Raw genomic sequence first — 266,822 nt, 5'->3', positions numbered from 1 at the left:
TGCCCCTCCATCCAGGGGCCAGACCTTAAAGAGTCACCCGCAAGAGAATCCTGGTCCCAAAGGAGCCTTCTGGGGGACCCCTGCTGAGAGAGGTTGTGGGCATGGCCCGCTGGGGCTCTGCCCGACCCAGGGCTGAGAGATGCAACCTCCCAGCTCTGGGTCCCTGCAGGAAGTGTTGGCAAGCACAGGGCCAGTCCTCCAAAGGCCCAGGTGCAGGGAGCCCAGGCCAAGCAGCCTGTGGAAGAAGCCACATGCTGTGCCACCCCGGGGAACACGACTGCAGGCCACGGCCCTTCCCACCTCCTCCTCCTCCTCCTCCTCCTCCTCCTCCTCCTCCCACCCCGCCTCCGCCCCCGCCCCCACATGGCACAGGGCCCAGAGACACCTCAGACACTTGCTACCCAAAGTGCAAAGGGCATCAGTTGCTCCTCCAAACCCCCCCCCCAGCCCAGCAGACCGTTGTCCAGCCAGCCCCCGGGCCTCCCTGGGGTGCCCAGCACAAAAGTGCAGACACCCACCGGACCCTCAATCTCAGTTTTCGGATGTTTTTGCCACTCTGAGGACCCGCAGGCCAGCTGGGCCTTCTGGCAGGACAGAGAGCCCCGGAATCCGACGTGGAGAGCTGGGTGTACGTCCCCATGAGGAGGCGGTCCCCACCTCCGCGGCTCTCCCCTTGCGGGGAGCGGCAGCCGCGGGGCCTCAGAGAAGACACCAGGCTGGGCCCCCACGGCACAGCGGGAGCACGTCCCCCGCAGGCCACTTAGCCACGGCGGCCAGCCGGCGGACGGTTGGGTTGCGCGAGACGCTGCGGCCGCCCTGCTACCGGGTTCCTGGGAGGGCGTCCTGGAACCAGCGTCCACACCAAGCCCTTGGAAGGCCCAGGCGACGGAGGAGCCCCGTCAGGCAGGGGCCGAGGACGGTGACGGCCCGGGCGGGGAGGAGCGTGTCAGGCAGGGGCAGAGGACGGTGACAGGTGATAGGCCGGGCGGGAAGGAGTCAGTCAGGCAGGGGCCGTGGAGGAGACGGGCTGGGTAAGGGTTAGGGTTAGTGTCAGGGCACAAGTCACAATCGCAAAGACCTGGAAGCCACCCGAGTGCCCATCGACCCACGAGTGGGTAAATAAAATGTGGCGCGTGGACACCACGGAGTGCTATTCGGCTATGAGGAGCAGCGGTGAGGGGGCACCTCTCGTGGTTCTCCTGGCCAGAGCTGGAACCCGTTCCAGTAAGCCAAGTATCCCAAGAATGGACACACGAGCACCACGTGCTCGCGCTCACCAGCAAATGGGTACGAACCGATGGACACCTAAGTGGACACAGAGGAATCACCTTCTTCGGGTGGGTGTCGGGCGGGTGGGGGGAGGGGATGGGCATACACATCCATTAGGAATGGGGTGGGTACGCACCGACTGGGGGATGGGCGCACTTGAAGCTCTGACCCGAGGGGGGAGGCTGGGAGAGGGCAACGCACCCGTCCTTAACATTGGTGCCCCCACAATATGCTGGAACAACATGAGGGGTAAATGAATAAGAACACGGGGGGGGGAGGGGGGCACGGGCAACACATGTCACCTTAATACTTGGACTCCCATCATCTGCTTGAAAAGAGAGAGAAAAGTAAATGCAATAATAGAGATAAGAGACACTTTTTAAAAATAATGAATCCGGCCGGGCGCTGTGGCTCACGCCTGTAATCCTAGCTCTTGGGAGGCCGAGGCGGGCGGATTGCTCAAGGTCAGGAGTTCAAAACCAGCCTGAGCAAGAGCGAGACCCCGTCTCTACTATAAATAGAAAGAAATTAATTGGCCAACTGATATATATATAAAAAATTAGCGGGGCATGGTGGCGCATGCCTGCAGTCCCAGCTACCCGGGAGGCTGAGGCAGAAGGATCACTCGAGCCCAGGAGTTTGAAGTTGCTGTGAGCTAGGCTGACGCCACGGCACTCACTCTAGCCTGGGCAACAAACCGAGACTCTGTCTCAAAAAAAAAAAAAAAAAAAAAAAATGAATCCGAAGAGAAAAGTAAAAGGAGGCCTGTGGAGCAGGTCTGGGTGTGACTCCGGATCCCCGAACATCAGGTGCCACCACCAAAGATTCCTACGTGTAGCCCATAGAACCCCAAAAGCAACGGGAGGAGTTCTGGTCACATACTCCCTCAAAATGACATCCTGGCCTTCTTCTGGAACTCCCTCCCCTCTCAGACTCTCAAGGTTTCCTCCAGCGTGTCGGCTCCAACAGAGCAGACCTTTGGTCTGAGACCTGACAGTCCAGAAGCCACGCATGCTGCCGCGTGGCGGCGGTGTCACGGCTCGGGACAAGAGGAGGCCCCACGGTGCGGGCTGGGGCGCCAGGCACCGCGGCCGGCGGGCGCTGAGGGTGGGGGTCACCCCCACCCCGGGCCGCCCCCGCACTCCCAGAAACGCGACAGAACCAGAGGCAAAAAAAAAAAAAAAAGAAGAAGCCTACGGCACCCGGTATTCCCGGGCGGTCTCCCATCCAAGTTCTAACCAGGCCCGACCCTGCTTAGCTTCCGAGACCAGACGGGATCGGGCGCGTTCGGGGTGGTGTGGCCGTGGACGGCGGAGGGCGCCCCTGCCCCGCTCAAGAAGCCGAGCCTCTCTGCGCTTCCCCGCCGCCTCCTCCCGCCCCAGGCCCCGCGCCGGGTCGGGCCTGTTGAGTTCGCCGGCCGCGTCCCGCGGGCTCCGAGGGACGGGGGTGACAGGCGGGGCGGGCAGGGAGCGGCGGGCCGGGGTTGGGGGCTGTCTCTGTATACACACACACTCACACTCACACGCACTCACTCACTCACACTCACACAAGATGCGCCTCCACGGCTGGACCCGCCAAGGTGGAGCCCTTCCAGCCCCCCTCCTCTCCTCGCCTGGCCTCCTTCACCTCCCCGCCCCCCACCCCCAGCGCGCCGGGGCCGCTGACTGCGCACGGGCGGGAGGGGCGGGGCGCTCGCCCTTTGACCCCAGCCAGGGGCGGCCCTCCCCCACAACCCCTTTCAGCTGCGCCCCCCACCCTGTGGCCCGGCGGCCGCCTATTCCCCCGGGCCAGGGCTGGGGCACAGCGCACGGGGGAGGGGAGCCAGTGTATGGGGCGTCTCTCTCTCTCTCGGGATGTGTCCCAAGGGTGGGGTGGGGTGGCGTGGTTTGTGGGGCGCTGAAGAAATCAGTCCCCTCCATCTCCTCCCTCTGGAAAACACCCAAGCCCTTGGAGAACTGCCCGCACCTCTACCTACCGTGGGGGCCGGGACCCTCCTCTGTGTCCTCCTGTGGCCCAGTCCAAGGGGCCTGGGCCTGGCCGGGGCTGCATTGGACCCCGACCACCCTGGCGTGTGGACTCGCTAAAAATTGGCGATTAGATATTGGATTCCAGCGTCATTGAGGTCATTTCACTAATGAGTGCACCGCAAAGAGTTTCCTAATCCATCTGTGAGGGTGGCAACCGAAAGAGAATTTTAGAGCTGACAGAATAGGCGAGGAAAGGCATAGGAGATTTCCACACCCAGTAAGGAAGCCTTTCCCGAAGTGGAAGAAAGAAAGGAGCAAACAGAGACACCGGTAGCCCGCCCGGATCAGAGTCTGCCCCTGAGAGAAAGTACCCTGACCAGGTTCACCCGTGGGTGGGTCGCGAGCTAGCGGCATTCAGAAGAGCGAGGCCCGCAGTCTGTGCAGAAGACACCTGCACTCGGGTGTGTGTGGCGGCACGATTCACAAGCAGCTCCAGATGTTAAACCAAGGAGAAGCCAGGGAGTTCCCAACGCCCCAGGTGTCCTCAGCCCACGACTGGCTGCTGTGGCAATGCGAAGCCCGGCTCCTTGTCTCAGAGCGGGGCAACCAGGAGGTGTGATGTCCACCCCGGGGTTCCCAGGAGGATCAGACTGAAGCTGGGACTTGGCCTGAAAGTGTCCCCTCGCATGGCCACCCCCTTCCCCTTCCTGCTCCTCTACTCCTGGTGCCCCTCCATCCAGGGGCCAGACCTTAAAGAGTCACCCGCAAGAGAATCCTGGTCCCAAAGGAGCCTTCTGGGGGACCCCTGCTGAGAGAGGTTGTGGGCATGGCCCGCTGGGGCTCTGCCCGACCCAGGGCTGAGAGATGCAACCTCCCAGCTCTGGGTCCCTGCAGGAAGTGTTGGCAAGCACAGGGCCAGTCCTCCAAAGGCCCAGGTGCAGGGAGCCCAGGCCAAGCAGCCTGTGGAAGAAGCCACATGCTGTGCCACCCCGGGGAACACGACTGCAGGCCACGGCCCTTCCCACCTCCTCCTCCTCCTCCTCCTCCTCCTCCTCCTCCTCCCACCCCGCCTCCGCCCCCGCCCCCACATGGCACAGGGCCCAGAGACACCTCAGACACTTGCTACCCAAAGTGCAAAGGGCATCAGTTGCTCCTCCAAACCCCCCCCCCAGCCCAGCAGACCGCGTTGTCCAGCCAGCCCCCGGGCCTCCCTGGGGTGCCCAGCACAAAAGTGCAGACACCCACCGGACCCTCAATCTCAGTTTTCGGATGTTTTTGCCACTCTGAGGACCCGCAGGCCAGCTGGGCCTTCTGGCAGGACAGAGAGCCCCGGAATCCGACGTGGAGAGCTGGGTGTACGTCCCCATGAGGAGGCGGTCCCCACCTCCGCGGCTCTCCCCTTGCGGGGAGCGGCAGCCGCGGGGCCTCAGAGAAGACACCAGGCTGGGCCCCCACGGCACAGCGGGAGCACGTCCCCCGCAGGCCACTTAGCCACGGCGGCCAGCCGGCGGACGGTTGGGTTGCGCGAGACGCTGCGGCCGCCCTGCTACCGGGTTCCTGGGAGGGCGTCCTGGAACCAGCGTCCACACCAAGCCCTTGGAAGGCCCAGGCGACGGAGGAGCCCCGTCAGGCAGGGGCCGAGGACGGTGACGGCCCGGGCGGGGAGGAGCGTGTCAGGCAGGGGCAGAGGACGGTGACAGGTGATAGGCCGGGCGGGAAGGAGTCAGTCAGGCAGGGGCCGTGGAGGAGACGGGCTGGGTAAGGGTTAGGGTTAGTGTCAGGGCACAAGTCACAATCGCAAAGACCTGGAAGCCACCCGAGTGCCCATCGACCCACGAGTGGGTAAATAAAATGTGGCGCGTGGACACCACGGAGTGCTATTCGGCTATGAGGAGCAGCGGTGAGGGGGCACCTCTCGTGGTTCTCCTGGCCAGAGCTGGAACCCGTTCCAGTAAGCCAAGTATCCCAAGAATGGACACACGAGCACCACGTGCTCGCGCTCACCAGCAAATGGGTACGAACCGATGGACACCTAAGTGGACACAGAGGAATCACCTTCTTCGGGTGGGTGTCGGGCGGGTGGGGGGAGGGGATGGGCATACACATCCATTAGGAATGGGGTGGGTACGCACCGACTGGGGGATGGGCGCACTTGAAGCTCTGACCCGAGGGGGGAGGCTGGGAGAGGGCAACGCACCCGTCCTTAACATTGGTGCCCCCACAATATGCTGGAACAACATGAGGGGTAAATGAATAAGAACACGGGGGGGGGGGGAGGGGGGCACGGGCAACACATGTCACCTTAATACTTGGACTCCCATCATCTGCTTGAAAAGAGAGAGAAAAGTAAATGCAATAATAGAGATAAGAGACACTTTTTAAAAATAATGAATCCGGCCGGGCGCTGTGGCTCACGCCTGTAATCCTAGCTCTTGGGAGGCCGAGGCGGGCGGATTGCTCAAGGTCAGGAGTTCAAAACCAGCCTGAGCAAGAGCGAGACCCCGTCTCTACTATAAATAGAAAGAAATTAATTGGCCAACTGATATATATATAAAAAATTAGCGGGGCATGGTGGCGCATGCCTGCAGTCCCAGCTACCCGGGAGGCTGAGGCAGAAGGATCACTCGAGCCCAGGAGTTTGAAGTTGCTGTGAGCTAGGCTGACGCCACGGCACTCACTCTAGCCTGGGCAACAAACCGAGACTCTGTCTCAAAAAAAAAAAAAAAAAAAAAAAAATGAATCCGAAGAGAAAAGTAAAAGGAGGCCTGTGGAGCAGGTCTGGGTGTGACTCCGGATCCCCGAACATCAGGTGCCACCACCAAAGATTCCTACGTGTAGCCCATAGAACCCCAAAAGCAACGGGAGGAGTTCTGGTCACATACTCCCTCAAAATGACATCCTGGCCTTCTTCTGGAACTCCCTCCCCTCTCAGACTCTCAAGGTTTCCTCCAGCGTGTCGGCTCCCACAGAGCAGACCTTTGGTCTGAGACCTGACAGTCCAGAAGCCACGCATGCTGCCGCGTGGCGGCGGTGTCACGGCTCGGGACAAGAGGAGGCCCCACGGTGCGGGCTGGGGCGCCAGGCACCGCGGCCGGCGGGCGCTGAGGGTGGGGGTCACCCCCACCCCGGGCCGCCCCCGCACTCCCAGAAACGAGACAGAACCAGAGGCAAAAAAAAAAAAAAAGAAGAAGCCTACGGCACCCGGTATTCCCGGGCGGTCTCCCATCCAAGTTCTAACCAGGCCCGACCCTGCTTAGCTTCCGAGACCAGACGGGATCGGGCGCGTTCGGGGTGGTGTGGCCGTGGATGGCGGAGGGCGCCCCTGCCCCGCTCAAGAAGCCGAGCCTCTCTGCGCTTCCCCGCCGCCTCCTCCCGCCCCAGGCCCCGCGCCGGGTCGGGCCTGTTGAGTTCGCCGGCCGCGTCCCGCGGGCTCCGAGGGACGGGGGTGACAGGCGGGGCGGGCAGGGAGCGGCGGGCCGGGGTTGGGGGCTGTCTCTGTATACACACACACTCACACTCACACGCACTCACTCACTCACACTCACACAAGATGCGCCTCCACGGCTGGACCCGCCAAGGTGGAGCCCTTCCAGCCCCCCTCCTCTCCTCGCCTGGCCTCCTTCACCTCCCCGCCCCCCACCCCCAGCGCGCCGGGGCCGCTGACTGCGCACGGGCGGGAGGGGCGGGGCGCTCGCCCTTTGACCCCAGCCAGGGGCGGCCCTCCCCCACAACCCCTTTCAGCTGCGCCCCCCACCCTGTGGCCCGGCGGCCGCCTATTCCCCCGGGCCAGGGCTGGGGCACAGCGCACGGGGGAGGGGAGCCAGTGTATGGGGCGTCTCTCTCTCTCTCGGGATGTGTCCCATGGGTGGGGTGGGGTGGCGTGGTTTGTGGGGCGCTGAAGAAATCAGTCCCCTCCATCTCCTCCCTCTGGAAAACACCCAAGCCCTTGGAGAACTGCCCGCACCTCTACCTACCGTGGGGGCCGGGACCCTCCTCTGTGTCCTCCTGTGGCCCAGTCCAAGGGGCCTGGGCCTGGCCGGGGCTGCATTGGACCCCGACCACCCTGGCGTGTGGACTCGCTAAAAATTGGCGATTAGATATTGGATTCCAGCGTCATTGAGGTCATTTCACTAATGAGTGCACCGCAAAGAGTTTCCTAATCCATCTGTGAGGGTGGCAACCGAAAGAGAATTTTAGAGCTGACAGAATAGGCGAGGAAAGGCATAGGAGATTTCCACACCCAGTAAGGAAGCCTTTCCCGAAGTGGAAGAAAGAAAGGAGCAAACAGAGACACCGGTAGCCCGCCCGGATCAGAGTCTGCCCCTGAGAGAAAGTACCCTGACCAGGTTCACCCGTGGGTGGGTCGCGAGCTAGCGGCATTCAGAAGAGCGAGGCCCGCAGTCTGTGCAGAAGACACCTGCACTCGGGTGTGTGTGGCGGCACGATTCACAAGCAGCTCCAGATGTTAAACCAAGGAGAAGCCAGGGAGTTCCCAACGCCCCAGGTGTCCTCAGCCCACGACTGGCTGCTGTGGCAATGCGAAGCCCGGCTCCTTGTCTCAGAGCGGGGCAACCAGGAGGTGTGATGTCCACCCCGGGGTTCCCAGGAGGATCAGACTGAAGCTGGGACTTGGCCTGAAAGTGTCCCCTCGCATGGCCACCCCCTTCCCCTTCCTGCTCCTCTACTCCTGGTGCCCCTCCATCCAGGGGCCAGACCTTAAAGAGTCACCCGCAAGAGAATCCTGGTCCCAAAGGAGCCTTCTGGGGGACCCCTGCTGAGAGAGGTTGTGGGCATGGCCCGCTGGGGCTCTGCCCGACCCAGGGCTGAGAGATGCAACCTCCCAGCTCTGGGTCCCTGCAGGAAGTGTTGGCAAGCACAGGGCCAGTCCTCCAAAGGCCCAGGTGCAGGGAGCCCAGGCCAAGCAGCCTGTGGAAGAAGCCACATGCTGTGCCACCCCGGGGAACACGACTGCAGGCCACGGCCCTTCCCACCTCCTCCTCCTCCTCCTCCTCCTCCTCCTCCTCCTCCCACCCCGCCTCCGCCCCCGCCCCCACATGGCACAGGGCCCAGAGACACCTCAGACACTTGCTACCCAAAGTGCAAAGGGCATCAGTTGCTCCTCCAAACCCCCCCCCCAGCCCAGCAGACCGCGTTGTCCAGCCAGCCCCCGGGCCTCCCTGGGGTGCCCAGCACAAAAGTGCAGACACCCACCGGACCCTCAATCTCAGTTTTCGGATGTTTTTGCCACTCTGAGGACCCGCAGGCCAGCTGGGCCTTCTGGCAGGACAGAGAGCCCCGGAATCCGACGTGGAGAGCTGGGTGTACGTCCCCATGAGGAGGCGGTCCCCACCTCCGCGGCTCTCCCCTTGCGGGGAGCGGCAGCCGCGGGGCCTCAGAGAAGACACCAGGCTGGGCCCCCACGGCACAGCGGGAGCACGTCCCCCGCAGGCCACTTAGCCACGCCGGCCAGCCGGCGGACGGTTGGGTTGCGCGAGACGCTGCGGCCGCCCTGCTACCGGGTTCCTGGGAGGGCGTCCTGGAACCAGCGTCCACACCAAGCCCTTGGAAGGCCCAGGCGACGGAGGAGCCCCGTCAGGCAGGGGCCGAGGACGGTGACGGCCCGGGCGGGGAGGAGCGTGTCAGGCAGGGGCAGAGGACGGTGACAGGTGATAGGCCGGGCGGGAAGGAGTCAGTCAGGCAGGGGCCGTGGAGGAGACGGGCTGGGTAAGGGTTAGGGTTAGTGTCAGGGCACAAGTCACAATCGCAAAGACCTGGAAGCCACCCGAGTGCCCATCGACCCACGAGTGGGTAAATAAAATGTGGCGCGTGGACACCACGGAGTGCTATTCGGCTATGAGGAGCAGCGGTGAGGGGGCACCTCTCGTGGTTCTCCTGGCCAGAGCTGGAACCCGTTCCAGTAAGCCAAGTATCCCAAGAATGGACACACGAGCACCACGTGCTCGCGCTCACCAGCAAATGGGTACGAACCGATGGACACCTAAGTGGACACAGAGGAATCACCTTCTTCGGGTGGGTGTCGGGCGGGTGGGGGGAGGGGATGGGCATACACATCCATTAGGAATGGGGTGGGTACGCACCGACTGGGGGATGGGCGCACTTGAAGCTCTGACCCGAGGGGGGAGGCTGGGAGAGGGCAACGCACCCGTCCTTAACATTGGTGCCCCCACAATATGCTGGAACAACATGAGGGGTAAATGAATAAGAACACGGGGGGGGGGAGGGGGGCACGGGCAACACATGTCACCTTAATACTTGGACTCCCATCATCTGCTTGAAAAGAGAGAGAAAAGTAAATGCAATAATAGAGATAAGAGACACTTTTTAAAAATAATGAATCCGGCCGGGCGCTGTGGCTCACGCCTGTAATCCTAGCTCTTGGGAGGCCGAGGCGGGCGGATTGCTCAAGGTCAGGAGTTCAAAACCAGCCTGAGCAAGAGCGAGACCCCGTCTCTACTATAAATAGAAAGAAATTAATTGGCCAACTGATATATATATAAAAAATTAGCGGGGCATGGTGGCGCATGCCTGCAGTCCCAGCTACCCGGGAGGCTGAGGCAGAAGGATCACTCGAGCCCAGGAGTTTGAAGTTGCTGTGAGCTAGGCTGACGCCACGGCACTCACTCTAGCCTGGGCAACAAACCGAGACTCTGTCTCAAAAAAAAAAAAAAAAAAAAAAATGAATCCGAAGAGAAAAGTAAAAGGAGGCCTGTGGAGCAGGTCTGGGTGTGACTCCGGATCCCCGAACATCAGGTGCCACCACCAAAGATTCCTACGTGTAGCCCATAGAACCCCAAAAGCAACGGGAGGAGTTCTGGTCACATACTCCCTCAAAATGACATCCTGGCCTTCTTCTGGAACTCCCTCCCCTCTCAGACTCTCAAGGTTTCCTCCAGCGTGTCGGCTCCCACAGAGCAGACCTTTGGTCTGAGACCTGACAGTCCAGAAGCCACGCATGCTGCCGCGTGGCGGCGGTGTCACGGCTCGGGACAAGAGGAGGCCCCACGGTGCGGGCTGGGGCGCCAGGCACCGCGGCCGGCGGGCGCTGAGGGTGGGGGTCACCCCCACCCCGGGCCGCCCCCGCACTCCCAGAAACGCGACAGAACCAGAGGCAAAAAAAAAAAAAAAGAAGAAGCCTACGGCACCCGGTATTCCCGGGCGGTCTCCCATCCAAGTTCTAACCAGGCCCGACCCTGCTTAGCTTCCGAGACCAGACGGGATCGGGCGCGTTCGGGGTGGTGTGGCCGTGGACGGCGGAGGGCGCCCCTGCCCCGCTCAAGAAGCCGAGCCTCTCTGCGCTTCCCCGCCGCCTCCTCCCGCCCCAGGCCCCGCGCCGGGTCGGGCCTGTTGAGTTCGCCGGCCGCGTCCCGCGGGCTCCGAGGGACGGGGGTGACAGGCGGGGCGGGCAGGGAGCGGCGGGCCGGGGTTGGGGGCTGTCTCTGTATACACACACACTCACACTCACACGCACTCACTCACTCACACTCACACAAGATGCGCCTCCACGGCTGGACCCGCCAAGGTGGAGCCCTTCCAGCCCCCCTCCTCTCCTCGCCTGGCCTCCTTCACCTCCCCGCCCCCCACCCCCAGCGCGCCGGGGCCGCTGACTGCGCACGGGCGGGAGGGGCGGGGCGCTCGCCCTTTGACCCCAGCCAGGGGCGGCCCTCCCCCACAACCCCTTTCAGCTGCGCCCCCCACCCTGTGGCCCGGCGGCCGCCTATTCCCCCGGCCAGGGCTGGGGCACAGCGCACGGGGGAGGGGAGCCAGTGTATGGGGCGTCTCTCTCTCTCTCGGGATGTGTCCCAAGGGTGGGGTGGGGTGGCGTGGTTTGTGGGGCGCTGAAGAAATCAGTCCCCTCCATCTCCTCCCTCTGGAAAACACCCAAGCCCTTGGAGAACTGCCCGCACCTCTACCTACCGTGGGGGCCGGGACCCTCCTCTGTGTCCTCCTGTGGCCCAGTCCAAGGGGCCTGGGCCTGGCCGGGGCTGCATTGGACCCCGACCACCCTGGCGTGTGGACTCGCTAAAAATTGGCGATTAGATATTGGATTCCAGCGTCATTGAGGTCATTTCACTAATGAGTGCACCGCAAAGAGTTTCCTAATCCATCTGTGAGGGTGGCAACCGAAAGAGAATTTTAGAGCTGACAGAATAGGCGAGGAAAGGCATAGGAGATTTCCACACCCAGTAAGGAAGCCTTTCCCGAAGTGGAAGAAAGAAAGGAGCAAACAGAGACACCGGTAGCCCGCCCGGATCAGAGTCTGCCCCTGAGAGAAAGTACCCTGACCAGGTTCACCCGTGGGTGGGTCGCGAGCTAGCGGCATTCAGAAGAGCGAGGCCCGCAGTCTGTGCAGAAGACACCTGCACTCGGGTGTGTGTGGCGGCACGATTCACAAGCAGCTCCAGATGTTAAACCAAGGAGAAGCCAGGGAGTTCCCAACGCCCCAGGTGTCCTCAGCCCACGACTGGCTGCTGTGGCAATGCGAAGCCCGGCTCCTTGTCTCAGAGCGGGGCAACCAGGAGGTGTGATGTCCACCCCGGGGTTCCCAGGAGGATCAGACTGAAGCTGGGACTTGGCCTGAAAGTGTCCCCTCGCATGGCCACCCCCTTCCCCTTCCTGCTCCTCTACTCCTGGTGCCCCTCCATCCAGGGGCCAGACCTTAAAGAGTCACCCGCAAGAGAATCCTGGTCCCAAAGGAGCCTTCTGGGGGACCCCTGCTGAGAGAGGTTGTGGGCATGGCCCGCTGGGGCTCTGCCCGACCCAGGGCTGAGAGATGCAACCTCCCAGCTCTGGGTCCCTGCAGGAAGTGTTGGCAAGCACAGGGCCAGTCCTCCAAAGGCCCAGGTGCAGGGAGCCCAGGCCAAGCAGCCTGTGGAAGAAGCCACATGCTGTGCCACCCCGGGGAACACGACTGCAGGCCACGGCCCTTCCCACCTCCTCCTCCTCCTCCTCCTCCTCCTCCTCCTCCCACCCCGCCTCCGCCCCCGCCCCCACATGGCACAGGGCCCAGAGACACCTCAGACACTTGCTACCCAAAGTGCAAAGGGCATCAGTTGCTCCTCCAAACCCCCCCCCCAGCCCAGCAGACCGCGTTGTCCAGCCAGCCCCCGGGCCTCCCTGGGGTGCCCAGCACAAAAGTGCAGACACCCACCGGACCCTCAATCTCAGTTTTCGGATGTTTTTGCCACTCTGAGGACCCGCAGGCCAGCTGGGCCTTCTGGCAGGACAGAGAGCCCCGGAATCCGACTTGGAGAGCTGGGTGTACGTCCCCATGAGGAGGCGGTCCCCACCTCCACGGCTCTCCCCTTGCGGGGAGCGGCAGCCGCGGGGCCTCAGAGAAGACACCAGGCTGGGCCCCCACGGCACAGCGGGAGCACGTCCCCCGCAGGCCACTTAGCCACGGCGGCCAGCCGGCGGACGGTTGGGTTGCGCGAGACGCTGCGGCCGCCCTGCTACCGGGTTCCTGGGAGGGCGTCCTGGAACCAGCGTCCACACCAAGCCCTTGGAAGGCCCAGGCGACGGAGGAGCCCCGTCAGGCAGGGGCCGAGGACGGTGACGGCCCGGGCGGGGAGGAGCGTGTCAGGCAGGGGCAGAGGACGGTGACAGGTGATAGGCCGGGCGGGAAGGAGTCAGTCAGGCAGGGGCCGTGGAGGAGACGGGCTGGGTAAGGGTTAGGGTTAGTGTCAGGGCACAAGTCACAATCGCAAAGACCTGGAAGCCACCCGAGTGCCCATCGACCCACGAGTGGGTAAATAAAATGTGGCGCGTGGACACCACGGAGTGCTATTCGGCTATGAGGAGCAGCGGTGAGGGGGCACCTCTCGTGGTTCTCCTGGCCAGAGCTGGAACCCGTTCCAGTAAGCCAAGTATCCCAAGAATGGACACACGAGCACCACGTGCTCGCGCTCACCAGCAAATGGGTACGAACCGATGGACACCTAAGTGGACACAGAGGAATCACCTTCTTCGGGTGGGTGTCGGGCGGGTGGGGGGAGGGGATGGGCATACACATCCATTAGGAATGGGGTGGGTACGCACCGACTGGGGGATGGGCGCACTTGAAGCTCTGACCCGAGGGGGGAGGCTGGGAGAGGGCAACGCACCCGTCCTTAACATTGGTGCCCCCACAATATGCTGGAACAACATGAGGGGTAAATGAATAAGAACACGGGGGGGGGAGGGGGGCACGGGCAACACATGTCACCTTAATACTTGGACTCCCATCATCTGCTTGAAAAGAGAGAGAAAAGTAAATGCAATAATAGAGATAAGAGACACTTTTTAAAAATAATGAATCCGGCCGGGCGCTGTGGCTCACGCCTGTAATCCTAGCTCTTGGGAGGCCGAGGCGGGCGGATTGCTCAAGGTCAGGAGTTCAAAACCAGCCTGAGCAAGAGCGAGACCCCGTCTCTACTATAAATAGAAAGAAATTAATTGGCCAACTGATATATATATAAAAAATTAGCGGGGCATGGTGGCGCATGCCTGCAGTCCCAGCTACCCGGGAGGCTGAGGCAGAAGGATCACTCGAGCCCAGGAGTTTGAAGTTGCTGTGAGCTAGGCTGACGCCACGGCACTCACTCTAGCCTGGGCAACAAACCGAGACTCTGTCTCAAAAAAAAAAAAAAAAAAAAAAATGAATCCGAAGAGAAAAGTAAAAGGAGGCCTGTGGAGCAGGTCTGGGTGTGACTCCGGATCCCCGAACATCAGGTGCCACCACCAAAGATTCCTACGTGTAGCCCATAGAACCCCAAAAGCAACGGGAGGAGTTCTGGTCACATACTCCCTCAAAATGACATCCTGGCCTTCTTCTGGAACTCCCTCCCCTCTCAGACTCTCAAGGTTTCCTCCAGCGTGTCGGCTCCAACAGAGCAGACCTTTGGTCTGAGACCTGACAGTCCAGAAGCCACGCATGCTGCCGCGTGGCGGCGGTGTCACGGCTCGGGACAAGAGGAGGCCCCACGGTGCGGGCTGGGGCGCCAGGCACCGCGGCCGGCGGGCGCTGAGGGTGGGGGTCACCCCCACCCCGGGCCGCCCCCGCACTCCCAGAAACGCGACAGAACCAGAGGCAAAAAAAAAAAAAAAAGAAGAAGCCTACGGCACCCGGTATTCCCGGGCGGTCTCCCATCCAAGTTCTAACCAGGCCCGACCCTGCTTAGCTTCCGAGACCAGACGGGATCGGGCGCGTTCGGGGTGGTGTGGCCGTGGACGGCGGAGGGCGCCCCTGCCCCGCTCAAGAAGCCGAGCCTCTCTGCGCTTCCCCGCCGCCTCCTCCCGCCCCAGGCCCCGCGCCGGGTCGGGCCTGTTGAGTTCGCCGGCCGCGTCCCGCGGGCTCCGAGGGACGGGGGTGACAGGCGGGGCGGGCAGGGAGCGGCGGGCCGGGGTTGGGGGCTGTCTCTGTATACACACACACTCACACTCACACGCACTCACTCACTCACACTCACACAAGATGCGCCTCCACGGCTGGACCCGCCAAGGTGGAGCCCTTCCAGCCCCCCTCCTCTCCTCGCCTGGCCTCCTTCACCTCCCCGCCCCCCACCCCCAGCGCGCCGGGGCCGCTGACTGCGCACGGGCGGGAGGGGCGGGGCGCTCGCCCTTTGACCCCAGCCAGGGGCGGCCCTCCCCCACAACCCCTTTCAGCTGCGCCCCCCACCCTGTGGCCCGGCGGCCGCCTATTCCCCCGGGCCAGGGCTGGGGCACAGCGCACGGGGGAGGGGAGCCAGTGTATGGGGCGTCTCTCTCTCTCTCGGGATGTGTCCCAAGGGTGGGGTGGGGTGGCGTGGTTTGTGGGGCGCTGAAGAAATCAGTCCCCTCCATCTCCTCCCTCTGGAAAACACCCAAGCCCTTGGAGAACTGCCCGCACCTCTACCTACCGTGGGGGCCGGGACCCTCCTCTGTGTCCTCCTGTGGCCCAGTCCAAGGGGCCTGGGCCTGGCCGGGGCTGCATTGGACCCCGACCACCCTGGCGTGTGGACTCGCTAAAAATTGGCGATTAGATATTGGATTCCAGCGTCATTGAGGTCATTTCACTAATGAGTGCACCGCAAAGAGTTTCCTAATCCATCTGTGAGGGTGGCAACCGAAAGAGAATTTTAGAGCTGACAGAATAGGCGAGGAAAGGCATAGGAGATTTCCACACCCAGTAAGGAAGCCTTTCCCGAAGTGGAAGAAAGAAAGGAGCAAACAGAGACACCGGTAGCCCGCCCGGATCAGAGTCTGCCCCTGAGAGAAAGTACCCTGACCAGGTTCACCCGTGGGTGGGTCGCGAGCTAGCGGCATTCAGAAGAGCGAGGCCCGCAGTCTGTGCAGAAGACACCTGCACTCGGGTGTGTGTGGCGGCACGATTCACAAGCAGCTCCAGATGTTAAACCAAGGAGAAGCCAGGGAGTTCCCAACGCCCCAGGTGTCCTCAGCCCACGACTGGCTGCTGTGGCAATGCGAAGCCCGGCTCCTTGTCTCAGAGCGGGGCAACCAGGAGGTGTGATGTCCACCCCGGGGTTCCCAGGAGGATCAGACTGAAGCTGGGACTTGGCCTGAAAGTGTCCCCTCGCATGGCCACCCCCTTCCCCTTCCTGCTCCTCTACTCCTGGTGCCCCTCCATCCAGGGGCCAGACCTTAAAGAGTCACCCGCAAGAGAATCCTGGTCCCAAAGGAGCCTTCTGGGGGACCCCTGCTGAGAGAGGTTGTGGGCATGGCCCGCTGGGGCTCTGCCCGACCCAGGGCTGAGAGATGCAACCTCCCAGCTCTGGGTCCCTGCAGGAAGTGTTGGCAAGCACAGGGCCAGTCCTCCAAAGGCCCAGGTGCAGGGAGCCCAGGCCAAGCAGCCTGTGGAAGAAGCCACATGCTGTGCCACCCCGGGGAACACGACTGCAGGCCACGGCCCTTCCCACCTCCTCCTCCTCCTCCTCCTCCTCCTCCTCCTCCTCCCACCCCGCCTCCGCCCCCGCCCCCACATGGCACAGGGCCCAGAGACACCTCAGACACTTGCTACCCAAAGTGCAAAGGGCATCAGTTGCTCCTCCAAACCCCCCCCCCAGCCCAGCAGACCGCGTTGTCCAGCCAGCCCCCGGGCCTCCCTGGGGTGCCCAGCACAAAAGTGCAGACACCCACCGGACCCTCAATCTCAGTTTTCGGATGTTTTTGCCACTCTGAGGACCCGCAGGCCAGCTGGGCCTTCTGGCAGGACAGAGAGCCCCGGAATCCGACGTGGAGAGCTGGGTGTACGTCCCCATGAGGAGGCGGTCCCCACCTCCGCGGCTCTCCCCTTGCGGGGAGCGGCAGCCGCGGGGCCTCAGAGAAGACACCAGGCTGGGCCCCCACGGCACAGCGGGAGCACGTCCCCCGCAGGCCACTTAGCCACGGCGGCCAGCCGGCGGACGGTTGGGTTGCGCGAGACGCTGCGGCCGCCCTGCTACCGGGTTCCTGGGAGGGCGTCCTGGAACCAGCGTCCACACCAAGCCCTTGGAAGGCCCAGGCGACGGAGGAGCCCCGTCAGGCAGGGGCCGAGGACGGTGACGGCCCGGGCGGGGAGGAGCGTGTCAGGCAGGGGCAGAGGACGGTGACAGGTGATAGGCCGGGCGGGAAGGAGTCAGTCAGGCAGGGGCCGTGGAGGAGACGGGCTGGGTAAGGGTTAGGGTTAGTGTCAGGGCACAAGTCACAATCGCAAAGACCTGGAAGCCACCCGAGTGCCCATCGACCCACGAGTGGGTAAATAAAATGTGGCGCGTGGACACCACGGAGTGCTATTCGGCTATGAGGAGCAGCGGTGAGGGGGCACCTCTCGTGGTTCTCCTGGCCAGAGCTGGAACCCGTTCCAGTAAGCCAAGTATCCCAAGAATGGACACACGAGCACCACGTGCTCGCGCTCACCAGCAAATGGGTACGAACCGATGGACACCTAAGTGGACACAGAGGAATCACCTTCTTCGGGTGGGTGTCGGGCGGGTGGGGGGAGGGGATGGGCATACACATCCATTAGGAATGGGGTGGGTACGCACCGACTGGGGGATGGGCGCACTTGAAGCTCTGACCCGAGGGGGGAGGCTGGGAGAGGGCAACGCACCCGTCCTTAACATTGGTGCCCCCACAATATGCTGGAACAACATGAGGGGTAAATGAATAAGAACACGGGGGGGGGGGGAGGGGGGCACGGGCAACACATGTCACCTTAATACTTGGACTCCCATCATCTGCTTGAAAAGAGAGAGAAAAGTAAATGCAATAATAGAGATAAGAGACACTTTTTAAAAATAATGAATCCGGCCGGGCGCTGTGGCTCACGCCTGTAATCCTAGCTCTTGGGAGGCCGAGGCGGGCGGATTGCTCAAGGTCAGGAGTTCAAAACCAGCCTGAGCAAGAGCGAGACCCCGTCTCTACTATAAATAGAAAGAAATTAATTGGCCAACTGATATATATATAAAAAATTAGCGGGGCATGGTGGCGCATGCCTGCAGTCCCAGCTACCCGGGAGGCTGAGGCAGAAGGATCACTCGAGCCCAGGAGTTTGAAGTTGCTGTGAGCTAGGCTGACGCCACGGCACTCACTCTAGCCTGGGCAACAAACCGAGACTCTGTCTCAAAAAAAAAAAAAAAAAAAAAAAATGAATCCGAAGAGAAAAGTAAAAGGAGGCCTGTGGAGCAGGTCTGGGTGTGACTCCGGATCCCCGAACATCAGGTGCCACCACCAAAGATTCCTACGTGTAGCCCATAGAACCCCAAAAGCAACGGGAGTTCTGGTCACATACTCCCTCAAAATGACATCCTGGCCTTCTTCTGGAACTCCCTCCCCTCTCAGACTCTCAAGGTTTCCTCCAGCGTGTCGGCTCCAACAGAGCAGACCTTTGGTCTGAGACCTGACAGTCCAGAAGCCACGCATGCTGCCGCGTGGCGGCGGTGTCACGGCTCGGGACAAGAGGAGGCCCCACGGTGCGGGCTGGGGCGCCAGGCACCGCGGCCGGCGGGCGCTGAGGGTGGGGGTCACCCCCACCCCGGGCCGCCCCCGCACTCCCAGAAACGCGACAGAACCAGAGGCAAAAAAAAAAAAAAAAGAAGAAGCCTACGGCACCCGGTATTCCCGGGCGGTCTCCCATCCAAGTTCTAACCAGGCCCGACCCTGCTTAGCTTCCGAGACCAGACGGGATCGGGCGCGTTCGGGGTGGTGTGGCCGTGGACGGCGGAGGGCGCCCCTGCCCCGCTCAAGAAGCCGAGCCTCTCTGCGCTTCCCCGCCGCCTCCTCCCGCCCCAGGCCCCGCGCCGGGTCGGGCCTGTTGAGTTCGCCGGCCGCGTCCCGCGGGCTCCGAGGGACGGGGGTGACAGGCGGGGCGGGCAGGGAGCGGCGGGCCGGGGTTGGGGGCTGTCTCTGTATACACACACACTCACACTCACACGCACTCACTCACTCACACTCACACAAGATGCGCCTCCACGGCTGGACCCGCCAAGGTGGAGCCCTTCCAGCCCCCCTCCTCTCCTCGCCTGGCCTCCTTCACCTCCCCGCCCCCCACCCCCAGCGCGCCGGGGCCGCTGACTGCGCACGGGCGGGAGGGGCGGGGCGCTCGCCCTTTGACCCCAGCCAGGGGCGGCCCTCCCCCACAACCCCTTTCAGCTGCGCCCCCCACCCTGTGGCCCGGCGGCCGCCTATTCCCCCGGGCCAGGGCTGGGGCACAGCGCACGGGGGAGGGGAGCCAGTGTATGGGGCGTCTCTCTCTCTCTCGGGATGTGTCCCAAGGGTGGGGTGGGGTGGCGTGGTTTGTGGGGCGCTGAAGAAATCAGTCCCCTCCATCTCCTCCCTCTGGAAAACACCCAAGCCCTTGGAGAACTGCCCGCACCTCTACCTACCGTGGGGGCCGGGACCCTCCTCTGTGTCCTCCTGTGGCCCAGTCCAAGGGGCCTGGGCCTGGCCGGGGCTGCATTGGACCCCGACCACCCTGGCGTGTGGACTCGCTAAAAATTGGCGATTAGATATTGGATTCCAGCGTCATTGAGGTCATTTCACTAATGAGTGCACCGCAAAGAGTTTCCTAATCCATCTGTGAGGGTGGCAACCGAAAGAGAATTTTAGAGCTGACAGAATAGGCGAGGAAAGGCATAGGAGATTTCCACACCCAGTAAGGAAGCCTTTCCCGAAGTGGAAGAAAGAAAGGAGCAAACAGAGACACCGGTAGCCCGCCCGGATCAGAGTCTGCCCCTGAGAGAAAGTACCCTGACCAGGTTCACCCGTGGGTGGGTCGCGAGCTAGCGGCATTCAGAAGAGCGAGGCCCGCAGTCTGTGCAGAAGACACCTGCACTCGGGTGTGTGTGGCGGCACGATTCACAAGCAGCTCCAGATGTTAAACCAAGGAGAAGCCAGGGAGTTCCCAACGCCCCAGGTGTCCTCAGCCCACGACTGGCTGCTGTGGCAATGCGAAGCCCGGCTCCTTGTCTCAGAGCGGGGCAACCAGGAGGTGTGATGTCCACCCCGGGGTTCCCAGGAGGATCAGACTGAAGCTGGGACTTGGCCTGAAAGTGTCCCCTCGCATGGCCACCCCCTTCCCCTTCCTGCTCCTCTACTCCTGGTGCCCCTCCATCCAGGGGCCAGACCTTAAAGAGTCACCCGCAAGAGAATCCTGGTCCCAAAGGAGCCTTCTGGGGGACCCCTGCTGAGAGAGGTTGTGGGCATGGCCCGCTGGGGCTCTGCCCGACCCAGGGCTGAGAGATGCAACCTCCCAGCTCTGGGTCCCTGCAGGAAGTGTTGGCAAGCACAGGGCCAGTCCTCCAAAGGCCCAGGTGCAGGGAGCCCAGGCCAAGCAGCCTGTGGAAGAAGCCACATGCTGTGCCACCCCGGGGAACACGACTGCAGGCCACGGCCCTTCCCACCTCCTCCTCCTCCTCCTCCTCCTCCTCCCACCCCGCCTCCGCCCCCGCCCCCACATGGCACAGGGCCCAGAGACACCTCAGACACTTGCTACCCAAAGTGCAAAGGGCATCAGTTGCTCCTCCAAACCCCCCCCCCAGCCCAGCAGACCGCGTTGTCCAGCCAGCCCCCGGGCCTCCCTGGGGTGCCCAGCACAAAAGTGCAGACACCCACCGGACCCTCAATCTCAGTTTTCGGATGTTTTTGCCACTCTGAGGACCCGCAGGCCAGCTGGGCCTTCTGGCAGGACAGAGAGCCCCGGAATCCGACGTGGAGAGCTGGGTGTACGTCCCCATGAGGAGGCGGTCCCCACCTCCGCGGCTCTCCCCTTGCGGGGAGCGGCAGCCGCGGGGCCTCAGAGAAGACACCAGGCTGGGCCCCCACGGCACAGCGGGAGCACGTCCCCCGCAGGCCACTTAGCCACGGCGGCCAGCCGGCGGACGGTTGGGTTGCGCGAGACGCTGCGGCCGCCCTGCTACCGGGTTCCTGGGAGGGCGTCCTGGAACCAGCGTCCACACCAAGCCCTTGGAAGGCCCAGGCGACGGAGGAGCCCCGTCAGGCAGGGGCCGAGGACGGTGACGGCCCGGGCGGGGAGGAGCGTGTCAGGCAGGGGCAGAGGACGGTGACAGGTGATAGGCCGGGCGGGAAGGAGTCAGTCAGGCAGGGGCCGTGGAGGAGACGGGCTGGGTAAGGGTTAGGGTTAGTGTCAGGGCACAAGTCACAATCGCAAAGACCTGGAAGCCACCCGAGTGCCCATCGACCCACGAGTGGGTAAATAAAATGTGGCGCGTGGACACCACGGAGTGCTATTCGGCTATGAGGAGCAGCGGTGAGGGGGCACCTCTCGTGGTTCTCCTGGCCAGAGCTGGAACCCGTTCCAGTAAGCCAAGTATCCCAAGAATGGACACACGAGCACCACGTGCTCGCGCTCACCAGCAAATGGGTACGAACCGATGGACACCTAAGTGGACACAGAGGAATCACCTTCTTCGGGTGGGTGTCGGGCGGGTGGGGGGAGGGGATGGGCATACACATCCATTAGGAATGGGGTGGGTACGCACCGACTGGGGGATGGGCGCACTTGAAGCTCTGACCCGAGGGGGGAGGCTGGGAGAGGGCAACGCACCCGTCCTTAACATTGGTGCCCCCACAATATGCTGGAACAACATGAGGGGTAAATGAATAAGAACACGGGGGGGGGGGAGGGGGGCACGGGCAACACATGTCACCTTAATACTTGGACTCCCATCATCTGCTTGAAAAGAGAGAGAAAAGTAAATGCAATAATAGAGATAAGAGACACTTTTTAAAAATAATGAATCCGGCCGGGCGCTGTGGCTCACGCCTGTAATCCTAGCTCTTGGGAGGCCGAGGCGGGCGGATTGCTCAAGGTCAGGAGTTCAAAACCAGCCTGAGCAAGAGCGAGACCCCGTCTCTACTATAAATAGAAAGAAATTAATTGGCCAACTGATATATATATAAAAAATTAGCGGGGCATGGTGGCGCATGCCTGCAGTCCCAGCTACCCGGGAGGCTGAGGCAGAAGGATCACTCGAGCCCAGGAGTTTGAAGTTGCTGTGAGCTAGGCTGACGCCACGGCACTCACTCTAGCCTGGGCAACAAACCGAGACTCTGTCTCAAAAAAAAAAAAAAAAAAAAAAAATGAATCCGAAGAGAAAAGTAAAAGGAGGCCTGTGGAGCAGGTCTGGGTGTGACTCCGGATCCCCGAACATCAGGTGCCACCACCAAAGATTCCTACGTGTAGCCCATAGAACCCCAAAAGCAACGGGAGGAGTTCTGGTCACATACTCCCTCAAAATGACATCCTGGCCTTCTTCTGGAACTCCCTCCCCTCTCAGACTCTCAAGGTTTCCTCCAGCGTGTCGGCTCCCACAGAGCAGACCTTTGGTCTGAGACCTGACAGTCCAGAAGCCACGCATGCTGCCGCGTGGCGGCGGTGTCACGGCTCGGGACAAGAGGAGGCCCCACGGTGCGGGCTGGGGCGCCAGGCACCGCGGCCGGCGGGCGCTGAGGGTGGGGGTCACCCCCACCCCGGGCCGCCCCCGCACTCCCAGAAACGCGACAGAACCAGAGGCAAAAAAAAAAAAAAAAGAAGCCTACGGCACCCGGTATTCCCGGGCGGTCTCCCATCCAAGTTCTAACCAGGCCCGACCCTGCTTAGCTTCCGAGACCAGACGGGATCGGGCGCGTTCGGGGTGGTGTGGCCGTGGATGGCGGAGGGCGCCCCTGCCCCGCTCAAGAAGCCGAGCCTCTCTGCGCTTCCCCGCCGCCTCCTCCCGCCCCAGGCCCCGCGCCGGGTCGGGCCTGTTGAGTTCGCCGGCCGCGTCCCGCGGGCTCCGAGGGACGGGGGTGACAGGCGGGGCGGGCAGGGAGCGGCGGGCCGGGGTTGGGGGCTGTCTCTGTATACACACACACTCACACTCACACGCACTCACTCACTCACACTCACACAAGATGCGCCTCCACGGCTGGACCCGCCAAGGTGGAGCCCTTCCAGCCCCCCTCCTCTCCTCGCCTGGCCTCCTTCACCTCCCCGCCCCCCACCCCCAGCGCGCCGGGGCCGCTGACTGCGCACGGGCGGGAGGGGCGGGGCGCTCGCCCTTTGACCCCAGCCAGGGGCGGCCCTCCCCCACAACCCCTTTCAGCTGCGCCCCCCACCCTGTGGCCCGGCGGCCGCCTATTCCCCCGGGCCAGGGCTGGGGCACAGCGCACGGGGGAGGGGAGCCAGTGTATGGGGCGTCTCTCTCTCTCTCGGGATGTGTCCCATGGGTGGGGTGGGGTGGCGTGGTTTGTGGGGCGCTGAAGAAATCAGTCCCCTCCATCTCCTCCCTCTGGAAAACACCCAAGCCCTTGGAGAACTGCCCGCACCTCTACCTACCGTGGGGGCCGGGACCCTCCTCTGTGTCCTCCTGTGGCCCAGTCCAAGGGGCCTGGGCCTGGCCGGGGCTGCATTGGACCCCGACCACCCTGGCGTGTGGACTCGCTAAAAATTGGCGATTAGATATTGGATTCCAGCGTCATTGAGGTCATTTCACTAATGAGTGCACCGCAAAGAGTTTCCTAATCCATCTGTGAGGGTGGCAACCGAAAGAGAATTTTAGAGCTGACAGAATAGGCGAGGAAAGGCATAGGAGATTTCCACACCCAGTAAGGAAGCCTTTCCCGAAGTGGAAGAAAGAAAGGAGCAAACAGAGACACCGGTAGCCCGCCCGGATCAGAGTCTGCCCCTGAGAGAAAGTACCCTGACCAGGTTCACCCGTGGGTGGGTCGCGAGCTAGCGGCATTCAGAAGAGCGAGGCCCGCAGTCTGTGCAGAAGACACCTGCACTCGGGTGTGTGTGGCGGCACGATTCACAAGCAGCTCCAGATGTTAAACCAAGGAGAAGCCAGGGAGTTCCCAACGCCCCAGGTGTCCTCAGCCCACGACTGGCTGCTGTGGCAATGCGAAGCCCGGCTCCTTGTCTCAGAGCGGGGCAACCAGGAGGTGTGATGTCCACCCCGGGGTTCCCAGGAGGATCAGACTGAAGCTGGGACTTGGCCTGAAAGTGTCCCCTCGCATGGCCACCCCCTTCCCCTTCCTGCTCCTCTACTCCTGGTGCCCCTCCATCCAGGGGCCAGACCTTAAAGAGTCACCCGCAAGAGAATCCTGGTCCCAAAGGAGCCTTCTGGGGGACCCCTGCTGAGAGAGGTTGTGGGCATGGCCCGCTGGGGCTCTGCCCGACCCAGGGCTGAGAGATGCAACCTCCCAGCTCTGGGTCCCTGCAGGAAGTGTTGGCAAGCACAGGGCCAGTCCTCCAAAGGCCCAGGTGCAGGGAGCCCAGGCCAAGCAGCCTGTGGAAGAAGCCACATGCTGTGCCACCCCGGGGAACACGACTGCAGGCCACGGCCCTTCCCACCTCCTCCTCCTCCTCCTCCTCCTCCTCCCACCCCGCCTCCGCCCCCGCCCCCACATGGCACAGGGCCCAGAGACACCTCAGACACTTGCTACCCAAAGTGCAAAGGGCATCAGTTGCTCCTCCAAACCCCCCCCCCAGCCCAGCAGACCGCGTTGTCCAGCCAGCCCCCGGGCCTCCCTGGGGTGCCCAGCACAAAAGTGCAGACACCCACCGGACCCTCAATCTCAGTTTTCGGATGTTTTTGCCACTCTGAGGACCCGCAGGCCAGCTGGGCCTTCTGGCAGGACAGAGAGCCCCGGAATCCGACGTGGAGAGCTGGGTGTACGTCCCCATGAGGAGGCGGTCCCCACCTCCGCGGCTCTCCCCTTGCGGGGAGCGGCAGCCGCGGGGCCTCAGAGAAGACACCAGGCTGGGCCCCCACGGCACAGCGGGAGCACGTCCCCCGCAGGCCACTTAGCCACGGCGGCCAGCCGGCGGACGGTTGGGTTGCGCGAGACGCTGCGGCCGCCCTGCTACCGGGTTCCTGGGAGGGCGTCCTGGAACCAGCGTCCACACCAAGCCCTTGGAAGGCCCAGGCGACGGAGGAGCCCCGTCAGGCAGGGGCCGAGGACGGTGACGGCCCGGGCGGGGAGGAGCGTGTCAGGCAGGGGCAGAGGACGGTGACAGGTGATAGGCCGGGCGGGAAGGAGTCAGTCAGGCAGGGGCCGTGGAGGAGACGGGCTGGGTAAGGGTTAGGGTTAGTGTCAGGGCACAAGTCACAATCGCAAAGACCTGGAAGCCACCCGAGTGCCCATCGACCCACGAGTGGGTAAATAAAATGTGGCGCGTGGACACCACGGAGTGCTATTCGGCTATGAGGAGCAGCGGTGAGGGGGCACCTCTCGTGGTTCTCCTGGCCAGAGCTGGAACCCGTTCCAGTAAGCCAAGTATCCCAAGAATGGACACACGAGCACCACGTGCTCGCGCTCACCAGCAAATGGGTACGAACCGATGGACACCTAAGTGGACACAGAGGAATCACCTTCTTCGGGTGGGTGTCGGGCGGGTGGGGGGAGGGGATGGGCATACACATCCATTAGGAATGGGGTGGGTACGCACCGACTGGGGGATGGGCGCACTTGAAGCTCTGACCCGAGGGGGGAGGCTGGGAGAGGGCAACGCACCCGTCCTTAACATTGGTGCCCCCACAATATGCTGGAACAACATGAGGGGTAAATGAATAAGAACACGGGGGGGGGAGGGGGGCACGGGCAACACATGTCACCTTAATACTTGGACTCCCATCATCTGCTTGAAAAGAGAGAGAAAAGTAAATGCAATAATAGAGATAAGAGACACTTTTTAAAAATAATGAATCCGGCCGGGCGCTGTGGCTCACGCCTGTAATCCTAGCTCTTGGGAGGCCGAGGCGGGCGGATTGCTCAAGGTCAGGAGTTCAAAACCAGCCTGAGCAAGAGCGAGACCCCGTCTCTACTATAAATAGAAAGAAATTAATTGGCCAACTGATATATATATAAAAAATTAGCGGGGCATGGTGGCGCATGCCTGCAGTCCCAGCTACCCGGGAGGCTGAGGCAGAAGGATCACTCGAGCCCAGGAGTTTGAAGTTGCTGTGAGCTAGGCTGACGCCACGGCACTCACTCTAGCCTGGGCAACAAACCGAGACTCTGTCTCAAAAAAAAAAAAAAAAAAAAAAAATGAATCCGAAGAGAAAAGTAAAAGGAGGCCTGTGGAGCAGGTCTGGGTGTGACTCCGGATCCCCGAACATCAGGTGCCACCACCAAAGATTCCTACGTGTAGCCCATAGAACCCCAAAAGCAACGGGAGGAGTTCTGGTCACATACTCCCTCAAAATGACATCCTGGCCTTCTTCTGGAACTCCCTCCCCTCTCAGACTCTCAAGGTTTCCTCCAGCGTGTCGGCTCCCACAGAGCAGACCTTTGGTCTGAGACCTGACAGTCCAGAAGCCACGCATGCTGCCGCGTGGCGGCGGTGTCACGGCTCGGGACAAGAGGAGGCCCCACGGTGCGGGCTGGGGCGCCAGGCACCGCGGCCGGCGGGCGCTGAGGGTGGGGGTCACCCCCACCCCGGGCCGCCCCCGCACTCCCAGAAACGCGACAGAACCAGAGGCAAAAAAAAAAAAAAAGAAGAAGCCTACGGCACCCGGTATTCCCGGGCGGTCTCCCATCCAAGTTCTAACCAGGCCCGACCCTGCTTAGCTTCCGAGACCAGACGGGATCGGGCGCGTTCGGGGTGGTGTGGCCGTGGATGGCGGAGGGCGCCCCTGCCCCGCTCAAGAAGCCGAGCCTCTCTGCGCTTCCCCGCCGCCTCCTCCCGCCCCAGGCCCCGCGCCGGGTCGGGCCTGTTGAGTTCGCCGGCCGCGTCCCGCGGGCTCCGAGGGACGGGGGTGACAGGCGGGGCGGGCAGGGAGCGGCGGGCCGGGGTTGGGGGCTGTCTCTGTATACACACACACTCACACTCACACGCACTCACTCACTCACACTCACACAAGATGCGCCTCCACGGCTGGACCCGCCAAGGTGGAGCCCTTCCAGCCCCCCTCCTCTCCTCGCCTGGCCTCCTTCACCTCCCCGCCCCCCACCCCCAGCGCGCCGGGGCCGCTGACTGCGCACGGGCGGGAGGGGCGGGGCGCTCGCCCTTTGACCCCAGCCAGGGGCGGCCCTCCCCCACAACCCCTTTCAGCTGCGCCCCCCACCCTGTGGCCCGGCGGCCGCCTATTCCCCCGGGCCAGGGCTGGGGCACAGCGCACGGGGGAGGGGAGCCAGTGTATGGGGCGTCTCTCTCTCTCTCGGGATGTGTCCCATGGGTGGGGTGGGGTGGCGTGGTTTGTGGGGCGCTGAAGAAATCAGTCCCCTCCATCTCCTCCCTCTGGAAAACACCCAAGCCCTTGGAGAACTGCCCGCACCTCTACCTACCGTGGGGGCCGGGACCCTCCTCTGTGTCCTCCTGTGGCCCAGTCCAAGGGGCCTGGGCCTGGCCGGGGCTGCATTGGACCCCGACCACCCTGGCGTGTGGACTCGCTAAAAATTGGCGATTAGATATTGGATTCCAGCGTCATTGAGGTCATTTCACTAATGAGTGCACCGCAAAGAGTTTCCTAATCCATCTGTGAGGGTGGCAACCGAAAGAGAATTTTAGAGCTGACAGAATAGGCGAGGAAAGGCATAGGAGATTTCCACACCCAGTAAGGAAGCCTTTCCCGAAGTGGAAGAAAGAAAGGAGCAAACAGAGACACCGGTAGCCCGCCCGGATCAGAGTCTGCCCCTGAGAGAAAGTACCCTGACCAGGTTCACCCGTGGGTGGGTCGCGAGCTAGCGGCATTCAGAAGAGCGAGGCCCGCAGTCTGTGCAGAAGACACCTGCACTCGGGTGTGTGTGGCGGCACGATTCACAAGCAGCTCCAGATGTTAAACCAAGGAGAAGCCAGGGAGTTCCCAACGCCCCAGGTGTCCTCAGCCCACGACTGGCTGCTGTGGCAATGCGAAGCCCGGCTCCTTGTCTCAGAGCGGGGCAACCAGGAGGTGTGATGTCCACCCCGGGGTTCCCAGGAGGATCAGACTGAAGCTGGGACTTGGCCTGAAAGTGTCCCCTCGCATGGCCACCCCCTTCCCCTTCCTGCTCCTCTACTCCTGGTGCCCCTCCATCCAGGGGCCAGACCTTAAAGAGTCACCCGCAAGAGAATCCTGGTCCCAAAGGAGCCTTCTGGGGGACCCCTGCTGAGAGAGGTTGTGGGCATGGCCCGCTGGGGCTCTGCCCGACCCAGGGCTGAGAGATGCAACCTCCCAGCTCTGGGTCCCTGCAGGAAGTGTTGGCAAGCACAGGGCCAGTCCTCCAAAGGCCCAGGTGCAGGGAGCCCAGGCCAAGCAGCCTGTGGAAGAAGCCACATGCTGTGCCACCCCGGGGAACACGACTGCAGGCCACGGCCCTTCCCACCTCCTCCTCCTCCTCCTCCTCCTCCTCCTCCTCCTCCCACCCCGCCTCCGCCCCCGCCCCCACATGGCACAGGGCCCAGAGACACCTCAGACACTTGCTACCCAAAGTGCAAAGGGCATCAGTTGCTCCTCCAAACCCCCCCCCCAGCCCAGCAGACCGCGTTGTCCAGCCAGCCCCCGGGCCTCCCTGGGGTGCCCAGCACAAAAGTGCAGACACCCACCGGACCCTCAATCTCAGTTTTCGGATGTTTTTGCCACTCTGAGGACCCGCAGGCCAGCTGGGCCTTCTGGCAGGACAGAGAGCCCCGGAATCCGACGTGGAGAGCTGGGTGTACGTCCCCATGAGGAGGCGGTCCCCACCTCCGCGGCTCTCCCCTTGCGGGGAGCGGCAGCCGCGGGGCCTCAGAGAAGACACCAGGCTGGGCCCCCACGGCACAGCGGGAGCACGTCCCCCGCAGGCCACTTAGCCACGGCGGCCAGCCGGCGGACGGTTGGGTTGCGCGAGACGCTGCGGCCGCCCTGCTACCGGGTTCCTGGGAGGGCGTCCTGGAACCAGCGTCCACACCAAGCCCTTGGAAGGCCCAGGCGACGGAGGAGCCCCGTCAGGCAGGGGCCGAGGACGGTGACGGCCCGGGCGGGGAGGAGCGTGTCAGGCAGGGGCAGAGGACGGTGACAGGTGATAGGCCGGGCGGGAAGGAGTCAGTCAGGCAGGGGCCGTGGAGGAGACGGGCTGGGTAAGGGTTAGGGTTAGTGTCAGGGCACAAGTCACAATCGCAAAGACCTGGAAGCCACCCGAGTGCCCATCGACCCACGAGTGGGTAAATAAAATGTGGCGCGTGGACACCACGGAGTGCTATTCGGCTATGAGGAGCAGCGGTGAGGGGGCACCTCTCGTGGTTCTCCTGGCCAGAGCTGGAACCCGTTCCAGTAAGCCAAGTATCCCAAGAATGGACACACGAGCACCACGTGCTCGCGCTCACCAGCAAATGGGTACGAACCGATGGACACCTAAGTGGACACAGAGGAATCACCTTCTTCGGGTGGGTGTCGGGCGGGTGGGGGGAGGGGATGGGCATACACATCCATTAGGAATGGGGTGGGTACGCACCGACTGGGGGATGGGCGCACTTGAAGCTCTGACCCGAGGGGGGAGGCTGGGAGAGGGCAACGCACCCGTCCTTAACATTGGTGCCCCCACAATATGCTGGAACAACATGAGGGGTAAATGAATAAGAACACGGGGGGGGGGAGGGGGGCACGGGCAACACATGTCACCTTAATACTTGGACTCCCATCATCTGCTTGAAAAGAGAGAGAAAAGTAAATGCAATAATAGAGATAAGAGACACTTTTTAAAAATAATGAATCCGGCCGGGCGCTGTGGCTCACGCCTGTAATCCTAGCTCTTGGGAGGCCGAGGCGGGCGGATTGCTCAAGGTCAGGAGTTCAAAACCAGCCTGAGCAAGAGCGAGACCCCGTCTCTACTATAAATAGAAAGAAATTAATTGGCCAACTGATATATATATAAAAAATTAGCGGGGCATGGTGGCGCATGCCTGCAGTCCCAGCTACCCGGGAGGCTGAGGCAGAAGGATCACTCGAGCCCAGGAGTTTGAAGTTGCTGTGAGCTAGGCTGACGCCACGGCACTCACTCTAGCCTGGGCAACAAACCGAGACTCTGTCTCAAAAAAAAAAAAAAAAAAAAAAAATGAATCCGAAGAGAAAAGTAAAAGGAGGCCTGTGGAGCAGGTCTGGGTGTGACTCCGGATCCCCGAACATCAGGTGCCACCACCAAAGATTCCTACGTGTAGCCCATAGAACCCCAAAAGCAACGGGAGGAGTTCTGGTCACATACTCCCTCAAAATGACATCCTGGCCTTCTTCTGGAACTCCCTCCCCTCTCAGACTCTCAAGGTTTCCTCCAGCGTGTCGGCTCCCACAGAGCAGACCTTTGGTCTGAGACCTGACAGTCCAGAAGCCACGCATGCTGCCGCGTGGCGGCGGTGTCACGGCTCGGGACAAGAGGAGGCCCCACGGTGCGGGCTGGGGCGCCAGGCACCGCGGCCGGCGGGCGCTGAGGGTGGGGGTCACCCCCACCCCGGGCCGCCCCCGCACTCCCAGAAACGCGACAGAACCAGAGGCAAAAAAAAAAAAAAAGAAGAAGCCTACGGCACCCGGTATTCCCGGGCGGTCTCCCATCCAAGTTCTAACCAGGCCCGACCCTGCTTAGCTTCCGAGACCAGACGGGATCGGGCGCGTTCGGGGTGGTGTGGCCGTGGATGGAGGAGGGCGCCCCTGCCCCGCTCAAGAAGCCGAGCCTCTCTGCGCTTCCCCGCCGCCTCCTCCCGCCCCAGGCCCCGCGCCGGGTCGGGCCTGTTGAGTTCGCCGGCCGCGTCCCGCGGGCTCCGAGGGACGGGGGTGACAGGCGGGGCGGGCAGGGAGCGGCGGGCCGGGGTTGGGGGCTGTCTCTGTATACACACACACTCACACTCACACGCACTCACTCACTCACACTCACACAAGATGCGCCTCCACGGCTGGACCCGCCAAGGTGGAGCCCTTCCAGCCCCCCTCCTCTCCTCGCCTGGCCTCCTTCACCTCCCCGCCCCCCACCCCCAGCGCGCCGGGGCCGCTGACTGCGCAAGGGCGGGAGGGGCGGGGCGCTCGCCCTTTGACCCCAGCCAGGGGCGGCCCTCCCCCACAACCCCTTTCAGCTGCGCCCCCCACCCTGTGGCCCGGCGGCCGCCTATTCCCCCGGGCCAGGGCTGGGGCACAGCGCACGGGGGAGGGGAGCCAGTGTATGGGGCGTCTCTCTCTCTCTCGGGATGTGTCCCATGGGTGGGGTGGGGTGGCGTGGTTTGTGGGGCGCTGAAGAAATCAGTCCCCTCCATCTCCTCCCTCTGGAAAACACCCAAGCCCTTGGAGAACTGCCCGCACCTCTACCTACCGTGGGGGCCGGGACCCTCCTCTGTGTCCTCCTGTGGCCCAGTCCAAGGGGCCTGGGCCTGGCCGGGGCTGCATTGGACCCCGACCACCCTGGCGTGTGGACTCGCTAAAAATTGGCGATTAGATATTGGATTCCAGCGTCATTGAGGTCATTTCACTAATGAGTGCACCGCAAAGAGTTTCCTAATCCATCTGTGAGGGTGGCAACCGAAAGAGAATTTTAGAGCTGACAGAATAGGCGAGGAAAGGCATAGGAGATTTCCACACCCAGTAAGGAAGCCTTTCCCGAAGTGGAAGAAAGAAAGGAGCAAACAGAGACACCGGTAGCCCGCCCGGATCAGAGTCTGCCCCTGAGAGAAAGTACCCTGACCAGGTTCACCCGTGGGTGGGTCGCGAGCTAGCGGCATTCAGAAGAGCGAGGCCCGCAGTCTGTGCAGAAGACACCTGCACTCGGGTGTGTGTGGCGGCACGATTCACAAGCAGCTCCAGATGTTAAACCAAGGAGAAGCCAGGGAGTTCCCAACGCCCCAGGTGTCCTCAGCCCACGACTGGCTGCTGTGGCAATGCGAAGCCCGGCTCCTTGTCTCAGAGCGGGGCAACCAGGAGGTGTGATGTCCACCCCGGGGTTCCCAGGAGGATCAGACTGAAGCTGGGACTTGGCCTGAAAGTGTCCCCTCGCATGGCCACCCCCTTCCCCTTCCTGCTCCTCTACTCCTGGTGCCCCTCCATCCAGGGGCCAGACCTTAAAGAGTCACCCGCAAGAGAATCCTGGTCCCAAAGGAGCCTTCTGGGGGACCCCTGCTGAGAGAGGTTGTGGGCATGGCCCGCTGGGGCTCTGCCCGACCCAGGGCTGAGAGATGCAACCTCCCAGCTCTGGGTCCCTGCAGGAAGTGTTGGCAAGCACAGGGCCAGTCCTCCAAAGGCCCAGGTGCAGGGAGCCCAGGCCAAGCAGCCTGTGGAAGAAGCCACATGCTGTGCCACCCCGGGGAACACGACTGCAGGCCACGGCCCTTCCCACCTCCTCCTCCTCCTCCTCCTCCTCCTCCTCCTCCTCCCACCCCGCCTCCGCCCCCGCCCCCACATGGCACAGGGCCCAGAGACACCTCAGACACTTGCTACCCAAAGTGCAAAGGGCATCAGTTGCTCCTCCAAACCCCCCCCCCAGCCCAGCAGACCGCGTTGTCCAGCCAGCCCCCGGGCCTCCCTGGGGTGCCCAGCACAAAAGTGCAGACACCCACCGGACCCTCAATCTCAGTTTTCGGATGTTTTTGCCACTCTGAGGACCCGCAGGCCAGCTGGGCCTTCTGGCAGGACAGAGAGCCCCGGAATCCGACGTGGAGAGCTGGGTGTACGTCCCCATGAGGAGGCGGTCCCCACCTCCGCGGCTCTCCCCTTGCGGGGAGCGGCAGCCGCGGGGCCTCAGAGAAGACACCAGGCTGGGCCCCCACGGCACAGCGGGAGCACGTCCCCCGCAGGCCACTTAGCCACGGCGGCCAGCCGGCGGACGGTTGGGTTGCGCGAGACGCTGCGGCCGCCCTGCTACCGGGTTCCTGGGAGGGCGTCCTGGAACCAGCGTCCACACCAAGCCCTTGGAAGGCCCAGGCGACGGAGGAGCCCCGTCAGGCAGGGGCCGAGGACGGTGACGGCCCGGGCGGGGAGGAGCGTGTCAGGCAGGGGCAGAGGACGGTGACAGGTGATAGGCCGGGCGGGAAGGAGTCAGTCAGGCAGGGGCCGTGGAGGAGACGGGCTGGGTAAGGGTTAGGGTTAGTGTCAGGGCACAAGTCACAATCGCAAAGACCTGGAAGCCACCCGAGTGCCCATCGACCCACGAGTGGGTAAATAAAATGTGGCGCGTGGACACCACGGAGTGCTATTCGGCTATGAGGAGCAGCGGTGAGGGGGCACCTCTCGTGGTTCTCCTGGCCAGAGCTGGAACCCGTTCCAGTAAGCCAAGTATCCCAAGAATGGACACACGAGCACCACGTGCTCGCGCTCACCAGCAAATGGGTACGAACCGATGGACACCTAAGTGGACACAGAGGAATCACCTTCTTCGGGTGGGTGTCGGGCGGGTGGGGGGAGGGGATGGGCATACACATCCATTAGGAATGGGGTGGGTACGCACCGACTGGGGGATGGGCGCACTTGAAGCTCTGACCCGAGGGGGGAGGCTGGGAGAGGGCAACGCACCCGTCCTTAACATTGGTGCCCCCACAATATGCTGGAACAACATGAGGGGTAAATGAATAAGAACACGGGGGGGGGGAGGGGGGCACGGGCAACACATGTCACCTTAATACTTGGACTCCCATCATCTGCTTGAAAAGAGAGAGAAAAGTAAATGCAATAATAGAGATAAGAGACACTTTTTAAAAATAATGAATCCGGCCGGGCGCTGTGGCTCACGCCTGTAATCCTAGCTCTTGGGAGGCCGAGGCGGGCGGATTGCTCAAGGTCAGGAGTTCAAAACCAGCCTGAGCAAGAGCGAGACCCCGTCTCTACTATAAATAGAAAGAAATTAATTGGCCAACTGATATATATATAAAAAATTAGCGGGGCATGGTGGCGCATGCCTGCAGTCCCAGCTACCCGGGAGGCTGAGGCAGAAGGATCACTCGAGCCCAGGCGTTTGAAGTTGCTGTGAGCTAGGCTGACGCCACGGCACTCACTCTAGCCTGGGCAACAAACCGAGACTCTGTCTCAAAAAAAAAAAAAAAAAAAAAAAATGAATCCGAAGAGAAAAGTAAAAGGAGGCCTGTGGAGCAGGTCTGGGTGTGACTCCGGATCCCCGAACATCAGGTGCCACCACCAAAGATTCCTACGTGTAGCCCATAGAACCCCAAAAGCAACGGGAGGAGTTCTGGTCACATACTCCCTCAAAATGACATCCTGGCCTTCTTCTGGAACTCCCTCCCCTCTCAGACTCTCAAGGTTTCCTCCAGCGTGTCGGCTCCCACAGAGCAGACCTTTGGTCTGAGACCTGACAGTCCAGAAGCCACGCATGCTGCCGCGTGGCGGCGGTGTCACGGCTCGGGACAAGAGGAGGCCCCACGGTGCGGGCTGGGGCGCCAGGCACCGCGGCCGGCGGGCGCTGAGGGTGGGGGTCACCCCCACCCCGGGCCGCCCCCGCACTCCCAGAAACGCGACAGAACCAGAGGCAAAAAAAAAAAAAAAGAAGAAGCCTACGGCACCCGGTATTCCCGGGCGGTCTCCCATCCAAGTTCTAACCAGGCCCGACCCTGCTTAGCTTCCGAGACCAGACGGGATCGGGCGCGTTCGGGGTGGTGTGGCCGTGGACGGCGGAGGGCGCCCCTGCCCCGCTCAAGAAGCCGAGCCTCTCTGCGCTTCCCCGCCGCCTCCTCCCGCCCCAGGCCCCGCGCCGGGTCGGGCCTGTTGAGTTCGCCGGCCGCGTCCCGCGGGCTCCGAGGGACGGGGGTGACAGGCGGGGCGGGCAGGGAGCGGCGGGCCGGGGTTGGGGGCTGTCTCTGTATACACACACACTCACACTCACACGCACTCACTCACTCACACTCACACAAGATGCGCCTCCACGGCTGGACCCGCCAAGGTGGAGCCCTTCCAGCCCCCCTCCTCTCCTCGCCTGGCCTCCTTCACCTCCCCGCCCCCCACCCCCAGCGCGCCGGGGCCGCTGACTGCGCACGGGCGGGAGGGGCGGGGCGCTCGCCCTTTGACCCCAGCCAGGGGCGGCCCTCCCCCACAACCCCTTTCAGCTGCGCCCCCCACCCTGTGGCCCGGCGGCCGCCTATTCCCCCGGGCCAGGGCTGGGGCACAGCGCACAGGGGAGGGGAGCCAGTGTATGGGGCGTCTCTCTCTCTCTCGGGATGTGTCCCATGGGTGGGGTGGGGTGGCGTGGTTTGTGGGGCGCTGAAGAAATCAGTCCCCTCCATCTCCTCCCTCTGGAAAACACCCAAGCCCTTGGAGAACTGCCCGCACCTCTACCTACCGTGGGGGCCGGGACCCTCCTCTGTGTCCTCCTGTGGCCCAGTCCAAGGGGCCTGGGCCTGGCCGGGGCTGCATTGGACCCCGACCACCCTGGCGTGTGGACTCGCTAAAAATTGGCGATTAGATATTGGATTCCAGCGTCATTGAGGTCATTTCACTAATGAGTGCACCGCAAAGAGTTTCCTAATCCATCTGTGAGGGTGGCAACCGAAAGAGAATTTTAGAGCTGACAGAATAGGCGAGGAAAGGCATAGGAGATTTCCACACCCAGTAAGGAAGCCTTTCCCGAAGTGGAAGAAAGAAAGGAGCAAACAGAGACACCGGTAGCCCGCCCGGATCAGAGTCTGCCCCTGAGAGAAAGTACCCTGACCAGGTTCACCCGTGGGTGGGTCGCGAGCTAGCGGCATTCAGAAGAGCGAGGCCCGCAGTCTGTGCAGAAGACACCTGCACTCGGGTGTGTGTGGCGGCACGATTCACAAGCAGCTCCAGATGTTAAACCAAGGAGAAGCCAGGGAGTTCCCAACGCCCCAGGTGTCCTCAGCCCACGACTGGCTGCTGTGGCAATGCGAAGCCCGGCTCCTTGTCTCAGAGCGGGGCAACCAGGAGGTGTGATGTCCACCCCGGGGTTCCCAGGAGGATCAGACTGAAGCTGGGACTTGGCCTGAAAGTGTCCCCTCGCATGGCCACCCCCTTCCCCTTCCTGCTCCTCTACTCCTGGTGCCCCTCCATCCAGGGGCCAGACCTTAAAGAGTCACCCGCAAGAGAATCCTGGTCCCAAAGGAGCCTTCTGGGGGACCCCTGCTGAGAGAGGTTGTGGGCATGGCCCGCTGGGGCTCTGCCCGACCCAGGGCTGAGAGATGCAACCTCCCAGCTCTGGGTCCCTGCAGGAAGTGTTGGCAAGCACAGGGCCAGTCCTCCAAAGGCCCAGGTGCAGGGAGCCCAGGCCAAGCAGCCTGTGGAAGAAGCCACATGCTGTGCCACCCCGGGGAACACGACTGCAGGCCACGGCCCTTCCCACCTCCTCCTCCTCCTCCTCCTCCTCCTCCTCCTCCTCCCACCCCGCCTCCGCCCCCGCCCCCACATGGCACAGGGCCCAGAGACACCTCAGACACTTGCTACCCAAAGTGCAAAGGGCATCAGTTGCTCCTCCAAACCCCCCCCCCAGCCCAGCAGACCGCGTTGTCCAGCCAGCCCCCGGGCCTCCCTGGGGTGCCCAGCACAAAAGTGCAGACACCCACCGGACCCTCAATCTCAGTTTTCGGATGTTTTTGCCACTCTGAGGACCCGCAGGCCAGCTGGGCCTTCTGGCAGGACAGAGAGCCCCGGAATCCGACTTGGAGAGCTGGGTGTACGTCCCCATGAGGAGGCGGTCCCCACCTCCACGGCTCTCCCCTTGCGGGGAGCGGCAGCCGCGGGGCCTCAGAGAAGACACCAGGCTGGGCCCCCACGGCACAGCGGGAGCACGTCCCCCGCAGGCCACTTAGCCACGGCGGCCAGCCGGCGGACGGTTGGGTTGCGCGAGACGCTGCGGCCGCCCTGCTACCGGGTTCCTGGGAGGGCGTCCTGGAACCAGCGTCCACACCAAGCCCTTGGAAGGCCCAGGCGACGGAGGAGCCCCGTCAGGCAGGGGCCGAGGACGGTGACGGCCCGGGCGGGGAGGAGCGTGTCAGGCAGGGGCAGAGGACGGTGACAGGTGATAGGCCGGGCGGGAAGGAGTCAGTCAGGCAGGGGCCGTGGAGGAGACGGGCTGGGTAAGGGTTAGGGTTAGTGTCAGGGCACAAGTCACAATCGCAAAGACCTGGAAGCCACCCGAGTGCCCATCGACCCACGAGTGGGTAAATAAAATGTGGCGCGTGGACACCACGGAGTGCTATTCGGCTATGAGGAGCAGCGGTGAGGGGGCACCTCTCGTGGTTCTCCTGGCCAGAGCTGGAACCCGTTCCAGTAAGCCAAGTATCCCAAGAATGGACACACGAGCACCACGTGCTCGCGCTCACCAGCAAATGGGTACGAACCGATGGACACCTAAGTGGACACAGAGGAATCACCTTCTTCGGGTGGGTGTCGGGCGGGTGGGGGGAGGGGATGGGCATACACATCCATTAGGAATGGGGTGGGTACGCACCGACTGGGGGATGGGCGCACTTGAAGCTCTGACCCGAGGGGGGAGGCTGGGAGAGGGCAACGCACCCGTCCTTAACATTGGTGCCCCCACAATATGCTGGAACAACATGAGGGGTAAATGAATAAGAACACGGGGGGGGGAGGGGGGCACGGGCAACACATGTCACCTTAATACTTGGACTCCCATCATCTGCTTGAAAAGAGAGAGAAAAGTAAATGCAATAATAGAGATAAGAGACACTTTTTAAAAATAATGAATCCGGCCGGGCGCTGTGGCTCACGCCTGTAATCCTAGCTCTTGGGAGGCCGAGGCGGGCGGATTGCTCAAGGTCAGGAGTTCAAAACCAGCCTGAGCAAGAGCGAGACCCCGTCTCTACTATAAATAGAAAGAAATTAATTGGCCAACTGATATATATATAAAAAATTAGCGGGGCATGGTGGCGCATGCCTGCAGTCCCAGCTACCCGGGAGGCTGAGGCAGAAGGATCACTCGAGCCCAGGAGTTTGAAGTTGCTGTGAGCTAGGCTGACGCCACGGCACTCACTCTAGCCTGGGCAACAAACCGAGACTCTGTCTCAAAAAAAAAAAAAAAAAAAAAAATGAATCCGAAGAGAAAAGTAAAAGGAGGCCTGTGGAGCAGGTCTGGGTGTGACTCCGGATCCCCGAACATCAGGTGCCACCACCAAAGATTCCTACGTGTAGCCCATAGAACCCCAAAAGCAACGGGAGGAGTTCTGGTCACATACTCCCTCAAAATGACATCCTGGCCTTCTTCTGGAACTCCCTCCCCTCTCAGACTCTCAAGGTTTCCTCCAGCGTGTCGGCTCCAACAGAGCAGACCTTTGGTCTGAGACCTGACAGTCCAGAAGCCACGCATGCTGCCGCGTGGCGGCGGTGTCACGGCTCGGGACAAGAGGAGGCCCCACGGTGCGGGCTGGGGCGCCAGGCACCGCGGCCGGCGGGCGCTGAGGGTGGGGGTCACCCCCACCCCGGGCCGCCCCCGCACTCCCAGAAACGCGACAGAACCAGAGGCAAAAAAAAAAAAAAAAGAAGAAGCCTACGGCACCCGGTATTCCCGGGCGGTCTCCCATCCAAGTTCTAACCAGGCCCGACCCTGCTTAGCTTCCGAGACCAGACGGGATCGGGCGCGTTCGGGGTGGTGTGGCCGTGGACGGCGGAGGGCGCCCCTGCCCCGCTCAAGAAGCCGAGCCTCTCTGCGCTTCCCCGCCGCCTCCTCCCGCCCCAGGCCCCGCGCCGGGTCGGGCCTGTTGAGTTCGCCGGCCGCGTCCCGCGGGCTCCGAGGGACGGGGGTGACAGGCGGGGCGGGCAGGGAGCGGCGGGCCGGGGTTGGGGGCTGTCTCTGTATACACACACACTCACACTCACACGCACTCACTCACTCACACTCACACAAGATGCGCCTCCACGGCTGGACCCGCCAAGGTGGAGCCCTTCCAGCCCCCCTCCTCTCCTCGCCTGGCCTCCTTCACCTCCCCGCCCCCCACCCCCAGCGCGCCGGGGCCGCTGACTGCGCACGGGCGGGAGGGGCGGGGCGCTCGCCCTTTGACCCCAGCCAGGGGCGGCCCTCCCCCACAACCCCTTTCAGCTGCGCCCCCCACCCTGTGGCCCGGCGGCCGCCTATTCCCCCGGGCCAGGGCTGGGGCACAGCGCACGGGGGAGGGGAGCCAGTGTATGGGGCGTCTCTCTCTCTCTCGGGATGTGTCCCAAGGGTGGGGTGGGGTGGCGTGGTTTGTGGGGCGCTGAAGAAATCAGTCCCCTCCATCTCCTCCCTCTGGAAAACACCCAAGCCCTTGGAGAACTGCCCGCACCTCTACCTACCGTGGGGGCCGGGACCCTCCTCTGTGTCCTCCTGTGGCCCAGTCCAAGGGGCCTGGGCCTGGCCGGGGCTGCATTGGACCCCGACCACCCTGGCGTGTGGACTCGCTAAAAATTGGCGATTAGATATTGGATTCCAGCGTCATTGAGGTCATTTCACTAATGAGTGCACCGCAAAGAGTTTCCTAATCCATCTGTGAGGGTGGCAACCGAAAGAGAATTTTAGAGCTGACAGAATAGGCGAGGAAAGGCATAGGAGATTTCCACACCCAGTAAGGAAGCCTTTCCCGAAGTGGAAGAAAGAAAGGAGCAAACAGAGACACCGGTAGCCCGCCCGGATCAGAGTCTGCCCCTGAGAGAAAGTACCCTGACCAGGTTCACCCGTGGGTGGGTCGCGAGCTAGCGGCATTCAGAAGAGCGAGGCCCGCAGTCTGTGCAGAAGACACCTGCACTCGGGTGTGTGTGGCGGCACGATTCACAAGCAGCTCCAGATGTTAAACCAAGGAGAAGCCAGGGAGTTCCCAACGCCCCAGGTGTCCTCAGCCCACGACTGGCTGCTGTGGCAATGCGAAGCCCGGCTCCTTGTCTCAGAGCGGGGCAACCAGGAGGTGTGATGTCCACCCCGGGGTTCCCAGGAGGATCAGACTGAAGCTGGGACTTGGCCTGAAAGTGTCCCCTCGCATGGCCACCCCCTTCCCCTTCCTGCTCCTCTACTCCTGGTGCCCCTCCATCCAGGGGCCAGACCTTAAAGAGTCACCCGCAAGAGAATCCTGGTCCCAAAGGAGCCTTCTGGGGGACCCCTGCTGAGAGAGGTTGTGGGCATGGCCCGCTGGGGCTCTGCCCGACCCAGGGCTGAGAGATGCAACCTCCCAGCTCTGGGTCCCTGCAGGAAGTGTTGGCAAGCACAGGGCCAGTCCTCCAAAGGCCCAGGTGCAGGGAGCCCAGGCCAAGCAGCCTGTGGAAGAAGCCACATGCTGTGCCACCCCGGGGAACACGACTGCAGGCCACGGCCCTTCCCACCTCCTCCTCCTCCTCCTCCTCCTCCTCCTCCTCCTCCCACCCCGCCTCCGCCCCCGCCCCCACATGGCACAGGGCCCAGAGACACCTCAGACACTTGCTACCCAAAGTGCAAAGGGCATCAGTTGCTCCTCCAAACCCCCCCCCCAGCCCAGCAGACCGCGTTGTCCAGCCAGCCCCCGGGCCTCCCTGGGGTGCCCAGCACAAAAGTGCAGACACCCACCGGACCCTCAATCTCAGTTTTCGGATGTTTTTGCCACTCTGAGGACCCGCAGGCCAGCTGGGCCTTCTGGCAGGACAGAGAGCCCCGGAATCCGACTTGGAGAGCTGGGTGTACGTCCCCATGAGGAGGCGGTCCCCACCTCCACGGCTCTCCCCTTGCGGGGAGCGGCAGCCGCGGGGCCTCAGAGAAGACACCAGGCTGGGCCCCCACGGCACAGCGGGAGCACGTCCCCCGCAGGCCACTTAGCCACGGCGGCCAGCCGGCGGACGGTTGGGTTGCGCGAGACGCTGCGGCCGCCCTGCTACCGGGTTCCTGGGAGGGCGTCCTGGAACCAGCGTCCACACCAAGCCCTTGGAAGGCCCAGGCGACGGAGGAGCCCCGTCAGGCAGGGGCCGAGGACGGTGACGGCCCGGGCGGGGAGGAGCGTGTCAGGCAGGGGCAGAGGACGGTGACAGGTGATAGGCCGGGCGGGAAGGAGTCAGTCAGGCAGGGGCCGTGGAGGAGACGGGCTGGGTAAGGGTTAGGGTTAGTGTCAGGGCACAAGTCACAATCGCAAAGACCTGGAAGCCACCCGAGTGCCCATCGACCCACGAGTGGGTAAATAAAATGTGGCGCGTGGACACCACGGAGTGCTATTCGGCTATGAGGAGCAGCGGTGAGGGGGCACCTCTCGTGGTTCTCCTGGCCAGAGCTGGAACCCGTTCCAGTAAGCCAAGTATCCCAAGAATGGACACACGAGCACCACGTGCTCGCGCTCACCAGCAAATGGGTACGAACCGATGGACACCTAAGTGGACACAGAGGAATCACCTTCTTCGGGTGGGTGTCGGGCGGGTGGGGGGAGGGGATGGGCATACACATCCATTAGGAATGGGGTGGGTACGCACCGACTGGGGGATGGGCGCACTTGAAGCTCTGACCCGAGGGGGGAGGCTGGGAGAGGGCAACGCACCCGTCCTTAACATTGGTGCCCCCACAATATGCTGGAACAACATGAGGGGTAAATGAATAAGAACACGGGGGGGGGAGGGGGGCACGGGCAACACATGTCACCTTAATACTTGGACTCCCATCATCTGCTTGAAAAGAGAGAGAAAAGTAAATGCAATAATAGAGATAAGAGACACTTTTTAAAAATAATGAATCCGGCCGGGCGCTGTGGCTCACGCCTGTAATCCTAGCTCTTGGGAGGCCGAGGCGGGCGGATTGCTCAAGGTCAGGAGTTCAAAACCAGCCTGAGCAAGAGCGAGACCCCGTCTCTACTATAAATAGAAAGAAATTAATTGGCCAACTGATATATATATAAAAAATTAGCGGGGCATGGTGGCGCATGCCTGCAGTCCCAGCTACCCGGGAGGCTGAGGCAGAAGGATCACTCGAGCCCAGGAGTTTGAAGTTGCTGTGAGCTAGGCTGACGCCACGGCACTCACTCTAGCCTGGGCAACAAACCGAGACTCTGTCTCAAAAAAAAAAAAAAAAAAAAAAATGAATCCGAAGAGAAAAGTAAAAGGAGGCCTGTGGAGCAGGTCTGGGTGTGACTCCGGATCCCCGAACATCAGGTGCCACCACCAAAGATTCCTACGTGTAGCCCATAGAACCCCAAAAGCAACGGGAGGAGTTCTGGTCACATACTCCCTCAAAATGACATCCTGGCCTTCTTCTGGAACTCCCTCCCCTCTCAGACTCTCAAGGTTTCCTCCAGCGTGTCGGCTCCAACAGAGCAGACCTTTGGTCTGAGACCTGACAGTCCAGAAGCCACGCATGCTGCCGCGTGGCGGCGGTGTCACGGCTCGGGACAAGAGGAGGCCCCACGGTGCGGGCTGGGGCGCCAGGCACCGCGGCCGGCGGGCGCTGAGGGTGGGGGTCACCCCCACCCCGGGCCGCCCCCGCACTCCCAGAAACGCGACAGAACCAGAGGCAAAAAAAAAAAAAAAAGAAGAAGCCTACGGCACCCGGTATTCCCGGGCGGTCTCCCATCCAAGTTCTAACCAGGCCCGACCCTGCTTAGCTTCCGAGACCAGACGGGATCGGGCGCGTTCGGGGTGGTGTGGCCGTGGACGGCGGAGGGCGCCCCTGCCCCGCTCAAGAAGCCGAGCCTCTCTGCGCTTCCCCGCCGCCTCCTCCCGCCCCAGGCCCCGCGCCGGGTCGGGCCTGTTGAGTTCGCCGGCCGCGTCCCGCGGGCTCCGAGGGACGGGGGTGACAGGCGGGGCGGGCAGGGAGCGGCGGGCCGGGGTTGGGGGCTGTCTCTGTATACACACACACTCACACTCACACGCACTCACTCACTCACACTCACACAAGATGCGCCTCCACGGCTGGACCCGCCAAGGTGGAGCCCTTCCAGCCCCCCTCCTCTCCTCGCCTGGCCTCCTTCACCTCCCCGCCCCCCACCCCCAGCGCGCCGGGGCCGCTGACTGCGCACGGGCGGGAGGGGCGGGGCGCTCGCCCTTTGACCCCAGCCAGGGGCGGCCCTCCCCCACAACCCCTTTCAGCTGCGCCCCCCACCCTGTGGCCCGGCGGCCGCCTATTCCCCCGGGCCAGGGCTGGGGCACAGCGCACGGGGGAGGGGAGCCAGTGTATGGGGCGTCTCTCTCTCTCTCGGGATGTGTCCCAAGGGTGGGGTGGGGTGGCGTGGTTTGTGGGGCGCTGAAGAAATCAGTCCCCTCCATCTCCTCCCTCTGGAAAACACCCAAGCCCTTGGAGAACTGCCCGCACCTCTACCTACCGTGGGGGCCGGGACCCTCCTCTGTGTCCTCCTGTGGCCCAGTCCAAGGGGCCTGGGCCTGGCCGGGGCTGCATTGGACCCCGACCACCCTGGCGTGTGGACTCGCTAAAAATTGGCGATTAGATATTGGATTCCAGCGTCATTGAGGTCATTTCACTAATGAGTGCACCGCAAAGAGTTTCCTAATCCATCTGTGAGGGTGGCAACCGAAAGAGAATTTTAGAGCTGACAGAATAGGCGAGGAAAGGCATAGGAGATTTCCACACCCAGTAAGGAAGCCTTTCCCGAAGTGGAAGAAAGAAAGGAGCAAACAGAGACACCGGTAGCCCGCCCGGATCAGAGTCTGCCCCTGAGAGAAAGTACCCTGACCAGGTTCACCCGTGGGTGGGTCGCGAGCTAGCGGCATTCAGAAGAGCGAGGCCCGCAGTCTGTGCAGAAGACACCTGCACTCGGGTGTGTGTGGCGGCACGATTCACAAGCAGCTCCAGATGTTAAACCAAGGAGAAGCCAGGGAGTTCCCAACGCCCCAGGTGTCCTCAGCCCACGACTGGCTGCTGTGGCAATGCGAAGCCCGGCTCCTTGTCTCAGAGCGGGGCAACCAGGAGGTGTGATGTCCACCCCGGGGTTCCCAGGAGGATCAGACTGAAGCTGGGACTTGGCCTGAAAGTGTCCCCTCGCATGGCCACCCCCTTCCCCTTCCTGCTCCTCTACTCCTGGTGCCCCTCCATCCAGGGGCCAGACCTTAAAGAGTCACCCGCAAGAGAATCCTGGTCCCAAAGGAGCCTTCTGGGGGACCCCTGCTGAGAGAGGTTGTGGGCATGGCCCGCTGGGGCTCTGCCCGACCCAGGGCTGAGAGATGCAACCTCCCAGCTCTGGGTCCCTGCAGGAAGTGTTGGCAAGCACAGGGCCAGTCCTCCAAAGGCCCAGGTGCAGGGAGCCCAGGCCAAGCAGCCTGTGGAAGAAGCCACATGCTGTGCCACCCCGGGGAACACGACTGCAGGCCACGGCCCTTCCCACCTCCTCCTCCTCCTCCTCCTCCTCCTCCTCCTCCTCCCACCCCGCCTCCGCCCCCGCCCCCACATGGCACAGGGCCCAGAGACACCTCAGACACTTGCTACCCAAAGTGCAAAGGGCATCAGTTGCTCCTCCAAACCCCCCCCCCAGCCCAGCAGACCGCGTTGTCCAGCCAGCCCCCGGGCCTCCCTGGGGTGCCCAGCACAAAAGTGCAGACACCCACCGGACCCTCAATCTCAGTTTTCGGATGTTTTTGCCACTCTGAGGACCCGCAGGCCAGCTGGGCCTTCTGGCAGGACAGAGAGCCCCGGAATCCGACGTGGAGAGCTGGGTGTACGTCCCCATGAGGAGGCGGTCCCCACCTCCGCGGCTCTCCCCTTGCGGGGAGCGGCAGCCGCGGGGCCTCAGAGAAGACACCAGGCTGGGCCCCCACGGCACAGCGGGAGCACGTCCCCCGCAGGCCACTTAGCCACGGCGGCCAGCCGGCGGACGGTTGGGTTGCGCGAGACGCTGCGGCCGCCCTGCTACCGGGTTCCTGGGAGGGCGTCCTGGAACCAGCGTCCACACCAAGCCCTTGGAAGGCCCAGGCGACGGAGGAGCCCCGTCAGGCAGGGGCCGAGGACGGTGACGGCCCGGGCGGGGAGGAGCGTGTCAGGCAGGGGCAGAGGACGGTGACAGGTGATAGGCCGGGCGGGAAGGAGTCAGTCAGGCAGGGGCCGTGGAGGAGACGGGCTGGGTAAGGGTTAGGGTTAGTGTCAGGGCACAAGTCACAATCGCAAAGACCTGGAAGCCACCCGAGTGCCCATCGACCCACGAGTGGGTAAATAAAATGTGGCGCGTGGACACCACGGAGTGCTATTCGGCTATGAGGAGCAGCGGTGAGGGGGCACCTCTCGTGGTTCTCCTGGCCAGAGCTGGAACCCGTTCCAGTAAGCCAAGTATCCCAAGAATGGACACACGAGCACCACGTGCTCGCGCTCACCAGCAAATGGGTACGAACCGATGGACACCTAAGTGGACACAGAGGAATCACCTTCTTCGGGTGGGTGTCGGGCGGGTGGGGGGAGGGGATGGGCATACACATCCATTAGGAATGGGGTGGGTACGCACCGACTGGGGGATGGGCGCACTTGAAGCTCTGACCCGAGGGGGGAGGCTGGGAGAGGGCAACGCACCCGTCCTTAACATTGGTGCCCCCACAATATGCTGGAACAACATGAGGGGTAAATGAATAAGAACACGGGGGGGGGGGGGGAGGGGGGCACGGGCAACACATGTCACCTTAATACTTGGACTCCCATCATCTGCTTGAAAAGAGAGAGAAAAGTAAATGCAATAATAGAGATAAGAGACACTTTTTAAAAATAATGAATCCGGCCGGGCGCTGTGGCTCACGCCTGTAATCCTAGCTCTTGGGAGGCCGAGGCGGGCGGATTGCTCAAGGTCAGGAGTTCAAAACCAGCCTGAGCAAGAGCGAGACCCCGTCTCTACTATAAATAGAAAGAAATTAATTGGCCAACTGATATATATATAAAAAATTAGCGGGGCATGGTGGCGCATGCCTGCAGTCCCAGCTACCCGGGAGGCTGAGGCAGAAGGATCACTCGAGCCCAGGCGTTTGAAGTTGCTGTGAGCTAGGCTGACGCCACGGCACTCACTCTAGCCTGGGCAACAAACCGAGACTCTGTCTCAAAAAAAAAAAAAAAAAAAAAAAAATGAATCCGAAGAGAAAAGTAAAAGGAGGCCTGTGGAGCAGGTCTGGGTGTGACTCCGGATCCCCGAACATCAGGTGCCACCACCAAAGATTCCTACGTGTAGCCCATAGAACCCCAAAAGCAACGGGAGGAGTTCTGGTCACATACTCCCTCAAAATGACATCCTGGCCTTCTTCTGGAACTCCCTCCCCTCTCAGACTCTCAAGGTTTCCTCCAGCGTGTCGGCTCCCACAGAGCAGACCTTTGGTCTGAGACCTGACAGTCCAGAAGCCACGCATGCTGCCGCGTGGCGGCGGTGTCACGGCTCGGGACAAGAGGAGGCCCCACGGTGCGGGCTGGGGCGCCAGGCACCGCGGCCGGCGGGCGCTGAGGGTGGGGGTCACCCCCACCCCGGGCCGCCCCCGCACTCCCAGAAACGCGACAGAACCAGAGGCAAAAAAAAAAAAAAAGAAGAAGCCTACGGCACCCGGTATTCCCGGGCGGTCTCCCATCCAAGTTCTAACCAGGCCCGACCCTGCTTAGCTTCCGAGACCAGACGGGATCGGGCGCGTTCGGGGTGGTGTGGCCGTGGACGGCGGAGGGCGCCCCTGCCCCGCTCAAGAAGCCGAGCCTCTCTGCGCTTCCCCGCCGCCTCCTCCCGCCCCAGGCCCCGCGCCGGGTCGGGCCTGTTGAGTTCGCCGGCCGCGTCCCGCGGGCTCCGAGGGACGGGGGTGACAGGCGGGGCGGGCAGGGAGCGGCGGGCCGGGGTTGGGGGCTGTCTCTGTATACACACACACTCACACTCACACGCACTCACTCACTCACACTCACACAAGATGCGCCTCCACGGCTGGACCCGCCAAGGTGGAGCCCTTCCAGCCCCCCTCCTCTCCTCGCCTGGCCTCCTTCACCTCCCCGCCCCCCACCCCCAGCGCGCCGGGGCCGCTGACTGCGCACGGGCGGGAGGGGCGGGGCGCTCGCCCTTTGACCCCAGCCAGGGGCGGCCCTCCCCCACAACCCCTTTCAGCTGCGCCCCCCACCCTGTGGCCCGGCGGCCGCCTATTCCCCCGGCCAGGGCTGGGGCACAGCGCACGGGGGAGGGGAGCCAGTGTATGGGGCGTCTCTCTCTCTCTCGGGATGTGTCCCAAGGGTGGGGTGGGGTGGCGTGGTTTGTGGGGCGCTGAAGAAATCAGTCCCCTCCATCTCCTCCCTCTGGAAAACACCCAAGCCCTTGGAGAACTGCCCGCACCTCTACCTACCGTGGGGGCCGGGACCCTCCTCTGTGTCCTCCTGTGGCCCAGTCCAAGGGGCCTGGGCCTGGCCGGGGCTGCATTGGACCCCGACCACCCTGGCGTGTGGACTCGCTAAAAATTGGCGATTAGATATTGGATTCCAGCGTCATTGAGGTCATTTCACTAATGAGTGCACCGCAAAGAGTTTCCTAATCCATCTGTGAGGGTGGCAACCGAAAGAGAATTTTAGAGCTGACAGAATAGGCGAGGAAAGGCATAGGAGATTTCCACACCCAGTAAGGAAGCCTTTCCCGAAGTGGAAGAAAGAAAGGAGCAAACAGAGACACCGGTAGCCCGCCCGGATCAGAGTCTGCCCCTGAGAGAAAGTACCCTGACCAGGTTCACCCGTGGGTGGGTCGCGAGCTAGCGGCATTCAGAAGAGCGAGGCCCGCAGTCTGTGCAGAAGACACCTGCACTCGGGTGTGTGTGGCGGCACGATTCACAAGCAGCTCCAGATGTTAAACCAAGGAGAAGCCAGGGAGTTCCCAACGCCCCAGGTGTCCTCAGCCCACGACTGGCTGCTGTGGCAATGCGAAGCCCGGCTCCTTGTCTCAGAGCGGGGCAACCAGGAGGTGTGATGTCCACCCCGGGGTTCCCAGGAGGATCAGACTGAAGCTGGGACTTGGCCTGAAAGTGTCCCCTCGCATGGCCACCCCCTTCCCCTTCCTGCTCCTCTACTCCTGGTGCCCCTCCATCCAGGGGCCAGACCTTAAAGAGTCACCCGCAAGAGAATCCTGGTCCCAAAGGAGCCTTCTGGGGGACCCCTGCTGAGAGAGGTTGTGGGCATGGCCCGCTGGGGCTCTGCCCGACCCAGGGCTGAGAGATGCAACCTCCCAGCTCTGGGTCCCTGCAGGAAGTGTTGGCAAGCACAGGGCCAGTCCTCCAAAGGCCCAGGTGCAGGGAGCCCAGGCCAAGCAGCCTGTGGAAGAAGCCACATGCTGTGCCACCCCGGGGAACACGACTGCAGGCCACGGCCCTTCCCACCTCCTCCTCCTCCTCCTCCTCCTCCTCCTCCTCCTCCTCCCACCCCGCCTCCGCCCCCGCCCCCACATGGCACAGGGCCCAGAGACACCTCAGACACTTGCTACCCAAAGTGCAAAGGGCATCAGTTGCTCCTCCAAACCCCCCCCCCAGCCCAGCAGACCGCGTTGTCCAGCCAGCCCCCGGGCCTCCCTGGGGTGCCCAGCACAAAAGTGCAGACACCCACCGGACCCTCAATCTCAGTTTTCGGATGTTTTTGCCACTCTGAGGACCCGCAGGCCAGCTGGGCCTTCTGGCAGGACAGAGAGCCCCGGAATCCGACTTGGAGAGCTGGGTGTACGTCCCCATGAGGAGGCGGTCCCCACCTCCGCGGCTCTCCCCTTGCGGGGAGCGGCAGCCGCGGGGCCTCAGAGAAGACACCAGGCTGGGCCCCCACGGCACAGCGGGAGCACGTCCCCCGCAGGCCACTTAGCCACGGCGGCCAGCCGGCGGACGGTTGGGTTGCGCGAGACGCTGCGGCCGCCCTGCTACCGGGTTCCTGGGAGGGCGTCCTGGAACCAGCGTCCACACCAAGCCCTTGGAAGGCCCAGGCGACGGAGGAGCCCCGTCAGGCAGGGGCCGAGGACGGTGACGGCCCGGGCGGGGAGGAGCGTGTCAGGCAGGGGCAGAGGACGGTGACAGGTGATAGGCCGGGCGGGAAGGAGTCAGTCAGGCAGGGGCCGTGGAGGAGACGGGCTGGGTAAGGGTTAGGGTTAGTGTCAGGGCACAAGTCACAATCGCAAAGACCTGGAAGCCACCCGAGTGCCCATCGACCCACGAGTGGGTAAATAAAATGTGGCGCGTGGACACCACGGAGTGCTATTCGGCTATGAGGAGCAGCGGTGAGGGGGCACCTCTCGTGGTTCTCCTGGCCAGAGCTGGAACCCGTTCCAGTAAGCCAAGTATCCCAAGAATGGACACACGAGCACCACGTGCTCGCGCTCACCAGCAAATGGGTACGAACCGATGGACACCTAAGTGGACACAGAGGAATCACCTTCTTCGGGTGGGTGTCGGGCGGGTGGGGGGAGGGGATGGGCATACACATCCATTAGGAATGGGGTGGGTACGCACCGACTGGGGGATGGGCGCACTTGAAGCTCTGACCCGAGGGGGGAGGCTGGGAGAGGGCAACGCACCCGTCCTTAACATTGGTGCCCCCACAATATGCTGGAACAACATGAGGGGTAAATGAATAAGAACACGGGGGGGGGAGGGGGGCACGGGCAACACATGTCACCTTAATACTTGGACTCCCATCATCTGCTTGAAAAGAGAGAGAAAAGTAAATGCAATAATAGAGATAAGAGACACTTTTTAAAAATAATGAATCCGGCCGGGCGCTGTGGCTCACGCCTGTAATCCTAGCTCTTGGGAGGCCGAGGCGGGCGGATTGCTCAAGGTCAGGAGTTCAAAACCAGCCTGAGCAAGAGCGAGACCCCGTCTCTACTATAAATAGAAAGAAATTAATTGGCCAACTGATATATATATAAAAAATTAGCGGGGCATGGTGGCGCATGCCTGCAGTCCCAGCTACCCGGGAGGCTGAGGCAGAAGGATCACTCGAGCCCAGGAGTTTGAAGTTGCTGTGAGCTAGGCTGACGCCACGGCACTCACTCTAGCCTGGGCAACAAACCGAGACTCTGTCTCAAAAAAAAAAAAAAAAAAAAAAAATGAATCCGAAGAGAAAAGTAAAAGGAGGCCTGTGGAGCAGGTCTGGGTGTGACTCCGGATCCCCGAACATCAGGTGCCACCACCAAAGATTCCTACGTGTAGCCCATAGAACCCCAAAAGCAACGGGAGGAGTTCTGGTCACATACTCCCTCAAAATGACATCCTGGCCTTCTTCTGGAACTCCCTCCCCTCTCAGACTCTCAAGGTTTCCTCCAGCGTGTCGGCTCCCACAGAGCAGACCTTTGGTCTGAGACCTGACAGTCCAGAAGCCACGCATGCTGCCGCGTGGCGGCGGTGTCACGGCTCGGGACAAGAGGAGGCCCCACGGTGCGGGCTGGGGCGCCAGGCACCGCGGCCGGCGGGCGCTGAGGGTGGGGGTCACCCCCACCCCGGGCCGCCCCCGCACTCCCAGAAACGCGACAGAACCAGAGGCAAAAAAAAAAAAAAAGAAGAAGCCTACGGCACCCGGTATTCCCGGGCGGTCTCCCATCCAAGTTCTAACCAGGCCCGACCCTGCTTAGCTTCCGAGACCAGACGGGATCGGGCGTGTTCGGGGTGGTGTGGCCGTGGATGGCGGAGGGCGCCCCTGCCCCGCTCAAGAAGCCGAGCCTCTCTGCGCTTCCCCGCCGCCTCCTCCCGCCCCAGGCCCCGCGCCGGGTCGGGCCTGTTGAGTTCGCCGGCCGCGTCCCGCGGGCTCCGAGGGACGGGGGTGACAGGCGGGGCGGGCAGGGAGCGGCGGGCCGGGGTTGGGGGCTGTCTCTGTATACACACACACTCACACTCACACGCACTCACTCACTCACACTCACACAAGATGCGCCTCCACGGCTGGACCCGCCAAGGTGGAGCCCTTCCAGCCCCCCTCCTCTCCTCGCCTGGCCTCCTTCACCTCCCCGCCCCCCACCCCCAGCGCGCCGGGGCCGCTGACTGCGCACGGGCGGGAGGGGCGGGGCGCTCGCCCTTTGACCCCAGCCAGGGGCGGCCCTCCCCCACAACCCCTTTCAGCTGCGCCCCCCACCCTGTGGCCCGGCGGCCGCCTATTCCCCCGGGCCAGGGCTGGGGCACAGCGCACGGGGGAGGGGAGCCAGTGTATGGGGCGTCTCTCTCTCTCTCGGGATGTGTCCCATGGGTGGGGTGGGGTGGCGTGGTTTGTGGGGCGCTGAAGAAATCAGTCCCCTCCATCTCCTCCCTCTGGAAAACACCCAAGCCCTTGGAGAACTGCCCGCACCTCTACCTACCGTGGGGGCCGGGACCCTCCTCTGTGTCCTCCTGTGGCCCAGTCCAAGGGGCCTGGGCCTGGCCGGGGCTGCATTGGACCCCGACCACCCTGGCGTGTGGACTCGCTAAAAATTGGCGATTAGATATTGGATTCCAGCGTCATTGAGGTCATTTCACTAATGAGTGCACCGCAAAGAGTTTCCTAATCCATCTGTGAGGGTGGCAACCGAAAGAGAATTTTAGAGCTGACAGAATAGGCGAGGAAAGGCATAGGAGATTTCCACACCCAGTAAGGAAGCCTTTCCCGAAGTGGAAGAAAGAAAGGAGCAAACAGAGACACCGGTAGCCCGCCCGGATCAGAGTCTGCCCCTGAGAGAAAGTACCCTGACCAGGTTCACCCGTGGGTGGGTCGCGAGCTAGCGGCATTCAGAAGAGCGAGGCCCGCAGTCTGTGCAGAAGACACCTGCACTCGGGTGTGTGTGGCGGCACGATTCACAAGCAGCTCCAGATGTTAAACCAAGGAGAAGCCAGGGAGTTCCCAACGCCCCAGGTGTCCTCAGCCCACGACTGGCTGCTGTGGCAATGCGAAGCCCGGCTCCTTGTCTCAGAGCGGGGCAACCAGGAGGTGTGATGTCCACCCCGGGGTTCCCAGGAGGATCAGACTGAAGCTGGGACTTGGCCTGAAAGTGTCCCCTCGCATGGCCACCCCCTTCCCCTTCCTGCTCCTCTACTCCTGGTGCCCCTCCATCCAGGGGCCAGACCTTAAAGAGTCACCCGCAAGAGAATCCTGGTCCCAAAGGAGCCTTCTGGGGGACCCCTGCTGAGAGAGGTTGTGGGCATGGCCCGCTGGGGCTCTGCCCGACCCAGGGCTGAGAGATGCAACCTCCCAGCTCTGGGTCCCTGCAGGAAGTGTTGGCAAGCACAGGGCCAGTCCTCCAAAGGCCCAGGTGCAGGGAGCCCAGGCCAAGCAGCCTGTGGAAGAAGCCACATGCTGTGCCACCCCGGGGAACACGACTGCAGGCCACGGCCCTTCCCACCTCCTCCTCCTCCTCCTCCTCCTCCTCCTCCTCCTCCCACCCCGCCTCCGCCCCCGCCCCCACATGGCACAGGGCCCAGAGACACCTCAGACACTTGCTACCCAAAGTGCAAAGGGCATCAGTTGCTCCTCCAAACCCCCCCCCCAGCCCAGCAGACCGCGTTGTCCAGCCAGCCCCCGGGCCTCCCTGGGGTGCCCAGCACAAAAGTGCAGACACCCACCGGACCCTCAATCTCAGTTTTCGGATGTTTTTGCCACTCTGAGGACCCGCAGGCCAGCTGGGCCTTCTGGCAGGACAGAGAGCCCCGGAATCCGACGTGGAGAGCTGGGTGTACGTCCCCATGAGGAGGCGGTCCCCACCTCCGCGGCTCTCCCCTTGCGGGGAGCGGCAGCCGCGGGGCCTCAGAGAAGACACCAGGCTGGGCCCCCACGGCACAGCGGGAGCACGTCCCCCGCAGGCCACTTAGCCACGGCGGCCAGCCGGCGGACGGTTGGGTTGCGCGAGACGCTGCGGCCGCCCTGCTACCGGGTTCCTGGGAGGGCGTCCTGGAACCAGCGTCCACACCAAGCCCTTGGAAGGCCCAGGCGACGGAGGAGCCCCGTCAGGCAGGGGCCGAGGACGGTGACGGCCCGGGCGGGGAGGAGCGTGTCAGGCAGGGGCAGAGGACGGTGACAGGTGATAGGCCGGGCGGGAAGGAGTCAGTCAGGCAGGGGCCGTGGAGGAGACGGGCTGGGTAAGGGTTAGGGTTAGTGTCAGGGCACAAGTCACAATCGCAAAGACCTGGAAGCCACCCGAGTGCCCATCGACCCACGAGTGGGTAAATAAAATGTGGCGCGTGGACACCACGGAGTGCTATTCGGCTATGAGGAGCAGCGGTGAGGGGGCACCTCTCGTGGTTCTCCTGGCCAGAGCTGGAACCCGTTCCAGTAAGCCAAGTATCCCAAGAATGGACACACGAGCACCACGTGCTCGCGCTCACCAGCAAATGGGTACGAACCGATGGACACCTAAGTGGACACAGAGGAATCACCTTCTTCGGGTGGGTGTCGGGCGGGTGGGGGGAGGGGATGGGCATACACATCCATTAGGAATGGGGTGGGTACGCACCGACTGGGGGATGGGCGCACTTGAAGCTCTGACCCGAGGGGGGAGGCTGGGAGAGGGCAACGCACCCGTCCTTAACATTGGTGCCCCCACAATATGCTGGAACAACATGAGGGGTAAATGAATAAGAACACGGGGGGGGGGAGGGGGGCACGGGCAACACATGTCACCTTAATACTTGGACTCCCATCATCTGCTTGAAAAGAGAGAGAAAAGTAAATGCAATAATAGAGATAAGAGACACTTTTTAAAAATAATGAATCCGGCCGGGCGCTGTGGCTCACGCCTGTAATCCTAGCTCTTGGGAGGCCGAGGCGGGCGGATTGCTCAAGGTCAGGAGTTCAAAACCAGCCTGAGCAAGAGCGAGACCCCGTCTCTACTATAAATAGAAAGAAATTAATTGGCCAACTGATATATATATAAAAAATTAGCGGGGCATGGTGGCGCATGCCTGCAGTCCCAGCTACCCGGGAGGCTGAGGCAGAAGGATCACTCGAGCCCAGGAGTTTGAAGTTGCTGTGAGCTAGGCTGACGCCACGGCACTCACTCTAGCCTGGGCAACAAACCGAGACTCTGTCTCAAAAAAAAAAAAAAAAAAAAAAAATGAATCCGAAGAGAAAAGTAAAAGGAGGCCTGTGGAGCAGGTCTGGGTGTGACTCCGGATCCCCGAACATCAGGTGCCACCACCAAAGATTCCTACGTGTAGCCCATAGAACCCCAAAAGCAACGGGAGGAGTTCTGGTCACATACTCCCTCAAAATGACATCCTGGCCTTCTTCTGGAACTCCCTCCCCTCTCAGACTCTCAAGGTTTCCTCCAGCGTGTCGGCTCCCACAGAGCAGACCTTTGGTCTGAGACCTGACAGTCCAGAAGCCACGCATGCTGCCGCGTGGCGGCGGTGTCACGGCTCGGGACAAGAGGAGGCCCCACGGTGCGGGCTGGGGCGCCAGGCACCGCGGCCGGCGGGCGCTGAGGGTGGGGGTCACCCCCACCCCGGGCCGCCCCCGCACTCCCAGAAACGCGACAGAACCAGAGGCAAAAAAAAAAAAAAAGAAGAAGCCTACGGCACCCGGTATTCCCGGGCGGTCTCCCATCCAAGTTCTAACCAGGCCCGACCCTGCTTAGCTTCCGAGACCAGACGGGATCGGGCGCGTTCGGGGTGGTGTGGCCGTGGATGGAGGAGGGCGCCCCTGCCCCGCTCAAGAAGCCGAGCCTCTCTGCGCTTCCCCGCCGCCTCCTCCCGCCCCAGGCCCCGCGCCGGGTCGGGCCTGTTGAGTTCGCCGGCCGCGTCCCGCGGGCTCCGAGGGACGGGGGTGACAGGCGGGGCGGGCAGGGAGCGGCGGGCCGGGGTTGGGGGCTGTCTCTGTATACACACACACTCACACTCACACGCACTCACTCACTCACACTCACACAAGATGCGCCTCCACGGCTGGACCCGCCAAGGTGGAGCCCTTCCAGCCCCCCTCCTCTCCTCGCCTGGCCTCCTTCACCTCCCCGCCCCCCACCCCCAGCGCGCCGGGGCCGCTGACTGCGCAAGGGCGGGAGGGGCGGGGCGCTCGCCCTTTGACCCCAGCCAGGGGCGGCCCTCCCCCACAACCCCTTTCAGCTGCGCCCCCCACCCTGTGGCCCGGCGGCCGCCTATTCCCCCGGGCCAGGGCTGGGGCACAGCGCACAGGGGAGGGGAGCCAGTGTATGGGGCGTCTCTCTCTCTCTCGGGATGTGTCCCATGGGTGGGGTGGGGTGGCGTGGTTTGTGGGGCGCTGAAGAAATCAGTCCCCTCCATCTCCTCCCTCTGGAAAACACCCAAGCCCTTGGAGAACTGCCCGCACCTCTACCTACCGTGGGGGCCGGGACCCTCCTCTGTGTCCTCCTGTGGCCCAGTCCAAGGGGCCTGGGCCTGGCCGGGGCTGCATTGGACCCCGACCACCCTGGCGTGTGGACTCGCTAAAAATTGGCGATTAGATATTGGATTCCAGCGTCATTGAGGTCATTTCACTAATGAGTGCACCGCAAAGAGTTTCCTAATCCATCTGTGAGGGTGGCAACCGAAAGAGAATTTTAGAGCTGACAGAATAGGCGAGGAAAGGCATAGGAGATTTCCACACCCAGTAAGGAAGCCTTTCCCGAAGTGGAAGAAAGAAAGGAGCAAACAGAGACACCGGTAGCCCGCCCGGATCAGAGTCTGCCCCTGAGAGAAAGTACCCTGACCAGGTTCACCCGTGGGTGGGTCGCGAGCTAGCGGCATTCAGAAGAGCGAGGCCCGCAGTCTGTGCAGAAGACACCTGCACTCGGGTGTGTGTGGCGGCACGATTCACAAGCAGCTCCAGATGTTAAACCAAGGAGAAGCCAGGGAGTTCCCAACGCCCCAGGTGTCCTCAGCCCACGACTGGCTGCTGTGGCAATGCGAAGCCCGGCTCCTTGTCTCAGAGCGGGGCAACCAGGAGGTGTGATGTCCACCCCGGGGTTCCCAGGAGGATCAGACTGAAGCTGGGACTTGGCCTGAAAGTGTCCCCTCGCATGGCCACCCCCTTCCCCTTCCTGCTCCTCTACTCCTGGTGCCCCTCCATCCAGGGGCCAGACCTTAAAGAGTCACCCGCAAGAGAATCCTGGTCCCAAAGGAGCCTTCTGGGGGACCCCTGCTGAGAGAGGTTGTGGGCATGGCCCGCTGGGGCTCTGCCCGACCCAGGGCTGAGAGATGCAACCTCCCAGCTCTGGGTCCCTGCAGGAAGTGTTGGCAAGCACAGGGCCAGTCCTCCAAAGGCCCAGGTGCAGGGAGCCCAGGCCAAGCAGCCTGTGGAAGAAGCCACATGCTGTGCCACCCCGGGGAACACGACTGCAGGCCACGGCCCTTCCCACCTCCTCCTCCTCCTCCTCCTCCTCCTCCTCCTCCTCCCACCCCGCCTCCGCCCCCGCCCCCACATGGCACAGGGCCCAGAGACACCTCAGACACTTGCTACCCAAAGTGCAAAGGGCATCAGTTGCTCCTCCAAACCCCCCCCCCAGCCCAGCAGACCGCGTTGTCCAGCCAGCCCCCGGGCCTCCCTGGGGTGCCCAGCACAAAAGTGCAGACACCCACCGGACCCTCAATCTCAGTTTTCGGATGTTTTTGCCACTCTGAGGACCCGCAGGCCAGCTGGGCCTTCTGGCAGGACAGAGAGCCCCGGAATCCGACGTGGAGAGCTGGGTGTACGTCCCCATGAGGAGGCGGTCCCCACCTCCGCGGCTCTCCCCTTGCGGGGAGCGGCAGCCGCGGGGCCTCAGAGAAGACACCAGGCTGGGCCCCCACGGCACAGCGGGAGCACGTCCCCCGCAGGCCACTTAGCCACGGCGGCCAGCCGGCGGACGGTTGGGTTGCGCGAGACGCTGCGGCCGCCCTGCTACCGGGTTCCTGGGAGGGCGTCCTGGAACCAGCGTCCACACCAAGCCCTTGGAAGGCCCAGGCGACGGAGGAGCCCCGTCAGGCAGGGGCCGAGGACGGTGACGGCCCGGGCGGGGAGGAGCGTGTCAGGCAGGGGCAGAGGACGGTGACAGGTGATAGGCCGGGCGGGAAGGAGTCAGTCAGGCAGGGGCCGTGGAGGAGACGGGCTGGGTAAGGGTTAGGGTTAGTGTCAGGGCACAAGTCACAATCGCAAAGACCTGGAAGCCACCCGAGTGCCCATCGACCCACGAGTGGGTAAATAAAATGTGGCGCGTGGACACCACGGAGTGCTATTCGGCTATGAGGAGCAGCGGTGAGGGGGCACCTCTCGTGGTTCTCCTGGCCAGAGCTGGAACCCGTTCCAGTAAGCCAAGTATCCCAAGAATGGACACACGAGCACCACGTGCTCGCGCTCACCAGCAAATGGGTACGAACCGATGGACACCTAAGTGGACACAGAGGAATCACCTTCTTCGGGTGGGTGTCGGGCGGGTGGGGGGAGGGGATGGGCATACACATCCATTAGGAATGGGGTGGGTACGCACCGACTGGGGGATGGGCGCACTTGAAGCTCTGACCCGAGGGGGGAGGCTGGGAGAGGGCAACGCACCCGTCCTTAACATTGGTGCCCCCACAATATGCTGGAACAACATGAGGGGTAAATGAATAAGAACACGGGGGGGGGGAGGGGGGCACGGGCAACACATGTCACCTTAATACTTGGACTCCCATCATCTGCTTGAAAAGAGAGAGAAAAGTAAATGCAATAATAGAGATAAGAGACACTTTTTAAAAATAATGAATCCGGCCGGGCGCTGTGGCTCACGCCTGTAATCCTAGCTCTTGGGAGGCCGAGGCGGGCGGATTGCTCAAGGTCAGGAGTTCAAAACCAGCCTGAGCAAGAGCGAGACCCCGTCTCTACTATAAATAGAAAGAAATTAATTGGCCAACTGATATATATATAAAAAATTAGCGGGGCATGGTGGCGCATGCCTGCAGTCCCAGCTACCCGGGAGGCTGAGGCAGAAGGATCACTCGAGCCCAGGAGTTTGAAGTTGCTGTGAGCTAGGCTGACGCCACGGCACTCACTCTAGCCTGGGCAACAAACCGAGACTCTGTCTCAAAAAAAAAAAAAAAAAAAAAAAAATGAATCCGAAGAGAAAAGTAAAAGGAGGCCTGTGGAGCAGGTCTGGGTGTGACTCCGGATCCCCGAACATCAGGTGCCACCACCAAAGATTCCTACGTGTAGCCCATAGAACCCCAAAAGCAACGGGAGGAGTTCTGGTCACATACTCCCTCAAAATGACATCCTGGCCTTCTTCTGGAACTCCCTCCCCTCTCAGACTCTCAAGGTTTCCTCCAGCGTGTCGGCTCCCACAGAGCAGACCTTTGGTCTGAGACCTGACAGTCCAGAAGCCACGCATGCTGCCGCGTGGCGGCGGTGTCACGGCTCGGGACAAGAGGAGGCCCCACGGTGCGGGCTGGGGCGCCAGGCACCGCGGCCGGCGGGCGCTGAGGGTGGGGGTCACCCCCACCCCGGGCCGCCCCCGCACTCCCAGAAACGCGACAGAACCAGAGGCAAAAAAAAAAAAAAAGAAGAAGCCTACGGCACCCGGTATTCCCGGGCGGTCTCCCATCCAAGTTCTAACCAGGCCCGACCCTGCTTAGCTTCCGAGACCAGACGGGATCGGGCGCGTTCGGGGTGGTGTGGCCGTGGACGGCGGAGGGCGCCCCTGCCCCGCTCAAGAAGCCGAGCCTCTCTGCGCTTCCCCGCCGCCTCCTCCCGCCCCAGGCCCCGCGCCGGGTCGGGCCTGTTGAGTTCGCCGGCCGCGTCCCGCGGGCTCCGAGGGACGGGGGTGACAGGCGGGGCGGGCAGGGAGCGGCGGGCCGGGGTTGGGGGCTGTCTCTGTATACACACACACTCACACTCACACGCACTCACTCACTCACACTCACACAAGATGCGCCTCCACGGCTGGACCCGCCAAGGTGGAGCCCTTCCAGCCCCCCTCCTCTCCTCGCCTGGCCTCCTTCACCTCCCCGCCCCCCACCCCCAGCGCGCCGGGGCCGCTGACTGCGCAAGGGCGGGAGGGGCGGGGCGCTCGCCCTTTGACCCCAGCCAGGGGCGGCCCTCCCCCACAACCCCTTTCAGCTGCGCCCCCCACCCTGTGGCCCGGCGGCCGCCTATTCCCCCGGGCCAGGGCTGGGGCACAGCGCACGGGGGAGGGGAGCCAGTGTATGGGGCGTCTCTCTCTCTCTCGGGATGTGTCCCATGGGTGGGGTGGGGTGGCGTGGTTTGTGGGGCGCTGAAGAAATCAGTCCCCTCCATCTCCTCCCTCTGGAAAACACCCAAGCCCTTGGAGAACTGCCCGCACCTCTACCTACCGTGGGGGCCGGGACCCTCCTCTGTGTCCTCCTGTGGCCCAGTCCAAGGGGCCTGGGCCTGGCCGGGGCTGCATTGGACCCCGACCACCCTGGCGTGTGGACTCGCTAAAAATTGGCGATTAGATATTGGATTCCAGCGTCATTGAGGTCATTTCACTAATGAGTGCACCGCAAAGAGTTTCCTAATCCATCTGTGAGGGTGGCAACCGAAAGAGAATTTTAGAGCTGACAGAATAGGCGAGGAAAGGCATAGGAGATTTCCACACCCAGTAAGGAAGCCTTTCCCGAAGTGGAAGAAAGAAAGGAGCAAACAGAGACACCGGTAGCCCGCCCGGATCAGAGTCTGCCCCTGAGAGAAAGTACCCTGACCAGGTTCACCCGTGGGTGGGTCGCGAGCTAGCGGCATTCAGAAGAGCGAGGCCCGCAGTCTGTGCAGAAGACACCTGCACTCGGGTGTGTGTGGCGGCACGATTCACAAGCAGCTCCAGATGTTAAACCAAGGAGAAGCCAGGGAGTTCCCAACGCCCCAGGTGTCCTCAGCCCACGACTGGCTGCTGTGGCAATGCGAAGCCCGGCTCCTTGTCTCAGAGCGGGGCAACCAGGAGGTGTGATGTCCACCCCGGGGTTCCCAGGAGGATCAGACTGAAGCTGGGACTTGGCCTGAAAGTGTCCCCTCGCATGGCCACCCCCTTCCCCTTCCTGCTCCTCTACTCCTGGTGCCCCTCCATCCAGGGGCCAGACCTTAAAGAGTCACCCGCAAGAGAATCCTGGTCCCAAAGGAGCCTTCTGGGGGACCCCTGCTGAGAGAGGTTGTGGGCATGGCCCGCTGGGGCTCTGCCCGACCCAGGGCTGAGAGATGCAACCTCCCAGCTCTGGGTCCCTGCAGGAAGTGTTGGCAAGCACAGGGCCAGTCCTCCAAAGGCCCAGGTGCAGGGAGCCCAGGCCAAGCAGCCTGTGGAAGAAGCCACATGCTGTGCCACCCCGGGGAACACGACTGCAGGCCACGGCCCTTCCCACCTCCTCCTCCTCCTCCTCCTCCTCCTCCTCCTCCTCCCACCCCGCCTCCGCCCCCGCCCCCACATGGCACAGGGCCCAGAGACACCTCAGACACTTGCTACCCAAAGTGCAAAGGGCATCAGTTGCTCCTCCAAACCCCCCCCCCAGCCCAGCAGACCGCGTTGTCCAGCCAGCCCCCGGGCCTCCCTGGGGTGCCCAGCACAAAAGTGCAGACACCCACCGGACCCTCAATCTCAGTTTTCGGATGTTTTTGCCACTCTGAGGACCCGCAGGCCAGCTGGGCCTTCTGGCAGGACAGAGAGCCCCGGAATCCGACGTGGAGAGCTGGGTGTACGTCCCCATGAGGAGGCGGTCCCCACCTCCGCGGCTCTCCCCTTGCGGGGAGCGGCAGCCGCGGGGCCTCAGAGAAGACACCAGGCTGGGCCCCCACGGCACAGCGGGAGCACGTCCCCCGCAGGCCACTTAGCCACGGCGGCCAGCCGGCGGACGGTTGGGTTGCGCGAGACGCTGCGGCCGCCCTGCTACCGGGTTCCTGGGAGGGCGTCCTGGAACCAGCGTCCACACCAAGCCCTTGGAAGGCCCAGGCGACGGAGGAGCCCCGTCAGGCAGGGGCCGAGGACGGTGACGGCCCGGGCGGGGAGGAGCGTGTCAGGCAGGGGCAGAGGACGGTGACAGGTGATAGGCCGGGCGGGAAGGAGTCAGTCAGGCAGGGGCCGTGGAGGAGACGGGCTGGGTAAGGGTTAGGGTTAGTGTCAGGGCACAAGTCACAATCGCAAAGACCTGGAAGCCACCCGAGTGCCCATCGACCCACGAGTGGGTAAATAAAATGTGGCGCGTGGACACCACGGAGTGCTATTCGGCTATGAGGAGCAGCGGTGAGGGGGCACCTCTCGTGGTTCTCCTGGCCAGAGCTGGAACCCGTTCCAGTAAGCCAAGTATCCCAAGAATGGACACACGAGCACCACGTGCTCGCGCTCACCAGCAAATGGGTACGAACCGATGGACACCTAAGTGGACACAGAGGAATCACCTTCTTCGGGTGGGTGTCGGGCGGGTGGGGGGAGGGGATGGGCATACACATCCATTAGGAATGGGGTGGGTACGCACCGACTGGGGGATGGGCGCACTTGAAGCTCTGACCCGAGGGGGGAGGCTGGGAGAGGGCAACGCACCCGTCCTTAACATTGGTGCCCCCACAATATGCTGGAACAACATGAGGGGTAAATGAATAAGAACACGGGGGGGGGGAGGGGGGCACGGGCAACACATGTCACCTTAATACTTGGACTCCCATCATCTGCTTGAAAAGAGAGAGAAAAGTAAATGCAATAATAGAGATAAGAGACACTTTTTAAAAATAATGAATCCGGCCGGGCGCTGTGGCTCACGCCTGTAATCCTAGCTCTTGGGAGGCCGAGGCGGGCGGATTGCTCAAGGTCAGGAGTTCAAAACCAGCCTGAGCAAGAGCGAGACCCCGTCTCTACTATAAATAGAAAGAAATTAATTGGCCAACTGATATATATATAAAAAATTAGCGGGGCATGGTGGCGCATGCCTGCAGTCCCAGCTACCCGGGAGGCTGAGGCAGAAGGATCACTCGAGCCCAGGAGTTTGAAGTTGCTGTGAGCTAGGCTGACGCCACGGCACTCACTCTAGCCTGGGCAACAAACCGAGACTCTGTCTCAAAAAAAAAAAAAAAAAAAAAAAAATGAATCCGAAGAGAAAAGTAAAAGGAGGCCTGTGGAGCAGGTCTGGGTGTGACTCCGGATCCCCGAACATCAGGTGCCACCACCAAAGATTCCTACGTGTAGCCCATAGAACCCCAAAAGCAACGGGAGGAGTTCTGGTCACATACTCCCTCAAAATGACATCCTGGCCTTCTTCTGGAACTCCCTCCCCTCTCAGACTCTCAAGGTTTCCTCCAGCGTGTCGGCTCCCACAGAGCAGACCTTTGGTCTGAGACCTGACAGTCCAGAAGCCACGCATGCTGCCGCGTGGCGGCGGTGTCACGGCTCGGGACAAGAGGAGGCCCCACGGTGCGGGCTGGGGCGCCAGGCACCGCGGCCGGCGGGCGCTGAGGGTGGGGGTCACCCCCACCCCGGGCCGCCCCCGCACTCCCAGAAACGCGACAGAACCAGAGGCAAAAAAAAAAAAAAAGAAGAAGCCTACGGCACCCGGTATTCCCGGGCGGTCTCCCATCCAAGTTCTAACCAGGCCCGACCCTGCTTAGCTTCCGAGACCAGACGGGATCGGGCGCGTTCGGGGTGGTGTGGCCGTGGACGGCGGAGGGCGCCCCTGCCCCGCTCAAGAAGCCGAGCCTCTCTGCGCTTCCCCGCCGCCTCCTCCCGCCCCAGGCCCCGCGCCGGGTCGGGCCTGTTGAGTTCGCAGGCCGCGTCCCGCGGGCTCCGAGGGACGGGGGTGACAGGCGGGGCGGGCAGGGAGCGGCGGGCCGGGGTTGGGGGCTGTCTCTGTATACACACACACTCACACTCACACGCACTCACTCACTCACACTCACACAAGATGCGCCTCCACGGCTGGACCCGCCAAGGTGGAGCCCTTCCAGCCCCCCTCCTCTCCTCGCCTGGCCTCCTTCACCTCCCCGCCCCCCACCCCCAGCGCGCCGGGGCCGCTGACTGCGCAAGGGCGGGAGGGGCGGGGCGCTCGCCCTTTGACCCCAGCCAGGGGCGGCCCTCCCCCACAACCCCTTTCAGCTGCGCCCCCCACCCTGTGGCCCGGCGGCCGCCTATTCCCCCGGGCCAGGGCTGGGGCACAGCGCACGGGGGAGGGGAGCCAGTGTATGGGGCGTCTCTCTCTCTCTCGGGATGTGTCCCATGGGTGGGGTGGGGTGGCGTGGTTTGTGGGGCGCTGAAGAAATCAGTCCCCTCCATCTCCTCCCTCTGGAAAACACCCAAGCCCTTGGAGAACTGCCCGCACCTCTACCTACCGTGGGGGCCGGGACCCTCCTCTGTGTCCTCCTGTGGCCCAGTCCAAGGGGCCTGGGCCTGGCCGGGGCTGCATTGGACCCCGACCACCCTGGCGTGTGGACTCGCTAAAAATTGGCGATTAGATATTGGATTCCAGCGTCATTGAGGTCATTTCACTAATGAGTGCACCGCAAAGAGTTTCCTAATCCATCTGTGAGGGTGGCAACCGAAAGAGAATTTTAGAGCTGACAGAATAGGCGAGGAAAGGCATAGGAGATTTCCACACCCAGTAAGGAAGCCTTTCCCGAAGTGGAAGAAAGAAAGGAGCAAACAGAGACACCGGTAGCCCGCCCGGATCAGAGTCTGCCCCTGAGAGAAAGTACCCTGACCAGGTTCACCCGTGGGTGGGTCGCGAGCTAGCGGCATTCAGAAGAGCGAGGCCCGCAGTCTGTGCAGAAGACACCTGCACTCGGGTGTGTGTGGCGGCACGATTCACAAGCAGCTCCAGATGTTAAACCAAGGAGAAGCCAGGGAGTTCCCAACGCCCCAGGTGTCCTCAGCCCACGACTGGCTGCTGTGGCAATGCGAAGCCCGGCTCCTTGTCTCAGAGCGGGGCAACCAGGAGGTGTGATGTCCACCCCGGGGTTCCCAGGAGGATCAGACTGAAGCTGGGACTTGGCCTGAAAGTGTCCCCTCGCATGGCCACCCCCTTCCCCTTCCTGCTCCTCTACTCCTGGTGCCCCTCCATCCAGGGGCCAGACCTTAAAGAGTCACCCGCAAGAGAATCCTGGTCCCAAAGGAGCCTTCTGGGGGACCCCTGCTGAGAGAGGTTGTGGGCATGGCCCGCTGGGGCTCTGCCCGACCCAGGGCTGAGAGATGCAACCTCCCAGCTCTGGGTCCCTGCAGGAAGTGTTGGCAAGCACAGGGCCAGTCCTCCAAAGGCCCAGGTGCAGGGAGCCCAGGCCAAGCAGCCTGTGGAAGAAGCCACATGCTGTGCCACCCCGGGGAACACGACTGCAGGCCACGGCCCTTCCCACCTCCTCCTCCTCCTCCTCCTCCTCCTCCTCCTCCTCCCACCCCGCCTCCGCCCCCGCCCCCACATGGCACAGGGCCCAGAGACACCTCAGACACTTGCTACCCAAAGTGCAAAGGGCATCAGTTGCTCCTCCAAACCCCCCCCCCAGCCCAGCAGACCGCGTTGTCCAGCCAGCCCCCGGGCCTCCCTGGGGTGCCCAGCACAAAAGTGCAGACACCCACCGGACCCTCAATCTCAGTTTTCGGATGTTTTTGCCACTCTGAGGACCCGCAGGCCAGCTGGGCCTTCTGGCAGGACAGAGAGCCCCGGAATCCGACGTGGAGAGCTGGGTGTACGTCCCCATGAGGAGGCGGTCCCCACCTCCGCGGCTCTCCCCTTGCGGGGAGCGGCAGCCGCGGGGCCTCAGAGAAGACACCAGGCTGGGCCCCCACGGCACAGCGGGAGCACGTCCCCCGCAGGCCACTTAGCCACGGCGGCCAGCCGGCGGACGGTTGGGTTGCGCGAGACGCTGCGGCCGCCCTGCTACCGGGTTCCTGGGAGGGCGTCCTGGAACCAGCGTCCACACCAAGCCCTTGGAAGGCCCAGGCGACGGAGGAGCCCCGTCAGGCAGGGGCCGAGGACGGTGACGGCCCGGGCGGGGAGGAGCGTGTCAGGCAGGGGCAGAGGACGGTGACAGGTGATAGGCCGGGCGGGAAGGAGTCAGTCAGGCAGGGGCCGTGGAGGAGACGGGCTGGGTAAGGGTTAGGGTTAGTGTCAGGGCACAAGTCACAATCGCAAAGACCTGGAAGCCACCCGAGTGCCCATCGACCCACGAGTGGGTAAATAAAATGTGGCGCGTGGACACCACGGAGTGCTATTCGGCTATGAGGAGCAGCGGTGAGGGGGCACCTCTCGTGGTTCTCCTGGCCAGAGCTGGAACCCGTTCCAGTAAGCCAAGTATCCCAAGAATGGACACACGAGCACCACGTGCTCGCGCTCACCAGCAAATGGGTACGAACCGATGGACACCTAAGTGGACACAGAGGAATCACCTTCTTCGGGTGGGTGTCGGGCGGGTGGGGGGAGGGGATGGGCATACACATCCATTAGGAATGGGGTGGGTACGCACCGACTGGGGGATGGGCGCACTTGAAGCTCTGACCCGAGGGGGGAGGCTGGGAGAGGGCAACGCACCCGTCCTTAACATTGGTGCCCCCACAATATGCTGGAACAACATGAGGGGTAAATGAATAAGAACACGGGGGGGGGGAGGGGGGCACGGGCAACACATGTCACCTTAATACTTGGACTCCCATCATCTGCTTGAAAAGAGAGAGAAAAGTAAATGCAATAATAGAGATAAGAGACACTTTTTAAAAATAATGAATCCGGCCGGGCGCTGTGGCTCACGCCTGTAATCCTAGCTCTTGGGAGGCCGAGGCGGGCGGATTGCTCAAGGTCAGGAGTTCAAAACCAGCCTGAGCAAGAGCGAGACCCCGTCTCTACTATAAATAGAAAGAAATTAATTGGCCAACTGATATATATATAAAAAATTAGCGGGGCATGGTGGCGCATGCCTGCAGTCCCAGCTACCCGGGAGGCTGAGGCAGAAGGATCACTCGAGCCCAGGCGTTTGAAGTTGCTGTGAGCTAGGCTGACGCCACGGCACTCACTCTAGCCTGGGCAACAAACCGAGACTCTGTCTCAAAAAAAAAAAAAAAAAAAAAAAAATGAATCCGAAGAGAAAAGTAAAAGGAGGCCTGTGGAGCAGGTCTGGGTGTGACTCCGGATCCCCGAACATCAGGTGCCACCACCAAAGATTCCTACGTGTAGCCCATAGAACCCCAAAAGCAACGGGAGGAGTTCTGGTCACATACTCCCTCAAAATGACATCCTGGCCTTCTTCTGGAACTCCCTCCCCTCTCAGACTCTCAAGGTTTCCTCCAGCGTGTCGGCTCCCACAGAGCAGACCTTTGGTCTGAGACCTGACAGTCCAGAAGCCACGCATGCTGCCGCGTGGCGGCGGTGTCACGGCTCGGGACAAGAGGAGGCCCCACGGTGCGGGCTGGGGCGCCAGGCACCGCGGCCGGCGGGCGCTGAGGGTGGGGGTCACCCCCACCCCGGGCCGCCCCCGCACTCCCAGAAACGCGACAGAACCAGAGGCAAAAAAAAAAAAAAAGAAGAAGCCTACGGCACCCGGTATTCCCGGGCGGTCTCCCATCCAAGTTCTAACCAGGCCCGACCCTGCTTAGCTTCCGAGACCAGACGGGATCGGGCGCGTTCGGGGTGGTGTGGCCGTGGACGGCGGAGGGCGCCCCTGCCCCGCTCAAGAAGCCGAGCCTCTCTGCGCTTCCCCGCCGCCTCCTCCCGCCCCAGGCCCCGCGCCGGGTCGGGCCTGTTGAGTTCGCCGGCCGCGTCCCGCGGGCTCCGAGGGACGGGGGTGACAGGCGGGGCGGGCAGGGAGCGGCGGGCCGGGGTTGGGGGCTGTCTCTGTATACACACACACTCACACTCACACGCACTCACTCACTCACACTCACACAAGATGCGCCTCCACGGCTGGACCCGCCAAGGTGGAGCCCTTCCAGCCCCCCTCCTCTCCTCGCCTGGCCTCCTTCACCTCCCCGCCCCCCACCCCCAGCGCGCCGGGGCCGCTGACTGCGCACGGGCGGGAGGGGCGGGGCGCTCGCCCTTTGACCCCAGCCAGGGGCGGCCCTCCCCCACAACCCCTTTCAGCTGCGCCCCCCACCCTGTGGCCCGGCGGCCGCCTATTCCCCCGGGCCAGGGCTGGGGCACAGCGCACGGGGGAGGGGAGCCAGTGTATGGGGCGTCTCTCTCTCTCTCGGGATGTGTCCCATGGGTGGGGTGGGGTGGCGTGGTTTGTGGGGCGCTGAAGAAATCAGTCCCCTCCATCTCCTCCCTCTGGAAAACACCCAAGCCCTTGGAGAACTGCCCGCACCTCTACCTACCGTGGGGGCCGGGACCCTCCTCTGTGTCCTCCTGTGGCCCAGTCCAAGGGGCCTGGGCCTGGCCGGGGCTGCATTGGACCCCGACCACCCTGGCGTGTGGACTCGCTAAAAATTGGCGATTAGATATTGGATTCCAGCGTCATTGAGGTCATTTCACTAATGAGTGCACCGCAAAGAGTTTCCTAATCCATCTGTGAGGGTGGCAACCGAAAGAGAATTTTAGAGCTGACAGAATAGGCGAGGAAAGGCATAGGAGATTTCCACACCCAGTAAGGAAGCCTTTCCCGAAGTGGAAGAAAGAAAGGAGCAAACAGAGACACCGGTAGCCCGCCCGGATCAGAGTCTGCCCCTGAGAGAAAGTACCCTGACCAGGTTCACCCGTGGGTGGGTCGCGAGCTAGCGGCATTCAGAAGAGCGAGGCCCGCAGTCTGTGCAGAAGACACCTGCACTCGGGTGTGTGTGGCGGCACGATTCACAAGCAGCTCCAGATGTTAAACCAAGGAGAAGCCAGGGAGTTCCCAACGCCCCAGGTGTCCTCAGCCCACGACTGGCTGCTGTGGCAATGCGAAGCCCGGCTCCTTGTCTCAGAGCGGGGCAACCAGGAGGTGTGATGTCCACCCCGGGGTTCCCAGGAGGATCAGACTGAAGCTGGGACTTGGCCTGAAAGTGTCCCCTCGCATGGCCACCCCCTTCCCCTTCCTGCTCCTCTACTCCTGGTGCCCCTCCATCCAGGGGCCAGACCTTAAAGAGTCACCCGCAAGAGAATCCTGGTCCCAAAGGAGCCTTCTGGGGGACCCCTGCTGAGAGAGGTTGTGGGCATGGCCCGCTGGGGCTCTGCCCGACCCAGGGCTGAGAGATGCAACCTCCCAGCTCTGGGTCCCTGCAGGAAGTGTTGGCAAGCACAGGGCCAGTCCTCCAAAGGCCCAGGTGCAGGGAGCCCAGGCCAAGCAGCCTGTGGAAGAAGCCACATGCTGTGCCACCCCGGGGAACACGACTGCAGGCCACGGCCCTTCCCACCTCCTCCTCCTCCTCCTCCTCCTCCTCCTCCTCCTCCCACCCCGCCTCCGCCCCCGCCCCCACATGGCACAGGGCCCAGAGACACCTCAGACACTTGCTACCCAAAGTGCAAAGGGCATCAGTTGCTCCTCCAAACCCCCCCCCCAGCCCAGCAGACCGCGTTGTCCAGCCAGCCCCCGGGCCTCCCTGGGGTGCCCAGCACAAAAGTGCAGACACCCACCGGACCCTCAATCTCAGTTTTCGGATGTTTTTGCCACTCTGAGGACCCGCAGGCCAGCTGGGCCTTCTGGCAGGACAGAGAGCCCCGGAATCCGACGTGGAGAGCTGGGTGTACGTCCCCATGAGGAGGCGGTCCCCACCTCCGCGGCTCTCCCCTTGCGGGGAGCGGCAGCCGCGGGGCCTCAGAGAAGACACCAGGCTGGGCCCCCACGGCACAGCGGGAGCACGTCCCCCGCAGGCCACTTAGCCACGGCGGCCAGCCGGCGGACGGTTGGGTTGCGCGAGACGCTGCGGCCGCCCTGCTACCGGGTTCCTGGGAGGGCGTCCTGGAACCAGCGTCCACACCAAGCCCTTGGAAGGCCCAGGCGACGGAGGAGCCCCGTCAGGCAGGGGCCGAGGACGGTGACGGCCCGGGCGGGGAGGAGCGTGTCAGGCAGGGGCAGAGGACGGTGACAGGTGATAGGCCGGGCGGGAAGGAGTCAGTCAGGCAGGGGCCGTGGAGGAGACGGGCTGGGTAAGGGTTAGGGTTAGTGTCAGGGCACAAGTCACAATCGCAAAGACCTGGAAGCCACCCGAGTGCCCATCGACCCACGAGTGGGTAAATAAAATGTGGCGCGTGGACACCACGGAGTGCTATTCGGCTATGAGGAGCAGCGGTGAGGGGGCACCTCTCGTGGTTCTCCTGGCCAGAGCTGGAACCCGTTCCAGTAAGCCAAGTATCCCAAGAATGGACACACGAGCACCACGTGCTCGCGCTCACCAGCAAATGGGTACGAACCGATGGACACCTAAGTGGACACAGAGGAATCACCTTCTTCGGGTGGGTGTCGGGCGGGTGGGGGGAGGGGATGGGCATACACATCCATTAGGAATGGGGTGGGTACGCACCGACTGGGGGATGGGCGCACTTGAAGCTCTGACCCGAGGGGGGAGGCTGGGAGAGGGCAACGCACCCGTCCTTAACATTGGTGCCCCCACAATATGCTGGAACAACATGAGGGGTAAATGAATAAGAACACGGGGGGGGGGAGGGGGGCACGGGCAACACATGTCACCTTAATACTTGGACTCCCATCATCTGCTTGAAAAGAGAGAGAAAAGTAAATGCAATAATAGAGATAAGAGACACTTTTTAAAAATAATGAATCCGGCCGGGCGCTGTGGCTCACGCCTGTAATCCTAGCTCTTGGGAGGCCGAGGCGGGCGGATTGCTCAAGGTCAGGAGTTCAAAACCAGCCTGAGCAAGAGCGAGACCCCGTCTCTACTATAAATAGAAAGAAATTAATTGGCCAACTGATATATATATAAAAAATTAGCGGGGCATGGTGGCGCATGCCTGCAGTCCCAGCTACCCGGGAGGCTGAGGCAGAAGGATCACTCGAGCCCAGGAGTTTGAAGTTGCTGTGAGCTAGGCTGACGCCACGGCACTCACTCTAGCCTGGGCAACAAACCGAGACTCTGTCTCAAAAAAAAAAAAAAAAAAAAAAAATGAATCCGAAGAGAAAAGTAAAAGGAGGCCTGTGGAGCAGGTCTGGGTGTGACTCCGGATCCCCGAACATCAGGTGCCACCACCAAAGATTCCTACGTGTAGCCCATAGAACCCCAAAAGCAACGGGAGGAGTTCTGGTCACATACTCCCTCAAAATGACATCCTGGCCTTCTTCTGGAACTCCCTCCCCTCTCAGACTCTCAAGGTTTCCTCCAGCGTGTCGGCTCCCACAGAGCAGACCTTTGGTCTGAGACCTGACAGTCCAGAAGCCACGCATGCTGCCGCGTGGCGGCGGTGTCACGGCTCGGGACAAGAGGAGGCCCCACGGTGCGGGCTGGGGCGCCAGGCACCGCGGCCGGCGGGCGCTGAGGGTGGGGGTCACCCCCACCCCGGGCCGCCCCCGCACTCCCAGAAACGCGACAGAACCAGAGGCAAAAAAAAAAAAAAAGAAGAAGCCTACGGCACCCGGTATTCCCGGGCGGTCTCCCATCCAAGTTCTAACCAGGCCCGACCCTGCTTAGCTTCCGAGACCAGACGGGATCGGGCGCGTTCGGGGTGGTGTGGCCGTGGATGGAGGAGGGCGCCCCTGCCCCGCTCAAGAAGCCGAGCCTCTCTGCGCTTCCCCGCCGCCTCCTCCCGCCCCAGGCCCCGCGCCGGGTCGGGCCTGTTGAGTTCGCCGGCCGCGTCCCGCGGGCTCCGAGGGACGGGGGTGACAGGCGGGGCGGGCAGGGAGCGGCGGGCCGGGGTTGGGGGCTGTCTCTGTATACACACACACTCACACTCACACGCACTCACTCACTCACACTCACACAAGATGCGCCTCCACGGCTGGACCCGCCAAGGTGGAGCCCTTCCAGCCCCCCTCCTCTCCTCGCCTGGCCTCCTTCACCTCCCCGCCCCCCACCCCCAGCGCGCCGGGGCCGCTGACTGCGCACGGGCGGGAGGGGCGGGGCGCTCGCCCTTTGACCCCAGCCAGGGGCGGCCCTCCCCCACAACCCCTTTCAGCTGCGCCCCCCACCCTGTGGCCCGGCGGCCGCCTATTCCCCCGGGCCAGGGCTGGGGCACAGCGCACGGGGGAGGGGAGCCAGTGTATGGGGCGTCTCTCTCTCTCTCGGGATGTGTCCCATGGGTGGGGTGGGGTGGCGTGGTTTGTGGGGCGCTGAAGAAATCAGTCCCCTCCATCTCCTCCCTCTGGAAAACACCCAAGCCCTTGGAGAACTGCCCGCACCTCTACCTACCGTGGGGGCCGGGACCCTCCTCTGTGTCCTCCTGTGGCCCAGTCCAAGGGGCCTGGGCCTGGCCGGGGCTGCATTGGACCCCGACCACCCTGGCGTGTGGACTCGCTAAAAATTGGCGATTAGATATTGGATTCCAGCGTCATTGAGGTCATTTCACTAATGAGTGCACCGCAAAGAGTTTCCTAATCCATCTGTGAGGGTGGCAACCGAAAGAGAATTTTAGAGCTGACAGAATAGGCGAGGAAAGGCATAGGAGATTTCCACACCCAGTAAGGAAGCCTTTCCCGAAGTGGAAGAAAGAAAGGAGCAAACAGAGACACCGGTAGCCCGCCCGGATCAGAGTCTGCCCCTGAGAGAAAGTACCCTGACCAGGTTCACCCGTGGGTGGGTCGCGAGCTAGCGGCATTCAGAAGAGCGAGGCCCGCAGTCTGTGCAGAAGACACCTGCACTCGGGTGTGTGTGGCGGCACGATTCACAAGCAGCTCCAGATGTTAAACCAAGGAGAAGCCAGGGAGTTCCCAACGCCCCAGGTGTCCTCAGCCCACGACTGGCTGCTGTGGCAATGCGAAGCCCGGCTCCTTGTCTCAGAGCGGGGCAACCAGGAGGTGTGATGTCCACCCCGGGGTTCCCAGGAGGATCAGACTGAAGCTGGGACTTGGCCTGAAAGTGTCCCCTCGCATGGCCACCCCCTTCCCCTTCCTGCTCCTCTACTCCTGGTGCCCCTCCATCCAGGGGCCAGACCTTAAAGAGTCACCCGCAAGAGAATCCTGGTCCCAAAGGAGCCTTCTGGGGGACCCCTGCTGAGAGAGGTTGTGGGCATGGCCCGCTGGGGCTCTGCCCGACCCAGGGCTGAGAGATGCAACCTCCCAGCTCTGGGTCCCTGCAGGAAGTGTTGGCAAGCACAGGGCCAGTCCTCCAAAGGCCCAGGTGCAGGGAGCCCAGGCCAAGCAGCCTGTGGAAGAAGCCACATGCTGTGCCACCCCGGGGAACACGACTGCAGGCCACGGCCCTTCCCACCTCCTCCTCCTCCTCCTCCTCCTCCTCCTCCTCCTCCCACCCCGCCTCCGCCCCCGCCCCCACATGGCACAGGGCCCAGAGACACCTCAGACACTTGCTACCCAAAGTGCAAAGGGCATCAGTTGCTCCTCCAAACCCCCCCCCCAGCCCAGCAGACCGCGTTGTCCAGCCAGCCCCCGGGCCTCCCTGGGGTGCCCAGCACAAAAGTGCAGACACCCACCGGACCCTCAATCTCAGTTTTCGGATGTTTTTGCCACTCTGAGGACCCGCAGGCCAGCTGGGCCTTCTGGCAGGACAGAGAGCCCCGGAATCCGACGTGGAGAGCTGGGTGTACGTCCCCATGAGGAGGCGGTCCCCACCTCCGCGGCTCTCCCCTTGCGGGGAGCGGCAGCCGCGGGGCCTCAGAGAAGACACCAGGCTGGGCCCCCACGGCACAGCGGGAGCACGTCCCCCGCAGGCCACTTAGCCACGGCGGCCAGCCGGCGGACGGTTGGGTTGCGCGAGACGCTGCGGCCGCCCTGCTACCGGGTTCCTGGGAGGGCGTCCTGGAACCAGCGTCCACACCAAGCCCTTGGAAGGCCCAGGCGACGGAGGAGCCCCGTCAGGCAGGGGCCGAGGACGGTGACGGCCCGGGCGGGGAGGAGCGTGTCAGGCAGGGGCAGAGGACGGTGACAGGTGATAGGCCGGGCGGGAAGGAGTCAGTCAGGCAGGGGCCGTGGAGGAGACGGGCTGGGTAAGGGTTAGGGTTAGTGTCAGGGCACAAGTCACAATCGCAAAGACCTGGAAGCCACCCGAGTGCCCATCGACCCACGAGTGGGTAAATAAAATGTGGCGCGTGGACACCACGGAGTGCTATTCGGCTATGAGGAGCAGCGGTGAGGGGGCACCTCTCGTGGTTCTCCTGGCCAGAGCTGGAACCCGTTCCAGTAAGCCAAGTATCCCAAGAATGGACACACGAGCACCACGTGCTCGCGCTCACCAGCAAATGGGTACGAACCGATGGACACCTAAGTGGACACAGAGGAATCACCTTCTTCGGGTGGGTGTCGGGCGGGTGGGGGGAGGGGATGGGCATACACATCCATTAGGAATGGGGTGGGTACGCACCGACTGGGGGATGGGCGCACTTGAAGCTCTGACCCGAGGGGGGAGGCTGGGAGAGGGCAACGCACCCGTCCTTAACATTGGTGCCCCCACAATATGCTGGAACAACATGAGGGGTAAATGAATAAGAACACGGGGGGGGGGAGGGGGGCACGGGCAACACATGTCACCTTAATACTTGGACTCCCATCATCTGCTTGAAAAGAGAGAGAAAAGTAAATGCAATAATAGAGATAAGAGACACTTTTTAAAAATAATGAATCCGGCCGGGCGCTGTGGCTCACGCCTGTAATCCTAGCTCTTGGGAGGCCGAGGCGGGCGGATTGCTCAAGGTCAGGAGTTCAAAACCAGCCTGAGCAAGAGCGAGACCCCGTCTCTACTATAAATAGAAAGAAATTAATTGGCCAACTGATATATATATAAAAAATTAGCGGGGCATGGTGGCGCATGCCTGCAGTCCCAGCTACCCGGGAGGCTGAGGCAGAAGGATCACTCGAGCCCAGGCGTTTGAAGTTGCTGTGAGCTAGGCTGACGCCACGGCACTCACTCTAGCCTGGGCAACAAACCGAGACTCTGTCTCAAAAAAAAAAAAAAAAAAAAAAAATGAATCCGAAGAGAAAAGTAAAAGGAGGCCTGTGGAGCAGGTCTGGGTGTGACTCCGGATCCCCGAACATCAGGTGCCACCACCAAAGATTCCTACGTGTAGCCCATAGAACCCCAAAAGCAACGGGAGGAGTTCTGGTCACATACTCCCTCAAAATGACATCCTGGCCTTCTTCTGGAACTCCCTCCCCTCTCAGACTCTCAAGGTTTCCTCCAGCGTGTCGGCTCCCACAGAGCAGACCTTTGGTCTGAGACCTGACAGTCCAGAAGCCACGCATGCTGCCGCGTGGCGGCGGTGTCACGGCTCGGGACAAGAGGAGGCCCCACGGTGCGGGCTGGGGCGCCAGGCACCGCGGCCGGCGGGCGCTGAGGGTGGGGGTCACCCCCACCCCGGGCCGCCCCCGCACTCCCAGAAACGCGACAGAACCAGAGGCAAAAAAAAAAAAAAAGAAGAAGCCTACGGCACCCGGTATTCCCGGGCGGTCTCCCATCCAAGTTCTAACCAGGCCCGACCCTGCTTAGCTTCCGAGACCAGACGGGATCGGGCGCGTTCGGGGTGGTGTGGCCGTGGACGGCGGAGGGCGCCCCTGCCCCGCTCAAGAAGCCGAGCCTCTCTGCGCTTCCCCGCCGCCTCCTCCCGCCCCAGGCCCCGCGCCGGGTCGGGCCTGTTGAGTTCGCCGGCCGCGTCCCGCGGGCTCCGAGGGACGGGGGTGACAGGCGGGGCGGGCAGGGAGCGGCGGGCCGGGGTTGGGGGCTGTCTCTGTATACACACACACTCACACTCACACGCACTCACTCACTCACACTCACACAAGATGCGCCTCCACGGCTGGACCCGCCAAGGTGGAGCCCTTCCAGCCCCCCTCCTCTCCTCGCCTGGCCTCCTTCACCTCCCCGCCCCCCACCCCCAGCGCGCCGGGGCCGCTGACTGCGCACGGGCGGGAGGGGCGGGGCGCTCGCCCTTTGACCCCAGCCAGGGGCGGCCCTCCCCCACAACCCCTTTCAGCTGCGCCCCCCACCCTGTGGCCCGGCGGCCGCCTATTCCCCCGGGCCAGGGCTGGGGCACAGCGCACGGGGGAGGGGAGCCAGTGTATGGGGCGTCTCTCTCTCTCTCGGGATGTGTCCCAAGGGTGGGGTGGGGTGGCGTGGTTTGTGGGGCGCTGAAGAAATCAGTCCCCTCCATCTCCTCCCTCTGGAAAACACCCAAGCCCTTGGAGAACTGCCCGCACCTCTACCTACCGTGGGGGCCGGGACCCTCCTCTGTGTCCTCCTGTGGCCCAGTCCAAGGGGCCTGGGCCTGGCCGGGGCTGCATTGGACCCCGACCACCCTGGCGTGTGGACTCGCTAAAAATTGGCGATTAGATATTGGATTCCAGCGTCATTGAGGTCATTTCACTAATGAGTGCACCGCAAAGAGTTTCCTAATCCATCTGTGAGGGTGGCAACCGAAAGAGAATTTTAGAGCTGACAGAATAGGCGAGGAAAGGCATAGGAGATTTCCACACCCAGTAAGGAAGCCTTTCCCGAAGTGGAAGAAAGAAAGGAGCAAACAGAGACACCAGTAGCCCGCCCGGATCAGAGTCTGCCCCTGAGAGAAAGTACCCTGACCAGGTTCACCCGTGGGTGGGTCGCGAGCTAGCGGCATTCAGAAGAGCGAGGCCCGCAGTCTGTGCAGAAGACACCTGCACTCGGGTGTGTGTGGCGGCACGATTCACAAGCAGCTCCAGATGTTAAACCAAGGAGAAGCCAGGGAGTTCCCAACGCCCCAGGTGTCCTCAGCCCACGACTGGCTGCTGTGGCAATGCGAAGCCCGGCTCCTTGTCTCAGAGCGGGGCAACCAGGAGGTGTGATGTCCACCCCGGGGTTCCCAGGAGGATCAGACTGAAGCTGGGACTTGGCCTGAAAGTGTCCCCTCGCATGGCCACCCCCTTCCCCTTCCTGCTCCTCTACTCCTGGTGCCCCTCCATCCAGGGGCCAGACCTTAAAGAGTCACCCGCAAGAGAATCCTGGTCCCAAAGGAGCCTTCTGGGGGACCCCTGCTGAGAGAGGTTGTGGGCATGGCCCGCTGGGGCTCTGCCCGACCCAGGGCTGAGAGATGCAACCTCCCAGCTCTGGGTCCCTGCAGGAAGTGTTGGCAAGCACAGGGCCAGTCCTCCAAAGGCCCAGGTGCAGGGAGCCCAGGCCAAGCAGCCTGTGGAAGAAGCCACATGCTGTGCCACCCCGGGGAACACGACTGCAGGCCACGGCCCTTCCCACCTCCTCCTCCTCCTCCTCCTCCTCCTCCTCCTCCTCCCACCCCGCCTCCGCCCCCGCCCCCACATGGCACAGGGCCCAGAGACACCTCAGACACTTGCTACCCAAAGTGCAAAGGGCATCAGTTGCTCCTCCAAACCCCCCCCCCAGCCCAGCAGACCGCGTTGTCCAGCCAGCCCCCGGGCCTCCCTGGGGTGCCCAGCACAAAAGTGCAGACACCCACCGGACCCTCAATCTCAGTTTTCGGATGTTTTTGCCACTCTGAGGACCCGCAGGCCAGCTGGGCCTTCTGGCAGGACAGAGAGCCCCGGAATCCGACGTGGAGAGCTGGGTGTACGTCCCCATGAGGAGGCGGTCCCCACCTCCGCGGCTCTCCCCTTGCGGGGAGCGGCAGCCGCGGGGCCTCAGAGAAGACACCAGGCTGGGCCCCCACGGCACAGCGGGAGCACGTCCCCCGCAGGCCACTTAGCCACGGCGGCCAGCCGGCGGACGGTTGGGTTGCGCGAGACGCTGCGGCCGCCCTGCTACCGGGTTCCTGGGAGGGCGTCCTGGAACCAGCGTCCACACCAAGCCCTTGGAAGGCCCAGGCGACGGAGGAGCCCCGTCAGGCAGGGGCCGAGGACGGTGACGGCCCGGGCGGGGAGGAGCGTGTCAGGCAGGGGCAGAGGACGGTGACAGGTGATAGGCCGGGCGGGAAGGAGTCAGTCAGGCAGGGGCCGTGGAGGAGACGGGCTGGGTAAGGGTTAGGGTTAGTGTCAGGGCACAAGTCACAATCGCAAAGACCTGGAAGCCACCCGAGTGCCCATCGACCCACGAGTGGGTAAATAAAATGTGGCGCGTGGACACCACGGAGTGCTATTCGGCTATGAGGAGCAGCGGTGAGGGGGCACCTCTCGTGGTTCTCCTGGCCAGAGCTGGAACCCGTTCCAGTAAGCCAAGTATCCCAAGAATGGACACACGAGCACCACGTGCTCGCGCTCACCAGCAAATGGGTACGAACCGATGGACACCTAAGTGGACACAGAGGAATCACCTTCTTCGGGTGGGTGTCGGGCGGGTGGGGGGAGGGGATGGGCATACACATCCATTAGGAATGGGGTGGGTACGCACCGACTGGGGGATGGGCGCACTTGAAGCTCTGACCCGAGGGGGGAGGCTGGGAGAGGGCAACGCACCCGTCCTTAACATTGGTGCCCCCACAATATGCTGGAACAACATGAGGGGTAAATGAATAAGAACACGGGGGGGGGGGGAGGGGGGCACGGGCAACACATGTCACCTTAATACTTGGACTCCCATCATCTGCTTGAAAAGAGAGAGAAAAGTAAATGCAATAATAGAGATAAGAGACACTTTTTAAAAATAATGAATCCGGCCGGGCGCTGTGGCTCACGCCTGTAATCCTAGCTCTTGGGAGGCCGAGGCGGGCGGATTGCTCAAGGTCAGGAGTTCAAAACCAGCCTGAGCAAGAGCGAGACCCCGTCTCTACTATAAATAGAAAGAAATTAATTGGCCAACTGATATATATATAAAAAATTAGCGGGGCATGGTGGCGCATGCCTGCAGTCCCAGCTACCCGGGAGGCTGAGGCAGAAGGATCACTCGAGCCCAGGCGTTTGAAGTTGCTGTGAGCTAGGCTGACGCCACGGCACTCACTCTAGCCTGGGCAACAAACCGAGACTCTGTCTCAAAAAAAAAAAAAAAAAAAAAAAATGAATCCGAAGAGAAAAGTAAAAGGAGGCCTGTGGAGCAGGTCTGGGTGTGACTCCGGATCCCCGAACATCAGGTGCCACCACCAAAGATTCCTACGTGTAGCCCATAGAACCCCAAAAGCAACGGGAGGAGTTCTGGTCACATACTCCCTCAAAATGACATCCTGGCCTTCTTCTGGAACTCCCTCCCCTCTCAGACTCTCAAGGTTTCCTCCAGCGTGTCGGCTCCCACAGAGCAGACCTTTGGTCTGAGACCTGACAGTCCAGAAGCCACGCATGCTGCCGCGTGGCGGCGGTGTCACGGCTCGGGACAAGAGGAGGCCCCACGGTGCGGGCTGGGGCGCCAGGCACCGCGGCCGGCGGGCGCTGAGGGTGGGGGTCACCCCCACCCCGGGCCGCCCCCGCACTCCCAGAAACGCGACAGAACCAGAGGCAAAAAAAAAAAAAAAGAAGAAGCCTACGGCACCCGGTATTCCCGGGCGGTCTCCCATCCAAGTTCTAACCAGGCCCGACCCTGCTTAGCTTCCGAGACCAGACGGGATCGGGCGCGTTCGGGGTGGTGTGGCCGTGGACGGCGGAGGGCGCCCCTGCCCCGCTCAAGAAGCCGAGCCTCTCTGCGCTTCCCCGCCGCCTCCTCCCGCCCCAGGCCCCGCGCCGGGTCGGGCCTGTTGAGTTCGCCGGCCGCGTCCCGCGGGCTCCGAGGGACGGGGGTGACAGGCGGGGCGGGCAGGGAGCGGCGGGCCGGGGTTGGGGGCTGTCTCTGTATACACACACACTCACACTCACACGCACTCACTCACTCACACTCACACAAGATGCGCCTCCACGGCTGGACCCGCCAAGGTGGAGCCCTTCCAGCCCCCCTCCTCTCCTCGCCTGGCCTCCTTCACCTCCCCGCCCCCCACCCCCAGCGCGCCGGGGCCGCTGACTGCGCACGGGCGGGAGGGGCGGGGCGCTCGCCCTTTGACCCCAGCCAGGGGCGGCCCTCCCCCACAACCCCTTTCAGCTGCGCCCCCCACCCTGTGGCCCGGCGGCCGCCTATTCCCCCGGCCAGGGCTGGGGCACAGCGCACGGGGGAGGGGAGCCAGTGTATGGGGCGTCTCTCTCTCTCTCGGGATGTGTCCCAAGGGTGGGGTGGGGTGGCGTGGTTTGTGGGGCGCTGAAGAAATCAGTCCCCTCCATCTCCTCCCTCTGGAAAACACCCAAGCCCTTGGAGAACTGCCCGCACCTCTACCTACCGTGGGGGCCGGGACCCTCCTCTGTGTCCTCCTGTGGCCCAGTCCAAGGGGCCTGGGCCTGGCCGGGGCTGCATTGGACCCCGACCACCCTGGCGTGTGGACTCGCTAAAAATTGGCGATTAGATATTGGATTCCAGCGTCATTGAGGTCATTTCACTAATGAGTGCACCGCAAAGAGTTTCCTAATCCATCTGTGAGGGTGGCAACCGAAAGAGAATTTTAGAGCTGACAGAATAGGCGAGGAAAGGCATAGGAGATTTCCACACCCAGTAAGGAAGCCTTTCCCGAAGTGGAAGAAAGAAAGGAGCAAACAGAGACACCGGTAGCCCGCCCGGATCAGAGTCTGCCCCTGAGAGAAAGTACCCTGACCAGGTTCACCCGTGGGTGGGTCGCGAGCTAGCGGCATTCAGAAGAGCGAGGCCCGCAGTCTGTGCAGAAGACACCTGCACTCGGGTGTGTGTGGCGGCACGATTCACAAGCAGCTCCAGATGTTAAACCAAGGAGAAGCCAGGGAGTTCCCAACGCCCCAGGTGTCCTCAGCCCACGACTGGCTGCTGTGGCAATGCGAAGCCCGGCTCCTTGTCTCAGAGCGGGGCAACCAGGAGGTGTGATGTCCACCCCGGGGTTCCCAGGAGGATCAGACTGAAGCTGGGACTTGGCCTGAAAGTGTCCCCTCGCATGGCCACCCCCTTCCCCTTCCTGCTCCTCTACTCCTGGTGCCCCTCCATCCAGGGGCCAGACCTTAAAGAGTCACCCGCAAGAGAATCCTGGTCCCAAAGGAGCCTTCTGGGGGACCCCTGCTGAGAGAGGTTGTGGGCATGGCCCGCTGGGGCTCTGCCCGACCCAGGGCTGAGAGATGCAACCTCCCAGCTCTGGGTCCCTGCAGGAAGTGTTGGCAAGCACAGGGCCAGTCCTCCAAAGGCCCAGGTGCAGGGAGCCCAGGCCAAGCAGCCTGTGGAAGAAGCCACATGCTGTGCCACCCCGGGGAACACGACTGCAGGCCACGGCCCTTCCCACCTCCTCCTCCTCCTCCTCCTCCTCCTCCTCCTCCTCCTCCCACCCCGCCTCCGCCCCCGCCCCCACATGGCACAGGGCCCAGAGACACCTCAGACACTTGCTACCCAAAGTGCAAAGGGCATCAGTTGCTCCTCCAAACCCCCCCCCCAGCCCAGCAGACCGCGTTGTCCAGCCAGCCCCCGGGCCTCCCTGGGGTGCCCAGCACAAAAGTGCAGACACCCACCGGACCCTCAATCTCAGTTTTCGGATGTTTTTGCCACTCTGAGGACCCGCAGGCCAGCTGGGCCTTCTGGCAGGACAGAGAGCCCCGGAATCCGACTTGGAGAGCTGGGTGTACGTCCCCATGAGGAGGCGGTCCCCACCTCCACGGCTCTCCCCTTGCGGGGAGCGGCAGCCGCGGGGCCTCAGAGAAGACACCAGGCTGGGCCCCCACGGCACAGCGGGAGCACGTCCCCCGCAGGCCACTTAGCCACGGCGGCCAGCCGGCGGACGGTTGGGTTGCGCGAGACGCTGCGGCCGCCCTGCTACCGGGTTCCTGGGAGGGCGTCCTGGAACCAGCGTCCACACCAAGCCCTTGGAAGGCCCAGGCGACGGAGGAGCCCCGTCAGGCAGGGGCCGAGGACGGTGACGGCCCGGGCGGGGAGGAGCGTGTCAGGCAGGGGCAGAGGACGGTGACAGGTGATAGGCCGGGCGGGAAGGAGTCAGTCAGGCAGGGGCCGTGGAGGAGACGGGCTGGGTAAGGGTTAGGGTTAGTGTCAGGGCACAAGTCACAATCGCAAAGACCTGGAAGCCACCCGAGTGCCCATCGACCCACGAGTGGGTAAATAAAATGTGGCGCGTGGACACCACGGAGTGCTATTCGGCTATGAGGAGCAGCGGTGAGGGGGCACCTCTCGTGGTTCTCCTGGCCAGAGCTGGAACCCGTTCCAGTAAGCCAAGTATCCCAAGAATGGACACACGAGCACCACGTGCTCGCGCTCACCAGCAAATGGGTACGAACCGATGGACACCTAAGTGGACACAGAGGAATCACCTTCTTCGGGTGGGTGTCGGGCGGGTGGGGGGAGGGGATGGGCATACACATCCATTAGGAATGGGGTGGGTACGCACCGACTGGGGGATGGGCGCACTTGAAGCTCTGACCCGAGGGGGGAGGCTGGGAGAGGGCAACGCACCCGTCCTTAACATTGGTGCCCCCACAATATGCTGGAACAACATGAGGGGTAAATGAATAAGAACACGGGGGGGGGAGGGGGGCACGGGCAACACATGTCACCTTAATACTTGGACTCCCATCATCTGCTTGAAAAGAGAGAGAAAAGTAAATGCAATAATAGAGATAAGAGACACTTTTTAAAAATAATGAATCCGGCCGGGCGCTGTGGCTCACGCCTGTAATCCTAGCTCTTGGGAGGCCGAGGCGGGCGGATTGCTCAAGGTCAGGAGTTCAAAACCAGCCTGAGCAAGAGCGAGACCCCGTCTCTACTATAAATAGAAAGAAATTAATTGGCCAACTGATATATATATAAAAAATTAGCGGGGCATGGTGGCGCATGCCTGCAGTCCCAGCTACCCGGGAGGCTGAGGCAGAAGGATCACTCGAGCCCAGGAGTTTGAAGTTGCTGTGAGCTAGGCTGACGCCACGGCACTCACTCTAGCCTGGGCAACAAACCGAGACTCTGTCTCAAAAAAAAAAAAAAAAAAAAAAATGAATCCGAAGAGAAAAGTAAAAGGAGGCCTGTGGAGCAGGTCTGGGTGTGACTCCGGATCCCCGAACATCAGGTGCCACCACCAAAGATTCCTACGTGTAGCCCATAGAACCCCAAAAGCAACGGGAGGAGTTCTGGTCACATACTCCCTCAAAATGACATCCTGGCCTTCTTCTGGAACTCCCTCCCCTCTCAGACTCTCAAGGTTTCCTCCAGCGTGTCGGCTCCAACAGAGCAGACCTTTGGTCTGAGACCTGACAGTCCAGAAGCCACGCATGCTGCCGCGTGGCGGCGGTGTCACGGCTCGGGACAAGAGGAGGCCCCACGGTGCGGGCTGGGGCGCCAGGCACCGCGGCCGGCGGGCGCTGAGGGTGGGGGTCACCCCCACCCCGGGCCGCCCCCGCACTCCCAGAAACGCGACAGAACCAGAGGCAAAAAAAAAAAAAAAAGAAGAAGCCTACGGCACCCGGTATTCCCGGGCGGTCTCCCATCCAAGTTCTAACCAGGCCCGACCCTGCTTAGCTTCCGAGACCAGACGGGATCGGGCGCGTTCGGGGTGGTGTGGCCGTGGACGGCGGAGGGCGCCCCTGCCCCGCTCAAGAAGCCGAGCCTCTCTGCGCTTCCCCGCCGCCTCCTCCCGCCCCAGGCCCCGCGCCGGGTCGGGCCTGTTGAGTTCGCCGGCCGCGTCCCGCGGGCTCCGAGGGACGGGGGTGACAGGCGGGGCGGGCAGGGAGCGGCGGGCCGGGGTTGGGGGCTGTCTCTGTATACACACACACTCACACTCACACGCACTCACTCACTCACACTCACACAAGATGCGCCTCCACGGCTGGACCCGCCAAGGTGGAGCCCTTCCAGCCCCCCTCCTCTCCTCGCCTGGCCTCCTTCACCTCCCCGCCCCCCACCCCCAGCGCGCCGGGGCCGCTGACTGCGCACGGGCGGGAGGGGCGGGGCGCTCGCCCTTTGACCCCAGCCAGGGGCGGCCCTCCCCCACAACCCCTTTCAGCTGCGCCCCCCACCCTGTGGCCCGGCGGCCGCCTATTCCCCCGGGCCAGGGCTGGGGCACAGCGCACGGGGGAGGGGAGCCAGTGTATGGGGCGTCTCTCTCTCTCTCGGGATGTGTCCCAAGGGTGGGGTGGGGTGGCGTGGTTTGTGGGGCGCTGAAGAAATCAGTCCCCTCCATCTCCTCCCTCTGGAAAACACCCAAGCCCTTGGAGAACTGCCCGCACCTCTACCTACCGTGGGGGCCGGGACCCTCCTCTGTGTCCTCCTGTGGCCCAGTCCAAGGGGCCTGGGCCTGGCCGGGGCTGCATTGGACCCCGACCACCCTGGCGTGTGGACTCGCTAAAAATTGGCGATTAGATATTGGATTCCAGCGTCATTGAGGTCATTTCACTAATGAGTGCACCGCAAAGAGTTTCCTAATCCATCTGTGAGGGTGGCAACCGAAAGAGAATTTTAGAGCTGACAGAATAGGCGAGGAAAGGCATAGGAGATTTCCACACCCAGTAAGGAAGCCTTTCCCGAAGTGGAAGAAAGAAAGGAGCAAACAGAGACACCGGTAGCCCGCCCGGATCAGAGTCTGCCCCTGAGAGAAAGTACCCTGACCAGGTTCACCCGTGGGTGGGTCGCGAGCTAGCGGCATTCAGAAGAGCGAGGCCCGCAGTCTGTGCAGAAGACACCTGCACTCGGGTGTGTGTGGCGGCACGATTCACAAGCAGCTCCAGATGTTAAACCAAGGAGAAGCCAGGGAGTTCCCAACGCCCCAGGTGTCCTCAGCCCACGACTGGCTGCTGTGGCAATGCGAAGCCCGGCTCCTTGTCTCAGAGCGGGGCAACCAGGAGGTGTGATGTCCACCCCGGGGTTCCCAGGAGGATCAGACTGAAGCTGGGACTTGGCCTGAAAGTGTCCCCTCGCATGGCCACCCCCTTCCCCTTCCTGCTCCTCTACTCCTGGTGCCCCTCCATCCAGGGGCCAGACCTTAAAGAGTCACCCGCAAGAGAATCCTGGTCCCAAAGGAGCCTTCTGGGGGACCCCTGCTGAGAGAGGTTGTGGGCATGGCCCGCTGGGGCTCTGCCCGACCCAGGGCTGAGAGATGCAACCTCCCAGCTCTGGGTCCCTGCAGGAAGTGTTGGCAAGCACAGGGCCAGTCCTCCAAAGGCCCAGGTGCAGGGAGCCCAGGCCAAGCAGCCTGTGGAAGAAGCCACATGCTGTGCCACCCCGGGGAACACGACTGCAGGCCACGGCCCTTCCCACCTCCTCCTCCTCCTCCTCCTCCTCCTCCTCCTCCTCCCACCCCGCCTCCGCCCCCGCCCCCACATGGCACAGGGCCCAGAGACACCTCAGACACTTGCTACCCAAAGTGCAAAGGGCATCAGTTGCTCCTCCAAACCCCCCCCCCAGCCCAGCAGACCGCGTTGTCCAGCCAGCCCCCGGGCCTCCCTGGGGTGCCCAGCACAAAAGTGCAGACACCCACCGGACCCTCAATCTCAGTTTTCGGATGTTTTTGCCACTCTGAGGACCCGCAGGCCAGCTGGGCCTTCTGGCAGGACAGAGAGCCCCGGAATCCGACGTGGAGAGCTGGGTGTACGTCCCCATGAGGAGGCGGTCCCCACCTCCGCGGCTCTCCCCTTGCGGGGAGCGGCAGCCGCGGGGCCTCAGAGAAGACACCAGGCTGGGCCCCCACGGCACAGCGGGAGCACGTCCCCCGCAGGCCACTTAGCCACGGCGGCCAGCCGGCGGACGGTTGGGTTGCGCGAGACGCTGCGGCCGCCCTGCTACCGGGTTCCTGGGAGGGCGTCCTGGAACCAGCGTCCACACCAAGCCCTTGGAAGGCCCAGGCGACGGAGGAGCCCCGTCAGGCAGGGGCCGAGGACGGTGACGGCCCGGGCGGGGAGGAGCGTGTCAGGCAGGGGCAGAGGACGGTGACAGGTGATAGGCCGGGCGGGAAGGAGTCAGTCAGGCAGGGGCCGTGGAGGAGACGGGCTGGGTAAGGGTTAGGGTTAGTGTCAGGGCACAAGTCACAATCGCAAAGACCTGGAAGCCACCCGAGTGCCCATCGACCCACGAGTGGGTAAATAAAATGTGGCGCGTGGACACCACGGAGTGCTATTCGGCTATGAGGAGCAGCGGTGAGGGGGCACCTCTCGTGGTTCTCCTGGCCAGAGCTGGAACCCGTTCCAGTAAGCCAAGTATCCCAAGAATGGACACACGAGCACCACGTGCTCGCGCTCACCAGCAAATGGGTACGAACCGATGGACACCTAAGTGGACACAGAGGAATCACCTTCTTCGGGTGGGTGTCGGGCGGGTGGGGGGAGGGGATGGGCATACACATCCATTAGGAATGGGGTGGGTACGCACCGACTGGGGGATGGGCGCACTTGAAGCTCTGACCCGAGGGGGGAGGCTGGGAGAGGGCAACGCACCCGTCCTTAACATTGGTGCCCCCACAATATGCTGGAACAACATGAGGGGTAAATGAATAAGAACACGGGGGGGGGGGGAGGGGGGCACGGGCAACACATGTCACCTTAATACTTGGACTCCCATCATCTGCTTGAAAAGAGAGAGAAAAGTAAATGCAATAATAGAGATAAGAGACACTTTTTAAAAATAATGAATCCGGCCGGGCGCTGTGGCTCACGCCTGTAATCCTAGCTCTTGGGAGGCCGAGGCGGGCGGATTGCTCAAGGTCAGGAGTTCAAAACCAGCCTGAGCAAGAGCGAGACCCCGTCTCTACTATAAATAGAAAGAAATTAATTGGCCAACTGATATATATATAAAAAATTAGCGGGGCATGGTGGCGCATGCCTGCAGTCCCAGCTACCCGGGAGGCTGAGGCAGAAGGATCACTCGAGCCCAGGAGTTTGAAGTTGCTGTGAGCTAGGCTGACGCCACGGCACTCACTCTAGCCTGGGCAACAAACCGAGACTCTGTCTCAAAAAAAAAAAAAAAAAAAAAAAATGAATCCGAAGAGAAAAGTAAAAGGAGGCCTGTGGAGCAGGTCTGGGTGTGACTCCGGATCCCCGAACATCAGGTGCCACCACCAAAGATTCCTACGTGTAGCCCATAGAACCCCAAAAGCAACGGGAGGAGTTCTGGTCACATACTCCCTCAAAATGACATCCTGGCCTTCTTCTGGAACTCCCTCCCCTCTCAGACTCTCAAGGTTTCCTCCAGCGTGTCGGCTCCCACAGAGCAGACCTTTGGTCTGAGACCTGACAGTCCAGAAGCCACGCATGCTGCTGCGTGGCGGCGGTGTCACGGCTCGGGACAAGAGGAGGCCCCACGGTGCGGGCTGGGGCGCCAGGCACCGCGGCCGGCGGGCGCTGAGGGTGGGGGTCACCCCCACCCCGGGCCGCCCCCGCACTCCCAGAAACGCGACAGAACCAGAGGCAAAAAAAAAAAAAAAGAAGAAGCCTACGGCACCCGGTATTCCCGGGCGGTCTCCCATCCAAGTTCTAACCAGGCCCGACCCTGCTTAGCTTCCGAGACCAGACGGGATCGGGCGCGTTCGGGGTGGTGTGGCCGTGGATGGCGGAGGGCGCCCCTGCCCCGCTCAAGAAGCCGAGCCTCTCTGCGCTTCCCCGCCGCCTCCTCCCGCCCCAGGCCCCGCGCCGGGTCGGGCCTGTTGAGTTCGCCGGCCGCGTCCCGCGGGCTCCGAGGGACGGGGGTGACAGGCGGGGCGGGCAGGGAGCGGCGGGCCGGGGTTGGGGGCTGTCTCTGTATACACACACACTCACACTCACACGCACTCACTCACTCACACTCACACAAGATGCGCCTCCACGGCTGGACCCGCCAAGGTGGAGCCCTTCCAGCCCCCCTCCTCTCCTCGCCTGGCCTCCTTCACCTCCCCGCCCCCCACCCCCAGCGCGCCGGGGCCGCTGACTGCGCACGGGCGGGAGGGGCGGGGCGCTCGCCCTTTGACCCCAGCCAGGGGCGGCCCTCCCCCACAACCCCTTTCAGCTGCGCCCCCCACCCTGTGGCCCGGCGGCCGCCTATTCCCCCGGGCCAGGGCTGGGGCACAGCGCACGGGGGAGGGGAGCCAGTGTATGGGGCGTCTCTCTCTCTCTCGGGATGTGTCCCATGGGTGGGGTGGGGTGGCGTGGTTTGTGGGGCGCTGAAGAAATCAGTCCCCTCCATCTCCTCCCTCTGGAAAACACCCAAGCCCTTGGAGAACTGCCCGCACCTCTACCTACCGTGGGGGCCGGGACCCTCCTCTGTGTCCTCCTGTGGCCCAGTCCAAGGGGCCTGGGCCTGGCCGGGGCTGCATTGGACCCCGACCACCCTGGCGTGTGGACTCGCTAAAAATTGGCGATTAGATATTGGATTCCAGCGTCATTGAGGTCATTTCACTAATGAGTGCACCGCAAAGAGTTTCCTAATCCATCTGTGAGGGTGGCAACCGAAAGAGAATTTTAGAGCTGACAGAATAGGCGAGGAAAGGCATAGGAGATTTCCACACCCAGTAAGGAAGCCTTTCCCGAAGTGGAAGAAAGAAAGGAGCAAACAGAGACACCGGTAGCCCGCCCGGATCAGAGTCTGCCCCTGAGAGAAAGTACCCTGACCAGGTTCACCCGTGGGTGGGTCGCGAGCTAGCGGCATTCAGAAGAGCGAGGCCCGCAGTCTGTGCAGAAGACACCTGCACTCGGGTGTGTGTGGCGGCACGATTCACAAGCAGCTCCAGATGTTAAACCAAGGAGAAGCCAGGGAGTTCCCAACGCCCCAGGTGTCCTCAGCCCACGACTGGCTGCTGTGGCAATGCGAAGCCCGGCTCCTTGTCTCAGAGCGGGGCAACCAGGAGGTGTGATGTCCACCCCGGGGTTCCCAGGAGGATCAGACTGAAGCTGGGACTTGGCCTGAAAGTGTCCCCTCGCATGGCCACCCCCTTCCCCTTCCTGCTCCTCTACTCCTGGTGCCCCTCCATCCAGGGGCCAGACCTTAAAGAGTCACCCGCAAGAGAATCCTGGTCCCAAAGGAGCCTTCTGGGGGACCCCTGCTGAGAGAGGTTGTGGGCATGGCCCGCTGGGGCTCTGCCCGACCCAGGGCTGAGAGATGCAACCTCCCAGCTCTGGGTCCCTGCAGGAAGTGTTGGCAAGCACAGGGCCAGTCCTCCAAAGGCCCAGGTGCAGGGAGCCCAGGCCAAGCAGCCTGTGGAAGAAGCCACATGCTGTGCCACCCCGGGGAACACGACTGCAGGCCACGGCCCTTCCCACCTCCTCCTCCTCCTCCTCCTCCTCCTCCTCCTCCTCCTCCCACCCCGCCTCCGCCCCCGCCCCCACATGGCACAGGGCCCAGAGACACCTCAGACACTTGCTACCCAAAGTGCAAAGGGCATCAGTTGCTCCTCCAAACCCCCCCCCCAGCCCAGCAGACCGCGTTGTCCAGCCAGCCCCCGGGCCTCCCTGGGGTGCCCAGCACAAAAGTGCAGACACCCACCGGACCCTCAATCTCAGTTTTCGGATGTTTTTGCCACTCTGAGGACCCGCAGGCCAGCTGGGCCTTCTGGCAGGACAGAGAGCCCCGGAATCCGACTTGGAGAGCTGGGTGTACGTCCCCATGAGAAGGCGGTCCCCACCTCCACGGCTCTCCCCTTGCGGGGAGCGGCAGCCGCGGGGCCTCAGAGAAGACACCAGGCTGGGCCCCCACGGCACAGCGGGAGCACGTCCCCCGCAGGCCACTTAGCCACGGCGGCCAGCCGGCGGACGGTTGGGTTGCGCGAGACGCTGCGGCCGCCCTGCTACCGGGTTCCTGGGAGGGCGTCCTGGAACCAGCGTCCACACCAAGCCCTTGGAAGGCCCAGGCGACGGAGGAGCCCCGTCAGGCAGGGGCCGAGGACGGTGACGGCCCGGGCGGGGAGGAGCGTGTCAGGCAGGGGCAGAGGACGGTGACAGGTGATAGGCCGGGCGGGAAGGAGTCAGTCAGGCAGGGGCCGTGGAGGAGACGGGCTGGGTAAGGGTTAGGGTTAGTGTCAGGGCACAAGTCACAATCGCAAAGACCTGGAAGCCACCCGAGTGCCCATCGACCCACGAGTGGGTAAATAAAATGTGGCGCGTGGACACCACGGAGTGCTATTCGGCTATGAGGAGCAGCGGTGAGGGGGCACCTCTCGTGGTTCTCCTGGCCAGAGCTGGAACCCGTTCCAGTAAGCCAAGTATCCCAAGAATGGACACACGAGCACCACGTGCTCGCGCTCACCAGCAAATGGGTACGAACCGATGGACACCTAAGTGGACACAGAGGAATCACCTTCTTCGGGTGGGTGTCGGGCGGGTGGGGGGAGGGGATGGGCATACACATCCATTAGGAATGGGGTGGGTACGCACCGACTGGGGGATGGGCGCACTTGAAGCTCTGACCCGAGGGGGGAGGCTGGGAGAGGGCAACGCACCCGTCCTTAACATTGGTGCCCCCACAATATGCTGGAACAACATGAGGGGTAAATGAATAAGAACACGGGGGGGGGGGAGGGGGGCACGGGCAACACATGTCACCTTAATACTTGGACTCCCATCATCTGCTTGAAAAGAGAGAGAAAAGTAAATGCAATAATAGAGATAAGAGACACTTTTTAAAAATAATGAATCCGGCCGGGCGCTGTGGCTCACGCCTGTAATCCTAGCTCTTGGGAGGCCGAGGCGGGCGGATTGCTCAAGGTCAGGAGTTCAAAACCAGCCTGAGCAAGAGCGAGACCCCGTCTCTACTATAAATAGAAAGAAATTAATTGGCCAACTGATATATATATAAAAAATTAGCGGGGCATGGTGGCGCATGCCTGCAGTCCCAGCTACCCGGGAGGCTGAGGCAGAAGGATCACTCGAGCCCAGGAGTTTGAAGTTGCTGTGAGCTAGGCTGACGCCACGGCACTCACTCTAGCCTGGGCAACAAACCGAGACTCTGTCTCAAAAAAAAAAAAAAAAAAAAAAAATGAATCCGAAGAGAAAAGTAAAAGGAGGCCTGTGGAGCAGGTCTGGGTGTGACTCCGGATCCCCGAACATCAGGTGCCACCACCAAAGATTCCTACGTGTAGCCCATAGAACCCCAAAAGCAACGGGAGGAGTTCTGGTCACATACTCCCTCAAAATGACATCCTGGCCTTCTTCTGGAACTCCCTCCCCTCTCAGACTCTCAAGGTTTCCTCCAGCGTGTCGGCTCCCACAGAGCAGACCTTTGGTCTGAGACCTGACAGTCCAGAAGCCACGCATGCTGCCGCGTGGCGGCGGTGTCACGGCTCGGGACAAGAGGAGGCCCCACGGTGCGGGCTGGGGCGCCAGGCACCGCGGCCGGCGGGCGCTGAGGGTGGGGGTCACCCCCACCCCGGGCCGCCCCCGCACTCCCAGAAACGCGACAGAACCAGAGGCAAAAAAAAAAAAAAAAGAAGAAGCCTACGGCACCCGGTATTCCCGGGCGGTCTCCCATCCAAGTTCTAACCAGGCCCGACCCTGCTTAGCTTCCGAGACCAGACGGGATCGGGCGCGTTCGGGGTGGTGTGGCCGTGGACGGCGGAGGGCGCCCCTGCCCCGCTCAAGAAGCCGAGCCTCTCTGCGCTTCCCCGCCGCCTCCTCCCGCCCCAGGCCCCGCGCCGGGTCGGGCCTGTTGAGTTCGCCGGCCGGGTCCCGCGGGCTCCGAGGGACGGGGGTGACAGGCGGGGCGGGCAGGGAGCGGCGGGCCGGGGTTGGGGGCTGTCTCTGTATACACACACACTCACACGCACTCACTCACTCACACTCACACAAGATGCGCCTCCACGGCTGGACCCGCCAAGGTGGAGCCCTTCCAGCCCCCCTCCTCTCCTCGCCTGGCCTCCTTCACCTCCCCGCCCCCCACCCCCAGCGCGCCGGGGCCGCTGACTGCGCACGGGCGGGAGGGGCGGGGCGCTCGCCCTTTGACCCCAGCCAGGGGCGGCCCTCCCCCACAACCCCTTTCAGCTGCGCCCCCCACCCTGTGGCCCGGCGGCCGCCTATTCCCCCGGGCCAGGGCTGGGGCACAGCGCACGGGGGAGGGGAGCCAGTGTATGGGGCGTCTCTCTCTCTCTCGGGATGTGTCCCATGGGTGGGGTGGGGTGGCGTGGTTTGTGGGGCGCTGAAGAAATCAGTCCCCTCCATCTCCTCCCTCTGGAAAACACCCAAGCCCTTGGAGAACTGCCCGCACCTCTACCTACCGTGGGGGCCGGGACCCTCCTCTGTGTCCTCCTGTGGCCCAGTCCAAGGGGCCTGGGCCTGGCCGGGGCTGCATTGGACCCCGACCACCCTGGCGTGTGGACTCGCTAAAAATTGGCGATTAGATATTGGATTCCAGCGTCATTGAGGTCATTTCACTAATGAGTGCACCGCAAAGAGTTTCCTAATCCATCTGTGAGGGTGGCAACCGAAAGAGAATTTTAGAGCTGACAGAATAGGCGAGGAAAGGCATAGGAGATTTCCACACCCAGTAAGGAAGCCTTTCCCGAAGTGGAAGAAAGAAAGGAGCAAACAGAGACACCGGTAGCCCGCCCGGATCAGAGTCTGCCCCTGAGAGAAAGTACCCTGACCAGGTTCACCCGTGGGTGGGTCGCGAGCTAGCGGCATTCAGAAGAGCGAGGCCCGCAGTCTGTGCAGAAGACACCTGCACTCGGGTGTGTGTGGCGGCACGATTCACAAGCAGCTCCAGATGTTAAACCAAGGAGAAGCCAGGGAGTTCCCAACGCCCCAGGTGTCCTCAGCCCACGACTGGCTGCTGTGGCAATGCGAAGCCCGGCTCCTTGTCTCAGAGCGGGGCAACCAGGAGGTGTGATGTCCACCCCGGGGTTCCCAGGAGGATCAGACTGAAGCTGGGACTTGGCCTGAAAGTGTCCCCTCGCATGGCCACCCCCTTCCCCTTCCTGCTCCTCTACTCCTGGTGCCCCTCCATCCAGGGGCCAGACCTTAAAGAGTCACCCGCAAGAGAATCCTGGTCCCAAAGGAGCCTTCTGGGGGACCCCTGCTGAGAGAGGTTGTGGGCATGGCCCGCTGGGGCTCTGCCCGACCCAGGGCTGAGAGGTGCAACCTCCCAGCTCTGGGTCCCTGCAGGAAGTGTTGGCAAGCACAGGGCCAGTCCTCCAAAGGCCCAGGTGCAGGGAGCCCAGGCCAAGCAGCCTGTGGAAGAAGCCACATGCTGTGCCACCCCGGGGAACACGACTGCAGGCCACGGCCCTTCCCACCTCCTCCTCCTCCTCCTCCTCCTCCTCCTCCTCCTCCCACCCCGCCTCCGCCCCCGCCCCCACATGGCACAGGGCCCAGAGACACCTCAGACACTTGCTACCCAAAGTGCAAAGGGCATCAGTTGCTCCTCCAAACCCCCCCCCAGCCCAGCAGACCGCGTTGTCCAGCCAGCCCCCGGGCCTCCCTGGGGTGCCCAGCACAAAAGTGCAGACACCCACCGGACCCTCAATCTCAGTTTTCGGATGTTTTTGCCACTCTGAGGACCCGCAGGCCAGCTGGGCCTTCTGGCAGGACAGAGAGCCCCGGAATCCGACGTGGAGAGCTGGGTGTACGTCCCCATGAGGAGGCGGTCCCCACCTCCGCGGCTCTCCCCTTGCGGGGAGCGGCAGCCGCGGGGCCTCAGAGAAGACACCAGGCTGGGCCCCCACGGCACAGCGGGAGCACGTCCCCCGCAGGCCACTTAGCCACGGCGGCCAGCCGGCGGACGGTTGGGTTGCGCGAGACGCTGCGGCCGCCCTGCTACCGGGTTCCTGGGAGGGCGTCCTGGAACCAGCGTCCACACCAAGCCCTTGGAAGGCCCAGGCGACGGAGGAGCCCCGTCAGGCAGGGGCCGAGGACGGTGACGGCCCGGGCGGGGAGGAGCGTGTCAGGCAGGGGCAGAGGACGGTGACAGGTGATAGGCCGGGCGGGAAGGAGTCAGTCAGGCAGGGGCCGTGGAGGAGACGGGCTGGGTAAGGGTTAGGGTTAGTGTCAGGGCACAAGTCACAATCGCAAAGACCTGGAAGCCACCCGAGTGCCCATCGACCCACGAGTGGGTAAATAAAATGTGGCGCGTGGACACCACGGAGTGCTATTCGGCTATGAGGAGCAGCGGTGAGGGGGCACCTCTCGTGGTTCTCCTGGCCAGAGCTGGAACCCGTTCCAGTAAGCCAAGTATCCCAAGAATGGACACACGAGCACCACGTGCTCGCGCTCACCAGCAAATGGGTACGAACCGATGGACACCTAAGTGGACACAGAGGAATCACCTTCTTCGGGTGGGTGTCGGGCGGGTGGGGGGAGGGGATGGGCATACACATCCATTAGGAATGGGGTGGGTACGCACCGACTGGGGGATGGGCGCACTTGAAGCTCTGACCCGAGGGGGGAGGCTGGGAGAGGGCAACGCACCCGTCCTTAACATTGGTGCCCCCACAATATGCTGGAACAACATGAGGGGTAAATGAATAAGAACACGGGGGGGGGGGGAGGGGGGCACGGGCAACACATGTCACCTTAATACTTGGACTCCCATCATCTGCTTGAAAAGAGAGAGAAAAGTAAATGCAATAATAGAGATAAGAGACACTTTTTAAAAATAATGAATCCGGCCGGGCGCTGTGGCTCACGCCTGTAATCCTAGCTCTTGGGAGGCCGAGGCGGGCGGATTGCTCAAGGTCAGGAGTTCAAAACCAGCCTGAGCAAGAGCGAGACCCCGTCTCTACTATAAATAGAAAGAAATTAATTGGCCAACTGATATATATATAAAAAATTAGCGGGGCATGGTGGCGCATGCCTGCAGTCCCAGCTACCCGGGAGGCTGAGGCAGAAGGATCACTCGAGCCCAGGAGTTTGAAGTTGCTGTGAGCTAGGCTGACGCCACGGCACTCACTCTAGCCTGGGCAACAAACCGAGACTCTGTCTCAAAAAAAAAAAAAAAAAAAAAAAATGAATCCGAAGAGAAAAGTAAAAGGAGGCCTGTGGAGCAGGTCTGGGTGTGACTCCGGATCCCCGAACATCAGGTGCCACCACCAAAGATTCCTACGTGTAGCCCATAGAACCCCAAAAGCAACGGGAGGAGTTCTGGTCACATACTCCCTCAAAATGACATCCTGGCCTTCTTCTGGAACTCCCTCCCCTCTCAGACTCTCAAGGTTTCCTCCAGCGTGTCGGCTCCCACAGAGCAGACCTTTGGTCTGAGACCTGACAGTCCAGAAGCCACGCATGCTGCCGCGTGGCGGCGGTGTCACGGCTCGGGACAAGAGGAGGCCCCACGGTGCGGGCTGGGGCGCCAGGCACCGCGGCCGGCGGGCGCTGAGGGTGGGGGTCACCCCCACCCCGGGCCGCCCCCGCACTCCCAGAAACGCGACAGAACCAGAGGCAAAAAAAAAAAAAAAAGAAGAAGCCTACGGCACCCGGTATTCCCGGGCGGTCTCCCATCCAAGTTCTAACCAGGCCCGACCCTGCTTAGCTTCCGAGACCAGACGGGATCGGGCGCGTTCGGGGTGGTGTGGCCGTGGACGGCGGAGGGCGCCCCTGCCCCGCTCAAGAAGCCGAGCCTCTCTGCGCTTCCCCGCCGCCTCCTCCCGCCCCAGGCCCCGCGCCGGGTCGGGCCTGTTGAGTTCGCCGGCCGCGTCCCGCGGGCTCCGAGGGACGGGGGTGACAGGCGGGGCGGGCAGGGAGCGGCGGGCCGGGGTTGGGGGCTGTCTCTGTATACACACACACTCACACTCACACGCACTCACTCACTCACACTCACACAAGATGCGCCTCCACGGCTGGACCCGCCAAGGTGGAGCCCTTCCAGCCCCCCTCCTCTCCTCGCCTGGCCTCCTTCACCTCCCCGCCCCCCACCCCCAGCGCGCCGGGGCCGCTGACTGCGCACGGGCGGGAGGGGCGGGGCGCTCGCCCTTTGACCCCAGCCAGGGGCGGCCCTCCCCCACAACCCCTTTCAGCTGCGCCCCCCACCCTGTGGCCCGGCGGCCGCCTATTCCCCCGGGCCAGGGCTGGGGCACAGCGCACGGGGGAGGGGAGCCAGTGTATGGGGCGTCTCTCTCTCTCTCGGGATGTGTCCCAAGGGTGGGGTGGGGTGGCGTGGTTTGTGGGGCGCTGAAGAAATCAGTCCCCTCCATCTCCTCCCTCTGGAAAACACCCAAGCCCTTGGAGAACTGCCCGCACCTCTACCTACCGTGGGGGCCGGGACCCTCCTCTGTGTCCTCCTGTGGCCCAGTCCAAGGGGCCTGGGCCTGGCCGGGGCTGCATTGGACCCCGACCACCCTGGCGTGTGGACTCGCTAAAAATTGGCGATTAGATATTGGATTCCAGCGTCATTGAGGTCATTTCACTAATGAGTGCACCGCAAAGAGTTTCCTAATCCATCTGTGAGGGTGGCAACCGAAAGAGAATTTTAGAGCTGACAGAATAGGCGAGGAAAGGCATAGGAGATTTCCACACCCAGTAAGGAAGCCTTTCCCGAAGTGGAAGAAAGAAAGGAGCAAACAGAGACACCGGTAGCCCGCCCGGATCAGAGTCTGCCCCTGAGAGAAAGTACCCTGACCAGGTTCACCCGTGGGTGGGTCGCGAGCTAGCGGCATTCAGAAGAGCGAGGCCCGCAGTCTGTGCAGAAGACACCTGCACTCGGGTGTGTGTGGCGGCACGATTCACAAGCAGCTCCAGATGTTAAACCAAGGAGAAGCCAGGGAGTTCCCAACGCCCCAGGTGTCCTCAGCCCACGACTGGCTGCTGTGGCAATGCGAAGCCCGGCTCCTTGTCTCAGAGCGGGGCAACCAGGAGGTGTGATGTCCACCCCGGGGTTCCCAGGAGGATCAGACTGAAGCTGGGACTTGGCCTGAAAGTGTCCCCTCGCATGGCCACCCCCTTCCCCTTCCTGCTCCTCTACTCCTGGTGCCCCTCCATCCAGGGGCCAGACCTTAAAGAGTCACCCGCAAGAGAATCCTGGTCCCAAAGGAGCCTTCTGGGGGACCCCTGCTGAGAGAGGTTGTGGGCATGGCCCGCTGGGGCTCTGCCCGACCCAGGGCTGAGAGGTGCAACCTCCCAGCTCTGGGTCCCTGCAGGAAGTGTTGGCAAGCACAGGGCCAGTCCTCCAAAGGCCCAGGTGCAGGGAGCCCAGGCCAAGCAGCCTGTGGAAGAAGCCACATGCTGTGCCACCCCGGGGAACACGACTGCAGGCCACGGCCCTTCCCACCTCCTCCTCCTCCTCCTCCTCCTCCTCCTCCTCCTCCCACCCCGCCTCCGCCCCCGCCCCCACATGGCACAGGGCCCAGAGACACCTCAGACACTTGCTACCCAAAGTGCAAAGGGCATCAGTTGCTCCTCCAAACCCCCCCCCAGCCCAGCAGACCGCGTTGTCCAGCCAGCCCCCGGGCCTCCCTGGGGTGCCCAGCACAAAAGTGCAGACACCCACCGGACCCTCAATCTCAGTTTTCGGATGTTTTTGCCACTCTGAGGACCCGCAGGCCAGCTGGGCCTTCTGGCAGGACAGAGAGCCCCGGAATCCGACGTGGAGAGCTGGGTGTACGTCCCCATGAGGAGGCGGTCCCCACCTCCGCGGCTCTCCCCTTGCGGGGAGCGGCAGCCGCGGGGCCTCAGAGAAGACACCAGGCTGGGCCCCCACGGCACAGCGGGAGCACGTCCCCCGCAGGCCACTTAGCCACGGCGGCCAGCCGGCGGACGGTTGGGTTGCGCGAGACGCTGCGGCCGCCCTGCTACCGGGTTCCTGGGAGGGCGTCCTGGAACCAGCGTCCACACCAAGCCCTTGGAAGGCCCAGGCGACGGAGGAGCCCCGTCAGGCAGGGGCCGAGGACGGTGACGGCCCGGGCGGGGAGGAGCGTGTCAGGCAGGGGCAGAGGACGGTGACAGGTGATAGGCCGGGCGGGAAGGAGTCAGTCAGGCAGGGGCCGTGGAGGAGACGGGCTGGGTAAGGGTTAGGGTTAGTGTCAGGGCACAAGTCACAATCGCAAAGACCTGGAAGCCACCCGAGTGCCCATCGACCCACGAGTGGGTAAATAAAATGTGGCGCGTGGACACCACGGAGTGCTATTCGGCTATGAGGAGCAGCGGTGAGGGGGCACCTCTCGTGGTTCTCCTGGCCAGAGCTGGAACCCGTTCCAGTAAGCCAAGTATCCCAAGAATGGACACACGAGCACCACGTGCTCGCGCTCACCAGCAAATGGGTACGAACCGATGGACACCTAAGTGGACACAGAGGAATCACCTTCTTCGGGTGGGTGTCGGGCGGGTGGGGGGAGGGGATGGGCATACACATCCATTAGGAATGGGGTGGGTACGCACCGACTGGGGGATGGGCGCACTTGAAGCTCTGACCCGAGGGGGGAGGCTGGGAGAGGGCAACGCACCCGTCCTTAACATTGGTGCCCCCACAATATGCTGGAACAACATGAGGGGTAAATGAATAAGAACACGGGGGGGGGGGGAGGGGGGCACGGGCAACACATGTCACCTTAATACTTGGACTCCCATCATCTGCTTGAAAAGAGAGAGAAAAGTAAATGCAATAATAGAGATAAGAGACACTTTTTAAAAATAATGAATCCGGCCGGGCGCTGTGGCTCACGCCTGTAATCCTAGCTCTTGGGAGGCCGAGGCGGGCGGATTGCTCAAGGTCAGGAGTTCAAAACCAGCCTGAGCAAGAGCGAGACCCCGTCTCTACTATAAATAGAAAGAAATTAATTGGCCAACTGATATATATATAAAAAATTAGCGGGGCATGGTGGCGCATGCCTGCAGTCCCAGCTACCCGGGAGGCTGAGGCAGAAGGATCACTCGAGCCCAGGAGTTTGAAGTTGCTGTGAGCTAGGCTGACGCCACGGCACTCACTCTAGCCTGGGCAACAAACCGAGACTCTGTCTCAAAAAAAAAAAAAAAAAAAAAAATGAATCCGAAGAGAAAAGTAAAAGGAGGCCTGTGGAGCAGGTCTGGGTGTGACTCCGGATCCCCGAACATCAGGTGCCACCACCAAAGATTCCTACGTGTAGCCCATAGAACCCCAAAAGCAACGGGAGGAGTTCTGGTCACATACTCCCTCAAAATGACATCCTGGCCTTCTTCTGGAACTCCCTCCCCTCTCAGACTCTCAAGGTTTCCTCCAGCGTGTCGGCTCCAACAGAGCAGACCTTTGGTCTGAGACCTGACAGTCCAGAAGCCACGCATGCTGCCGCGTGGCGGCGGTGTCACGGCTCGGGACAAGAGGAGGCCCCACGGTGCGGGCTGGGGCGCCAGGCACCGCGGCCGGCGGGCGCTGAGGGTGGGGGTCACCCCCACCCCGGGCCGCCCCCGCACTCCCAGAAACGCGACAGAACCAGAGGCAAAAAAAAAAAAAAAGAAGAAGCCTACGGCACCCGGTATTCCCGGGCGGTCTCCCATCCAAGTTCTAACCAGGCCCGACCCTGCTTAGCTTCCGAGACCAGACGGGATCGGGCGCGTTCGGGGTGGTGTGGCCGTGGACGGCGGAGGGCGCCCCTGCCCCGCTCAAGAAGCCGAGCCTCTCTGCGCTTCCCCGCCGCCTCCTCCCGCCCCAGGCCCCGCGCCGGGTCGGGCCTGTTGAGTTCGCCGGCCGGGTCCCGCGGGCTCCGAGGGACGGGGGTGACAGGCGGGGCGGGCAGGGAGCGGCGGGCCGGGGTTGGGGGCTGTCTCTGTATACACACACACTCACACTCACACGCACTCACTCACTCACACTCACACAAGATGCGCCTCCACGGCTGGACCCGCCAAGGTGGAGCCCTTCCAGCCCCCCTCCTCTCCTCGCCTGGCCTCCTTCACCTCCCCGCCCCCCACCCCCAGCGCGCCGGGGCCGCTGACTGCGCACGGGCGGGAGGGGCGGGGCGCTCGCCCTTTGACCCCAGCCAGGGGCGGCCCTCCCCCACAACCCCTTTCAGCTGCGCCCCCCACCCTGTGGCCCGGCGGCCGCCTATTCCCCCGGGCCAGGGCTGGGGCACAGCGCACGGGGGAGGGGAGCCAGTGTATGGGGCGTCTCTCTCTCTCTCTCGGGATGTGTCCCATGGGTGGGGTGGGGTGGCGTGGTTTGTGGGGCGCTGAAGAAATCAGTCCCCTCCATCTCCTCCCTCTGGAAAACACCCAAGCCCTTGGAGAACTGCCCGCACCTCTACCTACCGTGGGGGCCGGGACCCTCCTCTGTGTCCTCCTGTGGCCCAGTCCAAGGGGCCTGGGCCTGGCCGGGGCTGCATTGGACCCCGACCACCCTGGCGTGTGGACTCGCTAAAAATTGGCGATTAGATATTGGATTCCAGCGTCATTGAGGTCATTTCACTAATGAGTGCACCGCAAAGAGTTTCCTAATCCATCTGTGAGGGTGGCAACCGAAAGAGAATTTTAGAGCTGACAGAATAGGCGAGGAAAGGCATAGGAGATTTCCACACCCAGTAAGGAAGCCTTTCCCGAAGTGGAAGAAAGAAAGGAGCAAACAGAGACACCGGTAGCCCGCCCGGATCAGAGTCTGCCCCTGAGAGAAAGCACCCTGACCAGGTTCACCCGTGGGTGGGTCGCGAGCTAGCGGCATTCAGAAGAGCGAGGCCCGCAGTCTGTGCAGAAGACACCTGCACTCGGGTGTGTGTGGCGGCACAATTCACAAGCAGCTCCAGATGTTAAACCAAGGAGAAGCCAGGGAGTTCCCAACGCCCCAGGTGTCCTCAGCCCACGACTGGCTGCTGTGGGAATGCGAAGCCCGGCTCCTTGTCTCAGAGCGGGGCAACCAGGAGGTGTGATGTCCACCCCGGGGTTCCCAGGAGGATCAGACTGAAGCTGGGACTTGGCCTGAAAGTGTCCCCTCGCATGGCCACCCCCTTCCCCTTCCTGCTCCTCTACTCCTGGTGCCCCTCCATCCAGGGGCCAGACCTTAAAGAGTCACCCGCAAGAGAATCCTGGTCCCAAAGGAGCCTTCTGGGGGACCCCTGCTGAGAGAGGTTGTGGGCATGGCCCGCTGGGGCTCTGCCCGACCCAGGGCTGAGAGGTGCAACCTCCCAGCTCTGGGTCCCTGCAGGAAGTGTTGGCAAGCACAGGGCCAGTCCTCCAAAGGCCCAGGTGCAGGGAGCCCAGGCCAAGCAGCCTGTGGAAGAAGCCACATGCTGTGCCACCCCGGGGAACACGACTGCAGGCCACGGCCCTTCCCACCTCCTCCTCCTCCTCCTCCTCCTCCTCCTCCTCCTCCCACCCCGCCTCCGCCCCCGCCCCCACATGGCACAGGGCCCAGAGACACCTCAGACACTTGCTACCCAAAGTGCAAAGGGCATCAGTTGCTCCTCCAAACCCCCCCCCAGCCCAGCAGACCGCGTTGTCCAGCCAGCCCCCGGGCCTCCCTGGGGTGCCCAGCACAAAAGTGCAGACACCCACCGGACCCTCAATCTCAGTTTTCGGATGTTTTTGCCACTCTGAGGACCCGCAGGCCAGCTGGGCCTTCTGGCAGGACAGAGAGCCCCGGAATCCGACGTGGAGAGCTGGGTGTACGTCCCCATGAGGAGGCGGTCCCCACCTCCGCGGCTCTCCCCTTGCGGGGAGCGGCAGCCGCGGGGCCTCAGAGAAGACACCAGGCTGGGCCCCCACGGCACAGCGGGAGCACGTCCCCCGCAGGCCACTTAGCCACGGCGGCCAGCCGGCGGACGGTTGGGTTGCGCGAGACGCTGCGGCCGCCCTGCTACCGGGTTCCTGGGAGGGCGTCCTGGAACCAGCGTCCACACCAAGCCCTTGGAAGGCCCAGGCGACGGAGGAGCCCCGTCAGGCAGGGGCCGAGGACGGTGACGGCCCGGGCGGGGAGGAGCGTGTCAGGCAGGGGCAGAGGACGGTGACAGGTGATAGGCCGGGCGGGAAGGAGTCAGTCAGGCAGGGGCCGTGGAGGAGACGGGCTGGGTAAGGGTTAGGGTTAGTGTCAGGGCACAAGTCACAATCGCAAAGACCTGGAAGCCACCCGAGTGCCCATCGACCCACGAGTGGGTAAATAAAATGTGGCGCGTGGACACCACGGAGTGCTATTCGGCTATGAGGAGCAGCGGTGAGGGGGCACCTCTCGTGGTTCTCCTGGCCAGAGCTGGAACCCGTTCCAGTAAGCCAAGTATCCCAAGAATGGACACACGAGCACCACGTGCTCGCGCTCACCAGCAAATGGGTACGAACCGATGGACACCTAAGTGGACACAGAGGAATCACCTTCTTCGGGTGGGTGTCGGGCGGGTGGGGGGAGGGGATGGGCATACACATCCATTAGGAATGGGGTGGGTACGCACCGACTGGGGGATGGGCGCACTTGAAGCTCTGACCCGAGGGGGGAGGCTGGGAGAGGGCAACGCACCCGTCCTTAACATTGGTGCCCCCACAATATGCTGGAACAACATGAGGGGTAAATGAATAAGAACACGGGGGGGGGGGGAGGGGGGCACGGGCAACACATGTCACCTTAATACTTGGACTCCCATCATCTGCTTGAAAAGAGAGAGAAAAGTAAATGCAATAATAGAGATAAGAGACACTTTTTAAAAATAATGAATCCGGCCGGGCGCTGTGGCTCACGCCTGTAATCCTAGCTCTTGGGAGGCCGAGGCGGGCGGATTGCTCAAGGTCAGGAGTTCAAAACCAGCCTGAGCAAGAGCGAGACCCCGTCTCTACTATAAATAGAAAGAAATTAATTGGCCAACTGATATATATATAAAAAATTAGCGGGGCATGGTGGCGCATGCCTGCAGTCCCAGCTACCCGGGAGGCTGAGGCAGAAGGATCACTCGAGCCCAGGAGTTTGAAGTTGCTGTGAGCTAGGCTGACGCCACGGCACTCACTCTAGCCTGGGCAACAAACCGAGACTCTGTCTCAAAAAAAAAAAAAAAAAAAAAAATGAATCCGAAGAGAAAAGTAAAAGGAGGCCTGTGGAGCAGGTCTGGGTGTGACTCCGGATCCCCGAACATCAGGTGCCACCACCAAAGATTCCTACGTGTAGCCCATAGAACCCCAAAAGCAACGGGAGGAGTTCTGGTCACATACTCCCTCAAAATGACATCCTGGCCTTCTTCTGGAACTCCCTCCCCTCTCAGACTCTCAAGGTTTCCTCCAGCGTGTCGGCTCCCACAGAGCAGACCTTTGGTCTGAGACCTGACAGTCCAGAAGCCACGCATGCTGCCGCGTGGCGGCGGTGTCACGGCTCGGGACAAGAGGAGGCCCCACGGTGCGGGCTGGGGCGCCAGGCACCGCGGCCGGCGGGCGCTGAGGGTGGGGGTCACCCCCACCCCGGGCCGCCCCCGCACTCCCAGAAACGCGACAGAACCAGAGGCAAAAAAAAAAAAAAAAAGAAGAAGCCTACGGCACCCGGTATTCCCGGGCGGTCTCCCATCCAAGTTCTAACCAGGCCCGACCCTGCTTAGCTTCCGAGACCAGACGGGATCGGGCGCGTTCGGGGTGGTGTGGCCGTGGACGGCGGAGGGCGCCCCTGCCCCGCTCAAGAAGCCGAGCCTCTCTGCGCTTCCCCGCCGCCTCCTCCCGCCCCAGGCCCCGCGCCGGGTCGGGCCTGTTGAGTTCGCCGGCCGCGTCCCGCGGGCTCCGAGGGACGGGGGTGACAGGCGGGGCGGGCAGGGAGCGGCGGGCCGGGGTTGGGGGCTGTCTCTGTATACACACACACTCACACTCACACGCACTCACTCACTCACACTCACACAAGATGCGCCTCCACGGCTGGACCCGCCAAGGTGGAGCCCTTCCAGCCCCCCTCCTCTCCTCGCCTGGCCTCCTTCACCTCCCCGCCCCCCACCCCCAGCGCGCCGGGGCCGCTGACTGCGCACGGGCGGGAGGGGCGGGGCGCTCGCCCTTTGACCCCAGCCAGGGGCGGCCCTCCCCCACAACCCCTTTCAGCTGCGCCCCCCACCCTGTGGCCCGGCGGCCGCCTATTCCCCCGGGCCAGGGCTGGGGCACAGCGCACGGGGGAGGGGAGCCAGTGTATGGGGCGTCTCTCTCTCTCTCGGGATGTGTCCCAAGGGTGGGGTGGGGTGGCGTGGTTTGTGGGGCGCTGAAGAAATCAGTCCCCTCCATCTCCTCCCTCTGGAAAACACCCAAGCCCTTGGAGAACTGCCCGCACCTCTACCTACCGTGGGGGCCGGGACCCTCCTCTGTGTCCTCCTGTGGCCCAGTCCAAGGGGCCTGGGCCTGGCCGGGGCTGCATTGGACCCCGACCACCCTGGCGTGTGGACTCGCTAAAAATTGGCGATTAGATATTGGATTCCAGCGTCATTGAGGTCATTTCACTAATGAGTGCACCGCAAAGAGTTTCCTAATCCATCTGTGAGGGTGGCAACCGAAAGAGAATTTTAGAGCTGACAGAATAGGCGAGGAAAGGCATAGGAGATTTCCACACCCAGTAAGGAAGCCTTTCCCGAAGTGGAAGAAAGAAAGGAGCAAACAGAGACACCGGTAGCCCGCCCGGATCAGAGTCTGCCCCTGAGAGAAAGTACCCTGACCAGGTTCACCCGTGGGTGGGTCGCGAGCTAGCGGCATTCAGAAGAGCGAGGCCCGCAGTCTGTGCAGAAGACACCTGCACTCGGGTGTGTGTGGCGGCACGATTCACAAGCAGCTCCAGATGTTAAACCAAGGAGAAGCCAGGGAGTTCCCAACGCCCCAGGTGTCCTCAGCCCACGACTGGCTGCTGTGGCAATGCGAAGCCCGGCTCCTTGTCTCAGAGCGGGGCAACCAGGAGGTGTGATGTCCACCCCGGGGTTCCCAGGAGGATCAGACTGAAGCTGGGACTTGGCCTGAAAGTGTCCCCTCGCATGGCCACCCCCTTCCCCTTCCTGCTCCTCTACTCCTGGTGCCCCTCCATCCAGGGGCCAGACCTTAAAGAGTCACCCGCAAGAGAATCCTGGTCCCAAAGGAGCCTTCTGGGGGACCCCTGCTGAGAGAGGTTGTGGGCATGGCCCGCTGGGGCTCTGCCCGACCCAGGGCTGAGAGGTGCAACCTCCCAGCTCTGGGTCCCTGCAGGAAGTGTTGGCAAGCACAGGGCCAGTCCTCCAAAGGCCCAGGTGCAGGGAGCCCAGGCCAAGCAGCCTGTGGAAGAAGCCACATGCTGTGCCACCCCGGGGAACACGACTGCAGGCCACGGCCCTTCCCACCTCCTCCTCCTCCTCCTCCTCCTCCTCCTCCTCCTCCCACCCCGCCTCCGCCCCCGCCCCCACATGGCACAGGGCCCAGAGACACCTCAGACACTTGCTACCCAAAGTGCAAAGGGCATCAGTTGCTCCTCCAAACCCCCCCCCAGCCCAGCAGACCGCGTTGTCCAGCCAGCCCCCGGGCCTCCCTGGGGTGCCCAGCACAAAAGTGCAGACACCCACCGGACCCTCAATCTCAGTTTTCGGATGTTTTTGCCACTCTGAGGACCCGCAGGCCAGCTGGGCCTTCTGGCAGGACAGAGAGCCCCGGAATCCGACGTGGAGAGCTGGGTGTACGTCCCCATGAGGAGGCGGTCCCCACCTCCGCGGCTCTCCCCTTGCGGGGAGCGGCAGCCGCGGGGCCTCAGAGAAGACACCAGGCTGGGCCCCCACGGCACAGCGGGAGCACGTCCCCCGCAGGCCACTTAGCCACGGCGGCCAGCCGGCGGACGGTTGGGTTGCGCGAGACGCTGCGGCCGCCCTGCTACCGGGTTCCTGGGAGGGCGTCCTGGAACCAGCGTCCACACCAAGCCCTTGGAAGGCCCAGGCGACGGAGGAGCCCCGTCAGGCAGGGGCCGAGGACGGTGACGGCCCGGGCGGGGAGGAGCGTGTCAGGCAGGGGCAGAGGACGGTGACAGGTGATAGGCCGGGCGGGAAGGAGTCAGTCAGGCAGGGGCCGTGGAGGAGACGGGCTGGGTAAGGGTTAGGGTTAGTGTCAGGGCACAAGTCACAATCGCAAAGACCTGGAAGCCACCCGAGTGCCCATCGACCCACGAGTGGGTAAATAAAATGTGGCGCGTGGACACCACGGAGTGCTATTCGGCTATGAGGAGCAGCGGTGAGGGGGCACCTCTCGTGGTTCTCCTGGCCAGAGCTGGAACCCGTTCCAGTAAGCCAAGTATCCCAAGAATGGACACACGAGCACCACGTGCTCGCGCTCACCAGCAAATGGGTACGAACCGATGGACACCTAAGTGGACACAGAGGAATCACCTTCTTCGGGTGGGTGTCGGGCGGGTGGGGGGAGGGGATGGGCATACACATCCATTAGGAATGGGGTGGGTACGCACCGACTGGGGGATGGGCGCACTTGAAGCTCTGACCCGAGGGGGGAGGCTGGGAGAGGGCAACGCACCCGTCCTTAACATTGGTGCCCCCACAATATGCTGGAACAACATGAGGGGTAAATGAATAAGAACACGGGGGGGGGGGGAGGGGGGCACGGGCAACACATGTCACCTTAATACTTGGACTCCCATCATCTGCTTGAAAAGAGAGAGAAAAGTAAATGCAATAATAGAGATAAGAGACACTTTTTAAAAATAATGAATCCGGCCGGGCGCTGTGGCTCACGCCTGTAATCCTAGCTCTTGGGAGGCCGAGGCGGGCGGATTGCTCAAGGTCAGGAGTTCAAAACCAGCCTGAGCAAGAGCGAGACCCCGTCTCTACTATAAATAGAAAGAAATTAATTGGCCAACTGATATATATATAAAAAATTAGCGGGGCATGGTGGCGCATGCCTGCAGTCCCAGCTACCCGGGAGGCTGAGGCAGAAGGATCACTCGAGCCCAGGAGTTTGAAGTTGCTGTGAGCTAGGCTGACGCCACGGCACTCACTCTAGCCTGGGCAACAAACCGAGACTCTGTCTCAAAAAAAAAAAAAAAAAAAAAAATGAATCCGAAGAGAAAAGTAAAAGGAGGCCTGTGGAGCAGGTCTGGGTGTGACTCCGGATCCCCGAACATCAGGTGCCACCACCAAAGATTCCTACGTGTAGCCCATAGAACCCCAAAAGCAACGGGAGGAGTTCTGGTCACATACTCCCTCAAAATGACATCCTGGCCTTCTTCTGGAACTCCCTCCCCTCTCAGACTCTCAAGGTTTCCTCCAGCGTGTCGGCTCCAACAGAGCAGACCTTTGGTCTGAGACCTGACAGTCCAGAAGCCACGCATGCTGCCGCGTGGCGGCGGTGTCACGGCTCGGGACAAGAGGAGGCCCCACGGTGCGGGCTGGGGCGCCAGGCACCGCGGCCGGCGGGCGCTGAGGGTGGGGGTCACCCCCACCCCGGGCCGCCCCCGCACTCCCAGAAACGCGACAGAACCAGAGGCAAAAAAAAAAAAAAAGAAGAAGCCTACGGCACCCGGTATTCCCGGGCGGTCTCCCATCCAAGTTCTAACCAGGCCCGACCCTGCTTAGCTTCCGAGACCAGACGGGATCGGGCGCGTTCGGGGTGGTGTGGCCGTGGACGGCGGAGGGCGCCCCTGCCCCGCTCAAGAAGCCGAGCCTCTCTGCGCTTCCCCGCCGCCTCCTCCCGCCCCAGGCCCCGCGCCGGGTCGGGCCTGTTGAGTTCGCCGGCCGGGTCCCGCGGGCTCCGAGGGACGGGGGTGACAGGCGGGGCGGGCAGGGAGCGGCGGGCCGGGGTTGGGGGCTGTCTCTGTATACACACACACTCACACTCACACGCACTCACTCACTCACACTCACACAAGATGCGCCTCCACGGCTGGACCCGCCAAGGTGGAGCCCTTCCAGCCCCCCTCCTCTCCTCGCCTGGCCTCCTTCACCTCCCCGCCCCCCACCCCCAGCGCGCCGGGGCCGCTGACTGCGCACGGGCGGGAGGGGCGGGGCGCTCGCCCTTTGACCCCAGCCAGGGGCGGCCCTCCCCCACAACCCCTTTCAGCTGCGCCCCCCACCCTGTGGCCCGGCGGCCGCCTATTCCCCCGGGCCAGGGCTGGGGCACAGCGCACGGGGGAGGGGAGCCAGTGTATGGGGCGTCTCTCTCTCTCTCTCGGGATGTGTCCCATGGGTGGGGTGGGGTGGCGTGGTTTGTGGGGCGCTGAAGAAATCAGTCCCCTCCATCTCCTCCCTCTGGAAAACACCCAAGCCCTTGGAGAACTGCCCGCACCTCTACCTACCGTGGGGGCCGGGACCCTCCTCTGTGTCCTCCTGTGGCCCAGTCCAAGGGGCCTGGGCCTGGCCGGGGCTGCATTGGACCCCGACCACCCTGGCGTGTGGACTCGCTAAAAATTGGCGATTAGATATTGGATTCCAGCGTCATTGAGGTCATTTCACTAATGAGTGCACCGCAAAGAGTTTCCTAATCCATCTGTGAGGGTGGCAACCGAAAGAGAATTTTAGAGCTGACAGAATAGGCGAGGAAAGGCATAGGAGATTTCCACACCCAGTAAGGAAGCCTTTCCCGAAGTGGAAGAAAGAAAGGAGCAAACAGAGACACCGGTAGCCCGCCCGGATCAGAGTCTGCCCCTGAGAGAAAGCACCCTGACCAGGTTCACCCGTGGGTGGGTCGCGAGCTAGCGGCATTCAGAAGAGCGAGGCCCGCAGTCTGTGCAGAAGACACCTGCACTCGGGTGTGTGTGGCGGCACAATTCACAAGCAGCTCCAGATGTTAAACCAAGGAGAAGCCAGGGAGTTCCCAACGCCCCAGGTGTCCTCAGCCCACGACTGGCTGCTGTGGGAATGCGAAGCCCGGCTCCTTGTCTCAGAGCGGGGCAACCAGGAGGTGTGATGTCCACCCCGGGGTTCCCAGGAGGATCAGACTGAAGCTGGGACTTGGCCTGAAAGTGTCCCCTCGCATGGCCACCCCCTTCCCCTTCCTGCTCCTCTACTCCTGGTGCCCCTCCATCCAGGGGCCAGACCTTAAAGAGTCACCCGCAAGAGAATCCTGGTCCCAAAGGAGCCTTCTGGGGGACCCCTGCTGAGAGAGGTTGTGGGCATGGCCCGCTGGGGCTCTGCCCGACCCAGGGCTGAGAGATGCAACCTCCCAGCTCTGGGTCCCTGCAGGAAGTGTTGGCAAGCACAGGGCCAGTCCTCCAAAGGCCCAGGTGCAGGGAGCCCAGGCCAAGCAGCCCGTGGAAGAAGCCACATGCTGTGCCACCCCGGGGAACACGACTGCAGGCCACGGCCCTTCCCACCTCCTCCTCCTCCTCCTCCTCCTCCTCCTCCTCCTCCCACCCCGCCTCCGCCCCCGCCCCCACATGGCACAAGGCCCAGAGACACCTCAGACACTTGCTACCCAAAGTGCAAAGGGCATCAGTTGCTCCTCCAAACCCCCCCCCCAGCCCAGCAGACCGCGTTGTCCAGCCAGCCCCCGGGCCTCCCTGGGGTGCCCAGCACAAAAGTGCAGACACCCACCGGACCCTCAATCTCAGTTTTCGGATGTTTTTGCCACTCTGAGGACCCGCAGGCCAGCTGGGCCTTCTGGCAGGACAGAGAGCCCCGGAATCCGACGTGGAGAGCTGGGTGTACGTCCCCATGAGGAGGCGGTCCCCACCTCCGCGGCTCTCCCCTTGCGGGGAGCGTCAGCCGCGGGGCCTCAGAGAAGACACCAGGCTGGGCCCCCACGGCACAGCGGGAGCACGTCCCCCGCAGGCCACTTAGCCACGGCGGCCAGCCGGCGGACGGTTGGGTTGCGCGAGACGCTGCGGCCGCCCTGCTACCGGGTTCCTGGGAGGGCGTCCTGGAACCAGCGTCCACACCAAGCCCTTGGAAGGCCCAGGCGACGGAGGAGCCCCGTCAGGCAGGGGCCGAGGACGGTGACGGCCCGGGCGGGGAGGAGCGTGTCAGGCAGGGGCAGAGGACGGTGACAGGTGATAGGCCGGGCGGGAAGGAGTCAGTCAGGCAGGGGCCGTGGAGGAGACGGGCTGGGTAAGGGTTAGGGTTAGTGTCAGGGCACAAGTCACAATCGCAAAGACCTGGAAGCCACCCGAGTGCCCATCGACCCACGAGTGGGTAAATAAAATGTGGCGCGTGGACACCACGGAGTGCTATTCGGCTATGAGGAGCAGCGGTGAGGGGGCACCTCTCGTGGTTCTCCTGGCCAGAGCTGGAACCCGTTCCAGTAAGCCAAGTATCCCAAGAATGGACACACGAGCACCACGTGCTCGCGCTCACCAGCAAATGGGTACGAACCGATGGACACCTAAGTGGACACAGAGGAATCACCTTCTTCGGGTGGGTGTCGGGCGGGTGGGGGGAGGGGATGGGCATACACATCCATTAGGAATGGGGTGGGTACGCACCGACTGGGGGATGGGCGCACTTGAAGCTCTGACCCGAGGGGGGAGGCTGGGAGAGGGCAACGCACCCGTCCTTAACATTGGTGCCCCCACAATATGCTGGAACAACATGAGGGGTAAATGAATAAGAACACGGGGGGGGGAGGGGGGCACGGGCAACACATGTCACCTTAATACTTGGACTCCCATCATCTGCTTGAAAAGAGAGAGAAAAGTAAATGCAATAATAGAGATAAGAGACACTTTTTAAAAATAATGAATCCGGCCGGGCGCTGTGGCTCACGCCTGTAATCCTAGCTCTTGGGAGGCCGAGGCGGGCGGATTGCTCAAGGTCAGGAGTTCAAAACCAGCCTGAGCAAGAGCGAGACCCCGTCTCTACTATAAATAGAAAGAAATTAATTGGCCAACTGATATATATATAAAAAATTAGCGGGGCATGGTGGCGCATGCCTGCAGTCCCAGCTACCCGGGAGGCTGAGGCAGAAGGATCACTCGAGCCCAGGAGTTTGAAGTTGCTGTGAGCTAGGCTGACGCCACGGCACTCACTCTAGCCTGGGCAACAAACCGAGACTCTGTCTCAAAAAAAAAAAAAAAAAATGAATCCGAAGAGAAAAGTAAAAGGAGGCCTGTGGAGCAGGTCTGGGTGTGACTCCGGATCCCCGAACATCAGGTGCCACCACCAAAGATTCCTACGTGTAGCCCATAGAACCCCAAAAGCAACGGGAGGAGTTCTGGTCACATACTCCCTCAAAATGACATCCTGGCCTTCTTCTGGAACTCCCTCCCCTCTCAGACTCTCAAGGTTTCCTCCAGCGTGTCGGCTCCCACAGAGCAGACCTTTGGTCTGAGACCTGACAGTCCAGAAGCCACGCATGCTGCTGCGTGGCGGCGGTGTCACGGCTCGGGACAAGAGGAGGCCCCACGGTGCGGGCTGGGGCGCCAGGCACCGCGGCCGGCGGGCGCTGAGGGTGGGGGTCACCCCCACCCCGGGCCGCCCCCGCACTCCCAGAAACGCGACAGAACCAGAGGCAAAAAAAAAAAAAAAGAAGAAGCCTACGGCACCCGGTATTCCCGGGCGGTCTCCCATCCAAGTTCTAACCAGGCCCGACCCTGCTTAGCTTCCAAGACCAGACGGGATCGGGCGCGTTCGGGGTGGTGTGGCCGTGGACGGCGGAGGGCGCCCCTGCCCCGCTCAAGAAGCCGAGCCTCTCTGCGCTTCCCCGCCGCCTCCTCCCGCCCCAGGCCCCGCGCCGGGTCGGGCCTGTTGAGTTCGCCGGCCGCGTCCCGCGGGCTCCGAGGGACGGGGGTGACAGGCGGGGCGGGCAGGGAGCGGCGGGCCGGGGTTGGGGGCTGTCTCTGTATACACACACACTCACACTCACACGCACTCACTCACTCACACTCACACAAGATGCGCCTCCACGGCTGGACCCGCCAAGGTGGAGCCCTTCCAGCCCCCCTCCTCTCCTCGCCTGGCCTCCTTCACCTCCCCGCCCCCCACCCCCAGCGCGCCGGGGCCGCTGACTGCGCACCGGCGGGAGGGGCGGGGCGCTCGCCCTTTGACCCCAGCCAGGGGCGGCCCTCCCCCACAACCCCTTTCAGCTGCGCCCCCCACCCTGTGGCCCGGCGGCCGCCTATTCCCCCGGCCAGGGCTGGGGCACAGCGCACGGGGGAGGGGAGCCAGTGTATGGGGCGTCTCTCTCTCTCTCGGGATGTGTCCCAAGGGTGGGGTGGGGTGGCGTGGTTTGTGGGGCGCTGAAGAAATCAGTCCCCTCCATCTCCTCCCTCTGGAAAACACCCAAGCCCTTGGAGAACTGCCCGCACCTCTACCTACCGTGGGGGCCGGGACCCTCCTCTGTGTCCTCCTGTGGCCCAGTCCAAGGGGCCTGGGCCTGGCCGGGGCTGCATTGGACCCCGACCACCCTGGCGTGTGGACTCGCTAAAAATTGGCGATTAGATATTGGATTCCAGCGTCATTGAGGTCATTTCACTAATGAGTGCACCGCAAAGAGTTTCCTAATCCATCTGTGAGGGTGGCAACCGAAAGAGAATTTTAGAGCTGACAGAATAGGCGAGGAAAGGCATAGGAGATTTCCACACCCAGTAAGGAAGCCTTTCCCGAAGTGGAAGAAAGAAAGGAGCAAACAGAGACACCGGTAGCCCGCCCGGATCAGAGTCTGCCCCTGAGAGAAAGTACCCTGACCAGGTTCACCCGTGGGTGGGTCGCGAGCTAGCGGCATTCAGAAGAGCGAGGCCCGCAGTCTGTGCAGAAGACACCTGCACTCGGGTGTGTGTGGCGGCACGATTCACAAGCAGCTCCAGATGTTAAACCAAGGAGAAGCCAGGGAGTTCCCAACGCCCCAGGTGTCCTCAGCCCACGACTGGCTGCTGTGGCAATGCGAAGCCCGGCTCCTTGTCTCAGAGCGGGGCAACCAGGAGGTGTGATGTCCACCCCGGGGTTCCCAGGAGGATCAGACTGAAGCTGGGACTTGGCCTGAAAGTGTCCCCTCGCATGGCCACCCCCTTCCCCTTCCTGCTCCTCTACTCCTGGTGCCCCTCCATCCAGGGGCCAGACCTTAAAGAGTCACCCGCAAGAGAATCCTGGTCCCAAAGGAGCCTTCTGGGGGACCCCTGCTGAGAGAGGTTGTGGGCATGGCCCGCTGGGGCTCTGCCCGACCCAGGGCTGAGAGATGCAACCTCCCAGCTCTGGGTCCCTGCAGGAAGTGTTGGCAAGCACAGGGCCAGTCCTCCAAAGGCCCAGGTGCAGGGAGCCCAGGCCAAGCAGCCTGTGGAAGAAGCCACATGCTGTGCCACCCCGGGGAACACGACTGCAGGCCACGGCCCTTCCCACCTCCTCCTCCTCCTCCTCCTCCTCCTCCTCCTCCTCCCACCCCGCCTCCGCCCCCGCCCCCACATGGCACAGGGCCCAGAGACACCTCAGACACTTGCTACCCAAAGTGCAAAGGGCATCAGTTGCTCCTCCAAACCCCCCCCCCAGCCCAGCAGACCGCGTTGTCCAGCCAGCCCCCGGGCCTCCCTGGGGTGCCCAGCACAAAAGTGCAGACACCCACCGGACCCTCAATCTCAGTTTTCGGATGTTTTTGCCACTCTGAGGACCCGCAGGCCAGCTGGGCCTTCTGGCAGGACAGAGAGCCCCGGAATCCGACGTGGAGAGCTGGGTGTACGTCCCCATGAGGAGGCGGTCCCCACCTCCGCGGCTCTCCCCTTGCGGGGAGCGGCAGCCGCGGGGCCTCAGAGAAGACACCAGGCTGGGCCCCCACGGCACAGCGGGAGCACGTCCCCCGCAGGCCACTTAGCCACGGCGGCCAGCCGGCGGACGGTTGGGTTGCGCGAGACGCTGCGGCCGCCCTGCTACCGGGTTCCTGGGAGGGCGTCCTGGAACCAGCGTCCACACCAAGCCCTTGGAAGGCCCAGGCGACGGAGGAGCCCCGTCAGGCAGGGGCCGAGGACGGTGACGGCCCGGGCGGGGAGGAGCGTGTCAGGCAGGGGCAGAGGACGGTGACAGGTGATAGGCCGGGCGGGAAGGAGTCAGTCAGGCAGGGGCCGTGGAGGAGACGGGCTGGGTAAGGGTTAGGGTTAGTGTCAGGGCACAAGTCACAATCGCAAAGACCTGGAAGCCACCCGAGTGCCCATCGACCCACGAGTGGGTAAATAAAATGTGGCGCGTGGACACCACGGAGTGCTATTCGGCTATGAGGAGCAGCGGTGAGGGGGCACCTCTCGTGGTTCTCCTGGCCAGAGCTGGAACCCGTTCCAGTAAGCCAAGTATCCCAAGAATGGACACACGAGCACCACGTGCTCGCGCTCACCAGCAAATGGGTACGAACCGATGGACACCTAAGTGGACACAGAGGAATCACCTTCTTCGGGTGGGTGTCGGGCGGGTGGGGGGAGGGGATGGGCATACACATCCATTAGGAATGGGGTGGGTACGCACCGACTGGGGGATGGGCGCACTTGAAGCTCTGACCCGAGGGGGGAGGCTGGGAGAGGGCAACGCACCCGTCCTTAACATTGGTGCCCCCACAATATGCTGGAACAACATGAGGGGTAAATGAATAAGAACACGGGGGGGGGAGGGGGGCACGGGCAACACATGTCACCTTAATACTTGGACTCCCATCATCTGCTTGAAAAGAGAGAGAAAAGTAAATGCAATAATAGAGATAAGAGACACTTTTTAAAAATAATGAATCCGGCCGGGCGCTGTGGCTCACGCCTGTAATCCTAGCTCTTGGGAGGCCGAGGCGGGCGGATTGCTCAAGGTCAGGAGTTCAAAACCAGCCTGAGCAAGAGCGAGACCCCGTCTCTACTATAAATAGAAAGAAATTAATTGGCCAACTGATATATATATAAAAAATTAGCGGGGCATGGTGGCGCATGCCTGCAGTCCCAGCTACCCGGGAGGCTGAGGCAGAAGGATCACTCGAGCCCAGGAGTTTGAAGTTGCTGTGAGCTAGGCTGACGCCACGGCACTCACTCTAGCCTGGGCAACAAACCGAGACTCTGTCTCAAAAAAAAAAAAAAAAAAAAAAATGAATCCGAAGAGAAAAGTAAAAGGAGGCCTGTGGAGCAGGTCTGGGTGTGACTCCGGATCCCCGAACATCAGGTGCCACCACCAAAGATTCCTACGTGTAGCCCATAGAACCCCAAAAGCAACGGGAGGAGTTCTGGTCACATACTCCCTCAAAATGACATCCTGGCCTTCTTCTGGAACTCCCTCCCCTCTCAGACTCTCAAGGTTTCCTCCAGCGTGTCGGCTCCAACAGAGCAGACCTTTGGTCTGAGACCTGACAGTCCAGAAGCCACGCATGCTGCCGCGTGGCGGCGGTGTCACGGCTCGGGACAAGAGGAGGCCCCACGGTGCGGGCTGGGGCGCCAGGCACCGCGGCCGGCGGGCGCTGAGGGTGGGGGTCACCCCCACCCCGGGCCGCCCCCGCACTCCCAGAAACGCGACAGAACCAGAGGCAAAAAAAAAAAAAAAGAAGAAGCCTACGGCACCCGGTATTCCCGGGCGGTCTCCCATCCAAGTTCTAACCAGGCCCGACCCTGCTTAGCTTCCGAGACCAGACGGGATCGGGCGCGTTCGGGGTGGTGTGGCCGTGGACGGCGGAGGGCGCCCCTGCCCCGCTCAAGAAGCCGAGCCTCTCTGCGCTTCCCCGCCGCCTCCTCCCGCCCCAGGCCCCGCGCCGGGTCGGGCCTGTTGAGTTCGCCGGCCGGGTCCCGCGGGCTCCGAGGGACGGGGGTGACAGGCGGGGCGGGCAGGGAGCGGCGGGCCGGGGTTGGGGCCTGTCTCTGTATACACACACACTCACACTCACACGCACTCACTCACTCACACTCACACAAGATGCGCCTCCACGGCTGGACCCGCCAAGGTGGAGCCCTTCCAGCACCCCTCCTCTCCTCGCCTGGCCTCCTTCACCTCCCCGCCCCCCACCCCCAGCGCGCCGGGGCCGCTGACTGCGCACGGGCGGGAGGGGCGGGGCGCTCGCCCTTTGACCCCAGCCAGGGGCGGCCCTCCCCCACAACCCCTTTCAGCTGCGCCCCCCACCCTGTGGCCCGGCGGCCGCCTATTCCCCCGGGCCAGGGCTGGGGCACAGCGCACGGGGGAGGGGAGCCAGTGTATGGGGCGTCTCTCTCTCTCTCTCGGGATGTGTCCCATGGGTGGGGTGGGGTGGCGTGGTTTGTGGGGCGCTGAAGAAATCAGTCCCCTCCATCTCCTCCCTCTGGAAAACACCCAAGCCCTTGGAGAACTGCCCGCACCTCTACCTACCGTGGGGGCCGGGACCCTCCTCTGTGTCCTCCTGTGGCCCAGTCCAAGGGGCCTGGGCCTGGCCGGGGCTGCATTGGACCCCGACCACCCTGGCGTGTGGACTCGCTAAAAATTGGCGATTAGATATTGGATTCCAGCGTCATTGAGGTCATTTCACTAATGAGTGCACCGCAAAGAGTTTCCTAATCCATCTGTGAGGGTGGCAACCGAAAGAGAATTTTAGAGCTGACAGAATAGGCGAGGAAAGGCATAGGAGATTTCCACACCCAGTAAGGAAGCCTTTCCCGAAGTGGAAGAAAGAAAGGAGCAAACAGAGACACCGGTAGCCCGCCCGGATCAGAGTCTGCCCCTGAGAGAAAGCACCCTGACCAGGTTCACCCGTGGGTGGGTCGCGAGCTAGCGGCATTCAGAAGAGCGAGGCCCGCAGTCTGTGCAGAAGACACCTGCACTCGGGTGTGTGTGGCGGCACAATTCACAAGCAGCTCCAGATGTTAAACCAAGGAGAAGCCAGGGAGTTCCCAACGCCCCAGGTGTCCTCAGCCCACGACTGGCTGCTGTGGGAATGCGAAGCCCGGCTCCTTGTCTCAGAGCGGGGCAACCAGGAGGTGTGATGTCCACCCCGGGGTTCCCAGGAGGATCAGACTGAAGCTGGGACTTGGCCTGAAAGTGTCCCCTCGCATGGCCACCCCCTTCCCCTTCCTGCTCCTCTACTCCTGGTGCCCCTCCATCCAGGGGCCAGACCTTAAAGAGTCACCCGCAAGAGAATCCTGGTCCCAAAGGAGCCTTCTGGGGGACCCCTGCTGAGAGAGGTTGTGGGCATGGCCCGCTGGGGCTCTGCCCGACCCAGGGCTGAGAGATGCAACCTCCCAGCTCTGGGTCCCTGCAGGAAGTGTTGGCAAGCACAGGGCCAGTCCTCCAAAGGCCCAGGTGCAGGGAGCCCAGGCCAAGCAGCCCGTGGAAGAAGCCACATGCTGTGCCACCCCGGGGAACACGACTGCAGGCCACGGCCCTTCCCACCTCCTCCTCCTCCTCCTCCTCCTCCTCCTCCTCCTCCCACCCCGCCTCCGCCCCCGCCCCCACATGGCACAAGGCCCAGAGACACCTCAGACACTTGCTACCCAAAGTGCAAAGGGCATCAGTTGCTCCTCCAAACCCCCCCCCCAGCCCAGCAGACCGCGTTGTCCAGCCAGCCCCCGGGCCTCCCTGGGGTGCCCAGCACAAAAGTGCAGACACCCACCGGACCCTCAATCTCAGTTTTCGGATGTTTTTGCCACTCTGAGGACCCGCAGGCCAGCTGGGCCTTCTGGCAGGACAGAGAGCCCCGGAATCCGACGTGGAGAGCTGGGTGTACGTCCCCATGAGGAGGCGGTCCCCACCTCCGCGGCTCTCCCCTTGCGGGGAGCGGCAGCCGCGGGGCCTCAGAGAAGACACCAGGCTGGGCCCCCACGGCACAGCGGGAGCACGTCCCCCGCAGGCCACTTAGCCACGGCGGCCAGCCGGCGGACGGTTGGGTTGCGCGAGACGCTGCGGCCGCCCTGCTACCGGGTTCCTGGGAGGGCGTCCTGGAACCAGCGTCCACACCAAGCCCTTGGAAGGCCCAGGCGACGGAGGAGCCCCGTCAGGCAGGGGCCGAGGACGGTGACGGCCCGGGCGGGGAGGAGCGTGTCAGGCAGGGGCAGAGGACGGTGACAGGTGATAGGCCGGGCGGGAAGGAGTCAGTCAGGCAGGGGCCGTGGAGGAGACGGGCTGGGTAAGGGTTAGGGTTAGTGTCAGGGCACAAGTCACAATCGCAAAGACCTGGAAGCCACCCGAGTGCCCATCGACCCACGAGTGGGTAAATAAAATGTGGCGCGTGGACACCACGGAGTGCTATTCGGCTATGAGGAGCAGCGGTGAGGGGGCACCTCTCGTGGTTCTCCTGGCCAGAGCTGGAACCCGTTCCAGTAAGCCAAGTATCCCAAGAATGGACACACGAGCACCACGTGCTCGCGCTCACCAGCAAATGGGTACGAACCGATGGACACCTAAGTGGACACAGAGGAATCACCTTCTTCGGGTGGGTGTCGGGCGGGTGGGGGGAGGGGATGGGCATACACATCCATTAGGAATGGGGTGGGTACGCACCGACTGGGGGATGGGCGCACTTGAAGCTCTGACCCGAGGGGGGAGGCTGGGAGAGGGCAACGCACCCGTCCTTAACATTGGTGCCCCCACAATATGCTGGAACAACATGAGGGGTAAATGAATAAGAACACGGGGGGGGGAGGGGGGCACGGGCAACACATGTCACCTTAATACTTGGACTCCCATCATCTGCTTGAAAAGAGAGAGAAAAGTAAATGCAATAATAGAGATAAGAGACACTTTTTAAAAATAATGAATCCGGCCGGGCGCTGTGGCTCACGCCTGTAATCCTAGCTCTTGGGAGGCCGAGGCGGGCGGATTGCTCAAGGTCAGGAGTTCAAAACCAGCCTGAGCAAGAGCGAGACCCCGTCTCTACTATAAATAGAAAGAAATTAATTGGCCAACTGATATATATATAAAAAATTAGCGGGGCATGGTGGCGCATGCCTGCAGTCCCAGCTACCCGGGAGGCTGAGGCAGAAGGATCACTCGAGCCCAGGAGTTTGAAGTTGCTGTGAGCTAGGCTGACGCCACGGCACTCACTCTAGCCTGGGCAACAAACCGAGACTCTGTCTCAAAAAAAAAAAAAAAAAATGAATCCGAAGAGAAAAGTAAAAGGAGGCCTGTGGAGCAGGTCTGGGTGTGACTCCGGATCCCCGAACATCAGGTGCCACCACCAAAGATTCCTACGTGTAGCCCATAGAACCCCAAAAGCAACGGGAGGAGTTCTGGTCACATACTCCCTCAAAATGACATCCTGGCCTTCTTCTGGAACTCCCTCCCCTCTCAGACTCTCAAGGTTTCCTCCAGCGTGTCGGCTCCCACAGAGCAGACCTTTGGTCTGAGACCTGACAGTCCAGAAGCCACGCATGCTGCCGCGTGGCGGCGGTGTCACGGCTCGGGACAAGAGGAGGCCCCACGGTGCGGGCTGGGGCGCCAGGCACCGCGGCCGGCGGGCGCTGAGGGTGGGGGTCACCCCCACCCCGGGCCGCCCCCGCACTCCCAGAAACGCGACAGAACCAGAGGCAAAAAAAAAAAAAAAGAAGAAGCCTACGGCACCCGGTATTCCCGGGCGGTCTCCCATCCAAGTTCTAACCAGGCCCGACCCTGCTTAGCTTCCGAGACCAGACGGGATCGGGCGCGTTCGGGGTGGTGTGGCCGTGGACGGCGGAGGGCGCCCCTGCCCCGCTCAAGAAGCCGAGCCTCTCTGCGCTTCCCCGCCGCCTCCTCCCGCCCCAGGCCCCGCGCCGGGTCGGGCCTGTTGAGTTCGCCGGCCGCGTCCCGCGGGCTCCGAGGGACGGGGGTGACAGGCGGGGCGGGCAGGGAGCGGCGGGCCGGGGTTGGGGGCTGTCTCTGTATACACACACACTCACACTCACACGCACTCACTCACTCACACTCACACAAGATGCGCCTCCACGGCTGGACCCGCCAAGGTGGAGCCCTTCCAGCCCCCCTCCTCTCCTCGCCTGGCCTCCTTCACCTCCCCGCCCCCCACCCCCAGCGCGCCGGGGCCGCTGACTGCGCACGGGCGGGAGGGGCGGGGCGCTCGCCCTTTGACCCCAGCCAGGGGCGGCCCTCCCCCACAACCCCTTTCAGCTGCGCCCCCCACCCTGTGGCCCGGCGGCCGCCTATTCCCCCGGGCCAGGGCTGGGGCACAGCGCACGGGGGAGGGGAGCCAGTGTATGGGGCGTCTCTCTCTCTCTCTCGGGATGTGTCCCAAGGGTGGGGTGGGGTGGCGTGGTTTGTGGGGCGCTGAAGAAATCAGTCCCCTCCATCTCCTCCCTCTGGAAAACACCCAAGCCCTTGGAGAACTGCCCGCACCTCTACCTACCGTGGGGGCCGGGACCCTCCTCTGTGTCCTCCTGTGGCCCAGTCCAAGGGGCCTGGGCCTGGCCGGGGCTGCATTGGACCCCGACCACCCTGGCGTGTGGACTCGCTAAAAATTGGCGATTAGATATTGGATTCCAGCGTCATTGAGGTCATTTCACTAATGAGTGCACCGCAAAGAGTTTCCTAATCCATCTGTGAGGGTGGCAACCGAAAGAGAATTTTAGAGCTGACAGAATAGGCGAGGAAAGGCATAGGAGATTTCCACACCCAGTAAGGAAGCCTTTCCCGAAGTGGAAGAAAGAAAGGAGCAAACAGAGACACCGGTAGCCCGCCCGGATCAGAGTCTGCCCCTGAGAGAAAGTACCCTGACCAGGTTCACCCGTGGGTGGGTCGCGAGCTAGCGGCATTCAGAAGAGCGAGGCCCGCAGTCTGTGCAGAAGACACCTGCACTCGGGTGTGTGTGGCGGCACGATTCACAAGCAGCTCCAGATGTTAAACCAAGGAGAAGCCAGGGAGTTCCCAACGCCCCAGGTGTCCTCAGCCCACGACTGGCTGCTGTGGGAATGCGAAGCCCGGCTCCTTGTCTCAGAGCGGGGCAACCAGGAGGTGTGATGTCCACCCCGGGGTTCCCAGGAGGATCAGACTGAAGCTGGGACTTGGCCTGAAAGTGTCCCCTCGCATGGCCACCCCCTTCCCCTTCCTGCTCCTCTACTCCTGGTGCCCCTCCATCCAGGGGCCAGACCTTAAAGAGTCACCCGCAAGAGAATCCTGGTCCCAAAGGAGCCTTCTGGGGGACCCCTGCTGAGAGAGGTTGTGGGCATGGCCCGCTGGGGCTCTGCCCGACCCAGGGCTGAGAGATGCAACCTCCCAGCTCTGGGTCCCTGCAGGAAGTGTTGGCAAGCACAGGGCCAGTCCTCCAAAGGCCCAGGTGCAGGGAGCCCAGGCCAAGCAGCCCGTGGAAGAAGCCACATGCTGTGCCACCCCGGGGAACACGACTGCAGGCCACGGCCCTTCCCACCTCCTCCTCCTCCTCCTCCTCCTCCTCCTCCTCCTCCCACCCCGCCTCCGCCCCCGCCCCCACATGGCACAGGGCCCAGAGACACCTCAGACACTTGCTACCCAAAGTGCAAAGGGCATCAGTTGCTCCTCCAAACCCCCCCCCCAGCCCAGCAGACCGCGTTGTCCAGCCAGCCCCCGGGCCTCCCTGGGGTGCCCAGCACAAAAGTGCAGACACCCACCGGACCCTCAATCTCAGTTTTCGGATGTTTTTGCCACTCTGAGGACCCGCAGGCCAGCTGGGCCTTCTGGCAGGACAGAGAGCCCCGGAATCCGACGTGGAGAGCTGGGTGTACGTCCCCATGAGGAGGCGGTCCCCACCTCCGCGGCTCTCCCCTTGCGGGGAGCGGCAGCCGCGGGGCCTCAGAGAAGACACCAGGCTGGGCCCCCACGGCACAGCGGGAGCACGTCCCCCGCAGGCCACTTAGCCACGGCGGCCAGCCGGCGGACGGTTGGGTTGCGCGAGACGCTGCGGCCGCCCTGCTACCGGGTTCCTGGGAGGGCGTCCTGGAACCAGCGTCCACACCAAGCCCTTGGAAGGCCCAGGCGACGGAGGAGCCCCGTCAGGCAGGGGCCGAGGACGGTGACGGCCCGGGCGGGGAGGAGCGTGTCAGGCAGGGGCAGAGGACGGTGACAGGTGATAGGCCGGGCGGGAAGGAGTCAGTCAGGCAGGGGCCGTGGAGGAGACGGGCTGGGTAAGGGTTAGGGTTAGTGTCAGGGCACAAGTCACAATCGCAAAGACCTGGAAGCCACCCGAGTGCCCATCGACCCACGAGTGGGTAAATAAAATGTGGCGCGTGGACACCACGGAGTGCTATTCGGCTATGAGGAGCAGCGGTGAGGGGGCACCTCTCGTGGTTCTCCTGGCCAGAGCTGGAACCCGTTCCAGTAAGCCAAGTATCCCAAGAATGGACACACGAGCACCACGTGCTCGCGCTCACCAGCAAATGGGTACGAACCGATGGACACCTAAGTGGACACAGAGGAATCACCTTCTTCGGGTGGGTGTCGGGCGGGTGGGGGGAGGGGATGGGCATACACATCCATTAGGAATGGGGTGGGTACGCACCGACTGGGGGATGGGCGCACTTGAAGCTCTGACCCGAGGGGGGAGGCTGGGAGAGGGCAACGCACCCGTCCTTAACATTGGTGCCCCCACAATATGCTGGAACAACATGAGGGGTAAATGAATAAGAACACGGGGGGGGGAGGGGGGCACGGGCAACACATGTCACCTTAATACTTGGACTCCCATCATCTGCTTGAAAAGAGAGAGAAAAGTAAATGCAATAATAGAGATAAGAGACACTTTTTAAAAATAATGAATCCGGCCGGGCGCTGTGGCTCACGCCTGTAATCCTAGCTCTTGGGAGGCCGAGGCGGGCGGATTGCTCAAGGTCAGGAGTTCAAAACCAGCCTGAGCAAGAGCGAGACCCCGTCTCTACTATAAATAGAAAGAAATTAATTGGCCAACTGATATATATATAAAAAATTAGCGGGGCATGGTGGCGCATGCCTGCAGTCCCAGCTACCCGGGAGGCTGAGGCAGAAGGATCACTCGAGCCCAGGAGTTTGAAGTTGCTGTGAGCTAGGCTGACGCCACGGCACTCACTCTAGCCTGGGCAACAAACCGAGACTCTGTCTCAAAAAAAAAAAAAAAAAAAAAAATGAATCCGAAGAGAAAAGTAAAAGGAGGCCTGTGGAGCAGGTCTGGGTGTGACTCCGGATCCCCGAACATCAGGTGCCACCACCAAAGATTCCTACGTGTAGCCCATAGAACCCCAAAAGCAACGGGAGGAGTTCTGGTCACATACTCCCTCAAAATGACATCCTGGCCTTCTTCTGGAACTCCCTCCCCTCTCAGACTCTCAAGGTTTCCTCCAGCGTGTCGGCTCCAACAGAGCAGACCTTTGGTCTGAGACCTGACAGTCCAGAAGCCACGCATGCTGCCGCGTGGCGGCGGTGTCACGGCTCGGGACAAGAGGAGGCCCCACGGTGCGGGCTGGGGCGCCAGGCACCGCGGCCGGCGGGCGCTGAGGGTGGGGGTCACCCCCACCCCGGGCCGCCCCCGCACTCCCAGAAACGCGACAGAACCAGAGGCAAAAAAAAAAAAAAAGAAGAAGCCTACGGCACCCGGTATTCCCGGGCGGTCTCCCATCCAAGTTCTAACCAGGCCCGACCCTGCTTAGCTTCCGAGACCAGACGGGATCGGGCGCGTTCGGGGTGGTGTGGCCGTGGACGGCGGAGGGCGCCCCTGCCCCGCTCAAGAAGCCGAGCCTCTCTGCGCTTCCCCGCCGCCTCCTCCCGCCCCAGGCCCCGCGCCGGGTCGGGCCTGTTGAGTTCGCCGGCCGGGTCCCGCGGGCTCCGAGGGACGGGGGTGACAGGCGGGGCGGGCAGGGAGCGGCGGGCCGGGGTTGGGGGCTGTCTCTGTATACACACACACTCACACTCACACGCACTCACTCACTCACACTCACACAAGATGCGCCTCCACGGCTGGACCCGCCAAGGTGGAGCCCTTCCAGCCCCCCTCCTCTCCTCGCCTGGCCTCCTTCACCTCCCCGCCCCCCACCCCCAGCGCGCCGGGGCCGCTGACTGCGCACGGGCGGGAGGGGCGGGGCGCTCGCCCTTTGACCCCAGCCAGGGGCGGCCCTCCCCCACAACCCCTTTCAGCTGCGCCCCCCACCCTGTGGCCCGGCGGCCGCCTATTCCCCCGGGCCAGGGCTGGGGCACAGCGCACGGGGGAGGGGAGCCAGTGTATGGGGCGTCTCTCTCTCTCTCTCGGGATGTGTCCCATGGGTGGGGTGGGGTGGCGTGGTTTGTGGGGCGCTGAAGAAATCAGTCCCCTCCATCTCCTCCCTCTGGAAAACACCCAAGCCCTTGGAGAACTGCCCGCACCTCTACCTACCGTGGGGGCCGGGACCCTCCTCTGTGTCCTCCTGTGGCCCAGTCCAAGGGGCCTGGGCCTGGCCGGGGCTGCATTGGACCCCGACCACCCTGGCGTGTGGACTCGCTAAAAATTGGCGATTAGATATTGGATTCCAGCGTCATTGAGGTCATTTCACTAATGAGTGCACCGCAAAGAGTTTCCTAATCCATCTGTGAGGGTGGCAACCGAAAGAGAATTTTAGAGCTGACAGAATAGGCGAGGAAAGGCATAGGAGATTTCCACACCCAGTAAGGAAGCCTTTCCCGAAGTGGAAGAAAGAAAGGAGCAAACAGAGACACCGGTAGCCCGCCCGGATCAGAGTCTGCCCCTGAGAGAAAGCACCCTGACCAGGTTCACCCGTGGGTGGGTCGCGAGCTAGCGGCATTCAGAAGAGCGAGGCCCGCAGTCTGTGCAGAAGACACCTGCACTCGGGTGTGTGTGGCGGCACAATTCACAAGCAGCTCCAGATGTTAAACCAAGGAGAAGCCAGGGAGTTCCCAACGCCCCAGGTGTCCTCAGCCCACGACTGGCTGCTGTGGGAATGCGAAGCCCGGCTCCTTGTCTCAGAGCGGGGCAACCAGGAGGTGTGATGTCCACCCCGGGGTTCCCAGGAGGATCAGACTGAAGCTGGGACTTGGCCTGAAAGTGTCCCCTCGCATGGCCACCCCCTTCCCCTTCCTGCTCCTCTACTCCTGGTGCCCCTCCATCCAGGGGCCAGACCTTAAAGAGTCACCCGCAAGAGAATCCTGGTCCCAAAGGAGCCTTCTGGGGGACCCCTGCTGAGAGAGGTTGTGGGCATGGCCCGCTGGGGCTCTGCCCGACCCAGGGCTGAGAGATGCAACCTCCCAGCTCTGGGTCCCTGCAGGAAGTGTTGGCAAGCACAGGGCCAGTCCTCCAAAGGCCCAGGTGCAGGGAGCCCAGGCCAAGCAGCCCGTGGAAGAAGCCACATGCTGTGCCACCCCGGGGAACACGACTGCAGGCCACGGCCCTTCCCACCTCCTCCTCCTCCTCCTCCTCCTCCTCCTCCTCCTCCCACCCCGCCTCCGCCCCCGCCCCCACATGGCACAAGGCCCAGAGACACCTCAGACACTTGCTACCCAAAGTGCAAAGGGCATCAGTTGCTCCTCCAAACCCCCCCCCCAGCCCAGCAGACCGCGTTGTCCAGCCAGCCCCCGGGCCTCCCTGGGGTGCCCAGCACAAAAGTGCAGACACCCACCGGACCCTCAATCTCAGTTTTCGGATGTTTTTGCCACTCTGAGGACCCGCAGGCCAGCTGGGCCTTCTGGCAGGACAGAGAGCCCCGGAATCCGACGTGGAGAGCTGGGTGTACGTCCCCATGAGGAGGCGGTCCCCACCTCCGCGGCTCTCCCCTTGCGGGGAGCGGCAGCCGCGGGGCCTCAGAGAAGACACCAGGCTGGGCCCCCACGGCACAGCGGGAGCACGTCCCCCGCAGGCCACTTAGCCACGGCGGCCAGCCGGCGGACGGTTGGGTTGCGCGAGACGCTGCGGCCGCCCTGCTACCGGGTTCCTGGGAGGGCGTCCTGGAACCAGCGTCCACACCAAGCCCTTGGAAGGCCCAGGCGACGGAGGAGCCCCGTCAGGCAGGGGCCGAGGACGGTGACGGCCCGGGCGGGGAGGAGCGTGTCAGGCAGGGGCAGAGGACGGTGACAGGTGATAGGCCGGGCGGGAAGGAGTCAGTCAGGCAGGGGCCGTGGAGGAGACGGGCTGGGTAAGGGTTAGGGTTAGTGTCAGGGCACAAGTCACAATCGCAAAGACCTGGAAGCCACCCGAGTGCCCATCGACCCACGAGTGGGTAAATAAAATGTGGCGCGTGGACACCACGGAGTGCTATTCGGCTGTGAGGAGCAGCGGTGAGGGGGCACCTCTCGTGGTTCTCCTGGCCAGAGCTGGAACCCGTTCCAGTAAGCCAAGTATCCCAAGAATGGACACACGAGCACCACGTGCTCGCGCTCACCAGCAAATGGGTACGAACCGATGGACACCTAAGTGGACACAGAGGAATCACCTTCTTCGGGTGGGTGTCGGGCGGGTGGGGGGAGGGGATGGGCATACACATCCATTAGGAATGGGGTGGGTACGCACCGACTGGGGGATGGGCGCACTTGAAGCTCTGACCCGAGGGGGGAGGCTGGGAGAGGGCAACGCACCCGTCCTTAACATTGGTGCCCCCACAATATGCTGGAACAACATGAGGGGTAAATGAATAAGAACACGGGGGGGGGGGAGGGGGGCACGGGCAACACATGTCACCTTAATACTTGGACTCCCATCATCTGCTTGAAAAGAGAGAGAAAAGTAAATGCAATAATAGAGATAAGAGACACTTTTTAAAAATAATGAATCCGGCCGGGCGCTGTGGCTCACGCCTGTAATCCTAGCTCTTGGGAGGCCGAGGCGGGCGGATTGCTCAAGGTCAGGAGTTCAAAACCAGCCTGAGCAAGAGCGAGACCCCGTCTCTACTATAAATAGAAAGAAATTAATTGGCCAACTGATATATATATAAAAAATTAGCGGGGCATGGTGGCGCATGCCTGCAGTCCCAGCTACCCGGGAGGCTGAGGCAGAAGGATCACTCGAGCCCAGGAGTTTGAAGTTGCTGTGAGCTAGGCTGACGCCACGGCACTCACTCTAGCCTGGGCAACAAACCGAGACTCTGTCTCAAAAAAAAAAAAAAAAAAAAAAATGAATCCGAAGAGAAAAGTAAAAGGAGGCCTGTGGAGCAGGTCTGGGTGTGACTCCGGATCCCCGAACATCAGGTGCCACCACCAAAGATTCCTACGTGTAGCCCATAGAACCCCAAAAGCAACGGGAGGAGTTCTGGTCACATACTCCCTCAAAATGACATCCTGGCCTTCTTCTGGAACTCCCTCCCCTCTCAGACTCTCAAGGTTTCCTCCAGCGTGTCGGCTCCCACAGAGCAGACCTTTGGTCTGAGACCTGACAGTCCAGAAGCCACGCATGCTGCCGCGTGGCGGCGGTGTCACGGCTCGGGACAAGAGGAGGCCCCACGGTGCGGGCTGGGGCGCCAGGCACCGCGGCCGGCGGGCGCTGAGGGTGGGGGTCACCCCCACCCCGGGCCGCCCCCGCACTCCCAGAAACGCGACAGAACCAGAGGCAAAAAAAAAAAAAAAGAAGAAGCCTACGGCACCCGGTATTCCCGGGCGGTCTCCCATCCAAGTTCTAACCAGGCCCGACCCTGCTTAGCTTCCGAGACCAGACGGGATCGGGCGCGTTCGGGGTGGTGTGGCCGTGGACGGCGGAGGGCGCCCCTGCCCCGCTCAAGAAGCCGAGCCTCTCTGCGCTTCCCCGCCGCCTCCTCCCGCCCCAGGCCCCGCGCCGGGTCGGGCCTGTTGAGTTCGCCGGCCGGGTCCCGCGGGCTCCGAGGGACGGGGGTGACAGGCGGGGCGGGCAGGGAGCGGCGGGCCGGGGTTGGGGGCTGTCTCTGTATACACACACACTCACACTCACACGCACTCACTCACTCACACTCACACAAGATGCGCCTCCACGGCTGGACCCGCCAAGGTGGAGCCCTTCCAGCCCCCCTCCTCTCCTCGCCTGGCCTCCTTCACCTCCCCGCCCCCCACCCCCAGCGCGCCGGGGCCGCTGACTGCGCACGGGCGGGAGGGGCGGGGCGCTCGCCCTTTGACCCCAGCCAGGGGCGGCCCTCCCCCACAACCCCTTTCAGCTGCGCCCCCCACCCTGTGGCCCGGCGGCCGCCTATTCCCCCGGGCCAGGGCTGGGGCACAGCGCACGGGGGAGGGGAGCCAGTGTATGGGGCGTCTCTCTCTCTCTCGGGATGTGTCCCATGGGTGGGGTGGGGTGGTTTGTGGGGCGCTGAAGAAATCAGTCCCCTCCATCTCCTCCCTCTGGAAAACACCCAAGCCCTTGGAGAACTGCCCGCACCTCTACCTACCGTGGGGGCCGGGACCCTCCTCTGTGTCCTCCTGTGGCCCAGTCCAAGGGGCCTGGGCCTGGCCGGGGCTGCATTGGACCCCGACCACCCTGGCGTGTGGACTCGCTAAAAATTGGCGATTAGATATTGGATTCCAGCGTCATTGAGGTCATTTCACTAATGAGTGCACCGCAAAGAGTTTCCTAATCCATCTGTGAGGGTGGCAACCGAAAGAGAATTTTAGAGCTGACAGAATAGGCGAGGAAAGGCATAGGAGATTTCCACACCCAGTAAGGAAGCCTTTCCCGAAGTGGAAGAAAGAAAGGAGCAAACAGAGACACCGGTAGCCCGCCCGGATCAGAGTCTGCCCCTGAGAGAAAGTACCCTGACCAGGTTCACCCGTGGGTGGGTCGCGAGCTAGCGGCATTCAGAAGAGCGAGGCCCGCAGTCTGTGCAGAAGACACCTGCACTCGGGTGTGTGTGGCGGCACGATTCACAAGCAGCTCCAGATGTTAAACCAAGGAGAAGCCAGGGAGTTCCCAACGCCCCAGGTGTCCTCAGCCCACGACTGGCTGCTGTGGGAATGCGAAGCCCGGCTCCTTGTCTCAGAGCGGGGCAACCAGGAGGTGTGATGTCCACCCCGGGGTTCCCAGGAGGATCAGACTGAAGCTGGGACTTGGCCTGAAAGTGTCCCCTCGCATGGCCACCCCCTTCCCCTTCCTGCTCCTCTACTCCTGGTGCCCCTCCATCCAGGGGCCAGACCTTAAAGAGTCACCCGCAAGAGAATCCTGGTCCCAAAGGAGCCTTCTGGGGGACCCCTGCTGAAAGAGGTTGTGGGCATGGCCCGCTGGGGCTCTGCCCGACCCAGGGCTGAGAGATGCAACCTCCCAGCTCTGGGTCCCTGCAGGAAGTGTTGGCAAGCACAGGGCCAGTCCTCCAAAGGCCCAGGTGCAGGGAGCCCAGGCCAAGCAGCCTGTGGAAGAAGCCACATGCTGTGCCACCCCGGGGAACACGACTGCAGGCCACGGCCCTTCCCACCTCCTCCTCCTCCTCCTCCTCCTCCTCCTCCTCCTCCCACCCCGCCTCCGCCCCCGCCCCCACATGGCACAGGGCCCAGAGACACCTCAGACACTTGCTACCCAAAGTGCAAAGGGCATCAGTTGCTCCTCCAAACCCCCCCCCAGCCCAGCAGACCGCGTTGTCCAGCCAGCCCCCGGGCCTCCCTGGGGTGCCCAGCACAAAAGTGCAGACACCCACCGGACCCTCAATCTCAGTTTTCGGATGTTTTTGCCACTCTGAGGACCCGCAGGCCAGCTGGGCCTTCTGGCAGGACAGAGAGCCCCGGAATCCGACGTGGAGAGCTGGGTGTACGTCCCCATGAGGAGGCGGTCCCCACCTCCGCGGCTCTCCCCTTGCGGGGAGCGGCAGCCGCGGGGCCTCAGAGAAGACACCAGGCTGGGCCCCCACGGCACAGCGGGAGCACGTCCCCCGCAGGCCACTTAGCCACGGCGGCCAGCCGGCGGACGGTTGGGTTGCGCGAGACGCTGCGGCCGCCCTGCTACCGGGTTCCTGGGAGGGCGTCCTGGAACCAGCGTCCACACCAAGCCCTTGGAAGGCCCAGGCGACGGAGGAGCCCCGTCAGGCAGGGGCCGAGGACGGTGACGGCCCGGGCGGGGAGGAGCGTGTCAGGCAGGGGCAGAGGACGGTGACAGGTGATAGGCCGGGCGGGAAGGAGTCAGTCAGGCAGGGGCCGTGGAGGAGACGGGCTGGGTAAGGGTTAGGGTTAGTGTCAGGGCACAAGTCACAATCGCAAAGACCTGGAAGCCACCCGAGTGCCCATCGACCCACGAGTGGGTAAATAAAATGTGGCGCGTGGACACCACGGAGTGCTATTCGGCTATGAGGAGCAGCGGTGAGGGGGCACCTCTCGTGGTTCTCCTGGCCAGAGCTGGAACCCGTTCCAGTAAGCCAAGTATCCCAAGAATGGACACACGAGCACCACGTGCTCGCGCTCACCAGCAAATGGGTACGAACCGATGGACACCTAAGTGGACACAGAGGAATCACCTTCTTCGGGTGGGTGTCGGGCGGGTGGGGGGAGGGGATGGGCATACACATCCATTAGGAATGGGGTGGGTACGCACCGACTGGGGGATGGGCGCACTTGAAGCTCTGACCCGAGGGGGGAGGCTGGGAGAGGGCAACGCACCCGTCCTTAACATTGGTGCCCCCACAATATGCTGGAACAACATGAGGGGTAAATGAATAAGAACACGGGGGGGGAGGGGGGCACGGGCAACACATGTCACCTTAATACTTGGACTCCCATCATCTGCTTGAAAAGAGAGAGAAAAGTAAATGCAATAATAGAGATAAGAGACACTTTTTAAAAATAATGAATCCGGCCGGGCGCTGTGGCTCACGCCTGTAATCCTAGCTCTTGGGAGGCCGAGGCGGGCGGATTGCTCAAGGTCAGGAGTTCAAAACCAGCCTGAGCAAGAGCGAGACCCCGTCTCTACTATAAATAGAAAGAAATTAATTGGCCAACTGATATATATATAAAAAATTAGCGGGGCATGGTGGCGCATGCCTGCAGTCCCAGCTACCCGGGAGGCTGAGGCAGAAGGATCACTCGAGCCCAGGAGTTTGAAGTTGCTGTGAGCTAGGCTGACGCCACGGCACTCACTCTAGCCTGGGCAACAAACCGAGACTCTGTCTCAAAAAAAAAAAAAAAAAATGAATCCGAAGAGAAAAGTAAAAGGAGGCCTGTGGAGCAGGTCTGGGTGTGACTCCGGATCCCCGAACATCAGGTGCCACCACCAAAGATTCCTACGTGTAGCCCATAGAACCCCAAAAGCAACGGGAGGAGTTCTGGTCACATACTCCCTCAAAATGACATCCTGGCCTTCTTCTGGAACTCCCTCCCCTCTCAGACTCTCAAGGTTTCCTCCAGCGTGTCGGCTCCCACAGAGCAGACCTTTGGTCTGAGACCTGACAGTCCAGAAGCCACGCATGCTGCCGCGTGGCGGCGGTGTCACGGCTCGGGACAAGAGGAGGCCCCACGGTGCGGGCTGGGGCGCCAGGCACCGCGGCCGGCGGGCGCTGAGGGTGGGGGTCACCCCCACCCCGGGCCGCCCCCGCACTCCCAGAAACGCGACAGAACCAGAGGCAAAAAAAAAAAAAAAGAAGAAGCCTACGGCACCCGGTATTCCCGGGCGGTCTCCCATCCAAGTTCTAACCAGGCCCGACCCTGCTTAGCTTCCGAGACCAGACGGGATCGGGCGCGTTCGGGGTGGTGTGGCCGTGGACGGCGGAGGGCGCCCCTGCCCCGCTCAAGAAGCCGAGCCTCTCTGCGCTTCCCCGCCGCCTCCTCCCGCCCCAGGCCCCGCGCCGGGTCGGGCCTGTTGAGTTCGCAGGCCGCGTCCCGCGGGCTCCGAGGGACGGGGGTGACAGGCGGGGCGGGCAGGGAGCGGCGGGCCGGGGTTGGGGGCTGTCTCTGTATACACACACACTCACACTCACACGCACTCACTCACTCACACTCACACAAGATGCGCCTCCACGGCTGGACCCGCCAAGGTGGAGCCCTTCCAGCCCCCCTCCTCTCCTCGCCTGGCCTCCTTCACCTCCCCGCCCCCCACCCCCAGCGCGCCGGGGCCGCTGACTGCGCACGGGCGGGAGGGGCGGGGCGCTCGCCCTTTGACCCCAGCCAGGGGCGGCCCTCCCCCACAACCCCTTTCAGCTGCGCCCCCCACCCTGTGGCCCGGCGGCCGCCTATTCCCCCGGGCCAGGGCTGGGGCACAGCGCACGGGGGAGGGGAGCCAGTGTATGGGGCGTCTCTCTCTCTCTCGGGATGTGTCCCATGGGTGGGGTGGGGTGGCGTGGTTTGTGGGGCGCTGAAGAAATCAGTCCCCTCCATCTCCTCCCTCTGGAAAACACCCAAGCCCTTGGAGAACTGCCCGCACCTCTACCTACCGTGGGGGCCGGGACCCTCCTCTGTGTCCTCCTGTGGCCCAGTCCAAGGGGCCTGGGCCTGGCCGGGGCTGCATTGGACCCCGACCACCCTGGCGTGTGGACTCGCTAAAAATTGGCGATTAGATATTGGATTCCAGCGTCATTGAGGTCATTTCACTAATGAGTGCACCGCAAAGAGTTTCCTAATCCATCTGTGAGGGTGGCAACCGAAAGAGAATTTTAGAGCTGACAGAATAGGCGAGGAAAGGCATAGGAGATTTCCACACCCAGTAAGGAAGCCTTTCCCGAAGTGGAAGAAAGAAAGGAGCAAACAGAGACACCGGTAGCCCGCCCGGATCAGAGTCTGCCCCTGAGAGAAAGTACCCTGACCAGGTTCACCCGTGGGTGGGTCGCGAGCTAGCGGCATTCAGAAGAGCGAGGCCCGCAGTCTGTGCAGAAGACACCTGCACTCGGGTGTGTGTGGCGGCACGATTCACAAGCAGCTCCAGATGTTAAACCAAGGAGAAGCCAGGGAGTTCCCAACGCCCCAGGTGTCCTCAGCCCACGACTGGCTGCTGTGGGAATGCGAAGCCCGGCTCCTTGTCTCAGAGCGGGGCAACCAGGAGGTGTGATGTCCACCCCGGGGTTCCCAGGAGGATCAGACTGAAGCTGGGACTTGGCCTGAAAGTGTCCCCTCGCATGGCCACCCCCTTCCCCTTCCTGCTCCTCTACTCCTGGTGCCCCTCCATCCAGGGGCCAGACCTTAAAGAGTCACCCGCAAGAGAATCCTGGTCCCAAAGGAGCCTTCTGGGGGACCCCTGCTGAGAGAGGTTGTGGGCATGGCCCGCTGGGGCTCTGCCCGACCCAGGGCTGAGAGATGCAACCTCCCAGCTCTGGGTCCCTGCAGGAAGTGTTGGCAAGCACAGGGCCAGTCCTCCAAAGGCCCAGGTGCAGGGAGCCCAGGCCAAGCAGCCTGTGGAAGAAGCCACATGCTGTGCCACCCCGGGGAACACGACTGCAGGCCACGGCCCTTCCCACCTCCTCCTCCTCCTCCTCCTCCTCCTCCTCCTCCTCCTCCTCCCACCCCGCCTCCGCCCCCACCCCCACATGGCACAGGGCCCAGAGACACCTCAGACACTTGCTACCCAAAGTGCAAAGGGCATCAGTTGCTCCTCCAAACCCCCCCCCAGCCCAGCAGACCGCGTTGTCCAGCCAGCCCCCGGGCCTCCCTGGGGTGCCCAGCACAAAAGTGCAGACACCCACCGGACCCTCAATCTCAGTTTTCGGATGTTTTTGCCACTCTGAGGACCCGCAGGCCAGCTGGGCCTTCTGGCAGGACAGAGAGCCCCGGAATCCGACGTGGAGAGCTGGGTGTACGTCCCCATGAGGAGGCGGTCCCCACCTCCGCGGCTCTCCCCTTGCGGGGAGCGGCAGCCGCGGGGCCTCAGAGAAGACACCAGGCTGGGCCCCCACGGCACAGCGGGAGCACGTCCCCCGCAGGCCACTTAGCCACGGCGGCCAGCCGGCGGACGGTTGGGTTGCGCGAGACGCTGCGGCCGCCCTGCTACCGGGTTCCTGGGAGGGCGTCCTGGAACCAGCGTCCACACCAAGCCCTTGGAAGGCCCAGGCGACGGAGGAGCCCCGTCAGGCAGGGGCCGAGGACGGTGACGGCCCGGGCGGGGAGGAGCGTGTCAGGCAGGGGCAGAGGACGGTGACAGGTGATAGGCCGGGCGGGAAGGAGTCAGTCAGGCAGGGGCCGTGGAGGAGACGGGCTGGGTAAGGGTTAGGGTTAGTGTCAGGGCACAAGTCACAATCGCAAAGACCTGGAAGCCACCCGAGTGCCCATCGACCCACGAGTGGGTAAATAAAATGTGGCGCGTGGACACCACGGAGTGCTATTCGGCTATGAGGAGCAGCGGTGAGGGGGCACCTCTCGTGGTTCTCCTGGCCAGAGCTGGAACCCGTTCCAGTAAGCCAAGTATCCCAAGAATGGACACACGAGCACCACGTGCTCGCGCTCACCAGCAAATGGGTACGAACCGATGGACACCTAAGTGGACACAGAGGAATCACCTTCTTCGGGTGGGTGTCGGGCGGGTGGGGGGAGGGGATGGGCATACACATCCATTAGGAATGGGGTGGGTACGCACCGACTGGGGGATGGGCGCACTTGAAGCTCTGACCCGAGGGGGGAGGCTGGGAGAGGGCAACGCACCCGTCCTTAACATTGGTGCCCCCACAATATGCTGGAACAACATGAGGGGTAAATGAATAAGAACACGGGGGGGGGGAGGGGGGCACGGGCAACACATGTCACCTTAATACTTGGACTCCCATCATCTGCTTGAAAAGAGAGAGAAAAGTAAATGCAATAATAGAGATAAGAGACACTTTTTAAAAATAATGAATCCGGCCGGGCGCTGTGGCTCACGCCTGTAATCCTAGCTCTTGGGAGGCCGAGGCGGGCGGATTGCTCAAGGTCAGGAGTTCAAAACCAGCCTGAGCAAGAGCGAGACCCCGTCTCTACTATAAATAGAAAGAAATTAATTGGCCAACTGATATATATATAAAAAATTAGCGGGGCATGGTGGCGCATGCCTGCAGTCCCAGCTACCCGGGAGGCTGAGGCAGAAGGATCACTCGAGCCCAGGAGTTTGAAGTTGCTGTGAGCTAGGCTGACGCCACGGCACTCACTCTAGCCTGGGCAACAAACCGAGACTCTGTCTCAAAAAAAAAAAAAAAAAAAAAAATGAATCCGAAGAGAAAAGTAAAAGGAGGCCTGTGGAGCAGGTCTGGGTGTGACTCCGGATCCCCGAACATCAGGTGCCACCACCAAAGATTCCTACGTGTAGCCCATAGAACCCCAAAAGCAACGGGAGGAGTTCTGGTCACATACTCCCTCAAAATGACATCCTGGCCTTCTTCTGGAACTCCCTCCCCTCTCAGACTCTCAAGGTTTCCTCCAGCGTGTCGGCTCCCACAGAGCAGACCTTTGGTCTGAGACCTGACAGTCCAGAAGCCACGCATGCTGCCGCGTGGCGGCGGTGTCACGGCTCGGGACAAGAGGAGGCCCCACGGTGCGGGCTGGGGCGCCAGGCACCGCGGCCGGCGGGCGCTGAGGGTGGGGGTCACCCCCACCCCGGGCCGCCCCCGCACTCCCAGAAACGCGACAGAACCAGAGGCAAAAAAAAAAAAAAAGAAGAAGCCTACGGCACCCGGTATTCCCGGGCGGTCTCCCATCCAAGTTCTAACCAGGCCCGAGCCTGCTTAGCTTCCGAGACCAGACGGGATCGGGCGCGTTCGGGGTGGTGTGGCCGTGGACGGCGGAGGGCGCCCCTGCCCCGCTCAAGAAGCCGAGCCTCTCTGCGCTTCCCCGCCGCCTCCTCCCGCCCCAGGCCCCGCGCCGGGTCGGGCCTGTTGAGTTCGCCGGCCGCGTCCCGCGGGCTCCGAGGGACGGGGGTGACAGGCGGGGCGGGCAGGGAGCGGCGGGCCGGGGTTGGGGGCTGTCTCTGTATACACACACACTCACACTCACACGCACTCACTCACTCACACTCACACAAGATGCGCCTCCACGGCTGGACCCGCCAAGGTGGAGCCCTTCCAGCCCCCCTCCTCTCCTCGCCTGGCCTCCTTCACCTCCCCGCCCCCCACCCCCAGCGCGCCGGGGCCGCTGACTGCGCACGGGCGGGAGGGGCGGGGCGCTCGCCCTTTGACCCCAGCCAGGGGCGGCCCTCCCCCACAACCCCTTTCAGCTGCGCCCCCCACCCTGTGGCCCGGCGGCCGCCTATTCCCCCGGGCCAGGGCTGGGGCACAGCGCACGGGGGAGGGGAGCCAGTGTATGGGGCGTCTCTCTCTCTCTCGGGATGTGTCCCAAGGGTGGGGTGGGGTGGCGTGGTTTGTGGGGCGCTGAAGAAATCAGTCCCCTCCATCTCCTCCCTCTGGAAAACACCCAAGCCCTTGGAGAACTGCCCGCACCTCTACCTACCGTGGGGGCCGGGACCCTCCTCTGTGTCCTCCTGTGGCCCAGTCCAAGGGGCCTGGGCCTGGCCGGGGCTGCATTGGACCCCGACCACCCTGGCGTGTGGACTCGCTAAAAATTGGCGATTAGATATTGGATTCCAGCGTCATTGAGGTCATTTCACTAATGAGTGCACCGCAAAGAGTTTCCTAATCCATCTGTGAGGGTGGCAACCGAAAGAGAATTTTAGAGCTGACAGAATAGGCGAGGAAAGGCATAGGAGATTTCCACACCCAGTAAGGAAGCCTTTCCCGAAGTGGAAGAAAGAAAGGAGCAAACAGAGACACCGGTAGCCCGCCCGGATCAGAGTCTGCCCCTGAGAGAAAGTACCCTGACCAGGTTCACCCGTGGGTGGGTCGCGAGCTAGCGGCATTCAGAAGAGCGAGGCCCGCAGTCTGTGCAGAAGACACCTGCACTCGGGTGTGTGTGGCGGCACGATTCACAAGCAGCTCCAGATGTTAAACCAAGGAGAAGCCAGGGAGTTCCCAACGCCCCAGGTGTCCTCAGCCCACGACTGGCTGCTGTGGCAATGCGAAGCCCGGCTCCTTGTCTCAGAGCGGGGCAACCAGGAGGTGTGATGTCCACCCCGGGGTTCCCAGGAGGATCAGACTGAAGCTGGGACTTGGCCTGAAAGTGTCCCCTCGCATGGCCACCCCCTTCCCCTTCCTGCTCCTCTACTCCTGGTGCCCCTCCATCCAGGGGCCAGACCTTAAAGAGTCACCCGCAAGAGAATCCTGGTCCCAAAGGAGCCTTCTGGGGGACCCCTGCTGAGAGAGGTTGTGGGCATGGCCCGCTGGGGCTCTGCCCGACCCAGGGCTGAGAGATGCAACCTCCCAGCTCTGGGTCCCTGCAGGAAGTGTTGGCAAGCACAGGGCCAGTCCTCCAAAGGCCCAGGTGCAGGGAGCCCAGGCCAAGCAGCCTGTGGAAGAAGCCACATGCTGTGCCACCCCGGGGAACACGACTGCAGGCCACGGCCCTTCCCACCTCCTCCTCCTCCTCCTCCTCCTCCTCCTCCTCCTCCCACCCCGCCTCCGCCCCCGCCCCCACATGGCACAGGGCCCAGAGACACCTCAGACACTTGCTACCCAAAGTGCAAAGGGCATCAGTTGCTCCTCCAAACCCCCCCCCCAGCCCAGCAGACCGCGTTGTCCAGCCAGCCCCCGGGCCTCCCTGGGGTGCCCAGCACAAAAGTGCAGACACCCACCGGACCCTCAATCTCAGTTTTCGGATGTTTTTGCCACTCTGAGGACCCGCAGGCCAGCTGGGCCTTCTGGCAGGACAGAGAGCCCCGGAATCCGACGTGGAGAGCTGGGTGTACGTCCCCATGAGGAGGCGGTCCCCACCTCCGCGGCTCTCCCCTTGCGGGGAGCGGCAGCCGCGGGGCCTCAGAGAAGACACCAGGCTGGGCCCCCACGGCACAGCGGGAGCACGTCCCCCGCAGGCCACTTAGCCACGGCGGCCAGCCGGCGGACGGTTGGGTTGCGCGAGACGCTGCGGCCGCCCTGCTACCGGGTTCCTGGGAGGGCGTCCTGGAACCAGCGTCCACACCAAGCCCTTGGAAGGCCCAGGCGACGGAGGAGCCCCGTCAGGCAGGGGCCGAGGACGGTGACGGCCCGGGCGGGGAGGAGCGTGTCAGGCAGGGGCAGAGGACGGTGACAGGTGATAGGCCGGGCGGGAAGGAGTCAGTCAGGCAGGGGCCGTGGAGGAGACGGGCTGGGTAAGGGTTAGGGTTAGTGTCAGGGCACAAGTCACAATCGCAAAGACCTGGAAGCCACCCGAGTGCCCATCGACCCACGAGTGGGTAAATAAAATGTGGCGCGTGGACACCACGGAGTGCTATTCGGCTATGAGGAGCAGCGGTGAGGGGGCACCTCTCGTGGTTCTCCTGGCCAGAGCTGGAACCCGTTCCAGTAAGCCAAGTATCCCAAGAATGGACACACGAGCACCACGTGCTCGCGCTCACCAGCAAATGGGTACGAACCGATGGACACCTAAGTGGACACAGAGGAATCACCTTCTTCGGGTGGGTGTCGGGCGGGTGGGGGGAGGGGATGGGCATACACATCCATTAGGAATGGGGTGGGTACGCACCGACTGGGGGATGGGCGCACTTGAAGCTCTGACCCGAGGGGGGAGGCTGGGAGAGGGCAACGCACCCGTCCTTAACATTGGTGCCCCCACAATATGCTGGAACAACATGAGGGGTAAATGAATAAGAACACGGGGGGGGGGGAGGGGGGCACGGGCAACACATGTCACCTTAATACTTGGACTCCCATCATCTGCTTGAAAAGAGAGAGAAAAGTAAATGCAATAATAGAGATAAGAGACACTTTTTAAAAATAATGAATCCGGCCGGGCGCTGTGGCTCACGCCTGTAATCCTAGCTCTTGGGAGGCCGAGGCGGGCGGATTGCTCAAGGTCAGGAGTTCAAAACCAGCCTGAGCAAGAGCGAGACCCCGTCTCTACTATAAATAGAAAGAAATTAATTGGCCAACTGATATATATATAAAAAATTAGCGGGGCATGGTGGCGCATGCCTGCAGTCCCAGCTACCCGGGAGGCTGAGGCAGAAGGATCACTCGAGCCCAGGAGTTTGAAGTTGCTGTGAGCTAGGCTGACGCCACGGCACTCACTCTAGCCTGGGCAACAAACCGAGACTCTGTCTCAAAAAAAAAAAAAAAAAAAATGAATCCGAAGAGAAAAGTAAAAGGAGGCCTGTGGAGCAGGTCTGGGTGTGACTCCGGATCCCCGAACATCAGGTGCCACCACCAAAGATTCCTACGTGTAGCCCATAGAACCCCAAAAGCAACGGGAGGAGTTCTGGTCACATACTCCCTCAAAATGACATCCTGGCCTTCTTCTGGAACTCCCTCCCCTCTCAGACTCTCAAGGTTTCCTCCAGCGTGTCGGCTCCCACAGAGCAGACCTTTGGTCTGAGACCTGACAGTCCAGAAGCCACGCATGCTGCCGCGTGGCGGCGGTGTCACGGCTCGGGACAAGAGGAGGCCCCACGGTGCGGGCTGGGGCGCCAGGCACCGCGGCCGGCGGGCGCTGAGGGTGGGGGTCACCCCCACCCCGGGCCGCCCCCGCACTCCCAGAAACGCGACAGAACCAGAGGCAAAAAAAAAAAAAAAGAAGAAGCCTACGGCACCCGGTATTCCCGGGCGGTCTCCCATCCAAGTTCTAACCAGGCCCGACCCTGCTTAGCTTCCGAGACCAGACGGGATCGGGCGCGTTCGGGGTGGTGTGGCCGTGGACGGCGGAGGGCGCCCCTGCCCCGCTCAAGAAGCCGAGCCTCTCTGCGCTTCCCCGCCGCCTCCTCCCGCCCCAGGCCCCGCGCCGGGTCGGGCCTGTTGAGTTCGCCGGCCGCGTCCCGCGGGCTCCGAGGGACGGGGGTGACAGGCGGGGCGGGCAGGGAGCGGCGGGCCGGGGTTGGGGGCTGTCTCTGTATACACACACACTCACACTCACACGCACTCACTCACTCACACTCACACAAGATGCGCCTCCACGGCTGGACCCGCCAAGGTGGAGCCCTTCCAGCCCCCCTCCTCTCCTCGCCTGGCCTCCTTCACCTCCCCGCCCCCCACCCCCAGCGCGCCGGGGCCGCTGACTGCGCACGGGCGGGAGGGGCGGGGCGCTCGCCCTTTGACCCCAGCCAGGGGCGGCCCTCCCCCACAACCCCTTTCAGCTGCGCCCCCCACCCTGTGGCCCGGCGGCCGCCTATTCCCCCGGGCCAGGGCTGGGGCACAGCGCACGGGGGAGGGGAGCCAGTGTATGGGGCGTCTCTCTCTCTCTCTCGGGATGTGTCCCATGGGTGGGGTGGGGTGGCGTGGTTTGTGGGGCGCTGAAGAAATCAGTCCCCTCCATCTCCTCCCTCTGGAAAACACCCAAGCCCTTGGAGAACTGCCCGCACCTCTACCTACCGTGGGGGCCGGGACCCTCCTCTGTGTCCTCCTGTGGCCCAGTCCAAGGGGCCTGGGCCTGGCCGGGGCTGCATTGGACCCCGACCACCCTGGCGTGTGGACTCGCTAAAAATTGGCGATTAGATATTGGATTCCAGCGTCATTGAGGTCATTTCACTAATGAGTGCACCGCAAAGAGTTTCCTAATCCATCTGTGAGGGTGGCAACCGAAAGAGAATTTTAGAGCTGACAGAATAGGCGAGGAAAGGCATAGGAGATTTCCACACCCAGTAAGGAAGCCTTTCCCGAAGTGGAAGAAAGAAAGGAGCAAACAGAGACACCGGTAGCCCGCCCGGATCAGAGTCTGCCCCTGAGAGAAAGCACCCTGACCAGGTTCACCCGTGGGTGGGTCGCGAGCTAGCGGCATTCAGAAGAGCGAGGCCCGCAGTCTGTGCAGAAGACACCTGCACTCGGGTGTGTGTGGCGGCACGATTCACAAGCAGCTCCAGATGTTAAACCAAGGAGAAGCCAGGGAGTTCCCAACGCCCCAGGTGTCCTCAGCCCACGACTGGCTGCTGTGGCAATGCGAAGCCCGGCTCCTTGTCTCAGAGCGGGGCAACCAGGAGGTGTGATGTCCACCCCGGGGTTCCCAGGAGGATCAGACTGAAGCTGGGACTTGGCCTGAAAGTGTCCCCTCGCATGGCCACCCCCTTCCCCTTCCTGCTCCTCTACTCCTGGTGCCCCTCCATCCAGGGGCCAGACCTTAAAGAGTCACCCGCAAGAGAATCCTGGTCCCAAAGGAGCCTTCTGGGGGACCCCTGCTGAGAGAGGTTGTGGGCATGGCCCGCTGGGGCTCTGCCCGACCCAGGGCTGAGAGATGCAACCTCCCAGCTCTGGGTCCCTGCAGGAAGTGTTGGCAAGCACAGGGCCAGTCCTCCAAAGGCCCAGGTGCAGGGAGCCCAGGCCAAGCAGCCCGTGGAAGAAGCCACATGCTGTGCCACCCCGGGGAACACGACTGCAGGCCACGGCCCTTCCCACCTCCTCCTCCTCCTCCTCCTCCTCCTCCTCCTCCTCCCACCCCGCCTCCGCCCCCGCCCCCACATGGCACAAGGCCCAGAGACACCTCAGACACTTGCTACCCAAAGTGCAAAGGGCATCAGTTGCTCCTCCAAACCCCCCCCCCAGCCCAGCAGACCGCGTTGTCCAGCCAGCCCCCGGGCCTCCCTGGGGTGCCCAGCACAAAAGTGCAGACACCCACCGGACCCTCAATCTCAGTTTTCGGATGTTTTTGCCACTCTGAGGACCCGCAGGCCAGCTGGGCCTTCTGGCAGGACAGAGAGCCCCGGAATCCGACGTGGAGAGCTGGGTGTACGTCCCCATGAGGAGGCGGTCCCCACCTCCGCGGCTCTCCCCTTGCGGGGAGCGGCAGCCGCGGGGCCTCAGAGAAGACACCAGGCTGGGCCCCCACGGCACAGCGGGAGCACGTCCCCCGCAGGCCACTTAGCCACGGCGGCCAGCCGGCGGACGGTTGGGTTGCGCGAGACGCTGCGGCCGCCCTGCTACCGGGTTCCTGGGAGGGCGTCCTGGAACCAGCGTCCACACCAAGCCCTTGGAAGGCCCAGGCGACGGAGGAGCCCCGTCAGGCAGGGGCCGAGGACGGTGACGGCCCGGGCGGGGAGGAGCGTGTCAGGCAGGGGCAGAGGACGGTGACAGGTGATAGGCCGGGCGGGAAGGAGTCAGTCAGGCAGGGGCCGTGGAGGAGACGGGCTGGGTAAGGGTTAGGGTTAGTGTCAGGGCACAAGTCACAATCGCAAAGACCTGGAAGCCACCCGAGTGCCCATCGACCCACGAGTGGGTAAATAAAATGTGGCGCGTGGACACCACGGAGTGCTATTCGGCTGTGAGGAGCAGCGGTGAGGGGGCACCTCTCGTGGTTCTCCTGGCCAGAGCTGGAACCCGTTCCAGTAAGCCAAGTATCCCAAGAATGGACACACGAGCACCACGTGCTCGCGCTCACCAGCAAATGGGTACGAACCGATGGACACCTAAGTGGACACAGAGGAATCACCTTCTTCGGGTGGGTGTCGGGCGGGTGGGGGGAGGGGATGGGCATACACATCCATTAGGAATGGGGTGGGTACGCACCGACTGGGGGATGGGCGCACTTGAAGCTCTGACCCGAGGGGGGAGGCTGGGAGAGGGCAACGCACCCGTCCTTAACATTGGTGCCCCCACAATATGCTGGAACAACATGAGGGGTAAATGAATAAGAACACGGGGGGGGGGGAGGGGGGCACGGGCAACACATGTCACCTTAATACTTGGACTCCCATCATCTGCTTGAAAAGAGAGAGAAAAGTAAATGCAATAATAGAGATAAGAGACACTTTTTAAAAATAATGAATCCGGCCGGGCGCTGTGGCTCACGCCTGTAATCCTAGCTCTTGGGAGGCCGAGGCGGGCGGATTGCTCAAGGTCAGGAGTTCAAAACCAGCCTGAGCAAGAGCGAGACCCCGTCTCTACTATAAATAGAAAGAAATTAATTGGCCAACTGATATATATATAAAAAATTAGCGGGGCATGGTGGCGCATGCCTGCAGTCCCAGCTACCCGGGAGGCTGAGGCAGAAGGATCACTCGAGCCCAGGAGTTTGAAGTTGCTGTGAGCTAGGCTGACGCCACGGCACTCACTCTAGCCTGGGCAACAAACCGAGACTCTGTCTCAAAAAAAAAAAAAAAAAAAAAATGAATCCGAAGAGAAAAGTAAAAGGAGGCCTGTGGAGCAGGTCTGGGTGTGACTCCGGATCCCCGAACATCAGGTGCCACCACCAAAGATTCCTACGTGTAGCCCATAGAACCCCAAAAGCAACGGGAGGAGTTCTGGTCACATACTCCCTCAAAATGACATCCTGGCCTTCTTCTGGAACTCCCTCCCCTCTCAGACTCTCAAGGTTTCCTCCAGCGTGTCGGCTCCCACAGAGCAGACCTTTGGTCTGAGACCTGACAGTCCAGAAGCCACGCATGCTGCCGCGTGGCGGCGGTGTCACGGCTCGGGACAAGAGGAGGCCCCACGGTGCGGGCTGGGGCGCCAGGCACCGCGGCCGGCGGGCGCTGAGGGTGGGGGTCACCCCCACCCCGGGCCGCCCCCGCACTCCCAGAAACGCGACAGAACCAGAGGCAAAAAAAAAAAAAAAGAAGAAGCCTACGGCACCCGGTATTCCCGGGCGGTCTCCCATCCAAGTTCTAACCAGGCCCGACCCTGCTTAGCTTCCGAGACCAGACGGGATCGGGCGCGTTCGGGGTGGTGTGGCCGTGGACGGCGGAGGGCGCCCCTGCCCCGCTCAAGAAGCCGAGCCTCTCTGCGCTTCCCCGCCGCCTCCTCCCGCCCCAGGCCCCGCGCCGGGTCGGGCCTGTTGAGTTCGCCGGCCGGGTCCCGCGGGCTCCGAGGGACGGGGGTGACAGGCGGGGCGGGCAGGGAGCGGCGGGCCGGGGTTGGGGGCTGTCTCTGTATACACACACACTCACACTCACACGCACTCACTCACTCACACTCACACAAGATGCGCCTCCACGGCTGGACCCGCCAAGGTGGAGCCCTTCCAGCCCCCCTCCTCTCCTCGCCTGGCCTCCTTCACCTCCCCGCCCCCCACCCCCAGCGCGCCGGGGCCGCTGACTGCGCACGGGCGGGAGGGGCGGGGCGCTCGCCCTTTGACCCCAGCCAGGGGCGGCCCTCCCCCACAACCCCTTTCAGCTGCGCCCCCCACCCTGTGGCCCGGCGGCCGCCTATTCCCCCGGGCCAGGGCTGGGGCACAGCGCACGGGGGAGGGGAGCCAGTGTATGGGGCGTCTCTCTCTCTCTCGGGATGTGTCCCATGGGTGGGGTGGGGTGGTTTGTGGGGCGCTGAAGAAATCAGTCCCCTCCATCTCCTCCCTCTGGAAAACACCCAAGCCCTTGGAGAACTGCCCGCACCTCTACCTACCGTGGGGGCCGGGACCCTCCTCTGTGTCCTCCTGTGGCCCAGTCCAAGGGGCCTGGGCCTGGCCGGGGCTGCATTGGACCCCGACCACCCTGGCGTGTGGACTCGCTAAAAATTGGCGATTAGATATTGGATTCCAGCGTCATTGAGGTCATTTCACTAATGAGTGCACCGCAAAGAGTTTCCTAATCCATCTGTGAGGGTGGCAACCGAAAGAGAATTTTAGAGCTGACAGAATAGGCGAGGAAAGGCATAGGAGATTTCCACACCCAGTAAGGAAGCCTTTCCCGAAGTGGAAGAAAGAAAGGAGCAAACAGAGACACCGGTAGCCCGCCCGGATCAGAGTCTGCCCCTGAGAGAAAGTACCCTGACCAGGTTCACCCGTGGGTGGGTCGCGAGCTAGCGGCATTCAGAAGAGCGAGGCCCGCAGTCTGTGCAGAAGACACCTGCACTCGGGTGTGTGTGGCGGCACGATTCACAAGCAGCTCCAGATGTTAAACCAAGGAGAAGCCAGGGAGTTCCCAACGCCCCAGGTGTCCTCAGCCCACGACTGGCTGCTGTGGGAATGCGAAGCCCGGCTCCTTGTCTCAGAGCGGGGCAACCAGGAGGTGTGATGTCCACCCCGGGGTTCCCAGGAGGATCAGACTGAAGCTGGGACTTGGCCTGAAAGTGTCCCCTCGCATGGCCACCCCCTTCCCCTTCCTGCTCCTCTACTCCTGGTGCCCCTCCATCCAGGGGCCAGACCTTAAAGAGTCACCCGCAAGAGAATCCTGGTCCCAAAGGAGCCTTCTGGGGGACCCCTGCTGAAAGAGGTTGTGGGCATGGCCCGCTGGGGCTCTGCCCGACCCAGGGCTGAGAGATGCAACCTCCCAGCTCTGGGTCCCTGCAGGAAGTGTTGGCAAGCACAGGGCCAGTCCTCCAAAGGCCCAGGTGCAGGGAGCCCAGGCCAAGCAGCCTGTGGAAGAAGCCACATGCTGTGCCACCCCGGGGAACACGACTGCAGGCCACGGCCCTTCCCACCTCCTCCTCCTCCTCCTCCTCCTCCTCCTCCTCCTCCCACCCCGCCTCCGCCCCCGCCCCCACATGGCACAGGGCCCAGAGACACCTCAGACACTTGCTACCCAAAGTGCAAAGGGCATCAGTTGCTCCTCCAAACCCCCCCCCAGCCCAGCAGACCGCGTTGTCCAGCCAGCCCCCGGGCCTCCCTGGGGTGCCCAGCACAAAAGTGCAGACACCCACCGGACCCTCAATCTCAGTTTTCGGATGTTTTTGCCACTCTGAGGACCCGCAGGCCAGCTGGGCCTTCTGGCAGGACAGAGAGCCCCGGAATCCGACGTGGAGAGCTGGGTGTACGTCCCCATGAGGAGGCGGTCCCCACCTCCGCGGCTCTCCCCTTGCGGGGAGCGGCAGCCGCGGGGCCTCAGAGAAGACACCAGGCTGGGCCCCCACGGCACAGCGGGAGCACGTCCCCCGCAGGCCACTTAGCCACGGCGGCCAGCCGGCGGACGGTTGGGTTGCGCGAGACGCTGCGGCCGCCCTGCTACCGGGTTCCTGGGAGGGCGTCCTGGAACCAGCGTCCACACCAAGCCCTTGGAAGGCCCAGGCGACGGAGGAGCCCCGTCAGGCAGGGGCCGAGGACGGTGACGGCCCGGGCGGGGAGGAGCGTGTCAGGCAGGGGCAGAGGACGGTGACAGGTGATAGGCCGGGCGGGAAGGAGTCAGTCAGGCAGGGGCCGTGGAGGAGACGGGCTGGGTAAGGGTTAGGGTTAGTGTCAGGGCACAAGTCACAATCGCAAAGACCTGGAAGCCACCCGAGTGCCCATCGACCCACGAGTGGGTAAATAAAATGTGGCGCGTGGACACCACGGAGTGCTATTCGGCTATGAGGAGCAGCGGTGAGGGGGCACCTCTCGTGGTTCTCCTGGCCAGAGCTGGAACCCGTTCCAGTAAGCCAAGTATCCCAAGAATGGACACACGAGCACCACGTGCTCGCGCTCACCAGCAAATGGGTACGAACCGATGGACACCTAAGTGGACACAGAGGAATCACCTTCTTCGGGTGGGTGTCGGGCGGGTGGGGGGAGGGGATGGGCATACACATCCATTAGGAATGGGGTGGGTACGCACCGACTGGGGGATGGGCGCACTTGAAGCTCTGACCCGAGGGGGGAGGCTGGGAGAGGGCAACGCACCCGTCCTTAACATTGGTGCCCCCACAATATGCTGGAACAACATGAGGGGTAAATGAATAAGAACACGGGGGGGGAGGGGGGCACGGGCAACACATGTCACCTTAATACTTGGACTCCCATCATCTGCTTGAAAAGAGAGAGAAAAGTAAATGCAATAATAGAGATAAGAGACACTTTTTAAAAATAATGAATCCGGCCGGGCGCTGTGGCTCACGCCTGTAATCCTAGCTCTTGGGAGGCCGAGGCGGGCGGATTGCTCAAGGTCAGGAGTTCAAAACCAGCCTGAGCAAGAGCGAGACCCCGTCTCTACTATAAATAGAAAGAAATTAATTGGCCAACTGATATATATATAAAAAATTAGCGGGGCATGGTGGCGCATGCCTGCAGTCCCAGCTACCCGGGAGGCTGAGGCAGAAGGATCACTCGAGCCCAGGAGTTTGAAGTTGCTGTGAGCTAGGCTGACGCCACGGCACTCACTCTAGCCTGGGCAACAAACCGAGACTCTGTCTCAAAAAAAAAAAAAAAAAATGAATCCGAAGAGAAAAGTAAAAGGAGGCCTGTGGAGCAGGTCTGGGTGTGACTCCGGATCCCCGAACATCAGGTGCCACCACCAAAGATTCCTACGTGTAGCCCATAGAACCCCAAAAGCAACGGGAGGAGTTCTGGTCACATACTCCCTCAAAATGACATCCTGGCCTTCTTCTGGAACTCCCTCCCCTCTCAGACTCTCAAGGTTTCCTCCAGCGTGTCGGCTCCCACAGAGCAGACCTTTGGTCTGAGACCTGACAGTCCAGAAGCCACGCATGCTGCCGCGTGGCGGCGGTGTCACGGCTCGGGACAAGAGGAGGCCCCACGGTGCGGGCTGGGGCGCCAGGCACCGCGGCCGGCGGGCGCTGAGGGTGGGGGTCACCCCCACCCCGGGCCGCCCCCGCACTCCCAGAAACGCGACAGAACCAGAGGCAAAAAAAAAAAAAAGAAGAAGCCTACGGCACCCGGTATTCCCGGGCGGTCTCCCATCCAAGTTCTAACCAGGCCCGACCCTGCTTAGCTTCCGAGACCAGACGGGATCGGGCGCGTTCGGGGTGGTGTGGCCGTGGACGGCGGAGGGCGCCCCTGCCCCGCTCAAGAAGCCGAGCCTCTCTGCGCTTCCCCGCCGCCTCCTCCCGCCCCAGGCCCCGCGCCGGGTCGGGCCTGTTGAGTTCGCAGGCCGCGTCCCGCGGGCTCCGAGGGACGGGGGTGACAGGCGGGGCGGGCAGGGAGCGGCGGGCCGGGGTTGGGGGCTGTCTCTGTATACACACACACTCACACTCACACGCACTCACTCACTCACACTCACACAAGATGCGCCTCCACGGCTGGACCCGCCAAGGTGGAGCCCTTCCAGCCCCCCTCCTCTCCTCGCCTGGCCTCCTTCACCTCCCCGCCCCCCACCCCCAGCGCGCCGGGGCCGCTGACTGCGCACGGGCGGGAGGGGCGGGGCGCTCGCCCTTTGACCCCAGCCAGGGGCGGCCCTCCCCCACAACCCCTTTCAGCTGCGCCCCCCACCCTGTGGCCCGGCGGCCGCCTATTCCCCCGGGCCAGGGCTGGGGCACAGCGCACGGGGGAGGGGAGCCAGTGTATGGGGCGTCTCTCTCTCTCTCGGGATGTGTCCCATGGGTGGGGTGGGGTGGCGTGGTTTGTGGGGCGCTGAAGAAATCAGTCCCCTCCATCTCCTCCCTCTGGAAAACACCCAAGCCCTTGGAGAACTGCCCGCACCTCTACCTACCGTGGGGGCCGGGACCCTCCTCTGTGTCCTCCTGTGGCCCAGTCCAAGGGGCCTGGGCCTGGCCGGGGCTGCATTGGACCCCGACCACCCTGGCGTGTGGACTCGCTAAAAATTGGCGATTAGATATTGGATTCCAGCGTCATTGAGGTCATTTCACTAATGAGTGCACCGCAAAGAGTTTCCTAATCCATCTGTGAGGGTGGCAACCGAAAGAGAATTTTAGAGCTGACAGAATAGGCGAGGAAAGGCATAGGAGATTTCCACACCCAGTAAGGAAGCCTTTCCCGAAGTGGAAGAAAGAAAGGAGCAAACAGAGACACCGGTAGCCCGCCCGGATCAGAGTCTGCCCCTGAGAGAAAGTACCCTGACCAGGTTCACCCGTGGGTGGGTCGCGAGCTAGCGGCATTCAGAAGAGCGAGGCCCGCAGTCTGTGCAGAAGACACCTGCACTCGGGTGTGTGTGGCGGCACGATTCACAAGCAGCTCCAGATGTTAAACCAAGGAGAAGCCAGGGAGTTCCCAACGCCCCAGGTGTCCTCAGCCCACGACTGGCTGCTGTGGGAATGCGAAGCCCGGCTCCTTGTCTCAGAGCGGGGCAACCAGGAGGTGTGATGTCCACCCCGGGGTTCCCAGGAGGATCAGACTGAAGCTGGGACTTGGCCTGAAAGTGTCCCCTCGCATGGCCACCCCCTTCCCCTTCCTGCTCCTCTACTCCTGGTGCCCCTCCATCCAGGGGCCAGACCTTAAAGAGTCACCCGCAAGAGAATCCTGGTCCCAAAGGAGCCTTCTGGGGGACCCCTGCTGAGAGAGGTTGTGGGCATGGCCCGCTGGGGCTCTGCCCGACCCAGGGCTGAGAGATGCAACCTCCCAGCTCTGGGTCCCTGCAGGAAGTGTTGGCAAGCACAGGGCCAGTCCTCCAAAGGCCCAGGTGCAGGGAGCCCAGGCCAAGCAGCCTGTGGAAGAAGCCACATGCTGTGCCACCCCGGGGAACACGACTGCAGGCCACGGCCCTTCCCACCTCCTCCTCCTCCTCCTCCTCCTCCTCCTCCTCCTCCTCCTCCCACCCCGCCTCCGCCCCCACCCCCACATGGCACAGGGCCCAGAGACACCTCAGACACTTGCTACCCAAAGTGCAAAGGGCATCAGTTGCTCCTCCAAACCCCCCCCCAGCCCAGCAGACCGCGTTGTCCAGCCAGCCCCCGGGCCTCCCTGGGGTGCCCAGCACAAAAGTGCAGACACCCACCGGACCCTCAATCTCAGTTTTCGGATGTTTTTGCCACTCTGAGGACCCGCAGGCCAGCTGGGCCTTCTGGCAGGACAGAGAGCCCCGGAATCCGACGTGGAGAGCTGGGTGTACGTCCCCATGAGGAGGCGGTCCCCACCTCCGCGGCTCTCCCCTTGCGGGGAGCGGCAGCCGCGGGGCCTCAGAGAAGACACCAGGCTGGGCCCCCACGGCACAGCGGGAGCACGTCCCCCGCAGGCCACTTAGCCACGGCGGCCAGCCGGCGGACGGTTGGGTTGCGCGAGACGCTGCGGCCGCCCTGCTACCGGGTTCCTGGGAGGGCGTCCTGGAACCAGCGTCCACACCAAGCCCTTGGAAGGCCCAGGCGACGGAGGAGCCCCGTCAGGCAGGGGCCGAGGACGGTGACGGCCCGGGCGGGGAGGAGCGTGTCAGGCAGGGGCAGAGGACGGTGACAGGTGATAGGCCGGGCGGGAAGGAGTCAGTCAGGCAGGGGCCGTGGAGGAGACGGGCTGGGTAAGGGTTAGGGTTAGTGTCAGGGCACAAGTCACAATCGCAAAGACCTGGAAGCCACCCGAGTGCCCATCGACCCACGAGTGGGTAAATAAAATGTGGCGCGTGGACACCACGGAGTGCTATTCGGCTATGAGGAGCAGCGGTGAGGGGGCACCTCTCGTGGTTCTCCTGGCCAGAGCTGGAACCCGTTCCAGTAAGCCAAGTATCCCAAGAATGGACACACGAGCACCACGTGCTCGCGCTCACCAGCAAATGGGTACGAACCGATGGACACCTAAGTGGACACAGAGGAATCACCTTCTTCGGGTGGGTGTCGGGCGGGTGGGGGGAGGGGATGGGCATACACATCCATTAGGAATGGGGTGGGTACGCACCGACTGGGGGATGGGCGCACTTGAAGCTCTGACCCGAGGGGGGAGGCTGGGAGAGGGCAACGCACCCGTCCTTAACATTGGTGCCCCCACAATATGCTGGAACAACATGAGGGGTAAATGAATAAGAACACGGGGGGGGGGAGGGGGGCACGGGCAACACATGTCACCTTAATACTTGGACTCCCATCATCTGCTTGAAAAGAGAGAGAAAAGTAAATGCAATAATAGAGATAAGAGACACTTTTTAAAAATAATGAATCCGGCCGGGCGCTGTGGCTCACGCCTGTAATCCTAGCTCTTGGGAGGCCGAGGCGGGCGGATTGCTCAAGGTCAGGAGTTCAAAACCAGCCTGAGCAAGAGCGAGACCCCGTCTCTACTATAAATAGAAAGAAATTAATTGGCCAACTGATATATATATAAAAAATTAGCGGGGCATGGTGGCGCATGCCTGCAGTCCCAGCTACCCGGGAGGCTGAGGCAGAAGGATCACTCGAGCCCAGGAGTTTGAAGTTGCTGTGAGCTAGGCTGACGCCACGGCACTCACTCTAGCCTGGGCAACAAACCGAGACTCTGTCTCAAAAAAAAAAAAAAAAAAAAAAATGAATCCGAAGAGAAAAGTAAAAGGAGGCCTGTGGAGCAGGTCTGGGTGTGACTCCGGATCCCCGAACATCAGGTGCCACCACCAAAGATTCCTACGTGTAGCCCATAGAACCCCAAAAGCAACGGGAGGAGTTCTGGTCACATACTCCCTCAAAATGACATCCTGGCCTTCTTCTGGAACTCCCTCCCCTCTCAGACTCTCAAGGTTTCCTCCAGCGTGTCGGCTCCCACAGAGCAGACCTTTGGTCTGAGACCTGACAGTCCAGAAGCCACGCATGCTGCCGCGTGGCGGCGGTGTCACGGCTCGGGACAAGAGGAGGCCCCACGGTGCGGGCTGGGGCGCCAGGCACCGCGGCCGGCGGGCGCTGAGGGTGGGGGTCACCCCCACCCCGGGCCGCCCCCGCACTCCCAGAAACGCGACAGAACCAGAGGCAAAAAAAAAAAAAAAGAAGAAGCCTACGGCACCCGGTATTCCCGGGCGGTCTCCCATCCAAGTTCTAACCAGGCCCGAGCCTGCTTAGCTTCCGAGACCAGACGGGATCGGGCGCGTTCGGGGTGGTGTGGCCGTGGACGGCGGAGGGCGCCCCTGCCCCGCTCAAGAAGCCGAGCCTCTCTGCGCTTCCCCGCCGCCTCCTCCCGCCCCAGGCCCCGCGCCGGGTCGGGCCTGTTGAGTTCGCCGGCCGCGTCCCGCGGGCTCCGAGGGACGGGGGTGACAGGCGGGGCGGGCAGGGAGCGGCGGGCCGGGGTTGGGGGCTGTCTCTGTATACACACACACTCACACTCACACGCACTCACTCACTCACACTCACACAAGATGCGCCTCCACGGCTGGACCCGCCAAGGTGGAGCCCTTCCAGCCCCCCTCCTCTCCTCGCCTGGCCTCCTTCACCTCCCCGCCCCCCACCCCCAGCGCGCCGGGGCCGCTGACTGCGCACGGGCGGGAGGGGCGGGGCGCTCGCCCTTTGACCCCAGCCAGGGGCGGCCCTCCCCCACAACCCCTTTCAGCTGCGCCCCCCACCCTGTGGCCCGGCGGCCGCCTATTCCCCCGGGCCAGGGCTGGGGCACAGCGCACGGGGGAGGGGAGCCAGTGTATGGGGCGTCTCTCTCTCTCTCGGGATGTGTCCCAAGGGTGGGGTGGGGTGGCGTGGTTTGTGGGGCGCTGAAGAAATCAGTCCCCTCCATCTCCTCCCTCTGGAAAACACCCAAGCCCTTGGAGAACTGCCCGCACCTCTACCTACCGTGGGGGCCGGGACCCTCCTCTGTGTCCTCCTGTGGCCCAGTCCAAGGGGCCTGGGCCTGGCCGGGGCTGCATTGGACCCCGACCACCCTGGCGTGTGGACTCGCTAAAAATTGGCGATTAGATATTGGATTCCAGCGTCATTGAGGTCATTTCACTAATGAGTGCACCGCAAAGAGTTTCCTAATCCATCTGTGAGGGTGGCAACCGAAAGAGAATTTTAGAGCTGACAGAATAGGCGAGGAAAGGCATAGGAGATTTCCACACCCAGTAAGGAAGCCTTTCCCGAAGTGGAAGAAAGAAAGGAGCAAACAGAGACACCGGTAGCCCGCCCGGATCAGAGTCTGCCCCTGAGAGAAAGTACCCTGACCAGGTTCACCCGTGGGTGGGTCGCGAGCTAGCGGCATTCAGAAGAGCGAGGCCCGCAGTCTGTGCAGAAGACACCTGCACTCGGGTGTGTGTGGCGGCACGATTCACAAGCAGCTCCAGATGTTAAACCAAGGAGAAGCCAGGGAGTTCCCAACGCCCCAGGTGTCCTCAGCCCACGACTGGCTGCTGTGGCAATGCGAAGCCCGGCTCCTTGTCTCAGAGCGGGGCAACCAGGAGGTGTGATGTCCACCCCGGGGTTCCCAGGAGGATCAGACTGAAGCTGGGACTTGGCCTGAAAGTGTCCCCTCGCATGGCCACCCCCTTCCCCTTCCTGCTCCTCTACTCCTGGTGCCCCTCCATCCAGGGGCCAGACCTTAAAGAGTCACCCGCAAGAGAATCCTGGTCCCAAAGGAGCCTTCTGGGGGACCCCTGCTGAGAGAGGTTGTGGGCATGGCCCGCTGGGGCTCTGCCCGACCCAGGGCTGAGAGATGCAACCTCCCAGCTCTGGGTCCCTGCAGGAAGTGTTGGCAAGCACAGGGCCAGTCCTCCAAAGGCCCAGGTGCAGGGAGCCCAGGCCAAGCAGCCTGTGGAAGAAGCCACATGCTGTGCCACCCCGGGGAACACGACTGCAGGCCACGGCCCTTCCCACCTCCTCCTCCTCCTCCTCCTCCTCCTCCTCCTCCTCCCACCCCGCCTCCGCCCCCGCCCCCACATGGCACAGGGCCCAGAGACACCTCAGACACTTGCTACCCAAAGTGCAAAGGGCATCAGTTGCTCCTCCAAACCCCCCCCCCAGCCCAGCAGACCGCGTTGTCCAGCCAGCCCCCGGGCCTCCCTGGGGTGCCCAGCACAAAAGTGCAGACACCCACCGGACCCTCAATCTCAGTTTTCGGATGTTTTTGCCACTCTGAGGACCCGCAGGCCAGCTGGGCCTTCTGGCAGGACAGAGAGCCCCGGAATCCGACGTGGAGAGCTGGGTGTACGTCCCCATGAGGAGGCGGTCCCCACCTCCGCGGCTCTCCCCTTGCGGGGAGCGGCAGCCGCGGGGCCTCAGAGAAGACACCAGGCTGGGCCCCCACGGCACAGCGGGAGCACGTCCCCCGCAGGCCACTTAGCCACGGCGGCCAGCCGGCGGACGGTTGGGTTGCGCGAGACGCTGCGGCCGCCCTGCTACCGGGTTCCTGGGAGGGCGTCCTGGAACCAGCGTCCACACCAAGCCCTTGGAAGGCCCAGGCGACGGAGGAGCCCCGTCAGGCAGGGGCCGAGGACGGTGACGGCCCGGGCGGGGAGGAGCGTGTCAGGCAGGGGCAGAGGACGGTGACAGGTGATAGGCCGGGCGGGAAGGAGTCAGTCAGGCAGGGGCCGTGGAGGAGACGGGCTGGGTAAGGGTTAGGGTTAGTGTCAGGGCACAAGTCACAATCGCAAAGACCTGGAAGCCACCCGAGTGCCCATCGACCCACGAGTGGGTAAATAAAATGTGGCGCGTGGACACCACGGAGTGCTATTCGGCTATGAGGAGCAGCGGTGAGGGGGCACCTCTCGTGGTTCTCCTGGCCAGAGCTGGAACCCGTTCCAGTAAGCCAAGTATCCCAAGAATGGACACACGAGCACCACGTGCTCGCGCTCACCAGCAAATGGGTACGAACCGATGGACACCTAAGTGGACACAGAGGAATCACCTTCTTCGGGTGGGTGTCGGGCGGGTGGGGGGAGGGGATGGGCATACACATCCATTAGGAATGGGGTGGGTACGCACCGACTGGGGGATGGGCGCACTTGAAGCTCTGACCCGAGGGGGGAGGCTGGGAGAGGGCAACGCACCCGTCCTTAACATTGGTGCCCCCACAATATGCTGGAACAACATGAGGGGTAAATGAATAAGAACACGGGGGGGGGGGAGGGGGGCACGGGCAACACATGTCACCTTAATACTTGGACTCCCATCATCTGCTTGAAAAGAGAGAGAAAAGTAAATGCAATAATAGAGATAAGAGACACTTTTTAAAAATAATGAATCCGGCCGGGCGCTGTGGCTCACGCCTGTAATCCTAGCTCTTGGGAGGCCGAGGCGGGCGGATTGCTCAAGGTCAGGAGTTCAAAACCAGCCTGAGCAAGAGCGAGACCCCGTCTCTACTATAAATAGAAAGAAATTAATTGGCCAACTGATATATATATAAAAAATTAGCGGGGCATGGTGGCGCATGCCTGCAGTCCCAGCTACCCGGGAGGCTGAGGCAGAAGGATCACTCGAGCCCAGGAGTTTGAAGTTGCTGTGAGCTAGGCTGACGCCACGGCACTCACTCTAGCCTGGGCAACAAACCGAGACTCTGTCTCAAAAAAAAAAAAAAAAAAATGAATCCGAAGAGAAAAGTAAAAGGAGGCCTGTGGAGCAGGTCTGGGTGTGACTCCGGATCCCCGAACATCAGGTGCCACCACCAAAGATTCCTACGTGTAGCCCATAGAACCCCAAAAGCAACGGGAGGAGTTCTGGTCACATACTCCCTCAAAATGACATCCTGGCCTTCTTCTGGAACTCCCTCCCCTCTCAGACTCTCAAGGTTTCCTCCAGCGTGTCGGCTCCCACAGAGCAGACCTTTGGTCTGAGACCTGACAGTCCAGAAGCCACGCATGCTGCCGCGTGGCGGCGGTGTCACGGCTCGGGACAAGAGGAGGCCCCACGGTGCGGGCTGGGGCGCCAGGCACCGCGGCCGGCGGGCGCTGAGGGTGGGGGTCACCCCCACCCCGGGCCGCCCCCGCACTCCCAGAAACGCGACAGAACCAGAGGCAAAAAAAAAAAAAAAGAAGAAGCCTACGGCACCCGGTATTCCCGGGCGGTCTCCCATCCAAGTTCTAACCAGGCCCGACCCTGCTTAGCTTCCGAGACCAGACGGGATCGGGCGCGTTCGGGGTGGTGTGGCCGTGGACGGCGGAGGGCGCCCCTGCCCCGCTCAAGAAGCCGAGCCTCTCTGCGCTTCCCCGCCGCCTCCTCCCGCCCCAGGCCCCGCGCCGGGTCGGGCCTGTTGAGTTCGCCGGCCGCGTCCCGCGGGCTCCGAGGGACGGGGGTGACAGGCGGGGCGGGCAGGGAGCGGCGGGCCGGGGTTGGGGGCTGTCTCTGTATACACACACACTCACACTCACACGCACTCACTCACTCACACTCACACAAGATGCGCCTCCACGGCTGGACCCGCCAAGGTGGAGCCCTTCCAGCCCCCCTCCTCTCCTCGCCTGGCCTCCTTCACCTCCCCGCCCCCCACCCCCAGCGCGCCGGGGCCGCTGACTGCGCACGGGCGGGAGGGGCGGGGCGCTCGCCCTTTGACCCCAGCCAGGGGCGGCCCTCCCCCACAACCCCTTTCAGCTGCGCCCCCCACCCTGTGGCCCGGCGGCCGCCTATTCCCCCGGGCCAGGGCTGGGGCACAGCGCACGGGGGAGGGGAGCCAGTGTATGGGGCGTCTCTCTCTCTCTCTCGGGATGTGTCCCATGGGTGGGGTGGGGTGGCGTGGTTTGTGGGGCGCTGAAGAAATCAGTCCCCTCCATCTCCTCCCTCTGGAAAACACCCAAGCCCTTGGAGAACTGCCCGCACCTCTACCTACCGTGGGGGCCGGGACCCTCCTCTGTGTCCTCCTGTGGCCCAGTCCAAGGGGCCTGGGCCTGGCCGGGGCTGCATTGGACCCCGACCACCCTGGCGTGTGGACTCGCTAAAAATTGGCGATTAGATATTGGATTCCAGCGTCATTGAGGTCATTTCACTAATGAGTGCACCGCAAAGAGTTTCCTAATCCATCTGTGAGGGTGGCAACCGAAAGAGAATTTTAGAGCTGACAGAATAGGCGAGGAAAGGCATAGGAGATTTCCACACCCAGTAAGGAAGCCTTTCCCGAAGTGGAAGAAAGAAAGGAGCAAACAGAGACACCGGTAGCCCGCCCGGATCAGAGTCTGCCCCTGAGAGAAAGCACCCTGACCAGGTTCACCCGTGGGTGGGTCGCGAGCTAGCGGCATTCAGAAGAGCGAGGCCCGCAGTCTGTGCAGAAGACACCTGCACTCGGGTGTGTGTGGCGGCACGATTCACAAGCAGCTCCAGATGTTAAACCAAGGAGAAGCCAGGGAGTTCCCAACGCCCCAGGTGTCCTCAGCCCACGACTGGCTGCTGTGGCAATGCGAAGCCCGGCTCCTTGTCTCAGAGCGGGGCAACCAGGAGGTGTGATGTCCACCCCGGGGTTCCCAGGAGGATCAGACTGAAGCTGGGACTTGGCCTGAAAGTGTCCCCTCGCATGGCCACCCCCTTCCCCTTCCTGCTCCTCTACTCCTGGTGCCCCTCCATCCAGGGGCCAGACCTTAAAGAGTCACCCGCAAGAGAATCCTGGTCCCAAAGGAGCCTTCTGGGGGACCCCTGCTGAGAGAGGTTGTGGGCATGGCCCGCTGGGGCTCTGCCCGACCCAGGGCTGAGAGATGCAACCTCCCAGCTCTGGGTCCCTGCAGGAAGTGTTGGCAAGCACAGGGCCAGTCCTCCAAAGGCCCAGGTGCAGGGAGCCCAGGCCAAGCAGCCTGTGGAAGAAGCCACATGCTGTGCCACCCCGGGGAACACGACTGCAGGCCACGGCCCTTCCCACCTCCTCCTCCTCCTCCTCCTCCTCCTCCTCCTCCTCCCACCCCGCCTCCGCCCCCGCCCCCACATGGCACAGGGCCCAGAGACACCTCAGACACTTGCTACCCAAAGTGCAAAGGGCATCAGTTGCTCCTCCAAACCCCCCCCCAGCCCAGCAGACCGCGTTGTCCAGCCAGCCCCCGGGCCTCCCTGGGGTGCCCAGCACAAAAGTGCAGACACCCACCGGACCCTCAATCTCAGTTTTCGGATGTTTTTGCCACTCTGAGGACCCGCAGGCCAGCTGGGCCTTCTGGCAGGACAGAGAGCCCCGGAATCCGACGTGGAGAGCTGGGTGTACGTCCCCATGAGGAGGCGGTCCCCACCTCCGCGGCTCTCCCCTTGCGGGGAGCGGCAGCCGCGGGGCCTCAGAGAAGACACCAGGCTGGGCCCCCACGGCACAGCGGGAGCACGTCCCCCGCAGGCCACTTAGCCACGGCGGCCAGCCGGCGGACGGTTGGGTTGCGCGAGACGCTGCGGCCGCCCTGCTACCGGGTTCCTGGGAGGGCGTCCTGGAACCAGCGTCCACACCAAGCCCTTGGAAGGCCCAGGCGACGGAGGAGCCCCGTCAGGCAGGGGCCGAGGACGGTGACGGCCCGGGCGGGGAGGAGCGTGTCAGGCAGGGGCAGAGGACGGTGACAGGTGATAGGCCGGGCGGGAAGGAGTCAGTCAGGCAGGGGCCGTGGAGGAGACGGGCTGGGTAAGGGTTAGGGTTAGTGTCAGGGCACAAGTCACAATCGCAAAGACCTGGAAGCCACCCGAGTGCCCATCGACCCACGAGTGGGTAAATAAAATGTGGCGCGTGGACACCACGGAGTGCTATTCGGCTATGAGGAGCAGCGGTGAGGGGGCACCTCTCGTGGTTCTCCTGGCCAGAGCTGGAACCCGTTCCAGTAAGCCAAGTATCCCAAGAATGGACACACGAGCACCACGTGCTCGCGCTCACCAGCAAATGGGTACGAACCGATGGACACCTAAGTGGACACAGAGGAATCACCTTCTTCGGGTGGGTGTCGGGCGGGTGGGGGGAGGGGATGGGCATACACATCCATTAGGAATGGGGTGGGTACGCACCGACTGGGGGATGGGCGCACTTGAAGCTCTGACCCGAGGGGGGAGGCTGGGAGAGGGCAACGCACCCGTCCTTAACATTGGTGCCCCCACAATATGCTGGAACAACATGAGGGGTAAATGAATAAGAACACGGGGGGGGGGGAGGGGGGCACGGGCAACACATGTCACCTTAATACTTGGACTCCCATCATCTGCTTGAAAAGAGAGAGAAAAGTAAATGCAATAATAGAGATAAGAGACACTTTTTAAAAATAATGAATCCGGCCGGGCGCTGTGGCTCACGCCTGTAATCCTAGCTCTTGGGAGGCCGAGGCGGGCGGATTGCTCAAGGTCAGGAGTTCAAAACCAGCCTGAGCAAGAGCGAGACCCCGTCTCTACTATAAATAGAAAGAAATTAATTGGCCAACTGATATATATATAAAAAATTAGCGGGGCATGGTGGCGCATGCCTGCAGTCCCAGCTACCCGGGAGGCTGAGGCAGAAGGATCACTCGAGCCCAGGAGTTTGAAGTTGCTGTGAGCTAGGCTGACGCCACGGCACTCACTCTAGCCTGGGCAACAAACCGAGACTCTGTCTCAAAAAAAAAAAAAAAAAAAATGAATCCGAAGAGAAAAGTAAAAGGAGGCCTGTGGAGCAGGTCTGGGTGTGACTCCGGATCCCCGAACATCAGGTGCCACCACCAAAGATTCCTACGTGTAGCCCATAGAACCCCAAAAGCAACGGGAGGAGTTCTGGTCACATACTCCCTCAAAATGACATCCTGGCCTTCTTCTGGAACTCCCTCCCCTCTCAGACTCTCAAGGTTTCCTCCAGCGTGTCGGCTCCCACAGAGCAGACCTTTGGTCTGAGACCTGACAGTCCAGAAGCCACGCATGCTGCCGCGTGGCGGCGGTGTCACGGCTCGGGACAAGAGGAGGCCCCACGGTGCGGGCTGGGGCGCCAGGCACCGCGGCCGGCGGGCGCTGAGGGTGGGGGTCACCCCCACCCCGGGCCGCCCCCGCACTCCCAGAAACGCGACAGAACCAGAGGCAAAAAAAAAAAAAAAGAAGAAGCCTACGGCACCCGGTATTCCCGGGCGGTCTCCCATCCAAGTTCTAACCAGGCCCGACCCTGCTTAGCTTCCGAGACCAGACGGGATCGGGCGCGTTCGGGGTGGTGTGGCCGTGGACGGCGGAGGGCGCCCCTGCCCCGCTCAAGAAGCCGAGCCTCTCTGCGCTTCCCCGCCGCCTCCTCCCGCCCCAGGCCCCGCGCCGGGTCGGGCCTGTTGAGTTCGCCGGCCGCGTCCCGCGGGCTCCGAGGGACGGGGGTGACAGGCGGGGCGGGCAGGGAGCGGCGGGCCGGGGTTGGGGGCTGTCTCTGTATACACACACACTCACACTCACACGCACTCACTCACTCACACTCACACAAGATGCGCCTCCACGGCTGGACCCGCCAAGGTGGAGCCCTTCCAGCCCCCCTCCTCTCCTCGCCTGGCCTCCTTCACCTCCCCGCCCCCCACCCCCAGCGCGCCGGGGCCGCTGACTGCGCACGGGCGGGAGGGGCGGGGCGCTCGCCCTTTGACCCCAGCCAGGGGCGGCCCTCCCCCACAACCCCTTTCAGCTGCGCCCCCCACCCTGTGGCCCGGCGGCCGCCTATTCCCCCGGGCCAGGGCTGGGGCACAGCGCACGGGGGAGGGGAGCCAGTGTATGGGGCGTCTCTCTCTCTCTCTCGGGATGTGTCCCATGGGTGGGGTGGGGTGGCGTGGTTTGTGGGGCGCTGAAGAAATCAGTCCCCTCCATCTCCTCCCTCTGGAAAACACCCAAGCCCTTGGAGAACTGCCCGCACCTCTACCTACCGTGGGGGCCGGGACCCTCCTCTGTGTCCTCCTGTGGCCCAGTCCAAGGGGCCTGGGCCTGGCCGGGGCTGCATTGGACCCCGACCACCCTGGCGTGTGGACTCGCTAAAAATTGGCGATTAGATATTGGATTCCAGCGTCATTGAGGTCATTTCACTAATGAGTGCACCGCAAAGAGTTTCCTAATCCATCTGTGAGGGTGGCAACCGAAAGAGAATTTTAGAGCTGACAGAATAGGCGAGGAAAGGCATAGGAGATTTCCACACCCAGTAAGGAAGCCTTTCCCGAAGTGGAAGAAAGAAAGGAGCAAACAGAGACACCGGTAGCCCGCCCGGATCAGAGTCTGCCCCTGAGAGAAAGCACCCTGACCAGGTTCACCCGTGGGTGGGTCGCGAGCTAGCGGCATTCAGAAGAGCGAGGCCCGCAGTCTGTGCAGAAGACACCTGCACTCGGGTGTGTGTGGCGGCACGATTCACAAGCAGCTCCAGATGTTAAACCAAGGAGAAGCCAGGGAGTTCCCAACGCCCCAGGTGTCCTCAGCCCACGACTGGCTGCTGTGGCAATGCGAAGCCCGGCTCCTTGTCTCAGAGCGGGGCAACCAGGAGGTGTGATGTCCACCCCGGGGTTCCCAGGAGGATCAGACTGAAGCTGGGACTTGGCCTGAAAGTGTCCCCTCGCATGGCCACCCCCTTCCCCTTCCTGCTCCTCTACTCCTGGTGCCCCTCCATCCAGGGGCCAGACCTTAAAGAGTCACCCGCAAGAGAATCCTGGTCCCAAAGGAGCCTTCTGGGGGACCCCTGCTGAGAGAGGTTGTGGGCATGGCCCGCTGGGGCTCTGCCCGACCCAGGGCTGAGAGATGCAACCTCCCAGCTCTGGGTCCCTGCAGGAAGTGTTGGCAAGCACAGGGCCAGTCCTCCAAAGGCCCAGGTGCAGGGAGCCCAGGCCAAGCAGCCTGTGGAAGAAGCCACATGCTGTGCCACCCCGGGGAACACGACTGCAGGCCACGGCCCTTCCCACCTCCTCCTCCTCCTCCTCCTCCTCCTCCTCCTCCTCCCACCCCGCCTCCGCCCCCGCCCCCACATGGCACAGGGCCCAGAGACACCTCAGACACTTGCTACCCAAAGTGCAAAGGGCATCAGTTGCTCCTCCAAACCCCCCCCCCAGCCCAGCAGACCGCGTTGTCCAGCCAGCCCCCGGGCCTCCCTGGGGTGCCCAGCACAAAAGTGCAGACACCCACCGGACCCTCAATCTCAGTTTTCGGATGTTTTTGCCACTCTGAGGACCCGCAGGCCAGCTGGGCCTTCTGGCAGGACAGAGAGCCCCGGAATCCGACGTGGAGAGCTGGGTGTACGTCCCCATGAGGAGGCGGTCCCCACCTCCGCGGCTCTCCCCTTGCGGGGAGCGGCAGCCGCGGGGCCTCAGAGAAGACACCAGGCTGGGCCCCCACGGCACAGCGGGAGCACGTCCCCCGCAGGCCACTTAGCCACGGCGGCCAGCCGGCGGACGGTTGGGTTGCGCGAGACGCTGCGGCCGCCCTGCTACCGGGTTCCTGGGAGGGCGTCCTGGAACCAGCGTCCACACCAAGCCCTTGGAAGGCCCAGGCGACGGAGGAGCCCCGTCAGGCAGGGGCCGAGGACGGTGACGGCCCGGGCGGGGAGGAGCGTGTCAGGCAGGGGCAGAGGACGGTGACAGGTGATAGGCCGGGCGGGAAGGAGTCAGTCAGGCAGGGGCCGTGGAGGAGACGGGCTGGGTAAGGGTTAGGGTTAGTGTCAGGGCACAAGTCACAATCGCAAAGACCTGGAAGCCACCCGAGTGCCCATCGACCCACGAGTGGGTAAATAAAATGTGGCGCGTGGACACCACGGAGTGCTATTCGGCTATGAGGAGCAGCGGTGAGGGGGCACCTCTCGTGGTTCTCCTGGCCAGAGCTGGAACCCGTTCCAGTAAGCCAAGTATCCCAAGAATGGACACACGAGCACCACGTGCTCGCGCTCACCAGCAAATGGGTACGAACCGATGGACACCTAAGTGGACACAGAGGAATCACCTTCTTCGGGTGGGTGTCGGGCGGGTGGGGGGAGGGGATGGGCATACACATCCATTAGGAATGGGGTGGGTACGCACCGACTGGGGGATGGGCGCACTTGAAGCTCTGACCCGAGGGGGGAGGCTGGGAGAGGGCAACGCACCCGTCCTTAACATTGGTGCCCCCACAATATGCTGGAACAACATGAGGGGTAAATGAATAAGAACACGGGGGGGGGGGGAGGGGGGCACGGGCAACACATGTCACCTTAATACTTGGACTCCCATCATCTGCTTGAAAAGAGAGAGAAAAGTAAATGCAATAATAGAGATAAGAGACACTTTTTAAAAATAATGAATCCGGCCGGGCGCTGTGGCTCACGCCTGTAATCCTAGCTCTTGGGAGGCCGAGGCGGGCGGATTGCTCAAGGTCAGGAGTTCAAAACCAGCCTGAGCAAGAGCGAGACCCCGTCTCTACTATAAATAGAAAGAAATTAATTGGCCAACTGATATATATATAAAAAATTAGCGGGGCATGGTGGCGCATGCCTGCAGTCCCAGCTACCCGGGAGGCTGAGGCAGAAGGATCACTCGAGCCCAGGAGTTTGAAGTTGCTGTGAGCTAGGCTGACGCCACGGCACTCACTCTAGCCTGGGCAACAAACCGAGACTCTGTCTCAAAAAAAAAAAAAAAAAAATGAATCCGAAGAGAAAAGTAAAAGGAGGCCTGTGGAGCAGGTCTGGGTGTGACTCCGGATCCCCGAACATCAGGTGCCACCACCAAAGATTCCTACGTGTAGCCCATAGAACCCCAAAAGCAACGGGAGGAGTTCTGGTCACATACTCCCTCAAAATGACATCCTGGCCTTCTTCTGGAACTCCCTCCCCTCTCAGACTCTCAAGGTTTCCTCCAGCGTGTCGGCTCCCACAGAGCAGACCTTTGGTCTGAGACCTGACAGTCCAGAAGCCACGCATGCTGCCGCGTGGCGGCGGTGTCACGGCTCGGGACAAGAGGAGGCCCCACGGTGCGGGCTGGGGCGCCAGGCACCGCGGCCGGCGGGCGCTGAGGGTGGGGGTCACCCCCACCCCGGGCCGCCCCCGCACTCCCAGAAACGCGACAGAACCAGAGGCAAAAAAAAAAAAAAAGAAGAAGCCTACGGCACCCGGTATTCCCGGGCGGTCTCCCATCCAAGTTCTAACCAGGCCCGACCCTGCTTAGCTTCCGAGACCAGACGGGATCGGGCGCGTTCGGGGTGGTGTGGCCGTGGACGGCGGAGGGCGCCCCTGCCCCGCTCAAGAAGCCGAGCCTCTCTGCGCTTCCCCGCCGCCTCCTCCCGCCCCAGGCCCCGCGCCGGGTCGGGCCTGTTGAGTTCGCCGGCCGCGTCCCGCGGGCTCCGAGGGACGGGGGTGACAGGCGGGGCGGGCAGGGAGCGGCGGGCCGGGGTTGGGGGCTGTCTCTGTATACACACACACTCACACTCACACGCACTCACTCACTCACACTCACACAAGATGCGCCTCCACGGCTGGACCCGCCAAGGTGGAGCCCTTCCAGCCCCCCTCCTCTCCTCGCCTGGCCTCCTTCACCTCCCCGCCCCCCACCCCCAGCGCGCCGGGGCCGCTGACTGCGCACGGGCGGGAGGGGCGGGGCGCTCGCCCTTTGACCCCAGCCAGGGGCGGCCCTCCCCCACAACCCCTTTCAGCTGCGCCCCCCACCCTGTGGCCCGGCGGCCGCCTATTCCCCCGGGCCAGGGCTGGGGCACAGCGCACGGGGGAGGGGAGCCAGTGTATGGGGCGTCTCTCTCTCTCTCGGGATGTGTCCCAAGGGTGGGGTGGGGTGGCGTGGTTTGTGGGGCGCTGAAGAAATCAGTCCCCTCCATCTCCTCCCTCTGGAAAACACCCAAGCCCTTGGAGAACTGCCCGCACCTCTACCTACCGTGGGGGCCGGGACCCTCCTCTGTGTCCTCCTGTGGCCCAGTCCAAGGGGCCTGGGCCTGGCCGGGGCTGCATTGGACCCCGACCACCCTGGCGTGTGGACTCGCTAAAAATTGGCGATTAGATATTGGATTCCAGCGTCATTGAGGTCATTTCACTAATGAGTGCACCGCAAAGAGTTTCCTAATCCATCTGTGAGGGTGGCAACCGAAAGAGAATTTTAGAGCTGACAGAATAGGCGAGGAAAGGCATAGGAGATTTCCACACCCAGTAAGGAAGCCTTTCCCGAAGTGGAAGAAAGAAAGGAGCAAACAGAGACACCGGTAGCCCGCCCGGATCAGAGTCTGCCCCTGAGAGAAAGTACCCTGACCAGGTTCACCCGTGGGTGGGTCGCGAGCTAGCGGCATTCAGAAGAGCGAGGCCCGCAGTCTGTGCAGAAGACACCTGCACTCGGGTGTGTGTGGCGGCACGATTCACAAGCAGCTCCAGATGTTAAACCAAGGAGAAGCCAGGGAGTTCCCAACGCCCCAGGTGTCCTCAGCCCACGACTGGCTGCTGTGGCAATGCGAAGCCCGGCTCCTTGTCTCAGAGCGGGGCAACCAGGAGGTGTGATGTCCACCCCGGGGTTCCCAGGAGGATCAGACTGAAGCTGGGACTTGGCCTGAAAGTGTCCCCTCGCATGGCCACCCCCTTCCCCTTCCTGCTCCTCTACTCCTGGTGCCCCTCCATCCAGGGGCCAGACCTTAAAGAGTCACCCGCAAGAGAATCCTGGTCCCAAAGGAGCCTTCTGGGGGACCCCTGCTGAGAGAGGTTGTGGGCATGGCCCGCTGGGGCTCTGCCCGACCCAGGGCTGAGAGATGCAACCTCCCAGCTCTGGGTCCCTGCAGGAAGTGTTGGCAAGCACAGGGCCAGTCCTCCAAAGGCCCAGGTGCAGGGAGCCCAGGCCAAGCAGCCCGTGGAAGAAGCCACATGCTGTGCCACCCCGGGGAACACGACTGCAGGCCACGGCCCTTCCCACCTCCTCCTCCTCCTCCTCCTCCTCCTCCTCCCACCCCGCCTCCGCCCCCGCCCCCACATGGCACAGGGCCCAGAGACACCTCAGACACTTGCTACCCAAAGTGCAAAGGGCATCAGTTGCTCCTCCAAACCCCCCCCCCAGCCCAGCAGACCGCGTTGTCCAGCCAGCCCCCGGGCCTCCCTGGGGTGCCCAGCACAAAAGTGCAGACACCCACCGGACCCTCAATCTCAGTTTTCGGATGTTTTTGCCACTCTGAGGACCCGCAGGCCAGCTGGGCCTTCTGGCAGGACAGAGAGCCCCGGAATCCGACGTGGAGAGCTGGGTGTACGTCCCCATGAGGAGGCGGTCCCCACCTCCGCGGCTCTCCCCTTGCGGGGAGCGGCAGCCGCGGGGCCTCAGAGAAGACACCAGGCTGGGCCCCCACGGCACAGCGGGAGCACGTCCCCCGCAGGCCACTTAGCCACGGCGGCCAGCCGGCGGACGGTTGGGTTGCGCGAGACGCTGCGGCCGCCCTGCTACCGGGTTCCTGGGAGGGCGTCCTGGAACCAGCGTCCACACCAAGCCCTTGGAAGGCCCAGGCGACGGAGGAGCCCCGTCAGGCAGGGGCCGAGGACGGTGACGGCCCGGGCGGGGAGGAGCGTGTCAGGCAGGGGCAGAGGACGGTGACAGGTGATAGGCCGGGCGGGAAGGAGTCAGTCAGGCAGGGGCCGTGGAGGAGACGGGCTGGGTAAGGGTTAGGGTTAGTGTCAGGGCACAAGTCACAATCGCAAAGACCTGGAAGCCACCCGAGTGCCCATCGACCCACGAGTGGGTAAATAAAATGTGGCGCGTGGACACCACGGAGTGCTATTCGGCTATGAGGAGCAGCGGTGAGGGGGCACCTCTCGTGGTTCTCCTGGCCAGAGCTGGAACCCGTTCCAGTAAGCCAAGTATCCCAAGAATGGACACACGAGCACCACGTGCTCGCGCTCACCAGCAAATGGGTACGAACCGATGGACACCTAAGTGGACACAGAGGAATCACCTTCTTCGGGTGGGTGTCGGGCGGGTGGGGGGAGGGGATGGGCATACACATCCATTAGGAATGGGGTGGGTACGCACCGACTGGGGGATGGGCGCACTTGAAGCTCTGACCCGAGGGGGGAGGCTGGGAGAGGGCAACGCACCCGTCCTTAACATTGGTGCCCCCACAATATGCTGGAACAACATGAGGGGTAAATGAATAAGAACACGGGGGGGGGGAGGGGGGCACGGGCAACACATGTCACCTTAATACTTGGACTCCCATCATCTGCTTGAAAAGAGAGAGAAAAGTAAATGCAATAATAGAGATAAGAGACACTTTTTAAAAATAATGAATCCGGCCGGGCGCTGTGGCTCACGCCTGTAATCCTAGCTCTTGGGAGGCCGAGGCGGGCGGATTGCTCAAGGTCAGGAGTTCAAAACCAGCCTGAGCAAGAGCGAGACCCCGTCTCTACTATAAATAGAAAGAAATTAATTGGCCAACTGATATATATATAAAAAATTAGCGGGGCATGGTGGCGCATGCCTGCAGTCCCAGCTACCCGGGAGGCTGAGGCAGAAGGATCACTCGAGCCCAGGAGTTTGAAGTTGCTGTGAGCTAGGCTGACGCCACGGCACTCACTCTAGCCTGGGCAACAAACCGAGACTCTGTCTCAAAAAAAAAAAAAAAAAAAAAAATGAATCCGAAGAGAAAAGTAAAAGGAGGCCTGTGGAGCAGGTCTGGGTGTGACTCCGGATCCCCGAACATCAGGTGCCACCACCAAAGATTCCTACGTGTAGCCCATAGAACCCCAAAAGCAACGGGAGGAGTTCTGGTCACATACTCCCTCAAAATGACATCCTGGCCTTCTTCTGGAACTCCCTCCCCTCTCAGACTCTCAAGGTTTCCTCCAGCGTGTCGGCTCCAACAGAGCAGACCTTTGGTCTGAGACCTGACAGTCCAGAAGCCACGCATGCTGCCGCGTGGCGGCGGTGTCACGGCTCGGGACAAGAGGAGGCCCCACGGTGCGGGCTGGGGCGCCAGGCACCGCGGCCGGCGGGCGCTGAGGGTGGGGGTCACCCCCACCCCGGGCCGCCCCCGCACTCCCAGAAACGCGACAGAACCAGAGGCAAAAAAAAAAAAAAAGAAGAAGCCTACGGCACCCGGTATTCCCGGGCGGTCTCCCATCCAAGTTCTAACCAGGCCCGACCCTGCTTAGCTTCCGAGACCAGACGGGATCGGGCGCGTTCGGGGTGGTGTGGCCGTGGACGGCGGAGGGCGCCCCTGCCCCGCTCAAGAAGCCGAGCCTCTCTGCGCTTCCCCGCCGCCTCCTCCCGCCCCAGGCCCCGCGCCGGGTCGGGTCTGTTGAGTTCGCCGGCCGGGTCCCGCGGGCTCCGAGGGACGGGGGTGACAGGCGGGGCGGGCAGGGAGCGGCGGGCCGGGGTTGGGGGCTGTCTCTGTATACACACACACTCACACTCACACGCACTCACTCACTCACACTCACACAAGATGCGCCTCCACGGCTGGACCCGCCAAGGTGGAGCCCTTCCAGCCCCCCTCCTCTCCTCGCCTGGCCTCCTTCACCTCCCCGCCCCCCACCCCCAGCGCGCCGGGGCCGCTGACTGCGCACGGGCGGGAGGGGCGGGGCGCTCGCCCTTTGACCCCAGCCAGGGGCGGCCCTCCCCCACAACCCCTTTCAGCTGCGCCCCCCACCCTGTGGCCCGGCGGCCGCCTATTCCCCCGGGCCAGGGCTGGGGCACAGCGCACGGGGGAGGGGAGCCAGTGTATGGGGCGTCTCTCTCTCTCTCTCGGGATGTGTCCCATGGGTGGGGTGGGGTGGCGTGGTTTGTGGGGCGCTGAAGAAATCAGTCCCCTCCATCTCCTCCCTCTGGAAAACACCCAAGCCCTTGGAGAACTGCCCGCACCTCTACCTACCGTGGGGGCCGGGACCCTCCTCTGTGTCCTCCTGTGGCCCAGTCCAAGGGGCCTGGGCCTGGCCGGGGCTGCATTGGACCCCGACCACCCTGGCGTGTGGACTCGCTAAAAATTGGCGATTAGATATTGGATTCCAGCGTCATTGAGGTCATTTCACTAATGAGTGCACCGCAAAGAGTTTCCTAATCCATCTGTGAGGGTGGCAACCGAAAGAGAATTTTAGAGCTGACAGAATAGGCGAGGAAAGGCATAGGAGATTTCCACACCCAGTAAGGAAGCCTTTCCCGAAGTGGAAGAAAGAAAGGAGCAAACAGAGACACCGGTAGCCCGCCCGGATCAGAGTCTGCCCCTGAGAGAAAGCACCCTGACCAGGTTCACCCGTGGGTGGGTCGCGAGCTAGCGGCATTCAGAAGAGCGAGGCCCGCAGTCTGTGCAGAAGACACCTGCACTCGGGTGTGTGTGGCGGCACAATTCACAAGCAGCTCCAGATGTTAAACCAAGGAGAAGCCAGGGAGTTCCCAACGCCCCAGGTGTCCTCAGCCCACGACTGGCTGCTGTGGGAATGCGAAGCCCGGCTCCTTGTCTCAGAGCGGGGCAACCAGGAGGTGTGATGTCCACCCCGGGGTTCCCAGGAGGATCAGACTGAAGCTGGGACTTGGCCTGAAAGTGTCCCCTCGCATGGCCACCCCCTTCCCCTTCCTGCTCCTCTACTCCTGGTGCCCCTCCATCCAGGGGCCAGACCTTAAAGAGTCACCCGCAAGAGAATCCTGGTCCCAAAGGAGCCTTCTGGGGGACCCCTGCTGAGAGAGGTTGTGGGCATGGCCCGCTGGGGCTCTGCCCGACCCAGGGCTGAGAGATGCAACCTCCCAGCTCTGGGTCCCTGCAGGAAGTGTTGGCAAGCACAGGGCCAGTCCTCCAAAGGCCCAGGTGCAGGGAGCCCAGGCCAAGCAGCCCGTGGAAGAAGCCACATGCTGTGCCACCCCGGGGAACACGACTGCAGGCCACGGCCCTTCCCACCTCCTCCTCCTCCTCCTCCTCCTCCTCCTCCTCCTCCCACCCCGCCTCCGCCCCCGCCCCCACATGGCACAAGGCCCAGAGACACCTCAGACACTTGCTACCCAAAGTGCAAAGGGCATCAGTTGCTCCTCCAAACCCCCCCCCCAGCCCAGCAGACCGCGTTGTCCAGCCAGCCCCCGGGCCTCCCTGGGGTGCCCAGCACAAAAGTGCAGACACCCACCGGACCCTCAATCTCAGTTTTCGGATGTTTTTGCCACTCTGAGGACCCGCAGGCCAGCTGGGCCTTCTGGCAGGACAGAGAGCCCCGGAATCCGACGTGGAGAGCTGGGTGTACGTCCCCATGAGGAGGCGGTCCCCACCTCCGCGGCTCTCCCCTTGCGTGGAGCGGCAGCCGCGGGGCCTCAGAGAAGACACCAGGCTGGGCCCCCACGGCACAGCGGGAGCACGTCCCCCGCAGGCCACTTAGCCACGGCGGCCAGCCGGCGGACGGTTGGGTTGCGCGAGACGCTGCGGCCGCCCTGCTACCGGGTTCCTGGGAGGGCGTCCTGGAACCAGCGTCCACACCAAGCCCTTGGAAGGCCCAGGCGACGGAGGAGCCCCGTCAGGCAGGGGCCGAGGACGGTGACGGCCCGGGCGGGGAGGAGCGTGTCAGGCAGGGGCAGAGGACGGTGACAGGTGATAGGCCGGGCGGGAAGGAGTCAGTCAGGCAGGGGCCGTGGAGGAGACGGGCTGGGTAAGGGTTAGGGTTAGTGTCAGGGCACAAGTCACAATCGCAAAGACCTGGAAGCCACCCGAGTGCCCATCGACCCACGAGTGGGTAAATAAAATGTGGCGCGTGGACACCACGGAGTGCTATTCGGCTATGAGGAGCAGCGGTGAGGGGGCACCTCTCGTGGTTCTCCTGGCCAGAGCTGGAACCCGTTCCAGTAAGCCAAGTATCCCAAGAATGGACACACGAGCACCACGTGCTCGCGCTCACCAGCAAATGGGTACGAACCGATGGACACCTAAGTGGACACAGAGGAATCACCTTCTTCGGGTGGGTGTCGGGCGGGTGGGGGGAGGGGATGGGCATACACATCCATTAGGAATGGGGTGGGTACGCACCGACTGGGGGATGGGCGCACTTGAAGCTCTGACCCGAGGGGGGAGGCTGGGAGAGGGCAACGCACCCGTCCTTAACATTGGTGCCCCCACAATATGCTGGAACAACATGAGGGGTAAATGAATAAGAACACGGGGGGGGGAGGGGGGCACGGGCAACACATGTCACCTTAATACTTGGACTCCCATCATCTGCTTGAAAAGAGAGAGAAAAGTAAATGCAATAATAGAGATAAGAGACACTTTTTAAAAATAATGAATCCGGCCGGGCGCTGTGGCTCACGCCTGTAATCCTAGCTCTTGGGAGGCCGAGGCGGGCGGATTGCTCAAGGTCAGGAGTTCAAAACCAGCCTGAGCAAGAGCGAGACCCCGTCTCTACTATAAATAGAAAGAAATTAATTGGCCAACTGATATATATATAAAAAATTAGCGGGGCATGGTGGCGCATGCCTGCAGTCCCAGCTACCCGGGAGGCTGAGGCAGAAGGATCACTCGAGCCCAGGAGTTTGAAGTTGCTGTGAGCTAGGCTGACGCCACGGCACTCACTCTAGCCTGGGCAACAAACCGAGACTCTGTCTCAAAAAAAAAAAAAAAAAAAAAAAATGAATCCGAAGAGAAAAGTAAAAGGAGGCCTGTGGAGCAGGTCTGGGTGTGACTCCGGATCCCCGAACATCAGGTGCCACCACCAAAGATTCCTACGTGTAGCCCATAGAACCCCAAAAGCAACGGGAGGAGTTCTGGTCACATACTCCCTCAAAATGACATCCTGGCCTTCTTCTGGAACTCCCTCCCCTCTCAGACTCTCAAGGTTTCCTCCAGCGTGTCGGCTCCAACAGAGCAGACCTTTGGTCTGAGACCTGACAGTCCAGAAGCCACGCATGCTGCCGCGTGGCGGCGGTGTCACGGCTCGGGACAAGAGGAGGCCCCACGGTGCGGGCTGGGGCGCCAGGCACCGCGGCCGGCGGGCGCTGAGGGTGGGGGTCACCCCCACCCCGGGCCGCCCCCGCACTCCCAGAAACGCGACAGAACCAGAGGCAAAAAAAAAAAAAAAGAAGAAGCCTACGGCACCCGGTATTCCCGGGCGGTCTCCCATCCAAGTTCTAACCAGGCCCGACCCTGCTTAGCTTCCGAGACCAGACGGGATCGGGCGCGTTCGGGGTGGTGTGGCCGTGGACGGCGGAGGGCGCCCCTGCCCCGCTCAAGAAGCCGAGCCTCTCTGCGCTTCCCCGCCGCCTCCTCCCGCCCCAGGCCCCGCGCCGGGTCGGGCCTGTTGAGTTCGCCGGCCGGGTCCCGCGGGCTCCGAGGGACGGGGGTGACAGGCGGGGCGGGCAGGGAGCGGCGGGCCGGGGTTGGGGGCTGTCTCTGTATACACACACACTCACACTCACACGCACTCACTCACTCACACTCACACAAGATGCGCCTCCACGGCTGGACCCGCCAAGGTGGAGCCCTTCCAGCCCCCCTCCTCTCCTCGCCTGGCCTCCTTCACCTCCCCGCCCCCCACCCCCAGCGCGCCGGGGCCGCTGACTGCGCACGGGCGGGAGGGGCGGGGCGCTCGCCCTTTGACCCCAGCCAGGGGCGGCCCTCCCCCACAACCCCTTTCAGCTGCGCCCCCCACCCTGTGGCCCGGCGGCCGCCTATTCCCCCGGGCCAGGGCTGGGGCACAGCGCACGGGGGAGGGGAGCCAGTGTATGGGGCGTCTCTCTCTCTCTCTCGGGATGTGTCCCATGGGTGGGGTGGGGTGGCGTGGTTTGTGGGGCGCTGAAGAAATCAGTCCCCTCCATCTCCTCCCTCTGGAAAACACCCAAGCCCTTGGAGAACTGCCCGCACCTCTACCTACCGTGGGGGCCGGGACCCTCCTCTGTGTCCTCCTGTGGCCCAGTCCAAGGGGCCTGGGCCTGGCCGGGGCTGCATTGGACCCCGACCACCCTGGCGTGTGGACTCGCTAAAAATTGGCGATTAGATATTGGATTCCAGCGTCATTGAGGTCATTTCACTAATGAGTGCACCGCAAAGAGTTTCCTAATCCATCTGTGAGGGTGGCAACCGAAAGAGAATTTTAGAGCTGACAGAATAGGCGAGGAAAGGCATAGGAGATTTCCACACCCAGTAAGGAAGCCTTTCCCGAAGTGGAAGAAAGAAAGGAGCAAACAGAGACACCGGTAGCCCGCCCGGATCAGAGTCTGCCCCTGAGAGAAAGCACCCTGACCAGGTTCACCCGTGGGTGGGTCGCGAGCTAGCGGCATTCAGAAGAGCGAGGCCCGCAGTCTGTGCAGAAGACACCTGCACTCGGGTGTGTGTGGCGGCACAATTCACAAGCAGCTCCAGATGTTAAACCAAGGAGAAGCCAGGGAGTTCCCAACGCCCCAGGTGTCCTCAGCCCACGACTGGCTGCTGTGGGAATGCGAAGCCCGGCTCCTTGTCTCAGAGCGGGGCAACCAGGAGGTGTGATGTCCACCCCGGGGTTCCCAGGAGGATCAGACTGAAGCTGGGACTTGGCCTGAAAGTGTCCCCTCGCATGGCCACCCCCTTCCCCTTCCTGCTCCTCTACTCCTGGTGCCCCTCCATCCAGGGGCCAGACCTTAAAGAGTCACCCGCAAGAGAATCCTGGTCCCAAAGGAGCCTTCTGGGGGACCCCTGCTGAGAGAGGTTGTGGGCATGGCCCGCTGGGGCTCTGCCCGACCCAGGGCTGAGAGATGCAACCTCCCAGCTCTGGGTCCCTGCAGGAAGTGTTGGCAAGCACAGGGCCAGTCCTCCAAAGGCCCAGGTGCAGGGAGCCCAGGCCAAGCAGCCCGTGGAAGAAGCCACATGCTGTGCCACCCCGGGGAACACGACTGCAGGCCACGGCCCTTCCCACCTCCTCCTCCTCCTCCTCCTCCTCCTCCTCCTCTTCCCACCCCGCCTCCGCCCCCGCCCCCACATGGCACAAGGCCCAGAGACACCTCAGACACTTGCTACCCAAAGTGCAAAGGGCATCAGTTGCTCCTCCAAACCCCCCCCCCAGCCCAGCAGACCGCGTTGTCCAGCCAGCCCCCGGGCCTCCCTGGGGTGCCCAGCACAAAAGTGCAGACACCCACCGGACCCTCAATCTCAGTTTTCGGATGTTTTTGCCACTCTGAGGACCCGCAGGCCAGCTGGGCCTTCTGGCAGGACAGAGAGCCCCGGAATCCGACGTGGAGAGCTGGGTGTACGTCCCCATGAGGAGGCGGTCCCCACCTCCGCGGCTCTCCCCTTGCGTGGAGCGGCAGCCGCGGGGCCTCAGAGAAGACACCAGGCTGGGCCCCCACGGCACAGCGGGAGCACGTCCCCCGCAGGCCACTTAGCCACGGCGGCCAGCCGGCGGACGGTTGGGTTGCGCGAGACGCTGCGGCCGCCCTGCTACCGGGTTCCTGGGAGGGCGTCCTGGAACCAGCGTCCACACCAAGCCCTTGGAAGGCCCAGGCGACGGAGGAGCCCCGTCAGGCAGGGGCCGAGGACGGTGACGGCCCGGGCGGGGAGGAGCGTGTCAGGCAGGGGCAGAGGACGGTGACAGGTGATAGGCCGGGCGGGAAGGAGTCAGTCAGGCAGGGGCCGTGGAGGAGACGGGCTGGGTAAGGGTTAGGGTTAGTGTCAGGGCACAAGTCACAATCGCAAAGACCTGGAAGCCACCCGAGTGCCCATCGACCCACGAGTGGGTAAATAAAATGTGGCGCGTGGACACCACGGAGTGCTATTCGGCTATGAGGAGCAGCGGTGAGGGGGCACCTCTCGTGGTTCTCCTGGCCAGAGCTGGAACCCGTTCCAGTAAGCCAAGTATCCCAAGAATGGACACACGAGCACCACGTGCTCGCGCTCACCAGCAAATGGGTACGAACCGATGGACACCTAAGTGGACACAGAGGAATCACCTTCTTCGGGTGGGTGTCGGGCGGGTGGGGGGAGGGGATGGGCATACACATCCATTAGGAATGGGGTGGGTACGCACCGACTGGGGGATGGGCGCACTTGAAGCTCTGACCCGAGGGGGGAGGCTGGGAGAGGGCAACGCACCCGTCCTTAACATTGGTGCCCCCACAATATGCTGGAACAACATGAGGGGTAAATGAATAAGAACACGGGGGGGGGAGGGGGGCACGGGCAACACATGTCACCTTAATACTTGGACTCCCATCATCTGCTTGAAAAGAGAGAGAAAAGTAAATGCAATAATAGAGATAAGAGACACTTTTTAAAAATAATGAATCCGGCCGGGCGCTGTGGCTCACGCCTGTAATCCTAGCTCTTGGGAGGCCGAGGCGGGCGGATTGCTCAAGGTCAGGAGTTCAAAACCAGCCTGAGCAAGAGCGAGACCCCGTCTCTACTATAAATAGAAAGAAATTAATTGGCCAACTGATATATATATAAAAAATTAGCGGGGCATGGTGGCGCATGCCTGCAGTCCCAGCTACCCGGGAGGCTGAGGCAGAAGGATCACTCGAGCCCAGGAGTTTGAAGTTGCTGTGAGCTAGGCTGACGCCACGGCACTCACTCTAGCCTGGGCAACAAACCGAGACTCTGTCTCAAAAAAAAAAAAAAAAAAAAAAAATGAATCCGAAGAGAAAAGTAAAAGGAGGCCTGTGGAGCAGGTCTGGGTGTGACTCCGGATCCCCGAACATCAGGTGCCACCACCAAAGATTCCTACGTGTAGCCCATAGAACCCCAAAAGCAACGGGAGGAGTTCTGGTCACATACTCCCTCAAAATGACATCCTGGCCTTCTTCTGGAACTCCCTCCCCTCTCAGACTCTCAAGGTTTCCTCCAGCGTGTCGGCTCCAACAGAGCAGACCTTTGGTCTGAGACCTGACAGTCCAGAAGCCACGCATGCTGCCGCGTGGCGGCGGTGTCACGGCTCGGGACAAGAGGAGGCCCCACGGTGCGGGCTGGGGCGCCAGGCACCGCGGCCGGCGGGCGCTGAGGGTGGGGGTCACCCCCACCCCGGGCCGCCCCCGCACTCCCAGAAACGCGACAGAACCAGAGGCAAAAAAAAAAAAAAAGAAGAAGCCTACGGCACCCGGTATTCCCGGGCGGTCTCCCATCCAAGTTCTAACCAGGCCCGACCCTGCTTAGCTTCCGAGACCAGACGGGATCGGGCGCGTTCGGGGTGGTGTGGCCGTGGACGGCGGAGGGCGCCCCTGCCCCGCTCAAGAAGCCGAGCCTCTCTGCGCTTCCCCGCCGCCTCCTCCCGCCCCAGGCCCCGCGCCGGGTCGGGCCTGTTGAGTTCGCCGGCCGGGTCCCGCGGGCTCCGAGGGACGGGGGTGACAGGCGGGGCGGGCAGGGAGCGGCGGGCCGGGGTTGGGGGCTGTCTCTGTATACACACACACTCACACTCACACGCACTCACTCACTCACACTCACACAAGATGCGCCTCCACGGCTGGACCCGCCAAGGTGGAGCCCTTCCAGCCCCCCTCCTCTCCTCGCCTGGCCTCCTTCACCTCCCCGCCCCCCACCCCCAGCGCGCCGGGGCCGCTGACTGCGCACGGGCGGGAGGGGCGGGGCGCTCGCCCTTTGACCCCAGCCAGGGGCGGCCCTCCCCCACAACCCCTTTCAGCTGCGCCCCCCACCCTGTGGCCCGGCGGCCGCCTATTCCCCCGGGCCAGGGCTGGGGCACAGCGCACGGGGGAGGGGAGCCAGTGTATGGGGCGTCTCTCTCTCTCTCTCGGGATGTGTCCCATGGGTGGGGTGGGGTGGCGTGGTTTGTGGGGCGCTGAAGAAATCAGTCCCCTCCATCTCCTCCCTCTGGAAAACACCCAAGCCCTTGGAGAACTGCCCGCACCTCTACCTACCGTGGGGGCCGGGACCCTCCTCTGTGTCCTCCTGTGGCCCAGTCCAAGGGGCCTGGGCCTGGCCGGGGCTGCATTGGACCCCGACCACCCTGGCGTGTGGACTCGCTAAAAATTGGCGATTAGATATTGGATTCCAGCGTCATTGAGGTCATTTCACTAATGAGTGCACCGCAAAGAGTTTCCTAATCCATCTGTGAGGGTGGCAACCGAAAGAGAATTTTAGAGCTGACAGAATAGGCGAGGAAAGGCATAGGAGATTTCCACACCCAGTAAGGAAGCCTTTCCCGAAGTGGAAGAAAGAAAGGAGCAAACAGAGACACCGGTAGCCCGCCCGGATCAGAGTCTGCCCCTGAGAGAAAGCACCCTGACCAGGTTCACCCGTGGGTGGGTCGCGAGCTAGCGGCATTCAGAAGAGCGAGGCCCGCAGTCTGTGCAGAAGACACCTGCACTCGGGTGTGTGTGGCGGCACAATTCACAAGCAGCTCCAGATGTTAAACCAAGGAGAAGCCAGGGAGTTCCCAACGCCCCAGGTGTCCTCAGCCCACGACTGGCTGCTGTGGGAATGCGAAGCCCGGCTCCTTGTCTCAGAGCGGGGCAACCAGGAGGTGTGATGTCCACCCCGGGGTTCCCAGGAGGATCAGACTGAAGCTGGGACTTGGCCTGAAAGTGTCCCCTCGCATGGCCACCCCCTTCCCCTTCCTGCTCCTCTACTCCTGGTGCCCCTCCATCCAGGGGCCAGACCTTAAAGAGTCACCCGCAAGAGAATCCTGGTCCCAAAGGAGCCTTCTGGGGGACCCCTGCTGAGAGAGGTTGTGGGCATGGCCCGCTGGGGCTCTGCCCGACCCAGGGCTGAGAGATGCAACCTCCCAGCTCTGGGTCCCTGCAGGAAGTGTTGGCAAGCACAGGGCCAGTCCTCCAAAGGCCCAGGTGCAGGGAGCCCAGGCCAAGCAGCCCGTGGAAGAAGCCACATGCTGTGCCACCCCGGGGAACACGACTGCAGGCCACGGCCCTTCCCACCTCCTCCTCCTCCTCCTCCTCCTCCTCCTCCTCCTCCCACCCCGCCTCCGCCCCCGCCCCCACATGGCACAAGGCCCAGAGACACCTCAGACACTTGCTACCCAAAGTGCAAAGGGCATCAGTTGCTCCTCCAAACCCCCCCCCCAGCCCAGCAGACCGCGTTGTCCAGCCAGCCCCCGGGCCTCCCTGGGGTGCCCAGCACAAAAGTGCAGACACCCACCGGACCCTCAATCTCAGTTTTCGGATGTTTTTGCCACTCTGAGGACCCGCAGGCCAGCTGGGCCTTCTGGCAGGACAGAGAGCCCCGGAATCCGACGTGGAGAGCTGGGTGTACGTCCCCATGAGGAGGCGGTCCCCACCTCCGCGGCTCTCCCCTTGCGTGGAGCGGCAGCCGCGGGGCCTCAGAGAAGACACCAGGCTGGGCCCCCACGGCACAGCGGGAGCACGTCCCCCGCAGGCCACTTAGCCACGGCGGCCAGCCGGCGGACGGTTGGGTTGCGCGAGACGCTGCGGCCGCCCTGCTACCGGGTTCCTGGGAGGGCGTCCTGGAACCAGCGTCCACACCAAGCCCTTGGAAGGCCCAGGCGACGGAGGAGCCCCGTCAGGCAGGGGCCGAGGACGGTGACGGCCCGGGCGGGGAGGAGCGTGTCAGGCAGGGGCAGAGGACGGTGACAGGTGATAGGCCGGGCGGGAAGGAGTCAGTCAGGCAGGGGCCGTGGAGGAGACGGGCTGGGTAAGGGTTAGGGTTAGTGTCAGGGCACAAGTCACAATCGCAAAGACCTGGAAGCCACCCGAGTGCCCATCGACCCACGAGTGGGTAAATAAAATGTGGCGCGTGGACACCACGGAGTGCTATTCGGCTATGAGGAGCAGCGGTGAGGGGGCACCTCTCGTGGTTCTCCTGGCCAGAGCTGGAACCCGTTCCAGTAAGCCAAGTATCCCAAGAATGGACACACGAGCACCACGTGCTCGCGCTCACCAGCAAATGGGTACGAACCGATGGACACCTAAGTGGACACAGAGGAATCACCTTCTTCGGGTGGGTGTCGGGCGGGTGGGGGGAGGGGATGGGCATACACATCCATTAGGAATGGGGTGGGTACGCACCGACTGGGGGATGGGCGCACTTGAAGCTCTGACCCGAGGGGGGAGGCTGGGAGAGGGCAACGCACCCGTCCTTAACATTGGTGCCCCCACAATATGCTGGAACAACATGAGGGGTAAATGAATAAGAACACGGGGGGGGGGGGAGGGGGGCACGGGCAACACATGTCACCTTAATACTTGGACTCCCATCATCTGCTTGAAAAGAGAGAGAAAAGTAAATGCAATAATAGAGATAAGAGACACTTTTTAAAAATAATGAATCCGGCCGGGCGCTGTGGCTCACGCCTGTAATCCTAGCTCTTGGGAGGCCGAGGCGGGCGGATTGCTCAAGGTCAGGAGTTCAAAACCAGCCTGAGCAAGAGCGAGACCCCGTCTCTACTATAAATAGAAAGAAATTAATTGGCCAACTGATATATATATAAAAAATTAGCGGGGCATGGTGGCGCATGCCTGCAGTCCCAGCTACCCGGGAGGCTGAGGCAGAAGGATCACTCGAGCCCAGGAGTTTGAAGTTGCTGTGAGCTAGGCTGACGCCACGGCACTCACTCTAGCCTGGGCAACAAACCGAGACTCTGTCTCAAAAAAAAAAAAAAAAAAAAAAAATGAATCCGAAGAGAAAAGTAAAAGGAGGCCTGTGGAGCAGGTCTGGGTGTGACTCCGGATCCCCGAACATCAGGTGCCACCACCAAAGATTCCTACGTGTAGCCCATAGAACCCCAAAAGCAACGGGAGGAGTTCTGGTCACATACTCCCTCAAAATGACATCCTGGCCTTCTTCTGGAACTCCCTCCCCTCTCAGACTCTCAAGGTTTCCTCCAGCGTGTCGGCTCCCACAGAGCAGACCTTTGGTCTGAGACCTGACAGTCCAGAAGCCACGCATGCTGCCGCGTGGCGGCGGTGTCACGGCTCGGGACAAGAGGAGGCCCCACGGTGCGGGCTGGGGCGCCAGGCACCGCGGCCGGCGGGCGCTGAGGGTGGGGGTCACCCCCACCCCGGGCCGCCCCCGCACTCCCAGAAACGCGACAGAACCAGAGGCAAAAAAAAAAAAAAAGAAGAAGCCTACGGCACCCGGTATTCCCGGGCGGTCTCCCATCCAAGTTCTAACCAGGCCCGACCCTGCTTAGCTTCCGAGACCAGACGGGATCGGGCGCGTTCGGGGTGGTGTGGCCGTGGACGGCGGAGGGCGCCCCTGCCCCGCTCAAGAAGCCGAGCCTCTCTGCGCTTCCCCGCCGCCTCCTCCCGCCCCAGGCCCCGCGCCGGGTCGGGCCTGTTGAGTTCGCCGGCCGCGTCCCGCGGGCTCCGAGGGACGGGGGTGACAGGCGGGGCGGGCAGGGAGCGGCGGGCCGGGGTTGGGGGCTGTCTCTGTATACACACACACTCACACTCACACGCACTCACTCACTCACACTCACACAAGATGCGCCTCCACGGCTGGACCCGCCAAGGTGGAGCCCTTCCAGCCCCCCTCCTCTCCTCGCCTGGCCTCCTTCACCTCCCCGCCCCCCACCCCCAGCGCGCCGGGGCCGCTGACTGCGCACGGGCGGGAGGGGCGGGGCGCTCGCCCTTTGACCCCAGCCAGGGGCGGCCCTCCCCCACAACCCCTTTCAGCTGCGCCCCCCACCCTGTGGCCCGGCGGCCGCCTATTCCCCCGGGCCAGGGCTGGGGCACAGCGCACGGGGGAGGGGAGCCAGTGTATGGGGCGTCTCTCTCTCTCTCGGGATGTGTCCCAAGGGTGGGGTGGGGTGGCGTGGTTTGTGGGGCGCTGAAGAAATCAGTCCCCTCCATCTCCTCCCTCTGGAAAACACCCAAGCCCTTGGAGAACTGCCCGCACCTCTACCTACCGTGGGGGCCGGGACCCTCCTCTGTGTCCTCCTGTGGCCCAGTCCAAGGGGCCTGGGCCTGGCCGGGGCTGCATTGGACCCCGACCACCCTGGCGTGTGGACTCGCTAAAAATTGGCGATTAGATATTGGATTCCAGCGTCATTGAGGTCATTTCACTAATGAGTGCACCGCAAAGAGTTTCCTAATCCATCTGTGAGGGTGGCAACCGAAAGAGAATTTTAGAGCTGACAGAATAGGCGAGGAAAGGCATAGGAGATTTCCACACCCAGTAAGGAAGCCTTTCCCGAAGTGGAAGAAAGAAAGGAGCAAACAGAGACACCGGTAGCCCGCCCGGATCAGAGTCTGCCCCTGAGAGAAAGTACCCTGACCAGGTTCACCCGTGGGTGGGTCGCGAGCTAGCGGCATTCAGAAGAGCGAGGCCCGCAGTCTGTGCAGAAGACACCTGCACTCGGGTGTGTGTGGCGGCACGATTCACAAGCAGCTCCAGATGTTAAACCAAGGAGAAGCCAGGGAGTTCCCAACGCCCCAGGTGTCCTCAGCCCACGACTGGCTGCTGTGGCAATGCGAAGCCCGGCTCCTTGTCTCAGAGCGGGGCAACCAGGAGGTGTGATGTCCACCCCGGGGTTCCCAGGAGGATCAGACTGAAGCTGGGACTTGGCCTGAAAGTGTCCCCTCGCATGGCCACCCCCTTCCCCTTCCTGCTCCTCTACTCCTGGTGCCCCTCCATCCAGGGGCCAGACCTTAAAGAGTCACCCGCAAGAGAATCCTGGTCCCAAAGGAGCCTTCTGGGGGACCCCTGCTGAGAGAGGTTGTGGGCATGGCCCGCTGGGGCTCTGCCCGACCCAGGGCTGAGAGATGCAACCTCCCAGCTCTGGGTCCCTGCAGGAAGTGTTGGCAAGCACAGGGCCAGTCCTCCAAAGGCCCAGGTGCAGGGAGCCCAGGCCAAGCAGCCCGTGGAAGAAGCCACATGCTGTGCCACCCCGGGGAACACGACTGCAGGCCACGGCCCTTCCCACCTCCTCCTCCTCCTCCTCCTCCTCCTCCTCCTCCTCCCACCCCGCCTCCGCCCCCGCCCCCACATGGCACAGGGCCCAGAGACACCTCAGACACTTGCTACCCAAAGTGCAAAGGGCATCAGTTGCTCCTCCAAACCCCCCCCCCAGCCCAGCAGACCGCGTTGTCCAGCCAGCCCCCGGGCCTCCCTGGGGTGCCCAGCACAAAAGTGCAGACACCCACCGGACCCTCAATCTCAGTTTTCGGATGTTTTTGCCACTCTGAGGACCCGCAGGCCAGCTGGGCCTTCTGGCAGGACAGAGAGCCCCGGAATCCGACGTGGAGAGCTGGGTGTACGTCCCCATGAGGAGGCGGTCCCCACCTCCGCGGCTCTCCCCTTGCGGGGAGCGGCAGCCGCGGGGCCTCAGAGAAGACACCAGGCTGGGCCCCCACGGCACAGCGGGAGCACGTCCCCCGCAGGCCACTTAGCCACGGCGGCCAGCCGGCGGACGGTTGGGTTGCGCGAGACGCTGCGGCCGCCCTGCTACCGGGTTCCTGGGAGGGCGTCCTGGAACCAGCGTCCACACCAAGCCCTTGGAAGGCCCAGGCGACGGAGGAGCCCCGTCAGGCAGGGGCCGAGGACGGTGACGGCCCGGGCGGGGAGGAGCGTGTCAGGCAGGGGCAGAGGACGGTGACAGGTGATAGGCCGGGCGGGAAGGAGTCAGTCAGGCAGGGGCCGTGGAGGAGACGGGCTGGGTAAGGGTTAGGGTTAGTGTCAGGGCACAAGTCACAATCGCAAAGACCTGGAAGCCACCCGAGTGCCCATCGACCCACGAGTGGGTAAATAAAATGTGGCGCGTGGACACCACGGAGTGCTATTCGGCTATGAGGAGCAGCGGTGAGGGGGCACCTCTCGTGGTTCTCCTGGCCAGAGCTGGAACCCGTTCCAGTAAGCCAAGTATCCCAAGAATGGACACACGAGCACCACGTGCTCGCGCTCACCAGCAAATGGGTACGAACCGATGGACACCTAAGTGGACACAGAGGAATCACCTTCTTCGGGTGGGTGTCGGGCGGGTGGGGGGAGGGGATGGGCATACACATCCATTAGGAATGGGGTGGGTACGCACCGACTGGGGGATGGGCGCACTTGAAGCTCTGACCCGAGGGGGGAGGCTGGGAGAGGGCAACGCACCCGTCCTTAACATTGGTGCCCCCACAATATGCTGGAACAACATGAGGGGTAAATGAATAAGAACACGGGGGGGGGAGGGGGGCACGGGCAACACATGTCACCTTAATACTTGGACTCCCATCATCTGCTTGAAAAGAGAGAGAAAAGTAAATGCAATAATAGAGATAAGAGACACTTTTTAAAAATAATGAATCCGGCCGGGCGCTGTGGCTCACGCCTGTAATCCTAGCTCTTGGGAGGCCGAGGCGGGCGGATTGCTCAAGGTCAGGAGTTCAAAACCAGCCTGAGCAAGAGCGAGACCCCGTCTCTACTATAAATAGAAAGAAATTAATTGGCCAACTGATATATATATAAAAAATTAGCGGGGCATGGTGGCGCATGCCTGCAGTCCCAGCTACCCGGGAGGCTGAGGCAGAAGGATCACTCGAGCCCAGGAGTTTGAAGTTGCTGTGAGCTAGGCTGACGCCACGGCACTCACTCTAGCCTGGGCAACAAACCGAGACTCTGTCTCAAAAAAAAAAAAAAAAAAAAAATGAATCCGAAGAGAAAAGTAAAAGGAGGCCTGTGGAGCAGGTCTGGGTGTGACTCCGGATCCCCGAACATCAGGTGCCACCACCAAAGATTCCTACGTGTAGCCCATAGAACCCCAAAAGCAACGGGAGGAGTTCTGGTCACATACTCCCTCAAAATGACATCCTGGCCTTCTTCTGGAACTCCCTCCCCTCTCAGACTCTCAAGGTTTCCTCCAGCGTGTCGGCTCCAACAGAGCAGACCTTTGGTCTGAGACCTGACAGTCCAGAAGCCACGCATGCTGCCGCGTGGCGGCGGTGTCACGGCTCGGGACAAGAGGAGGCCCCACGGTGCGGGCTGGGGCGCCAGGCACCGCGGCCGGCGGGCGCTGAGGGTGGGGGTCACCCCCACCCCGGGCCGCCCCCGCACTCCCAGAAACGCGACAGAACCAGAGGCAAAAAAAAAAAAAAAGAAGAAGCCTACGGCACCCGGTATTCCCGGGCGGTCTCCCATCCAAGTTCTAACCAGGCCCGACCCTGCTTAGCTTCCGAGACCAGACGGGATCGGGCGCGTTCGGGGTGGTGTGGCCGTGGACGGCGGAGGGCGCCCCTGCCCCGCTCAAGAAGCCGAGCCTCTCTGCGCTTCCCCGCCGCCTCCTCCCGCCCCAGGCCCCGCGCCGGGTCGGGCCTGTTGAGTTCGCCGGCCGGGTCCCGCGGGCTCCGAGGGACGGGGGTGACAGGCGGGGCGGGCAGGGAGCGGCGGGCCGGGGTTGGGGGCTGTCTCTGTATACACACACACTCACACTCACACGCACTCACTCACTCACACTCACACAAGATGCGCCTCCACGGCTGGACCCGCCAAGGTGGAGCCCTTCCAGCCCCCCTCCTCTCCTCGCCTGGCCTCCTTCACCTCCCCGCCCCCCACCCCCAGCGCGCCGGGGCCGCTGACTGCGCACGGGCGGGAGGGGCGGGGCGCTCGCCCTTTGACCCCAGCCAGGGGCGGCCCTCCCCCACAACCCCTTTCAGCTGCGCCCCCCACCCTGTGGCCCGGCGGCCGCCTATTCCCCCGGGCCAGGGCTGGGGCACAGCGCACGGGGGAGGGGAGCCAGTGTATGGGGCGTCTCTCTCTCTCTCTCTCTCGGGATGTGTCCCATGGGTGGGGTGGGGTGGCGTGGTTTGTGGGGCGCTGAAGAAATCAGTCCCCTCCATCTCCTCCCTCTGGAAAACACCCAAGCCCTTGGAGAACTGCCCGCACCTCTACCTACCGTGGGGGCCGGGACCCTCCTCTGTGTCCTCCTGTGGCCCAGTCCAAGGGGCCTGGGCCTGGCCGGGGCTGCATTGGACCCCGACCACCCTGGCGTGTGGACTCGCTAAAAATTGGCGATTAGATATTGGATTCCAGCGTCATTGAGGTCATTTCACTAATGAGTGCACCGCAAAGAGTTTCCTAATCCATCTGTGAGGGTGGCAACCGAAAGAGAATTTTAGAGCTGACAGAATAGGCGAGGAAAGGCATAGGAGATTTCCACACCCAGTAAGGAAGCCTTTCCCGAAGTGGAAGAAAGAAAGGAGCAAACAGAGACACCGGTAGCCCGCCCGGATCAGAGTCTGCCCCTGAGAGAAAGCACCCTGACCAGGTTCACCCGTGGGTGGGTCGCGAGCTAGCGGCATTCAGAAGAGCGAGGCCCGCAGTCTGTGCAGAAGACACCTGCACTCGGGTGTGTGTGGCGGCACAATTCACAAGCAGCTCCAGATGTTAAACCAAGGAGAAGCCAGGGAGTTCCCAACGCCCCAGGTGTCCTCAGCCCACGACTGGCTGCTGTGGGAATGCGAAGCCCGGCTCCTTGTCTCAGAGCGGGGCAACCAGGAGGTGTGATGTCCACCCCGGGGTTCCCAGGAGGATCAGACTGAAGCTGGGACTTGGCCTGAAAGTGTCCCCTCGCATGGCCACCCCCTTCCCCTTCCTGCTCCTCTACTCCTGGTGCCCCTCCATCCAGGGGCCAGACCTTAAAGAGTCACCCGCAAGAGAATCCTGGTCCCAAAGGAGCCTTCTGGGGGACCCCTGCTGAGAGAGGTTGTGGGCATGGCCCGCTGGGGCTCTGCCCGACCCAGGGCTGAGAGATGCAACCTCCCAGCTCTGGGTCCCTGCAGGAAGTGTTGGCAAGCACAGGGCCAGTCCTCCAAAGGCCCAGGTGCAGGGAGCCCAGGCCAAGCAGCCCGTGGAAGAAGCCACATGCTGTGCCACCCCGGGGAACACGACTGCAGGCCACGGCCCTTCCCACCTCCTCCTCCTCCTCCTCCTCCTCCTCCTCCTCCTCCCACCCCGCCTCCGCCCCCGCCCCCACATGGCACAAGGCCCAGAGACACCTCAGACACTTGCTACCCAAAGTGCAAAGGGCATCAGTTGCTCCTCCAAACCCCCCCCCCAGCCCAGCAGACCGCGTTGTCCAGCCAGCCCCCGGGCCTCCCTGGGGTGCCCAGCACAAAAGTGCAGACACCCACCGGACCCTCAATCTCAGTTTTCGGATGTTTTTGCCACTCTGAGGACCCGCAGGCCAGCTGGGCCTTCTGGCAGGACAGAGAGCCCCGGAATCCGACGTGGAGAGCTGGGTGTACGTCCCCATGAGGAGGCGGTCCCCACCTCCGCGGCTCTCCCCTTGCGGGGAGCGGCAGCCGCGGGGCCTCAGAGAAGACACCAGGCTGGGCCCCCACGGCACAGCGGGAGCACGTCCCCCGCAGGCCACTTAGCCACGGCGGCCAGCCGGCGGACGGTTGGGTTGCGCGAGACGCTGCGGCCGCCCTGCTACCGGGTTCCTGGGAGGGCGTCCTGGAACCAGCGTCCACACCAAGCCCTTGGAAGGCCCAGGCGACGGAGGAGCCCCGTCAGGCAGGGGCCGAGGACGGTGACGGCCCGGGCGGGGAGGAGCGTGTCAGGCAGGGGCAGAGGACGGTGACAGGTGATAGGCCGGGCGGGAAGGAGTCAGTCAGGCAGGGGCCGTGGAGGAGACGGGCTGGGTAAGGGTTAGGGTTAGTGTCAGGGCACAAGTCACAATCGCAAAGACCTGGAAGCCACCCGAGTGCCCATCGACCCACGAGTGGGTAAATAAAATGTGGCGCGTGGACACCACGGAGTGCTATTCGGCTATGAGGAGCAGCGGTGAGGGGGCACCTCTCGTGGTTCTCCTGGCCAGAGCTGGAACCCGTTCCAGTAAGCCAAGTATCCCAAGAATGGACACACGAGCACCACGTGCTCGCGCTCACCAGCAAATGGGTACGAACCGATGGACACCTAAGTGGACACAGAGGAATCACCTTCTTCGGGTGGGTGTCGGGCGGGTGGGGGGAGGGGATGGGCATACACATCCATTAGGAATGGGGTGGGTACGCACCGACTGGGGGATGGGCGCACTTGAAGCTCTGACCCGAGGGGGGAGGCTGGGAGAGGGCAACGCACCCGTCCTTAACATTGGTGCCCCCACAATATGCTGGAACAACATGAGGGGTAAATGAATAAGAACACGGGGGGGGGGGAGGGGGGCACGGGCAACACATGTCACCTTAATACTTGGACTCCCATCATCTGCTTGAAAAGAGAGAGAAAAGTAAATGCAATAATAGAGATAAGAGACACTTTTTAAAAATAATGAATCCGGCCGGGCGCTGTGGCTCACGCCTGTAATCCTAGCTCTTGGGAGGCCGAGGCGGGCGGATTGCTCAAGGTCAGGAGTTCAAAACCAGCCTGAGCAAGAGCGAGACCCCGTCTCTACTATAAATAGAAAGAAATTAATTGGCCAACTGATATATATATAAAAAATTAGCGGGGCATGGTGGCGCATGCCTGCAGTCCCAGCTACCCGGGAGGCTGAGGCAGAAGGATCACTCGAGCCCAGGAGTTTGAAGTTGCTGTGAGCTAGGCTGACGCCACGGCACTCACTCTAGCCTGGGCAACAAACCGAGACTCTGTCTCAAAAAAAAAAAAAAAAAATGAATCCGAAGAGAAAAGTAAAAGGAGGCCTGTGGAGCAGGTCTGGGTGTGACTCCGGATCCCCGAACATCAGGTGCCACCACCAAAGATTCCTACGTGTAGCCCATAGAACCCCAAAAGCAACGGGAGGAGTTCTGGTCACATACTCCCTCAAAATGACATCCTGGCCTTCTTCTGGAACTCCCTCCCCTCTCAGACTCTCAAGGTTTCCTCCAGCGTGTCGGCTCCCACAGAGCAGACCTTTGGTCTGAGACCTGACAGTCCAGAAGCCACGCATGCTGCCGCGTGGCGGCGGTGTCACGGCTCGGGACAAGAGGAGGCCCCACGGTGCGGGCTGGGGCGCCAGGCACCGCGGCCGGCGGGCGCTGAGGGTGGGGGTCACCCCCACCCCGGGCCGCCCCCGCACTCCCAGAAACGCGACAGAACCAGAGGCAAAAAAAAAAAAAAAGAAGAAGCCTACGGCACCCGGTATTCCCGGGCGGTCTCCCATCCAAGTTCTAACCAGGCCCGACCCTGCTTAGCTTCCGAGACCAGACGGGATCGGGCGCGTTCGGGGTGGTGTGGCCGTGGACGGCGGAGGGCGCCCCTGCCCCGCTCAAGAAGCCGAGCCTCTCTGCGCTTCCCCGCCGCCTCCTCCCGCCCCAGGCCCCGCGCCGGGTCGGGCCTGTTGAGTTCGCCGGCCGCGTCCCGCGGGCTCCGAGGGACGGGGGTGACAGGCGGGGCGGGCAGGGAGCGGCGGGCCGGGGTTGGGGGCTGTCTCTGTATACACACACACTCACACTCACACGCACTCACTCACTCACACTCACACAAGATGCGCCTCCACGGCTGGACCCGCCAAGGTGGAGCCCTTCCAGCCCCCCTCCTCTCCTCGCCTGGCCTCCTTCACCTCCCCGCCCCCCACCCCCAGCGCGCCGGGGCCGCTGACTGCGCACGGGCGGGAGGGGCGGGGCGCTCGCCCTTTGACCCCAGCCAGGGGCGGCCCTCCCCCACAACCCCTTTCAGCTGCGCCCCCCACCCTGTGGCCCGGCGGCCGCCTATTCCCCCGGGCCAGGGCTGGGGCACAGCGCACGGGGGAGGGGAGCCAGTGTATGGGGCGTCTCTCTCTCTCTCGGGATGTGTCCCAAGGGTGGGGTGGGGTGGCGTGGTTTGTGGGGCGCTGAAGAAATCAGTCCCCTCCATCTCCTCCCTCTGGAAAACACCCAAGCCCTTGGAGAACTGCCCGCACCTCTACCTACCGTGGGGGCCGGGACCCTCCTCTGTGTCCTCCTGTGGCCCAGTCCAAGGGGCCTGGGCCTGGCCGGGGCTGCATTGGACCCCGACCACCCTGGCGTGTGGACTCGCTAAAAATTGGCGATTAGATATTGGATTCCAGCGTCATTGAGGTCATTTCACTAATGAGTGCACCGCAAAGAGTTTCCTAATCCATCTGTGAGGGTGGCAACCGAAAGAGAATTTTAGAGCTGACAGAATAGGCGAGGAAAGGCATAGGAGATTTCCACACCCAGTAAGGAAGCCTTTCCCGAAGTGGAAGAAAGAAAGGAGCAAACAGAGACACCGGTAGCCCGCCCGGATCAGAGTCTGCCCCTGAGAGAAAGTACCCTGACCAGGTTCACCCGTGGGTGGGTCGCGAGCTAGCGGCATTCAGAAGAGCGAGGCCCGCAGTCTGTGCAGAAGACACCTGCACTCGGGTGTGTGTGGCGGCACGATTCACAAGCAGCTCCAGATGTTAAACCAAGGAGAAGCCAGGGAGTTCCCAACGCCCCAGGTGTCCTCAGCCCACGACTGGCTGCTGTGGCAATGCGAAGCCCGGCTCCTTGTCTCAGAGCGGGGCAACCAGGAGGTGTGATGTCCACCCCGGGGTTCCCAGGAGGATCAGACTGAAGCTGGGACTTGGCCTGAAAGTGTCCCCTCGCATGGCCACCCCCTTCCCCTTCCTGCTCCTCTACTCCTGGTGCCCCTCCATCCAGGGGCCAGACCTTAAAGAGTCACCCGCAAGAGAATCCTGGTCCCAAAGGAGCCTTCTGGGGGACCCCTGCTGAGAGAGGTTGTGGGCATGGCCCGCTGGGGCTCTGCCCGACCCAGGGCTGAGAGATGCAACCTCCCAGCTCTGGGTCCCTGCAGGAAGTGTTGGCAAGCACAGGGCCAGTCCTCCAAAGGCCCAGGTGCAGGGAGCCCAGGCCAAGCAGCCCGTGGAAGAAGCCACATGCTGTGCCACCCCGGGGAACACGACTGCAGGCCACGGCCCTTCCCACCTCCTCCTCCTCCTCCTCCTCCTCCTCCTCCTCCTCCCACCCCGCCTCCGCCCCCGCCCCCACATGGCACAGGGCCCAGAGACACCTCAGACACTTGCTACCCAAAGTGCAAAGGGCATCAGTTGCTCCTCCAAACCCCCCCCCCAGCCCAGCAGACCGCGTTGTCCAGCCAGCCCCCGGGCCTCCCTGGGGTGCCCAGCACAAAAGTGCAGACACCCACCGGACCCTCAATCTCAGTTTTCGGATGTTTTTGCCACTCTGAGGACCCGCAGGCCAGCTGGGCCTTCTGGCAGGACAGAGAGCCCCGGAATCCGACGTGGAGAGCTGGGTGTACGTCCCCATGAGGAGGCGGTCCCCACCTCCGCGGCTCTCCCCTTGCGGGGAGCGGCAGCCGCGGGGCCTCAGAGAAGACACCAGGCTGGGCCCCCACGGCACAGCGGGAGCACGTCCCCCGCAGGCCACTTAGCCACGGCGGCCAGCCGGCGGACGGTTGGGTTGCGCGAGACGCTGCGGCCGCCCTGCTACCGGGTTCCTGGGAGGGCGTCCTGGAACCAGCGTCCACACCAAGCCCTTGGAAGGCCCAGGCGACGGAGGAGCCCCGTCAGGCAGGGGCCGAGGACGGTGACGGCCCGGGCGGGGAGGAGCGTGTCAGGCAGGGGCAGAGGACGGTGACAGGTGATAGGCCGGGCGGGAAGGAGTCAGTCAGGCAGGGGCCGTGGAGGAGACGGGCTGGGTAAGGGTTAGGGTTAGTGTCAGGGCACAAGTCACAATCGCAAAGACCTGGAAGCCACCCGAGTGCCCATCGACCCACGAGTGGGTAAATAAAATGTGGCGCGTGGACACCACGGAGTGCTATTCGGCTATGAGGAGCAGCGGTGAGGGGGCACCTCTCGTGGTTCTCCTGGCCAGAGCTGGAACCCGTTCCAGTAAGCCAAGTATCCCAAGAATGGACACACGAGCACCACGTGCTCGCGCTCACCAGCAAATGGGTACGAACCGATGGACACCTAAGTGGACACAGAGGAATCACCTTCTTCGGGTGGGTGTCGGGCGGGTGGGGGGAGGGGATGGGCATACACATCCATTAGGAATGGGGTGGGTACGCACCGACTGGGGGATGGGCGCACTTGAAGCTCTGACCCGAGGGGGGAGGCTGGGAGAGGGCAACGCACCCGTCCTTAACATTGGTGCCCCCACAATATGCTGGAACAACATGAGGGGTAAATGAATAAGAACACGGGGGGGGGAGGGGGGCACGGGCAACACATGTCACCTTAATACTTGGACTCCCATCATCTGCTTGAAAAGAGAGAGAAAAGTAAATGCAATAATAGAGATAAGAGACACTTTTTAAAAATAATGAATCCGGCCGGGCGCTGTGGCTCACGCCTGTAATCCTAGCTCTTGGGAGGCCGAGGCGGGCGGATTGCTCAAGGTCAGGAGTTCAAAACCAGCCTGAGCAAGAGCGAGACCCCGTCTCTACTATAAATAGAAAGAAATTAATTGGCCAACTGATATATATATAAAAAATTAGCGGGGCATGGTGGCGCATGCCTGCAGTCCCAGCTACCCGGGAGGCTGAGGCAGAAGGATCACTCGAGCCCAGGAGTTTGAAGTTGCTGTGAGCTAGGCTGACGCCACGGCACTCACTCTAGCCTGGGCAACAAACCGAGACTCTGTCTCAAAAAAAAAAAAAAAAAAAAAAATGAATCCGAAGAGAAAAGTAAAAGGAGGCCTGTGGAGCAGGTCTGGGTGTGACTCCGGATCCCCGAACATCAGGTGCCACCACCAAAGATTCCTACGTGTAGCCCATAGAACCCCAAAAGCAACGGGAGGAGTTCTGGTCACATACTCCCTCAAAATGACATCCTGGCCTTCTTCTGGAACTCCCTCCCCTCTCAGACTCTCAAGGTTTCCTCCAGCGTGTCGGCTCCAACAGAGCAGACCTTTGGTCTGAGACCTGACAGTCCAGAAGCCACGCATGCTGCCGCGTGGCGGCGGTGTCACGGCTCGGGACAAGAGGAGGCCCCACGGTGCGGGCTGGGGCGCCAGGCACCGCGGCCGGCGGGCGCTGAGGGTGGGGGTCACCCCCACCCCGGGCCGCCCCCGCACTCCCAGAAACGCGACAGAACCAGAGGCAAAAAAAAAAAAAAAGAAGAAGCCTACGGCACCCGGTATTCCCGGGCGGTCTCCCATCCAAGTTCTAACCAGGCCCGACCCTGCTTAGCTTCCGAGACCAGACGGGATCGGGCGCGTTCGGGGTGGTGTGGCCGTGGACGGCGGAGGGCGCCCCTGCCCCGCTCAAGAAGCCGAGCCTCTCTGCGCTTCCCCGCCGCCTCCTCCCGCCCCAGGCCCCGCGCCGGGTCGGGCCTGTTGAGTTCGCCGGCCGGGTCCCGCGGGCTCCGAGGGACGGGGGTGACAGGCGGGGCGGGCAGGGAGCGGCGGGCCGGGGTTGGGGGCTGTCTCTGTATACACACACACTCACACTCACACGCACTCACTCACTCACACTCACACAAGATGCGCCTCCACGGCTGGACCCGCCAAGGTGGAGCCCTTCCAGCCCCCCTCCTCTCCTCGCCTGGCCTCCTTCACCTCCCCGCCCCCCACCCCCAGCGCGCCGGGGCCGCTGACTGCGCACGGGCGGGAGGGGCGGGGCGCTCGCCCTTTGACCCCAGCCAGGGGCGGCCCTCCCCCACAACCCCTTTCAGCTGCGCCCCCCACCCTGTGGCCCGGCGGCCGCCTATTCCCCCGGGCCAGGGCTGGGGCACAGCGCACGGGGGAGGGGAGCCAGTGTATGGGGCGTCTCTCTCTCTCTCTCTCTCGGGATGTGTCCCATGGGTGGGGTGGGGTGGCGTGGTTTGTGGGGCGCTGAAGAAATCAGTCCCCTCCATCTCCTCCCTCTGGAAAACACCCAAGCCCTTGGAGAACTGCCCGCACCTCTACCTACCGTGGGGGCCGGGACCCTCCTCTGTGTCCTCCTGTGGCCCAGTCCAAGGGGCCTGGGCCTGGCCGGGGCTGCATTGGACCCCGACCACCCTGGCGTGTGGACTCGCTAAAAATTGGCGATTAGATATTGGATTCCAGCGTCATTGAGGTCATTTCACTAATGAGTGCACCGCAAAGAGTTTCCTAATCCATCTGTGAGGGTGGCAACCGAAAGAGAATTTTAGAGCTGACAGAATAGGCGAGGAAAGGCATAGGAGATTTCCACACCCAGTAAGGAAGCCTTTCCCGAAGTGGAAGAAAGAAAGGAGCAAACAGAGACACCGGTAGCCCGCCCGGATCAGAGTCTGCCCCTGAGAGAAAGCACCCTGACCAGGTTCACCCGTGGGTGGGTCGCGAGCTAGCGGCATTCAGAAGAGCGAGGCCCGCAGTCTGTGCAGAAGACACCTGCACTCGGGTGTGTGTGGCGGCACAATTCACAAGCAGCTCCAGATGTTAAACCAAGGAGAAGCCAGGGAGTTCCCAACGCCCCAGGTGTCCTCAGCCCACGACTGGCTGCTGTGGGAATGCGAAGCCCGGCTCCTTGTCTCAGAGCGGGGCAACCAGGAGGTGTGATGTCCACCCCGGGGTTCCCAGGAGGATCAGACTGAAGCTGGGACTTGGCCTGAAAGTGTCCCCTCGCATGGCCACCCCCTTCCCCTTCCTGCTCCTCTACTCCTGGTGCCCCTCCATCCAGGGGCCAGACCTTAAAGAGTCACCCGCAAGAGAATCCTGGTCCCAAAGGAGCCTTCTGGGGGACCCCTGCTGAGAGAGGTTGTGGGCATGGCCCGCTGGGGCTCTGCCCGACCCAGGGCTGAGAGATGCAACCTCCCAGCTCTGGGTCCCTGCAGGAAGTGTTGGCAAGCACAGGGCCAGTCCTCCAAAGGCCCAGGTGCAGGGAGCCCAGGCCAAGCAGCCCGTGGAAGAAGCCACATGCTGTGCCACCCCGGGGAACACGACTGCAGGCCACGGCCCTTCCCACCTCCTCCTCCTCCTCCTCCTCCTCCTCCTCCTCCTCCCACCCCGCCTCCGCCCCCGCCCCCACATGGCACAAGGCCCAGAGACACCTCAGACACTTGCTACCCAAAGTGCAAAGGGCATCAGTTGCTCCTCCAAACCCCCCCCCCAGCCCAGCAGACCGCGTTGTCCAGCCAGCCCCCGGGCCTCCCTGGGGTGCCCAGCACAAAAGTGCAGACACCCACCGGACCCTCAATCTCAGTTTTCGGATGTTTTTGCCACTCTGAGGACCCGCAGGCCAGCTGGGCCTTCTGGCAGGACAGAGAGCCCCGGAATCCGACGTGGAGAGCTGGGTGTACGTCCCCATGAGGAGGCGGTCCCCACCTCCGCGGCTCTCCCCTTGCGGGGAGCGGCAGCCGCGGGGCCTCAGAGAAGACACCAGGCTGGGCCCCCACGGCACAGCGGGAGCACGTCCCCCGCAGGCCACTTAGCCACGGCGGCCAGCCGGCGGACGGTTGGGTTGCGCGAGACGCTGCGGCCGCCCTGCTACCGGGTTCCTGGGAGGGCGTCCTGGAACCAGCGTCCACACCAAGCCCTTGGAAGGCCCAGGCGACGGAGGAGCCCCGTCAGGCAGGGGCCGAGGACGGTGACGGCCCGGGCGGGGAGGAGCGTGTCAGGCAGGGGCAGAGGACGGTGACAGGTGATAGGCCGGGCGGGAAGGAGTCAGTCAGGCAGGGGCCGTGGAGGAGACGGGCTGGGTAAGGGTTAGGGTTAGTGTCAGGGCACAAGTCACAATCGCAAAGACCTGGAAGCCACCCGAGTGCCCATCGACCCACGAGTGGGTAAATAAAATGTGGCGCGTGGACACCACGGAGTGCTATTCGGCTATGAGGAGCAGCGGTGAGGGGGCACCTCTCGTGGTTCTCCTGGCCAGAGCTGGAACCCGTTCCAGTAAGCCAAGTATCCCAAGAATGGACACACGAGCACCACGTGCTCGCGCTCACCAGCAAATGGGTACGAACCGATGGACACCTAAGTGGACACAGAGGAATCACCTTCTTCGGGTGGGTGTCGGGCGGGTGGGGGGAGGGGATGGGCATACACATCCATTAGGAATGGGGTGGGTACGCACCGACTGGGGGATGGGCGCACTTGAAGCTCTGACCCGAGGGGGGAGGCTGGGAGAGGGCAACGCACCCGTCCTTAACATTGGTGCCCCCACAATATGCTGGAACAACATGAGGGGTAAATGAATAAGAACACGGGGGGGGGGGGGAGGGGGGCACGGGCAACACATGTCACCTTAATACTTGGACTCCCATCATCTGCTTGAAAAGAGAGAGAAAAGTAAATGCAATAATAGAGATAAGAGACACTTTTTAAAAATAATGAATCCGGCCGGGCGCTGTGGCTCACGCCTGTAATCCTAGCTCTTGGGAGGCCGAGGCGGGCGGATTGCTCAAGGTCAGGAGTTCAAAACCAGCCTGAGCAAGAGCGAGACCCCGTCTCTACTATAAATAGAAAGAAATTAATTGGCCAACTGATATATATATAAAAAATTAGCGGGGCATGGTGGCGCATGCCTGCAGTCCCAGCTACCCGGGAGGCTGAGGCAGAAGGATCACTCGAGCCCAGGAGTTTGAAGTTGCTGTGAGCTAGGCTGACGCCACGGCACTCACTCTAGCCTGGGCAACAAACCGAGACTCTGTCTCAAAAAAAAAAAAAAAAAAATGAATCCGAAGAGAAAAGTAAAAGGAGGCCTGTGGAGCAGGTCTGGGTGTGACTCCGGATCCCCGAACATCAGGTGCCACCACCAAAGATTCCTACGTGTAGCCCATAGAACCCCAAAAGCAACGGGAGGAGTTCTGGTCACATACTCCCTCAAAATGACATCCTGGCCTTCTTCTGGAACTCCCTCCCCTCTCAGACTCTCAAGGTTTCCTCCAGCGTGTCGGCTCCCACAGAGCAGACCTTTGGTCTGAGACCTGACAGTCCAGAAGCCACGCATGCTGCCGCGTGGCGGCGGTGTCACGGCTCGGGACAAGAGGAGGCCCCACGGTGCGGGCTGGGGCGCCAGGCACCGCGGCCGGCGGGCGCTGAGGGTGGGGGTCACCCCCACCCCGGGCCGCCCCCGCACTCCCAGAAACGCGACAGAACCAGAGGCAAAAAAAAAAAAAAAGAAGAAGCCTACGGCACCCGGTATTCCCGGGCGGTCTCCCATCCAAGTTCTAACCAGGCCCGACCCTGCTTAGCTTCCGAGACCAGACGGGATCGGGCGCGTTCGGGGTGGTGTGGCCGTGGACGGCGGAGGGCGCCCCTGCCCCGCTCAAGAAGCCGAGCCTCTCTGCGCTTCCCCGCCGCCTCCTCCCGCCCCAGGCCCCGCGCCGGGTCGGGCCTGTTGAGTTCGCCGGCCGGGTCCCGCGGGCTCCGAGGGACGGGGGTGACAGGCGGGGCGGGCAGGGAGCGGCGGGCCGGGGTTGGGGGCTGTCTCTGTATACACACACACTCACACTCACACGCACTCACTCACTCACACTCACACAAGATGCGCCTCCACGGCTGGACCCGCCAAGGTGGAGCCCTTCCAGCCCCCCTCCTCTCCTCGCCTGGCCTCCTTCACCTCCCCGCCCCCCACCCCCAGCGCGCCGGGGCCGCTGACTGCGCACGGGCGGGAGGGGCGGGGCGCTCGCCCTTTGACCCCAGCCAGGGGCGGCCCTCCCCCACAACCCCTTTCAGCTGCGCCCCCCACCCTGTGGCCCGGCGGCCGCCTATTCCCCCGGGCCAGGGCTGGGGCACAGCGCACGGGGGAGGGGAGCCAGTGTATGGGGCGTCTCTCTCTCTCTCGGGATGTGTCCCATGGGTGGGGTGGGGTGGCGTGGTTTGTGGGGCGCTGAAGAAATCAGTCCCCTCCATCTCCTCCCTCTGGAAAACACCCAAGCCCTTGGAGAACTGCCCGCACCTCTACCTACCGTGGGGGCCGGGACCCTCCTCTGTGTCCTCCTGTGGCCCAGTCCAAGGGGCCTGGGCCTGGCCGGGGCTGCATTGGACCCCGACCACCCTGGCGTGTGGACTCGCTAAAAATTGGCGATTAGATATTGGATTCCAGCGTCATTGAGGTCATTTCACTAATGAGTGCACCGCAAAGAGTTTCCTAATCCATCTGTGAGGGTGGCAACCGAAAGAGAATTTTAGAGCTGACAGAATAGGCGAGGAAAGGCATAGGAGATTTCCACACCCAGTAAGGAAGCCTTTCCCGAAGTGGAAGAAAGAAAGGAGCAAACAGAGACACCGGTAGCCCGCCCGGATCAGAGTCTGCCCCTGAGAGAAAGTACCCTGACCAGGTTCACCCGTGGGTGGGTCGCGAGCTAGCGGCATTCAGAAGAGCGAGGCCCGCAGTCTGTGCAGAAGACACCTGCACTCGGGTGTGTGTGGCGGCACGATTCACAAGCAGCTCCAGATGTTAAACCAAGGAGAAGCCAGGGAGTTCCCAACGCCCCAGGTGTCCTCAGCCCACGACTGGCTGCTGTGGGAATGCGAAGCCCGGCTCCTTGTCTCAGAGCGGGGCAACCAGGAGGTGTGATGTCCACCCCGGGGTTCCCAGGAGGATCAGACTGAAGCTGGGACTTGGCCTGAAAGTGTCCCCTCGCATGGCCACCCCCTTCCCCTTCCTGCTCCTCTACTCCTGGTGCCCCTCCATCCAGGGGCCAGACCTTAAAGAGTCACCCGCAAGAGAATCCTGGTCCCAAAGGAGCCTTCTGGGGGACCCCTGCTGAGAGAGGTTGTGGGCATGGCCCGCTGGGGCTCTGCCCGACCCAGGGCTGAGAGATGCAACCTCCCAGCTCTGGGTCCCTGCAGGAAGTGTTGGCAAGCACAGGGCCAGTCCTCCAAAGGCCCAGGTGCAGGGAGCCCAGGCCAAGCAGCCTGTGGAAGAAGCCACATGCTGTGCCACCCCGGGGAACACGACTGCAGGCCACGGCCCTTCCCACCTCCTCCTCCTCCTCCTCCTCCTCCTCCTCCTCCTCCCACCCCGCCTCCGCCCCCGCCCCCACATGGCACAGGGCCCAGAGACACCTCAGACACTTGCTACCCAAAGTGCAAAGGGCATCAGTTGCTCCTCCAAACCCCCCCCCAGCCCAGCAGACCGCGTTGTCCAGCCAGCCCCCGGGCCTCCCTGGGGTGCCCAGCACAAAAGTGCAGACACCCACCGGACCCTCAATCTCAGTTTTCGGATGTTTTTGCCACTCTGAGGACCCGCAGGCCAGCTGGGCCTTCTGGCAGGACAGAGAGCCCCGGAATCCGACGTGGAGAGCTGGGTGTACGTCCCCATGAGGAGGCGGTCCCCACCTCCGCGGCTCTCCCCTTGCGGGGAGCGGCAGCCGCGGGGCCTCAGAGAAGACACCAGGCTGGGCCCCCACGGCACAGCGGGAGCACGTCCCCCGCAGGCCACTTAGCCACGGCGGCCAGCCGGCGGACGGTTGGGTTGCGCGAGACGCTGCGGCCGCCCTGCTACCGGGTTCCTGGGAGGGCGTCCTGGAACCAGCGTCCACACCAAGCCCTTGGAAGGCCCAGGCGACGGAGGAGCCCCGTCAGGCAGGGGCCGAGGACGGTGACGGCCCGGGCGGGGAGGAGCGTGTCAGGCAGGGGCAGAGGACGGTGACAGGTGATAGGCCGGGCGGGAAGGAGTCAGTCAGGCAGGGGCCGTGGAGGAGACGGGCTGGGTAAGGGTTAGGGTTAGTGTCAGGGCACAAGTCACAATCGCAAAGACCTGGAAGCCACCCGAGTGCCCATCGACCCACGAGTGGGTAAATAAAATGTGGCGCGTGGACACCACGGAGTGCTATTCGGCTATGAGGAGCAGCGGTGAGGGGGCACCTCTCGTGGTTCTCCTGGCCAGAGCTGGAACCCGTTCCAGTAAGCCAAGTATCCCAAGAATGGACACACGAGCACCACGTGCTCGCGCTCACCAGCAAATGGGTACGAACCGATGGACACCTAAGTGGACACAGAGGAATCACCTTCTTCGGGTGGGTGTCGGGCGGGTGGGGGGAGGGGATGGGCATACACATCCATTAGGAATGGGGTGGGTACGCACCGACTGGGGGATGGGCGCACTTGAAGCTCTGACCCGAGGGGGGAGGCTGGGAGAGGGCAACGCACCCGTCCTTAACATTGGTGCCCCCACAATATGCTGGAACAACATGAGGGGTAAATGAATAAGAACACGGGGGGGGGAGGGGGGCACGGGCAACACATGTCACCTTAATACTTGGACTCCCATCATCTGCTTGAAAAGAGAGAGAAAAGTAAATGCAATAATAGAGATAAGAGACACTTTTTAAAAATAATGAATCCGGCCGGGCGCTGTGGCTCACGCCTGTAATCCTAGCTCTTGGGAGGCCGAGGCGGGCGGATTGCTCAAGGTCAGGAGTTCAAAACCAGCCTGAGCAAGAGCGAGACCCCGTCTCTACTATAAATAGAAAGAAATTAATTGGCCAACTGATATATATATAAAAAATTAGCGGGGCATGGTGGCGCATGCCTGCAGTCCCAGCTACCCGGGAGGCTGAGGCAGAAGGATCACTCGAGCCCAGGAGTTTGAAGTTGCTGTGAGCTAGGCTGACGCCACGGCACTCACTCTAGCCTGGGCAACAAACCGAGACTCTGTCTCAAAAAAAAAAAAAAAAAAATGAATCCGAAGAGAAAAGTAAAAGGAGGCCTGTGGAGCAGGTCTGGGTGTGACTCCGGATCCCCGAACATCAGGTGCCACCACCAAAGATTCCTACGTGTAGCCCATAGAACCCCAAAAGCAACGGGAGGAGTTCTGGTCACATACTCCCTCAAAATGACATCCTGGCCTTCTTCTGGAACTCCCTCCCCTCTCAGACTCTCAAGGTTTCCTCCAGCGTGTCGGCTCCCACAGAGCAGACCTTTGGTCTGAGACCTGACAGTCCAGAAGCCACGCATGCTGCCGCGTGGCGGCGGTGTCACGGCTCGGGACAAGAGGAGGCCCCACGGTGCGGGCTGGGGCGCCAGGCACCGCGGCCGGCGGGCGCTGAGGGTGGGGGTCACCCCCACCCCGGGCCGCCCCCGCACTCCCAGAAACGCGACAGAACCAGAGGCAAAAAAAAAAAAAAGAAGAAGCCTACGGCACCCGGTATTCCCGGGCGGTCTCCCATCCAAGTTCTAACCAGGCCCGACCCTGCTTAGCTTCCGAGACCAGACGGGATCGGGCGCGTTCGGGGTGGTGTGGCCGTGGACGGCGGAGGGCGCCCCTGCCCCGCTCAAGAAGCCGAGCCTCTCTGCGCTTCCCCGCCGCCTCCTCCCGCCCCAGGCCCCGCGCCGGGTCGGGCCTGTTGAGTTCGCAGGCCGCGTCCCGCGGGCTCCGAGGGACGGGGGTGACAGGAGGGGCGGGCAGGGAGCGGCGGGCCGGGGTTGGGGGCTGTCTCTGTATACACACACACTCACACTCACACGCACTCACTCACTCACACTCACACAAGATGCGCCTCCACGGCTGGACCCGCCAAGGTGGAGCCCTTCCAGCCCCCCTCCTCTCCTCGCCTGGCCTCCTTCACCTCCCCGCCCCCCACCCCCAGCGCGCCGGGGCCGCTGACTGCGCACGGGCGGGAGGGGCGGGGCGCTCGCCCTTTGACCCCAGCCAGGGGCGGCCCTCCCCCACAACCCCTTTCAGCTGCGCCCCCCACCCTGTGGCCCGGCGGCCGCCTATTCCCCCGGGCCAGGGCTGGGGCACAGCGCACGGGGGAGGGGAGCCAGTGTATGGGGCGTCTCTCTCTCTCTCTCGGGATGTGTCCCATGGGTGGGGTGGGGTGGCGTGGTTTGTGGGGCGCTGAAGAAATCAGTCCCCTCCATCTCCTCCCTCTGGAAAACACCCAAGCCCTTGGAGAACTGCCCGCACCTCTACCTACCGTGGGGGCCGGGACCCTCCTCTGTGTCCTCCTGTGGCCCAGTCCAAGGGGCCTGGGCCTGGCCGGGGCTGCATTGGACCCCGACCACCCTGGCGTGTGGACTCGCTAAAAATTGGCGATTAGATATTGGATTCCAGCGTCATTGAGGTCATTTCACTAATGAGTGCACCGCAAAGAGTTTCCTAATCCATCTGTGAGGGTGGCAACCGAAAGAGAATTTTAGAGCTGACAGAATAGGCGAGGAAAGGCATAGGAGATTTCCACACCCAGTAAGGAAGCCTTTCCCGAAGTGGAAGAAAGAAAGGAGCAAACAGAGACACCGGTAGCCCGCCCGGATCAGAGTCTGCCCCTGAGAGAAAGTACCCTGACCAGGTTCACCCGTGGGTGGGTCGCGAGCTAGCGGCATTCAGAAGAGCGAGGCCCGCAGTCTGTGCAGAAGACACCTGCACTCGGGTGTGTGTGGCGGCACGATTCACAAGCAGCTCCAGATGTTAAACCAAGGAGAAGCCAGGGAGTTCCCAACGCCCCAGGTGTCCTCAGCCCACGACTGGCTGCTGTGGGAATGCGAAGCCCGGCTCCTTGTCTCAGAGCGGGGCAACCAGGAGGTGTGATGTCCACCCCGGGGTTCCCAGGAGGATCAGACTGAAGCTGGGACTTGGCCTGAAAGTGTCCCCTCGCATGGCCACCCCCTTCCCCTTCCTGCTCCTCTACTCCTGGTGCCCCTCCATCCAGGGGCCAGACCTTAAAGAGTCACCCGCAAGAGAATCCTGGTCCCAAAGGAGCCTTCTGGGGGACCCCTGCTGAGAGAGGTTGTGGGCATGGCCCGCTGGGGCTCTGCCCGACCCAGGGCTGAGAGATGCAACCTCCCAGCTCTGGGTCCCTGCAGGAAGTGTTGGCAAGCACAGGGCCAGTCCTCCAAAGGCCCAGGTGCAGGGAGCCCAGGCCAAGCAGCCTGTGGAAGAAGCCACATGCTGTGCCACCCCGGGGAACACGACTGCAGGCCACGGCCCTTCCCACCTCCTCCTCCTCCTCCTCCTCCTCCTCCTCCTCCTCCTCCTCCCACCCCGCCTCCGCCCCCACCCCCACATGGCACAGGGCCCAGAGACACCTCAGACACTTGCTACCCAAAGTGCAAAGGGCATCAGTTGCTCCTCCAAACCCCCCCCCAGCCCAGCAGACCGCGTTGTCCAGCCAGCCCCCGGGCCTCCCTGGGGTGCCCAGCACAAAAGTGCAGACACCCACCGGACCCTCAATCTCAGTTTTCGGATGTTTTTGCCACTCTGAGGACCCGCAGGCCAGCTGGGCCTTCTGGCAGGACAGAGAGCCCCGGAATCCGACGTGGAGAGCTGGGTGTACGTCCCCATGAGGAGGCGGTCCCCACCTCCGCGGCTCTCCCCTTGCGGGGAGCGGCAGCCGCGGGGCCTCAGAGAAGACACCAGGCTGGGCCCCCACGGCACAGCGGGAGCACGTCCCCCGCAGGCCACTTAGCCACGGCGGCCAGCCGGCGGACGGTTGGGTTGCGCGAGACGCTGCGGCCGCCCTGCTACCGGGTTCCTGGGAGGGCGTCCTGGAACCAGCGTCCACACCAAGCCCTTGGAAGGCCCAGGCGACGGAGGAGCCCCGTCAGGCAGGGGCCGAGGACGGTGACGGCCCGGGCGGGGAGGAGCGTGTCAGGCAGGGGCAGAGGACGGTGACAGGTGATAGGCCGGGCGGGAAGGAGTCAGTCAGGCAGGGGCCGTGGAGGAGACGGGCTGGGTAAGGGTTAGGGTTAGTGTCAGGGCACAAGTCACAATCGCAAAGACCTGGAAGCCACCCGAGTGCCCATCGACCCACGAGTGGGTAAATAAAATGTGGCGCGTGGACACCACGGAGTGCTATTCGGCTATGAGGAGCAGCGGTGAGGGGGCACCTCTCGTGGTTCTCCTGGCCAGAGCTGGAACCCGTTCCAGTAAGCCAAGTATCCCAAGAATGGACACACGAGCACCACGTGCTCGCGCTCACCAGCAAATGGGTACGAACCGATGGACACCTAAGTGGACACAGAGGAATCACCTTCTTCGGGTGGGTGTCGGGCGGGTGGGGGGAGGGGATGGGCATACACATCCATTAGGAATGGGGTGGGTACGCACCGACTGGGGGATGGGCGCACTTGAAGCTCTGACCCGAGGGGGGAGGCTGGGAGAGGGCAACGCACCCGTCCTTAACATTGGTGCCCCCACAATATGCTGGAACAACATGAGGGGTAAATGAATAAGAACACGGGGGGGGGGGAGGGGGGCACGGGCAACACATGTCACCTTAATACTTGGACTCCCATCATCTGCTTGAAAAGAGAGAGAAAAGTAAATGCAATAATAGAGATAAGAGACACTTTTTAAAAATAATGAATCCGGCCGGGCGCTGTGGCTCACGCCTGTAATCCTAGCTCTTGGGAGGCCGAGGCGGGCGGATTGCTCAAGGTCAGGAGTTCAAAACCAGCCTGAGCAAGAGCGAGACCCCGTCTCTACTATAAATAGAAAGAAATTAATTGGCCAACTGATATATATATAAAAAATTAGCGGGGCATGGTGGCGCATGCCTGCAGTCCCAGCTACCCGGGAGGCTGAGGCAGAAGGATCACTCGAGCCCAGGAGTTTGAAGTTGCTGTGAGCTAGGCTGACGCCACGGCACTCACTCTAGCCTGGGCAACAAACCGAGACTCTGTCTCAAAAAAAAAAAAAAAAAAAAATGAATCCGAAGAGAAAAGTAAAAGGAGGCCTGTGGAGCAGGTCTGGGTGTGACTCCGGATCCCCGAACATCAGGTGCCACCACCAAAGATTCCTACGTGTAGCCCATAGAACCCCAAAAGCAACGGGAGGAGTTCTGGTCACATACTCCCTCAAAATGACATCCTGGCCTTCTTCTGGAACTCCCTCCCCTCTCAGACTCTCAAGGTTTCCTCCAGCGTGTCGGCTCCCACAGAGCAGACCTTTGGTCTGAGACCTGACAGTCCAGAAGCCACGCATGCTGCCGCGTGGCGGCGGTGTCACGGCTCGGGACAAGAGGAGGCCCCACGGTGCGGGCTGGGGCGCCAGGCACCGCGGCCGGCGGGCGCTGAGGGTGGGGGTCACCCCCACCCCGGGCCGCCCCCGCACTCCCAGAAACGCGACAGAACCAGAGGCAAAAAAAAAAAAAAAGAAGAAGCCTACGGCACCCGGTATTCCCGGGCGGTCTCCCATCCAAGTTCTAACCAGGCCCGACCCTGCTTAGCTTCCGAGACCAGACGGGATCGGGCGCGTTCGGGGTGGTGTGGCCGTGGACGGCGGAGGGCGCCCCTGCCCCGCTCAAGAAGCCGAGCCTCTCTGCGCTTCCCCGCCGCCTCCTCCCGCCCCAGGCCCCGCGCCGGGTCGGGCCTGTTGAGTTCGCCGGCCGGGTCCCGCGGGCTCCGAGGGACGGGGGTGACAGGCGGGGCGGGCAGGGAGCGGCGGGCCGAGGTTGGGGGCTGTCTCTGTATACACACACACTCACACTCACACGCACTCACTCACTCACACTCACACAAGATGCGCCTCCACGGCTGGACCCGCCAAGGTGGAGCCCTTCCAGCCCCCCTCCTCTCCTCGCCTGGCCTCCTTCACCTCCCCGCCCCCCACCCCCAGCGCGCCGGGGCCGCTGACTGCGCACGGGCGGGAGGGGCGGGGCGCTCGCCCTTTGACCCCAGCCAGGGGCGGCCCTCCCCCACAACCCCTTTCAGCTGCGCCCCCCACCCTGTGGCCCGGCGGCCGCCTATTCCCCCGGGCCAGGGCTGGGGCACAGCGCACGGGGGAGGGGAGCCAGTGTATGGGGCGTCTCTCTCTCTCTCTCGGGATGTGTCCCATGGGTGGGGTGGGGTGGCGTGGTTTGTGGGGCGCTGAAGAAATCAGTCCCCTCCATCTCCTCCCTCTGGAAAACACCCAAGCCCTTGGAGAACTGCCCGCACCTCTACCTACCGTGGGGGCCGGGACCCTCCTCTGTGTCCTCCTGTGGCCCAGTCCAAGGGGCCTGGGCCTGGCCGGGGCTGCATTGGACCCCGACCACCCTGGCGTGTGGACTCGCTAAAAATTGGCGATTAGATATTGGATTCCAGCGTCATTGAGGTCATTTCACTAATGAGTGCACCGCAAAGAGTTTCCTAATCCATCTGTGAGGGTGGCAACCGAAAGAGAATTTTAGAGCTGACAGAATAGGCGAGGAAAGGCATAGGAGATTTCCACACCCAGTAAGGAAGCCTTTCCCGAAGTGGAAGAAAGAAAGGAGCAAACAGAGACACCGGTAGCCCGCCCGGATCAGAGTCTGCCCCTGAGAGAAAGCACCCTGACCAGGTTCACCCGTGGGTGGGTCGCGAGCTAGCGGCATTCAGAAGAGCGAGGCCCGCAGTCTGTGCAGAAGACACCTGCACTCGGGTGTGTGTGGCGGCACAATTCACAAGCAGCTCCAGATGTTAAACCAAGGAGAAGCCAGGGAGTTCCCAACGCCCCAGGTGTCCTCAGCCCACGACTGGCTGCTGTGGGAATGCGAAGCCCGGCTCCTTGTCTCAGAGCGGGGCAACCAGGAGGTGTGATGTCCACCCCGGGGTTCCCAGGAGGATCAGACTGAAGCTGGGACTTGGCCTGAAAGTGTCCCCTCGCATGGCCACCCCCTTCCCCTTCCTGCTCCTCTACTCCTGGTGCCCCTCCATCCAGGGGCCAGACCTTAAAGAGTCACCCGCAAGAGAATCCTGGTCCCAAAGGAGCCTTCTGGGGGACCCCTGCTGAGAGAGGTTGTGGGCATGGCCCGCTGGGGCTCTGCCCGACCCAGGGCTGAGAGATGCAACCTCCCAGCTCTGGGTCCCTGCAGGAAGTGTTGGCAAGCACAGGGCCAGTCCTCCAAAGGCCCAGGTGCAGGGAGCCCAGGCCAAGCAGCCTGTGGAAGAAGCCACATGCTGTGCCACCCCGGGGAACACGACTGCAGGCCACGGCCCTTCCCACCTCCTCCTCCTCCTCCTCCTCCTCCTCCTCCTCCTCCCACCCCGCCTCCGCCCCCGCCCCCACATGGCACAGGGCCCAGAGACACCTCAGACACTTGCTACCCAAAGTGCAAAGGGCATCAGTTGCTCCTCCAAACCCCCCCCCAGCCCAGCAGACCGCGTTGTCCAGCCAGCCCCCGGGCCTCCCTGGGGTGCCCAGCACAAAAGTGCAGACACCCACCGGACCCTCAATCTCAGTTTTCGGATGTTTTTGCCACTCTGAGGACCCGCAGGCCAGCTGGGCCTTCTGGCAGGACAGAGAGCCCCGGAATCCGACGTGGAGAGCTGGGTGTACGTCCCCATGAGGAGGCGGTCCCCACCTCCGCGGCTCTCCCCTTGCGGGGAGCGGCAGCCGCGGGGCCTCAGAGAAGACACCAGGCTGGGCCCCCACGGCACAGCGGGAGCACGTCCCCCGCAGGCCACTTAGCCACGGCGGCCAGCCGGCGGACGGTTGGGTTGCGCGAGACGCTGCGGCCGCCCTGCTACCGGGTTCCTGGGAGGGCGTCCTGGAACCAGCGTCCACACCAAGCCCTTGGAAGGCCCAGGCGACGGAGGAGCCCCGTCAGGCAGGGGCCGAGGACGGTGACGGCCCGGGCGGGGAGGAGCGTGTCAGGCAGGGGCAGAGGACGGTGACAGGTGATAGGCCGGGCGGGAAGGAGTCAGTCAGGCAGGGGCCGTGGAGGAGACGGGCTGGGTAAGGGTTAGGGTTAGTGTCAGGGCACAAGTCACAATCGCAAAGACCTGGAAGCCACCCGAGTGCCCATCGACCCACGAGTGGGTAAATAAAATGTGGCGCGTGGACACCACGGAGTGCTATTCGGCTATGAGGAGCAGCGGTGAGGGGGCACCTCTCGTGGTTCTCCTGGCCAGAGCTGGAACCCGTTCCAGTAAGCCAAGTATCCCAAGAATGGACACACGAGCACCACGTGCTCGCGCTCACCAGCAAATGGGTACGAACCGATGGACACCTAAGTGGACACAGAGGAATCACCTTCTTCGGGTGGGTGTCGGGCGGGTGGGGGGAGGGGATGGGCATACACATCCATTAGGAATGGGGTGGGTACGCACCGACTGGGGGATGGGCGCACTTGAAGCTCTGACCCGAGGGGGGAGGCTGGGAGAGGGCAACGCACCCGTCCTTAACATTGGTGCCCCCACAATATGCTGGAACAACATGAGGGGTAAATGAATAAGAACACGGGGGGGGGAGGGGGGCACGGGCAACACATGTCACCTTAATACTTGGACTCCCATCATCTGCTTGAAAAGAGAGAGAAAAGTAAATGCAATAATAGAGATAAGAGACACTTTTTAAAAATAATGAATCCGGCCGGGCGCTGTGGCTCACGCCTGTAATCCTAGCTCTTGGGAGGCCGAGGCGGGCGGATTGCTCAAGGTCAGGAGTTCAAAACCAGCCTGAGCAAGAGCGAGACCCCGTCTCTACTATAAATAGAAAGAAATTAATTGGCCAACTGATATATATATAAAAAATTAGCGGGGCATGGTGGCGCATGCCTGCAGTCCCAGCTACCCGGGAGGCTGAGGCAGAAGGATCACTCGAGCCCAGGAGTTTGAAGTTGCTGTGAGCTAGGCTGACGCCACGGCACTCACTCTAGCCTGGGCAACAAACCGAGACTCTGTCTCAAAAAAAAAAAAAAAAAAAATGAATCCGAAGAGAAAAGTAAAAGGAGGCCTGTGGAGCAGGTCTGGGTGTGACTCCGGATCCCCGAACATCAGGTGCCACCACCAAAGATTCCTACGTGTAGCCCATAGAACCCCAAAAGCAACGGGAGGAGTTCTGGTCACATACTCCCTCAAAATGACATCCTGGCCTTCTTCTGGAACTCCCTCCCCTCTCAGACTCTCAAGGTTTCCTCCAGCGTGTCGGCTCCCACAGAGCAGACCTTTGGTCTGAGACCTGACAGTCCAGAAGCCACGCATGCTGCCGCGTGGCGGCGGTGTCACGGCTCGGGACAAGAGGAGGCCCCACGGTGCGGGCTGGGGCGCCAGGCACCGCGGCCGGCGGGCGCTGAGGGTGGGGGTCACCCCCACCCCGGGCCGCCCCCGCACTCCCAGAAACGCGACAGAACCAGAGGCAAAAAAAAAAAAAAGAAGAAGCCTACGGCACCCGGTATTCCCGGGCGGTCTCCCATCCAAGTTCTAACCAGGCCCGACCCTGCTTAGCTTCCGAGACCAGACGGGATCGGGCGCGTTCGGGGTGGTGTGGCCGTGGACGGCGGAGGGCGCCCCTGCCCCGCTCAAGAAGCCGAGCCTCTCTGCGCTTCCCCGCCGCCTCCTCCCGCCCCAGGCCCCGCGCCGGGTCGGGCCTGTTGAGTTCGCAGGCCGCGTCCCGCGGGCTCCGAGGGACGGGGGTGACAGGAGGGGCGGGCAGGGAGCGGCGGGCCGGGGTTGGGGGCTGTCTCTGTATACACACACACTCACACTCACACGCACTCACTCACTCACACTCACACAAGATGCGCCTCCACGGCTGGACCCGCCAAGGTGGAGCCCTTCCAGCCCCCCTCCTCTCCTCGCCTGGCCTCCTTCACCTCCCCGCCCCCCACCCCCAGCGCGCCGGGGCCGCTGACTGCGCACGGGCGGGAGGGGCGGGGCGCTCGCCCTTTGACCCCAGCCAGGGGCGGCCCTCCCCCACAACCCCTTTCAGCTGCGCCCCCCACCCTGTGGCCCGGCGGCCGCCTATTCCCCCGGGCCAGGGCTGGGGCACAGCGCACGGGGGAGGGGAGCCAGTGTATGGGGCGTCTCTCTCTCTCTCTCGGGATGTGTCCCATGGGTGGGGTGGGGTGGCGTGGTTTGTGGGGCGCTGAAGAAATCAGTCCCCTCCATCTCCTCCCTCTGGAAAACACCCAAGCCCTTGGAGAACTGCCCGCACCTCTACCTACCGTGGGGGCCGGGACCCTCCTCTGTGTCCTCCTGTGGCCCAGTCCAAGGGGCCTGGGCCTGGCCGGGGCTGCATTGGACCCCGACCACCCTGGCGTGTGGACTCGCTAAAAATTGGCGATTAGATATTGGATTCCAGCGTCATTGAGGTCATTTCACTAATGAGTGCACCGCAAAGAGTTTCCTAATCCATCTGTGAGGGTGGCAACCGAAAGAGAATTTTAGAGCTGACAGAATAGGCGAGGAAAGGCATAGGAGATTTCCACACCCAGTAAGGAAGCCTTTCCCGAAGTGGAAGAAAGAAAGGAGCAAACAGAGACACCGGTAGCCCGCCCGGATCAGAGTCTGCCCCTGAGAGAAAGTACCCTGACCAGGTTCACCCGTGGGTGGGTCGCGAGCTAGCGGCATTCAGAAGAGCGAGGCCCGCAGTCTGTGCAGAAGACACCTGCACTCGGGTGTGTGTGGCGGCACGATTCACAAGCAGCTCCAGATGTTAAACCAAGGAGAAGCCAGGGAGTTCCCAACGCCCCAGGTGTCCTCAGCCCACGACTGGCTGCTGTGGGAATGCGAAGCCCGGCTCCTTGTCTCAGAGCGGGGCAACCAGGAGGTGTGATGTCCACCCCGGGGTTCCCAGGAGGATCAGACTGAAGCTGGGACTTGGCCTGAAAGTGTCCCCTCGCATGGCCACCCCCTTCCCCTTCCTGCTCCTCTACTCCTGGTGCCCCTCCATCCAGGGGCCAGACCTTAAAGAGTCACCCGCAAGAGAATCCTGGTCCCAAAGGAGCCTTCTGGGGGACCCCTGCTGAGAGAGGTTGTGGGCATGGCCCGCTGGGGCTCTGCCCGACCCAGGGCTGAGAGATGCAACCTCCCAGCTCTGGGTCCCTGCAGGAAGTGTTGGCAAGCACAGGGCCAGTCCTCCAAAGGCCCAGGTGCAGGGAGCCCAGGCCAAGCAGCCTGTGGAAGAAGCCACATGCTGTGCCACCCCGGGGAACACGACTGCAGGCCACGGCCCTTCCCACCTCCTCCTCCTCCTCCTCCTCCTCCTCCTCCTCCTCCTCCTCCCACCCCGCCTCCGCCCCCACCCCCACATGGCACAGGGCCCAGAGACACCTCAGACACTTGCTACCCAAAGTGCAAAGGGCATCAGTTGCTCCTCCAAACCCCCCCCCAGCCCAGCAGACCGCGTTGTCCAGCCAGCCCCCGGGCCTCCCTGGGGTGCCCAGCACAAAAGTGCAGACACCCACCGGACCCTCAATCTCAGTTTTCGGATGTTTTTGCCACTCTGAGGACCCGCAGGCCAGCTGGGCCTTCTGGCAGGACAGAGAGCCCCGGAATCCGACGTGGAGAGCTGGGTGTACGTCCCCATGAGGAGGCGGTCCCCACCTCCGCGGCTCTCCCCTTGCGGGGAGCGGCAGCCGCGGGGCCTCAGAGAAGACACCAGGCTGGGCCCCCACGGCACAGCGGGAGCACGTCCCCCGCAGGCCACTTAGCCACGGCGGCCAGCCGGCGGACGGTTGGGTTGCGCGAGACGCTGCGGCCGCCCTGCTACCGGGTTCCTGGGAGGGCGTCCTGGAACCAGCGTCCACACCAAGCCCTTGGAAGGCCCAGGCGACGGAGGAGCCCCGTCAGGCAGGGGCCGAGGACGGTGACGGCCCGGGCGGGGAGGAGCGTGTCAGGCAGGGGCAGAGGACGGTGACAGGTGATAGGCCGGGCGGGAAGGAGTCAGTCAGGCAGGGGCCGTGGAGGAGACGGGCTGGGTAAGGGTTAGGGTTAGTGTCAGGGCACAAGTCACAATCGCAAAGACCTGGAAGCCACCCGAGTGCCCATCGACCCACGAGTGGGTAAATAAAATGTGGCGCGTGGACACCACGGAGTGCTATTCGGCTATGAGGAGCAGCGGTGAGGGGGCACCTCTCGTGGTTCTCCTGGCCAGAGCTGGAACCCGTTCCAGTAAGCCAAGTATCCCAAGAATGGACACACGAGCACCACGTGCTCGCGCTCACCAGCAAATGGGTACGAACCGATGGACACCTAAGTGGACACAGAGGAATCACCTTCTTCGGGTGGGTGTCGGGCGGGTGGGGGGAGGGGATGGGCATACACATCCATTAGGAATGGGGTGGGTACGCACCGACTGGGGGATGGGCGCACTTGAAGCTCTGACCCGAGGGGGGAGGCTGGGAGAGGGCAACGCACCCGTCCTTAACATTGGTGCCCCCACAATATGCTGGAACAACATGAGGGGTAAATGAATAAGAACACGGGGGGGGGGGAGGGGGGCACGGGCAACACATGTCACCTTAATACTTGGACTCCCATCATCTGCTTGAAAAGAGAGAGAAAAGTAAATGCAATAATAGAGATAAGAGACACTTTTTAAAAATAATGAATCCGGCCGGGCGCTGTGGCTCACGCCTGTAATCCTAGCTCTTGGGAGGCCGAGGCGGGCGGATTGCTCAAGGTCAGGAGTTCAAAACCAGCCTGAGCAAGAGCGAGACCCCGTCTCTACTATAAATAGAAAGAAATTAATTGGCCAACTGATATATATATAAAAAATTAGCGGGGCATGGTGGCGCATGCCTGCAGTCCCAGCTACCCGGGAGGCTGAGGCAGAAGGATCACTCGAGCCCAGGAGTTTGAAGTTGCTGTGAGCTAGGCTGACGCCACGGCACTCACTCTAGCCTGGGCAACAAACCGAGACTCTGTCTCAAAAAAAAAAAAAAAAAAAATGAATCCGAAGAGAAAAGTAAAAGGAGGCCTGTGGAGCAGGTCTGGGTGTGACTCCGGATCCCCGAACATCAGGTGCCACCACCAAAGATTCCTACGTGTAGCCCATAGAACCCCAAAAGCAACGGGAGGAGTTCTGGTCACATACTCCCTCAAAATGACATCCTGGCCTTCTTCTGGAACTCCCTCCCCTCTCAGACTCTCAAGGTTTCCTCCAGCGTGTCGGCTCCCACAGAGCAGACCTTTGGTCTGAGACCTGACAGTCCAGAAGCCACGCATGCTGCCGCGTGGCGGCGGTGTCACGGCTCGGGACAAGAGGAGGCCCCACGGTGCGGGCTGGGGCGCCAGGCACCGCGGCCGGCGGGCGCTGAGGGTGGGGGTCACCCCCACCCCGGGCCGCCCCCGCACTCCCAGAAACGCGACAGAACCAGAGGCAAAAAAAAAAAAAAAGAAGAAGCCTACGGCACCCGGTATTCCCGGGCGGTCTCCCATCCAAGTTCTAACCAGGCCCGACCCTGCTTAGCTTCCGAGACCAGACGGGATCGGGCGCGTTCGGGGTGGTGTGGCCGTGGACGGCGGAGGGCGCCCCTGCCCCGCTCAAGAAGCCGAGCCTCTCTGCGCTTCCCCGCCGCCTCCTCCCGCCCCAGGCCCCGCGCCGGGTCGGGCCTGTTGAGTTCGCCGGCCGGGTCCCGCGGGCTCCGAGGGACGGGGGTGACAGGCGGGGCGGGCAGGGAGCGGCGGGCCGAGGTTGGGGGCTGTCTCTGTATACACACACACTCACACTCACACGCACTCACTCACTCACACTCACACAAGATGCGCCTCCACGGCTGGACCCGCCAAGGTGGAGCCCTTCCAGCCCCCCTCCTCTCCTCGCCTGGCCTCCTTCACCTCCCCGCCCCCCACCCCCAGCGCGCCGGGGCCGCTGACTGCGCACGGGCGGGAGGGGCGGGGCGCTCGCCCTTTGACCCCAGCCAGGGGCGGCCCTCCCCCACAACCCCTTTCAGCTGCGCCCCCCACCCTGTGGCCCGGCGGCCGCCTATTCCCCCGGGCCAGGGCTGGGGCACAGCGCACGGGGGAGGGGAGCCAGTGTATGGGGCGTCTCTCTCTCTCTCTCGGGATGTGTCCCATGGGTGGGGTGGGGTGGCGTGGTTTGTGGGGCGCTGAAGAAATCAGTCCCCTCCATCTCCTCCCTCTGGAAAACACCCAAGCCCTTGGAGAACTGCCCGCACCTCTACCTACCGTGGGGGCCGGGACCCTCCTCTGTGTCCTCCTGTGGCCCAGTCCAAGGGGCCTGGGCCTGGCCGGGGCTGCATTGGACCCCGACCACCCTGGCGTGTGGACTCGCTAAAAATTGGCGATTAGATATTGGATTCCAGCGTCATTGAGGTCATTTCACTAATGAGTGCACCGCAAAGAGTTTCCTAATCCATCTGTGAGGGTGGCAACCGAAAGAGAATTTTAGAGCTGACAGAATAGGCGAGGAAAGGCATAGGAGATTTCCACACCCAGTAAGGAAGCCTTTCCCGAAGTGGAAGAAAGAAAGGAGCAAACAGAGACACCGGTAGCCCGCCCGGATCAGAGTCTGCCCCTGAGAGAAAGCACCCTGACCAGGTTCACCCGTGGGTGGGTCGCGAGCTAGCGGCATTCAGAAGAGCGAGGCCCGCAGTCTGTGCAGAAGACACCTGCACTCGGGTGTGTGTGGCGGCACAATTCACAAGCAGCTCCAGATGTTAAACCAAGGAGAAGCCAGGGAGTTCCCAACGCCCCAGGTGTCCTCAGCCCACGACTGGCTGCTGTGGGAATGCGAAGCCCGGCTCCTTGTCTCAGAGCGGGGCAACCAGGAGGTGTGATGTCCACCCCGGGGTTCCCAGGAGGATCAGACTGAAGCTGGGACTTGGCCTGAAAGTGTCCCCTCGCATGGCCACCCCCTTCCCCTTCCTGCTCCTCTACTCCTGGTGCCCCTCCATCCAGGGGCCAGACCTTAAAGAGTCACCCGCAAGAGAATCCTGGTCCCAAAGGAGCCTTCTGGGGGACCCCTGCTGAGAGAGGTTGTGGGCATGGCCCGCTGGGGCTCTGCCCGACCCAGGGCTGAGAGATGCAACCTCCCAGCTCTGGGTCCCTGCAGGAAGTGTTGGCAAGCACAGGGCCAGTCCTCCAAAGGCCCAGGTGCAGGGAGCCCAGGCCAAGCAGCCCGTGGAAGAAGCCACATGCTGTGCCACCCCGGGGAACACGACTGCAGGCCACGGCCCTTCCCACCTCCTCCTCCTCCTCCTCCTCCTCCTCCTCCTCCTCCCACCCCGCCTCCGCCCCCGCCCCCACATGGCACAAGGCCCAGAGACACCTCAGACACTTGCTACCCAAAGTGCAAAGGGCATCAGTTGCTCCTCCAAACCCCCCCCCCAGCCCAGCAGACCGCGTTGTCCAGCCAGCCCCCGGGCCTCCCTGGGGTGCCCAGCACAAAAGTGCAGACACCCACCGGACCCTCAATCTCAGTTTTCGGATGTTTTTGCCACTCTGAGGACCCGCAGGCCAGCTGGGCCTTCTGGCAGGACAGAGAGCCCCGGAATCCGACGTGGAGAGCTGGGTGTACGTCCCCATGAGGAGGCGGTCCCCACCTCCGCGGCTCTCCCCTTGCGGGGAGCGGCAGCCGCGGGGCCTCAGAGAAGACACCAGGCTGGGCCCCCACGGCACAGCGGGAGCACGTCCCCCGCAGGCCACTTAGCCACGGCGGCCAGCCGGCGGACGGTTGGGTTGCGCGAGACGCTGCGGCCGCCCTGCTACCGGGTTCCTGGGAGGGCGTCCTGGAACCAGCGTCCACACCAAGCCCTTGGAAGGCCCAGGCGACGGAGGAGCCCCGTCAGGCAGGGGCCGAGGACGGTGACGGCCCGGGCGGGGAGGAGCGTGTCAGGCAGGGGCAGAGGACGGTGACAGGTGATAGGCCGGGCGGGAAGGAGTCAGTCAGGCAGGGGCCGTGGAGGAGACGGGCTGGGTAAGGGTTAGGGTTAGTGTCAGGGCACAAGTCACAATCGCAAAGACCTGGAAGCCACCCGAGTGCCCATCGACCCACGAGTGGGTAAATAAAATGTGGCGCGTGGACACCACGGAGTGCTATTCGGCTATGAGGAGCAGCGGTGAGGGGGCACCTCTCGTGGTTCTCCTGGCCAGAGCTGGAACCCGTTCCAGTAAGCCAAGTATCCCAAGAATGGACACACGAGCACCACGTGCTCGCGCTCACCAGCAAATGGGTACGAACCGATGGACACCTAAGTGGACACAGAGGAATCACCTTCTTCGGGTGGGTGTCGGGCGGGTGGGGGGAGGGGATGGGCATACACATCCATTAGGAATGGGGTGGGTACGCACCGACTGGGGGATGGGCGCACTTGAAGCTCTGACCCGAGGGGGGAGGCTGGGAGAGGGCAACGCACCCGTCCTTAACATTGGTGCCCCCACAATATGCTGGAACAACATGAGGGGTAAATGAATAAGAACACGGGGGGGGGAGGGGGGCACGGGCAACACATGTCACCTTAATACTTGGACTCCCATCATCTGCTTGAAAAGAGAGAGAAAAGTAAATGCAATAATAGAGATAAGAGACACTTTTTAAAAATAATGAATCCGGCCGGGCGCTGTGGCTCACGCCTGTAATCCTAGCTCTTGGGAGGCCGAGGCGGGCGGATTGCTCAAGGTCAGGAGTTCAAAACCAGCCTGAGCAAGAGCGAGACCCCGTCTCTACTATAAATAGAAAGAAATTAATTGGCCAACTGATATATATATAAAAAATTAGCGGGGCATGGTGGCGCATGCCTGCAGTCCCAGCTACCCGGGAGGCTGAGGCAGAAGGATCACTCGAGCCCAGGAGTTTGAAGTTGCTGTGAGCTAGGCTGACGCCACGGCACTCACTCTAGCCTGGGCAACAAACCGAGACTCTGTCTCAAAAAAAAAAAAAAAAAAAAAATGAATCCGAAGAGAAAAGTAAAAGGAGGCCTGTGGAGCAGGTCTGGGTGTGACTCCGGATCCCCGAACATCAGGTGCCACCACCAAAGATTCCTACGTGTAGCCCATAGAACCCCAAAAGCAACGGGAGGAGTTCTGGTCACATACTCCCTCAAAATGACATCCTGGCCTTCTTCTGGAACTCCCTCCCCTCTCAGACTCTCAAGGTTTCCTCCAGCGTGTCGGCTCCAACAGAGCAGACCTTTGGTCTGAGACCTGACAGTCCAGAAGCCACGCATGCTGCCGCGTGGCGGCGGTGTCACGGCTCGGGACAAGAGGAGGCCCCACGGTGCGGGCTGGGGCGCCAGGCACCGCGGCCGGCGGGCGCTGAGGGTGGGGGTCACCCCCACCCCGGGCCGCCCCCGCACTCCCAGAAACGCGACAGAACCAGAGGCAAAAAAAAAAAAAAAGAAGAAGCCTACGGCACCCGGTATTCCCGGGCGGTCTCCCATCCAAGTTCTAACCAGGCCCGACCCTGCTTAGCTTCCGAGACCAGACGGGATCGGGCGCGTTCGGGGTGGTGTGGCCGTGGACGGCGGAGGGCGCCCCTGCCCCGCTCAAGAAGCCGAGCCTCTCTGCGCTTCCCCGCCGCCTCCTCCCGCCCCAGGCCCCGCGCCGGGTCGGGCCTGTTGAGTTCGCCGGCCGGGTCCCGCGGGCTCCGAGGGACGGGGGTGACAGGCGGGGCGGGCAGGGAGCGGCGGGCCGAGGTTGGGGGCTGTCTCTGTATACACACACACTCACACTCACACGCACTCACTCACTCACACTCACACAAGATGCGCCTCCACGGCTGGACCCGCCAAGGTGGAGCCCTTCCAGCCCCCCTCCTCTCCTCGCCTGGCCTCCTTCACCTCCCCGCCCCCCACCCCCAGCGCGCCGGGGCCGCTGACTGCGCACGGGCGGGAGGGGCGGGGCGCTCGCCCTTTGACCCCAGCCAGGGGCGGCCCTCCCCCACAACCCCTTTCAGCTGCGCCCCCCACCCTGTGGCCCGGCGGCCGCCTATTCCCCCGGGCCAGGGCTGGGGCACAGCGCACGGGGGAGGGGAGCCAGTGTATGGGGCGTCTCTCTCTCTCTCTCGGGATGTGTCCCATGGGTGGGGTGGGGTGGCGTGGTTTGTGGGGCGCTGAAGAAATCAGTCCCCTCCATCTCCTCCCTCTGGAAAACACCCAAGCCCTTGGAGAACTGCCCGCACCTCTACCTACCGTGGGGGCCGGGACCCTCCTCTGTGTCCTCCTGTGGCCCAGTCCAAGGGGCCTGGGCCTGGCCGGGGCTGCATTGGACCCCGACCACCCTGGCGTGTGGACTCGCTAAAAATTGGCGATTAGATATTGGATTCCAGCGTCATTGAGGTCATTTCACTAATGAGTGCACCGCAAAGAGTTTCCTAATCCATCTGTGAGGGTGGCAACCGAAAGAGAATTTTAGAGCTGACAGAATAGGCGAGGAAAGGCATAGGAGATTTCCACACCCAGTAAGGAAGCCTTTCCCGAAGTGGAAGAAAGAAAGGAGCAAACAGAGACACCGGTAGCCCGCCCGGATCAGAGTCTGCCCCTGAGAGAAAGCACCCTGACCAGGTTCACCCGTGGGTGGGTCGCGAGCTAGCGGCATTCAGAAGAGCGAGGCCCGCAGTCTGTGCAGAAGACACCTGCACTCGGGTGTGTGTGGCGGCACAATTCACAAGCAGCTCCAGATGTTAAACCAAGGAGAAGCCAGGGAGTTCCCAACGCCCCAGGTGTCCTCAGCCCACGACTGGCTGCTGTGGGAATGCGAAGCCCGGCTCCTTGTCTCAGAGCGGGGCAACCAGGAGGTGTGATGTCCACCCCGGGGTTCCCAGGAGGATCAGACTGAAGCTGGGACTTGGCCTGAAAGTGTCCCCTCGCATGGCCACCCCCTTCCCCTTCCTGCTCCTCTACTCCTGGTGCCCCTCCATCCAGGGGCCAGACCTTAAAGAGTCACCCGCAAGAGAATCCTGGTCCCAAAGGAGCCTTCTGGGGGACCCCTGCTGAGAGAGGTTGTGGGCATGGCCCGCTGGGGCTCTGCCCGACCCAGGGCTGAGAGATGCAACCTCCCAGCTCTGGGTCCCTGCAGGAAGTGTTGGCAAGCACAGGGCCAGTCCTCCAAAGGCCCAGGTGCAGGGAGCCCAGGCCAAGCAGCCCGTGGAAGAAGCCACATGCTGTGCCACCCCGGGGAACACGACTGCAGGCCACGGCCCTTCCCACCTCCTCCTCCTCCTCCTCCTCCTCCTCCTCCTCCTCCCACCCCGCCTCCGCCCCCGCCCCCACATGGCACAAGGCCCAGAGACACCTCAGACACTTGCTACCCAAAGTGCAAAGGGCATCAGTTGCTCCTCCAAACCCCCCCCCCAGCCCAGCAGACCGCGTTGTCCAGCCAGCCCCCGGGCCTCCCTGGGGTGCCCAGCACAAAAGTGCAGACACCCACCGGACCCTCAATCTCAGTTTTCGGATGTTTTTGCCACTCTGAGGACCCGCAGGCCAGCTGGGCCTTCTGGCAGGACAGAGAGCCCCGGAATCCGACGTGGAGAGCTGGGTGTACGTCCCCATGAGGAGGCGGTCCCCACCTCCGCGGCTCTCCCCTTGCGGGGAGCGGCAGCCGCGGGGCCTCAGAGAAGACACCAGGCTGGGCCCCCACGGCACAGCGGGAGCACGTCCCCCGCAGGCCACTTAGCCACGGCGGCCAGCCGGCGGACGGTTGGGTTGCGCGAGACGCTGCGGCCGCCCTGCTACCGGGTTCCTGGGAGGGCGTCCTGGAACCAGCGTCCACACCAAGCCCTTGGAAGGCCCAGGCGACGGAGGAGCCCCGTCAGGCAGGGGCCGAGGACGGTGACGGCCCGGGCGGGGAGGAGCGTGTCAGGCAGGGGCAGAGGACGGTGACAGGTGATAGGCCGGGCGGGAAGGAGTCAGTCAGGCAGGGGCCGTGGAGGAGACGGGCTGGGTAAGGGTTAGGGTTAGTGTCAGGGCACAAGTCACAATCGCAAAGACCTGGAAGCCACCCGAGTGCCCATCGACCCACGAGTGGGTAAATAAAATGTGGCGCGTGGACACCACGGAGTGCTATTCGGCTATGAGGAGCAGCGGTGAGGGGGCACCTCTCGTGGTTCTCCTGGCCAGAGCTGGAACCCGTTCCAGTAAGCCAAGTATCCCAAGAATGGACACACGAGCACCACGTGCTCGCGCTCACCAGCAAATGGGTACGAACCGATGGACACCTAAGTGGACACAGAGGAATCACCTTCTTCGGGTGGGTGTCGGGCGGGTGGGGGGAGGGGATGGGCATACACATCCATTAGGAATGGGGTGGGTACGCACCGACTGGGGGATGGGCGCACTTGAAGCTCTGACCCGAGGGGGGAGGCTGGGAGAGGGCAACGCACCCGTCCTTAACATTGGTGCCCCCACAATATGCTGGAACAACATGAGGGGTAAATGAATAAGAACACGGGGGGGGGAGGGGGGCACGGGCAACACATGTCACCTTAATACTTGGACTCCCATCATCTGCTTGAAAAGAGAGAGAAAAGTAAATGCAATAATAGAGATAAGAGACACTTTTTAAAAATAATGAATCCGGCCGGGCGCTGTGGCTCACGCCTGTAATCCTAGCTCTTGGGAGGCCGAGGCGGGCGGATTGCTCAAGGTCAGGAGTTCAAAACCAGCCTGAGCAAGAGCGAGACCCCGTCTCTACTATAAATAGAAAGAAATTAATTGGCCAACTGATATATATATAAAAAATTAGCGGGGCATGGTGGCGCATGCCTGCAGTCCCAGCTACCCGGGAGGCTGAGGCAGAAGGATCACTCGAGCCCAGGAGTTTGAAGTTGCTGTGAGCTAGGCTGACGCCACGGCACTCACTCTAGCCTGGGCAACAAACCGAGACTCTGTCTCAAAAAAAAAAAAAAAAAAAAAATGAATCCGAAGAGAAAAGTAAAAGGAGGCCTGTGGAGCAGGTCTGGGTGTGACTCCGGATCCCCGAACATCAGGTGCCACCACCAAAGATTCCTACGTGTAGCCCATAGAACCCCAAAAGCAACGGGAGGAGTTCTGGTCACATACTCCCTCAAAATGACATCCTGGCCTTCTTCTGGAACTCCCTCCCCTCTCAGACTCTCAAGGTTTCCTCCAGCGTGTCGGCTCCAACAGAGCAGACCTTTGGTCTGAGACCTGACAGTCCAGAAGCCACGCATGCTGCCGCGTGGCGGCGGTGTCACGGCTCGGGACAAGAGGAGGCCCCACGGTGCGGGCTGGGGCGCCAGGCACCGCGGCCGGCGGGCGCTGAGGGTGGGGGTCACCCCCACCCCGGGCCGCCCCCGCACTCCCAGAAACGCGACAGAACCAGAGGCAAAAAAAAAAAAAAAGAAGAAGCCTACGGCACCCGGTATTCCCGGGCGGTCTCCCATCCAAGTTCTAACCAGGCCCGACCCTGCTTAGCTTCCGAGACCAGACGGGATCGGGCGCGTTCGGGGTGGTGTGGCCGTGGACGGCGGAGGGCGCCCCTGCCCCGCTCAAGAAGCCGAGCCTCTCTGCGCTTCCCCGCCGCCTCCTCCCGCCCCAGGCCCCGCGCCGGGTCGGGCCTGTTGAGTTCGCCGGCCGGGTCCCGCGGGCTCCGAGGGACGGGGGTGACAGGCGGGGCGGGCAGGGAGCGGCGGGCCGAGGTTGGGGGCTGTCTCTGTATACACACACACTCACACTCACACGCACTCACTCACTCACACTCACACAAGATGCGCCTCCACGGCTGGACCCGCCAAGGTGGAGCCCTTCCAGCCCCCCTCCTCTCCTCGCCTGGCCTCCTTCACCTCCCCGCCCCCCACCCCCAGCGCGCCGGGGCCGCTGACTGCGCACGGGCGGGAGGGGCGGGGCGCTCGCCCTTTGACCCCAGCCAGGGGCGGCCCTCCCCCACAACCCCTTTCAGCTGCGCCCCCCACCCTGTGGCCCGGCGGCCGCCTATTCCCCCGGGCCAGGGCTGGGGCACAGCGCACGGGGGAGGGGAGCCAGTGTATGGGGCGTCTCTCTCTCTCTCTCGGGATGTGTCCCATGGGTGGGGTGGGGTGGCGTGGTTTGTGGGGCGCTGAAGAAATCAGTCCCCTCCATCTCCTCCCTCTGGAAAACACCCAAGCCCTTGGAGAACTGCCCGCACCTCTACCTACCGTGGGGGCCGGGACCCTCCTCTGTGTCCTCCTGTGGCCCAGTCCAAGGGGCCTGGGCCTGGCCGGGGCTGCATTGGACCCCGACCACCCTGGCGTGTGGACTCGCTAAAAATTGGCGATTAGATATTGGATTCCAGCGTCATTGAGGTCATTTCACTAATGAGTGCACCGCAAAGAGTTTCCTAATCCATCTGTGAGGGTGGCAACCGAAAGAGAATTTTAGAGCTGACAGAATAGGCGAGGAAAGGCATAGGAGATTTCCACACCCAGTAAGGAAGCCTTTCCCGAAGTGGAAGAAAGAAAGGAGCAAACAGAGACACCGGTAGCCCGCCCGGATCAGAGTCTGCCCCTGAGAGAAAGCACCCTGACCAGGTTCACCCGTGGGTGGGTCGCGAGCTAGCGGCATTCAGAAGAGCGAGGCCCGCAGTCTGTGCAGAAGACACCTGCACTCGGGTGTGTGTGGCGGCACAATTCACAAGCAGCTCCAGATGTTAAACCAAGGAGAAGCCAGGGAGTTCCCAACGCCCCAGGTGTCCTCAGCCCACGACTGGCTGCTGTGGGAATGCGAAGCCCGGCTCCTTGTCTCAGAGCGGGGCAACCAGGAGGTGTGATGTCCACCCCGGGGTTCCCAGGAGGATCAGACTGAAGCTGGGACTTGGCCTGAAAGTGTCCCCTCGCATGGCCACCCCCTTCCCCTTCCTGCTCCTCTACTCCTGGTGCCCCTCCATCCAGGGGCCAGACCTTAAAGAGTCACCCGCAAGAGAATCCTGGTCCCAAAGGAGCCTTCTGGGGGACCCCTGCTGAGAGAGGTTGTGGGCATGGCCCGCTGGGGCTCTGCCCGACCCAGGGCTGAGAGATGCAACCTCCCAGCTCTGGGTCCCTGCAGGAAGTGTTGGCAAGCACAGGGCCAGTCCTCCAAAGGCCCAGGTGCAGGGAGCCCAGGCCAAGCAGCCCGTGGAAGAAGCCACATGCTGTGCCACCCCGGGGAACACGACTGCAGGCCACGGCCCTTCCCACCTCCTCCTCCTCCTCCTCCTCCTCCTCCTCCTCCTCCCACCCCGCCTCCGCCCCCGCCCCCACATGGCACAAGGCCCAGAGACACCTCAGACACTTGCTACCCAAAGTGCAAAGGGCATCAGTTGCTCCTCCAAACCCCCCCCCCAGCCCAGCAGACCGCGTTGTCCAGCCAGCCCCCGGGCCTCCCTGGGGTGCCCAGCACAAAAGTGCAGACACCCACCGGACCCTCAATCTCAGTTTTCGGATGTTTTTGCCACTCTGAGGACCCGCAGGCCAGCTGGGCCTTCTGGCAGGACAGAGAGCCCCGGAATCCGACGTGGAGAGCTGGGTGTACGTCCCCATGAGGAGGCGGTCCCCACCTCCGCGGCTCTCCCCTTGCGGGGAGCGGCAGCCGCGGGGCCTCAGAGAAGACACCAGGCTGGGCCCCCACGGCAACAGCGGGAGCACGTCCCCCGCAGGCCACTTAGCACGGCGGCCAGCCGGCGGACGGTTGGGTTGCGCGAGACGCTGCGGCCGCCCTGCTACCGGGTTCCTGGGAGGGCGTCCTGGAACCAGCGTCCACACCAAGCCCTTGGAAGGCCCAGGCGACGGAGGAGCCCCGTCAGGCAGGGGCCGAGGACGGTGACGGCCCGGGCGGGGAGGAGCGTGTCAGGCAGGGGCAGAGGACGGTGACAGGTGATAGGCCGGGCGGGAAGGAGTCAGTCAGGCAGGGGCCGTGGAGGAGACGGGCTGGGTAAGGGTTAGGGTTAGTGTCAGGGCACAAGTCACAATCGCAAAGACCTGGAAGCCACCCGAGTGCCCATCGACCCACGAGTGGGTAAATAAAATGTGGCGCGTGGACACCACGGAGTGCTATTCGGCTATGAGGAGCAGCGGTGAGGGGGCACCTCTCGTGGTTCTCCTGGCCAGAGCTGGAACCCGTTCCAGTAAGCCAAGTATCCCAAGAATGGACACACGAGCACCACGTGCTCGCGCTCACCAGCAAATGGGTACGAACCGATGGACACCTAAGTGGACACAGAGGAATCACCTTCTTCGGGTGGGTGTCGGGCGGGTGGGGGGAGGGGATGGGCATACACATCCATTAGGAATGGGGTGGGTACGCACCGACTGGGGGATGGGCGCACTTGAAGCTCTGACCCGAGGGGGAGGCTGGGAGAGGGCAACGCACCCGTCCTTAACATTGGTGCCCCCACAATATGCTGGAACAACATGAGGGGTAAATGAATAAGAACACGGGGGGGGGGAGGAGGGGGCACGGGCAACACATGTCACCTTAAATACTTGGACTCCCATCATCTGCTTGAAAAGAGAGAGAAAAGTAAATGCAATAATAGAGATAAGAGACACTTTTTAAAAATAATGAATCCGGCCGGGCGCTGTGGCTCACGCCTGTAATCCTAGCTCTTGGGGGCCGAGGCGGGCGGATTGCTCAAGGTCAGGAGTTCAAAACCAGCCTGAGCAAGAGCGAGACCCCGTCTCTACTATAAATAGAAAGAAATTAATTGGCCAACTGATATATATAAAAAATTAGCGGGGCATGGTGGCGCATGCCTGCAGTCCCAGCTACCCGGGAGGCTGAGGCAGAAGGATCACTCGAGCCCAGGAGTTTGAAGTTGCTGTGAGCTAGGCTGACGCCACGGCACTCACTCTAGCCTGGGCAACAAACCGAGACTCTGTCTCAAAAAAAAAAAAAAAAAAAAAATGAATCCGAAGAGAAAAGTAAAAGGAGGCCTGTGGAGCAGGTCTGGGTGTGACTCCGGATCCCCGAACATCAGGTGCCACCACCAAAGATTCCTACGTGTAGCCCATAGAACCCCAAAAGCAACGGGAGGAGTTCTGGTCACATACTCCCTCAAAATGACATCCTGGCCTTCTTCTGGAACTCCCTCCCCTCTCAGACTCTCAAGGTTTCCTCCAGCGTGTCGGCTCCAACAGAGCAGACCTTTGGTCTGAGACCTGACAGTCCAGAAGCCACGCATGCTGCCGCGTGGCGGCGGTGTCACGGCTCGGGACAAGAGGAGGCCCCACGGTGCGGGCTGGGGCGCCAGGCACCGCGGCCGGCGGGCGCTGAGGGTGGGGGTCACCCCCACCCCGGGCCGCCCCCGCACTCCCAGAAACGCGACAGAACCAGAGGCAAAAAAAAAAAAAAAGAAGAAGCCTACGGCACCCGGTATTCCCGGGCGGTCTCCCATCCAAGTTCTAACCAGGCCCGACCCTGCTTAGCTTCCGAGACCAGACGGGATCGGGCGCGTTCGGGGTGGTGTGGCCGTGGACGGCGGAGGGCGCCCCTGCCCCGCTCAAGAAGCCGAGCCTCTCTGCGCTTCCCCGCCGCCTCCTCCCGCCCCAGGCCCCGCGCCGGGTCGGGCCTGTTGAGTTCGCCGGCCGGGTCCCGCGGGCTCCGAGGGACGGGGGTGACAGGCGGGGCGGGCAGGGAGCGGCGGGCCGAGGTTGGGGGCTGTCTCTGTATACACACACACTCACACTCACACGCACTCACTCACTCACACTCACACAAGATGCGCCTCCACGGCTGGACCCGCCAAGGTGGAGCCCTTCCAGCCCCCCTCCTCTCCTCGCCTGGCCTCCTTCACCTCCCCGCCCCCCACCCCCAGCGCGCCGGGGCCGCTGACTGCGCACGGGCGGGAGGGGCGGGGCGCTCGCCCTTTGACCCCAGCCAGGGGCGGCCCTCCCCCACAACCCCTTTCAGCTGCGCCCCCCACCCTGTGGCCCGGCGGCCGCCTATTCCCCCGGGCCAGGGCTGGGGCACAGCGCACGGGGGAGGGGAGCCAGTGTATGGGGCGTCTCTCTCTCTCTCTCGGGATGTGTCCCATGGGTGGGGTGGGGTGGCGTGGTTTGTGGGGCGCTGAAGAAATCAGTCCCCTCCATCTCCTCCCTCTGGAAAACACCCAAGCCCTTGGAGAACTGCCCGCACCTCTACCTACCGTGGGGGCCGGGACCCTCCTCTGTGTCCTCCTGTGGCCCAGTCCAAGGGGCCTGGGCCTGGCCGGGGCTGCATTGGACCCCGACCACCCTGGCGTGTGGACTCGCTAAAAATTGGCGATTAGATATTGGATTCCAGCGTCATTGAGGTCATTTCACTAATGAGTGCACCGCAAAGAGTTTCCTAATCCATCTGTGAGGGTGGCAACCGAAAGAGAATTTTAGAGCTGACAGAATAGGCGAGGAAAGGCATAGGAGATTTCCACACCCAGTAAGGAAGCCTTTCCCGAAGTGGAAGAAAGAAAGGAGCAAACAGAGACACCGGTAGCCCGCCCGGATCAGAGTCTGCCCCTGAGAGAAAGCACCCTGACCAGGTTCACCCGTGGGTGGGTCGCGAGCTAGCGGCATTCAGAAGAGCGAGGCCCGCAGTCTGTGCAGAAGACACCTGCACTCGGGTGTGTGTGGCGGCACAATTCACAAGCAGCTCCAGATGTTAAACCAAGGAGAAGCCAGGGAGTTCCCAACGCCCCAGGTGTCCTCAGCCCACGACTGGCTGCTGTGGGAATGCGAAGCCCGGCTCCTTGTCTCAGAGCGGGGCAACCAGGAGGTGTGATGTCCACCCCGGGGTTCCCAGGAGGATCAGACTGAAGCTGGGACTTGGCCTGAAAGTGTCCCCTCGCATGGCCACCCCCTTCCCCTTCCTGCTCCTCTACTCCTGGTGCCCCTCCATCCAGGGGCCAGACCTTAAAGAGTCACCCGCAAGAGAATCCTGGTCCCAAAGGAGCCTTCTGGGGGACCCCTGCTGAGAGAGGTTGTGGGCATGGCCCGCTGGGGCTCTGCCCGACCCAGGGCTGAGAGATGCAACCTCCCAGCTCTGGGTCCCTGCAGGAAGTGTTGGCAAGCACAGGGCCAGTCCTCCAAAGGCCCAGGTGCAGGGAGCCCAGGCCAAGCAGCCCGTGGAAGAAGCCACATGCTGTGCCACCCCGGGGAACACGACTGCAGGCCACGGCCCTTCCCACCTCCTCCTCCTCCTCCTCCTCCTCCTCCTCCTCCTCCCACCCCGCCTCCGCCCCCGCCCCCACATGGCACAAGGCCCAGAGACACCTCAGACACTTGCTACCCAAAGTGCAAAGGGCATCAGTTGCTCCTCCAAACCCCCCCCCCAGCCCAGCAGACCGCGTTGTCCAGCCAGCCCCCGGGCCTCCCTGGGGTGCCCAGCACAAAAGTGCAGACACCCACCGGACCCTCAATCTCAGTTTTCGGATGTTTTTGCCACTCTGAGGACCCGCAGGCCAGCTGGGCCTTCTGGCAGGACAGAGAGCCCCGGAATCCGACGTGGAGAGCTGGGTGTACGTCCCCATGAGGAGGCGGTCCCCACCTCCGCGGCTCTCCCCTTGCGGGGAGCGGCAGCCGCGGGGCCTCAGAGAAGACACCAGGCTGGGCCCCCACGGCACAGCGGGAGCACGTCCCCCGCAGGCCACTTAGCCACGGCGGCCAGCCGGCGGACGGTTGGGTTGCGCGAGACGCTGCGGCCGCCCTGCTACCGGGTTCCTGGGAGGGCGTCCTGGAACCAGCGTCCACACCAAGCCCTTGGAAGGCCCAGGCGACGGAGGAGCCCCGTCAGGCAGGGGCCGAGGACGGTGACGGCCCGGGCGGGGAGGAGCGTGTCAGGCAGGGGCAGAGGACGGTGACAGGTGATAGGCCGGGCGGGAAGGAGTCAGTCAGGCAGGGGCCGTGGAGGAGACGGGCTGGGTAAGGGTTAGGGTTAGTGTCAGGGCACAAGTCACAATCGCAAAGACCTGGAAGCCACCCGAGTGCCCATCGACCCACGAGTGGGTAAATAAAATGTGGCGCGTGGACACCACGGAGTGCTATTCGGCTATGAGGAGCAGCGGTGAGGGGGCACCTCTCGTGGTTCTCCTGGCCAGAGCTGGAACCCGTTCCAGTAAGCCAAGTATCCCAAGAATGGACACACGAGCACCACGTGCTCGCGCTCACCAGCAAATGGGTACGAACCGATGGACACCTAAGTGGACACAGAGGAATCACCTTCTTCGGGTGGGTGTCGGGCGGGTGGGGGGAGGGGATGGGCATACACATCCATTAGGAATGGGGTGGGTACGCACCGACTGGGGGATGGGCGCACTTGAAGCTCTGACCCGAGGGGGGAGGCTGGGAGAGGGCAACGCACCCGTCCTTAACATTGGTGCCCCCACAATATGCTGGAACAACATGAGGGGTAAATGAATAAGAACACGGGGGGGGGAGGGGGGCACGGGCAACACATGTCACCTTAATACTTGGACTCCCATCATCTGCTTGAAAAGAGAGAGAAAAGTAAATGCAATAATAGAGATAAGAGACACTTTTTAAAAATAATGAATCCGGCCGGGCGCTGTGGCTCACGCCTGTAATCCTAGCTCTTGGGAGGCCGAGGCGGGCGGATTGCTCAAGGTCAGGAGTTCAAAACCAGCCTGAGCAAGAGCGAGACCCCGTCTCTACTATAAATAGAAAGAAATTAATTGGCCAACTGATATATATATAAAAAATTAGCGGGGCATGGTGGCGCATGCCTGCAGTCCCAGCTACCCGGGAGGCTGAGGCAGAAGGATCACTCGAGCCCAGGAGTTTGAAGTTGCTGTGAGCTAGGCTGACGCCACGGCACTCACTCTAGCCTGGGCAACAAACCGAGACTCTGTCTCAAAAAAAAAAAAAAAAAAAAAAATGAATCCGAAGAGAAAAGTAAAAGGAGGCCTGTGGAGCAGGTCTGGGTGTGACTCCGGATCCCCGAACATCAGGTGCCACCACCAAAGATTCCTACGTGTAGCCCATAGAACCCCAAAAGCAACGGGAGGAGTTCTGGTCACATACTCCCTCAAAATGACATCCTGGCCTTCTTCTGGAACTCCCTCCCCTCTCAGACTCTCAAGGTTTCCTCCAGCGTGTCGGCTCCAACAGAGCAGACCTTTGGTCTGAGACCTGACAGTCCAGAAGCCACGCATGCTGCCGCGTGGCGGCGGTGTCACGGCTCGGGACAAGAGGAGGCCCCACGGTGCGGGCTGGGGCGCCAGGCACCGCGGCCGGCGGGCGCTGAGGGTGGGGGTCACCCCCACCCCGGGCCGCCCCCGCACTCCCAGAAACGCGACAGAACCAGAGGCAAAAAAAAAAAAAAAGAAGAAGCCTACGGCACCCGGTATTCCCGGGCGGTCTCCCATCCAAGTTCTAACCAGGCCCGACCCTGCTTAGCTTCCGAGACCAGACGGGATCGGGCGCGTTCGGGGTGGTGTGGCCGTGGACGGCGGAGGGCGCCCCTGCCCCGCTCAAGAAGCCGAGCCTCTCTGCGCTTCCCCGCCGCCTCCTCCCGCCCCAGGCCCCGCGCCGGGTCGGGCCTGTTGAGTTCGCCGGCCGGGTCCCGCGGGCTCCGAGGGACGGGGGTGACAGGCGGGGCGGGCAGGGAGCGGCGGGCCGAGGTTGGGGGCTGTCTCTGTATACACACACACTCACACTCACACGCACTCACTCACTCACACTCACACAAGATGCGCCTCCACGGCTGGACCCGCCAAGGTGGAGCCCTTCCAGCCCCCCTCCTCTCCTCGCCTGGCCTCCTTCACCTCCCCGCCCCCCACCCCCAGCGCGCCGGGGCCGCTGACTGCGCACGGGCGGGAGGGGCGGGGCGCTCGCCCTTTGACCCCAGCCAGGGGCGGCCCTCCCCCACAACCCCTTTCAGCTGCGCCCCCCACCCTGTGGCCCGGCGGCCGCCTATTCCCCCGGGCCAGGGCTGGGGCACAGCGCACGGGGGAGGGGAGCCAGTGTATGGGGCGTCTCTCTCTCTCTCGGGATGTGTCCCAAGGGTGGGGTGGGGTGGCGTGGTTTGTGGGGCGCTGAAGAAATCAGTCCCCTCCATCTCCTCCCTCTGGAAAACACCCAAGCCCTTGGAGAACTGCCCGCACCTCTACCTACCGTGGGGGCCGGGACCCTCCTCTGTGTCCTCCTGTGGCCCAGTCCAAGGGGCCTGGGCCTGGCCGGGGCTGCATTGGACCCCGACCACCCTGGCGTGTGGACTCGCTAAAAATTGGCGATTAGATATTGGATTCCAGCGTCATTGAGGTCATTTCACTAATGAGTGCACCGCAAAGAGTTTCCTAATCCATCTGTGAGGGTGGCAACCGAAAGAGAATTTTAGAGCTGACAGAATAGGCGAGGAAAGGCATAGGAGATTTCCACACCCAGTAAGGAAGCCTTTCCCGAAGTGGAAGAAAGAAAGGAGCAAACAGAGACACCGGTAGCCCGCCCGGATCAGAGTCTGCCCCTGAGAGAAAGTACCCTGACCAGGTTCACCCGTGGGTGGGTCGCGAGCTAGCGGCATTCAGAAGAGCGAGGCCCGCAGTCTGTGCAGAAGACACCTGCACTCGGGTGTGTGTGGCGGCACGATTCACAAGCAGCTCCAGATGTTAAACCAAGGAGAAGCCAGGGAGTTCCCAACGCCCCAGGTGTCCTCAGCCCACGACTGGCTGCTGTGGCAATGCGAAGCCCGGCTCCTTGTCTCAGAGCGGGGCAACCAGGAGGTGTGATGTCCACCCCGGGGTTCCCAGGAGGATCAGACTGAAGCTGGGACTTGGCCTGAAAGTGTCCCCTCGCATGGCCACCCCCTTCCCCTTCCTGCTCCTCTACTCCTGGTGCCCCTCCATCCAGGGGCCAGACCTTAAAGAGTCACCCGCAAGAGAATCCTGGTCCCAAAGGAGCCTTCTGGGGGACCCCTGCTGAGAGAGGTTGTGGGCATGGCCCGCTGGGGCTCTGCCCGACCCAGGGCTGAGAGATGCAACCTCCCAGCTCTGGGTCCCTGCAGGAAGTGTTGGCAAGCACAGGGCCAGTCCTCCAAAGGCCCAGGTGCAGGGAGCCCAGGCCAAGCAGCCTGTGGAAGAAGCCACATGCTGTGCCACCCCGGGGAACACGACTGCAGGCCACGGCCCTTCCCACCTCCTCCTCCTCCTCCTCCTCCTCCTCCTCCTCCTCCCACCCCGCCTCCGCCCCCGCCCCCACATGGCACAGGGCCCAGAGACACCTCAGACACTTGCTACCCAAAGTGCAAAGGGCATCAGTTGCTCCTCCAAACCCCCCCCCCAGCCCAGCAGACCGCGTTGTCCAGCCAGCCCCCGGGCCTCCCTGGGGTGCCCAGCACAAAAGTGCAGACACCCACCGGACCCTCAATCTCAGTTTTCGGATGTTTTTGCCACTCTGAGGACCCGCAGGCCAGCTGGGCCTTCTGGCAGGACAGAGAGCCCCGGAATCCGACGTGGAGAGCTGGGTGTACGTCCCCATGAGGAGGCGGTCCCCACCTCCGCGGCTCTCCCCTTGCGGGGAGCGGCAGCCGCGGGGCCTCAGAGAAGACACCAGGCTGGGCCCCCACGGCACAGCGGGAGCACGTCCCCCGCAGGCCACTTAGCCACGGCGGCCAGCCGGCGGACGGTTGGGTTGCGCGAGACGCTGCGGCCGCCCTGCTACCGGGTTCCTGGGAGGGCGTCCTGGAACCAGCGTCCACACCAAGCCCTTGGAAGGCCCAGGCGACGGAGGAGCCCCGTCAGGCAGGGGCCGAGGACGGTGACGGCCCGGGCGGGGAGGAGCGTGTCAGGCAGGGGCAGAGGACGGTGACAGGTGATAGGCCGGGCGGGAAGGAGTCAGTCAGGCAGGGGCCGTGGAGGAGACGGGCTGGGTAAGGGTTAGGGTTAGTGTCAGGGCACAAGTCACAATCGCAAAGACCTGGAAGCCACCCGAGTGCCCATCGACCCACGAGTGGGTAAATAAAATGTGGCGCGTGGACACCACGGAGTGCTATTCGGCTATGAGGAGCAGCGGTGAGGGGGCACCTCTCGTGGTTCTCCTGGCCAGAGCTGGAACCCGTTCCAGTAAGCCAAGTATCCCAAGAATGGACACACGAGCACCACGTGCTCGCGCTCACCAGCAAATGGGTACGAACCGATGGACACCTAAGTGGACACAGAGGAATCACCTTCTTCGGGTGGGTGTCGGGCGGGTGGGGGGAGGGGATGGGCATACACATCCATTAGGAATGGGGTGGGTACGCACCGACTGGGGGATGGGCGCACTTGAAGCTCTGACCCGAGGGGGGAGGCTGGGAGAGGGCAACGCACCCGTCCTTAACATTGGTGCCCCCACAATATGCTGGAACAACATGAGGGGTAAATGAATAAGAACACGGGGGGGGGGGAGGGGGGCACGGGCAACACATGTCACCTTAATACTTGGACTCCCATCATCTGCTTGAAAAGAGAGAGAAAAGTAAATGCAATAATAGAGATAAGAGACACTTTTTAAAAATAATGAATCCGGCCGGGCGCTGTGGCTCACGCCTGTAATCCTAGCTCTTGGGAGGCCGAGGCGGGCGGATTGCTCAAGGTCAGGAGTTCAAAACCAGCCTGAGCAAGAGCGAGACCCCGTCTCTACTATAAATAGAAAGAAATTAATTGGCCAACTGATATATATATAAAAAATTAGCGGGGCATGGTGGCGCATGCCTGCAGTCCCAGCTACCCGGGAGGCTGAGGCAGAAGGATCACTCGAGCCCAGGAGTTTGAAGTTGCTGTGAGCTAGGCTGACGCCACGGCACTCACTCTAGCCTGGGCAACAAACCGAGACTCTGTCTCAAAAAAAAAAAAAAAAAAAATGAATCCGAAGAGAAAAGTAAAAGGAGGCCTGTGGAGCAGGTCTGGGTGTGACTCCGGATCCCCGAACATCAGGTGCCACCACCAAAGATTCCTACGTGTAGCCCATAGAACCCCAAAAGCAACGGGAGGAGTTCTGGTCACATACTCCCTCAAAATGACATCCTGGCCTTCTTCTGGAACTCCCTCCCCTCTCAGACTCTCAAGGTTTCCTCCAGCGTGTCGGCTCCCACAGAGCAGACCTTTGGTCTGAGACCTGACAGTCCAGAAGCCACGCATGCTGCCGCGTGGCGGCGGTGTCACGGCTCGGGACAAGAGGAGGCCCCACGGTGCGGGCTGGGGCGCCAGGCACCGCGGCCGGCGGGCGCTGAGGGTGGGGGTCACCCCCACCCCGGGCCGCCCCCGCACTCCCAGAAACGCGACAGAACCAGAGGCAAAAAAAAAAAAAAAAGAAGAAGCCTACGGCACCCGGTATTCCCGGGCGGTCTCCCATCCAAGTTCTAACCAGGCCCGACCCTGCTTAGCTTCCGAGACCAGACGGGATCGGGCGCGTTCGGGGTGGTGTGGCCGTGGACGGCGGAGGGCGCCCCTGCCCCGCTCAAGAAGCCGAGCCTCTCTGCGCTTCCCCGCCGCCTCCTCCCGCCCCAGGCCCCGCGCCGGGTCGGGCCTGTTGAGTTCGCCGGCCGGGTCCCGCGGGCTCCGAGGGACGGGGGTGACAGGCGGGGCGGGCAGGGAGCGGCGGGCCGGGGTTGGGGGCTGTCTCTGTATACACACACACTCACACTCACACGCACTCACTCACTCACACTCACACAAGATGCGCCTCCACGGCTGGACCCGCCAAGGTGGAGCCCTTCCAGCCCCCCTCCTCTCCTCGCCTGGCCTCCTTCACCTCCCCGCCCCCCACCCCCAGCGCGCCGGGGCCGCTGACTGCGCACGGGCGGGAGGGGCGGGGCGCTCGCCCTTTGACCCCAGCCAGGGGCGGCCCTCCCCCACAACCCCTTTCAGCTGCGCCCCCCACCCTGTGGCCCGGCGGCCGCCTATTCCCCCGGGCCAGGGCTGGGGCACAGCGCACGGGGGAGGGGAGCCAGTGTATGGGGCGTCTCTCTCTCTCTCGGGATGTGTCCCAAGGGTGGGGTGGGGTGGCGTGGTTTGTGGGGCGCTGAAGAAATCAGTCCCCTCCATCTCCTCCCTCTGGAAAACACCCAAGCCCTTGGAGAACTGCCCGCACCTCTACCTACCGTGGGGGCCGGGACCCTCCTCTGTGTCCTCCTGTGGCCCAGTCCAAGGGGCCTGGGCCTGGCCGGGGCTGCATTGGACCCCGACCACCCTGGCGTGTGGACTCGCTAAAAATTGGCGATTAGATATTGGATTCCAGCGTCATTGAGGTCATTTCACTAATGAGTGCACCGCAAAGAGTTTCCTAATCCATCTGTGAGGGTGGCAACCGAAAGAGAATTTTAGAGCTGACAGAATAGGCGAGGAAAGGCATAGGAGATTTCCACACCCAGTAAGGAAGCCTTTCCCGAAGTGGAAGAAAGAAAGGAGCAAACAGAGACACCGGTAGCCCGCCCGGATCAGAGTCTGCCCCTGAGAGAAAGTACCCTGACCAGGTTCACCCGTGGGTGGGTCGCGAGCTAGCGGCATTCAGAAGAGCGAGGCCCGCAGTCTGTGCAGAAGACACCTGCACTCGGGTGTGTGTGGCGGCACGATTCACAAGCAGCTCCAGATGTTAAACCAAGGAGAAGCCAGGGAGTTCCCAACGCCCCAGGTGTCCTCAGCCCACGACTGGCTGCTGTGGCAATGCGAAGCCCGGCTCCTTGTCTCAGAGCGGGGCAACCAGGAGGTGTGATGTCCACCCCGGGGTTCCCAGGAGGATCAGACTGAAGCTGGGACTTGGCCTGAAAGTGTCCCCTCGCATGGCCACCCCCTTCCCCTTCCTGCTCCTCTACTCCTGGTGCCCCTCCATCCAGGGGCCAGACCTTAAAGAGTCACCCGCAAGAGAATCCTGGTCCCAAAGGAGCCTTCTGGGGGACCCCTGCTGAGAGAGGTTGTGGGCATGGCCCGCTGGGGCTCTGCCCGACCCAGGGCTGAGAGATGCAACCTCCCAGCTCTGGGTCCCTGCAGGAAGTGTTGGCAAGCACAGGGCCAGTCCTCCAAAGGCCCAGGTGCAGGGAGCCCAGGCCAAGCAGCCTGTGGAAGAAGCCACATGCTGTGCCACCCCGGGGAACACGACTGCAGGCCACGGCCCTTCCCACCTCCTCCTCCTCCTCCTCCTCCTCCTCCTCCCACCCCGCCTCCGCCCCCGCCCCCACATGGCACAGGGCCCAGAGACACCTCAGACACTTGCTACCCAAAGTGCAAAGGGCATCAGTTGCTCCTCCAAACCCCCCCCCCAGCCCAGCAGACCGCGTTGTCCAGCCAGCCCCCGGGCCTCCCTGGGGTGCCCAGCACAAAAGTGCAGACACCCACCGGACCCTCAATCTCAGTTTTCGGATGTTTTTGCCACTCTGAGGACCCGCAGGCCAGCTGGGCCTTCTGGCAGGACAGAGAGCCCCGGAATCCGACGTGGAGAGCTGGGTGTACGTCCCCATGAGGAGGCGGTCCCCACCTCCGCGGCTCTCCCCTTGCGGGGAGCGGCAGCCGCGGGGCCTCAGAGAAGACACCAGGCTGGGCCCCCACGGCACAGCGGGAGCACGTCCCCCGCAGGCCACTTAGCCACGGCGGCCAGCCGGCGGACGGTTGGGTTGCGCGAGACGCTGCGGCCGCCCTGCTACCGGGTTCCTGGGAGGGCGTCCTGGAACCAGCGTCCACACCAAGCCCTTGGAAGGCCCAGGCGACGGAGGAGCCCCGTCAGGCAGGGGCCGAGGACGGTGACGGCCCGGGCGGGGAGGAGCGTGTCAGGCAGGGGCAGAGGACGGTGACAGGTGATAGGCCGGGCGGGAAGGAGTCAGTCAGGCAGGGGCCGTGGAGGAGACGGGCTGGGTAAGGGTTAGGGTTAGTGTCAGGGCACAAGTCACAATCGCAAAGACCTGGAAGCCACCCGAGTGCCCATCGACCCACGAGTGGGTAAATAAAATGTGGCGCGTGGACACCACGGAGTGCTATTCGGCTATGAGGAGCAGCGGTGAGGGGGCACCTCTCGTGGTTCTCCTGGCCAGAGCTGGAACCCGTTCCAGTAAGCCAAGTATCCCAAGAATGGACACACGAGCACCACGTGCTCGCGCTCACCAGCAAATGGGTACGAACCGATGGACACCTAAGTGGACACAGAGGAATCACCTTCTTCGGGTGGGTGTCGGGCGGGTGGGGGGAGGGGATGGGCATACACATCCATTAGGAATGGGGTGGGTACGCACCGACTGGGGGATGGGCGCACTTGAAGCTCTGACCCGAGGGGGGAGGCTGGGAGAGGGCAACGCACCCGTCCTTAACATTGGTGCCCCCACAATATGCTGGAACAACATGAGGGGTAAATGAATAAGAACACGGGGGGGGGAGGGGGGCACGGGCAACACATGTCACCTTAATACTTGGACTCCCATCATCTGCTTGAAAAGAGAGAGAAAAGTAAATGCAATAATAGAGATAAGAGACACTTTTTAAAAATAATGAATCCGGCCGGGCGCTGTGGCTCACGCCTGTAATCCTAGCTCTTGGGAGGCCGAGGCGGGCGGATTGCTCAAGGTCAGGAGTTCAAAACCAGCCTGAGCAAGAGCGAGACCCCGTCTCTACTATAAATAGAAAGAAATTAATTGGCCAACTGATATATATATAAAAAATTAGCGGGGCATGGTGGCGCATGCCTGCAGTCCCAGCTACCCGGGAGGCTGAGGCAGAAGGATCACTCGAGCCCAGGAGTTTGAAGTTGCTGTGAGCTAGGCTGACGCCACGGCACTCACTCTAGCCTGGGCAACAAACCGAGACTCTGTCTCAAAAAAAAAAAAAAAAAAAAAATGAATCCGAAGAGAAAAGTAAAAGGAGGCCTGTGGAGCAGGTCTGGGTGTGACTCCGGATCCCCGAACATCAGGTGCCACCACCAAAGATTCCTACGTGTAGCCCATAGAACCCCAAAAGCAACGGGAGGAGTTCTGGTCACATACTCCCTCAAAATGACATCCTGGCCTTCTTCTGGAACTCCCTCCCCTCTCAGACTCTCAAGGTTTCCTCCAGCGTGTCGGCTCCAACAGAGCAGACCTTTGGTCTGAGACCTGACAGTCCAGAAGCCACGCATGCTGCCGCGTGGCGGCGGTGTCACGGCTCGGGACAAGAGGAGGCCCCACGGTGCGGGCTGGGGCGCCAGGCACCGCGGCCGGCGGGCGCTGAGGGTGGGGGTCACCCCCACCCCGGGCCGCCCCCGCACTCCCAGAAACGCGACAGAACCAGAGGCAAAAAAAAAAAAAAAGAAGAAGCCTACGGCACCCGGTATTCCCGGGCGGTCTCCCATCCAAGTTCTAACCAGGCCCGACCCTGCTTAGCTTCCGAGACCAGACGGGATCGGGCGCGTTCGGGGTGGTGTGGCCGTGGACGGCGGAGGGCGCCCCTGCCCCGCTCAAGAAGCCGAGCCTCTCTGCGCTTCCCCGCCGCCTCCTCCCGCCCCAGGCCCCGCGCCGGGTCGGGCCTGTTGAGTTCGCCGGCCGGGTCCCGCGGGCTCCGAGGGACGGGGGTGACAGGCGGGGCGGGCAGGGAGCGGCGGGCCGGGGTTGGGGGCTGTCTCTGTATACACACACACTCACACTCACACGCACTCACTCACTCACACTCACACAAGATGCGCCTCCACGGCTGGACCCGCCAAGGTGGAGCCCTTCCAGCCCCCCTCCTCTCCTCGCCTGGCCTCCTTCACCTCCCCGCCCCCCACCCCCAGCGCGCCGGGGCCGCTGACTGCGCACGGGCGGGAGGGGCGGGGCGCTCGCCCTTTGACCCCAGCCAGGGGCGGCCCTCCCCCACAACCCCTTTCAGCTGCGCCCCCCACCCTGTGGCCCGGCGGCCGCCTATTCCCCCGGGCCAGGGCTGGGGCACAGCGCACGGGGGAGGGGAGCCAGTGTATGGGGCGTCTCTCTCTCTCTCGGGATGTGTCCCATGGGTGGGGTGGGGTGGCGTGGTTTGTGGGGCGCTGAAGAAATCAGTCCCCTCCATCTCCTCCCTCTGGAAAACACCCAAGCCCTTGGAGAACTGCCCGCACCTCTACCTACCGTGGGGGCCGGGACCCTCCTCTGTGTCCTCCTGTGGCCCAGTCCAAGGGGCCTGGGCCTGGCCGGGGCTGCATTGGACCCCGACCACCCTGGCGTGTGGACTCGCTAAAAATTGGCGATTAGATATTGGATTCCAGCGTCATTGAGGTCATTTCACTAATGAGTGCACCGCAAAGAGTTTCCTAATCCATCTGTGAGGGTGGCAACCGAAAGAGAATTTTAGAGCTGACAGAATAGGCGAGGAAAGGCATAGGAGATTTCCACACCCAGTAAGGAAGCCTTTCCCGAAGTGGAAGAAAGAAAGGAGCAAACAGAGACACCGGTAGCCCGCCCGGATCAGAGTCTGCCCCTGAGAGAAAGCACCCTGACCAGGTTCACCCGTGGGTGGGTCGCGAGCTAGCGGCATTCAGAAGAGCGAGGCCCGCAGTCTGTGCAGAAGACACCTGCACTCGGGTGTGTGTGGCGGCACAATTCACAAGCAGCTCCAGATGTTAAACCAAGGAGAAGCCAGGGAGTTCCCAACGCCCCAGGTGTCCTCAGCCCACGACTGGCTGCTGTGGGAATGCGAAGCCCGGCTCCTTGTCTCAGAGCGGGGCAACCAGGAGGTGTGATGTCCACCCCGGGGTTCCCAGGAGGATCAGACTGAAGCTGGGACTTGGCCTGAAAGTGTCCCCTCGCATGGCCACCCCCTTCCCCTTCCTGCTCCTCTACTCCTGGTGCCCCTCCATCCAGGGGCCAGACCTTAAAGAGTCACCCGCAAGAGAATCCTGGTCCCAAAGGAGCCTTCTGGGGGACCCCTGCTGAGAGAGGTTGTGGGCATGGCCCGCTGGGGCTCTGCCCGACCCAGGGCTGAGAGATGCAAACTCCCAGCTCTGGGTCCCTGCAGGAAGTGTTGGCAAGCACAGGGCCAGTCCTCCAAAGGCCCAGGTGCAGGGAGCCCAGGCCAAGCAGCCCGTGGAAGAAGCCACATGCTGTGCCACCCCGGGGAACACGACTGCAGGCCACGGCCCTTCCCACCTCCTCCTCCTCCTCCTCCTCCTCCTCCTCCTCCTCCCACCCCGCCTCCGCCCCCGCCCCCACATGGCACAGGGCCCAGAGACACCTCAGACACTTGCTACCCAAAGTGCAAAGGGCATCAGTTGCTCCTCCAAACCCCCCCCCCAGCCCAGCAGACCGCGTTGTCCAGCCAGCCCCCGGGCCTCCCTGGGGTGCCCAGCACAAAAGTGCAGACACCCACCGGACCCTCAATCTCAGTTTTCGGATGTTTTTGCCACTCTGAGGACCCGCAGGCCAGCTGGGCCTTCTGGCAGGACAGAGAGCCCCGGAATCCGACGTGGAGAGCTGGGTGTACGTCCCCATGAGGAGGCGGTCCCCACCTCCGCGGCTCTCCCCTTGCGGGGAGCGGCAGCCGCGGGGCCTCAGAGAAGACACCAGGCTGGGCCCCCACGGCACAGCGGGAGCACGTCCCCCGCAGGCCACTTAGCCACGGCGGCCAGCCGGCGGACGGTTGGGTTGCGCGAGACGCTGCGGCCGCCCTGCTACCGGGTTCCTGGGAGGGCGTCCTGGAACCAGCGTCCACACCAAGCCCTTGGAAGGCCCAGGCGACGGAGGAGCCCCGTCAGGCAGGGGCCGAGGACGGTGACGGCCCGGGCGGGGAGGAGCGTGTCAGGCAGGGGCAGAGGACGGTGACAGGTGATAGGCCGGGCGGGAAGGAGTCAGTCAGGCAGGGGCCGTGGAGGAGACGGGCTGGGTAAGGGTTAGGGTTAGTGTCAGGGCACAAGTCACAATCGCAAAGACCTGGAAGCCACCCGAGTGCCCATCGACCCACGAGTGGGTAAATAAAATGTGGCGCGTGGACACCACGGAGTGCTATTCGGCTATGAGGAGCAGCGGTGAGGGGGCACCTCTCGTGGTTCTCCTGGCCAGAGCTGGAACCCGTTCCAGTAAGCCAAGTATCCCAAGAATGGACACACGAGCACCACGTGCTCGCGCTCACCAGCAAATGGGTACGAACCGATGGACACCTAAGTGGACACAGAGGAATCACCTTCTTCGGGTGGGTGTCGGGCGGGTGGGGGGAGGGGATGGGCATACACATCCATTAGGAATGGGGTGGGTACGCACCGACTGGGGGATGGGCGCACTTGAAGCTCTGACCCGAGGGGGGAGGCTGGGAGAGGGCAACGCACCCGTCCTTAACATTGGTGCCCCCACAATATGCTGGAACAACATGAGGGGTAAATGAATAAGAACACGGGGGGGGGGGAGGGGGGCACGGGCAACACATGTCACCTTAATACTTGGACTCCCATCATCTGCTTGAAAAGAGAGAGAAAAGTAAATGCAATAATAGAGATAAGAGACACTTTTTAAAAATAATGAATCCGGCCGGGCGCTGTGGCTCACGCCTGTAATCCTAGCTCTTGGGAGGCCGAGGCGGGCGGATTGCTCAAGGTCAGGAGTTCAAAACCAGCCTGAGCAAGAGCGAGACCCCGTCTCTACTATAAATAGAAAGAAATTAATTGGCCAACTGATATATATATAAAAAATTAGCGGGGCATGGTGGCGCATGCCTGCAGTCCCAGCTACCCGGGAGGCTGAGGCAGAAGGATCACTCGAGCCCAGGAGTTTGAAGTTGCTGTGAGCTAGGCTGACGCCACGGCACTCACTCTAGCCTGGGCAACAAACCGAGACTCTGTCTCAAAAAAAAAAAAAAAAAAAAAAATGAATCCGAAGAGAAAAGTAAAAGGAGGCCTGTGGAGCAGGTCTGGGTGTGACTCCGGATCCCCGAACATCAGGTGCCACCACCAAAGATTCCTACGTGTAGCCCATAGAACCCCAAAAGCAACGGGAGGAGTTCTGGTCACATACTCCCTCAAAATGACATCCTGGCCTTCTTCTGGAACTCCCTCCCCTCTCAGACTCTCAAGGTTTCCTCCAGCGTGTCGGCTCCAACAGAGCAGACCTTTGGTCTGAGACCTGACAGTCCAGAAGCCACGCATGCTGCCGCGTGGCGGCGGTGTCACGGCTCGGGACAAGAGGAGGCCCCACGGTGCGGGCTGGGGCGCCAGGCACCGCGGCCGGCGGGCGCTGAGGGTGGGGGTCACCCCCACCCCGGGCCGCCCCCGCACTCCCAGAAACGCGACAGAACCAGAGGCAAAAAAAAAAAAAAAGAAGAAGCCTACGGCACCCGGTATTCCCGGGCGGTCTCCCATCCAAGTTCTAACCAGGCCCGACCCTGCTTAGCTTCCGAGACCAGACGGGATCGGGCGCGTTCGGGGTGGTGTGGCCGTGGACGGCGGAGGGCGCCCCTGCCCCGCTCAAGAAGCCGAGCCTCTCTGCGCTTCCCCGCCGCCTCCTCCCGCCCCAGGCCCCGCGCCGGGTCGGGCCTGTTGAGTTCGCCGGCCGGGTCCCGCGGGCTCCGAGGGACGGGGGTGACAGGCGGGGCGGGCAGGGAGCGGCGGGCCGGGGTTGGGGGCTGTCTCTGTATACACACACACTCACACTCACACGCACTCACTCACTCACACTCACACAAGATGCGCCTCCACGGCTGGACCCGCCAAGGTGGAGCCCTTCCAGCCCCCCTCCTCTCCTCGCCTGGCCTCCTTCACCTCCCCGCCCCCCACCCCCAGCGCGCCGGGGCCGCTGACTGCGCACGGGCGGGAGGGGCGGGGCGCTCGCCCTTTGACCCCAGCCAGGGGCGGCCCTCCCCCACAACCCCTTTCAGCTGCGCCCCCCACCCTGTGGCCCGGCGGCCGCCTATTCCCCCGGGCCAGGGCTGGGGCACAGCGCACGGGGGAGGGGAGCCAGTGTATGGGGCGTCTCTCTCTCTCTCGGGATGTGTCCCAAGGGTGGGGTGGGGTGGCGTGGTTTGTGGGGCGCTGAAGAAATCAGTCCCCTCCATCTCCTCCCTCTGGAAAACACCCAAGCCCTTGGAGAACTGCCCGCACCTCTACCTACCGTGGGGGCCGGGACCCTCCTCTGTGTCCTCCTGTGGCCCAGTCCAAGGGGCCTGGGCCTGGCCGGGGCTGCATTGGACCCCGACCACCCTGGCGTGTGGACTCGCTAAAAATTGGCGATTAGATATTGGATTCCAGCGTCATTGAGGTCATTTCACTAATGAGTGCACCGCAAAGAGTTTCCTAATCCATCTGTGAGGGTGGCAACCGAAAGAGAATTTTAGAGCTGACAGAATAGGCGAGGAAAGGCATAGGAGATTTCCACACCCAGTAAGGAAGCCTTTCCCGAAGTGGAAGAAAGAAAGGAGCAAACAGAGACACCGGTAGCCCGCCCGGATCAGAGTCTGCCCCTGAGAGAAAGTACCCTGACCAGGTTCACCCGTGGGTGGGTCGCGAGCTAGCGGCATTCAGAAGAGCGAGGCCCGCAGTCTGTGCAGAAGACACCTGCACTCGGGTGTGTGTGGCGGCACGATTCACAAGCAGCTCCAGATGTTAAACCAAGGAGAAGCCAGGGAGTTCCCAACGCCCCAGGTGTCCTCAGCCCACGACTGGCTGCTGTGGCAATGCGAAGCCCGGCTCCTTGTCTCAGAGCGGGGCAACCAGGAGGTGTGATGTCCACCCCGGGGTTCCCAGGAGGATCAGACTGAAGCTGGGACTTGGCCTGAAAGTGTCCCCTCGCATGGCCACCCCCTTCCCCTTCCTGCTCCTCTACTCCTGGTGCCCCTCCATCCAGGGGCCAGACCTTAAAGAGTCACCCGCAAGAGAATCCTGGTCCCAAAGGAGCCTTCTGGGGGACCCCTGCTGAGAGAGGTTGTGGGCATGGCCCGCTGGGGCTCTGCCCGACCCAGGGCTGAGAGATGCAACCTCCCAGCTCTGGGTCCCTGCAGGAAGTGTTGGCAAGCACAGGGCCAGTCCTCCAAAGGCCCAGGTGCAGGGAGCCCAGGCCAAGCAGCCTGTGGAAGAAGCCACATGCTGTGCCACCCCGGGGAACACGACTGCAGGCCACGGCCCTTCCCACCTCCTCCTCCTCCTCCTCCTCCTCCTCCTCCTCCTCCCACCCCGCCTCCGCCCCCGCCCCCACATGGCACAGGGCCCAGAGACACCTCAGACACTTGCTACCCAAAGTGCAAAGGGCATCAGTTGCTCCTCCAAACCCCCCCCCCAGCCCAGCAGACCGCGTTGTCCAGCCAGCCCCCGGGCCTCCCTGGGGTGCCCAGCACAAAAGTGCAGACACCCACCGGACCCTCAATCTCAGTTTTCGGATGTTTTTGCCACTCTGAGGACCCGCAGGCCAGCTGGGCCTTCTGGCAGGACAGAGAGCCCCGGAATCCGACGTGGAGAGCTGGGTGTACGTCCCCATGAGGAGGCGGTCCCCACCTCCGCGGCTCTCCCCTTGCGGGGAGCGGCAGCCGCGGGGCCTCAGAGAAGACACCAGGCTGGGCCCCCACGGCACAGCGGGAGCACGTCCCCCGCAGGCCACTTAGCCACGGCGGCCAGCCGGCGGACGGTTGGGTTGCGCGAGACGCTGCGGCCGCCCTGCTACCGGGTTCCTGGGAGGGCGTCCTGGAACCAGCGTCCACACCAAGCCCTTGGAAGGCCCAGGCGACGGAGGAGCCCCGTCAGGCAGGGGCCGAGGACGGTGACGGCCCGGGCGGGGAGGAGCGTGTCAGGCAGGGGCAGAGGACGGTGACAGGTGATAGGCCGGGCGGGAAGGAGTCAGTCAGGCAGGGGCCGTGGAGGAGACGGGCTGGGTAAGGGTTAGGGTTAGTGTCAGGGCACAAGTCACAATCGCAAAGACCTGGAAGCCACCCGAGTGCCCATCGACCCACGAGTGGGTAAATAAAATGTGGCGCGTGGACACCACGGAGTGCTATTCGGCTATGAGGAGCAGCGGTGAGGGGGCACCTCTCGTGGTTCTCCTGGCCAGAGCTGGAACCCGTTCCAGTAAGCCAAGTATCCCAAGAATGGACACACGAGCACCACGTGCTCGCGCTCACCAGCAAATGGGTACGAACCGATGGACACCTAAGTGGACACAGAGGAATCACCTTCTTCGGGTGGGTGTCGGGCGGGTGGGGGGAGGGGATGGGCATACACATCCATTAGGAATGGGGTGGGTACGCACCGACTGGGGGATGGGCGCACTTGAAGCTCTGACCCGAGGGGGGAGGCTGGGAGAGGGCAACGCACCCGTCCTTAACATTGGTGCCCCCACAATATGCTGGAACAACATGAGGGGTAAATGAATAAGAACACGGGGGGGGGGGGGAGGGGGGCACGGGCAACACATGTCACCTTAATACTTGGACTCCCATCATCTGCTTGAAAAGAGAGAGAAAAGTAAATGCAATAATAGAGATAAGAGACACTTTTTAAAAATAATGAATCCGGCCGGGCGCTGTGGCTCACGCCTGTAATCCTAGCTCTTGGGAGGCCGAGGCGGGCGGATTGCTCAAGGTCAGGAGTTCAAAACCAGCCTGAGCAAGAGCGAGACCCCGTCTCTACTATAAATAGAAAGAAATTAATTGGCCAACTGATATATATATAAAAAATTAGCGGGGCATGGTGGCGCATGCCTGCAGTCCCAGCTACCCGGGAGGCTGAGGCAGAAGGATCACTCGAGCCCAGGAGTTTGAAGTTGCTGTGAGCTAGGCTGACGCCACGGCACTCACTCTAGCCTGGGCAACAAACCGAGACTCTGTCTCAAAAAAAAAAAAAAAAAAAATGAATCCGAAGAGAAAAGTAAAAGGAGGCCTGTGGAGCAGGTCTGGGTGTGACTCCGGATCCCCGAACATCAGGTGCCACCACCAAAGATTCCTACGTGTAGCCCATAGAACCCCAAAAGCAACGGGAGGAGTTCTGGTCACATACTCCCTCAAAATGACATCCTGGCCTTCTTCTGGAACTCCCTCCCCTCTCAGACTCTCAAGGTTTCCTCCAGCGTGTCGGCTCCCACAGAGCAGACCTTTGGTCTGAGACCTGACAGTCCAGAAGCCACGCATGCTGCCGCGTGGCGGCGGTGTCACGGCTCCGGACAAGAGGAGGCCCCACGGTGCGGGCTGGGGCGCCAGGCACCGCGGCCGGCGGGCGCTGAGGGTGGGGGTCACCCCCACCCCGGGCCGCCCCCGCACTCCCAGAAACGCGACAGAACCAGAGGCAAAAAAAAAAAAAAAGAAGAAGCCTACGGCACCCGGTATTCCCGGGCGGTCTCCCATCCAAGTTCTAACCAGGCCCGACCCTGCTTAGCTTCCGAGACCAGACGGGATCGGGCGCGTTCGGGGTGGTGTGGCCGTGGACGGCGGAGGGCGCCCCTGCCCCGCTCAAGAAGCCGAGCCTCTCTGCGCTTCCCCGCCGCCTCCTCCCGCCCCAGGCCCCGCGCCGGGTCGGGCCTGTTGAGTTCGCCGGCCGCGTCCCGCGGGCTCCGAGGGACGGGGGTGACAGGCGGGGCGGGCAGGGAGCGGCGGGCCGGGGTTGGGGGCTGTCTCTGTATACACACACACTCACACTCACACGCACTCACTCACTCACACTCACACAAGATGCGCCTCCACGGCTGGACCCGCCAAGGTGGAGCCCTTCCAGCCCCCCTCCTCTCCTCGCCTGGCCTCCTTCACCTCCCCGCCCCCCACCCCCAGCGCGCCGGGGCCGCTGACTGCGCACGGGCGGGAGGGGTGGGGCGCTCGCCCTTTGACCCCAGCCAGGGGCGGCCCTCCCCCACAACCCCTTTCAGCTGCGCCCCCCACCCTGTGGCCCGGCGGCCGCCTATTCCCCCGGGCCAGGGCTGGGGCACAGCGCACGGGGGAGGGGAGCCAGTGTATGGGGCGTCTCTCTCTCTCTCGGGATGTGTCCCAAGGGTGGGGTGGGGTGGCGTGGTTTGTGGGGCGCTGAAGAAATCAGTCCCCTCCATCTCCTCCCTCTGGAAAACACCCAAGCCCTTGGAGAACTGCCCGCACCTCTACCTACCGTGGGGGCCGGGACCCTCCTCTGTGTCCTCCTGTGGCCCAGTCCAAGGGGCCTGGGCCTGGCCGGGGCTGCATTGGACCCCGACCACCCTGGCGTGTGGACTCGCTAAAAATTGGCGATTAGATATTGGATTCCAGCGTCATTGAGGTCATTTCACTAATGAGTGCACCGCAAAGAGTTTCCTAATCCATCTGTGAGGGTGGCAACCGAAAGAGAATTTTAGAGCTGACAGAATAGGCGAGGAAAGGCATAGGAGATTTCCACACCCAGTAAGGAAGCCTTTCCCGAAGTGGAAGAAAGAAAGGAGCAAACAGAGACACCGGTAGCCCGCCCGGATCAGAGTCTGCCCCTGAGAGAAAGTACCCTGACCAGGTTCACCCGTGGGTGGGTCGCGAGCTAGCGGCATTCAGAAGAGCGAGGCCCGCAGTCTGTGCAGAAGACACCTGCACTCGGGTGTGTGTGGCGGCACGATTCACAAGCAGCTCCAGATGTTAAACCAAGGAGAAGCCAGGGAGTTCCCAACGCCCCAGGTGTCCTCAGCCCACGACTGGCTGCTGTGGCAATGCGAAGCCCGGCTCCTTGTCTCAGAGCGGGGCAACCAGGAGGTGTGATGTCCACCCCGGGGTTCCCAGGAGGATCAGACTGAAGCTGGGACTTGGCCTGAAAGTGTCCCCTCGCATGGCCACCCCCTTCCCCTTCCTGCTCCTCTACTCCTGGTGCCCCTCCATCCAGGGGCCAGACCTTAAAGAGTCACCCGCAAGAGAATCCTGGTCCCAAAGGAGCCTTCTGGGGGACCCCTGCTGAGAGAGGTTGTGGGCATGGCCCGCTGGGGCTCTGCCCGACCCAGGGCTGAGAGATGCAACCTCCCAGCTCTGGGTCCCTGCAGGAAGTGTTGGCAAGCACAGGGCCAGTCCTCCAAAGGCCCAGGTGCAGGGAGCCCAGGCCAAGCAGCCTGTGGAAGAAGCCACATGCTGTGCCACCCCGGGGAACACGACTGCAGGCCACGGCCCTTCCCACCTCCTCCTCCTCCTCCTCCTCCTCCTCCTCCCACCCCGCCTCCGCCCCCGCCCCCACATGGCACAGGGCCCAGAGACACCTCAGACACTTGCTACCCAAAGTGCAAAGGGCATCAGTTGCTCCTCCAAACCCCCCCCCCAGCCCAGCAGACCGCGTTGTCCAGCCAGCCCCCGGGCCTCCCTGGGGTGCCCAGCACAAAAGTGCAGACACCCACCGGACCCTCAATCTCAGTTTTCGGATGTTTTTGCCACTCTGAGGACCCGCAGGCCAGCTGGGCCTTCTGGCAGGACAGAGAGCCCCGGAATCCGACGTGGAGAGCTGGGTGTACGTCCCCATGAGGAGGCGGTCCCCACCTCCGCGGCTCTCCCCTTGCGGGGAGCGGCAGCCGCGGGGCCTCAGAGAAGACACCAGGCTGGGCCCCCACGGCACAGCGGGAGCACGTCCCCCGCAGGCCACTTAGCCACGGCGGCCAGCCGGCGGACGGTTGGGTTGCGCGAGACGCTGCGGCCGCCCTGCTACCGGGTTCCTGGGAGGGCGTCCTGGAACCAGCGTCCACACCAAGCCCTTGGAAGGCCCAGGCGACGGAGGAGCCCCGTCAGGCAGGGGCCGAGGACGGTGACGGCCCGGGCGGGGAGGAGCGTGTCAGGCAGGGGCAGAGGACGGTGACAGGTGATAGGCCGGGCGGGAAGGAGTCAGTCAGGCAGGGGCCGTGGAGGAGACGGGCTGGGTAAGGGTTAGGGTTAGTGTCAGGGCACAAGTCACAATCGCAAAGACCTGGAAGCCACCCGAGTGCCCATCGACCCACGAGTGGGTAAATAAAATGTGGCGCGTGGACACCACGGAGTGCTATTCGGCTATGAGGAGCAGCGGTGAGGGGGCACCTCTCGTGGTTCTCCTGGCCAGAGCTGGAACCCGTTCCAGTAAGCCAAGTATCCCAAGAATGGACACACGAGCACCACGTGCTCGCGCTCACCAGCAAATGGGTACGAACCGATGGACACCTAAGTGGACACAGAGGAATCACCTTCTTCGGGTGGGTGTCGGGCGGGTGGGGGGAGGGGATGGGCATACACATCCATTAGGAATGGGGTGGGTACGCACCGACTGGGGGATGGGCGCACTTGAAGCTCTGACCCGAGGGGGGAGGCTGGGAGAGGGCAACGCACCCGTCCTTAACATTGGTGCCCCCACAATATGCTGGAACAACATGAGGGGTAAATGAATAAGAACACGGGGGGGGGAGGGGGGCACGGGCAACACATGTCACCTTAATACTTGGACTCCCATCATCTGCTTGAAAAGAGAGAGAAAAGTAAATGCAATAATAGAGATAAGAGACACTTTTTAAAAATAATGAATCCGGCCGGGCGCTGTGGCTCACGCCTGTAATCCTAGCTCTTGGGAGGCCGAGGCGGGCGGATTGCTCAAGGTCAGGAGTTCAAAACCAGCCTGAGCAAGAGCGAGACCCCGTCTCTACTATAAATAGAAAGAAATTAATTGGCCAACTGATATATATATAAAAAATTAGCGGGGCATGGTGGCGCATGCCTGCAGTCCCAGCTACCCGGGAGGCTGAGGCAGAAGGATCACTCGAGCCCAGGAGTTTGAAGTTGCTGTGAGCTAGGCTGACGCCACGGCACTCACTCTAGCCTGGGCAACAAACCGAGACTCTGTCTCAAAAAAAAAAAAAAAAAAAAAATGAATCCGAAGAGAAAAGTAAAAGGAGGCCTGTGGAGCAGGTCTGGGTGTGACTCCGGATCCCCGAACATCAGGTGCCACCACCAAAGATTCCTACGTGTAGCCCATAGAACCCCAAAAGCAACGGGAGGAGTTCTGGTCACATACTCCCTCAAAATGACATCCTGGCCTTCTTCTGGAACTCCCTCCCCTCTCAGACTCTCAAGGTTTCCTCCAGCGTGTCGGCTCCAACAGAGCAGACCTTTGGTCTGAGACCTGACAGTCCAGAAGCCACGCATGCTGCCGCGTGGCGGCGGTGTCACGGCTCGGGACAAGAGGAGGCCCCACGGTGCGGGCTGGGGCGCCAGGCACCGCGGCCGGCGGGCGCTGAGGGTGGGGGTCACCCCCACCCCGGGCCGCCCCCGCACTCCCAGAAACGCGACAGAACCAGAGGCAAAAAAAAAAAAAAAGAAGAAGCCTACGGCACCCGGTATTCCCGGGCGGTCTCCCATCCAAGTTCTAACCAGGCCCGACCCTGCTTAGCTTCCGAGACCAGACGGGATCGGGCGCGTTCGGGGTGGTGTGGCCGTGGACGGCGGAGGGCGCCCCTGCCCCGCTCAAGAAGCCGAGCCTCTCTGCGCTTCCCCGCCGCCTCCTCCCGCCCCAGGCCCCGCGCCGGGTCGGGCCTGTTGAGTTCGCCGGCCGGGTCCCGCGGGCTCCGAGGGACGGGGGTGACAGGCGGGGCGGGCAGGGAGCGGCGGGCCGGGGTTGGGGGCTGTCTCTGTATACACACACACTCACACTCACACGCACTCACTCACTCACACTCACACAAGATGCGCCTCCACGGCTGGACCCGCCAAGGTGGAGCCCTTCCAGCCCCCCTCCTCTCCTCGCCTGGCCTCCTTCACCTCCCCGCCCCCCACCCCCAGCGCGCCGGGGCCGCTGACTGCGCACGGGCGGGAGGGGCGGGGCGCTCGCCCTTTGACCCCAGCCAGGGGCGGCCCTCCCCCACAACCCCTTTCAGCTGCGCCCCCCACCCTGTGGCCCGGCGGCCGCCTATTCCCCCGGGCCAGGGCTGGGGCACAGCGCACGGGGGAGGGGAGCCAGTGTATGGGGCGTCTCTCTCTCTCTCTCGGGATGTGTCCCATGGGTGGGGTGGGGTGGCGTGGTTTGTGGGGCGCTGAAGAAATCAGTCCCCTCCATCTCCTCCCTCTGGAAAACACCCAAGCCCTTGGAGAACTGCCCGCACCTCTACCTACCGTGGGGGCCGGGACCCTCCTCTGTGTCCTCCTGTGGCCCAGTCCAAGGGGCCTGGGCCTGGCCGGGGCTGCATTGGACCCCGACCACCCTGGCGTGTGGACTCGCTAAAAATTGGCGATTAGATATTGGATTCCAGCGTCATTGAGGTCATTTCACTAATGAGTGCACCGCAAAGAGTTTCCTAATCCATCTGTGAGGGTGGCAACCGAAAGAGAATTTTAGAGCTGACAGAATAGGCGAGGAAAGGCATAGGAGATTTCCACACCCAGTAAGGAAGCCTTTCCCGAAGTGGAAGAAAGAAAGGAGCAAACAGAGACACCGGTAGCCCGCCCGGATCAGAGTCTGCCCCTGAGAGAAAGCACCCTGACCAGGTTCACCCGTGGGTGGGTCGCGAGCTAGCGGCATTCAGAAGAGCGAGGCCCGCAGTCTGTGCAGAAGACACCTGCACTCGGGTGTGTGTGGCGGCACGATTCACAAGCAGCTCCAGATGTTAAACCAAGGAGAAGCCAGGGAGTTCCCAACGCCCCAGGTGTCCTCAGCCCACGACTGGCTGCTGTGGCAATGCGAAGCCCGGCTCCTTGTCTCAGAGCGGGGCAACCAGGAGGTGTGATGTCCACCCCGGGGTTCCCAGGAGGATCAGACTGAAGCTGGGACTTGGCCTGAAAGTGTCCCCTCGCATGGCCACCCCCTTCCCCTTCCTGCTCCTCTACTCCTGGTGCCCCTCCATCCAGGGGCCAGACCTTAAAGAGTCACCCGCAAGAGAATCCTGGTCCCAAAGGAGCCTTCTGGGGGACCCCTGCTGAGAGAGGTTGTGGGCATGGCCCGCTGGGGCTCTGCCCGACCCAGGGCTGAGAGATGCAACCTCCCAGCTCTGGGTCCCTGCAGGAAGTGTTGGCAAGCACAGGGCCAGTCCTCCAAAGGCCCAGGTGCAGGGAGCCCAGGCCAAGCAGCCTGTGGAAGAAGCCACATGCTGTGCCACCCCGGGGAACACGACTGCAGGCCACGGCCCTTCCCACCTCCTCCTCCTCCTCCTCCTCCTCCTCCTCCTCCTCCCACCCCGCCTCCGCCCCCGCCCCCACATGGCACAGGGCCCAGAGACACCTCAGACACTTGCTACCCAAAGTGCAAAGGGCATCAGTTGCTCCTCCAAACCCCCCCCCCAGCCCAGCAGACCGCGTTGTCCAGCCAGCCCCCGGGCCTCCCTGGGGTGCCCAGCACAAAAGTGCAGACACCCACCGGACCCTCAATCTCAGTTTTCGGATGTTTTTGCCACTCTGAGGACCCGCAGGCCAGCTGGGCCTTCTGGCAGGACAGAGAGCCCCGGAATCCGACGTGGAGAGCTGGGTGTACGTCCCCATGAGGAGGCGGTCCCCACCTCCGCGGCTCTCCCCTTGCGGGGAGCGGCAGCCGCGGGGCCTCAGAGAAGACACCAGGCTGGGCCCCCACGGCACAGCGGGAGCACGTCCCCCGCAGGCCACTTAGCCACGGCGGCCAGCCGGCGGACGGTTGGGTTGCGCGAGACGCTGCGGCCGCCCTGCTACCGGGTTCCTGGGAGGGCGTCCTGGAACCAGCGTCCACACCAAGCCCTTGGAAGGCCCAGGCGACGGAGGAGCCCCGTCAGGCAGGGGCCGAGGACGGTGACGGCCCGGGCGGGGAGGAGCGTGTCAGGCAGGGGCAGAGGACGGTGACAGGTGATAGGCCGGGCGGGAAGGAGTCAGTCAGGCAGGGGCCGTGGAGGAGACGGGCTGGGTAAGGGTTAGGGTTAGTGTCAGGGCACAAGTCACAATCGCAAAGACCTGGAAGCCACCCGAGTGCCCATCGACCCACGAGTGGGTAAATAAAATGTGGCGCGTGGACACCACGGAGTGCTATTCGGCTATGAGGAGCAGCGGTGAGGGGGCACCTCTCGTGGTTCTCCTGGCCAGAGCTGGAACCCGTTCCAGTAAGCCAAGTATCCCAAGAATGGACACACGAGCACCACGTGCTCGCGCTCACCAGCAAATGGGTACGAACCGATGGACACCTAAGTGGACACAGAGGAATCACCTTCTTCGGGTGGGTGTCGGGCGGGTGGGGGGAGGGGATGGGCATACACATCCATTAGGAATGGGGTGGGTACGCACCGACTGGGGGATGGGCGCACTTGAAGCTCTGACCCGAGGGGGGAGGCTGGGAGAGGGCAACGCACCCGTCCTTAACATTGGTGCCCCCACAATATGCTGGAACAACATGAGGGGTAAATGAATAAGAACACGGGGGGGGGGAGGGGGGCACGGGCAACACATGTCACCTTAATACTTGGACTCCCATCATCTGCTTGAAAAGAGAGAGAAAAGTAAATGCAATAATAGAGATAAGAGACACTTTTTAAAAATAATGAATCCGGCCGGGCGCTGTGGCTCACGCCTGTAATCCTAGCTCTTGGGAGGCCGAGGCGGGCGGATTGCTCAAGGTCAGGAGTTCAAAACCAGCCTGAGCAAGAGCGAGACCCCGTCTCTACTATAAATAGAAAGAAATTAATTGGCCAACTGATATATATATAAAAAATTAGCGGGGCATGGTGGCGCATGCCTGCAGTCCCAGCTACCCGGGAGGCTGAGGCAGAAGGATCACTCGAGCCCAGGAGTTTGAAGTTGCTGTGAGCTAGGCTGACGCCACGGCACTCACTCTAGCCTGGGCAACAAACCGAGACTCTGTCTCAAAAAAAAAAAAAAAAAAAATGAATCCGAAGAGAAAAGTAAAAGGAGGCCTGTGGAGCAGGTCTGGGTGTGACTCCGGATCCCCGAACATCAGGTGCCACCACCAAAGATTCCTACGTGTAGCCCATAGAACCCCAAAAGCAACGGGAGGAGTTCTGGTCACATACTCCCTCAAAATGACATCCTGGCCTTCTTCTGGAACTCCCTCCCCTCTCAGACTCTCAAGGTTTCCTCCAGCGTGTCGGCTCCCACAGAGCAGACCTTTGGTCTGAGACCTGACAGTCCAGAAGCCACGCATGCTGCCGCGTGGCGGCGGTGTCACGGCTCGGGACAAGAGGAGGCCCCACGGTGCGGGCTGGGGCGCCAGGCACCGCGGCCGGCGGGCGCTGAGGGTGGGGGTCACCCCCACCCCGGGCCGCCCCCGCACTCCCAGAAACGCGACAGAACCAGAGGCAAAAAAAAAAAAAAAGAAGAAGCCTACGGCACCCGGTATTCCCGGGCGGTCTCCCATCCAAGTTCTAACCAGGCCCGACCCTGCTTAGCTTCCGAGACCAGACGGGATCGGGCGCGTTCGGGGTGGTGTGGCCGTGGACGGCGGAGGGCGCCCCTGCCCCGCTCAAGAAGCCGAGCCTCTCTGCGCTTCCCCGCCGCCTCCTCCCGCCCCAGGCCCCGCGCCGGGTCGGGCCTGTTGAGTTCGCCGGCCGCGTCCCGCGGGCTCCGAGGGACGGGGGTGACAGGCGGGGCGGGCAGGGAGCGGCGGGCCGGGGTTGGGGGCTGTCTCTGTATACACACACACTCACACTCACACGCACTCACTCACTCACACTCACACAAGATGCGCCTCCACGGCTGGACCCGCCAAGGTGGAGCCCTTCCAGCCCCCCTCCTCTCCTCGCCTGGCCTCCTTCACCTCCCCGCCCCCCACCCCCAGCGCGCCGGGGCCGCTGACTGCGCACGGGCGGGAGGGGCGGGGCGCTCGCCCTTTGACCCCAGCCAGGGGCGGCCCTCCCCCACAACCCCTTTCAGCTGCGCCCCCCACCCTGTGGCCCGGCGGCCGCCTATTCCCCCGGGCCAGGGCTGGGGCACAGCGCACGGGGGAGGGGAGCCAGTGTATGGGGCGTCTCTCTCTCTCTCGGGATGTGTCCCAAGGGTGGGGTGGGGTGGCGTGGTTTGTGGGGCGCTGAAGAAATCAGTCCCCTCCATCTCCTCCCTCTGGAAAACACCCAAGCCCTTGGAGAACTGCCCGCACCTCTACCTACCGTGGGGGCCGGGACCCTCCTCTGTGTCCTCCTGTGGCCCAGTCCAAGGGGCCTGGGCCTGGCCGGGGCTGCATTGGACCCCGACCACCCTGGCGTGTGGACTCGCTAAAAATTGGCGATTAGATATTGGATTCCAGCGTCATTGAGGTCATTTCACTAATGAGTGCACCGCAAAGAGTTTCCTAATCCATCTGTGAGGGTGGCAACCGAAAGAGAATTTTAGAGCTGACAGAATAGGCGAGGAAAGGCATAGGAGATTTCCACACCCAGTAAGGAAGCCTTTCCCGAAGTGGAAGAAAGAAAGGAGCAAACAGAGACACCGGTAGCCCGCCCGGATCAGAGTCTGCCCCTGAGAGAAAGTACCCTGACCAGGTTCACCCGTGGGTGGGTCGCGAGCTAGCGGCATTCAGAAGAGCGAGGCCCGCAGTCTGTGCAGAAGACACCTGCACTCGGGTGTGTGTGGCGGCACGATTCACAAGCAGCTCCAGATGTTAAACCAAGGAGAAGCCAGGGAGTTCCCAACGCCCCAGGTGTCCTCAGCCCACGACTGGCTGCTGTGGCAATGCGAAGCCCGGCTCCTTGTCTCAGAGCGGGGCAACCAGGAGGTGTGATGTCCACCCCGGGGTTCCCAGGAGGATCAGACTGAAGCTGGGACTTGGCCTGAAAGTGTCCCCTCGCATGGCCACCCCCTTCCCCTTCCTGCTCCTCTACTCCTGGTGCCCCTCCATCCAGGGGCCAGACCTTAAAGAGTCACCCGCAAGAGAATCCTGGTCCCAAAGGAGCCTTCTGGGGGACCCCTGCTGAGAGAGGTTGTGGGCATGGCCCGCTGGGGCTCTGCCCGACCCAGGGCTGAGAGATGCAACCTCCCAGCTCTGGGTCCCTGCAGGAAGTGTTGGCAAGCACAGGGCCAGTCCTCCAAAGGCCCAGGTGCAGGGAGCCCAGGCCAAGCAGCCTGTGGAAGAAGCCACATGCTGTGCCACCCCGGGGAACACGACTGCAGGCCACGGCCCTTCCCACCTCCTCCTCCTCCTCCTCCTCCTCCTCCTCCTCCTCCCACCCCGCCTCCGCCCCCGCCCCCACATGGCACAGGGCCCAGAGACACCTCAGACACTTGCTACCCAAAGTGCAAAGGGCATCAGTTGCTCCTCCAAACCCCCCCCCCAGCCCAGCAGACCGCGTTGTCCAGCCAGCCCCCGGGCCTCCCTGGGGTGCCCAGCACAAAAGTGCAGACACCCACCGGACCCTCAATCTCAGTTTTCGGATGTTTTTGCCACTCTGAGGACCCGCAGGCCAGCTGGGCCTTCTGGCAGGACAGAGAGCCCCGGAATCCGACGTGGAGAGCTGGGTGTACGTCCCCATGAGGAGGCGGTCCCCACCTCCGCGGCTCTCCCCTTGCGGGGAGCGGCAGCCGCGGGGCCTCAGAGAAGACACCAGGCTGGGCCCCCACGGCACAGCGGGAGCACGTCCCCCGCAGGCCACTTAGCCACGGCGGCCAGCCGGCGGACGGTTGGGTTGCGCGAGACGCTGCGGCCGCCCTGCTACCGGGTTCCTGGGAGGGCGTCCTGGAACCAGCGTCCACACCAAGCCCTTGGAAGGCCCAGGCGACGGAGGAGCCCCGTCAGGCAGGGGCCGAGGACGGTGACGGCCCGGGCGGGGAGGAGCGTGTCAGGCAGGGGCAGAGGACGGTGACAGGTGATAGGCCGGGCGGGAAGGAGTCAGTCAGGCAGGGGCCGTGGAGGAGACGGGCTGGGTAAGGGTTAGGGTTAGTGTCAGGGCACAAGTCACAATCGCAAAGACCTGGAAGCCACCCGAGTGCCCATCGACCCACGAGTGGGTAAATAAAATGTGGCGCGTGGACACCACGGAGTGCTATTCGGCTATGAGGAGCAGCGGTGAGGGGGCACCTCTCGTGGTTCTCCTGGCCAGAGCTGGAACCCGTTCCAGTAAGCCAAGTATCCCAAGAATGGACACACGAGCACCACGTGCTCGCGCTCACCAGCAAATGGGTACGAACCGATGGACACCTAAGTGGACACAGAGGAATCACCTTCTTCGGGTGGGTGTCGGGCGGGTGGGGGGAGGGGATGGGCATACACATCCATTAGGAATGGGGTGGGTACGCACCGACTGGGGGATGGGCGCACTTGAAGCTCTGACCCGAGGGGGGAGGCTGGGAGAGGGCAACGCACCCGTCCTTAACATTGGTGCCCCCACAATATGCTGGAACAACATGAGGGGTAAATGAATAAGAACACGGGGGGGGGAGGGGGGCACGGGCAACACATGTCACCTTAATACTTGGACTCCCATCATCTGCTTGAAAAGAGAGAGAAAAGTAAATGCAATAATAGAGATAAGAGACACTTTTTAAAAATAATGAATCCGGCCGGGCGCTGTGGCTCACGCCTGTAATCCTAGCTCTTGGGAGGCCGAGGCGGGCGGATTGCTCAAGGTCAGGAGTTCAAAACCAGCCTGAGCAAGAGCGAGACCCCGTCTCTACTATAAATAGAAAGAAATTAATTGGCCAACTGATATATATATAAAAAATTAGCGGGGCATGGTGGCGCATGCCTGCAGTCCCAGCTACCCGGGAGGCTGAGGCAGAAGGATCACTCGAGCCCAGGAGTTTGAAGTTGCTGTGAGCTAGGCTGACGCCACGGCACTCACTCTAGCCTGGGCAACAAACCGAGACTCTGTCTCAAAAAAAAAAAAAAAAAAAAATGAATCCGAAGAGAAAAGTAAAAGGAGGCCTGTGGAGCAGGTCTGGGTGTGACTCCGGATCCCCGAACATCAGGTGCCACCACCAAAGATTCCTACGTGTAGCCCATAGAACCCCAAAAGCAACGGGAGGAGTTCTGGTCACATACTCCCTCAAAATGACATCCTGGCCTTCTTCTGGAACTCCCTCCCCTCTCAGACTCTCAAGGTTTCCTCCAGCGTGTCGGCTCCCACAGAGCAGACCTTTGGTCTGAGACCTGACAGTCCAGAAGCCACGCATGCTGCCGCGTGGCGGCGGTGTCACGGCTCGGGACAAGAGGAGGCCCCACGGTGCGGGCTGGGGCGCCAGGCACCGCGGCCGGCGGGCGCTGAGGGTGGGGGTCACCCCCACCCCGGGCCGCCCCCGCACTCCCAGAAACGCGACAGAACCAGAGGCAAAAAAAAAAAAAAAGAAGAAGCCTACGGCACCCGGTATTCCCGGGCGGTCTCCCATCCAAGTTCTAACCAGGCCCGACCCTGCTTAGCTTCCGAGACCAGACGGGATCGGGCGCGTTCGGGGTGGTGTGGCCGTGGACGGCGGAGGGCGCCCCTGCCCCGCTCAAGAAGCCGAGCCTCTCTGCGCTTCCCCGCCGCCTCCTCCCGCCCCAGGCCCCGCGCCGGGTCGGGCCTGTTGAGTTCGCCGGCCGCGTCCCGCGGGCTCCGAGGGACGGGGGTGACAGGCGGGGCGGGCAGGGAGCGGCGGGCCGGGGTTGGGGGCTGTCTCTGTATACACACACACTCACACTCACACGCACTCACTCACTCACACTCACACAAGATGCGCCTCCACGGCTGGACCCGCCAAGGTGGAGCCCTTCCAGCCCCCCTCCTCTCCTCGCCTGGCCTCCTTCACCTCCCCGCCCCCCACCCCCAGCGCGCCGGGGCCGCTGACTGCGCACGGGCGGGAGGGGCGGGGCGCTCGCCCTTTGACCCCAGCCAGGGGCGGCCCTCCCCCACAACCCCTTTCAGCTGCGCCCCCCACCCTGTGGCCCGGCGGCCGCCTATTCCCCCGGGCCAGGGCTGGGGCACAGCGCACGGGGGAGGGGAGCCAGTGTATGGGGCGTCTCTCTCTCTCTCGGGATGTGTCCCAAGGGTGGGGTGGGGTGGCGTGGTTTGTGGGGCGCTGAAGAAATCAGTCCCCTCCATCTCCTCCCTCTGGAAAACACCCAAGCCCTTGGAGAACTGCCCGCACCTCTACCTACCGTGGGGGCCGGGACCCTCCTCTGTGTCCTCCTGTGGCCCAGTCCAAGGGGCCTGGGCCTGGCCGGGGCTGCATTGGACCCCGACCACCCTGGCGTGTGGACTCGCTAAAAATTGGCGATTAGATATTGGATTCCAGCGTCATTGAGGTCATTTCACTAATGAGTGCACCGCAAAGAGTTTCCTAATCCATCTGTGAGGGTGGCAACCGAAAGAGAATTTTAGAGCTGACAGAATAGGCGAGGAAAGGCATAGGAGATTTCCACACCCAGTAAGGAAGCCTTTCCCGAAGTGGAAGAAAGAAAGGAGCAAACAGAGACACCGGTAGCCCGCCCGGATCAGAGTCTGCCCCTGAGAGAAAGCACCCTGACCAGGTTCACCCGTGGGTGGGTCGCGAGCTAGCGGCATTCAGAAGAGCGAGGCCCGCAGTCTGTGCAGAAGACACCTGCACTCGGGTGTGTGTGGCGGCACGATTCACAAGCAGCTCCAGATGTTAAACCAAGGAGAAGCCAGGGAGTTCCCAACGCCCCAGGTGTCCTCAGCCCACGACTGGCTGCTGTGGCAATGCGAAGCCCGGCTCCTTGTCTCAGAGCGGGGCAACCAGGAGGTGTGATGTCCACCCCGGGGTTCCCAGGAGGATCAGACTGAAGCTGGGACTTGGCCTGAAAGTGTCCCCTCGCATGGCCACCCCCTTCCCCTTCCTGCTCCTCTACTCCTGGTGCCCCTCCATCCAGGGGCCAGACCTTAAAGAGTCACCCGCAAGAGAATCCTGGTCCCAAAGGAGCCTTCTGGGGGACCCCTGCTGAGAGAGGTTGTGGGCATGGCCCGCTGGGGCTCTGCCCGACCCAGGGCTGAGAGATGCAACCTCCCAGCTCTGGGTCCCTGCAGGAAGTGTTGGCAAGCACAGGGCCAGTCCTCCAAAGGCCCAGGTGCAGGGAGCCCAGGCCAAGCAGCCTGTGGAAGAAGCCACATGCTGTGCCACCCCGGGGAACACGACTGCAGGCCACGGCCCTTCCCACCTCCTCCTCCTCCTCCTCCTCCTCCTCCTCCTCCTCCCACCCCGCCTCCGCCCCCGCCCCCACATGGCACAGGGCCCAGAGACACCTCAGACACTTGCTACCCAAAGTGCAAAGGGCATCAGTTGCTCCTCCAAACCCCCCCCCAGCCCAGCAGACCGCGTTGTCCAGCCAGCCCCCGGGCCTCCCTGGGGTGCCCAGCACAAAAGTGCAGACACCCACCGGACCCTCAATCTCAGTTTTCGGATGTTTTTGCCACTCTGAGGACCCGCAGGCCAGCTGGGCCTTCTGGCAGGACAGAGAGCCCCGGAATCCGACGTGGAGAGCTGGGTGTACGTCCCCATGAGGAGGCGGTCCCCACCTCCGCGGCTCTCCCCTTGCGGGGAGCGGCAGCCGCGGGGCCTCAGAGAAGACACCAGGCTGGGCCCCCACGGCACAGCGGGAGCACGTCCCCCGCAGGCCACTTAGCCACGGCGGCCAGCCGGCGGACGGTTGGGTTGCGCGAGACGCTGCGGCCGCCCTGCTACCGGGTTCCTGGGAGGGCGTCCTGGAACCAGCGTCCACACCAAGCCCTTGGAAGGCCCAGGCGACGGAGGAGCCCCGTCAGGCAGGGGCCGAGGACGGTGACGGCCCGGGCGGGGAGGAGCGTGTCAGGCAGGGGCAGAGGACGGTGACAGGTGATAGGCCGGGCGGGAAGGAGTCAGTCAGGCAGGGGCCGTGGAGGAGACGGGCTGGGTAAGGGTTAGGGTTAGTGTCAGGGCACAAGTCACAATCGCAAAGACCTGGAAGCCACCCGAGTGCCCATCGACCCACGAGTGGGTAAATAAAATGTGGCGCGTGGACACCACGGAGTGCTATTCGGCTATGAGGAGCAGCGGTGAGGGGGCACCTCTCGTGGTTCTCCTGGCCAGAGCTGGAACCCGTTCCAGTAAGCCAAGTATCCCAAGAATGGACACACGAGCACCACGTGCTCGCGCTCACCAGCAAATGGGTACGAACCGATGGACACCTAAGTGGACACAGAGGAATCACCTTCTTCGGGTGGGTGTCGGGCGGGTGGGGGGAGGGGATGGGCATACACATCCATTAGGAATGGGGTGGGTACGCACCGACTGGGGGATGGGCGCACTTGAAGCTCTGACCCGAGGGGGGAGGCTGGGAGAGGGCAACGCACCCGTCCTTAACATTGGTGCCCCCACAATATGCTGGAACAACATGAGGGGTAAATGAATAAGAACACGGGGGGGGGAGGGGGGCACGGGCAACACATGTCACCTTAATACTTGGACTCCCATCATCTGCTTGAAAAGAGAGAGAAAAGTAAATGCAATAATAGAGATAAGAGACACTTTTTAAAAATAATGAATCCGGCCGGGCGCTGTGGCTCACGCCTGTAATCCTAGCTCTTGGGAGGCCGAGGCGGGCGGATTGCTCAAGGTCAGGAGTTCAAAACCAGCCTGAGCAAGAGCGAGACCCCGTCTCTACTATAAATAGAAAGAAATTAATTGGCCAACTGATATATATATAAAAAATTAGCGGGGCATGGTGGCGCATGCCTGCAGTCCCAGCTACCCGGGAGGCTGAGGCAGAAGGATCACTCGAGCCCAGGAGTTTGAAGTTGCTGTGAGCTAGGCTGACGCCACGGCACTCACTCTAGCCTGGGCAACAAACCGAGACTCTGTCTCAAAAAAAAAAAAAAAAAAAAAATGAATCCGAAGAGAAAAGTAAAAGGAGGCCTGTGGAGCAGGTCTGGGTGTGACTCCGGATCCCCGAACATCAGGTGCCACCACCAAAGATTCCTACGTGTAGCCCATAGAACCCCAAAAGCAACGGGAGGAGTTCTGGTCACATACTCCCTCAAAATGACATCCTGGCCTTCTTCTGGAACTCCCTCCCCTCTCAGACTCTCAAGGTTTCCTCCAGCGTGTCGGCTCCCACAGAGCAGACCTTTGGTCTGAGACCTGACAGTCCAGAAGCCACGCATGCTGCCGCGTGGCGGCGGTGTCACGGCTCGGGACAAGAGGAGGCCCCACGGTGCGGGCTGGGGCGCCAGGCACCGCGGCCGGCGGGCGCTGAGGGTGGGGGTCACCCCCACCCCGGGCCGCCCCCGCACTCCCAGAAACGCGACAGAACCAGAGGCAAAAAAAAAAAAAAAGAAGAAGCCTACGGCACCCGGTATTCCCGGGCGGTCTCCCATCCAAGTTCTAACCAGGCCCGACCCTGCTTAGCTTCCAAGACCAGACGGGATCGGGCGCGTTCGGGGTGGTGTGGCCGTGGACGGCGGAGGGCGCCCCTGCCCCGCTCAAGAAGCCGAGCCTCTCTGCGCTTCCCCGCCGCCTCCTCCCGCCCCAGGCCCCGCGCCGGGTCGGGCCTGTTGAGTTCGCCGGCCGGGTCCCGCGGGCTCCGAGGGACGGGGGTGACAGGCGGGGCGGGCAGGGAGCGGCGGGCCGGGGTTGGGGGCTGTCTCTGTATACACACACACTCACACTCACACGCACTCACTCACTCACACTCACACAAGATGCGCCTCCACGGCTGGACCCGCCAAGGTGGAGCCCTTCCAGCCCCCCTCCTCTCCTCGCCTGGCCTCCTTCACCTCCCCGCCCCCCACCCCCAGCGCGCCGGGGCCGCTGACTGCGCACGGGCGGGAGGGGCGGGGCGCTCGCCCTTTGACCCCAGCCAGGGGCGGCCCTCCCCCACAACCCCTTTCAGCTGCGCCCCCCACCCTGTGGCCCGGCGGCCGCCTATTCCCCCGGGCCAGGGCTGGGGCACAGCGCACGGGGGAGGGGAGCCAGTGTATGGGGCGTCTCTCTCTCTCTCTCGGGATGTGTCCCATGGGTGGGGTGGGGTGGCGTGGTTTGTGGGGCGCTGAAGAAATCAGTCCCCTCCATCTCCTCCCTCTGGAAAACACCCAAGCCCTTGGAGAACTGCCCGCACCTCTACCTACCGTGGGGGCCGGGACCCTCCTCTGTGTCCTCCTGTGGCCCAGTCCAAGGGGCCTGGGCCTGGCCGGGGCTGCATTGGACCCCGACCACCCTGGCGTGTGGACTCGCTAAAAATTGGCGATTAGATATTGGATTCCAGCGTCATTGAGGTCATTTCACTAATGAGTGCACCGCAAAGAGTTTCCTAATCCATCTGTGAGGGTGGCAACCGAAAGAGAATTTTAGAGCTGACAGAATAGGCGAGGAAAGGCATAGGAGATTTCCACACCCAGTAAGGAAGCCTTTCCCGAAGTGGAAGAAAGAAAGGAGCAAACAGAGACACCGGTAGCCCGCCCGGATCAGAGTCTGCCCCTGAGAGAAAGCACCCTGACCAGGTTCACCCGTGGGTGGGTCGCGAGCTAGCGGCATTCAGAAGAGCGAGGCCCGCAGTCTGTGCAGAAGACACCTGCACTCGGGTGTGTGTGGCGGCACGATTCACAAGCAGCTCCAGATGTTAAACCAAGGAGAAGCCAGGGAGTTCCCAACGCCCCAGGTGTCCTCAGCCCACGACTGGCTGCTGTGGCAATGCGAAGCCCGGCTCCTTGTCTCAGAGCGGGGCAACCAGGAGGTGTGATGTCCACCCCGGGGTTCCCAGGAGGATCAGACTGAAGCTGGGACTTGGCCTGAAAGTGTCCCCTCGCATGGCCACCCCCTTCCCCTTCCTGCTCCTCTACTCCTGGTGCCCCTCCATCCAGGGGCCAGACCTTAAAGAGTCACCCGCAAGAGAATCCTGGTCCCAAAGGAGCCTTCTGGGGGACCCCTGCTGAGAGAGGTTGTGGGCATGGCCCGCTGGGGCTCTGCCCGACCCAGGGCTGAGAGATGCAACCTCCCAGCTCTGGGTCCCTGCAGGAAGTGTTGGCAAGCACAGGGCCAGTCCTCCAAAGGCCCAGGTGCAGGGAGCCCAGGCCAAGCAGCCTGTGGAAGAAGCCACATGCTGTGCCACCCCGGGGAACACGACTGCAGGCCACGGCCCTTCCCACCTCCTCCTCCTCCTCCTCCTCCTCCTCCTCCTCCTCCCACCCCGCCTCCGCCCCCGCCCCCACATGGCACAGGGCCCAGAGACACCTCAGACACTTGCTACCCAAAGTGCAAAGGGCATCAGTTGCTCCTCCAAACCCCCCCCCCAGCCCAGCAGACCGCGTTGTCCAGCCAGCCCCCGGGCCTCCCTGGGGTGCCCAGCACAAAAGTGCAGACACCCACCGGACCCTCAATCTCAGTTTTCGGATGTTTTTGCCACTCTGAGGACCCGCAGGCCAGCTGGGCCTTCTGGCAGGACAGAGAGCCCCGGAATCCGACGTGGAGAGCTGGGTGTACGTCCCCATGAGGAGGCGGTCCCCACCTCCGCGGCTCTCCCCTTGCGGGGAGCGGCAGCCGCGGGGCCTCAGAGAAGACACCAGGCTGGGCCCCCACGGCACAGCGGGAGCACGTCCCCCGCAGGCCACTTAGCCACGGCGGCCAGCCGGCGGACGGTTGGGTTGCGCGAGACGCTGCGGCCGCCCTGCTACCGGGTTCCTGGGAGGGCGTCCTGGAACCAGCGTCCACACCAAGCCCTTGGAAGGCCCAGGCGACGGAGGAGCCCCGTCAGGCAGGGGCCGAGGACGGTGACGGCCCGGGCGGGGAGGAGCGTGTCAGGCAGGGGCAGAGGACGGTGACAGGTGATAGGCCGGGCGGGAAGGAGTCAGTCAGGCAGGGGCCGTGGAGGAGACGGGCTGGGTAAGGGTTAGGGTTAGTGTCAGGGCACAAGTCACAATCGCAAAGACCTGGAAGCCACCCGAGTGCCCATCGACCCACGAGTGGGTAAATAAAATGTGGCGCGTGGACACCACGGAGTGCTATTCGGCTATGAGGAGCAGCGGTGAGGGGGCACCTCTCGTGGTTCTCCTGGCCAGAGCTGGAACCCGTTCCAGTAAGCCAAGTATCCCAAGAATGGACACACGAGCACCACGTGCTCGCGCTCACCAGCAAATGGGTACGAACCGATGGACACCTAAGTGGACACAGAGGAATCACCTTCTTCGGGTGGGTGTCGGGCGGGTGGGGGGAGGGGATGGGCATACACATCCATTAGGAATGGGGTGGGTACGCACCGACTGGGGGATGGGCGCACTTGAAGCTCTGACCCGAGGGGGGAGGCTGGGAGAGGGCAACGCACCCGTCCTTAACATTGGTGCCCCCACAATATGCTGGAACAACATGAGGGGTAAATGAATAAGAACACGGGGGGGGGGAGGGGGGCACGGGCAACACATGTCACCTTAATACTTGGACTCCCATCATCTGCTTGAAAAGAGAGAGAAAAGTAAATGCAATAATAGAGATAAGAGACACTTTTTAAAAATAATGAATCCGGCCGGGCGCTGTGGCTCACGCCTGTAATCCTAGCTCTTGGGAGGCCGAGGCGGGCGGATTGCTCAAGGTCAGGAGTTCAAAACCAGCCTGAGCAAGAGCGAGACCCCGTCTCTACTATAAATAGAAAGAAATTAATTGGCCAACTGATATATATATAAAAAATTAGCGGGGCATGGTGGCGCATGCCTGCAGTCCCAGCTACCCGGGAGGCTGAGGCAGAAGGATCACTCGAGCCCAGGAGTTTGAAGTTGCTGTGAGCTAGGCTGACGCCACGGCACTCACTCTAGCCTGGGCAACAAACCGAGACTCTGTCTCAAAAAAAAAAAAAAAAAAAATGAATCCGAAGAGAAAAGTAAAAGGAGGCCTGTGGAGCAGGTCTGGGTGTGACTCCGGATCCCCGAACATCAGGTGCCACCACCAAAGATTCCTACGTGTAGCCCATAGAACCCCAAAAGCAACGGGAGGAGTTCTGGTCACATACTCCCTCAAAATGACATCCTGGCCTTCTTCTGGAACTCCCTCCCCTCTCAGACTCTCAAGGTTTCCTCCAGCGTGTCGGCTCCCACAGAGCAGACCTTTGGTCTGAGACCTGACAGTCCAGAAGCCACGCATGCTGCCGCGTGGCGGCGGTGTCACGGCTCGGGACAAGAGGAGGCCCCACGGTGCGGGCTGGGGCGCCAGGCACCGCGGCCGGCGGGCGCTGAGGGTGGGGGTCACCCCCACCCCGGGCCGCCCCCGCACTCCCAGAAACGCGACAGAACCAGAGGCAAAAAAAAAAAAAAAGAAGAAGCCTACGGCACCCGGTATTCCCGGGCGGTCTCCCATCCAAGTTCTAACCAGGCCCGACCCTGCTTAGCTTCCGAGACCAGACGGGATCGGGCGCGTTCGGGGTGGTGTGGCCGTGGACGGCGGAGGGCGCCCCTGCCCCGCTCAAGAAGCCGAGCCTCTCTGCGCTTCCCCGCCGCCTCCTCCCGCCCCAGGCCCCGCGCCGGGTCGGGCCTGTTGAGTTCGCCGGCCGCGTCCCGCGGGCTCCGAGGGACGGGGGTGACAGGCGGGGCGGGCAGGGAGCGGCGGGCCGGGGTTGGGGGCTGTCTCTGTATACACACACACTCACACTCACACGCACTCACTCACTCACACTCACACAAGATGCGCCTCCACGGCTGGACCCGCCAAGGTGGAGCCCTTCCAGCCCCCCTCCTCTCCTCGCCTGGCCTCCTTCACCTCCCCGCCCCCCACCCCCAGCGCGCCGGGGCCGCTGACTGCGCACGGGCGGGAGGGGCGGGGCGCTCGCCCTTTGACCCCAGCCAGGGGCGGCCCTCCCCCACAACCCCTTTCAGCTGCGCCCCCCACCCTGTGGCCCGGCGGCCGCCTATTCCCCCGGGCCAGGGCTGGGGCACAGCGCACGGGGGAGGGGAGCCAGTGTATGGGGCGTCTCTCTCTCTCTCGGGATGTGTCCCAAGGGTGGGGTGGGGTGGCGTGGTTTGTGGGGCGCTGAAGAAATCAGTCCCCTCCATCTCCTCCCTCTGGAAAACACCCAAGCCCTTGGAGAACTGCCCGCACCTCTACCTACCGTGGGGGCCGGGACCCTCCTCTGTGTCCTCCTGTGGCCCAGTCCAAGGGGCCTGGGCCTGGCCGGGGCTGCATTGGACCCCGACCACCCTGGCGTGTGGACTCGCTAAAAATTGGCGATTAGATATTGGATTCCAGCGTCATTGAGGTCATTTCACTAATGAGTGCACCGCAAAGAGTTTCCTAATCCATCTGTGAGGGTGGCAACCGAAAGAGAATTTTAGAGCTGACAGAATAGGCGAGGAAAGGCATAGGAGATTTCCACACCCAGTAAGGAAGCCTTTCCCGAAGTGGAAGAAAGAAAGGAGCAAACAGAGACACCGGTAGCCCGCCCGGATCAGAGTCTGCCCCTGAGAGAAAGCACCCTGACCAGGTTCACCCGTGGGTGGGTCGCGAGCTAGCGGCATTCAGAAGAGCGAGGCCCGCAGTCTGTGCAGAAGACACCTGCACTCGGGTGTGTGTGGCGGCACGATTCACAAGCAGCTCCAGATGTTAAACCAAGGAGAAGCCAGGGAGTTCCCAACGCCCCAGGTGTCCTCAGCCCACGACTGGCTGCTGTGGCAATGCGAAGCCCGGCTCCTTGTCTCAGAGCGGGGCAACCAGGAGGTGTGATGTCCACCCCGGGGTTCCCAGGAGGATCAGACTGAAGCTGGGACTTGGCCTGAAAGTGTCCCCTCGCATGGCCACCCCCTTCCCCTTCCTGCTCCTCTACTCCTGGTGCCCCTCCATCCAGGGGCCAGACCTTAAAGAGTCACCCGCAAGAGAATCCTGGTCCCAAAGGAGCCTTCTGGGGGACCCCTGCTGAGAGAGGTTGTGGGCATGGCCCGCTGGGGCTCTGCCCGACCCAGGGCTGAGAGATGCAACCTCCCAGCTCTGGGTCCCTGCAGGAAGTGTTGGCAAGCACAGGGCCAGTCCTCCAAAGGCCCAGGTGCAGGGAGCCCAGGCCAAGCAGCCTGTGGAAGAAGCCACATGCTGTGCCACCCCGGGGAACACGACTGCAGGCCACGGCCCTTCCCACCTCCTCCTCCTCCTCCTCCTCCTCCTCCTCCTCCTCCCACCCCGCCTCCGCCCCCGCCCCCACATGGCACAGGGCCCAGAGACACCTCAGACACTTGCTACCCAAAGTGCAAAGGGCATCAGTTGCTCCTCCAAACCCCCCCCCCAGCCCAGCAGACCGCGTTGTCCAGCCAGCCCCCGGGCCTCCCTGGGGTGCCCAGCACAAAAGTGCAGACACCCACCGGACCCTCAATCTCAGTTTTCGGATGTTTTTGCCACTCTGAGGACCCGCAGGCCAGCTGGGCCTTCTGGCAGGACAGAGAGCCCCGGAATCCGACGTGGAGAGCTGGGTGTACGTCCCCATGAGGAGGCGGTCCCCACCTCCGCGGCTCTCCCCTTGCGGGGAGCGGCAGCCGCGGGGCCTCAGAGAAGACACCAGGCTGGGCCCCCACGGCACAGCGGGAGCACGTCCCCCGCAGGCCACTTAGCCACGGCGGCCAGCCGGCGGACGGTTGGGTTGCGCGAGACGCTGCGGCCGCCCTGCTACCGGGTTCCTGGGAGGGCGTCCTGGAACCAGCGTCCACACCAAGCCCTTGGAAGGCCCAGGCGACGGAGGAGCCCCGTCAGGCAGGGGCCGAGGACGGTGACGGCCCGGGCGGGGAGGAGCGTGTCAGGCAGGGGCAGAGGACGGTGACAGGTGATAGGCCGGGCGGGAAGGAGTCAGTCAGGCAGGGGCCGTGGAGGAGACGGGCTGGGTAAGGGTTAGGGTTAGTGTCAGGGCACAAGTCACAATCGCAAAGACCTGGAAGCCACCCGAGTGCCCATCGACCCACGAGTGGGTAAATAAAATGTGGCGCGTGGACACCACGGAGTGCTATTCGGCTATGAGGAGCAGCGGTGAGGGGGCACCTCTCGTGGTTCTCCTGGCCAGAGCTGGAACCCGTTCCAGTAAGCCAAGTATCCCAAGAATGGACACACGAGCACCACGTGCTCGCGCTCACCAGCAAATGGGTACGAACCGATGGACACCTAAGTGGACACAGAGGAATCACCTTCTTCGGGTGGGTGTCGGGCGGGTGGGGGGAGGGGATGGGCATACACATCCATTAGGAATGGGGTGGGTACGCACCGACTGGGGGATGGGCGCACTTGAAGCTCTGACCCGAGGGGGGAGGCTGGGAGAGGGCAACGCACCCGTCCTTAACATTGGTGCCCCCACAATATGCTGGAACAACATGAGGGGTAAATGAATAAGAACACGGGGGGGGGAGGGGGGCACGGGCAACACATGTCACCTTAATACTTGGACTCCCATCATCTGCTTGAAAAGAGAGAGAAAAGTAAATGCAATAATAGAGATAAGAGACACTTTTTAAAAATAATGAATCCGGCCGGGCGCTGTGGCTCACGCCTGTAATCCTAGCTCTTGGGAGGCCGAGGCGGGCGGATTGCTCAAGGTCAGGAGTTCAAAACCAGCCTGAGCAAGAGCGAGACCCCGTCTCTACTATAAATAGAAAGAAATTAATTGGCCAACTGATATATATATAAAAAATTAGCGGGGCATGGTGGCGCATGCCTGCAGTCCCAGCTACCCGGGAGGCTGAGGCAGAAGGATCACTCGAGCCCAGGAGTTTGAAGTTGCTGTGAGCTAGGCTGACGCCACGGCACTCACTCTAGCCTGGGCAACAAACCGAGACTCTGTCTCAAAAAAAAAAAAAAAAAAAAAATGAATCCGAAGAGAAAAGTAAAAGGAGGCCTGTGGAGCAGGTCTGGGTGTGACTCCGGATCCCCGAACATCAGGTGCCACCACCAAAGATTCCTACGTGTAGCCCATAGAACCCCAAAAGCAACGGGAGGAGTTCTGGTCACATACTCCCTCAAAATGACATCCTGGCCTTCTTCTGGAACTCCCTCCCCTCTCAGACTCTCAAGGTTTCCTCCAGCGTGTCGGCTCCCACAGAGCAGACCTTTGGTCTGAGACCTGACAGTCCAGAAGCCACGCATGCTGCCGCGTGGCGGCGGTGTCACGGCTCGGGACAAGAGGAGGCCCCACGGTGCGGGCTGGGGCGCCAGGCACCGCGGCCGGCGGGCGCTGAGGGTGGGGGTCACCCCCACCCCGGGCCGCCCCCGCACTCCCAGAAACGCGACAGAACCAGAGGCAAAAAAAAAAAAAAAGAAGAAGCCTACGGCACCCGGTATTCCCGGGCGGTCTCCCATCCAAGTTCTAACCAGGCCCGACCCTGCTTAGCTTCCGAGACCAGACGGGATCGGGCGCGTTCGGGGTGGTGTGGCCGTGGACGGCGGAGGGCGCCCCTGCCCCGCTCAAGAAGCCGAGCCTCTCTGCGCTTCCCCGCCGCCTCCTCCCGCCCCAGGCCCCGCGCCGGGTCGGGCCTGTTGAGTTCGCCGGCCGGGTCCCGCGGGCTCCGAGGGACGGGGGTGACAGGCGGGGCGGGCAGGGAGCGGCGGGCCGGGGTTGGGGGCTGTCTCTGTATACACACACACTCACACTCACACGCACTCACTCACTCACACTCACACAAGATGCGCCTCCACGGCTGGACCCGCCAAGGTGGAGCCCTTCCAGCCCCCCTCCTCTCCTCGCCTGGCCTCCTTCACCTCCCCGCCCCCCACCCCCAGCGCGCCGGGGCCGCTGACTGCGCACGGGCGGGAGGGGCGGGGCGCTCGCCCTTTGACCCCAGCCAGGGGCGGCCCTCCCCCACAACCCCTTTCAGCTGCGCCCCCCACCCTGTGGCCCGGCGGCCGCCTATTCCCCCGGGCCAGGGCTGGGGCACAGCGCACGGGGGAGGGGAGCCAGTGTATGGGGCGTCTCTCTCTCTCTCTCGGGATGTGTCCCATGGGTGGGGTGGGGTGGCGTGGTTTGTGGGGCGCTGAAGAAATCAGTCCCCTCCATCTCCTCCCTCTGGAAAACACCCAAGCCCTTGGAGAACTGCCCGCACCTCTACCTACCGTGGGGGCCGGGACCCTCCTCTGTGTCCTCCTGTGGCCCAGTCCAAGGGGCCTGGGCCTGGCCGGGGCTGCATTGGACCCCGACCACCCTGGCGTGTGGACTCGCTAAAAATTGGCGATTAGATATTGGATTCCAGCGTCATTGAGGTCATTTCACTAATGAGTGCACCGCAAAGAGTTTCCTAATCCATCTGTGAGGGTGGCAACCGAAAGAGAATTTTAGAGCTGACAGAATAGGCGAGGAAAGGCATAGGAGATTTCCACACCCAGTAAGGAAGCCTTTCCCGAAGTGGAAGAAAGAAAGGAGCAAACAGAGACACCGGTAGCCCGCCCGGATCAGAGTCTGCCCCTGAGAGAAAGCACCCTGACCAGGTTCACCCGTGGGTGGGTCGCGAGCTAGCGGCATTCAGAAGAGCGAGGCCCGCAGTCTGTGCAGAAGACACCTGCACTCGGGTGTGTGTGGCGGCACGATTCACAAGCAGCTCCAGATGTTAAACCAAGGAGAAGCCAGGGAGTTCCCAACGCCCCAGGTGTCCTCAGCCCACGACTGGCTGCTGTGGCAATGCGAAGCCCGGCTCCTTGTCTCAGAGCGGGGCAACCAGGAGGTGTGATGTCCACCCCGGGGTTCCCAGGAGGATCAGACTGAAGCTGGGACTTGGCCTGAAAGTGTCCCCTCGCATGGCCACCCCCTTCCCCTTCCTGCTCCTCTACTCCTGGTGCCCCTCCATCCAGGGGCCAGACCTTAAAGAGTCACCCGCAAGAGAATCCTGGTCCCAAAGGAGCCTTCTGGGGGACCCCTGCTGAGAGAGGTTGTGGGCATGGCCCGCTGGGGCTCTGCCCGACCCAGGGCTGAGAGATGCAACCTCCCAGCTCTGGGTCCCTGCAGGAAGTGTTGGCAAGCACAGGGCCAGTCCTCCAAAGGCCCAGGTGCAGGGAGCCCAGGCCAAGCAGCCTGTGGAAGAAGCCACATGCTGTGCCACCCCGGGGAACACGACTGCAGGCCACGGCCCTTCCCACCTCCTCCTCCTCCTCCTCCTCCTCCTCCTCCTCCTCCCACCCCGCCTCCGCCCCCGCCCCCACATGGCACAGGGCCCAGAGACACCTCAGACACTTGCTACCCAAAGTGCAAAGGGCATCAGTTGCTCCTCCAAACCCCCCCCCCAGCCCAGCAGACCGCGTTGTCCAGCCAGCCCCCGGGCCTCCCTGGGGTGCCCAGCACAAAAGTGCAGACACCCACCGGACCCTCAATCTCAGTTTTCGGATGTTTTTGCCACTCTGAGGACCCGCAGGCCAGCTGGGCCTTCTGGCAGGACAGAGAGCCCCGGAATCCGACGTGGAGAGCTGGGTGTACGTCCCCATGAGGAGGCGGTCCCCACCTCCGCGGCTCTCCCCTTGCGGGGAGCGGCAGCCGCGGGGCCTCAGAGAAGACACCAGGCTGGGCCCCCACGGCACAGCGGGAGCACGTCCCCCGCAGGCCACTTAGCCACGGCGGCCAGCCGGCGGACGGTTGGGTTGCGCGAGACGCTGCGGCCGCCCTGCTACCGGGTTCCTGGGAGGGCGTCCTGGAACCAGCGTCCACACCAAGCCCTTGGAAGGCCCAGGCGACGGAGGAGCCCCGTCAGGCAGGGGCCGAGGACGGTGACGGCCCGGGCGGGGAGGAGCGTGTCAGGCAGGGGCAGAGGACGGTGACAGGTGATAGGCCGGGCGGGAAGGAGTCAGTCAGGCAGGGGCCGTGGAGGAGACGGGCTGGGTAAGGGTTAGGGTTAGTGTCAGGGCACAAGTCACAATCGCAAAGACCTGGAAGCCACCCGAGTGCCCATCGACCCACGAGTGGGTAAATAAAATGTGGCGCGTGGACACCACGGAGTGCTATTCGGCTATGAGGAGCAGCGGTGAGGGGGCACCTCTCGTGGTTCTCCTGGCCAGAGCTGGAACCCGTTCCAGTAAGCCAAGTATCCCAAGAATGGACACACGAGCACCACGTGCTCGCGCTCACCAGCAAATGGGTACGAACCGATGGACACCTAAGTGGACACAGAGGAATCACCTTCTTCGGGTGGGTGTCGGGCGGGTGGGGGGAGGGGATGGGCATACACATCCATTAGGAAT

General features: G+C 62.7%; 67 pseudogenes; all 67 read right to left on the bottom strand.

Moving 5' to 3' along the window:
- Positions 1-2,459: 2,459 nt before the first annotated feature.
- LOC142875097 (uncharacterized) lies at positions 2,460-2,578 on the bottom strand (annotated as a pseudogene).
- A 3,847-nt stretch (positions 2,579-6,425) lies between these two features.
- LOC142875196 (uncharacterized) lies at positions 6,426-6,544 on the bottom strand (annotated as a pseudogene).
- Positions 6,545-10,387: 3,843 nt separating this feature from the next.
- LOC142875096 (uncharacterized) lies at positions 10,388-10,506 on the bottom strand (annotated as a pseudogene).
- A 3,839-nt stretch (positions 10,507-14,345) lies between these two features.
- LOC142875095 (uncharacterized) lies at positions 14,346-14,464 on the bottom strand (annotated as a pseudogene).
- A 3,844-nt stretch (positions 14,465-18,308) lies between these two features.
- On the bottom strand, positions 18,309-18,427 carry LOC142875093 (uncharacterized; annotated as a pseudogene).
- A 3,834-nt stretch (positions 18,428-22,261) lies between these two features.
- Positions 22,262-22,380, bottom strand: LOC142875195 (uncharacterized; annotated as a pseudogene).
- Positions 22,381-26,214: 3,834 nt separating this feature from the next.
- LOC142875194 (uncharacterized) lies at positions 26,215-26,333 on the bottom strand (annotated as a pseudogene).
- Positions 26,334-30,177: 3,844 nt separating this feature from the next.
- Positions 30,178-30,296, bottom strand: LOC142875193 (uncharacterized; annotated as a pseudogene).
- Positions 30,297-34,140: 3,844 nt separating this feature from the next.
- On the bottom strand, positions 34,141-34,259 carry LOC142875092 (uncharacterized; annotated as a pseudogene).
- A 3,843-nt stretch (positions 34,260-38,102) lies between these two features.
- On the bottom strand, positions 38,103-38,221 carry LOC142875090 (uncharacterized; annotated as a pseudogene).
- A 3,843-nt stretch (positions 38,222-42,064) lies between these two features.
- Positions 42,065-42,183, bottom strand: LOC142875089 (uncharacterized; annotated as a pseudogene).
- A 3,849-nt stretch (positions 42,184-46,032) lies between these two features.
- On the bottom strand, positions 46,033-46,151 carry LOC142875088 (uncharacterized; annotated as a pseudogene).
- Positions 46,152-49,996: 3,845 nt separating this feature from the next.
- LOC142875226 (uncharacterized) lies at positions 49,997-50,115 on the bottom strand (annotated as a pseudogene).
- Positions 50,116-53,959: 3,844 nt separating this feature from the next.
- On the bottom strand, positions 53,960-54,078 carry LOC142875191 (uncharacterized; annotated as a pseudogene).
- Positions 54,079-57,923: 3,845 nt separating this feature from the next.
- Positions 57,924-58,042, bottom strand: LOC142875087 (uncharacterized; annotated as a pseudogene).
- Positions 58,043-61,887: 3,845 nt separating this feature from the next.
- LOC142875086 (uncharacterized) lies at positions 61,888-62,006 on the bottom strand (annotated as a pseudogene).
- Positions 62,007-65,851: 3,845 nt separating this feature from the next.
- On the bottom strand, positions 65,852-65,970 carry LOC142875085 (uncharacterized; annotated as a pseudogene).
- A 3,844-nt stretch (positions 65,971-69,814) lies between these two features.
- LOC142875189 (uncharacterized) lies at positions 69,815-69,933 on the bottom strand (annotated as a pseudogene).
- A 3,844-nt stretch (positions 69,934-73,777) lies between these two features.
- On the bottom strand, positions 73,778-73,896 carry LOC142875084 (uncharacterized; annotated as a pseudogene).
- A 3,846-nt stretch (positions 73,897-77,742) lies between these two features.
- On the bottom strand, positions 77,743-77,861 carry LOC142875083 (uncharacterized; annotated as a pseudogene).
- A 3,845-nt stretch (positions 77,862-81,706) lies between these two features.
- Positions 81,707-81,825, bottom strand: LOC142875081 (uncharacterized; annotated as a pseudogene).
- Positions 81,826-85,671: 3,846 nt separating this feature from the next.
- Positions 85,672-85,790, bottom strand: LOC142875188 (uncharacterized; annotated as a pseudogene).
- A 3,849-nt stretch (positions 85,791-89,639) lies between these two features.
- LOC142875079 (uncharacterized) lies at positions 89,640-89,758 on the bottom strand (annotated as a pseudogene).
- A 3,840-nt stretch (positions 89,759-93,598) lies between these two features.
- On the bottom strand, positions 93,599-93,717 carry LOC142875078 (uncharacterized; annotated as a pseudogene).
- Positions 93,718-97,561: 3,844 nt separating this feature from the next.
- On the bottom strand, positions 97,562-97,680 carry LOC142875077 (uncharacterized; annotated as a pseudogene).
- Positions 97,681-101,528: 3,848 nt separating this feature from the next.
- On the bottom strand, positions 101,529-101,647 carry LOC142875076 (uncharacterized; annotated as a pseudogene).
- Positions 101,648-105,491: 3,844 nt separating this feature from the next.
- On the bottom strand, positions 105,492-105,610 carry LOC142875075 (uncharacterized; annotated as a pseudogene).
- Positions 105,611-109,449: 3,839 nt separating this feature from the next.
- LOC142875214 (uncharacterized) lies at positions 109,450-109,568 on the bottom strand (annotated as a pseudogene).
- Positions 109,569-113,409: 3,841 nt separating this feature from the next.
- LOC142875074 (uncharacterized) lies at positions 113,410-113,528 on the bottom strand (annotated as a pseudogene).
- A 3,839-nt stretch (positions 113,529-117,367) lies between these two features.
- On the bottom strand, positions 117,368-117,486 carry LOC142875073 (uncharacterized; annotated as a pseudogene).
- Positions 117,487-121,330: 3,844 nt separating this feature from the next.
- LOC142875072 (uncharacterized) lies at positions 121,331-121,449 on the bottom strand (annotated as a pseudogene).
- A 3,846-nt stretch (positions 121,450-125,295) lies between these two features.
- Positions 125,296-125,414, bottom strand: LOC142875071 (uncharacterized; annotated as a pseudogene).
- A 3,830-nt stretch (positions 125,415-129,244) lies between these two features.
- On the bottom strand, positions 129,245-129,363 carry LOC142875068 (uncharacterized; annotated as a pseudogene).
- A 3,848-nt stretch (positions 129,364-133,211) lies between these two features.
- Positions 133,212-133,330, bottom strand: LOC142875229 (uncharacterized; annotated as a pseudogene).
- Positions 133,331-137,171: 3,841 nt separating this feature from the next.
- LOC142875067 (uncharacterized) lies at positions 137,172-137,290 on the bottom strand (annotated as a pseudogene).
- Positions 137,291-141,135: 3,845 nt separating this feature from the next.
- LOC142875066 (uncharacterized) lies at positions 141,136-141,254 on the bottom strand (annotated as a pseudogene).
- A 3,829-nt stretch (positions 141,255-145,083) lies between these two features.
- On the bottom strand, positions 145,084-145,202 carry LOC142875065 (uncharacterized; annotated as a pseudogene).
- A 3,848-nt stretch (positions 145,203-149,050) lies between these two features.
- LOC142875227 (uncharacterized) lies at positions 149,051-149,169 on the bottom strand (annotated as a pseudogene).
- A 3,840-nt stretch (positions 149,170-153,009) lies between these two features.
- On the bottom strand, positions 153,010-153,128 carry LOC142875064 (uncharacterized; annotated as a pseudogene).
- Positions 153,129-156,970: 3,842 nt separating this feature from the next.
- LOC142875063 (uncharacterized) lies at positions 156,971-157,089 on the bottom strand (annotated as a pseudogene).
- A 3,843-nt stretch (positions 157,090-160,932) lies between these two features.
- LOC142875062 (uncharacterized) lies at positions 160,933-161,051 on the bottom strand (annotated as a pseudogene).
- A 3,837-nt stretch (positions 161,052-164,888) lies between these two features.
- On the bottom strand, positions 164,889-165,007 carry LOC142875061 (uncharacterized; annotated as a pseudogene).
- A 3,845-nt stretch (positions 165,008-168,852) lies between these two features.
- LOC142875060 (uncharacterized) lies at positions 168,853-168,971 on the bottom strand (annotated as a pseudogene).
- A 3,845-nt stretch (positions 168,972-172,816) lies between these two features.
- On the bottom strand, positions 172,817-172,935 carry LOC142875059 (uncharacterized; annotated as a pseudogene).
- Positions 172,936-176,783: 3,848 nt separating this feature from the next.
- Positions 176,784-176,902, bottom strand: LOC142875056 (uncharacterized; annotated as a pseudogene).
- Positions 176,903-180,743: 3,841 nt separating this feature from the next.
- On the bottom strand, positions 180,744-180,862 carry LOC142875055 (uncharacterized; annotated as a pseudogene).
- Positions 180,863-184,707: 3,845 nt separating this feature from the next.
- Positions 184,708-184,826, bottom strand: LOC142875054 (uncharacterized; annotated as a pseudogene).
- Positions 184,827-188,668: 3,842 nt separating this feature from the next.
- On the bottom strand, positions 188,669-188,787 carry LOC142875053 (uncharacterized; annotated as a pseudogene).
- Positions 188,788-192,635: 3,848 nt separating this feature from the next.
- Positions 192,636-192,754, bottom strand: LOC142875052 (uncharacterized; annotated as a pseudogene).
- A 3,836-nt stretch (positions 192,755-196,590) lies between these two features.
- Positions 196,591-196,709, bottom strand: LOC142875051 (uncharacterized; annotated as a pseudogene).
- A 3,849-nt stretch (positions 196,710-200,558) lies between these two features.
- Positions 200,559-200,677, bottom strand: LOC142875050 (uncharacterized; annotated as a pseudogene).
- Positions 200,678-204,516: 3,839 nt separating this feature from the next.
- Positions 204,517-204,635, bottom strand: LOC142875049 (uncharacterized; annotated as a pseudogene).
- A 3,848-nt stretch (positions 204,636-208,483) lies between these two features.
- Positions 208,484-208,602, bottom strand: LOC142875048 (uncharacterized; annotated as a pseudogene).
- A 3,843-nt stretch (positions 208,603-212,445) lies between these two features.
- Positions 212,446-212,564, bottom strand: LOC142875046 (uncharacterized; annotated as a pseudogene).
- A 3,843-nt stretch (positions 212,565-216,407) lies between these two features.
- On the bottom strand, positions 216,408-216,526 carry LOC142875044 (uncharacterized; annotated as a pseudogene).
- A 3,843-nt stretch (positions 216,527-220,369) lies between these two features.
- LOC142875043 (uncharacterized) lies at positions 220,370-220,488 on the bottom strand (annotated as a pseudogene).
- Positions 220,489-224,332: 3,844 nt separating this feature from the next.
- Positions 224,333-224,451, bottom strand: LOC142875042 (uncharacterized; annotated as a pseudogene).
- Positions 224,452-228,293: 3,842 nt separating this feature from the next.
- On the bottom strand, positions 228,294-228,412 carry LOC142875041 (uncharacterized; annotated as a pseudogene).
- A 3,835-nt stretch (positions 228,413-232,247) lies between these two features.
- On the bottom strand, positions 232,248-232,366 carry LOC142875040 (uncharacterized; annotated as a pseudogene).
- A 3,844-nt stretch (positions 232,367-236,210) lies between these two features.
- Positions 236,211-236,329, bottom strand: LOC142875039 (uncharacterized; annotated as a pseudogene).
- A 3,843-nt stretch (positions 236,330-240,172) lies between these two features.
- On the bottom strand, positions 240,173-240,291 carry LOC142875038 (uncharacterized; annotated as a pseudogene).
- Positions 240,292-244,126: 3,835 nt separating this feature from the next.
- Positions 244,127-244,245, bottom strand: LOC142875037 (uncharacterized; annotated as a pseudogene).
- A 3,842-nt stretch (positions 244,246-248,087) lies between these two features.
- Positions 248,088-248,206, bottom strand: LOC142875035 (uncharacterized; annotated as a pseudogene).
- Positions 248,207-252,046: 3,840 nt separating this feature from the next.
- Positions 252,047-252,165, bottom strand: LOC142875034 (uncharacterized; annotated as a pseudogene).
- Positions 252,166-256,005: 3,840 nt separating this feature from the next.
- Positions 256,006-256,124, bottom strand: LOC142875213 (uncharacterized; annotated as a pseudogene).
- Positions 256,125-259,966: 3,842 nt separating this feature from the next.
- LOC142875032 (uncharacterized) lies at positions 259,967-260,085 on the bottom strand (annotated as a pseudogene).
- A 3,841-nt stretch (positions 260,086-263,926) lies between these two features.
- On the bottom strand, positions 263,927-264,045 carry LOC142875031 (uncharacterized; annotated as a pseudogene).
- Positions 264,046-266,822: the final 2,777 nt, after the last annotated feature.

This window comes from Microcebus murinus, chromosome 13 (assembly GCF_040939455.1).
Source record: "Microcebus murinus isolate Inina chromosome 13, M.murinus_Inina_mat1.0, whole genome shotgun sequence".
Taxonomy (NCBI): Eukaryota; Metazoa; Chordata; class Mammalia; order Primates; family Cheirogaleidae; genus Microcebus; species Microcebus murinus.
This window is presented reverse-complemented; position numbering and strand designations above follow the sequence as displayed.